Genomic DNA, 288,358 nt, shown 5'->3' on the forward strand with positions numbered 1-288,358 from the left:
TGTGTTTCGTATTGATTCCCTGCGCTGGGCGGGCTGCATAATTATTAGGGAGAGCAGATTTTAATTGTACATAGTTTGTCAGTACATGGTTTTATTAAAGTCATTAAGAAGTGATTACATCAAAGTTCTCTAAATGTGATTGTGATACTTTGATTCTATTTCAACATTCTTAAAACGTTACATTATTAAATCTTTTCTTGAGGTGGTCGTAGGATAAAGTGTGTTAAAGACGAGTATAAAGCTTAATGGACCTTTCTACTTGAAAGCTTCTTCCTAAAGCTGAAGCTTCCACTAAAAACTCATAAGACAAAACTTGCAAACTAATAAGTAAGCAACCCTTGCTTTATTGATTTTCTATAAATATATTTGTTTTAAATCTCCCCGAAAACATTTTACGAAGAGTGTATAAACATAAATGTGAGACTGCAAAGTTTTCAGCAATATTTTAATGTTTTCAATAATACACGCTCAAAATATTTGGAACATTAAACTCCAGTCAGGTATCCGTGTACAGTGCGACAAATAATTAACTGGCAAATTAATAGCGGCCATAAATTTTGCACGTAAATCAATAACGTTTTATGATAAATGTCTCGCTCTCGGCTCTATGGTCAGACGCATAAAGTTAGTAAGTAATAGTTGGGCTAATTGAGGATAAGGTGTTAACCTATATCGGACTCGTTTCGTGCCAAAACTTCACGGTTTATTAAATTACATTGCTATTTCGATAACTTACAAGTTTTGATTTGATTTTTTAAATATTTTTGTCAATGGGCATACTTGATTCTTTGTGGTAAAAACGATAAGACAAAACAGGTTAATTGTCTTTAATAAGCACCTCACAAAACTGACAATTACGAGAAATAAAAAAAACTAACTAACTTTAGAAAGAAACCGCTCAATATAATCTTAAAACGTTTTTAAAATCCTTTGTACAGTAAAANTATATATTATATAGGTACATCCCAACTAATCCCAACTAATATTCCCAACTAATATTATAAATGCGAAAGTAACTCTGTCTGTCTGTCTGTCTGTTACGCTTTCCCGCTTAAACCTCGCAACCGATTTTGATGAAATTTGGCAAAGAGATAGTTTGAGTCCCGGGAAAGAACATAGGATAGTTTTTATCCCGGTTTTTGAAACAGGGACGCGCGCGATAAAGTTTTTCTGTGACAGACAAAATTCCACGCGGGCGAAGCCGCGGGCGGAAAGCTAGTATTATATAAAGTTAGGATATAGTTAGGATTAGGATACATATAATATTATACATATATAATATATTATAGGTATTGATATTATAAATGCGAAAGTAACTCTGAAATTAATGATACAAAAAAAATAATTATGTGTGACAACACTGGCGGCTCGAAAAATGCCCGCGCAGCAACGATGTATTATAATAAGCAATCTGTTTTAGAATTATACATTTTTATTTAAAATTCAATGAAAATATTATCTATTTAAACATTCCGTTTCATATCATTCGTCTGTATATCTCATTCGTCTGTGTATCTCATTCGTCTGTCAGATAATCGATTTCTGTGATCGTAGCGGTGCGTTGGGGCAACGGCGGCATCGGCATCTTTGAATCGATTACGATTTCCCGTCACTAAATGTTGGCTGTGACGTCACAGTAGGTATTAAAAAGTCGGCACGCTTGGTTTTAATACAGATCGTGTTACTTGCGTTATCTATGTATATCTATATCTGTGAATGACACACTCTCACAGGTTTTGCATTGGTTTACTGATAACAACTTATTGTTAAATGCAAACAAAACTAAGTGCATTAAATTTACCTTACCTAATGTGAGGCAGGTTCTTGGACGAATAAACCACTGGACGCGAAACCCTCTAAGAATCTTAAGGAAACACGTTCAACCAATTTTTGCGGGGGGAGAGGTATGACAATTGTCAAATAATGACATTTAGTGCTGGAAATAATCGTCAATTTTTTTTTGTCGATAATTATGTAAATTAACGAGTGAATGAATGAACCTAATGAGATAAAATTGATCATGCGTTGATCATTTTTATTTACAAATTATTTAAATAATTAATGAATTGGATTGATTTAGACATAATATGCAACAAAGTCGAGTTAGTTACACCATATAAAATTAAAGAACGGCAGGATAGATTTTGAAATTGGGATATTGTTAGAAGTTCTATAAGCAGTACCATCCCTCTTATGTGTTGATTGCCGCATTGCAAAGTTCTTGCAAACCAATTTTATTTTTGGTGAGTACCTACCTATGTCTGGCTGGATGATGCTTACAAATACGGTAGTCAGTAAAAAACTTTAATATTTGTGTTGTGTAATATACAGGATGTCCCAAAATTAGCACGTCACGCTGACACCAGAGGTAAATAATGAGCTTAAGACGCAAATAAAATTGGTCATATCTTAAAACTTATGAAACTTTTCTATGGACATATTTTATGTTTCTACGTCAAAATAAATATTTAGGGGTGAGAGGGGGGGGGGATAGGGGGGCGGGGAACCGTTGGTACATTTGACAATTGACATAGACAAGACAAACTATTTACGGTCCGAAACTATGCATAACAAGAAACTAAAACACTTTTGTATGCATATAAATAATTAAGAACTAATAATAATTGTCATTCAATAGTTATAATTACAATAATGTCACTTTCTCATGTTTACTTATTATCATCAAACACATTTTGTTTTAAATCTTTATTTAACATTTTTCTATTTAACTAGTAAAAGTTGTGATTAAATCGAACCAAAAAACTGTGCTGTCAAAATTTGAGTTTCAAACTCATCAACAATCACTCCGATCAATCAATAACACACTGACAAAAGGACTTCTCAGGCTAAACTCTATTCACTATAAAATCACGCAAACCCAAAAGTTTGACATAGTCACTAAATGTTAGCAGTACCTCCAAGCTGTACTTTTTCTCATAACTCCCTCTACCCACTTTCTTCTTCTATTTAGATCTACTGGAAATCTATAATTAATTTGAATAATATCAGTTTCGATAAGTTTATCGACAATTTTCAAGCCCTATACGTCATAAAAAATAAATGTGAACGAATGAATGAAGTATATAATCCAACCAAATTAAATATGCCACACGTTTTAAGCATTTACCTGTACAATGAGAACTTTTTAAAATTACGTGATTATATTTTGTTTACATATCAAATTTTATTTATTTTACGAAAAAATAGCTACTTTAATAGGTTGAAAATGTAATTACGCGTGAGAAGAAACATTCTTTGAGTGATTGGTATAATTTTTACAAAAAAGTACGGCGCATTTACCTATTTTTCGTGATAATTTACTCTTCGAGAGCTCGCGTCATACTGACACCCTGAAAACATTTACCATGGCAAATTAGCCTTGGCAAGTGCTAGCGGGGTAAAGACGAAAACGTCACTCGTTACGCGTCCAGTGGTTTATTCGTCCAAGGGCAGGTTCCCACACAATTGATGGTGAAGAATGAACCATTAAGTAGCATAAGTTCCACAACATTCTTGGGAATCACTTTAGACTCTAAACTTCAGTGGGGTCCTCATATTGAAACCTTGTCAGCAAGGCTCAGTTCAGCTGCTTTTGCAGTGAGAAAGATAAGGCAATTAACTGACATTGAAACGGCAAGGCTAGTTTATTTTAGCTATTTTCATAGTATAATGTCATACGGCATATTGTTGTGGGGCTCAGCTGCGGACATTGAAACTGTTTTCGTTCTGCAGAAGAGAGCAGTGCGGGCCATTTATAACCTTGGACCCCGATTTTCCTTGAGAGAATTCTTTAAGGAGATTAATATACTGACAGTAGCTTCACAGTTCATTTATGAAAACCTTTTATATGTTCGCAAAAATATAGAGCAATTTACTAGAAAGAGTGATTTACACAAGTTCAATGCAAGAAACAAAAATAAACTTGCCGTTCCAAATTTCAGACTGCACAAGATTGGTAATTCATTTATGGGGAAATGTATTAAACTTTTCAATAAATTACCACAAACTGTTGTAGAATTGCCCATTCATAAATTTAAAGCACATATCAAAAGCACCTTAATGAAAAAGGGCTACTATAAAGTTGATGATTATATAAAGGATAAAAATGTTTGGAATGTTTAACTACCTAGCTCGCATTAATACTTATGACTATAATTTGTATATTTTAAAGACTGTAAAACCTTGAAAAGGAGGCTGACAATAGTGACTGAGTTTCTTGCGCTGCTTCTTCTCAGCACTGGCCCATTTATTGTCCCGAAGCAGTGGTAGGGTTAATATTGGGACGTGTAAAAGCGCTTTTTTAAAGCCTATTTGCAAAAATAAATGAATTTTATGAATTTTNGACTTACGCCCTGAGTAACTTGCCTAGGACGAATATTTGAGGGGTGTAAAGGTCTTTTTATTGTAATTTTGAGGGCGTAAAGGAAATCTATCTCAGTAAATACTGCCCTAGTCCAGTTTTTCAATACTTCCTCGGAAAATGCTGTGAATTCTAAGCACTTTCTTCTTAGGTCATATTTTAATAGCTCAAAAAACAAAAAAGTTATTGTCGAATAAAAAAATAAAAAAACGTTTTTTGCTTCTCCTGAAAAGTCGTACTTTGTCCTTTACGACCTTTGAGCCCAGAGGTATCGACATATTTATGAAATAAAGTCAAGTACAATTATTATCTACGTTCAAGAGTCCTCTTTGGAACCATAATAAATTGTATCCCATAATCTGTAACCCTCTATGAGATGGCAATTAATGCAGGCCGCTATTAATGCGTACCACCGGCACTGGCCGGCTGCCAGGGTGCGACAATCGCCAGTGGAGTACCTGGCGTGCCATAACCATGCTCGTTGGAACTGGTGCGGTTACTGGAGCGACTATTGACAATATGAAGCCTGGTGAGCCGTTCTAATTTACTTTATAACATACCTTAGGCAGGTATGACATCTATAATGCAGGCCGCTATTAACGCGTACCACTGGCACTGACCAGCTGCCAGGATGCGACAATCGCCAGTGGAGTACCTGCGTGCCATTACCATGCTCGTTGGAACTCGTGCCGTTACTGGAGCGGCTACTGGTGTAACCTGATGAGCCGTTCTATTTATCAGACTTAGGCAGTTCTTATGATTGTCATGACTATGATTGGAGCTGTATAAATAACGGCTAATAATAATACCTAGTTAGTGTTGTAAAAACACTTGTGTTTGATGGCTGCCAGGGTGCGACATTCGCCAGTGGAGTACCTGGCGTGCCATTAGCATGCTCGTTAGAACTGGTGCGGTTACTGGAGCGGCTACTAGTATAGCCTGGTGAACAGTTCTTATTATAATTATTTATCCGATATAGGCGTGATGTGATGTCTACAATTCGAGCCGCTATTAATGCGTACCACCGGCACTGGCCGACTGCCAGGGTGGGACAATCGCCAGTGGAGTACCTGGCGTGCCGTTACCATGCTCGTTGGAACTGGTGCGGTTACTGGAGCGGCTAGTGGTGTCATTTGGAGAGCCGTTCTATTCATCAGACTTAGGCAGTTCTTATGATTGTCATGACTATAATTGGAGCCGTTATTTATTAGTTAGTGTTGCAAGAACACTGGTGTTTGATGGCTGCCAGAGTGCGACAATCACCAGTGGAGTACCTGGCGTGCCATGACTATATGCTCGTTCGAACTGGTGCGGTTACTGGAGCGGCTACTGGTGTGACCTAGTGAGCTGTTCTATTTATCAGACAAATTCGGCTCTTAGAGATGTGTGACTGTGATGCAAACCATTATAAGTTCGTGTTCCTCTAGCACAGGTTTACAGAGTGCGATAATTGCCAGTGGAGTAGGTAGAAGTACCAAGAAATGCTGCATACCTTATACATAAATTGTTTCTATTTCTTTTTCAGAAGGATGGTGACAATTCCAGTAAAAGATGCACGTTGGAGTAGTGCTGCTACCACGAAGGAATAACACGATGAAGCCGCTTACTTCGCGGATACGGTCTATCGATGATACTCAGTATATGATAAAAAGGAATCATATTATCAGTGAACCTATGAAGTCACATGGAAGAATAAACGTTATCTAAACAATTGATTAAACAGGATGACAATAGCGTTAATAAGGTTCATTAAAATACATATTACTGAAATTTAAGCTAAATCGAGGCAAGTGAGCTACCCCGCAGCAACGCGGCCGCGCACGGTGGCGGTAGGGCGATAAAACGCAGGTATTTATGACGCGTGTGCCCTATTGTTTCGTATTGATTCCCTGCGCTGGGCGGGCTGCATAATTATTAGGGAGAGCAGATTTTAATTGCAAATAGTTTGTCAGTACATGGTTTTATTAAAGTCATTAAGAAGTGATTACATCAAAGTTCTCTAAATGTGATTGTGATACTTTGATTCTATTTCAACATTCTTAAAACGGAATACACTGATATCAGTTTCCGGAATTAAATCTTTTCTTGAGGTGGTCGTAGGATAAAGTGTGTTAAAGACGAGTATAAAGCTAAATGGACCTTTCTACTTGAAAGCTTCTTCCTAAAGCTGAAGCTTCCACTAAAAACTCATAAGACAAAACTGGCAAACTAATAAGTAGGCAACCCTTGCCTTATTGTTTTTCTATAAATATATTTGTTTTAAATCTCTCCGAAAACATTTTATGAGGAGTTTATAAACATAAATGTGAGACTGCAAAGTTTTCAGCAATATTTTAATGTTTTCAATAATACACGCTCAAAATATTTGGAACATTAAACTCCAGTCAGGTATCCGTGTACAGTCCGACAAATAATTAACTGGCAAATTAATAGCGGCCATAAATTTTGCACGTAAATCAATAACGTTTTATGATAAATGTCTCGCTCTCGGCTCTATGGTCAGACGCATAAAGTTAGTAAGTAATAGTTGGGCTAATTGAGGATAAGGTGTTAACCTATATCGGACTCGTTTCGTGCCAAAACTTCACGGTTTATTAAATTACATTGCTATTTCGATAACTTACAAGTTTTGATTTTATTTTTTTAATTATTTTTTGTCAACCGACATAGTGATTTGTGATAAAAACTATTAGACAAATAAATAGAGGTACATTGTCTTTAATGTACACCTCAAAAAACTGACAATTACGATAAATAAAAAAAACTAACTTAACTTTAGAGAGAAACCGCTCAATATAATCTTAAAACGTTTTTAAAATCCTTTGTAGGTACAGTAAAATCGACGTATTTCCGTTTCATTTTCAACTTAAAACAACAAAAGTACAATCAGGCAAATAAAAATGACTCCGAAATTGGTTCTGCAAATAACGACAGCTGTAGCGAGCTCAGGTTGGGAAAGAAGTTGCGACCGGTACGTTCCCGGTAAAAGTACCGGAATAAATACACCAAAGGCATTTAGGTGCGGTACGTAGATTGATATTTTGAGAGTAGATTTAACCAAATATTATGCGAAAAATATTTTTTGTTTTTGTGTCCACGATAGCTGTAGCCTTAAAAAACATAGGTAATCATAATGCTAGGTAAAGAAAGAGAGAGAATACCTACTTAATTTCAGTATTTAATACGAATAGCTTAAATATAGAAAATTAAAATTAATATTTTTGAAAACATGCGACAAGAAAACTTCTAAATAATATCTTATTTACAAATCCTTGTTGCACATACTTATGAAGTTACTGAAGTTCAGAACAATGGAATCTAGTTGCAAAAAGTATCAAACGAATGTTTTTCAATCCAGGAAGAGAAATAGTTCAAAAGCTGCATTCTGCTCTGTATAATTCCCAAAGGTACAGTCGCAGCCACGTGCCGAGCGCCAGGTGCCGCGACCGCACGTCTCTAAATTTAACGTCTTTATTTGTGTTCGACTGTACCGTGTTTTTAATCGCACGCTGCAATATGCAAGCTGCCATTTTAAAATAACTTTGCTTATTCCTGGCGCACCTAGGGTATGGAGGAATAAGTTAAGACTAATTTTACTAATTAAAGTAGTTTTACTTTAGTTGCTNCAGTTGGTTATAAAACTTGATTTGAGTTAAGCTTATTTCAGTTATCTTCTCTTTCTATCCTTTTACTTAAATTGTTCCAGCCATATAGGAGACTAACCTGCCTCATTGAGTCCGAAGGCATCGATGATTACTGATTTTAGTAAATGTCTTACCTAGATGTATTTAATAAATAGAAATCGAAGACAGAACCTCTCAGTCGAGAGAGTCATTGAATTTTGGGGGTATTTTGAATAATACTGAGTTAACGGTACCACCATAGGTGGGTAAACATATTCATAATGAATGACTATACTCGTACTAGTTAAGTAACTTGTCCAAGACTCATTTTTTTCTTTATTTCCAAAAAACAAGATAGGTTATTTAGTTTAACTTCGATAAATCAATATCCAAAACGCAAGGTAAACCCGCAAAAATTTTAAACTATATTTGTCCAAAGCTTTTTAAAAACAAAAACATTTAAAAGAAATAAAACAAGATCAAACATCTCGTTCAAACTCCGAAAGAGCAATTCCCCGGATTCCCCGCAGCAAGGTAATTAAGGCGCCACATTAATATTTGATAACACAATTAATTCGGCCAGGGTTGCCTCGTAAAATTTTCAATTTGCCCAACTTTCACCTGATAAAAGTTAAGTTAGGTAAAGTTGGAGATAAGAAGTGATTACGGGACTCGCTAATTATAATTTGGGAACTCGATTTTGGGAAGGGAGGTAGGGAAATTGTTTTGGAAAGGAATGTGGAGGTTTCGAGGATTCTTTTTAAATAGTTCGCATTTTTAGTTCAATTTGCTAACTCATACATTTCAACTAGGTAAAATACAGTGCAATAATTATAGAATCAAGAATATATTTTGTTTGTTATTGTAAGTACTCAATATCCATTAGAAACAGCCTCGCTTTACTGAGATAAGCTTCTGCAAATCCATGCCTCTAAGACACTACTGAAACTGCACACTTTTGGGAGTAATTCTCATTAACGTCAGATCACAGCTAAAAACAAAGTGAAATGACTCCTAAACGTAATTTGGATTCCATCTTGGTACTTTTCCCTGTTACTGTTCCCAAAATTGTACTCGTAACTAAAACAAGCTAAGCAACTTTTTCTTTCTAAGGTTTAAGAGCACTCTTTTAGTTTCCACGTATAACTTTATTATTACCAACCCCCAACTCCCAACTCAGCCCACCTGCGCGACTAAAGCACGCCGAATATAGCCAAAGTAATAACACGAGTGAACGATATTGTTTTTAAAATAATCTTTACGGCTGCAATAAATGTTTGTTGTTCGTACATCAACTGCACTCTGCATTGAAATCTAAAATAAGAACTATAACATCCGAATATGCATACACCTGGCTGTTGGGAAAGTAAATTTGCTGCCTATGAAGAAACCTAGCGATCGTAATTTTACTGTGTCCCCAATAATGTTGTAAAATTCTAGAAACTATAGGTCTAAAGGTATAGTTAAGCGCTCAGTCCGTGACTGAGGCATGGTAGCTGTACGAGAGGTTTTGAACCTTCGTTTGTGACCTGTCATCCGCTTTACAATGGAGGGAAGTCGAACCTTAATTTCGAACTCCTCCTATGTTCTTCTGATTAATTTCGTTTCGGGTCCAATGACAGTTTAACTTTCCCCCAGGACAAACTTGACCTTCATTGGTTGGGTTTTTATGGCGGTCAAGCTGTAGATCCTGGCTACACAGGAGTTGCAGTGGTGGGAACGAGAGGTGGGAATAGTCCCGTTAGCTGTACGCGAGACCCCTCTCGTACAGCTACCATGCCATACCCGAAAGAGTCTCGCTGACGTTTGACGTTTCAAAAACCACCCTCCAGTGCCGCTTCCATACCTTAGGCAGTTACGCGCTTGACCTAATCGTATAAGTAACTAACTAAGCCTTTGATATCAGACCATGACCATCAGATTGAAACCTAAAAATATCGCACAGCCCAAACTTTCCACGAGCATTATTAGCCCCACATTTAACTAAGCAATTAACACAATCAGAATGTAACGTGTGCAGATACAAATAAATCTTCGTGTCACTTGTCATTGACACCTTCGATCAATGTACCTGAATTTGTTCTGAGTGGAACGTGAGACGCGTGCGGAACGTCAACGAAACGCGTGCGGAACGCAGCTGGAACGCAGCGGGAACGCGACACGCGTAGCGCACCGAGGACAGGGCGAGGTGTTGGCAATTTATTGACGTGGAATCGTTTCTAAAGGTGAGAACCAAATTAGCAGGAAGGTAGGGCACTGGATAAGAAAATAAATTAGTACCCAAATANTGTAAAGCGCGGTATACGAGAAATAAACCAACGTCTCAATAATGATCGGTATATTACTGCTAGCACGGGTGCCCTTACTCGGAACTGGCTTCCAAACCTGGACAACATTATCCAACTTTTCGCTCAGGTGGAATATTCCTTCCACCTGACACAAATTCTTACCGGTCACGGCTATCACCGACAATACTTACATCGGTTCAAGATAGCTGAGACCGACAAGTGTAATTGCGATCCAAATGCTGTCCAGGATATACTCCATCTACNGTTTTTCATCACAACACTATCATTTATCTCAGACTGAAACATATGTGTATTCAGGTGGAATATTCCTTCCACCTGACACAAATTCTTACCGGTCACGGCTATCACCGACAATACTTACATCGGTTCAAGATAGCTGAGACCGACAAGTGTAATTGCGATCCAAATGCTGTCCAGGATATACTCCATCTACTCAAAGACTGTCCGCGTTTTATCCGGCAAAGAGTGCAACATATGGCTATATGCCAGTACCTTAAAGTAAAACCTTTTGAAATATCGGACCTGTTAAAGAGGGAAAGCACCATCAAATTATTCATAGAACTGTGTAAATATATTGTAAATCATTTAAAAGAATACAATAGTACTTAAGAAATAATATATTAAAAAAAAGTGCATAAATGTAAAATAAAAAAAATAATAAAAAAACAAAACCTCTAAAAAAAAACAATCTTACTTATTTTGTTGATTTTAAACCATGTACATAAATGTGTGTAAAGTATGGAGCCTACAAGTTTGCTCGTATACATTGGCGAGAAGCTACTAGCACTCTCTAAATATGTACATTCATTTGTCTGCATATTTAAAATACCATTACCTTGCAAAAACCAAACTCCGGTAATTTAGGCTGGAGTTAAAAAAAAAAATTCTGAATTGAATTTATTTCAAACCTTGAGCAATTTAGTAGAACGTCAATTTACATTACATTTACAGGAGAATTAACGAAAGTCTAAAGAAATTACAACCATTCTCTAAAATAAATTACCTACCCGAAACAATACAAATCATATCCATCAGTATCTGAAAACATTTGAAAAGTTTAAACAANTGTATTTCTCCAAAAAAAGCAGCTCAAAAATTATTCGTTTAATACATTGAGTTACCTATAATGTAGTTTAATATCAAAATTCCTCCACCACATTGTATGTTTATTTTTACTTAACTTACCTTTCCATAAATTCTACAATCGGTTTAAACGGATAGGCGCAGGTTCTCATTTTCCTATCGTGGTTAAAATCCAATTTTTTGTGGAAAATTATTCATCAATAATCCTTCAACAAAACATGTTTTGTTATCTGTTGTCATGACAACAGCTGTGTCAAAGTCGCAATGACAAGAAATAAACAATACAAATTTAAAATCATCATGTTAATTCAGCATTAAGCACTGTTCTAGGACACTTAAATTTTGCAGTGTTATTTTTGACATTTTTGTTATTTCCTACTCTATCTTTTCTATATAGTTAAAAAGGAGCGGCATTCGTTCTTTCATTCATCCATTCATAGAGTGTGAAGTTGGATACATTAACATGCTCACCAACATGACATCATAAAACCATCGAATTATCGCTAGCGAGTAAAGTATACGGTAATTGAACTCATGGTATGATTTTAATGCAAACTTCATCGATCCACGTTTAAACTCTATCGACTGTAGTATACGAATACAAGTTTTCGATGGCAACTCATGGTAGAGGCACAGAAAAACGAAAGAAAGTGACCAGTGTTACATTTCATAAGTAAGTACTACAATTCGACGCGTATTTTGCTTGAATTTGGCTTTCAAAAATTAAATACGGGAATGATACCAGTAACAAGAAAATTTATTTCCCAATTGTTCGCCGTACAAATACACTTCCTTTTTTATGAAATCGACACTTTTAAGTCGATTTATCTTATTGTTATTAGGTAGGAATTTTGAATTCAATAAATAAGTAAGTACATGATGCGTTCTGTTTTTGTTAATTATAAAATAATTAGAAACGTATTAAAAATTTCCCTACTTTCGGGAAAATCGCCTTCACTGTCTACACTCCCCAACAAAATTGACACTAATGACATAAGATTTTTGCCTCACTCTTGACGAAGCGTTTGTATGAAGACTATCCATCTAGGTTTTATTAATCTAAGATCACAACACTATCATTTATCACAGAATGAAACATATTCAATTCTGAATTGAATTTATTTCAAACATTGAGCAATTAGTAGAACATCAATTTACATTACATTTACAGGAGAATTAACGAAAGACTAAAGAAATTACAACCATTCTCTAAAATAAATTACCTACCCGAAACAATACAAATCATATCCATCAGTAATCTGAAAACATTTGAAAAAGTTTAAACAAACATTCGATACTAATTTCATCACTCCATAAACCATGGAAAGGTAACAAACGTGCAATATGGAACACGTTACTGATACGTTCCACGTAAAAATGTTCCGAAATGCAGGTGTTAAAAATCAACGAGAAAAAACGGTCGGCAAATAAAATCTAATCAGCGTAGATTTTCGAGGAGCAAAATAAATAGCGGCGAACAGAAATAAACACACGGCTCCGCGTCCGGTAGCGTGTGAATTACCTGTTGGTTTTACTGAAATGTTTGATGCGTTTGCGCTTGATCGATATTTATAGCGCGACCGGAGGGAGTTGATACTTGAGAACATTTTGTAATTTCCTGGTCAGTTATGTTTAACTTTAAAGATAGAAATAAATGAGTATGGTCACTTACACACCGCTTTCAAACTAACTACAAGTGAAGTAGTGTAATAAATAGTGGCGGTTTGGATGGTTTCAGTTGCAGAGTTTAATTCTAGAAAGATAAGCTACGATAGACGTTTTAAACTCATAACTTCTGACATCGAATTATTTCAATCACTGGGATAAATTTAAGAAAAATCTAAAAAATATATATTTTGTCTAAATACTAAAGTACGAGTACGTCCCAGTTAATATTGCTGTATCATATAGGTATATGACTGCATTCTTAGATGGAATATTAAGGAGAATTGTGAGAAAGTAAGCTCAAATATAACAAAGCACCAAACCAAAAACATATAATAGTAAATGATCAAAGTCTCATGCGCGTAGTACGTCCCGTAAACGGTCGGCCATGTGTTTCTTGTTCGGTGCGCGCGCGCCGCAATTCGGTCGCAATCAACATTACACCTGCCCGATATTTATTGGGGGCCCGCATTTATGAGGAAACCCTTGTGATTTCATCATCATGGAATTCATCAACAGCTACGCTTTCGACAACAAAATGAAATAACGAAAAAAAGGCTAAACAAAGAACTGTAAAGACAGAACAGATAATGATAAACTGAAGCATTCTTTGTTGGGTTTCATTAGCAAAAAGCAGCTAAAAAAAAGTAGCAGCTATGCTGAAAATCATAAACTTTCTATACGACTACCCACAGCTGTTGCAGTTGCAGTGTGAGAAACAAGTGATATAATACGACGGAACTGACACGAGTGTAAGATTGATTGTACAAGATCTACCTACTATCTACTCCGATTTGTATACTGCTGGAAAAGGCCACGGATTTCCACAAATAACGAATCAATAAGTAGTACTACCACCATACAACGACGGATTCGCCAGAACCCTGCACATCCACGACGCAACTCATGCCTGCACAGTTTTTATATTATGCGCTATTTCCAATCTCGTACTCCTGCGTGTTTATATTATTTGATGGGCGCCGTTCTAAAATCTTCATAAGAGTTTTCTTGTTGATGCTAACCCGGTATTTGGTATACACAGTTTTTATTCGGATGACGTTTGTAAATACGCGTCTAGGTGCGCTGGAATAAATTCTTTTAGCAAAATAAACTTAATTTTATTACTTTTCAGAAAAAAATTTCGTCGGAATCGTACCGTAAGAATTTTAGTACCGAGTGAATTGATGGTTTTACAGTCATATTAAAGTTACTACATTTCTTTTCGGTTTTACAGGCTCTTCAATACAAACAATTTTTGCTGTAAGATCAACATTAAAAGTGTGAAAAAGCACATGCTTCAAACATTGCTTTGCATTGCACTAAATACACTCGGCGTCAAATAAATCGCACTTCCTACGACAACAATATACATACCCTTGAAAGCATTAGTCGCGGGAGGTGCGATTTCTTTGAAGCCGAGTGTATAATCTATACTAATATTATAAATGCGAAAGTAGCTCTGTCTGTCTGTCTTGCTTTCACGCCTTTGTTTGAGTTTGAGTCCCGGGAAAGGACATACTAGGATAGTTTTTATCCCGGTTTTTGAAACAAGGACGCGAGCGATAGTTTTTCTGTGACAGACAAAATTCCACGCGGGCGAACCGCGGTCGGAAAGCTAGTAGAAGATAAATGAGACTGTTTCCATATCTTGTTCTTCCTTAGCAACTTTTGTCTACCTAGAATTTATAATTTACGGCAATACTTATTTTCACGAAATCCAGTTCGTATTCGAGTAACCTATATCCGTTTTCCAATTGACAAAGGCACAAATAAAACTCAAAGTTTTTTGCCATTAAATAAAAGAAGAAGACGATACAATTTTCACTGCTTTCAGGAAACCATATTATTATTATAAGATCGGACAAAGGTAAGAACAAATAGTTAATTAGTAAACAGTTACAAAACCAGTGTACCTATCACCCACCATGATAACAGTTCTAAAGTTCGTTCAGTTAAACTGTAGTCTGAACAAACAGTAAGTATGTAAAGTTTCTTCAGTAATAACAGTATTACCAAGCAGTACATAGCTACACCTGCTTTTATCTGCGCGGAGACAAAGCAAACGAACCACTTAGACGCCGTAGTTAAAACGCTCATTATGAGCTGCTGATGAGAATACGTTATAGGGATGGGACAGGGGCAGTATCGATACTAATGTTCTATCGATAATGTAGCGGAATATGTTTTAATAAAAAGTCATTGAACCTTTATAGTTGAATTTCAATAGAAATGTTGGGATAATTTTAAAGATAATTTAAAGAAAAAGTATGTTAGATACAATGCTGACGTGAAGTCTTTTATGTTTTTTATTTAATAAATGAAAATGTAGAGACGAAGTAGAACCCATGTGTAGGTGAAACTAACTTCTGAATATGAAACAACCACATCATACTAAAGACTCATAATCTAGACTCCTAAGGCCCTTAATACATTTATCCGAGAATAACTCATGGTATAACTAGCACATTGAAAGTTTCAATATGGGAAAATGTCCAAAATTAATGTCGAATAACTGACGATTTATTCTGAGATTAATATTTACTCTTGTTTGGTCGAATCCACCCTAAAACATGACAGAAAGACGCTGGATGCTGGCTGGGCATATACCAATACCAACCGGGTTATATGGAAATCGTGGAGGAAGACCTATGTTCAGCAGTGGAATGGAAAGAAAGTTAGCAAAAACTATGACCGAGCACAACAAACAACAACACAGAATATTTAGCAGACTAAAAATGGTAGGTATCTATCGATAGTCATAGGTAAGCACATCACTTAACCAACATTAGGGCTGATACAAAATGAAATTATACAACGATCCACCTACGCATTGCAATACACTGTTTGCACACCCAATGGCTTCTTACATCTTGAACCTTAATTTTAATCCTTATTGCCTACGTCATAAAGTTTTCTTGACACCACAGAGATGTTGTGTCATAACCAAGTTAAGGCAACCTGCTTCGCACCAGTTAATCCCTTTTATCTTAATGTGACAAGTGGTTCATTACTTCTGGTGAGAAATGGAGGCAATTCCACGGAGGAGGTGAGGTGTGTGAATGAAGGCTATTTCGGGACAAAGAAAGGTTAAGTATGATATAATAAAGTTAATGGAATTGATATTTAATTTTGTTGTTTTGTTTAGAGTACCTATTTTCACGACTTTCTTTTTCTTTGCCTGGCCCATTCCTATTTCATTTGGGGTCGGTTCACGACTTAACTGAAAAAAATATAGAGCTACTTTATACGACAAAATTGATTGTGAAATATTCAAGTTAGACCAGGAAGCCTGTCTTGACTTACTATAAATAAATATTGCTCGGGGTTGATCTTGGTTAAATAAAAAAGCTTTTGAATTTGACTCGTACCTGAATATTTTATTGTGGTATCGGCCCAATTCAAATTCTTATTTAGTACCCAGAACATTTTCCAAGCATTCCTAATTAATTTTACATCGTTTTTATACTGGTACTTACAAAGTAATAGGTGTCGGCATTATTAATTTACATAAATATTCCAAACCATGATAAACGACGCATCATCCCATCAACGAGAATAAATACCATGCGCCTGAGCATTCGTCAGCTCTAAAACAAAGAACAATGTAACAAATGTCGCGCGTATTATCGCCGCGTGAAACATGGCCGCCATTTCTCAGGTGTCAAAACATATATCTAGGAATATTAATGGCCAAGTCTAGATGGGATTAGACTCTTTTGTTGGTGGGCTTGATCGTCATTAGATTTAAATGCGGAAGGGATTTATTGTATCCATTAAATTAATGGGATTGATGCGCGTTTGTTTTATCTATCAGTCTATTTGTTAGGATGTGAACTTTGAAGACTTAAAAGTTTGTTTCTTGCTGACCTGGAATTCAATTGTTTATAAGACTTCAATAGTCCTACTAAAATCCTTTAATGATATATTTATTACTAATTAAAAACTTAATTATTGTCGTCTTGAATGATGTATTTATTACCAATTAAATCAAATTGACGCTCTGTCAACGACTAGAGTTCATAAAATTAACATTCGAAGATTTATTACGTCTTCATTCGTTTACTTCTTACTGAAATTAATAATACAGCTTTCATCCGATAGTGTTCAAAATACAGGCACATACCCAATACTTATTCAAGGTTAACCCAAGCTATTAACCTTTGATAATTTTTCTTCTTCCTTTTCTTAATCCTTCCGGCTCGAGCCGGAAGACGTAGCGTGGGCAGGCCTCCCACTAGGTGGACCGACGATCTGGTGAGGGTCGCGGGAGGTGCCTGGATGTGATGAGCGGCGCAGGACCGGTCTTTGTGGAAATCCTTGGGGGAGGCCTTTGTCAGCAGTGGGCGTCTTTCGGCTGAAACGAACGAACGAATGGGGAAGCCAAAACCAGGCCTGCATCTTACCTGATAGAAAGGGATAAAGTTGAAAACGTAAAGAACTGACCCAACTAAAGCTTACTACCCGCGCAATAATTACGTTCTGAATTAAAGGCGAGTTACACCGTACGTACATTGTCACCTCAAACTAAGATTAACAACGCATCAATACCAAACAGGCGGGCAGGCGACCCGTTAACCTGTTGATTTAATCGTCGATTAGTCTTCATTAGCCGGCTTAAATCGGCTCCCGGCTAATAGGCACTAATAGTGATGTCTACGCGGCTTAGACGTTACATATTGCTACATATTCCTGGAACCTGGAGTTGTGGAGCAGGTGCTAATCTGCGCTTGATCAGCATAAGCTATCCACTTTAGTCTACAAGTTTAACAAATTGGTGTGGAGATGTACCTACTCCTCGTACTCGTAGATAATATAGTTTGAAAACCAAATTAGGTGAACATAAAATTTTGAAAATTATAAATAACTTAAAAAATTCGAACTGCCTAAGGCGGGAAAATTAGAAAATTAGCACTTAATCATCACATGTAAGACAAATTGTAGCGCACAGGTTATTAAATTTAATAATGACGGAAAATAAAAACTTGAAATAGTCTCCCTGTCTCTTGGCCAGCAGTAAACTGCAATGAACTAATGACTTTTTCCAGTGAACATTATTTTACTAGTAGAACTTTGAAGAAATTCAGCGGGACTCATCTCTTTAGGTAGAACACAAACAATCAGGATAAAAAAATGTTTTTTTTGTAGATACTAAAAATACACGTGATGTTGGGTGGGGGGTAGGGGGTAGTCTTAAACCTCACCATGTATCACCAAGGGGGAGGGGGCGTTAAAAATGCTTAAAAAAAGATCACGTGAATAATGGCCCCCTAAGAGCTGATATTGCACGAGTATAGTAAGCACAATAGCAAGCTGTCTTTTCCACTTCGTCGTTATTTTGTGTAAGAACAACAGAAAATCAAGCTGCGCACTATTATGTGATTTCACCAAACCATACGTGCCACACCTTGGTTCGATATTTGAGTCCCACACTATACGCCGTTACCCGCAGGTGTTGCGATTGCGTTCCGCTGCAGTTACGTGCTACGTTCGGCTCTACGTAATTGGAACTTAGAGGAGGCTTCTCTTATTTGTATCTAATTCCCCATAAATTTTAAAAATACTATGGGAAATCTAGTAATAGAACAGATGATGCTCATAACAGGTCTGAGTTTATTTTAAATAGAAGCCACAAGAGTGACTGATAAAAGCTACAAATTAATACAATATGGGATAAGTACTCAGCTGTTTTTACTCGACTGCGCCAGAAAGGAGGGTTACGATTTTTGTATTACATTCTTTTGACTCTATGTACGCTACAAAATAGTTGCTATTTACCAGTGCATTCGGTTAAATAAATGGCATAAATAAATAAAACCTTATAAGTAGATAGCAGTGTGGTAGATTTTCACTGGACGGTATGAAAATCTGAGTTTTAAATAATATATTTTAAATTAAGATCACACACTAATTAAGAAAAGCAAGCTAGTCTATACTTAGCCCGCACTCGGGAAGCTGATTTTCACAATGTGCCTAATGTTCGCGCGGCTTAATTGAGCGCGTCGGTGTGTCGCCGGCTTTATTGTTATTGTCTCAACCTGCCTGCGAACGTAAAATATGGTCTGCATGGCCTTTTAATATTGGATTTGTCCTTGATTAGGCACCTATACGATTTGCATTCATTATTGGTTACAAATTTTGCCACAATATGCAGTAGGCCTAAGATGCGAGTCGCGGTAAGCGGTTATCACGCCATTTTATCGATTTTGCCCATACATTTTGACGTCGATAAAAGTTATCACGGCGCGCATCTTGGCCTACTGGTATAGTTATGGGATCGACAGCAGAAGCATGATTACCTACACAAGAAATTCATCTTTTTTTATGCAAGGGATAATATGAAAATGTAAGGTATGCCAAGGGTAAGATGAGAATTTTGGAACACAGTTGGTATCCACGAGTCCTAAATGAAAACGCAGAAACGTGCTAGCCACATTAAAATTTGCACGATATTCCAACAAAATAACGGAATTGACTTTCTTATCTTTATTCTCTATATCGCGGTTTACCTTAGGGCTTGTACACAAAACTGTGAAATGGCGCGATACGGAATCGTAACCCAAATAATTAACTTTNTTTTGCGAAAACGGGAAATATTCAAACTACTTATTTTCACGCGTACGAAGTCGCGGGCACAGCTAAGTATTTAAACTATACTAATACTTAAATCTTTAAATTTTAAAGATTTCAAAGAAACTAAAATAGAAAAGTTAATTGCTAAAGTTTTCAGACCAAAATGAAGTGTTATTTTTAGAGAAGTTAAGCCCTAGAGTTATTAGTTATTATGAAATTGACGTAAGAAACGGTTTGTGGGCGGAGAATGATTATACAGGGTGGGCCGAAAATGTATGAAATTAGATACCAAGGCAATTAGTGTGACGGTGGGGTTGTTACGACCTTTGCAAATATTGAGAACAATACAAGCTTTTCTTTAACGCGCCAGCTATGGAACAACGCTAGCACGTTCAAGATACTGTGCTGTTTTAAAACGGCGTACGTAGCTTTTTTATTGTTCTACCAATTTATCTATTTAAGTAGAAAATTGGCACACTTGCCCCGGTCCATATGCAAAATTTTACAATAAAACCTACAAGTGAAATAGATTCTAAATAATATGCTGATTAAAGTTCCCTTCACAAAATACAATTTTTAAACCATTGAATAATAAGTTGGAATTGCAAGTGTGAAAGTTGACCTTTTAAGCGCAGTTTCCCATCAACCACGCGTCGTTTTAGATACCTCGAATCGTTTTAAAGAAATCAAGCGTTGCTATTTGCAAATTTTGGCCCACACTGTACCTAAGTACTGCACTAAGTACTGGTATCGAAACCAATTTTTTTTTAAAGTATCATCGCGTCAACACAACGATTTAAAAAACATTTCGAAAACATGGTGTTCTCGACATTCAATCAATAAACATGTATTGACAAACAAACTTAATAACTTCTGTTTAGTATTCCTATGGATTCCTGAAGATACGGACGCTTTGATCAATACGCATTTCCATTAACAATATCGTATACCTAACAGTGATGTTTATTTTCACATCTAAATAATATATCGTAAATATTTTCTACTTCTTGTATATTATATGTATGTATTCTATAAAGGCGGATTTACACGTAAGTACTTATAAGTTGTTAAGTAGGTAACTAAATTGTAACTTAATTGAAAATATTCCATTCCTTATTAAAGGAACGTTTCATTGAATTCTGTCCATTACAGGATGCTGGATCGAGGTGAATTATGCTAATCGAAACAAACGACTTTAACCTAATTTTGCTTAATTAGTTTACAGTTTTTAACAAAAACTACTTACTTACCTAGGCACTTAAATACTACACAGATAAATAAATGATTTAGTAGTATAAATGTAATGTTTAGTAGTCTTAACTATCTATAGGTATCTACCTAATATAACTTGAAACAAACGTAGGTAAATTTATCAGTTTTCAAATTCTGTTATTCGCACTAATAGAAATATAACTAGTGTCAAAGGAATAAACTATATTTGCAAAGTGTATAAGTTTGATTGGTGTTATGTTTGTTCTAATGTGTTTACAGCGAGGTTTGTCACGTTTAATACACACTCATCCTACTCGACTTGGAACACTTCCAAGCGGTTTGTATCTTGTCTGCTACATCGAGATTTGGAGTATAGCTGCGGTGTAACTTTAAAGAAAGCGGGCTTTTCCAATATCCGTAAAACAACCCCGAAATGTAACTCAGATAAGAAAATTTATTTTAGTTCTGCTTATTTTGGAAGCTGGCGTTACTGAACTTGACCTTTAGGGTTATTGTGTTAAGTTATACCTAGTACCTATCTACGAATCTTGGTTTAAATGGATTTAACTCTTTAATTTTAGCTCCTGTGATTAAAATATCAGATTAGAAATGACTAGTAAGTAGGTAGGTACATACGTTCCATAATTATCATGTGCCATTGTTTAGATCATAGTACAAAAATTGTTTGTCGAATTTAAATGCTTTTCCCTTAGCCTTTTTGCGTCGCGACAACCCACCAGACGCTGTTACTGACGCGTCGGAATTGAGCGGAAATATCCTGATTAAATTTTCCGAGCAATGATATCGCTCTGTGGCATTTGCCGGTGCACAAAATGCGGGACAGGAATTAATTTAGATTCCATTCTTATTTTCATTCAAATGGGTACTTAAAATACCAATACGATTACTTTTACGTACTCATTGTAAGATAATAACAAACATCTACCTACTTAAATTCAAGGTTCTTTTACTAAAACAAAAGACAGTGAAAGTAGGTTCTCACTTTAAATAAGAACAAAACAACCAAAAGAGTCAACACTTTCAAAACAACGTTCAAAACTTATCTACCTAACAAGTTTCACAAGTCAAAGATCGCATGATCACTCGGAAAGGTCCAACTTTTGATACGTAACTTAAGTTTAAATTAATAAATATTGAGTTCAATTAACGGCAACTTTCGACATAAAACAAGTTCGATTACACGTATAGATCGAGATGTCTATTGTTCATTCTAATTCATAGAAAACTTCCCAATATTTTTTGTTGCGAGATCCCTTATTAAAACTGCTGGGCCCAAAATCTGCCAATCTCAAGAGTGTCCCTCCAAATTGTTAGCGTAATCAGTTTCATTACAAAATGGGATTTACACTCGACGTCAAATAAATCGCGCCTCCCGCGTCAACTTTTAAGATTTTCTTCTGACACAAACATGGTTCACTATCAATATTGGTATTATTTGAATGTCAATAAATAAACATAAAGAAAAACACATTTATTTTTTTATAAACAATTAACAGGTACCATAAATGTGACTTGAAAAAAGACCTCACTTGGGGCTCACCTCTGGGACCAACCAATTAGACCAATTTTTGTGGTTGTAAAATCAAATAATGATTGATATCACGTGTCCTCTTTAGCATATGGATAGCGATTAATCCCAATTTAACAATTTTATAGCCATAAAAGTTGGCTCAAGCGTAACTACCTGTCGCTTTAAGAAAAGACTCTGGATCCTTCTAAAGATACATTTTTGGAGTAAAAACCTTTCCTAATATTGAAATGGAGTTTAGAACTAGGCTTTCAAATGGTACCAATATTGGTGGGAAGTGGGGATGCATACGTTTGAAAGTGCTTGTCGCGAGAGGTGCGATTTATTTGACACCGAGTGTATTATTCTAGCTCTACGGATTAAAATGAGGTCTGAGCTTGCGTAATGTCCGCGGCGCGCCAAATCGTCTGCAAAATCACTATATTAGGCTGGGCGGTTTTGTTGGACTGTCCATTTGATGGCCTGGGCGGGCTACTAGCGGGGAACGACTGGCTGTAAGTGGAGTAGGTTAGGAAAATGTCAACTTGACAATCAACCGATTTTCTTGATAGATTTGACAGTCTTTCATACATCTAAATAAAACGCACAATTTCGGGCAATACCTTTGAATAAACTCAATAACTTTTCACAATGTAGGTAACTAATTGATAATTGATTGTATTTTGAGTTGTAGTACTATTAATATCCAACTAAGTATAATTTTGTAGAATAATATCCAACTATGTACTTATTAATTAATTTGGTCGCCGAATTTTGAAATTGAAACCGTTTAACATACCTACTCGTCCAAATACAATTAAGTTTGTTACGTCTTGACATTTATATTTATTAGCCGTGAATATTTTGTAAAATAACTTTAATATTGTTTATGATTGCTATTCTAACAAATTCCGCGTAAAATTCGTCAGTTTATAAGATAATTGTTTACAGGTTTCAGAATTGACTTTAATTTGCTACAAACTCGTAGCTATTATAAATAATAATGCCAGGTTTAGGTAAAAACTAAAGTTATCTTCTGTACTAAATCTAAAAGTCCTTAATTAAACCTGAAAGTTCTTTGATATTTTCAGTGAAGTGAAACGGCAAAATAGCCGGATAAAATTTTGCTTCCATAAAATGTAAAACATTTATCTTCGTCTAACAGGGTTGTGGAACAACCTGTGGGTTTTCCCTTCAATAAAACCACTGCCAAACCTTTAGGAAATTATATTCAATCCCACATGAAAAATTGATAAAAGAAAAGACGAAAAAACAGGACTCGTTGCTATGGAGATCGATGCTCGTTGCTTGGTAGTGTTGTGCGCGTTCCGTAGTGATGTACGAAGCCGCCACACCACCCCCCTGGGAGAATCAAGGTTCTTCCTGGAAAAATTTAGGAAAATTAACACGACGTCCAGAACGTGTCGTTCGTGACTGTGGTACGTCGATCTCTATGCGACCAGGTATCGCCTCCTGACTGTCTGCTGCTAAGACGTAAGCAGGCTTAACTCTGTCAATGGAGACTGTGACAGGTCCTCTGGCTAAGTGTATGGTAACAGTCTTATCAGTGCGAGATAATACTTTGTGTGGTCCTGTGTAAGGTGGTTGCAATGCGCCTCTGAGTGCATCCGTTCGTAAAAATACATGTGATGACGTCTTGAGATCTTCATGTACGAATACAGACTTGTTGGTGTGTCGAGCAGCTGGCACAGGATTTAATCGGGACATGTGTTCTTTAAGTTGCGAGACAAATTCCGTGGTGCTTGGTGTAGTTTTAGAGACATGAAAGAACTCACCAGGTATTCTCAAAGTCTCACCATAAACCATCTCAGCGGCGCTAGCTTTGATGTCCGGTTTCCAGGCAGATCTCATGCCCAAGAGTACGGCTGGTAAGACCTCAGTCCATTTGCCTTCTTCATGGGCCATGATTGCAGCCTTGAGCGTCCTATGTAACCTCTCGACCATACCATTCGACGCTGGGTGGTACGCCGTGGTGTGATGAAGCCTTGTCCCACAGAGCCCTGTCAAGGATTTAAATAGTTGTGAGTTAAATTGTCGCCCTTGATCTGTCGTTACTGTTTGCGGACAGCCAAACCTAGATATCCACGTGGTGAAAAATGCCTTGGCAACAGTTTCAGCGGTAATGTCACGTAATGGTGTGACTTCTGGCCATCTGGTGAAGCGGTCTATCGCTGTGAGACAGTATTTGTAGTCTTCTGAGAGTGGCAAGGGACCGATTAAATCGATATGCACATGGCTGAAGCGAGCAGGAGGAAGTCGAAAATTGCCTAAAGCAGCTGAAGTATGTCGCTGTACTTTACTTCGTTGGCAAGAAATGCACGCCTGGGCCCAGGTACGGCAATCCTTCCGTACAGAGGGCCAGACAAAGCGCTCAGTTACAAGCTTGACAGATGCTTTTATTCCTGGATGACTCATGCTGTGTATAGAATTGAAAATTTGGCGTCGTAGGTCCTCAGGTATGAAAGGGCGCATTCTTGAAGTTGAACCATCGCAAAAAATATGGATTTTGGTACCTGGTATTGGAACTTTAGTTAGCTTGAGAGAAAATGAGGGATCTTTGAGGATTTGCTGTAGTTCTTCACTGTGTTTTTGAGATTGAGCAATCGTTTCAAAATCTGGTGGTGCGTGGACAGCTTCTATGCGTGTCAAGGCATCGGCAGTGATGTTGTCCTTTCCTGAGATGTGCCTTATATCAGTTGTGTACTGTGAAATTAACTCCAGATGATTGAGCTGTCTTGGTGAACATTGCTGATGCTTCTTCTGAAATGCATACGTTATGGGTTTGTGATCAGTGAATATAATGAAATGCCGACCTTCAAGCATGTACTTGAAATGTTTTATGCTCTCGTAAATTGCTAAAAGTTCAGGATCATAAGTACTGTACAGCTGTTGAGTCTTGTTCAGTTTCTTGGAAAAGAAACCCAAAGGTTGCCATTCTTTGTCAACTAGTTGCTGCAGGACCGCACCCAGGGCTGAGTTTGAGGCATCAGTGACAAGGGCTAGCGGAGAGTTAGGCATAGGATGAGCTAATAATGTAGCTTTGTTAACACCAGCTTTGCATTTGACAAAAGTTTCCAGTAATTCAGGTGTCCAAGTAAGCAGCGTGGAGCCTTTGAGCTTAGGGCCAGCAATCATGTTATGAAGTAATGCCTGATCTTCTGCTGCGTGAGATATGAACCGGCGATAAAAATTCATGATTCCCAAAAATCTACGCAAACCACTCACAGTTTTTGGTGGAGGATAATCTTGAAGTGTCTGGATCCGGTCATCCAATGGTCGAGTACCTTCAGCAGATATGATGTAACCTAGAAAGGTTATCTCTGACTGACCAAAGGAACACTTAGCTTCGTTGATATGCAATCCATAGTCTTCCAGACGACGAAATACAGCTTCCAGGTGTTGCAGGTGAAGGCTCTCAGAACTTGAGAATATCAGGATGTCATCTATGTACGAGTAACAGAAATCTAGCCCTCTGAGCACCTCATCTAGAAATCTTTGAAATGTTTGAGAAGCATTGCGAAGACCGAAGGTCATAAATGGGAATTCAAACATTCCAAAAGGTGTTGTTATGGCAGTTTTTGGTATGTCGTCCTTAAATACTGGAATTTGGTTGAATGCCTTTACTAAATCTATTTTACTGAACACCTGGGCTCCAGAAAGCAGATGTGAGAAGTCCTGGATATGAGGAATTGGATACCTATCTGGAATTGTTCGTGAATTGAGAGCTCGATAGTCTCCACAGGGTCTCCAGCCGTTTCCTTTCTTAGGTGCCAGGTGTAGCGCTGACGCCCAAGGTGAGTCTGATGGACGAGCGGTACCATCACGCAGCATATCTTCAAACTGTTCCTTGGCTATGATGAGACGATCTGGTGCGAGTCGGCGCGGTTTGCAAAATACAGGTGGTCCAGGTGTGGTTCGAATATAGTGGACAGTGTTATGTTTGACTTCTCGATGAATGCCACCTGGCTTGGTGATGCTTGGGAATTTGGATAATAACTTGTGGTACTCACTGTTGCCTGCTATTGTCTTTATACTTGCTTGCTCGCAGTGCTTTAGGGATCCAGTGGTTGACAGAGTAGTGAGGCTGTCAAGCAATCTCCTGTGTCTGCAATCAATTAATAATGCATAGTGAGATAAAAAATCAGCACCAATAATCGGTTTATCTACATCGGCTACCACAAAGTCCCAAACAAAGTCACGACGTAAACCCAAATCCAGGTGTAATTTCAACAGTCCATAGGTGTGTATGAGAGATCCATTTGCAGCTGTTAACGTGTAATCAGTAGGTGCCCTGTATTGTTTCAGAAATCTTTTAGGTAATACACAAAGATCTGAGCCAGTATCTACCAAAAATTGGATCTTAGATTTCTTATCAACAATAAAAAGGCGGCTCCTGTTTGATAGACAGTCGGTGGCCGCTTCTATCGACTGCCGCTGGCATTTTCCGATTTATTGTCGTTGAAATTACAGGGGCTCACGCACTTTTTGGCTTTGTCACTGAAGTTGCTGTGATACCAGCACATACCTGGTTTGCAATTATTGTCATATTGTGCGCGACCTCGACTCCTAGACCTGCTCCTGAATCTCCAATTGTTCCTATAATTACCTCCATTTCTATTAGATGTTTGAATATTTAGCTGTGCAATCTGCTGAGAGATTTCATTCTGAACCCGTGTCNGGGTAATGTATGATTATTCTGTCAAACGCTTTGTTAAACTGACTTTATCGTACGTTATGAACTGTCAAATGATTACAAATGATTACAATTGCTTTACACAATTCCATCTCTGTATACCTGCTCATATATCTGAAGTGTATCTAATTTAGAATCGGAGTAGCAATTTATTGAGTTTTTAACTTATCCAAAATACTATTTAAAATGAATATGACATAGACGATGATGAATTATTACAGTATAACACAATGAAACGAAGAGTTATTAAAAGATCTACTACAAAACTTCAAGTAGATAATTTCTAAATCCTTAACTAATTACGCAGTGCACCTGTGGGTTTTCCCATTCTGAACCCGTGTCGTAATGGACTGCTCCAATCGTTGAATCATTCCTTCAAATGCATCAGTGCTGGCCACTTGCTGGTGGTAGATAGGCGACGGTGCCACGTCGCAAATTTGATCAGCCAAAATAGCTACCTGATCCAACATGGTATCCTTCTGAGAGGCTATGATGGCCTGTATATGCGTAGGTAAGCGACTGGACCATAAGCTACGAAGAAACTCATCACCAACACTGTCCCCAGCCAACGCCCTAAGATGACGTAGGAACTGGGAAGGTTTTCTGTCGCCCAATTCTTCATGTGTAAGCAGCTGACGCATACGTTGTTCCCGCGAGACTGACAACCTGTTAATAATTCGCTTTTGAGCTTGTTGTACTTATCTGTCGCAGGCGGCCGAGTTATGATGTCACGAACCTCTCTGGCCGTTTTATGATCCAACTCTCTGATCACCTGGTAGTACTTGGTTGCATCAGACTTTATACCCGACATCTCGAACTGCGCCTCCACTTGGGCAAACCAAATCTCGGCATCTTCTGCCCAAAATGGAGGTAGGCGAACAGCAACTCTATCCACCGATGCACTTCGTGCCGCATCGGAACATTCTAAAAATTCTTCGCCGTTACCGGGCGCGGCGGCGGCGTCCTCTGTAGGACTTGGTTTGGACATTATTTACCACACAGACTTTTACTCTCACAGTTAGCTCGGCGGTCACCAATATGTGGGTTTTCCCTTCAATAAAACCACTGCCAAACCTTTAGGAAATTATATTCAATCCCACATGAAAAATTGATAAAAGAAAAGACGAAAAAACAGGACTCGTTGCTATGGAGATCGATGCTCGTTGCTTGGTAGNCGTAAAACATTTATCTTCGTCTAACAGGGTTGTGGAACAACCAAACATTTTAGAAGATTTATAGCCATTTATTTGTTGGACATTAAGCGATGACGATCGTATTTTTATAGACAAATAGGCACTCGAGGAAAGCAATTGAAACAAAGTTCACAAAATCATTTGACTGCTTTAATTAAAACAGTTCTCAATAACATTTATGATTCTAACTTCGATTTAATTTAGACTAAAAAATTTACGAGTTTTACTTCAAGTTTTACCAGTAAGTAGGCTAACAGTTCTAAGTTAATAAATAACATTTTACACACAATCGTAGAGTGGGTTTTAAGCATAATTAACGTTTAGTATTCCATAAATTTTACTTAAAACAGCAAATGGTGTAATAATTCGTGTGTGAAGCCTGGGTACTGAACTACTGAGGAGCGGTATTCTGACATCACTCTACAATTATTGTGTACGCACGTTCCTAATAAAAACTAAAAAGGACATACTAAATACGAGAATTTGTGATATTTTCCAAGCATAAGTGGACATGCAACTATATTATATACAATATTATTATTACTTATTTTTTATTTCCCTTTATTATAGAAACACACAGCCTTATTCACCTAGCTAAGTAAAAACTGGCTGTTTAACATTTTTCCTTTTCAATATTGTTAGTTTTTGGCCAGCTTGGTTGATATGGACAAAACCTGAAAACATACGTTGAAATTAATAAGATGAAGGATACTCGACGCATGATATATTATTTACTTACCAGCAATACGGATATGGACTGGGTAGTGAAATCGAAATTAATTTATTCCATCAGACAAATAATAAAAAAATATTGGACACGTATTTTTAATTTTTTCATAAGTAGTCTAATAATTTACAGTTATTATAAGTAGGCGTTGACTTGAAAAGTCGCGTGCCGTCACTTCTAGGTAAAAAATCAACCTAGGAGTGAAGGCACGCGCCATTTTAACTCGATTTAGCACTGCTATTATTTAATTATGCAAGAAGAGAAAAAATACGTGTCCAATATTTTCTTATTATCTGTTTGACGAAAAATTATGTCCACTAGCCTATTGTTTTGAATTGATGAGCGAATTGTTTGATGAGTCTGTAATTAATATTGAATACAGTAACCTTATTCATTGTTTGATATCGACAATGTCGATTCGACATTATAAGGGTACAGGTGACAGCACACCACGCCAAATAATGTGGCGTCTTATAGTAGTTGTAATAAGAGTGGTTTTGCAATAAAAAAGTATAGCCTGATGGGCTGTCGCTGTACAATATCTACGCATGGGCCTCGTGTTCTTAATTAAGAAATAAGATTACATACGGAAATAGGAAAACGAGTATCATTATCTAATTGATTACACATATTATGGTACAACCTATTTTATTAACGTATGTGAGAAATTATCTGTCTGTTTGTTTCGTCATTCCTCTACCTAACCCGCTAAAGTTTTTTTACCGCTAGTAACATGCATAAAGGATTTAATATTAGGATATGAAACTTTTGGGAATCTATCTCTCTTTTATACTAATAATAGAATAACATTTTTCATATACTTTTCAAAAGAATAAAAGGTTCGTACCTAACCAACAATGTTCTTATAAAGATAATAATTATTTTTATTAGATTTATCTAATTTCTATGCATCTAATTTTACTACGACATTTTCCAGCTAACTCTACACTAGATTTAATGGCCTAATTTAGGTTATAAATAAATAAATTACAGAAATAAATTCGACCCTTTTTATCCAATTAAAATATCGATCGAACCCAGAATAAGTGTCCACTCGAGGCAACGGCTGTTCCTACTGGCACATAGCCAAGTTCAGTCGCAAACTGTACGTTAAGTATTTTAATAAAATGTTACACAAATGGTTATTATGAGCACCCAAAAATTGTGTAAAAAGTTTTTGCTCACTTACAATCGAAAATCAATATAGGTACGAGGCTTGTAACATACGGTTTAGAGCAGTGTTCGTTCCGCAAAGTCTCGGAAAAATAAGGATATGTATCTTATAAACTTATTTTTAGTAAGTAAGTAAGGGTAAGGTTTTTTACCTGTGGGAACCTATAAGTGGTTTACTTGTTGCCTATCTTATGTCATTATTACACACTGTAAAATAAATAAATAAAAAAAATAAAATAAGACTAAAAAAGGTAATTACCTACTTAAAAACTGATTTTGTGGTGTGCCTCCTAAAAATTTCGTTTTTTTAGATGTACTTGAACGCAAAAAGTTTGCGAAACACTGGTTTAGAGTAGGTACACTTAGAGGAATTCAGTAGCAATTGTAAAAACACATTCAACGAAACCTAAATATGTAGCGCAAATAGCTCTAGGGACTGCGAATTTGGGATTGAAGAACGCTAGGTTGAACCCGGCGACCGCTGGTCTATTGTGGTGAACCCATTCTTAGCACCTAGGCATACCTTTACGTAGCTTACTACAGGTAAGTAAGTAACTAGGTAGGTAAGTAATTCAATAATGTTCCTACAACTTACTGCTATTTCTATTTATTTATATTAAACGGCAGACAGTGGTGACTGAGTTTGCACTTCTCAGCACTTGCCAAATGTTGGTCTCGACTCTCGAAGCGCTCTGGTAGGGTAAAATAATTATGAGACATGTAGAGGCTCCTTGAGAACAAAATATTTGACGAATTGTTTAAACAAATAAATAAATATTGACTTTTGTTTACGACAAAATACTTGTAATCTTTACAATAATACATTTCGTAAAATAAGTGACCTGCCCAGTGATCACTTATTCCCGGAACTTTCCGAAAGATAAGTACCTAACATTAACTTACACAGTATAACAAATATATAACTTTTTAAATTATAAAGTTAACATCAAGATTCGTACAACGAGTCAGTGTGATATTATTCAAATGTAACCAGGAGTTTTGAGCAAACTGAAATTATATTCTGAAACTTTGCGAATTTGCTCTGAGAGATGTCGATTTAAATATCAATTATCTTAGGACTTGCTCTACCACGGTGATGATCTTAAAACACTTCAATTAGGTAACATTACAAACAAAAGAAAATCTAAGTTAATTTTGTTGAATTTTACTTGTTATAGAACTTTATCTATTAGTCTTTAATTGCTTCATTAGAACTTTGATAATAGTTTTGTCCTTTACACTATAAAAAAAGGTATTAGACTAAATCTCTTTACTAATCTATAATTAGTATAAAGCTGGAGAGTTTGAAAGCGCTCTCAGGAACTGCTGGTCCGATTTGAAAAATATTTTTTGTGTTAAATAACCTTTTTATCGAGGAGGGCTTTATGATAAATACTACATTTAACGTCACCCTACATACTATAGGCAGAGCAGTGCCTAAAGAAAAATGTTGCAAACACGGGAAATATTGTTCAAACTATTTTCACGCGTACGAAGTCACGGGCAAATCTAGTATGATAAACAATGTAAAACCGGTAATTCTCATCATTACTTATATCTTTGTCAATTGGATATAGCCAAATACATCTGTGTACCTATGCAATTTAGTGACTTATTGAAGCGAACGTGAACTTAAATCGAAATCGAACGTACAGACGTAATGATTGTCTACAAGCTCTGGAATACAATTCAACATTGTTATCCACTATGGATGAGAAAATAGATTCATATCCCTTCAATGTAAGTGATAGCACATCAAGCTTAACACAGATGCATCTTAGGTAGAGGCAATAAAGACGAATTTGCAACAAAAATGAATGGCTTGAAGTGCTGTTATAGAGGAACATGCCCGTGGGAATATTAGGGTCTCACCCTTTAATATTGTATTATGTTTCCTTTTGTTAAACAATAGTGGAAATTCTGTGGCGTGGTGTTGGCAATTCCGTGGTAGTAACGAGCACTAAACTAATGAAAAATAACTCCCTTCCTCCCTCATAGAATCTTATACTCTCATTATCTTTGTGAAGTAAACCTCCACGCACGTGTGTAAACACACGTATTGTAATTGAAAAAAAGAATTATAAGTATAATTTATGAAATTTGCAAACTCAAGTTTATTTAGAAAAAAACAGTTAGGGTGTCTCTTTTAATATCTTTAATTACTAACATTACACGTCATACATAAAAGTTTTATTAATTAAGCTTATTATTTCTATTTTCGACTAGGCCCCAGTCCTCTCAGTTTTGCTCCAAGGTCCGGAAGAGTCCCGTCTTTTGCTGTCAATCTGAGTTCGAGACCGGCCCTTCAGAAAGTCCTGAAAAGTTGTTCGAATTAGCACAAAGGAATTTCTTTACTTTCAAACATAAAAATGAAATGTATATCACATAAAACGGGGTCATAAAGATTTTATGGGGGTTATTCAACAAAAACCACGGACACCCGCGGTCACTCGTTAGTTATTGGCCTTATCTTTAATACTTATGTGTTTTTGCTGTGCGGCTATTGAGATAGCAAAAAGTAAGTGAATAAATAACCCAAGTTAATAAATGTAACTTATGTGTAGGGTACGATAGTCTTGCTGAAAAACGCCACTTTTTCGTAGCTCGGGTGTAGTCCCCGGACTTGTACAAAAACTTAAGAGGTAGTTACAGTCTTCCCTAAAATATCGCTAACAGCAAAAAAGCGTCATAAAGAATTCTTTTATCACGATTTCTTAAGGATTCGTAGGAAATTGAACTCATTTTCCTCGACCTTTTTATCTCGTGGAAAATGTTATGTAGAACCCAGCCACCTGCCAATTGTGTCAAATTAACTTTTTCCTAGTTCTGACCGTGTAACTGGGCCACAGGCGGTTGGATTCATGTCGGTACCTGAAGGGTGTTAAACATTTTGATAGAAAAAGTTTAGGGCTAGATACTGACTTTGAAGGCTTGTCGAAACTTGTGGGACATGAGGCTGTACAGGATCGGGTTTATGACGGAGCACAGGTAGCTGCTGTAACACATGTAGTTGACTATCCGCCAGGCCTGCAAGAAATACAGGTGGGTATTATTACAAAGGCTTTATTAAATTAAAGAGTAGTACCTATTATTAATTAACGCCTCGTCGACGATCTGGCGAAGGTCGCTTTTTTTTTGAAGGGACGCGCGCTGGTAGCTTGAGGAGCTTTTCCAGCTTCACCGGGCAGAGTGGCGAGTACAGAAGGTACTCTAGCCGTTTGGCGATCGTCGGTGCGCGTGCCGACGAGGCCGAGTGTGGGCTTCGCGAAGCGAAGCCCAGGCTCGTCCGCNTGCCAGACTTTATCGTATTGAATGTAGCCGCTAGGGGAGCTTTATAATATGTTATTCACCCTAGAGTGCTCGCGCTATGAGCATTTTGCCGCCCTCGGCAAAAAAATCGAGTTATTTTCTACACGATGCGTTTGTCAAAGTCAAGCGTTTCAGTAGCTGCCTCCCCATACTTCACCTCCATGTATTCGAAATTAGAAGAAATTTAGTGCGCAGGTGACCGCATTAGATCACGATTGTTGAACGTATGTCACGTTTTGCGGCAAATTGCTCACTGCGCGACTACTGACGTAAGTAAAATTTGTGTGTTTGGTTTTTAGTATAGTTGGAAGATTATTAGTTTTCATTGCGTATAATGTTGTTTTGACATTAATGACGTCATAACTTTGATAATTACTATTAGTGCTTAATTTATTTCATGTCGTTTTCGGTAAAATTTACGTAAAATACAAAAAATGAAAAAACAAGGAAGATGTCGGATTTCGAAGAAGCTGGTGCACTAAAATTAGTAGAAAATGTATACTAAAGTTGTAAAGAAAGTAAACATAGTCATTACAATACTGTTACAGAACAATCAGCGGCAGAATCTGAAAATGATGTGCCAAGGGTGCAATAGTTGTGCAAATTTACTGTGCAACGCACATTAAATGCACATGTGACAGGCCTGTTTTGTTGAAGCACATGTCATAGATGAAGAAAACCTTTAAATGTGCTAATAAGTTTAATATTAAAATTTGATGATGTATGAAGGTAAAAACAATGTTGTTTCTATGATTTCTATAAATATTTCCTAACATTTCCAAAACATATTTTTTTCTTCAAATTTTAGCCACAAATCTTTAATGAACGTTATTTTCTAATAGTGTATGCTTTATTCTATCATTTTTAACTGATTTCATACTTTTAAACTGTTTTTTGACACACAACCGGACTTGTAAGTTTGGGCGGCAAAATGCTCATACGCGAGCACTCACATTTCATGGAAAGGCGCGACTACTCTAGGGTTAAATGTATTTTTTACGTAGTCGCTAGCGAGCACACCTAACGTAAACTCATGGTAAGCACACTGGTTGTTATGGAAACTGTAGGGTTGAAACGTAACGAACGAAATGAACGTAACCCTTTTAGAATGGAAAGTATGCATGAGTTGCCATGCCAGGCCACATGGGGCTTTAATGTATGTTAATCGATTTTATTCGTTCATTTATTCACTATTGAAGTAAACAGTAGTTAACTAGAATCATTAATTTACTGTCTGTAGAATAAGTACAGCATACCATGTACCTATCGTACACATTGAAAAGTCTTCTTAAATCAGTTTTAAAGGGTTAAAAGACAGGACTGTTAGTGACAGACTTTCTATTTATAAGTTTATCCATTTGATGTTTTTATTCATAAATAATAAAGTAGAAGCTCAGAAATCCGCCCTAAAAATACAGAAAGTCTTGAATTTCGCAATGAATTGAGTTAATAAAAAATACTTGAGACTTTCTTGAGAAAGTAAATAAATCTAACTTTCTTAACCTAGTTAAAAACCCCAGTTTTTCTCTTAGCATCATTGTTTACGTAAACGTGTAGTAAGTTAGTTTGTACCCTGAAGGCTTAACAAGTAGATAACTTAATTAATTTTGCTTAGCCGTCTATGCCAAACGAAGACTTCTATTTTCTACTAGACAGACTGCTGAACTGAAATTTTGTTCACTAAGTTCTTAAAAAGTTCCACCACTCATTTAGTTGATTGCTAGCGAGCATATGCCGTGAAAACTTCGAAGGTAATATGACTATCCATTATTGTTAAATTAAACAAAAAAACCAACGTTCGTTCGTTTCAGGCAAAATAACGACTATCGCTGGAAAAAGGCCTCCCCCAATTATTTTCACAAAGACTGGTCCTGCGCTGCCCGCATCAATAGATTCCCGCGACCTTCGCCAGATCGTCGGTCCATCTAGTGACCAATGGCCATATTATACCCATAAAACTTTTTAATTTTAACCTGCGCAACTTATTTATTTTAGTCTACTCTCAGTTTATCTAGTAAACCTCAAAGTCTTTAGTGCTAAACATAAATATTTGTGCTTGTCGAAGTAATTCGAATAGTTTGAATAATTGAACAATATAGTTTAGAAAATAATCTAGCCTTGACCGATCTCAGTGGCAATAAGTAGATAGAAAAATAGCTGTCTAGACGAGTAACTATGAAAACTTTCACTAATCGACAATCTGACAGAATAAACTATGAGATTTATTAATATTGGCGTGACATTATTATTTTTGGCTTAATCTTAAACTGGTTTTTATTTTCGGCAGTTTGTGGAAAAACGCCTCTAATCCACTACCTACTAATATTAAAGTAACATTACTAACTTCTGCCTGTGGCTTTGCCCTCGTAGATTTCTAATATAACATTTTATTAATAAATTCTATATTACGCACCTCGCGAAGAACAACATAGCGTGAATTAATAAATGGTAGGATAAGCCATACAAACTTAAAAAAAAAACTATTTTAGTAACAAAAGATATAAATAATGTACTTTCACATAGGTACTTACCTAGGTAACAGTTCATTAATACGATTTTCATCTCGTAGTCTGGGGGCGTAGTGTGAGTTTATATCAAATGCATTCGATTTCGACTGCGTTAAAAATATATGAAGATTTTAGATTTTGAAAGTTTCCGTTAGGGGCGCTGTACGATCCGTCATACATTAATATCGTAAACGTAAACTCACACTACGCCCCATGAAACCTTGTTTTAGTAGAGTCGTCATAGGAACATTACCTATCATTAACACAGTTGTCGTTAAACATGTTTAAATCCTAATGTAAGTACTTACGATATAATAGTCTTCGTACTTGAACTCGCTGTGTATAACCATTATACGCAGCAGGCAATATGGCGACCAGCAGAAGAAGAATGAGGCGGCTACGGCAGCTGAAAAAAAGTCCATTAGTAGGTCAGTAATCCGTATTATGTGGCACAAAAAAGCATACAATGAAATTGTACACGTTTAATAATTATCTTTTACTTTTAGAAGTGCGTAACTAATTTGTCTGTAATAAATTGGTGGAATTTCCAAGTTCTGTGTAAACTAAATATAAAGAGGTTTATATAAAAAAAAGAACATGCATTACGACCCATGATAGAGTTGAAATGAAATAAACAGTGATGCCAAAATAATACACAAAATAAAATAACTAAAATTTCTTAAAAAACTAACAAATACCACTTACCTAACATTTTGACCGCCTTATCTCTGTGCTGCTTTCCATTGACGGGACTATTTCTCAGCTTGAAGTTAGCCTTCTTCAGTTTTATAGCTATCAGTACATACAGCACGAATATAACAGTCATCGGCATCACGAAGAAGACCAACTGTTCCACGCCTAGCAAAACCTTCATGGGATACGACATAGTAACGTAGCAGTAGACGTACTTCTTCTTCTCTAGTAAATCGATGTTGAAAAGATCGGGGATGCAAAATGAGAATGATATCGTCCAAATAATGCATAAGATTTTGAAAACTCGCGATTTGAGAGAAAGCTTTTGTCGAAGAAAAGGCTTGGACACAACGAGGTATCTTTCAATCGTGAACGCACTGATGGTAAGCGCACTACAGTTGCAGAGACAATCGTAGAGTAAGAAGTGGAGTAAGCAGCCTGCCTCCCCAAGCGGGTACAAGTCTGGACACCAGATAATGTAGATTTCTATAGGAATGAAGAGGGCGAAGAGGAGGTCTGTGATGGCCAAGTTAAATAAGTAACAGTTGGTTGGAGTCCTCATGGTTCGGTCGCGGGCGATGACGGCGCAGGTGCACCCATTCCCCACGATGCTCAGCACCATGATTATCCCAAGGATGATGCTCAAGACAATTTTGACAGAATCGGCTTCATCCAAAGCGTTGCCGTCCTCGTAGAATGCCATGCCGATCGGTCCGAAAAAGGAATAGGAGTTATTCCCCAACTCGCTGCTTGGTGGTTGTGTCATGTTGATAGATGTCCTGAAAATAATGATGGTCTGAAGTTAAGCTTCTGAATAAAAAGTAATGATCTCATAAACTACACGATAGATGATGAGTAACATGTCTAATGAAGTTCTGTGTGGCATACATTTTTAATTTTTCGTTTTCAAATAAAGGTTCTATTTCTGTCAAATTATGCATACGATCAGATATTTATATCGTCTACTATCGTATCGGTTCATGGAATTTGCCTACTCTAAAGTTCCATTGGAAATGAAACATTATTGGTACTACAACAATTCTGAATTTGCTCCTAATAAGTAACTTGTAATATAATGTAATGTGGATGGAACAGATTCCACTATAACATTTATCTGAAATCTGTATTTCCTGAAATCTGTATTATCTAATTTAGATACACTACAACTAATACCTTACTTAAACAAATCTCAGAACTAAATAAATTGATAGTTTGTTATAATACAAATTCATATTCAGTTAGCGTCGCTTTTAGGATAACTAGATACTTATTCTAAGGGTGAACTATAAATAAATTTATATAACTTAACGTACCTGCTAGTAGCCAAGAATGAATGCAGCTCTGATGATCGCTAGGAAAAGACTGATCTACTAGACTTTTATGTATGGCCTCTGAAATTAATATACAGGATGTTTACTTTTATAGCTTGCTGAAGTTGCTGAAATAAGACAAAAAATTCAAAGCTCTTTTATAACTGCGTTTAACGCAAAACATGATTAATATTAAGAAGTTATACAAAGGTACAGCATCCTGAAAAAATATATATAAACATATTTATCTCACCTGATACTGCAAGCAACTCCTTCTGTCTTCCGAATGGTACTTTTTGCCCAAACCAAATAGCAAACCGACGTTGCCATTGAGCCAATTCCAGAAATAGTCTGATAAAATAGGAAAGCTATAAAATCAGATCGATGAGGGCCGATATATTAAAATAAACGGTCAGTTTTTGATCTCTGTACAAACAGGAGATCGATATCATACGTTATGCGGTTGAGATCTCTCAAACTGTTACAAAAGTGTGGAACGGCACTTGATAATAAAAATAAGTAGGTACAAAAAACATTGTTCTATTTTTATCAAATTCTTTTCTCCATGATTGTTACAGGGGTATTTTATTAACGCTTTTACCTAGTTACTATTCTTGAAATAGTATATTAATTGAGGTCTAACTACTGTTTCTATAGCAACACAAAGTTATTTTAGGCTACATCTAAAAACCCTTATCTACTTCAAGGAATATTGAATAAGTAAGTAGGTACTGATAGTTACTAAGAATTCCAGAGATCTCGAGTGTTTTTAAACAAAACATATGAAATAACATTTTAGATCACAAAAATACTTAAATTTTGATTTTATTTTCCCGTTGACGAATTTGACGATGTTGTCTGTCATCGCTAAAGATAGATTAGGTATAATTAAAATCACTAGGAGTGATTGATGGCGAATCTCCCTAGGCACAATGATAAAATGTCGGGAAAGTCTGCCTTAGACAATTTATTATCGACACGACACAAAATTTGAATTATTATTTTGTAACATTTGAACAGGAAAAATATTATAATAAAGATCACCCCAGTCACACCCTGGATGTAAAGTAATTGAGTGTATCCACACAAGTGCCGCAAATTGATGGCAAACACTTTGATATTATGTGTACAGTCACCCTTAATGGAAATTACTACTACCTACATAGGACTTACATTCGCTGGTACTATAGCTCATCAATGGGATTTTTAGTTCAATATGTCTGTGATGTCGTCTTTAATACTGTTGATAATTGGGTTTCTCTTTGTTCTAACAGGTTTCGGATATTAAATAGCTCGTGATTAATTTTCAATGTCTGTAAGTCAGCAACGTTTTGGAAAATTCCACTGCGGCCTAATTATTTTAATAAATCGATTCATACTACTAGCAGGAGGCAAATCAGCTTAATCCTAGTCATTCATAAGCGTTTGAAGTCATAGGCAGGTAGAAATACAGGGTGACTTTGCAATCAGTATCCATTTTTTTGTAATAAGCTCTATAGCACAATTTAACAATACAAATTTATCGTAATTATTTTTAATCGTGATAGTTTTCACAAAAACAATTATTGAAAATATAATTCGCTGGTGCCCATGACTTAAGTTTTAAATGATAAGGCTTATTTTCACGCACCATTATGTCTATTAAATTTTGCAGTTACTTGTACGTATATTTTTCTATATAAATATAAATATCCTTATAAATAAATAAATATCCTTAGACATTTCACACTGCGCTTCTAGTCCCAAACTAAGCAAAGCTTGTACTATGGGTACCTACTAGACAACGGATATAAACATAGGTACTTCGTTCGTTCGTTCGTTTCAGCCGAAAGACGTCCACTGCTGGACAAAGGCCTCCCCCAAGGATTTCCACAAAGACCGGTCCTGCGCCGCTTGCATCCAGGTACTTCCCGCGACCTTCACCAGATCGTCGGTCCACCTAGTGGGAGGCCTGCCCACGCTACGTCTTCCAGCTCGTGGTCGCCACTCAAGGTACTCGAGGTACTCATAGGTACTTAAATACTTTTTAGGGTTCCGTAGCCAAAATGGCAAAAACGGAACCCTTATAGTTTCGTCATGTCCGTCTGTCCGTCTGTCCGTCTGTCCGTCTGTCCGTCTGTCCGTCTGTCCGTCTGTCCGTCTGTCACAGCCGATTTACTCGGAAACTATAAGTACTACAGTGATGAAATTTGATGGGAATATGTGTTGTATGAACCGCTACAAAATTATGACACTAAATAGTAAAAAAAAGAATTGGGGGTGGGGCACCCCATCCATGTAACTGAGGGATGAAATTTTTTTTTTCGATGTACATACCCGTGTGGGGTATCAATGGAAAGGTCTTTTAAAATGATATATAGTTTTCTAAAAAACATTTTTCTTAAAGTGAACGGTTTTTGAGATATCAGCTCTCAAAGTCGTAAAAAGTATGTCCCCCCCCCTCTATTTTTNTTTTTTTTGTAAATACATACTTATTATACATAGAAAACACCCAGTCCAATACAAACAAATATGTTCATGAACACAAATGTTTGTACTGTGCGGGAATCGAACCCGCTACCTCCGGAATAGTAGTCCGTTTCGAACCACTACACCAAACGGCCGACAAATATCTATGAACGAAGTAAATTATCCACGTGAGCCAATTTTGAAACCGCGCGCAGCTGATAAAATATCTTTGGACAATAAAGTAAATATAATATAATAATTGTTTTCTTTACGTAAATCGATTAAGTTACTGATTCTGAGTCGCTCCTAAAAAATTGGATACTGATTACAAATTCACCCTGTATAATACCCGCAATTCTGTTCCTCATTTTCCCGAGATTGTTCTTATTAATTAGGTAGATTTCAGTCTTCAAACTCAACTTCATCTACATAATATCTGTTATTTTAAAGCTGTGTTGAATTAATTAGAATACGCTAGTCGCTGACTCTACTGTCTACTGAAATATTAATGTGTATTGATTTAATATTAGTCTTTAATCCCTGTGAAAACCTTTTTAATGCGAGAGTGAATAGGCACTTACAGGGCAGATATTATGTGCCATCCTAGACTGCATCTCACATAACACCAGGTACGATTTCAGTCAAATACCTGCCTCATTAAGTATGCATTAAAAACATTCTAGAACTTTATGTTTAAACCGGACAGTGCTCACTGCTTAAGTTAAGCCAACCTTACTAAGTTAAGTGACTTAAGTAGGTACAGTCGGCATCAAATAGTTCGTGACACCCAAATAAGCCAAAAGTTCCCAACATATCTTTGTTACAATTGGAATAAGGTTGTGTTTTCAAGTTTTTGGCCACTTAGGGTGTCACGAATTATTGACGCTGACTGTACCTACGCAATTTGTGTTGTTACGCCAGATGTGTGCTCCAATCGAGGGAGCTATACATTAGCTCACCTGGATTGAACCGTCTCAGCATCTAAGCCCTAAATTTTGAAACACAAAGAGAAATCAACTTATGTAACGCCTGCTCTATCTAGCTACAATTAGGTCACGGAGAATAGTATACAGTGTGAGTCACGTTAAAGTGTACATATGAAAATAGATGAAACTAGACCTATTTTTATCAACAAAAAAGAGGTCAAAAAAATTTTGAGATTTTTTTTAAATTTTTTATAGAATATTTTTTCTTCCAATTACTTATTGTAAAGAAAACTTAATAACTTTTTAACTAAGCGGTATATCCTGATAAAATAAAATCAATAATAATGCTAAATAACAGGCAATACTAAAAAAATACATAAAATACACAAAAAATGCCAACAAATAATAAAAAATGATACTTTTTGAAAAAAAATTGCTTAAAAATTCGTGTTTTTTTGGTTCTTTGACAAATTTCTCCAAAAAATCCCCCTATAAGAGGTGGTTTTTATTGTTTTGTATTATTCTCTATCGTATTACCTTTGTAAAACAAAAAATTGCAAGTCTCTATCCCTATCACAACATTTGCTATGATAGTTTGAACAAAGGCATACCACAACATTATTCTCCTCTACAGGTAGGGACAATTTTAATTTTAACTAAAATGCTTATTTTTCTTCGAAATCTTTTGTTTTTACTTGAAATCTAACTTGTCTTTATCAAAATTACAAATCTAGAGCCATTTTCAGTTTCGTTGTTAACGAAGCGTTGAATGGCGCGCCCGGAGAGCCTTAGTTCAAACGAACATAGCAAATGTTGTGATAGGGATAGAGACATGCGATTTTTGGTTTTACAAAGGTAATACGATAGAGAATAATTCAAAGTAATAAAAACCATCTTTTATAAGGGCATTTTTTGGAGAAATTTATCAAATAACCAAAAAACACGAATTTTTATGCAGATTTTTTTCAAAAAGTATCATTTTTTATTATTTGTTGGCATTTTCTGAGTATTTTATGTATTTTTTTAGTATCGTCTGTTATTTAGCATTATTACTGTTTTTATTTTATCAGGATATACCTCTTAGTTTAAAAGTTATTACGTTTTCTTTACAATAAGTACTTGAAAGAAAAAAAAAATCTATAAAAAATTAAAAAAAAATCTCAAAAAATTTTTGACCACTTTTTTGTCGATAAAATTAGGTCTAGTTTCATCTATTTTCATATGTACACTTTAACGTGACTCACACTGTATATTAAATAGTATATATGTATAGTTGAATAGTATATATAGTATATAAGTATTTTGGAAGCATTTAAATAATTCAATACATACGATTTATACAATTTCGTTGGCGAAATAAAATTAAAGATTACTTCCACACCATTATTTTATTGCCGTGTGNTTAACTAGTATATAACTAAAAAACCCAAATAACTATTAGCTATTCCTAATTACTTTCTAATTAAGTGGAAATTTTCCAGGTATGATTACAAAATAGACAGCTGCTTATCATGTTTTTATTAAAATAATGTGATAAAAACCGTTTCAACATCATACAGCTTTATCAAATAGCATGGTAATAGGTATTGGTTGGATATTATCATTAGGATAGGTACATAATATGTACATATTTCTATATAATAAGGCATGTCCATAACTCAGCTATACAGGGTAGGTAAATGGCTATATGAGCCGACACTAGCCCATGTTAACATAATTATGCATAAATGGTATGGTGAAGTCAGAAATTTTATATCATCATTTTAATTTTTTAAATGATCATACAAAATAAAATTTATAAAATCAGATTTGAATGACAACAACAATTAAAATAATTAAAATGATGATATCAATTTTCTGACTTCACCATTTATATGCATAATTATGTTAACATGGGCTAGTGTCGGCTTATAAACCCATTTACCTAACACCCTGTATACTTAATAAGGTCCATATTTAACTCAGCAACATAACCAAATCCAATCACTTAAAAATTCAAGCATGTATCCCAATTCAGACAACATCCTTTGAATGGCAAATAAAACCGAACAAACACATGGACTGGTTCTGTAGGCTTTCATCTTATTACCTCAAGTACTCGACCCATCTTATCCTAATAAGCTTTTTTCAGATTACATCCTCTTTGACCGTACGATCCTATAATAAAAATGTTTCAATTTGGAATATTTGGTAATTTTATGACGGTAGACATTGGAGAGGTCTCCAATAAGCATATGGTTTTGCCGTATAGTTAAATATAAATAAATATGACTTGAGGTATAAATAAGACACTTAACTATAATGGTTTCGTAAGCAATTAAACTTATTCTTATGTTTTTGTATAACTGTTGGTTTACTCTATTTAGTATAGTTTAACATGTACTCGTAGGTACCTGAATCAAAATAATCCGTTGGCTAAAATAATCGTGTCAAATGTGAGGGTATTACGAAACAAAAGTCCTTTAACCGTTTCATAAATAAAAAACAATTACCCATCCAAATCCTAAAAAGAGATTGAGATAAATCTTAACGGACCATTAGCCGCTAACGTTTCTTCCAATAAAACGGAATTTTAAGTACTAGTGGAATTTACATTAAAACACAACGACCATTGATTTACCTGATTCGAAAACAATCACGAAAGTTCACATCACTATCACTGACACTGTCCACTAAGTATGTTTGAGTCAGAGGTGAGTGCGGTAAAAGTGTCTACTAGACTACGAGACTACGAGTGCCGCTCGAGTCTGCTACGGAAAGCGTTCGAATGCGGAGCGAGAGCTCCATCCGTCCGTCCGCTACGGAGGCACGGTAGCACTGGCTACGGGGCGCTACGAACGAGCCAGCCGCTACAGCGCGGATTATTACTCGCGTAGCACAGATTCCACAATCAATAGCTGTAGATTTAAGTTCTTTTATACAATTAAAGTATTTCATTTCAATCAAACAACATATTTGATGAACAAAACAATTGTTTGAAAATTATACCGAAATCATCGACACAGATTGTAACGTTAATAATTCGGGAGCGTTTTCAGAAATAATGGACAGATAAATAAATTGAAATGTATAAATTTTAATAAGTAACGAGTAAATAAAGGCACTCAGAGGAAAATCTGTTCCGGTCCGAAACAATTTCGAGGGAGCTTTTCCTGACTGTTCGACTCGGTCTTTCCGTTAAAATTAAAATGCTGAAATCATTTGAGTTTTGATTTCATGGTATCGTTTAGAAATGTTTGAATTAGGACAACGGTTTGAGAGAATTGTTTTGTTATAAACGTTTGACGAAGTTCAAACATAATTAACATAATTATCGAGAAAAAATGTATTCGTTATTAATCATGTTCGGTATTATGGCACCAATATCGTTGAATGGCGCTGCTTACATAACATACAGGATAATCTTTTAGGATATAGGATAAACTTTTTTAAATTAAAAATTGCCAGTTTACAAGTATATTCCTATTATCATCGACACATTGGGTAATAATTGGCCTCTTTTGAAATTCGTTCATCGAGAGAGAAATTATATTTCAAAACTAAGTTTTTAAAATATTTTCAATTTTCCAAGAGCCTCATCAAAATGTTTAATTTCACATAATTCCACACATTTCAGAGACAAAATGTTTTTCAAAATATCTCAATTATTTTACACGGCAATGCTTTTCAGAGCTACGTTTAGAAATCTATATTTAATGCATGGAGGATAAACTCACTAACGACTGCAAACTAAAGTTTCAGTTGGGAAATAGCAGATATGAAAAAGCATAGATGCACTCAACAAAACTAATATAGGTAATAATAATGATAAAGGCAATCATTTTAATGATTAGAATTAAAATGTATCATTTAAAACCTTTCAATTAGTATAACGGATGTATTTTTAAAATTAATAAATCTTAATATTTAGAAGGTAGTTAAGTATCTCTTTAACTATGTAATAACAAAACAATTGGTTAATACGTAAGACTTTTAATTTATAAATCTCTTCACGGAGCTAAGTCCTACTAAATACAGCCTAGCGTCTCCTCCTACATTTTAATCTAGTGTCACCTCTTAGTACCTACATTCACGAATATTACAAATATTTTATTATTTATTTCACCATTTCAACGACTGGCACATAACAAAACTTTTCGCTATTCTGCTAAAAAATATATTTAAGTAGAGGAAGGGGTGGTAATTTGGAACCCTACTTTGTTTTTTGAATATTTAAATAAAACTATTTGACTAATCATCTTGAAAAGTGGCTTTGTATACTTCAAAACTTATTAGCTATTATATTAGGAACGATTAACAAAATAAAACAACTCGTTATAGGAAATAATTACCTTTATTGACTAAATGAAAAAAACGTGTTTTGAGTTTTGGTGCGGGTATTACGGAACCCGGGTTCCAAATTACAAGTATGAAACAAATTTATTTACAAAAATCACAAATATAATATTCTTTTTCGCATCCTGAGCAATCAATATGTGCCCACAACTCACAAGATTGGCACTGAATCCAAATTTCACCCTGTTGATTATTTGAGAAACATTCTGAACAAAAAATACAATAATCATCGTGGCTTGTGGGCTGAGCTTGTGTGGTATAATTTTCTGCCACCGCAGTTTTACCTGAAGAAACAGATGACATCGTAGTATCCGAAGAGGAAGATTCCCGCCTGTTCGAGCGAGGTCTAGAAGGGTTTGGCATACCCTGCCTTCCACTACGTCCCCGAACTCTTCCTCGACCTTTTCCTCTCTGCGCTATAGATTTGATTGACTCCTCAAGTTGGTGTTTGTAGGGAGATCCAGTCAGCAAAGTAGCGGCAGGTAAATTGGAACCCGGTTCCATACTACCCGCACCTATAGGGTTCCAAATTCAAAATCTAACTAAATTAACAAATAACGAAGAAAATCACATCTAGTTAAAAGATACATTAAAACTTACCTTCGACAATCTAAACTAGTCTGTATGGACTCCCTATAACACGCACAGAATTTGTCTTATACTAAAACAAACACTTTTTACAGTTTTTCCAACGGAGAGAAAAAAACGTTTGATTTTGACGTGAAATGTCAGCTGTGTGTGACAGATCAAATTCGATGCAAAATTGACGTTATTGGTAGCAAATATGCTCTATGGTATCAGTACAACGTAGTTACATAGTTTTTTGGTAGATGTCACTGCCTGTCTCTGTGATATTAAAGGGTTCCAAAAAAACAGCAGGGTCCATATTACCACCCCTTCCTCTATTTATAGACCAGGCTGATTTCAGCAATCATTATATTTCAATAAAAATGCTGATACGTAAGGTATATTTATTTCATTAGGTTCGTGTAGGCTCACAGACCTTCCTAGAAATGCTCGTTAATGACCAAGCGATAATATTTTATGCCGAAATAAAAGGAATCTATATTATTTTCAGTAAAAGTTAACTTACATTAAATAGTGATCTACTAAAACCTACTTCAATGTTGTTATGGGGGACTTCAACGCGAAGCTGGGCATGCGAAGTGATGATGAGCTGAGAGTGGGGCAATTTGGATGTGGGCAACGGAACCCCAGGGGGCAGAGGCTGACCGAATTTCTGGAGAAGGAAGACCTCTTTGCGATGAACTCCTTCTTCCAGAAGCCGCCTCATAGGAAGTGGACATGGATGAGTCCCGATGGTTCTACGAAAAATGAGATTGACTTCATCATGACCACAAAGCGACGAATATTTAGTGATGTCTCCGTGATCAACAGGGTGAAAACCGGTAGTGATCACTGAATGGTCAGAGGCATACTAAATATTAACGTCAAGCTAGAAAGGTCCCGTCTGATGAAGTCTACCAATCGATCAACATGGAAAGCATTGGGGGAGGCCTATGTTCAGCAGTGGACGTCCTGTGGCTGAAATGATGATGATGATGATGATGATGATGATGATGATGATGAAGTCTACGCTCCGACCCTACAATTCCCATATCCACTGCCCCGAGAGCTTTCAGCTCGAGTTGACAAATCGCTTTGCATGCCTGGAAAACTGCGAGTCAGTGAATGAGATCAATAACGGGTTCGTAGAAACTGTCCAGGCGGCTGGGCTTAAATTCTTTAGACCTCGTCGTAAAGACAAGCCGCAAAAGCTCACCGACCACACCCTCAACCTCATGGCAGAACGACGTGCAATGACGCTGCAGTCCTCCGTTGACGCTACGGCATATAGGCAGCTCAATAGACAGATAAGGAAGTCCTTGCGACATGATATTCGCTACTTTAATTATAGTCGTGAAAGAAAAGTGGTTCACAATGTGTTAAAGTATTTGTCGAAGAGAAATACTAAGGGTTCGGACAATATTTTCATTGAATAATGTGTCCGACAAAGGTTGTCAAATTGACTGACATGTTTATCGTATAGTACAGTCAACTATGAAAATTAGCTGTGGTTTGTTTCAACTACCCATTTTAAAGCTTTTTGTCACTTTGTAAGTATTGAATTTTATGGAATTGGGAAAGAAGTACCGAGTTTGAAGCGTTCATGAGCAGACATTGTAGTTAAATATTCAAGTTCAGAATTTGATTATTGATGAATAATAATAAAATCCTACTTGCTCGATTGATGGTTTCATTTAATTTATTTAAACCAGTTTACCTATGATATAATATGTTTTTGTTAATTTATGAAAATATTAAATAAGCCTATAATCCTTAATCCTGATACGTAAAGTTAGCCTATTAATTTAATACAGGTACGACTGTACCCAGTGTTGCACTATCAAATGCAATTGAAGCGCCTCTATGCCAGGGTTTTTATGTTCCTGGTCAGGCTATAGGTAAGTATTTTGAAAGCATTTAAATAATTCAATACATACGATCTATACAATTTCGTTGGCGAAATAAAATTAAATGGATTACTTTCACACCATTATTTTATTTTTCTCTGCATTGTGAGATCTGTGATCCTAAAGCCCTAACCCTCAACTACAGAGGTTTAGTGCTGAAAAATCGTTTGTGACATTTATGAGGTAGATATAGATCCAAAATACTGAACTGTCCTATCTGTGACATTGACAGTGGGGCGCCACCGTCAATACCGGATCGCTGGTTCCGATTTTTGCCATTTTGGAAACTATGTAGTTGAACGATGGTGGCGTCCCCCTGTCAATGAATTTGGTAAGACAATTTAATTTAGGTCATCTACTTTTGTAAATTGTAACATCTATTGTGTTTATCTATTGTTTTATTTTTTAACCAATTTTTTGCACCGCTTTTAATGCCACATTTTATACGAGTAGAATAGTATCAGCTCAGAAGATGTTATTAATGATTATAGTTTTTGTGGGGTTATTCTGGCAAAAAAGTCTGTAGAGTCCATAGAAGTCTAAAACCTCCGCAATCTTAATCTTAATCGATCTTTAGCGAGATTTTATGGCACATTATGGCTTCCTCTAAATCTTTGCCCAAGCTAAATAAATTACTCTAATGTAGGATCACGGAATTTCCAAAAGAAATGTCTGGATGGGTGGGATTTTGGTGAAAGGTAGCAGAAAGAATGACTTAGGACTTAGATCAAAACAATTTGAATAAAAAACGAATTATATTCAATCAGTAAGACTATTACATTATGAAAATATCACAATTTGATTGTGTTTAATAAATAATATACAAATATTTCCCACTTTTGCATTTGTCTGAAAATAAGATATTTGTTACAAAAAAATATAAAGTAATCTACGTTTATATAGATTAAACAAATTTATCCTTTCGGATATAGGTAGGAAAATATTATAAAAATAATTGGCACTGATTTTACAAAAGTTGTGTTTGTATGTATATTGCAACAAATTATTAAGTTTGAATAACAATGGATGTCGTTGGTGTAGATATCACAAAATTACAATATTTCTAAAGAAGTCTTTTTCAGTTTTATTTTTTTAAGAATTTACTTTGTCATTTGTATTTATTTATTTACATCATCAAAACAACAATAATTTTCAAACATTAAAGATGATACCAATTAATAAATGCCCAAAAGATTTCTACTTAAATTAGATCATCATACCTCCAACTTAATTTTTAGGAATTACCCAATAATATCTAAAAGAAATAATTAAAAGCACTTAAATTTACTCTCTTAGGTATTTGAATTTTTGGAATGATGCTTGTTTATAAAAATAAATTATTTTATGTGTACTAAAGACTAATAAATTCACTCTTCTTTTTCGGGGTTAATCACTGTTGTGACTTTCTTGTCCTCCTCGGGGATGTTTTTGTCTCCCCATCCCCATACGGGGTGGCTGCCATCACCAGTTCTCGTTATCCTCTTTTGGATGACGTCAGTGGATACCGTCTTAAGATCGTAAGCCCAGCCGATGGTGGCCATAGTATCGATGAAGAATTTGGTGATGTTAAACGTGTAGTTTCCCAGTTCAGCCGCTTTGTAATCCCAGGGGAAAGTGTGGTGGTAGTTGTGGAAGCCTTCGCCGATGGCAGCCACGGATACAACTTTGGTTTCTACGGGGTTGATGTGTCTGTCGTACGGCTTGTCACCCCACAAGTGGGCCCAGGAGTTGACCAGCCAGGTTCCGTTCAGGACTGCAACGTAGCGGAAGACTGCACAAGTGAAGTAGCCATTCCATACAGTTTCTCCCCATAGAGCTGGCACCACAGATGGCATGATGAAGCAGATTAGAGGCATCAGGTACATGTAGTATCTGAAACAAATAGCATTTTTAAAAAAAAATATTTTAACCAATCCATTTTTGCCCGTTTAGGCCATACCAGACTTTGTTAAACCAACTGCAAAACCGCGACGATTACTACCCAATATAGAGTTCTTTATAAACACGTTACACGTAAGAATTAAACGCTTTTTTTGCGAAGTAGGTAATTATTGATGGATTGCTTAGTTACCGTTAACAATATTTATAGTACATGTAAAATTATACCTTATATCTTAAAATTTACATTGAACTTTGACATTGATCAGCAGTGCATAATGATACAGCATATTCATAAGAACACAGATTAAGTATGTTGTTACTATGCTATTTTTATACACATATAAGATAATTAAAATTAATCAGGCGGGTTATTTGGAAGTTAAATAGATACTCGTACAATCTAGTAAGGAGATAATATAGGTGTTTGAGTTTTTTTTACCAGTACCTAGGTATGTATGTATGCACACCAAAAGCTTTTAAGAGATTGTGCAGTAAAGTGAATGCTTCAAATCAACTCCACTTTATAATGGAATCGAAAATCAAATATATAATGTTTTATTAAAAATCTCAATGGTCGTTAATTTATAAATATTTTTTTTAGTTTACACTAGCTGACCCGGCGAACTTTGTTCCGCCTTAATGGCAATAAAAAGTATCCTATGTCCTTCTCCTGGCTCTAAACTACCTCTCTGACAATTTTCAGCTAAATCGGTTCAGCCGTTCTTGAGTTATAAGTGGAGTAACTAACACGACTTTCTTTTATAAATATATAGAAGATTTGATCGAAGCCTTTGAAACAAAATAGAATCTTGAAAATGAAAAACAAGTGTTATCTTTAAGAAACTTTTTAATTCAGAGCTAATAATAAATAGATACCTACTTAAATCTGATGCTTCAAAAGCATCTCAGGGCTCGTGAATTTTAGATTTGATTTGCACTGGTGTCTATGTTTTATATCAAGTAAAAGCGTTTTCTAAAAGCCTATTTGCATAAAATTAATTAAAGTATTTTAAACTTTATCATATTTCTTAGTGAATGAATTTTCAAAAATCTCTATAACACATTTAAATCGGCATAATTATAATATTAAAATTAATTTAAAGAAAGAAAAAAAAATGGTGCATACTTTTCTGTTGAATAAAACTCATAAAACATCATTTTATTTTTGCAAGAAAAGCACTTTTACACGTCCCAGTATTAACCGTATTATCACTGCTTCGGGACAATAAATGGGCCAGTTCTGAGAAGAAGCAGCGTAAGAAATTCAGTCACCATTCACTCTTCTATTGATGAAAACAGCATTAAAATCTATTGGGTTGTTTAAAGATCTAATCACAGAAACAGCGGGATCGGTTTTGAAATAATACGTAATTTTATTACTATAATTTTTAGTAAGTTTTGAAGGGTGAAGCGGTCGGACTGGCCGACTCGTGATCCGGGGAACGCGGGTTCGAATCCCACCGCCGCGGCGCCGCTCGACTATTGTGGTGAGCCGACTTGTGATACATTGATGCATAATTAGCTTAGTATGAAAATTAGATGGTGATAAACAAATTACCAATATATTAAAAAAAAAATTACTTACTTTTTCTGGAACCTCAGCACAGGGTCGGCCCTAAGGTCGCTCATGTCGATGGTGTGTCCCTTGGCTTTGATCTGCGGGTGCTTGCGGACCAGCAGCCAGCCCACGTGCGAGAAGAAGAACCCACGCGTGGCGTTGTGGGGGTCCGCGTCTGTCTCCGAGTACTTGTGGTGCATGCGGTGGTCTCTCGCCCAGTCCACTACTGCGTCCTGGAATGATTTGAAGGTTAAATTATGAAAATCCGTCGAATAAAGGACGTAGTACGCAGAACTGACTGCTGATGGTACAGCAAGGTTCTGGAGTGGAGGCCACGTACCGGAAAGCGCAGCACAAGGTGGACTGACGACCTCATAAAGGTAGCAAGAATGCGATGGATGCAGGCCGCCACCAACCGGCCATTGTGGAAATCATTGGGGGAGGCCTATGTTCAACAGTGGACGTCCTATGGGTGAAATGATGATGATGATGATGAAAGGACGTAGCACATTTATCAACTCGGTAAGGGATCGTAACCATATCAATTCGAGGCGGTCAGTATTCTTTGTATGAAACTCCGTACTTCAACGCACACTTATCCGTACCGTAACGTACTAAACGCCTCGCCTCGCGGTTAACAGCGCGTGAAAGGTGTACCTACTGTGTTGATCCCTTTCCGAGTTGATAAGTCTGCTAAGACCTTAACCTTATGTCTACAATTTAGAACACTAGATAGAACACACATTTAATTGTACATCACAGAAGACAAGAAAATAAAATAAAGGAATGCACATAAGAGACAGCACAGTTTTTGCGGTCTTTTTAGGTCTTTGAAGAGTTACATTTCTGTTTAAGTACTGTAGCATGTTAGCCTGTCTCTAGTTGTATTTTGCATGTTTCAGTCATGCAAGAATGGAGAAAATCCCAAAGCTCTTTAACTGGTTCTAATAGTACTGCTGACCTCCTAGCAAGATAAAATTACACAGTTGCGCATCTAACTTGCGATTGATAAATTAGATAGCTACTCGTATAACTGCTCAATACATGGTTAATTAATATCTGTTATCAGTTTTGTTATAGGTAAAGTAACAACAAATCACATGTCACCTTTTGTGTCAACAGTGACTAATCTTCGAGTTAGCAAGTCGTAGTGCGTATCAAGCATTTTGTTCAGTGTGATAGGCCCTAAGAACTCAAGGTCTAAGTTGTGACGGTCTTTACACATAAAAATTATTAATTAAAGTGACGAAACACGTGACAGCTACCACTAGGTCAGAGATAGGTAACTGATATGCAAGTTGAAGGTGACGCGTGATCGGTCCGTGCACCGCGATAGGAAGTTCAACACCAATGTCACACATGGAATGGTTTCTCCCACGGTCGTTCCGATCGATGCGCGATAGATGTCGCAAGTGATGTTTATAAACACACAGATGTAAAGATATCAGTCAATTTGCGTAGATATATACGCAAATTAAGCTTAATTACGTAATTGAACTTTATTGAATTGAGTACAAACTAAACAAACAATTTACATAGATAACTCCAATCTCAGGGCGTTGTTTTGAAAGGTAATTTGTCAAATGAAAACTTGACTTTCAATAAGTCATTCACACTGAAATTTTTAAACAGAAGTTAATATCATAGCTCTTGTCAGCTCATCTAAAATATTTGCAAATGTAGGTTATTTTATAATTTAAATTAAGCCTAAACTTTTACGTTGAAATTTTTCAGATTTTCTTCAACCTAGCAGGTTGAATGCTACAGGCGTCATCGGTGATCCCAAACAATAGATTTGTATCTACCAGTACTATGTTTTTTAACCCCCGACGCAAAAGAGAGTGGTGTGGTGGTTTAGGCATTTGTATTCTAAATAAAATATCATAATTGTTAATCACACGTATTTTTGCATCAAGTGCCGTCCATCTTCAAGTTCCAACATACTTTTCTAAAGCCGCGTAGCGCAAAGCGTAAGAAAAGAACGGATTTTCGCGTTTAAAGTAGAATTAGTATAGATTACAATAAGTTTCAGGGTGCCTAACTTGCCTAACAAGATTTCCTAATTGACATCGACGCTGGCCCCGACGGCTTGTCAACGTTAATTTCACTGACTTCGTGGTTATTTTAGACAAAAAAAATATATTTTAACAAAAAATATCGTAGAAAAAGCACTACGCGCGATGTCAATGCTATGCATACACTATACTACTTACTGCATATTCAATAAAGGATATTAAATAGTTTTTGTGATTGATAAACTACGCAAATCACGGGAAAAACACTAAAGTTAATACTCTACTACGAGTATTACAATGATTAATTAGTGTTGTACGAGTACTACATTAATCACCTTAGGTACAATTATTATGAATCAAGTATTATCGTGCTAATATTACGATCTCATACATACTTAAAGTATCTGAAAAAGCACAATAGGTACAGTAGACAGCACATTAACCTATATTGCAACGAGATAAGTCGCCACTATGTTTACCTTGATGTGCTTTCGTTTATAGTCTATACACACGACAGCAAATTGAACTAAACGTTTTTCGGCCGTTTGGTGCAGTGGTTCGAAAGGGACTACTATACCGAGAGGTCGCGAGTTCGATTCCCGCTCAGTACTAAACATTTGTGTGCATGAACATATTAATATAGTACGTATTTACAAAAAAATAAGTATGTTTATTGTTTATATCTGTTGTCTAGTACCCATAGTACAAGCTTTACTTAGTTTGGGACTAGCAGAGGTGCAATGTAAAATGTTCAAGGATATTTTTTTGTTGCCAAATTAGCACCTATGTATGTATATTCCAACTACAAAATGTCAGTATTCATTCATCTCTTCGTGACGTCATTTGTACAATACACAAAACAATCAAAAACCAACTCTATTAGTTACCTGGAATGCCAATGTATTGAAGAGGGTCAGTATAATCCTAAGAGGCAATTTCGCTTTGTAAGATTTGTGGGCCCATAGTCTGTGCGCTCCAGCCGTGATCCCGAGTCCCGAACATACGTACAGTATCAAACCTGAAAACAAGAGAAAGGGTGTTATTGTATAATTACAAGTATTTGCTCACGTAGATTTCAATAAACAATAGCCTATATATGTATAAATATATATAAATGTTATTCTGATGTAACATTGTAAAGTTTCCACCAAATCTGTGAAGTAGTTTTTGCGTGAAGGACTACAAACATCAACTCTCTCAACCTCGCAAACTTTCACGTGTATTATACTATATTTTTCCTTTATTCGCTTGGGTAGTAAATATTTATTGACACCACAGCTCTGGTGTTTAGTCACTATCTCAATCGGACTGATGACAACTGACGTGTTCACCGCGTCACTATATCTTTAACCTAATCTAATAAGCACATACTCTACATAATTATAATTATTATTTGTTATTTTATGCTCCGCCGAGAATCGGAAGTCGGAACACAGACCCTCGAGATCGAGAGAGTTAATGAAGAAAAAGTCACATAAATATTAAGATAGTGTTTTAAAATTTCATGGTCACTAACATAATAATCCCGGTAGCAATCCCGTCATATTATGATAATAATAATTAAAAGTGTTGCTATTATTACAATTTATTACGAACGCACAATAGCGCGGAAATTCCTTTACAATTTTGATCTTACGAGTAGTAACCATGATCCCAGAGCAAGTGCGACCATTATAAATATGCAGATTGTTACTACAATTTGTTCAACGAATTTAATCCCTGACCTATTTCGTAACCAATTAAAACAAGAAAAACACTCGTGTAGAAAAATAATGCTTCGTCAGTTTTCAAATTGTTGGTTTCTATACAGGTAGAGTTTTTTAAAAATATAAAAGTTAACTCAAACCACCTGGAGTTCGTAAATAATATTATGTATAGGTACTAATTTGCGGCAGTAATTTATGACAAAGTTTTCTCTTGTTTTTGTATTTGTAGAGTCTATACGATTATGATATAAAAGTAGCGGGACACCAGAATATTTTTTTCACCAAAGTTATTACATAATTTAAATTCAATTGAAATGGAACCTAAATCTTTTAGTAAAATCGTAAACTAAATTCGACTTTACTTACTCCCACTGTTAGTTGTTTTATTTTGTGGGTGTAGAGATAAAAATGTCACATTTAAGTCTAGATGAGAAGAAAAGAGCATATAAAATATCATACCCGCTTTACTGGCGCTCGTGTTTTGATTGCTGCGGGAGCTCTCTACTTATTTATTATTTGTAGTTCTGAGCCTCTGATACTGGAATATTTCCTAACTGTTCGTGTTCATTTCGCTTTGAGTTTAATAAGAAATACATTACGAGGAGGGAACCATTCATCGCGTTCCGCGCGCGTTCTGTGTTTGTTAAACCGCGCATAAAAAGGTTCTTTTCACAGGGTCGATAACAGGTTAGGTATACGTGTTTTAACACATAAAATCCCGAAATCAAAGACACTGCAAATATCCAAGCTGTAAATAGTTTTTACTTAAAAATAAGAAAATTTTTACACAGAAAAAGTACCTACATGAATAAAAAATTTGCATAGAGCTGACAGTAACTTCCTGCTTTACATGTAACCTATCGACTAATTTTAGTTCTATACGGTAACTACAGGCATAGCTATTAGTTAATTTACTATTTTAACCAATTTCTATTGTTTCCATAGTAACAATTTAAATAAGTAACAATAGCTTTATATTTAATGATGGAAGTGTGTGGGAAGTCCGATAGCGAGAGGTAATACCGAATGTACAGAAATGGAAGGGACCTAGTTTCAGGTAACGTACTTTAGTGGCTAGAGAGATAATTCTAGATAGTAGTCATTAATTAGATCCATTTGAGCCATGATTCGACGTCTATGGACTCTTTATTGCAAAGTAGCAAATATCACAAACTTCTTAGAAGACTTAATATTATCAATACGTCAAAATATCAAAGAAGCGACAATAGACAGTGCAGGCACAGGTGCAGGTGTCGAAAAACCGACTCGAGATTCGAATAACCCTGGTTCGAACTCCGCCGCTGGACTATTGTGAATCCACTCATAACACAAGCATATTTAGCTTAGCATGAGGGGTTTTACGGGACTATTACGCCCGTATTCTTAAACGATGTTTGCTTAGCCTAGCCGCAGATCACCGATTTTAGTTGGCAGATAGTTGGGCCCGATTCTAATTTGTATGAAGAATCAGCCGATACCAAATCGGTGTAATGTGCGCACTTTCATACGGATTACTAATGTTTGGCCAAAAAACGTTTCCCAAATTATCACATCGCAAACAACGTTTCGCAAATTTTCATTTGGCAAATTCTCATTTGGCAAAACAACTTATTGCAAACTCTTAATTCGCAAATATCGTTTTTGGCATATTATTGTTTAGCAAATTAGTGTTTGGCAAAGTATGTTTTNATGTCCATACTGACTGATCAACTGCCCGATTATACTATTGACGAAAAATCGATGGTCTGCGCCTAGGCTTAAGTGAAGCAGCAAATCGAACGCACAGTGCAGCGTTGAATACAGCTATTGTGATTGATTCATGTACATCACCCTGTGCGTCCACACGTACTGTGAGACCTCATAGTAACGTTTGTGAATACGGGCGTTACTTAGTCATTTATGTCAAAACTTACAGAACAGTCGGGTCTTCCACATCACAGTTGTGAGCATCAGGTAGGCTCCGTATAAGAACCCGAGGTGGAGGTAGGTAAAAATGGCCACGTTTCTCCACACGATCTGCGTCTGCCTCTTCTCGGCCTGGGGGGCCATGTGCGTGATGACATCTGGGTCCTTGGCGTCCGACTCAAACAACACGAACGAATCTCTCTCTGCACCTTGTGGCGGCATTTTTCTATGGACAAAAACGTATTTGTTAGTAAAAAGGCAATTTTTACTGACTTTTCTATCTACATCTTTAAACCACTAAACGGTTTGCGCTGACATTGGCACACAGATGAGTATTATGAAGTAAGCATACGCCTAGGAAGGATTATCAAAAATTTACCCCCTTATGGGATGAAAATGGCTTAAACTTGGAAAGCTAGTTAATATATTTATCAAGCTTTTCCCATCGTCAAATTATAGTTGCAATCTGTAATTTTTGTTTCTAACATATCACAATTACAACTATACAAAATCCTACAGTGTTGAGTTTGATTTGCCGCTGTCGTCTTATGGAGAGACAGCATTTAGTTAGGGAGNTATACCTACCCACTAGTTATGTATCATTAAAAGCAGTAAATTAAACGGTTTCAGCTACAAATTGTTTTACTTCGATAAAATCGTTCGCGATACGTGATTAGTTGGTAACATATTGATTTGATTCGTGTGTTAGGCTGCAAATGTCTAATTAAGGTTTCGTTTTCATTATTTTGGTACACGAAATAGGCGGAGCTCTTGTAGATTGTGTGCAAATAATGCATGGTGTTTTTGTTCGAGAAATTGAAGACAAAAGCTTTTCCATTAAGAACATGAATACTTTTGAAGGAATAAATTTTTAATTCTAATAATGAGAGCGAAGTGTTTGTAGTAAAATATTTAGACCTAGACTTTGACAAACAAACATAGCCTGTTCATGAAAATGTAACTTGTTACGCTGTGACTTCAACGCCATTAAGGGCATAAGTAATCTAATATTATGTTTTTCGCTCAAGTTAATGACATCATGAAGCGATCACGAAATCAAATTGAAAAGATTATTGCTATATTGTTTAGATACTGGACGACTTTAGTCCATTGTAGCAATAGTACTTTTCGACGCGATCATACCTGCTTAGAACTCTATGGTATCTGTCTCACACTCACCATATCATTTTGTACTTCAGCATTGTTGGAAAACACCTTGCACGTGTAAGACTAAAAACGAAATCCTTAATAATTATGAAGTGGAAGGTAATCTGTATTACTTACCCAATTAGTTACTTATCCTCTATTTAACTGCTAATCTTGTTCAAAATAAGTGATTAAAAATTGGGTTAGTATACTTATTTATTTATAACATAAAGCATATTATATCATAGAAAATATTGTTACAGAAAAATAAATACGGCTCCCGAATTGTCTCTACAAAAAAAGATAATGAATTCCTGCAGAAAAATAACTTGGTGACCATGATCACCCATAGGATTAAGAACATAGGGCTGACCTTTTGTGTAAGTGATGGAATCAAAATACATTGGCTGGCCATATTTGCTATAATTTCTTTTGTACTAACCCAAGGATTGCAAATTATTGGTTTGTTCAATGCAAAAGACGACATAGACAAGGTATTTGAATACTTCAGCGTCATGTCTTTTTGTGGCATGGGAATTCTTAAGCTCCTGTCTCTATGTCGAAACCACAAGCAATGGAAAATACTTTTGGACAACATCAAGCAGTTAGAAAAAACACAGTGCCAGAATGAGACCTCGAACGTGGAATATGAGAGTGACGGCGAAAATGATACCTTTACTTTCCCGAGCTACATCGAATCTTACACCAAAAAGTTTAAAATTGTCTCAACTGTTTTGAGCAGAATGTATGGATTTACAGCAATTGTTTACATTCTGTCACCGTTCGCTGAATTTACCCTTTTGATAATGACTGGCAATGAGGATTACGAGAAGCCTCACGTTCTGCCAGGTTGGGCGCCATTTGATTCAAGGAGTTTTGTTGGGTACTTTACGAATGTGGCGGTAGAGATCATTTCAGCTACTTATTGCGTGTTGGTTCACATTACTTTTGATTTGACATCAATTGGCGTAATGATTTTTATTTGCGGGCAGTTTTCTTTGATTCGTGATTACAGCAGTAATATAGGTGGAAGTGGAGCATCGTGTACTTTGTCGAAAAGAAGANAAAGATGGCCACGTTTCTCCACACGATCTGCGTCTGCCTCTTCTCGGCCTGGGGGGCCATGTGGGTGATGACATCTGGGTCCTTGGCGTCTGATTCGAACAACACGAAGGAGTCTCTCTCTGCACCTTGTGGCGGCATTTTTCTATGGACAAAAACGTATTTGTTAGTAAAAAGGCAATCTTTACTGACTGATCTATCTACTAAGTATAAAATACATCTGAAACCACTGAACGGATTGCGCTGACATTGGCACGCAGATATTTATTTTAACGTGAGCATCCGCCTAGAAAGGATTATCAAAAATTTACCCCATAATGGGCTGAAAATGGTTTTAAAGTTAACGCGAGTGAAGTCACTTGAAAAGCTAGTTGGTATATTTATCAAGCTTTTCCCATTCTTTGCATCGTCAAATTGTAGTTGCAATCTGTCATTTTTGTTGCAAAATATCATGATGACAACTATACAAAATGCTAAAAGTGTTGAGTTGTCGTCTTAAAGAGACACAGCATTTAGGGAGTAATTAAGAGTCACTAAACTTTGCACCTTCGCAGAAACGAGATCCGTTCGTGAAATATTAAATTAAATTTTCATTTGCCCTTTACTTTTCCTGTCTAACCTAAAAGACCGGAAGTCGCATTTTAAGGATAAGTTCAAAGGTCAATGTCCATCATAAATGGCTGTCAGTTACTGCCGAATAAGTTAGGCTTTTAGCTGCAGTTATAATGAGTGTTTGAATAATTAAAATAATGTCACCATTATTTTGTCGAGGAAGACGATTGATGATAGCTGACAATGACGAGACGACGTGACAATAAAAGTAACAGTAAGAGTTAAAGTAAACGGAGGTTACTTGTGTCAGTTTGTTGCCTACAATTTTCATGGGTCTCATGGCACATCTACTCCTCTCGCTCGCTCATCATCATCATCATTTCAGCCAAAGGACGTCCACTGCTGAACATAGGCCTCCCCCAATGATTTCCACAATGGCCGGTTGGTGGAGGCTTGCATCCATTCCAGCGCCTTCCTGCTACCTTTATGAGGTCCTCGGTCTACCTTGTGGATGGACGTCCTACGCTGCGCTTTCCGTTACGTGGCCTCCACTCCAGAACCTTGCTTCCCCATCGGCCGTCAATTCTGCGTATTAAGTGCCCTGCCCATTGCCACTTCAGCTTGTTAATCCGTTGGGCTATGTCGCTCACAATCGACTAAATGAATTATCAATTTAGTAAGAAATATTTTTGATCAACACAGCCTGTCCAGCAGGGCCCACTAAGAAATTAGTTTCCACACAAAAACTGTCACCCTCTTCCTTGCCTATAAGATTTATTTTGGCAACAAAGGTAGGCTTTATCCTTATCCTAGATCCCATCTGTCTGATTCATCGAGATTGGTTCAGTGATTTAGGCGAAAATGTACAGACAGAAGCACTTTCATATTTATTGACAATGTTTCTTTGGAGTTACATACAAGTTAAATGGGTTCAACAAAGCATAAATAGCATAATAACGCCGTAATCCTACTAATTTATTTCTAAATAGTAATCTAAGTACAGGTAATATCTTAATAATATACAGTCGTCTTTTTATTTTAAAGTAAAATTATGTCCGTTTTTGAAAGAAAGAAAGAAAAAACTTTTTCATCAATTCCTATCTTTTAAGTGACCCTAACACTTGACAGGAATTTTGTTTTCTTAGGGGTCACTTAAAAATTAGGGATTGATGGTGAAAACGGGCGTTGATCTACAAGTTATTTTAATTTCGCTTTGAACCACTTGAACCTTGAATTAGTCTATTTTTGTAAGTAGGTACTGGCACGATGGTTCATGATGGTAGGAATTTACAGAAATACATCCTCTTGTTTCAGGGGTTTGTGCTCTTTAATGATGACGTGTTCCAAGTGCCTAGGACCTACCTATTACTTCTCACATCAATTTCATTGTTGTTACCCGAACTAAGTATTATAAATTGTAAAATTAAATGCGAAAATAACTCTGACTCTATGTTCTAAGTATTATGTTGTCAGGCCTTTACCGTTGGTGGTTTTGATTTTAGACTGAATTTAAGAGAAAATGTAAACCTATTGCAAATAATTTCAAAAATAGGAGTGGGTGAAAATGATTGAGAATAAGTTTGAAAGGGCAATCCATCATTTCACATGAAAAGGACATAGGTACACTCATCTCAAGCTTTTGGAAAGTAAATTAAATGTTTTGATCATATAACACGCTACGATTAGGAGTAACTTTTGTGTTCTATCAAGAACCAGTGGACGAAGCCACGGAAAAAAATAGTTTATGTAAAAAATATTATTATTATCATCAATCCATCAAGTATACCTACCTAGAGCTTGCGTCAACAGTGTTAACAATAAGATGAAAAACGTGCAGCTAATGAGTAGGTATAAATAAAACATTAATGAAAAACACAATGCCTACCTACATACAATTAGTTGAAGTAGGTATTATAAAAAATACAGTATGGACATAGTGGTGGTACCTCTAGAGATAAACTAAGTGATTATAGAAAAGATAAAAGTAGAAATTCAACTAGGTTTAAGCAAACACGATCGTTTAAATCAGGGGTGTCCAAACTAGATGGGACCCAGGGTCAATAAAAATGACTAAATACATTGGTGGGCCGCAAAATATTTATATAAATAAAATACTGGTCGCAGTGCATGTTTAAGTGAAGTATCTGTCAATGAAGACCTGTATTTTGATTTAATAAGCTTCATTGTTGAATATGCACTCTCACAAAGGTAGGTACTACTTCGAGAAACGTTCAGCGAGGAGCTTAAAAAAATCAAGTCCTGTTTCAGTTCTGCCCTTGTAAAAGGGGTCTGATTGCAGATCACATAGTTCCAGTTGATAATTTGCTCATTAATGTATTTAAACAAAGAAGATAAAAAATATTCTACGGGCCGCAATAATCCAAAACGCGGGCCATGGTTTGGACAGCCCTGGTTTAAATCATATTAAGTACTGTAATTTTTTTTCTTTTATGTCCGATTTTACAATAATACCTGTAATTCACAACTTATTGTATCATATTTTTTTATAACATTAAAGATTAGTGTTCTTTTATTGCTATAGATAGCTAAGGTTAATGAGTTCAATTATTTGTATCAACGTGATAAGATACTAAACTTAGACAAAGGCGATATTACATTGAGAAAAAGATAAGTCTTTTGATATAAGTTTATTGCGAATCATTCGTTTAACGTAATATTTCGCAATATTACGTTAAATTAAANAATCTAAAATAATTTTATTATTCTATACCTACTTATTGCCTTGTTTTGCAATAAATTTGTTTAAAAAGGAAATTGAGCCACAAAGAGCATGCAATCTAATGCAATTTCAAATGAATTGCGGCGATTGAATACAATGAAACATAAACACAAAATTGTAGTAAAATAAATGCAGTTCTTTTCATATGGAAACTGCATCTATGTTCATGAAAAATGACTGTCTTTTGAAGTACCTATAGTAGTATACGAAATCTGAATCACATAGTTTGCATTTAAATAAGTAATATTTATTTTTGATTGAATATTGGTTTGGAAATTCTAAAAATCAAATAAGTACCTATGATTCGGAAACATGTTCTGAAAACTGAAAAGTTCAATGATTTTTTACTTGAAAAATTATCCCAGGGGCTTGCCCTTTCGTCGGTTGACTGCTCCGACCACTGAATTCCTGTTAAACCTGTCAAATTTTTCAAGCAAAGTCATGTTTCTGATAGGGATTATAAATGTAAAAATACTAATATAATATTTTCAGAATGTATTAACCTACGCAGCCACAGGCGTTCATATTTATACAATATAGAGTTACTAGCCGTGCCCGCGACTTCGTACGCGTGAAAATAGAAAATATCCCGTTTTTACAACATAGGGTATTCTCCGCTCCTATTGGTCGTAAATGATGTTGGACTGATGGAGGCTGTAGCCTCCGTCAGTAAACAGACTATCCAAACAAAAATATTTTTGCAATTCGGACCAGTTCCTGAGATTAACGCGTTCAAACAAATAAACAAACTCTTCAGCTTTATAATATTTAAAAAATAGTATAGAGTAATGTATGTATGCTTTATTGATGAAGCTAAGTTTATAAAATAAATGTCAATGCATGCCTCCAAATAAAGCATAGTATGGAAATTCTTTGGTGTTGACAGTCAATTGCTTTACATTTTATGAACTTATAAACTACAATTAGGTACTTACTACAAGTTTGAAAAGTTATTGTTTTCATAGAGTTTTCAGGATTATACAGGGTGTTAGGTAAATATAAATGGTATGGTGAAGTCAGAAAATTGATATCTTCATTTTAATTATTTAAATTTTCATACAAATCGGATTTTATAAAATTTATTTTGTATGAAAATTAAAAAAAATAAAATGATGATATCAATTTTCTGACTTCACCATACCATTTATATGCCCATGTTAACATGGGCTAGTGTCGGCTCATATACCCATTTACCTAACACCCTGTATATGTAGATACTAGCATTATGTAGGTACCTATTTTTAAAGGAGTTGAACTTCGGAATTACTGTTTATTGCTCCAATTGCTACATCCGGTAAATATAGACAGACAGCTATTCATTAAACAAACAAACATGTTTACCACTTTTTAATATTAGCAGATTATTTGTCACGCATGCAGACACTTGAAAACATTTAGCAGACGAGTGTTTTTGCTAGTAAGGTTGTCTGCTAGCGATACCGCTGATCATTTCAGTGGCCGTTTTGTGTGATTCATGTACCGGACTATTATTCCAGAGGCCGCAGTTTCAATCCCCGCTAAGATAAAGTATTGTTAAATTGTTATATTGAGTTCATTGAAAAAAAAAATTGCATACTTGCTGTTTACAAAATCAGCCTGTATGTTTGTATTGATCTGGGAATTTTCTATGACTGAATGAAGTATGCATATGTTACAGAAAATGTATGAAATCCGTCATTGTATACAATTCCTAGGAATTGTGTATACCTAATTCCTAAAATCACCCGGAAATGTGTGATGTAAATTATATTAGACACATTTCCTAGGAAATTGACACATTTCCTAAACAGCAATCGGAAATGTAATATGTATAATATTTCGCGTGGACATGCGGTGCGAGGGGAGGGTATTGCATCATCCGTTCACGCGGGGTCTCTATCGAATCGCCAAATTATTTGTACGCCTAATTGTCTATGGCACAAAAATTTTAAGCCAAAAATTTTTTTACACAAAATTATTTTGTTTTTATTACGCTACTTTTTTTTCTCCGAAATTGAAATAGCGCTCGGCGGCAGCTGTGTATGTGTAAGTCACAAGTCTAACCTAACCTAACCGAGACTTTGTTATCCAGCTACAGGAGTACTAAAACCTTCATGCCAATAATAGTTTAATATTAAAATAAGGGATTTAGGCGTCCCGAGGGGCACCCGCTCTCGCGACCGCGCTAGTGCCGCTTAGTTTTATACATTTCCTAATACAATATTGGAATTCTATAAAATTCCTAGGAAAAGTATACATTTCCTAGGATATGTGCATATTAAAAAATCTCTGAAGCAATATTTTATACATTTCCTAAATAGCTTGGGAATTGTATACATTTCCTAGGAATAGTATACAATTCTTAGAATTCATACATTTCCTGTAACACGTATACAAAAAAGTATATTACGTATGTTTTTATATCCATTTTCTGGTACCAATAGTGCAAGCATTGCTTAGTTTGGGACTGAATGGCGCGTTGATGTTTAGTGAAAACATCTACAAGTAGTTGTTACCTAACCAGGGCACATGTTAATTGGTTATTCTTCTAGGTCAAAGGGTCGGAAGGGCTGCTTTCATAATTTGTGTGTTAACTAAATGGAGAGAGTTCAAGTTAACTAAAATTACGCAGCATTGCAGGTAATAGGCTATTTTTTAAATGTGTGAAAATTTGTACAAACTTATTACACCTTAGGGCTCTACATGAGTCTGAATAAGTATACATTATTTATTTGGTTAAATTAACATCACATTTAGTTAACCTTCAGCGTTTTTACTGTAAATTATTCTAATATAATTCAAATAGATTAAAGGGCTATTGATGAATGATTGTTCTGGAAACATTTGAGTAACGAGGGTTTGATTACTAGCTGCGTGTAAGTAAAATATTTTTTTAGTAATTACAAATTTAAAACCACTGATTCTACAACAATGAAGCACAATTACTTATACGTGGTGAGTTCATTGAACCTTATTGTAAGGTATTAAGTGTTATACAATAAAAGCATACATACAGCATGATTATTTCCTTGTCAACAACAACAACTGCGTTAACGTATCCTAATAAATCTAACCTTCTACACAGAGTTCGCAACGTACGTACATTAATGCAAATTGGCCTATGCCATCAGTATGAATCAGTTTATACGTACACACTGTTGCATAGAACAAGTATTTACGCAAACAATTGACAAAAAAAATATTTTGACATTACTTTGACATCTGTCATTAAAATGATATGCAAATTCATTTGTCTTTCGGCTAAACAATGCAAATTATACACGTACCTAATGATGCGTCCACACTGGGCGAACGGGCTCGCGCGACAAACTCGACATCCTGCTCACCCTGCTCACTCAAGAGCAGGGTGAGCAGGATGACCAGCGTGCCGCGCGAGCCCGTTCGCCCAATGTGGACGCACTATTACATTACATGTAAACATGTCATTCAAACAAATTACAGTCACTCTCTTGAGACGTACTCGTAATAACTATTAAATATCATCAATATCGTAGCTAAGGCCAATTGGCCGTAACCAAACTGTTTTTGGTAATTAGCAAAATTCGCACAGCGTGATTCACTAGCTACCTACTGTTTAATTTAAAATTTAGGTAGGTAGGTATTCTAACCATAATCGATTTGATGTCTAACGTCCGGTCATTGAAAGGAGCAGACGATTCTGTCAACTCTGCCGCTGTGTCGGCGGCTCTATGTCTGCGGGCACGAAACTGGCGACGCCGAACGATGGCGGGGCGACTCGACGGCCGGGCGTAGGCGATGAGGAGTAGTATTGCGATCGGCCCGCTTCCGCCGCCGTTGTCCGTTCCGTGCGCGTCCACAACATGGACAGTATATGGTGATACTGTCCATGTTGTGGACTTGTGGTATGCATTAGGGATGTTATGGGTATGTAGTTTCGGTTATGGATACGGTTACGGATACGATTAATATTATACCGGTTTCGATTACGGTTTAAAATATTTTTTTATTTCGGATATCCGAAAGTTTCGGTTACGGTTACGGATATCCATAACATCCCTGGTAAGCATCGCCGGCGCCGCTCTGCCATCGCCGCCGCTCTGCCATCGCGTCGCGTTGCCATCGCTAGGCCGTGTCGCCAGTTTCGTGCCCGCAGACTAAAGGACTCTACGGCGCTGCTATCAGCAGTTTTCAAAATTTTCATGACAACATGTCAAAAGTCGACGACTAATGTCGGCGAGTTAGCGGATTTGGTGTGTAGACTGCATAATACTTGCCTACTGATGAAGAATATTACTAACGGTTGTCATTACTTACCCTTAACCCGTGTGATCAAGAAATGAGACTAGTTTCTGGTTAGTAATAACCAATTTGTAGTCAAATATAGCTGACGGCTGTTAGGTGAGTGCAATGAGCACAAGATTTGCAGCCGGAGTTAAATTAGGTCATATTTTTTATATAAAAACTTCATCACCAGCCCTTTACAGTCCACTGCTGGACTATGAGCCTCCTCCACTATAGTGGAGGGTTTTGCCATAATCTCCACGCTTGGCAGGCGGGTTGGAGATCGCAGTTTAAAAGATTGATGTTTTTCAGAGAGCGCTGCTGCCCATTCTCTGTTTGATGTGTAGTCCCTAAGTCGCCTCTTACGACACCCGCGGGAAGAGTAGGGGTTGGTGACAAATGTATTCTACTCTGCCGTCACCACACGGCTTATTATATAAAAACATATACAAACAAAAAACAAAATATTATATAAAAACTTAAGTAGCATTATTTGGAATAAATTATTACTATTCTTAGATGAATGGTGATAGCTGTTTATAACCATGCAAATGCGTCGAGACCTTGTGACCTTAATATTTTGGCAGTCATATTTTGTTATGGCTTTCACTAATTTGTTTATTTGGCCAAGCTGATAAGCAGTGCAATAAAAAACAATTAGTGCAACAAACAACTTACATATACGAAATCAGGAATCAACGCAAATATAAACAAAAAATTGAGTAAATATTTTTCATGCGCAGTTTAAGGTCAATGTAGGTGATAGGTATTAGATATTGGCTACTGTGATAAGAATTTTCGGTCATTTTTGGCAATGACAGATCCAATTGGAAGACAGATCGTGTTTGGAGCAATTTTTCTCGAAACATCTTTCTAGCAACGTTACCAGAATAAGTAAGTACAGAATATTTTTGGAATTATAATAATATTGTCTTGTGCATAAGACAGAATCGATTTGGAAAAGTATTGTAACTTGGGTTACTATGCAAGAAATCATGGGTTAGATCCCCTTATAATTCGTTTTCTTTGATCATCTCAATATGTTATCAATCTATTTATTTTGGGTGCGCGATAATATATTTAACCAATTCTGATGAATTTTTTTCGAAAGGCTTTGGAACTTGATTAATTTTATGATCTTAAGAAAAGTGCAGTTTCCTCAATTTTTCTCTACTTCAAGATAATCTCTATTGTATGAGAATCGCCCCCCACAGGCACGTAAAGTACTCGCTCGCTGAATTTTCCCTTTCACCCTCGCAGAATTTATAGTACGCGCTCTGTTCAACGGCTCTTAATTGCCGATAAAACAAGTAGATACCCATGAATCCAATGGCTCTCAAACTGTTTGGTAGCATAGTATATACTAAAGTATTGGAACAATCCCTTTAAAAATAAAGCAGAGATCAGCTGACACATAGCCAGAAATTATAAAAAATAATTGTTGTACCTACTTAACAAATCAAATCTAAGATACATTAATGTTATTAATATTTTAGTTTGAGTTATTTAAAGACCGAAAGAACTATTTTATTTTATTTCGTACCAAAAAAACAAAAGAAAGCAACTGAAATTAAAATTAAAATAAATGGTACAGTCGACAGCACAAATTGCCGGTACAATTTCTTAATTTTTACCTGACATTTCCCGTAGCTGAACAAAACTTCACAGATAAGCAAAATTACCAAAACTGCATTTAAAAATAGAACTGCTCTCTCGAAAAAAAAATGACTCACCCTTCCACCGCAGACGGTCGTAACTGATCTACCGTTTGATTCTAGAACAAACCACTTGTTTGTATAACAAACGTTTGAACCGCGTATGAACTTCGACCGCGCGGGAGTGGCGTGATTCGCACAATATGCTCGCACAATCCTCGCAGATCACGAGCTAATTCGTGACTCAATGGACCGTCTGCCACACGGGTTGAAAAGGCAACGGTTTTAATGTTACGTACCTTATCAGTGCAGGTTGGACGCGACCTCAGACTGGGTGATTCGCGATTGATATTGTTATTACACACATTATAACGACGCTGAAAAAAGCTTCGATCTTCTTGAGACCGTTTAATTAGCAACTAATTCATAATTAGTTCTGACAAACATTTTCGAATTGAAAAAGTAGAAATTCCTTTAACTAAACAGTTCAGGTGACTCAAAAAATATTTAGGGCCCTAAGGACTTCGGGCAAGTAAGCTCATTCGCGACTCTACATAGATTTATTGATCAACTAAAATCATTAACACTTAACAGTATGATCACATAATAATATGACGTGTGTTTCGGTCAGGCATGGGTCAGTGAAGGCCCTGTCTTTTATGNCTAGTTGAAAATAAAGCAATTTAGATATTGGATTGCTTTTTGCATTGAAAAAAAATGGTTTCAATGCAAAAAGACCAACCTTCTTTAAACAAAAAAAAATTAAAACAATATAATAATGCAATAAAACCTTTGAGAAATAATAAATAAAAAAGTTTTCTACAATCTTGACCCGTGTGAACTGTCTCCTGGGTACACGGGGTCTTGAATTGATGCACAATTGAAGTATTATGTTTTTGCAATACAATTGCGGCTATTTTTACTTTTTGCATTGACTTTCTTATTTGCGGGACGAAATTAATTGAATTCAATTGCTTTTTAAACCTGAACTTTACAGTTGATTCAGAACAAAACATTTTGATACGCACTATTTAAACATCCTGTAGGTTAGGCAGGTACCCATATCCATGAGTACGTCACTCTGTTTATCCGTTAGTATAAAACATAACGCGTAAGTTTATAAACTAACGGTAAGATAGTATAACAAATCCCAGGATTGATAAATTGTAAGTGTAGTAGCTACACTGATTATAAACATTTACATATTTCTATTATTACAAAGAATCTTACGATATTTTTTGTTATTCTTAGCTAAATATTTTTACCTACGCTTTGTCGTTTGCTATTTACGATTTAAGACTTATTTATTTATTTTATAGAAACCAACGGCGATACATTGAAAATGTTAGTTACTTTATAAATATTTTTCTAATAATCTTGGTAGGTGATCAAAGTTTCGCTTCCAGATATTTATTTAAAATTTACCTTTTATAAATTGACATGGATAAATAACGTTGCTTAAAAGTTTTTCAGGCGACTATTGATTTATCATCCGAAGGCTCAAGGCATCCTTTATTTTAATTGACTTTGAACGCTATTAAAAAAGGCTTTAGTCATTATGGTTTTTGGACTAAGCGTCATTAGAGAATATTCAGATTACTTAGTAAAAAAATCTATCTTAAAAAACATTATCTTAATTATTAAATATTTTTTCACATTATTTGTTATAGATACGTATGTAAGACTTAAAATGGATTCAAAGTTACTAAACAGACTGTACCTAAATACTGTGTTATTTTCGGCTTTAAAATATCTATTCCCATNCTTTTATGGTTATACTTGTTTTGCGTGCGCCAAGTGTGCATATACCTTTAGGCTGATAAAACAGATTGCCGTATCTCGCGTATTCTGCGCACTCAGGCTGATTCTCGTCTCAATTAATGTTGCTATGCAACGCGGATTGAAAAGGCGACGCTTCAAAAGTGGAATCCTTTGATATCGGTACAGATTAGATCAAATTCTAACAAGCAAATCTAAGCAAATTGATAGCTTTGAGTCTTTCGAAATTGAACATCACAAGTAATTGAAAATAAAGCAATTTCGATATTGGATTGCTTTTTGCATTGAAAAAAAAAATGGTTTCAATGCAAAAAGACCAACCTTCTTTAAACAAAAAAATAAATAAAACAATATAATAATGCAATAAAACCTTTGAGAAATAATAAATAAAAAAGTTTTCTACAATCTTGACCTGTGTGAACTGTCTCCTGGGTACACGGGGTCTTGAATTGATGCACAATTGAAGTATTATGTTTTTGCAATACAATTGCGGCTATTTTTACTTTTTGCATTGACTTTCTTATTTGTGTTATTTAATACTTTTTCACATTATTTGTTGTATATGTACTCGTATGAAGCACTTATTAAAATACTTAGATTCAAAGTTACTAAACTGACTGTACCTAAATACTGCGTTATTTTCGGGTTTAAAATTATTTGTCCCTTGGGTTTTAGTTACGAGTTTAGTTTATTCCCATCTGTAATTTGTGGACAAAATAATAATATAAAATACCATGTTACATTTAGTAGATCTATATTAATATTTAAATTTTAAGAACCTATGTGTTACTGTAGGTATCCATAGAATATTAAAGGTAAAAAAATATTAAACGCGAAAGTAATTCTGGCTGTCTGTTATATTTTCAGACTTACACCACTGAACCGATTAAGATGAAATTTTATACACACAAGGATAGTTTGATACCCTGGAAAAATCATAGCAATGTTTTGGAAGGGGGGCACGTGTGCGCTTTCTGTGACAGATCGAAATTTACATGAGTAAAACCGCGAGAAAAAGCTATTTTACTATATTTGTGAAGTGTTATCTCTAATACGGGTCCGACTGTAAAACATTTCACCAATAGGTATAACAAATAACAATGTTGTAAAAATATGACTCATCCATCAGATAAACAAAACTTGGACACCGTATATTTAAAAAAAAATATATTTTATTTTTACCACATTCAATTACACAGACTCGTCCATTTAAATTAGATCGGTGAGCCATGTGAAGGGCCTTTTCCCGGATTTATCTATTGATTCTTTTTTATTAAAAAATATAGTCAACAGTACATCAGACTATTTATTTATGCATTTTTGTAGCAAATTCGTCCCTATTGCAACGCATAAGAAACTTCAGTATTAAGCTTGATGGTCCATCGTCCGAACATATACAATCAACCCTCATGTATTTACATTATTGTATCTTCTTTTGTGCGGGTAAATGAGGTCACAAACAACGTTCAAATAAGGTTGTAGCAAACAAGGTAGAGTCAGACTTAAATGAGCCGCCATAGCCATATGACATGGCTCAAGACAACGTTCAAATAAGGTTGTAGCAANTAATAACAATGTTGTAAAAATATGACTCATCCATCAGGTAAACAAAACTTGGACACCGTATATTTAAAAAATATTTTTTTTATTTTTACCACACTCAATTACACTGACTCGTCCATTTAAATTAGATCGGCGAGCCATGTGAAGGGCCTTTTCCCGGATTTTTCTATTGATTCTTCTTATTAAAAAGTACATCAGACTAATTTTATTTATACATTTTTGTAGCAAATTCGTCCCTATTGCAACTGCATAAGAAACTTCAATATTAAGCTTGATGTTCCGTCGTCCGAACCCATACAATCAACCCTCTTGTATTTACATATTTTATCTTCTTTTGTGCGGGTAAATTAGGTCACAGACAACATTCAAATAAGGTTGTAGCAAACAAGGTAGAGTCAGACTTAAATGAGCCGCGATAGCCATCTGACATGGCTCAAGACAACGTTCAAATAAGGTGGTAGTAAACAAGGTAGAGTCAGACTTAAATGAGCCGCCATAGCCATATGACATGGCTCAAGACAACGTTCAAATAAGGTTGTAGCAAACAAGGTAGAGTCAGACTTAAATGAGCCGCCATAGCCATCTGACATGGCTCAAGACAACGTTCAAATAAGGTTGTAGCAAACAAGGTAGAGTGAGACTTAAATGAGCCGCCATAGCCATCTGACATGGCTCATGGATTATAAGACCTGCACCTGAAGCACAGAAAATCATGGTTTTTTCTCACAGTCAGGTTAACTGTAGCCTGTAATATCCTGGTCAAACGATGTGCATTGGCAATAAATATTATTTGTTTACGATTGAAAATCCAAATTGTTAAAGTGCCATTTTGTGATAGGCTATGCTGAAAGGTTTAACTGCTTTATTTTTAAAAAGGTTGAAAATGTGTAATCGATTATATTATTACTTTTAGGTATTTCTAATGCGGGTAGGTATTCTTAAATCACAATTAAATCTCAAATATTTTCTAGCAACATTATTGTGCACAAATTACTCACATTAACCGTTATTGTCATTATGTTACCATTGATGTTATGTTGACTAGAACTTTTCACATGTCGTACTTAAGTTATGTAAGTAGGTAATGAACATAGAACTAAGCTAAACACGAACCCACAATTTTGACAATTAGCTAAACATAATGTTTAGTTACATAAAAACTCCAAACATTAGTGCATGATTAATTACATCTCAGCCACTAACTCAACTGTTTTTATTACTAAAGAAATAATTAGGCAATGCTTTCTGCCCACAAACTTGCCAAAATTTCTATTTACCAGTATCTGTTTTCGGGTACCTACCTAAACCTAAGGCCTAGTTTCCACCAAAGCGGAGAAGAAAAGATATGTGTTTGAATAAGTATGGACAATACCATATCAATAGGTAATGTGCTATGTTGCATAAAAAAGTCTGATGTGATGTCTTCTTTAGGTAGGTACATGATATCTACTTACCTATTTAACTATTTTCAATAAGTTATAACAGATTTAAACCTAAAAGTAAAAAAAAAATATTTTTTTGCTTTGCTGAAGTATAATAGTCCCTACCCTACGGACCAAAAATAATTATTTGCTGCAAAATTCGACTGTAACTAAATGAGACGAGACTCTTTGGCGTGGAAAAACATCATTATTTAAATGAATACGATTGTAATATTTTAATTAATAAGCTTAATAAATTGTGTAATGTTTGAACCATAATTTGCATAAACATAGCGAAATTTTCGGCATTATAAGTCAGTCTCTCATTGGCGTAAATTACAATTTTTAAAATAATTCTCAATTATTTAATGATCAATCTTAGGGAAGCTCAACCTAAACTTAGGGAAAATTCCCGGTAAAAGCTTGACAATTATTTTGTAAACAGAATACATTTCCTCTGAAAAAATATAGGTAAAATGATTTTAGGTTTAAAGATTTCACAGTTAAAAGGAGTAAGAATACTTTAGTTTATTAATTGTTATTTTTGTTCTGAAAAATGCAACTTACATAATTATTTAACAAGGTTTTTGTTTACTAGTCTCGTTTAAATTTACTTCATTAGGTACTAGCTTTTGCCCGCGGCTTCACCCGTTCAGTAGTTTTTGCGTGAAAGAGTAACAAACATCCATACAGACATCCAAACTTTCGCATTTATAATATTAGTAGGATAATAATATTCATGGACTAATAAGTTTGACATTCTCCAGAATCATAGTCCCCAAATTAACTCCCAAAATTAAATGCCTACCTTACATTATTCACACAAAAAATCAAATTTACAATAAATAATTATACAAAGGAACAGATAGATTAGAAGCGACAATTCCTGAATTTTTGATACAAAGGCCACACAATTTCCATCTCAACAGACTTATTCCAGGAAAACGTTAGCTACCTTCCTAGGGGATGCGTAATTTTAAGGCTAAACAAAAATTACGTAGGCGGTAAACCAGCAAAATATAATTCACTTAATTTTCCAAAAAATATTATATTTACAAGACTAACAAAATTATGTATAAATAAATAAATTAGTCCAAAGAAATGTTTACTTTCACCACTAAATTATCTTAAAAGTAAGCCTAAACTTACCTGCACTTTGTTCACTCGGTACACTAGTTGTCGGTTTTACGTGCTGCAAAGGACTGCACCGTATTATGTACGCCAGCGAATATATAGAGTCTTTCATGTAACATCAACACGGGACTAGTAGTGAGATAAATAATTGACCCGCAATTAGATAAAATATGAATCATGAAGTTTCAAGTGACGAGTGCTTTCTTTAAGCTCCAGTACACTTTGTACCCGTGATTTTATCAACTGTGTACTACATGCCGTAAGAGCCAAAGTCGAAGTGTTAGAAACATGTGAACTAGTAGTGAGATAAATAATTGACCCGCAATTAGATAAAATATGAATCATGAAGTTTCAAGTGACGAGTGCTTTCTTTAAGCTCCAGTACACTTTGTACCCGTGATATTATCAACTGTGTACTACATGGCTCTTAGCTAAAGTCGAAGTGTTAAAAACGTTCGAAAAACTGTGACTTACATGCGTCAAGATTTTCCGTAGGTATATCTTCGGTGTATCTTCTGTAGGTAGAGTTCATGTAAAATATTTGTTAATAGGGTTTATTTTAAAAGGAAGGAAACTTAATCGTCAGCCACGCACGTGTCTGCCTGACACTAACAATTTTTGTAAGAATTAATTTTAAACTTTAGCCTTGAAGAGTTGTGCGTGAAGCCATTGAAATTAAAAAATACAAGAATTTCAATTGGGAAGACGGTTTCAAACTCTCTGCCACTTGGAATCCAGTGATTAATAGTTTTCAATCTCGCTTGACTTCGCAATGGAATCGAAATACGGACGCACCGACGGCATCACACAGTAGGGACACAATAAGCGTAGTGTGTGACGGTACTTGGAGAATAATAAACATGGGGGTAGAATTAGATGATTCTACCCACCATACGGATCGCGCACTCGATTATGTATGTATAATAATTCAATGTTACCTATCCGCGTTTCGCGTTAAAACCTGTTTAATAAATTAATTCAATTTTTGTAAGAACTTTTTAATAAATTTTCGTGAAATTCTGTAGAAATCTTGAAAAATTGTTATTGAGCTAAGGGAAAACATGTTGGGTAATAAAGTCCATTTTAAGTCATTTATTGGCATAAACAAAATAGAGAAAGCATAATTAAGGGGTAGTTACTTATAGAAAGCGCAATTTACATTTTCGTGATCTTAAAAGGGAACTTCCCGTTGGATCGGAGTTTACTCAAAGGGTTAGGTACTACTTAATTATTAATAGGAACCTAATTACATCTGCATAATACTTATTACAGCAAGTCTTCCATTTAGCTATCAATACTTTAAAATTAAACACAACATTAAACACAAATTTACAGAAATCTGTGAAATCTAACAGCAAAAATATTGACTCTACTTTTTCAGCAGGGAGGTGAACAACCGTACCAAAGGTTTGAAACAAGCTCAGATCAGTGACTAGACGAATTCCTTAGCGCCTTAGAAACTACTCGCTCTTGCGCTCTACTTTTTTCCAATAAAATATATGAAAAACTTATTCAAGAATAGAATCATGGTTCTGTGAAAAGGTGTTTCGATAGAGCTTAGAAAATGGACGTGGAAAAAGCTAGTGAAAATCGCATGTAAAAGTATATTCACATTACACGTGCGTATTACTTATACAGGGTGGCATGGCGCTTTAAGTATGGATCAAACAAAAAGATTGATTGTACGGCTTTAATGCAACAACTTTACAACAGAAGCAGTAGGTATATCAGTGATTGTACGGGTCTCTCAAAAAACATAACCCTCCTGGCGCAATCGGGTAAAAATTATGCTCCATCGACATGTAACTATGTGAACATAACCTACCTTATGCTTCCCTTTTCACTAACATTCGTATAGTATAGCATTGACGTATCATTCCATCCGGCCATTCTATATAGAGATTACCTATTTGCAGTTTTAGGTACGATAAGTCCGTTTAGTTTTGCAGTTAAATTATTTTTTCTTGTTACTTTATTTCTATCATTGTGTAAAAGCTGCGCACGTGACATTGGCGGAACAGTGTGCCCCCAGTGGCGAAAAAACACAAGTCCATCGCCATCAACAAATGAAGAAGTACCTATTTGCACTCAAGTAACTATAAATAATGATTGACGATATACCTACAACTAACGCCCGATTTCATTCAGATTCAATTGGATTCAGAAAGCTCCAAGCAAGTACTCCAGAATTTATACAAATTGTAGGCGTAGTTTCTGAGATTTCATGATTAATCAGTAAGCCATATTTAATTATGTACTAGCGACCCGACCCAGCTTCGCACGGGTGCTAAGTGTATATTATTATATAAACTTTCCTCTTGAATCACTCTATCTATTAAAAAAACCGTATCAAAATCCGTTGCGAAGTTTTAAAGGACAGTCAATACAGAGGAACAGACAGCGGAAAGCGACTTTGTTTTATTACTAATGTAGTAAATTACACTTAGCACCCGTGCGAAGCCGGGTCGGGTCGCTAGTACCTACATAAGTAGAAGAAAGATAAGTACTGATACAGATAAGTAAAGCTAACCTACCTTATTTAATTTCAATGTGGCATTCGACTAGAATCGTCTTCGCATGCGCACGTGGTTATTTGGAAGTTAAAACACAATGTCACGCGACTCACGAGACACACTTCTACCTACTTACCTATAACATTACCTACAGTGCAGTTAACCAAATCTATATCTAACTGACAACTTTTTATAAAAAAAATTACCGTTAAAGTAACTCGTTCGTTACTTCGTTTATTTCCCTCCAATTACNTCAATTACCTAATTCGTCTAATTTAGGAGGTTGTATCTAATTGTCTGAATTTAGACATTCCATTTTATGGATCCTGTTTTCCTCATATTATTATGTTCTTCTAATTAATTTTGTTGCGGGTCTAATGACAGTTTAACTTTCCCCCCGGGACAAAGACCTTCACTGGTTGAGTTTTTATTGGCGATCAAGCTGTAGATCCTGGCTACACAGGAGTTGCAGCCTTGCAGCAGTGGGAACGAGAGTTTTATTTTTTATGGATCCTATAAATGCTCATTATTTTGTGTCTCTATTGTAATAAAGAGTAATGAAAATCAAACTACAAAATCATTAGATTTGGATACCGAATCAGTTTATGTTTAATATAGGTACCTACTTTAGTCCAGTCAATAAAGCATTATAGATGGAAATCCGTGGAACACAATTTCTGACCTCGGGACTTTATTTAGACTAGTTAGGAGGTGAACATAGCAAAAGTCCCCGCCCTTAGCCCTTGAGCCGGCGGGAAGAGGGGGGTTTAAAGGTACCACTTTTATGTTTTTCGCTTAATCCTCGGAAACTATGCGTCCTAGTGACATGACTACTATGAACCGAGAAAAGCTTATTGAATTTGCTACAGGTGAGATAGTCAAGTTTTTATATTATCTTGTATAGTTTTCGCGGCATCTGTTCTAGAAGGTCTGTAATATTGGAAATTTTATTTTTGTCTTACATGTTCCCATCAGGAGAAAATCGACTAAATCAACATTGAGCTAATATTTTAGACCTGCGGGAGCATGTTAAGCCTAGTTCTAGGGAGGGGACTGTACCTTAGACGAACCACTTGGAGCCACTTTTGACTCCTCATCACTCAAAAAGTACTGTGCATTAACACTTCAAATTTGGCTCATGAGTTGAGACTTGCAAGATAAACATCAGCTTCAAATTTCATAAATATACCTCAAACGGTTCTTTAGGTATTAACGTCCAAAAATCTACATGGCTGACCTATAAGACCAAATTCTAACCACTTCCAGGTGACCTTGAAGGTTCAAATTTGGCATCCAGATAGGTAGTTTTGTAAATACAAAGGAACAAATAAAAAAACAGTAAGTTTTAACATTTCACAGGTGATAGATATATTTTAGTGTCCTAAATGTCGAAAATTCAATAAGCTTTTCTTGGTTCAATAGTAGTCATGTCACTAGGACGCATAGTTTGCGAGGATTAAGCGAAATACCGAAAAGTGGTACCTTTAAACCCCCCTCTCCCCGCCGGCTTAAGGGCTAAGGGCGGGGACTTTTGCTATGTTCACCCCCTAACTAGTCTAAATAAAGTCCCGAGGTCAGAAATTGTGTTCCACGGATTTCTCTCTACACCGTCGTTAAGGCATTCATTGACTGGACTACTTGTAGATTGTAAGAATATTAAATTACCTATCATAAAGGTGTTTACTTATTGTTGATAATATCTATCATGATGCATAAACATGACCTCTTGAACTTTGGATCATCATTCAAAGATTCTGCATCATGACAACAACAGACAACATTAAAATTAACTCTTTGACACTTTCTCAAATTAGAAACTGAAGAGTTTTCAATCTTGAAAAAAATCTAAAGTCAAACTGAATGGTAAATATATGCACCTACCTACTAATATTAACATAGTATGTATAATTTGTTATAGGTACATCCTTTTTACCATTCCTTCAGTGTAATTTTTCAGGATTGCAAACTCTTCAATTTCTAATTGCAGTTTTCATTTAAACGTGTGTGTTTAAAAGTAATCACTAATTTTAACTGTAAATTATAATAATGTCGATGGATATTCACTTTTGTTATAAGTAATGAAACAAAAAAAATAAACAAACAGAAGCTCAAAGTTGCACAGCGTGCTATGGAGAGGGCTATGCTCGGTGTTTCTTTACGAGATCGAATGAGAAATGAGGAGATCCGTAAACGAACTAAAGTCGCTGACATAGCCCGTCGGATTAGCAAGCTGAAGTGGTAATGGGCAGGGCACATAGTACGCAGAACTGACGGCCGATAGGGCAGCAAGGTTCTGGAGAGGAGGCCGCGTACCGAAAAACGCAGCGTGAGACGTCCACCTACAAGGTGGACCGACGACATCATAAAGGTAGCAGGAAGGCGCTGGACGCAGGCTGCTACCAACGGGGAAACATGGAAAGCATTGGGGGAGGCCTATGTTCAGCAGTGGACGTCCTATGGCTGAGATGATGATGATGTAATAAACAAAAACAATATCGAATCGTATTACACTGAAGTTAACGTCATTGCAACAACAATGCTTGTCAAGAACACATTATTTGATTGCCAGTTGACTGCGAGGCTGTTGCGTATTGTTTTTATAAGTAAGTAGGTAATATTTATTTTTCACTGTCTTCCTATAAATTACCTACATCAAAATTTGTAGTGGTAATAGGGAATACGAGTACCTATACACAAAACAATATTTCGTTATAATTATGTTGTTATCTCTACAGAAGACTAAATATTCTAATAAATATTTTGGCCCAAAAATTAGATATGGCAAGTAATTAAATGAGATACCTGAAACGATTCATTAATTAGACACCATGACGTAATAGGTATGTTCGCAACGCCTGATCTTCATTCTTTAAGCCTTCCAAATCTTTCTGTCATCAACTGATTAACGCCCGTATTCACAAACGATGCTTGCTTAAGTGAAGCAGCAAATCGAAGGCACAGCGTTGAATAGAGCTCTGTAATTAGTTCGTGTGTCACCATGTACGTCCACTGTGAGACCTAATAGTAATGTTTGTGAATACGGGCGTAATAAGACACAAATGATCTTAATAGGTACTAATTCAGATTTTTTATCGAATGGTCGGAACCTTGAGAAATTCGTCGGTTTTCCCAACATCCGCAGTCCAAGCCTTCTCGTCGCCACAGTAGGCGTAATCCCATTTAATGTTGCGAACGTGACAAGCTAATGAAGAATATTAATCGGCACACATTATAGGCCATTCATTGCGATGCACAAAAACCAAATGCTAGGGATGCAGCCGGTATATAAGGACTGGTGGAACCAACATCGATATCACATTCAGGCGAGCTTCCAAAATGGCGGTAAGTTTTATAGATTAATCTATATTTAACAAGATAATCGTAAAATTTAAATAAGTAATAACTCATATATTTTTTTTAACTTTATGTAATATACTTATTTGTTAAGAAAAAGCACTTAATGCAAGTCAGTGAAACTAACTCTATAAAAGCTTTAAGTTTAAAGCTCTTACTAAATGGTAAGATGCTGAACATTGTGAGACAAATTGTGAGCGTCAGCCATTACAAGCCCATGGTCGCATTTTTCCTTGTCAATTGTCATCTAGTTAAATTATTAGATGCTAATTTTAATTCAAGTATCATCAGCTGCATGTAATAAAATAGCTACGAGTTCCTACTAGTTTTTATAAACTTTTACTTCAATTGCAGACGGTATCACTGCTCTTCGCGCTTGTAGTTGCCATTTCTTCAGGCGTTATGGCTCTACCTGGTAAGTTATTGAACAAATAATGTCAAATACTTATTAAGAATTAAAAACCGTACTTACCTTACGAACGTGTCACAAGTCACAAACCGTGCTATGCTGAAAATACTGTAGTTTCATTAAAATCCGTCCAGTAGTTTTTGCGTGAAAGAGTAACAAATATGTTAACATCCAGACATCCATACAAATTTCACTTTCGCATTTTAGTATAATATTAGTAGGATTAACTACTGCTATTGTTTACAGCACATTACAGAAATAATGATCATTTGCTTGATAGGTGGCGGTGGCTGGCAAGGCGGCGGCGGCGGCGGTGGCGGCTTCCCCTCTGTGGCATCCGCCCGCTCTGGCTTAGGCGGCTGGGGAGGCAGCAGTAGCTTCGGAAGATCCAGCAACTTCGGCTCAGGGTGGGGTGGATCTAACGGCCTTGGACGGAGCTCAGGCGGATCTTGGGGATCAAATGGTTTTGGACGAAGCTCTGGGTCAGGATGGGGATCCAACGGAGGATTTGGAAGAAGCTCCGGTTCAAGCTGGGGATCTAACGGGTATGGAGATGGCGGATTTTCCGCACGAGACAGCTCTTCATGGGGAGACTCCAGCTTCAGATCAGGCTCGGGCTGGGACAGCTCCGGTGGAGACTTCCGATCTTCCAGCTGGTAGGACTATCTGATCTCAGCGTGTTCACGATTTAGAATGAATTGAAAAATGAATATGGATTTTGAATGTGCTTGCTTGTGCAATATACCCACTAGTTATGTATCATTAAAAGCAGTAAATTAAACGGTTTCAGCTACAAAGTGTTTTACTTCGATAAACTCGTTCGCGATACGTGATTAGTTGGTAACATATTGATTTGATTCGTGTGTTAGACTGCAAATGTCTAATTAAGGTTTCGTTTTCATTGTTTTGGTACATGAAATAGGCGGAGCTCTCGTAGATTGAGTGCAAATAATGCATGGTGTTTTTGTTCGTGAATTTGAAGACAAAAGCTTTTCCAATAAGAACATGAATACTTTTGAAGGAATACATTTTTAATTAAAATGAGAGCGAAGTGTTTGTAGTAAAATATACCTAGACATTGACAAACAAACGTAGCCTGCTCATGAAAATTTAACTTCTTTCGCTGTGACGTCAACGCGTTTAAGGGCATAAGACAATATACATATGTTTTTCCCGTAAGTTAATGACATCATGAACAAATCAAATAGATGAAGAGTATTGCTACATGGTTTAGATACTGGATGACTTTAACCCATTGTGGCAATAGTACTTTTCGACGCGATCATACCTATTAGAGCTCTATGGTAAAAGAGTCGATGGTATCTGTCTCACTTACCATTTAATTGTGTACTTCAGCATTGTTGGAGAACACTTGCACTTATAAGACTAAAAACGAAATCCTTACTAATTAGTACTTCAACAACACTTCATAATTATGAAGTGGAAGGTAATATCAGTATTACTTACCCAATTAGTTACTTACCTACTCTACTTGCTCAAAATAAGTGATTAAAAATTTGGTTAGTATATTTTATAACATAAAATTATTCTATCATAGAAAATATTGTTACAGAAAAATAAATACCGCTCCCGAATTGTCTTAATAAAAAAAGATAATGAATTCCTGCAGAAAAATATCTTGGTGACCATGATCACCCATAGGATTGAGAACATAGGGCTGACCTTTTGTGTGAGTGATGGGATCAAAATACATTGGCTGGCCATATTTGCTATAATTTCTTTTGTACTAACCCAAGGATTGCAAATTATTGGTTTGTTCAATGCAAAAGACGACATAGACAAGGTATTTGAATGCTTCAGCGTCATGTCTTTTTGTGGCATGGGAATTCTTAAGCTCCTGTCTCTATGTCGAAACCACAAGCAATGGAAAATGCTTTTGGACAACATCAAGCAGTTAGAAAATACACAGTGCCAGAATGAGACCTCGAACGTGGAATATGAGAGTGACGACGATAATGATACCTTTACTTTTCCAAGCTACATCGAATCTTACACCAAAAAGTTTCAAATTGTCTCAACTGTTTTGAGCAGAATGTATGGATTTACAGCAATTATTTACATTCTGTCACCGTTCGCAGAATTTGCCCTTTTGATATTGACTGGCAATGAGGATTATGAGAAGCCTCACGTTTTGCCAGGTTGGGCGCCATTTGATTCATGGAGTTTTATTGGGTACTTAACGAATGTGGCGGTAGAGATAATTTCAGCAACTTATTGCGTATTGGTTCACATTACTTTTGATTTGATATCAATTGGCGTGATGATTTTTATTTGCGGGCAGTTTTCTTTGATTCGTGATTACAGCAGTAATATAGGTGGAAGTGGAGCATCGTGTACTTTGTCGAAAAGAAGAGAGGATCGCGCACATCACAGAATAATAACATGCCACAAAATTCATTGCCTACTCATGAAGTAAGTGTATTGTACTCGTACGTATTGTAAAATCCTCGTACCGTAATCTCCATGCTTATTTACTGAAATGATTATTTTAGTACATGTGACGAATTGGGAAAACAACTGCAGAATATACTGGGAGTGTACTTTTCCGTAGCGACCTTGACTCTATGCTCAGTTGCAGTAAGGCTCAATTCGGTAAGTTAAATCGCATTTAGCGTAATAAAAACACAAACATACTAGGTATACAACTAAACGTAATATTATTTCATTCAGGAATTGAGTCGCATGGAACTTGCGAGCTTACTGCAGTTTATGTGCGCGACTCTCACGCAGCTTTATCTCTTCTGTCATTTTGGACACAACGTTCTGCACCAGGTAGGTATTTGAACTAGTAAAAAATAGTACCAGACAAACAGTACAAAGAGCAAAGAAGTCATAAAAAATATACATTATCTTTGCACCCGCATTGCACTAATTTCTCATCATGCAATGTATTTAAGGCGACGATAAAATTCAATTCAATCACGTGTACCGTTCACGAGTTTAACTTCCATTATCTTAACAGCTATTAATAACCAGAATATTAGTCTCTGCTTAATTACTCACCACGCTATTTGGGAGGAATAGAAAGGGTCAGGGAATTGCATCATCGAGGGTCAGTCAGACAGCGTAATCAGATGACTATGAAGTATTTCTTGGAAAATGCCAAAGCTCCTCCGGCAATCTCTTATACTTCCTGAAAAATCGTTCCTAAAAAGAATAAGGGCCTCTTTCACCGTCTCCGAGTAAAGTTCCAATTAGTTATTTCCTTATTACCACTACTTAGCAAGTAAAATAAGGAGTAATTTAGCGTTATTCCGAGATGGTGAAATTCGACAAATTGCTGCTCGTGACTTTAAGCAACGAATAGCCTACTTTACACTACCTACTCGGAGATGGTGAACGAAACCCTTAGGTCCCGGAAAGTTGTATTTTAACAGCAAAACAATACTGAAGTAAGTTCAAAATTGTAAATATTCCAATTACCTTAAATAAATACGTCCATACAGATATATCTATTTTTATATTACCAGTAGGTATAATTTAACCGTCTAGTATAGCTCATGCATAAATATTGTGATTGTGATGAAGCCAATTGCTGTTTTATTGCACAATTGGAAAGGCGTACAGACTCAGTAAACTTTCCTAACCTTGACGTCAATGAAAGGTCGATTTGAACTATAGGTCTCATCTAATACTGCACATCATGGGCGATAACAACGTACAAGTTGACACTTATTACTTCATGTGCGTACGTGAATGGGCACATGTTACTGACGTTTGTTCATTTTTAAATAAATAAGTATCAAGTTGATACGATGATAAGGGAATTTGCGAGTATATTCGCTTATCTTAACTTTTTATTCAGATGCCCAAAAAGTGTTTTGGTTTGACGCAAATGCATTTTAGTCTTATTATGTAAGGTATTTTACGTGATTTGAGCGGGCCTTAGTGGTTTTAGCGGGTCGGGATTATGTTATATTGCGTGTAATTGCAGCTTGAAAACTCCATTCAAATTGAACTGTAGATTTAATTTCATGTTGATGATCGGGAGGGGACTCCCCAACCCGTCTGGCCAGCGTGTGGCAGTATAGACGGAATCATTCAATTGGCTCTAGCAAATGAAAGAGTTATGCTTCTGCAATGTAAACCTCATTTCAGAATAAATGCACGTTTCCTACAACTAACGCTTTCTTTCTAGGCGCAGAAAAGTAGTTTGCCGATAGTTGGGTCCGATTCTGATTTGTATGAAGAATCGGCCGATACCAAATCGGTGTAGGTAATGTGCGCATTTAATACATCTCCATACTGATTAACAGCTCGACCCAACTATCGGCCAACTAAAAGTCGGTGGTCTGTGCCGAGGCTTACTGGTTGTCTACCTAGCGTATGTTTTTAAACAGTTTTCATATATTTTTCAGAGTTCAATAGGAATGGGCGACGGTCCATTTGGGGCTGCCTACTGGTGCCTCAGCCCTCGCATACGCCAAGAACTGGTGATACTAGGCATGGGTATGATGATGCCAAGGTATTTTAAAGCAGGCCCATTCATTTCGGTGGATTTACCTTCGTTTGTTCAGGTAAGTTTAGACCACGTCTTCGCAATGGTTTTGGCATAAGGTTTCGTATGTTTATTTATGAATAATAATAAGAATAACATTATTATTACTTCTAGCCTGTGCTCCAATTTCAAGTAATTCAAAAAATTTTTTTCAGGTTTTACGCACAGCTTATAGTTATTATGCTGTAATACGGAAATGAGCTGATAATGGGGTCATATTAGTAGATAAATTGTCTACATTTACTTAGATTTTTGCACGATATAATGTAGTGATGCAATTGTCATGGAAAATTTTACTAGAGCAGGGGCATTGAGTCAGATCACACCGCAAAGATAAAATCCACCAATAATATGTATGAAGCTGCGCTCACCGAACTCTCTAGAAGGCTGTGAGAAGAACCAGCGTAAATTGACACTTCTGTCGAATTTATTAAGTTTGTTTTTTGAAGTGAAGCATTCACGAATTCATTAATTCACTGCAAGTACGAGTATCGCGGGAAAAACAAGTAATGTGATGGGAATATTTGGAGTAAACAAGGATAAAAAAGAACAATAAGCCGCTACATGAAGCTGCAGACACTACGGCCTCACAAATCTCGACGCAACAACAGTTGACTCACGCCCGTATTCACAAACGATGCTTGCTTAAGTGAAGTAGCAAATCGAACGCACAGCGTTGAATGGAGCTCTGTGATTGGTTTGTGTGTGTGTGTCACGCGCACTGTGAGACCTCATAGTAACGTTTGTTAATACGGGCGTCAGATTATTTTAGCACAGTGCGGATTGATGGATGGCTGGTCACATAAATAAATAGTCGCGAAATTAAAGTAAATATTTAGATTTAACGCAAATAATTATTATTTACTTTATTATTTCAATAAAATGCACTAAAATGTAGATTAAAATACTTTTAATAAAATATTATTAGACTTTTATAGCCTGACCAGGAACATAAAAACCCCGGCATAGAGGCGCCTCAATTGCATTTGATAGTGCAACACTGAGTACAGTCGTACCTGTGTTAAATTAATAGGCTAACTTTATGTATCAGGATTCAGGATTACGGGCTAATTTGATATTTTCATAAATTAACGAAAAAATATTATTATAGGTAACCTGGTTTAAATAAATTAAATAAAACCATCAATCGAGCTAGTAGGATTTATTTTATTATTCATCAATAATCAAATTCAGAACTTGAATATTCAACTACAATGTCTGCTCATGAACGCATCAAACTCGGTACTTCTTTCCCAATTTCATAAAATTCAACACTTAGAAAGTGACAAAAAACTTTAAAATAGGTAGTTGAAACCACAGCTAATTTTCATAGTGGACTGTACTATACGATAAACATGTCAGTCAATTTGACAACCTTTGTTGGAAACATTATTCAGTGAAAATATTGTCCGAACCCTTAGTATTTCTCTTCGACAAATACTTTAACACATTTTGAACCACTTTTCTTTCACGACTTTAAAAAGATTTTAGCAATTTAATTCACAAAATCAATTGCACACATTAAAATAAAGTTTGTTTACACTTTGACAGCAATAGACTGACATGCAAAGTGACAACTCAATGAAGTTTTCAGTTACTGTTGCCATTAAAAGAAATTAGTACCATTAGTTTTCCGCAACATGGCGAGGGTTTTTATGTTCCTGGTCGGGCTATACAATAGTATTAAATTCGTACATGATTCCATAACAATAATAACTTATTTAAATAACAATTAGGTAATACAACTTATGATTTCTATTTACAATATGATTCTATACATAATTTGGTTTAGTATACATTTTTATTCAGCCCGGGTCCAACTAGCAGCATTAAAAAGAATAAAAAAGAATTGCGACTTTTCCAGTTCAATTCAAGTTTATTTATTTATTTACTAGCTTTCCGCCCGCGGCTTCGCCCGCGTGGAATTTTGTCTGTCACAGAAAAACTTTATCGCGCGCGTCCCTGTTTCAAAAACCGGGATAAAAACTATCCTATGTTCTTTCCCGGGACTCAAACTATCTCTATGCCAAATTTCATCAAAATCGGTTGCGAGGTTTAAGCGGGAAAGCGTAACAGACAGACAGACAGACAGACAGACAGACAGACAGAGTTACTTTCGCATTTATAATATTAGTTGGGATTGGGATTTTGATAAGTTTATCTGGGACTATAACCCTTTACTGGTCTGGTTTGATTCGTGGTCAATGGCCGTAGATCCTGGATAGACAGGAGTAGAAGTGTTAGAATATAGATTTAAGAAGAGTCCGATAGTTCTCTAGGTTTTAACGGTAACGGTCCCTGTGCTACATAGAGTACGTTCTCTAATGTTACTATTCTCTCGTTTGAGCACATTGGGCAGTAGCATTGTGGGGAAACCTAGTGGTCTAGGCAGGATCCAGACTTTTAACAGAACATGTACTACACATAGTACATGCCCAATTTTTACTATGTATCATTGAGTACAGAGATTCCCACCTTAGGCAGTTCAATTTTTCACTGCAGACCCACGATACCGCGCCGGTCCTCGTTTGCCAACTTTACTCCCAGGGGTATCGTGGGTCTGAAGTGTAGTTCTTTAACGAGACCCACGATACCACCAGGGGTATCGCCAGGGGTATCGTGGGTCTGCAGTGCAATTTCACTTTTCAGGTTCACAACATCAGCCTATTCATTTTGTAGTAAAATAACCCTTACATCGAAATAAGATACCACAGTATTGATGGATGTGCTGTCGTCTGTACAAGATTTTAAATTTGGATAAATATTGAAAATTTAACTCATTGGAATTTTCTCATATTAGGGGCATGTACCTATCTACACTCGACAAATAAATCGACCCTCCCGCGACAAACACTTTCAATAGTATGCATCCCCACTTCCCACCAATATTGGCACCATTTAAAAGCCTAGTTCTAAACTTCATTTCATTAAAGGAAAGGTTTTTACCCCAAAAATGTGTCTGTAGAAGAATCCAGTCACTTCTTAAAAAATAGGTAGTTACGCTTGAGCTAACTTTTATGGCTATAAAACGAGAAGAGTTAAGTTGGGATTAATCGCTATCCATCTGTTAAATAGGACACGTGAGATCATTATTTGGTTTTATAACCATAAAAATTGGTTCAATTAGACCAATTTACTAATAAATACGAGTAGGTACTCGATACTTTTGATTCGAATCAATTTAGCGATACATAATCGGTATCGAAACAAAAATACTTGGTATCGAATCGAATCAGCAAAACAACCGAAAACGAGATGAAGTTTCTCTTTATTTATCAAATCCAGTAGTTTCTCTTAAAAGCAACCCATTTGCAGAATGGGATGACATGAAGTTGGTGTTTCCTTGTCTTTACAAGTATGCACAGCAATATTTAATTGTTGTTGCAACATCAGCTCCTAGCAAGTGCCTTTTTTCCAAAGCCGGTGCAACAATGACACCAACAAGGAACAAGTTACTGTTTTTGGGCAATCTTAATGCTGAAGAGGTTTTGTTTAAATTAATAATAAGCCTAATAAGCATTTATAATAAACTAGCTTTCCGCCCGCGGCTTCGCCCGCGTGGAATTTTGTCTGTCACAGAAAAACTTTATCGCGCGCGTCCCTGTTTCAAAAACCGGGATAAAAACTATCCTATGTTCTTTCCCGGGACTCAAACTATCTCTATGCCAAATTTCATCAAAATCGGTTGCGAGGTTTAAGCGGGAAAGCGTAACAGACAGACAGACAGACAGACAGACAGACAGACAGACAGAGTTACTTTCGCATTTATAATATTAGTTGGGATAAATAGTTATTTTCTTCTCAATTTTGTTTAAATTATTGTCCTTCAACGTACATTGATAGCACCCTCAAAATAATAAAACAAAATAAAAGTCCCAAAAAGTATCGATATCAGTAACTATCGATACTTTAGGAGTACTTATTTAAGTAGTATCGAAAAAAGATTTGAGTATTATCGAAATGAGTAGGTATCGATACTTAGGTGGTATCGGAACATCCCTACTAATTGATCCCAGAGGTGAGCCCAAAGTGAGGTCTTTTTTCAAGTCACATTTATGGTATATGTTAATCATTTATTAAGAAATGAAATGTGTTTTTTTAAAGATATTTATTGAGATTTTAAATAACACCAATATTGTTGGGGTACCATGATTGTGTCAGAAGAAAATCTTTAATGTTCGCGTCGCGGGCGGGTCGATTTATTTGATGCCGAGTGTATATGAGTAAAGCCTGGTCCGTGAGCACGTAGAATTTTGTCCAATGACCCCAAGCTACCCATCCTTATCGCTCGCGTGTAATTATATTTCTGTCGCGACTGTGCGACGGGCGCCCGCGCCCCACAGTGAGTGTGCGAGCGTGACAGCAGCAGGCTTTAGTCTTATTTTAAAAGGATGCCGATGATTTCAAAGGCACCCTGTATACCAGTCTTTCCCAAAGTGGGCGATAACGTCCCCTTGTGGGCGCTGCAGGCGTAAAGGGGGGCGGTAAGAGACCCAAAAAACTCGGGACGTTGTGTAGAGTTGTAGAGGCTTGGGAGGCGTCATCTACTAGGAGGACTCTTAGACACTGACTGAGCTCGACTTTTGACTACAAAAATGGGGGGCGCTAAAAAATAATTCATTCTCAAAGTGGGCAGTAGACTAAATAAGTTTGGGAACCGCTGCTGTATACAGTGAAAGGGTTAAGATGAGATCAAGTAAGTACCGCGCTAGGCCACGTGTTGTTCCAGCCAGGTGGCCACCGCGGCTTGGTGCGAGGCGGCCCACTTGATGTTGCCTTTGACGGTCTCTAACGCGCGACGTCTCGCCGCTTCGCCCGCGCCCGCTTCTGGGTACTGCTCGAAGAACGCCTCCATCTAGAACAAGAAAAAGATTATAATAATTATCATTTACGGGATTACTGCTACCATATACCTCAATTTTGAGTTTCCGATATTTCGGCACTGTTGCAAGCGCCATGGTCACGGAGTTACTGAGAAAACTTGCGGGTGAGATGTTATGGGCAGATTTATCGGTCTACCCTCTTTCGCAGTCTTTTATTACGATTGCCTCCTCCCGTACCACTGTTCACCAACTCACTATTTTCTCGCAACTGTTCTCGACACACAGCACTTACAGTATCCGAAATTAAGGTACATCCCGTAAATAATCCCGTAAATAATAATTATTATGTTAGTAACCATGAGAGTTTAAAACAAGAAAAATATTATTACATTAATTTTTTGGAAGTTTGTTGTTAATAGGACCTTTTACGCGCAAATATATTTTTAATGGAAATAATTACCTTTGAATGACGAAAATAAGTATTGAGAAGCAACGCTAAAAACCTCAAGTCACTATTGATTGTAACTCTTTTTTCAATTAATTTGCATGTTTATGTACTGGTCTGAGCTAAACGGTGAGCTAGAGGTTTTAGAATTTAATTACTGATGTCATCTCATGGCATATGTGTGCCATGCTTTAGGCTATTGGACGAATGTCCTACTAGTAGTACAAGTAAAGTACACTCACCTCTTTGGAGATAAACGAACTAGTGCTGCCAGGTATTAGGTTGCCCAAGTACCGAGTTAAGTTAAAGTTAAGAGTAAACCGCTCTGTTAGCTAGCTATTATAGTCTTTTTCACGTAAGATGATTCGTATGACGTTTCGAGTTTGAAAGTTATAGAGATGTCACATAACTAAACCATAGCGATTTATCAATCGATTTTTTTCTAAGAGTTAGTAAAACCTACTTTTAGAGAAAAATTTTGTATAGGTGTCATTTAACAAAAAAACATGTTTTTTTAATTACAAATATTTTTTATCAATTTTTTATTGATAATATTCAAATTCCATGGACTTCGTGTTCAAAAAAACGATTCCTAAAAAGTACTGGTTCTATTTCTTTAAATTAAAAACTTTTAATTTATTTTCAATGCGTTTATTAAAGTCAACAATCGAAAAATATAGTTGGTTTTTGTGATGTTTTTAATAACTAAGTATTCACTGCAATCGATTAATGAACCGCGGAAATAATCGATTTTGTTATACAACAAATACCCCAGCACTAAATCTATTCCGTTTCACACATTAAATAAAAAATATTTTTACATCGTATTTAATTAAAATATTATCAATAGACTCAGATTTTACTATATATAGTAAAATCTGAGTCTATTGATAATATTTATTGTCTTGAAATATATATATTTCAAGACAATAGTAGTTTTTTTTTTTTTATTATATTGCTAATAAAATACAAATATTTTTTCAAAAATATTCTGCAAATGTAGTATGCGTACTATGGATAACCTTGAAGTGTCATACGGATCATCTTAGGTGAAAAAGACTATAGTATCTAATGATTCATGTAATTCCTGAGGTGAATGAGCTAAGGGAGGCAGGAGGTAGGTGTGAACGAGCTTGTGTTGTTACATATTCTCTAAGATTACGTACCTCTTTAAGCCTAAGCTGCGAGTTAAACGAGCTAGTGATGCCAGGTATCAGATTTCCCAGGTACCGGCTGTTAAGTGTGAATCGGTCTACTAGCTCCGGCCAGCGCGAGCGAACTTCGTCCCACACTAGTGCAGTGCCAGACGGATTGGAGCTGATGTAATGCAGCACGTTTAGGAAGTCTTGACTGCGAATGTTCTTTTCATCCCAGGATAGATATAAGTACCTGGAAGAAGGTAGGTAGGCTTTATTTGAAAGAAAAAAAAACTACCGACGTTTATTTTGAAAGATTATTATTACGGTACAATTTTGAAAGATTATGTTGGGATTTTTATACAGTTTTAGAAATAACAAAATATTGCTGCGTCTGTTTTATTTGAATCTTCCGTACATTTCATTACTGTTTTTTTAGGCACTTAACTGCATCGTTTTTAGGGTTGAATGAACTTACTTTTTAAGGAGCTCGGGATCCCGCGGTCCTGCCAGCGCATTCCTTAGCTTAGTTTGTTCCTGCGCATCTTCTTCTTTCAGGTAAATCTGCCAAAGCTTATCCCATTCGGCCTGGCTAGAAGATTTCATACCTGTAGGGAAAACAAAAACATAAATTAGTGCAGTTACACCCGATTTGACGATTTTAGGCCATCCTACTAATATTATAAATGCGAAAGTTTGGATGTCTGAATGTTTGTTACTCTTTCACGCAAAAACTACTGAACGGATTTTGATGAAACTTTACAGTATTATTGTTTATAACCCAGAATAACATATAGGCTATAATTTATGACGATCTGTGACAAACGAAATTTTACGCGGGTGAAGCCGCGGGCAAAAGCTAGTCTGTAATAAATACGTCTTAAAGGTTTTTGAAGTTAGGTTAGCTATTCGAAATTAGGTTTTTCGAATAGTTAGGTTTTCGTAGTTAGTTTTCAGAAAGTTGTGTTTACAAAGTTAGGTCTTCGGCAAATTTTGTTTTTGGAGTGAGGTTTTCAAAAGTTATCTTATAGCAGTTCGGTTTTATGTCAATGTTTAAAGCCTGGCCCGTGAGCACGTAGAATCCCGTCCAATGACCCCAAGGTACCTATCCCTATCGCTCGTGCGTAATTATGTTGCTGTCGCGACTGTGCGACGGGCGCCCGCAGTGAGTGAGCGCGACAGCAACATTATTACGCGCGAGCGATAGGGATGGGTAGCTTGGGGTCATTGGACGGGATTCTACGTGCTCACGGGCCAGGCTTTAGTTGTCAACTCACCATAATAATAGACGAAGTCCCTAAGGTCAGGCTCTATGGTGGAAGCTTTGTCAGTCCCGTGGTTGTTCAGCCAGTCCAGGAATAGGGCCCTCACTTTATCCTCGGCTTCTGGCAATCGACACCTTGTGGCCAGGGATAGTATCCTCGTTCTTAATAATCTGAAAAAGATTTAAAGTTATGATTTTATGAACCAGTTCTACTAGAAATAAGAAGGAACAAAAATCCAGGTTGTTATAACATAATCTCATAACTGGCCATAGCCTATTATTTTAAACTAGAATTCAAAGATTATTATATGGTATATTTACATGATCTGAACAAATAGATTACTCACCCTTCAATTACACCAATTTTACTTCTTTCCCAACTCTGCTTCGCATACAAAGGACTCACAAGCTTTTGAGTATATTTCTGTGGGAGAAAAACTTTTGCACTATTTGACTTATTGAACAAATTAATAAACGCACGACACCACACCTATAATCGTTGTCTCGAACTAGAAATCTTAATAATTCTACGGGCGGGTCTACCAATATCCCCTGACGCAAGCCAAATTTGGAAATATAGAATTTCTTGCCTACCATACGCCCTACTGGAATCGAACTCGGAACTCCACGAATTGGGATCAGGGATTTCCTCGAAACTGATTAACTGATTCTTATCTGAAGTTTTTGCAAATAAAATGTTGGCTAACACATCCCTAATGTTACTTGATATTTCGAAGAACCTTTTGGTGTAATTCATTCCTACCTGCAGCTTATCATGCACCACAGTCCCCATCAGTTTATCAGCCAGTCTCGAGAAGACCGCCGAAGCAGTCTCCCAGGGCACGTAGTCTTCTTCCACCGACAGGTAGCCAGTCAGGTCGAGCGCTAGCCCGTACGGCGCTGCCTTAGTCTCGGCCAGCGCAAACACGTCGTCTAGCAAGTTGGAGCGGTCTGATATTGTTAGCTGGAAATATTGAAATTACTTCATTAAGGCGATTANCTGATAATACCTATTCAACAAAAAAATAATCGTTCAAATTGATTTATAATCGGCGGAGATTATATTGCGTATAAAAAAGTTCATCCCAAATTTTCCACCCTTGGGGGTTGTTTTTTCTATTATTAAATTTAAATGGGACCACCCTTGAGGTATTACCTATACGCCGAAAAAAGATTTGTTCAAATCGGTTCATAATTGGCGGAGTTATCGCGTAACAAACATAGAAAAAAAAACATACGGGTCGAATTGAGAACCTCCTCCTTTTTTGAAGTCGGTTGAAAATGGTGCTTGACTCTTGAGACAGGCTAAATTACACCATATTGTAAATGACATTGAGCATACATTTTTTTAAATACGTTCGCGAAGTAAAATTTCTGTACGTAGTACTTATTATTATTCTGTGCTATAACCCTTTACTGGTCTGGTTTGATTCGTGGTCAATGGCCGTAGATCCTGGATAGACAGGAGTAGAAGTGTTAGAATATAGATTTAAGAAGAGTCCGATAGTTCTCTAGGTGTTAACGGTAACGGTCCCTGTACTACATAGAGTACGTTCTATAATGTTACTATTCTCTCGTTTGAGCACATTGGGCAGTAGCATTGTGGAGAAACCTACTTGATAACGGTCCAATAATGGTCTAGGCAGGATCCAGACTTTTAACGGAACATGTACTACACATAGTACATGCCCAATTTTTACTATGTATCATTGAGTACAGAGATTCCCACCTTAGGCAGTTCAATTTTTTCAGGTTATTTTAAAAATATTTATATCGAGAGGCGACTCTTAACGCCAGAAAAATTTGTATAACTACAGGAGTGACTTTGAAATCTTTAACATCCTTTTAATATAAGACTTTACTCATGATATACATTATAGTGGATTCTCCAAATATGAGACAAATCCAATGACATTTTTTGTCGTTACTTTTACTATGTATTTGTATTAGTGTGCTCTTATAAACAGTTTAAAACTATTGAACAGTCAACAGCACATCAGCTTTTTCATTTTGTTGCAAAAAATAACCCTTATTACATCGAAATAAGATGCCACAGTATTGATGGATGTGCTGTCGTCTGTACAAGATTTTAAATATGGATAAATATTGAAAATTTAACTCATTGGAATTTTCTCATATTAAAGGCATGTACCTATCTACACTCGACATCAAATAAATCGACCCTCCCGCGACAAGCACTTTCAAATGTATGCATCCCCACTTCCCACCAATATTGGCACCATTTAAAAGCCTAGTTCTAAACTTCATTTCATTAAAGGAAAGGATTTTACGCCAAAAATGTGTCTGCAGAAGAATCCAGAGTCACTTCTTAAAAAAATAGGTAGTTACGCTTGAGCCAACTTGTATGGCTATAAAACTGTTAAGTTGGGATTAATCGCTATCCATCTTTTAAAGAGGACACGTGAGATCATTATTTAGTTTTATAACCATAAAAATTGGTCTAATTGATCCCAGGGGTGAGCCCAAAGTGAGGTCTTTTTCAAGTCACATTTATGGTATATGTTAAACATTTATTAAGAAATGAAATGTGTTTTTCTTTAAGGATATTTATTGGGCTTTCAAATAACACCAATATTGTTAGGGTACCATGATTGTGTCAGAAGAAAATCTTTAATGTTCGCGTCGCGGGCGGGTCGATTTATTTGATGCCGAGTGTATATGAGTAGTCTTATTTTAAAAGGATGCCAATGATTTCAAAGGCACCCTGTATACAGTGAAAGGGTTAAGATGAGATCAAGTAAGTACCGCGCTAGGCCACGTGTTGTTCCAGCCAGGCGGCCACCGCGGCTTGGTGCGAGGCGGCCCACTTGATGTTGCCTTTGACGGTCTCTAGCGCGCGACGTCTCGCCGCTTCGCCCGCGCCCGCTTCTGGGTACTGCTCGAAGAACGCCTCCATCTAGAACAAGAAAAAGATTATAATAATTATCATTTACGGGATTACTGCTACCATATACCTCAATTTTGAGTTTCCGATATTTCGGGACTGTTGCAAGCGCCATGGTCACGGAGTTACTGAGAAAACTTGCGGGTGAGATGTTATGGGCAGATTTATCGGTCTACCCTCTTTCGCAGTCTTTTATTACGAATGCCTCCTCCCGTACCACTGTTCACCAACTCACTATTTTCTCGCAACTGTTCTCGACACAGCACAAAGTATCCGAAAATAATAATTATTATGTTAGTAACCATGAGAGTTTAAAACAATTGAAAAAGATTGTTGTTACATTAATTTTTTGGAAGTTTGCTTTTAATAGGACCTTTTACGTGCAAATATATTTTTTAATGGTAATATATTTTTTAATGGAAACAACGCAAAAAAACTCAGGTCGGTATTAATAAAAGTATTGTAACTCTCCTTTAAATTAATTTGCATGTTTATGTACTGGTCTGAGCTAGACGGTAAGTTAGAGGTTTTAGAATTTAATTTCTGATGTCATCTCATAGCATATGTGTGCCATGCTTTAGGCTATTGGACGAATGTCCTACTAGTAGTACATTTAGTACAAGTAAAGTACACTCACCTCTTTAAGCCTAAGTTGCGAGTTAAACGAGCTAGTAATGCCAGGTATTAGGTTACCCTGGTACCGGCTGTTAAGAATAAATCATTCTACTTGTTACGGCCAGCGCGGACGGGATAAGATTCATTATATGATAGTATCTGAAGATTCACGTAATTCCTGAGGTAAATGAGCTAAAGGAGGCAGGAGGTAAGAGTGAACGAGCTTGTGTTATTACTTATTCTCTAAGATTACGTACCTCTTTAAGCCTAAGCTGCGAGTTAAACGAGCTAGTGATGCCAGGTATGAGATTTCCCAGGTACCGGCTGTTAAGAGTAAATCGGTCTACTAGCTCCGGCCAGCGCGAGCGAACTTCGTCCCACACTAGTGCCGTGCCAGACGGATTGGAGCTGATGTAATGCAGCACGTTTAGGAAGTCTTGACTGCGAATGTTCTTTTCATCCCAGGATAGATATAAGTACCTGGAAGAAGGTGAAGTTTGGGCTTTATTTGAAAGAAAAAAATACTACCGACGTTTATTAATAATAAGGATTTTTATACAGATTTAGAAATAACAAAATATTGCTGCGTCTGTTTTATTTGAATCTTCCGTACATTTCCGCACTTATTTGCATCGTTTTGAGGGTTGAATGAACTTACTTTTTAAGCAGCTCAGGATCCCGCGGTCCTGCCAGCGCATTCCTTAGCTTAGTTTGTTCCTGCGCATCTTCTTCCTTCAGGTAAATCTGCCAAAGCTTATCCCATTCGGCCTGGCTTGAAGATTTCATACCTGTAGGGAAAACAAAAACATAAATTAGTGCAGTTACACCCGATTTGACGATCCCAGGCCATTCGTAAATCCGTCTCGCCATTGGTGTGGTGAAAGGTTAGGTTTTTAAAGTTAGGTTAGCTTTTCGAAATCAGGTTTTCAAATAGTTGGGTTTTCGTAGTTAGTTTTCAGAAAGTTGTGTTTGCAAAGTTAGGTCTTCGGCAAATTTTGTTTTTGGAGTGAGGTTTTCAAAAGTTAACTTATAGCAGTTCGGTTTTATGTCAGTGTTTAAAGCCTGGTCCGTGAGCACGTAGAATCCCGTCCAATGACCCCAAGGTACCCATCCCTATCGCTCGCGCGTAATTATGTTGCTGTCGCGACTGTGCGACGGGCGCCCGCAGTGTGTGAGCGCGACAGCAACATTATTACGCGCGAGCGATAGGGATGGGTAGCTTGGGGTCATTGGACGGGATTCTACGTGCTCACGGGCCAGGCTTTAGTTGTCAACTCACCATAATAATAGACGAAGTCCCTAAGGTCAGGCTCTATGGTGGAAGCTTTGTCAGTCCCGTGGTTGTTCAGCCAGTCCAGGAATAGGGCCCTCACTTTATCCTCGGCTTCTGGCAATCGACACCTTGTGGCCAGGGATAGTATCCTTGTTCTTAATAATCTGAAAAAGGTTTAAAGTTCTGATTTAATGAACCAGTTCTACTAGAAATAAGAAGGATTAAAAATCCAGGTTGTTATAACATATTAACATAATAATATGGAATTCAAAGATTTTAATAAAGATAATATTTTTAAATGGAAATTCCGGGGTATATTCACTTAGACATTATTTACTAAATAGATAACTTACCCTTCAATTACACCAATTTTACTTCTTTCCCAACTCTGCTTCGTATACAAAGGACTCACAAGCTTTTGAATATATTTCTGTGGAAGAAAAACTATTTGAACTATTTGACTTATTGAACAAATTAATAAACGCACGACACGACACGGCACGACCTATAATCGTTATTTCGAACTAGAAATCTTAATAATTCTACGGGTGGGTCTACCAATACCCCTGACGCAAGCCAGATTAGGAAATATAGATTTCCTTACCTACCATACGCCCTACTGGAATCGAACTCGGGACTCCACGAATTGGGATCAGGGATTTCCTCGAAACTGATTAACTGATTCTTACTGAAGTTTTTGCAAATAAAATGTTGGCTAACACATCCCTAATGTTACTTGATATTTTTTCGGGAGCCTTTTGGTGTAATTCGTTCCTACCTGCAGCTTATCATGCACCACAGTCCCCATCAGTTTGTCAGCCAGCCTCGAGAAGACCGCCGAAGCAGTCTCCCAGGGCACGTAGTCTTCTTCCACCGACAGGTAGCCAGTCAGGTCCAGCGCTAGCCGGTACGGCACTGTTTTAGTCTCGGCCAGCGCAAACACGTCGTCTAGCAAGTTGGAGCGGTCTGATATTGTTAGCTGGAAATGTTGAAATCTTCATTAATGAGGGTTTTCGCGTATGAAAAATCCGCCAGATGGCAATACGTAGACGCAAGGTCCAAATGCTGCATGATTGGTTATTTTTGGTTATTTTTGATACGTCAAAATCCACCAATCACGCAGCAGTCAGACCCCACATCCACGTCCCGCCATCTGGCGGATCTTTCATACATAATATTTGGACAATGATTAGAAGTTGTTTCCTCATCAGCCAGATACTTTTGACAGTTCCAACTCCTTGCTCATCTTTTTAGGGTAGCTGCCTCTATGGGAGCATACGCTGACAAACTTTCAGCTTTTATAAAATGACGTAGGTCTGGCAGTCACTAGCTCTTAGAAAAGGCGCACACCGTTGATTTTCAGTTGGCCGATAGTTGTGCCCGATTTTAATTTGTATGAAGAATCGGCCAAATCGAGTCGGCGTAGTGTGCGCACTCCCATACATGCCCATACTTATCAACTGCCCGACTAAACTATCGGCCGACGAAAAATCAACGGTGTGCGCCTACTCTTAGTCTATAATCAATACAACAAGCTTACCTGTTCAGCTTTTAGTTTCAATTGTTCGATCAAGCTCTTCCACATGTCTAACGTATAGTTTACCCTGTAGTAGCCTACTTGGTTGTTGTTTATTTTCACCCAATTTTCATCTGCTTCGAGAATCATATCCACTGAAACAAAATAATACAGGGTATGTAATGATGGTAAATTGTTAAGTTATTCACTGCCTGGGTAATGGCCGTTTTCACCATCAATCCCTAATTTTAAGTGAACCTTATGAAAACAAAATTCCTGTTATGTGTTACCATAGGGGTCACTGAAAAGTTATGTATTGATGGTAATTGGTCATTAGTTACCTTTTTGGACGCCGTTTGGGAACCACAGAATATCTTTTTTCGGTCCCTTGTTTGTTGTATAGGTGATTGGAATGAACCAACGGTAGCTGAAATATACAACCGTCATTAGCTTGCATACAGTTAATAAAAAAATATTACAATAATCGCCAGCACATGAAAATATTTTTTGATGGAAAATAGTACTTAGTACCACTGCATAAGATACCAGTGTTTAGCTTGATGTGCCATCGTTCATACTTTAACAAATAAATAACTAACGGCCGCCCACGACTTCGTACGCGTGGATTCCGTTTAACTCCTTAGGGGTTGAAGTTTGGAAAATCCCGTCTTAGTGAGCACCCTACGTTCTAAACGCGGATTTTTTTTTAGTCGAAAGGAGGTGCGTCTCAAATAAGTTAGGGAACCTCTGATACAGATAAATACTCACTCGAACTCCGAGTCATTTGGATACACAGCTTCGGGATCAAGTAGGAAACGACGTTGGGTAAGAACGTATGTGTTTGGTTTCTCGCCTCTGCTTACGGTGACTAGCGGATATCCCATTTGTTTGGTCCATGTATCCATTACGTAACTGAAAAATAAAAGTAAAGAAAAAAATCCAGTTCAGGCGTATTTTTCGACTCAATCTATTTATTAGTTCACCAAAAAAAAACTAATCAGTTAGTGTGGAATCAGTTTCAAAAGCTCCTTTGATTCCTCCTATGTTAAGCAGTAGACCTATTCGTATTTAATCTTTTCGTAGATCAAGTAAATACAAAATAAACTTACTTAATATCCAACTCAGGGTGTTCCTGTTTGCTATAGGGCTCCAAAGACGACAGCAAATCTTGGGTCACTGTGTTGCCAAATTTGTATTTCTGCAGGTAGTCAGACACTCCTTTGCGGAAATTCTCTTCACCTATAAAGCCTTCCAGCATACGGAGAACTGAGGATCCCTTGAAAAAAGAAATAGCTAGTAGAATATAGGGAATATTGGATAATTTGCATAAGGGCTGATTTTTCAATCGTCGGATAACTTTTATCTGAAGAATAAGTTTGGCACATTGACATTTTCAGTATGGGAAATATGTCAAAATGACAAGTTTATTCTTCAGTTAAAAGTTATCCGACGATTGAAAAATCGGCCCTTAACCTAATGAATCGTTTTAATAGGAGGGAAAATGCTACCGTTTTGTATGAACTCGCAAAATCTTGTTCATATGAAACAACTGAATTGTGGCGTCAGACATTATGAACATTAAAATAGGCCTTAGGATTAGGGGTACAACATGTTCAACTGAAATTGTAGTATAACAAGTTGGACATAAAACACTGTTACTAACATTAAGTTAGTAGGCGGTCTTAGAGAGCTTGCGAAATTACTAACCTTGTTGTAAGATATAGCATCAAATATGGCTGTAATCTGGTCCGGTGTGGACACAGTCTGGACAATGGGATGGCTTGAGAGCTTAGCATCGGTCACCAGCACAGAATGTAATGTTTTCGTCAAGAACTGGTCTAACTGAAATAGAAATAAGTCCACGTATTAACAAAAGAAGACTACAATAATATAAATTTTAATTCACTTTTAATTGATGAGAATAATGGGCTTACCATCGTCCACGATGGCTCAATAGCATTCAAGGCTTTTACTTGCATGTAGGACGCAAAGCCTTCATTTAGCCATAGGTCGTCCCACCATTTCATAGTCACTACAAGAAATAAATGGGCAGAGTTAGTTTTTCATAGTTTGAATTCAATTTATTTTCAATTTCACGTTATTAAATTGTTACCAGTTATCAGTGTCATGGTTTCGTTGCTATTCGTGGCAGCAACAAGTAGCCTACTTGACACTTTACTCAGAGATAATGAACGAGGTCTTTAAAATTTTAAAAAGCATACCTAAGTTACCAAACCACATATGAGCTAGTTCATGAGCGATTGTATTAGCTACACTGATCTTGTTTTTAGATGACGCTGTACTGTCATCCACCAGGAAAGACGTTTCCCTGTAAGTGATCAGTCCCCAATGCTCTGTGGCACCAGACACATAGTCTGGGATCGCAATCATATCTGAAACAAAATTCTATTTAAGTTGGTCACATAAAAATATGTAGGTACATGTATAATGTCATTTTTAAAAGTAGGTTCTTATTTACTTTAAGAATAGTATAAGAATAAGAATAAGAATAAAATTTCCAGAAAAGTGCCCTTTAGTTACACTAAACTCATGATTCACGACTTATCAATATACATGTAATTAAGGATTTCTATACCTAATTTGGGAAGAGGGAAGGGCACTTCGTAGTACTTCACATAAAATTCCGTTGCTCTCCTGCCAATATCTTGGGCAAAATCAATCTTATGCATCTGATTCTTTTGCGCAAAGGATCTAAGAATAAAGTTCTTTCCAATCCCGTTGGCGTTTATTTCATTCTCCTTGTAATCAAAGTCACACACAACGAAACAAGCCAAATAAGTTGACATTGGGACGCTTGTTGCAAAAGTAACCAGTTCTGATTTGCCATCTTCAGTAGGCGATTTAGATATTTCCTGGAAGGAAAAACCATAACAATATTAATTTAATCAATTAATAATACCATCATAGGACCATTAGAGAGAACACTTATTATTAGGTCAGTTTTCAAGGATTAAAAAAGGACTCTCTTAGGATGCTCAGTCACATCATTGGTAATTATATTTAATGATTGATTTTCCTATTTAATATTGTTTATTATTTATTTAACTACTCAAAATGTATTTTCTTAAATCATGACAAATTACAATTCTTAGAAGCTCAAGAATTAGAAGGGCTTGTAATTCAGATTCTTAGATTTCTAAAGTTGTATGGAACTCTAAATAAATATAATTTACTTACATTCATGTTAGACAAAGCTATGTATGACTTTGGCTTCACTAAAGAAATGTCGTATGTGGCTTTGAAATCAGGCTCATCAAAGCATGGAAAAGCTTGTCGAGCGTATGTTGGCTGAAACTTGCTGGCCACCATGGTTCTGAAACAAAAAAATAAGTACCTAAGTAAAAAAGTTGTCTACCCAATAGTCATTGTGTTATAGTAAACTATATTGAAATGATTATTTATGTAGGTACCTATTATCCTGCAATCTTGATGAATAAAATCCAACAATATTCCTAGTAAGGCTACCATTAAAATCAATGACCATTTTGTAACTTCCCGGCACAATAACATTATCAAAATGTATCAGCAGCTGTTCAATTTGCTTCACTTCTAGAAACTTGGACACCTGAATTTCTTCTTCGCCTTTAAACACTTTCACAGAAGTTATATCTAAAAAGTTTGTGTGTAGAGTGATGTAGCTCTTTTCTTGTTTGACGGTTACATCAATTTTCACTGTTCCTTGAAATAATCCCGTGTCCATATTAGGGTGCAGAGAGAGGTCATAATGAACGGGTCGTACTAGAGAAGTCAATCTCTCATATAATTTGTATTTTGTGGATGTTTCCATCGTTGTAACAGAGGAACTATAGAGCCGGCAAAATTGCTTCACAATGCCTGTAGTTCTCGGTAAAAAACGAGAGAATTTCGAAATCTTGAAAGATGTCATAAAATGCTTTTAACTAAATAACACAAAACACAACAAATTTAAATTTAGGGATTTATCATTTATTCCCTACAAAATCAAACAAAATGAAAGCAATATTGCATCAAAATGACAGTTTTGATAAAAAAAAAGAGAAGATATCTCAACTAGCCAAAGTACTGCACAGTACAGTACTAGCATGAGGTAGCGCCCTCTTTATTTCTTGACAAAAACTAATTTTATTTAGGAGTGTGTTTCTTGCATATTGCTGAATTAATTAGAAATCAACTTAAACATGTGATGTTGTAGGGATGTGAAAAAGTATTAAAATCTTCATTTTTGAGGTTTAAGTACCTGTATTTGATGTACCTGTCAGAATATTAGAGAAAGTTTATGAAGCTGATTTTACATACTAGATTTGCTTTTTGCGCGCAAGTTTTGTAAGAAATTGCAATCTAGTATGTAAAATCATCAAACTTCTAATGCTCGTAACTCAATTCAGACTGAGTTTAGAGGTACATGTAATAGTAAGTTTGGTTTATTACATTTGTAATCAAAAAACAAGGTTTGGTCGATGGCCGCGCGAAAAATCAATAATTATGACGTTTTACTTTATCATTCGAGAAACTTATTATACAATGTTTTCTCAGTTATTATAAGTTCAAATTTTAATATAGATGGCGCTTATTTTTATTTCAAGCATTTGACTCTTTGATTTAACGTCATTTATATTTTATGTCATTGTTTTTATTTTAACGTTTAAAGTATTATAGTATACAGATAAAATAAAGACGAAGATAATAAAATAAAGATTCATGCGCATCAAGTCGGCTGATGACCAGACCTGACATTCGGATTGTATCATTGAAGTTCGGGTCTTTTTAACTTATATAATAGTATTATCTCTCTGTATTTTAATATTCATTTTACTTCCCCTTTACTAATTAAGGTTACACGCGAGTTAAACACTTGTTTCAGTGACGTTTTTTATTGAAATGCAATTTTAAACTACAGTTTGACGCGTCTGTACAATGTTCGTCACATTTTGTATAAACGGGGGAATATTAATAATCTTAAAAACAAAAAAACTGCACATAGTCGGCAGTAACCTTAAATCCTTTAATGCAACAACCTTGAAGATTAAAACGTTAAAATAGCCAGATGTAATGTTCTGTCAAAATACTTTAAAAAAGTTTAGGCGGGAAGAAGTTATTTTTTTATTCTAAAACACTACTCTCATTTATACTTATACAAAGCATTTTAAATAATAATGTTTTATCTAGGCATAGGTAAATAGAGAAGAACAGAAGATTACTACTTACTACGTGCCGTTAATTGTTGTTAGTTCACAAGACTTGACACCGATGCTTATAATCTCTCGAGGAAATTGTCAGGTTCAATTTTATTACAAGGTAAGGTCCTACCTTATTTTTAATAAAAAAATATTTTATTTTAATTTACAGTTACAAAGCTAGTTAGTACCTAGGTAGGTACTGCGTAGGTACGCAGTTGTGGAAAATAAGTAAGTAATATTGTATCTTTGTCCCCGAAGAAATTAAACACGTTTGTTTATAAATTCAGTACCTGTTTTACATTGCTGCATTGGCAACTCCAGTCAATGATTTCACCCTGTACTATAGTAGATAGACCCTTTCAACAGTTGATATAGACTAATAATTAAGTAGGCAAGTTTAAAAAAATGCTAGGTAGGTACTTACTTTCCATTTTTCAGAGTACTCGAGTAAAACCCAATGAATCCTTTATCCAATCGCCCGCTAAATTCTATTTTTAGCGCATAGCTACCTTTCTGGATTTCGTCTTGTAAATTGACAACTAAAAATTCTCTTTTTCCTGGAACTATGTGAATGGCATCTATTGATATTTTATCTTTGCGCTTTTTTGTGAGAGATGTTGTCGTGATATTTAATTTGTTTGAATGGAGCGTTATGCTCTTTGTAGGATTTGTTACTTGGAGAGAAATTTCCACGACACCGTGAAACGTTTTGTTCGTCATGTCGGGTTGAAGGAGCAATTTGTAGCTTCTCGGAATCGTGTGTCTTGGCAGTCTGTAGTAAGCGCTCTGAAATGGAGAAATTGTATATAATTACAATAGACTGACATTAACAATATAATTTGTATCTATTATGTAGGTAAGTATCATCTAGTTTTTTCAGTGTGTAAGTAAAGTATTCAAAATTTTACTTATTACAATTTTATTTTTATTTTATTTCAAAGAATAATATAAAGCAATTATTGTAGGTTACTTACTTATAATATAATTATTTATTATAATTTATTATAATATATTAATACTTTTAGTAGGTTTAATTTAGTGTTGAATTATGATAAGTACGTAGGTAGGTACTAAGCGCCTATTAATTTGAAATATTATGTTTTCTGCAGTAGTTGAAATAAAAAATTTGTAAATAAATATCGAAATGAAATAATGAATTTTTAAATAGGTAAACAAAGTAATATTAACTAAGCATTATTGAATTTTAAATAAAACAGCTCGAAACAAATTAAGTTGAAGTGCATGAGATGTTTTTAATAGCCTTACCTTATTTGAAACGAGATCATCTTCCTTCCTTTCATTATTAAAATTTTTTTGAGTGTAAGGCGATCCCTCCAATGGACACGCCGATGCGTGCTTAATTCTGCTAGAAAGTACCACAGTTGATACAAGGAAACAGACCGTGGTAATAAGTAGAAATATCACCAATTTGTTGTCATTGGTCCATTGAAGAAATTTGGACATGTTCTGGGGAAATAATAACGTAATTTATAAACGACTCTTAGTCAGTCTGATATTTTCATATTGGTAAAAGGTTTCTTTAATTTCAATAAATATGATGAGATCAGTAATTCATACATACCTTAATAACAATGGGGAGGTAAAATAAAATAAAGTAAGTATTTCTAATGACTTAAAATGCATCATTCGCGTTCGCAAACACAAGTTAATAAATAAAAATAATAAATCTGTAATGTCAAGGACGTCAAGGTGTTTTTTAATAATATTCACATTGATTATTATTCATATTGATATACAGGGTGTTAGGTAAATGGGTAGGTATATGAGCCGACACTAGCCCATGTTAACATATGCATAATAATAAATGATATGGTAAAGTCAGAAAATTGATATCATCATTTTAATTATTTTAATTTTCATACAAATCTGATTTTATATTTCTTTTTGTATGAACATTAAAAAAATTAAAATGATGATATCTAATTTCTAACTTCACCATACCATTTATATGCGTATGTTAACATGGGCTAGTGTCGGCTCATATACCCATTTACCTAACACCCTGTAGAATGGTCGATAGCGATGGGTTTTACCTACTTAAGTATTTTCCTTAATATTTCTTCTTCTTTTATTTATTTTGGCCACGACTTGGTTTTGAGAACCATGATTTCGCCAATGTCACGTAATCAGCTTAGACAAAGTTTACAGGGTTTATAAAATTCAAAAATGTTTAGGTCCTTATCATTATTTTAGTCTTCTATCAAAATATTGTCATACGTACTCTAAGTAGGCTATTAAGGTATTCTGTGACATTGATACACTTTCCCTGGCCCAAATTACGTAACGCATTCAAATTATTATCTATCAAACAACGATTCATTGTGCGTACAGTCCACGCCAATCGAAATTGGCAATCTTGCAAACAAATAGTCGAATCGAATCGTCTGTGTTTCTAGTGACGAGAATAACTAAACGATGGCAAAATCGAATTATGCGGAAATCTCTGAGGCAGTTTGATAGCAGTTTCAGTTTTATCTTAGTAATTCTATAAACAAGATTACCAAAATCTCTTCAAGTGAAAGTCATCATCAATTTAAATAACGTACCTAACTAAGTATCATTAATTATCTTACGAAACTTAGCCTGAGTTGCACCATATTACTTTAATTTTGACAAACGTCAAAAATGTCTTAGACTGCTCAACAGAAAAAGTTAGAAAACTTTTACTTTACTCCTTAGAAAAAGCGCCGGTTAATGTTAATGTTACAGTTAAAATACGGTGATGCAACTTCGCCTTAGTCGTACATTTATCTATGTATGTAGGTATGTATTATGAAGCATAAAATTAATTTAAAAAACTATAGGTACATAGAAAATTAATTTACTTACGTATAACTGATCTATAATTCAAATCACATAACTTTCCTTGAAGTTACGACGGAATACTGTAAGTAAACAATTTAGGTTTCAACAACGTTTCCATAGAATTCTTGAGCGTGTTATTTTGTTTCTTAGCAACAAATTAGGTAATAAATAAGTAGTGTTGTTTGTCTGTAGATGTAGTAAAAGATTTCACTGACCTTCTAATTTCACTTAGCACTGTTACTTCATCACGTAGGCAATCTAATGTTAATTAATGATTTAATTCAACACTTTGTACGTGGAATGCCTTAACATAAACGTCGCGTAGAAATCACAACAAGTGAATGCGAATTTTAATGTTTACCCATTAGTTCTAGTAATAAACGGTTTGTGTTGGCTCCGTCAGGCGCGATTGAGTGACATAATGGTGACCACGGTTTAGTGGGGTTACCCCCACTTTGTTTTTATTGCGTTAAAATGTAAATTGCGTCTAGTTTTTATTCTCGTACTAAACGGCTACCACAACGGCTACAGTCCTTTTTTGATAGGCAATTAGTGTTGCTGCAGTTACAGCAATCAACACAGGTTGCGATTGTGGGTTCGATCCCGCTGGGGACATGTCACAATAAGAAAAAAATCGATTTATTTTAAATTGATATTTAGAGATAACTCTGGAACAAAAGATTAAAAAAACTATGCTAAGAATAAGCTTTTATTTGTGGAGTCACATTGTTTTAAATTCACAAAGTAAAATATCATTTTCATGCCAGTCAGAGCATAATATTCATATCTCTGAATCCTACTTACCTTCTACCACAGATAATATAATACTAGTCTTCTACGAAACTTGGTGAGCAATATTCGTTCTCAAAATTCGCAATAGATCCGAATAACATTTCAGTTCCTCAATCTCACTTCGGTGGTTTCACTTCACGCTCTAATAATTTTATTTTGTCAACCAGGAGACGACTCCACACCATGTGAATAAAATTATAGTTTAATAGGTTTTTTTATTTAATAATAGGAAATTATTGTGGAAAAATAGTAATTTAAATATGGTTTTTAAATGAGGCATAGATTTTGCTTCATTCTGGACGAAATTAATACACCCTACTACTACTTACAGCAGATTTTATCCTAATCTTTTCTCGAGGGACCACTTTTAATTTCATTTGAAGGAGTTAGGAATAAGAAAATTAAATAGGTAACTGAAAATATTATGTTTTATCAGATATTACAAGCGTCACACTCTTTTCTTTATTATGCCTGGTGATTTTTTGCTTCTCAAGTATGTAAAATAAAATTATTACTTTTACTGTCTACATCAATGATATTATAAAAACAAAAGTTCTATAATATCATTGGTAATATATTTTTTCTTCGTATTAATTTTTAGTTTGAAGTGGAGTGCTTTCAGTGGAAAGGCACTGCAATGTACCGCGCGAGAAAATTCAAGGACACATTAATTTTTCTAATGTAGACTACCATAAAGGTAATTTTTAATCTACACTACAACTAAGCTAAATCTTAGATACGTTGGTAAGAGGCGTAGGTATGGCAGGAATTAGAATCTTCCTCTGTCCTCTATTATTTTGAGTACTAACTTGTTAATTTTATTTGCAATATCCATAAGTTCTAAATCCATTTTTATTTGTATCTTGAATTGTAAGCCCGGTCTCAGTTTACAAAAGTGAAATAAAATCTCGAAAGGAAACTCCGTCTACTTTTTCAATAAGTCGAAGTTAAGTCTCGGACTCGTAATTTTCTCAGACATCTAATGAACTAAAGAAAAGTGCAACTATTTCACAATAAAGTTTAGAGTTTTAAACTTTGTTAGTAAGTCTACAGTAGTATTTTTATTGTGGTCATCCGATTCTTAGCAATCTAGGTATGCCAGTTTCCATACCTTGACTAATCAAGTTGAAGTTTCATTACTCAAGGTAAAGCAAATGGTCACTATTTTATAGCTCTGGTACAATCTAGATAATGTAGAGTCATAAATAACTACTATCAAACTGTCAATGAAAACAAATAAGTGCAATGAATAAATGTCATATCAAAGTGAGGCACTTACTTATAATAATAAAATTGAATATAAGTAAAACTCCAATAATGGAAAATTCTATATTCTATAAGAGTGGTCACACCTAGTTAGGTGCGGATTGAAATTTTAATTGTACTTTACAGTTCTTTGAGCTTAATTTTTATTCGATTCTGTATACCTTCAGTATACTTACCTATCCTCATTTTCTATACTAGCTTAAGAATAGAGTTTGACTTAATATGCCCTGAACCTAATAAAATATGAAAAGTTTCTACTTAAGCAGATAATTTGCAGGCTCAAGTTAAAATCTCAGGTATTAATCATTTGGGTATAATAAAGAATCAATAACAAAAAGATTATAAAAATTAAAACTTTAATTAATCAAAACAAATAATTTAGTATTACCTAAAATAAATAATAAATTGTATACATAAGAGACTGCTCCAAGAAGAGACAGTTAGTTAAGTATTTACAAGAATGAATTATTTTAATTAAATGATGTATTTACAGGTAGTCTTAAAGTTAGAATGTACAGACAAATTATGCTTATAATATGTTTGTTTTCAATTATGCTTATAATATGTTTGTTTTCAATAGGTGTTGAAAAACAACCCCGCGCCCGTATTCACAAACATTACTAAGAGGTCTCACAGTGCGCGTGGACGCACAGGGTGACACACGAACCAATTACAGAGCTCTATTCAACACTGTGCGTTCGATTTGCTGCTTCACTTAAGTAAGCATCGTTTGTGATTACAGGTGATATAGTCTTAATACTACGTATCACCTATCTACGGACAAACAAACCAAAAAGTCGCTCAGTGAAAGTTCATTAAAAAGTCTCATACATAATTGTTTTTGTCTGAGGAATTTAGGCTTCCTTTTTTACTTTTGCTCTCAAAAGTGTATACAAATGCTACTTAGTACCTAGTATTGATAGTAATTAGGTGGAGGCCTCAGATTTTAGAGATGATGCTGTGGGTGGAATAATATTTTTAGGTAAATTATGTAGGTACTTTTAGGTACAATCACTGAAAAATACTTATAATAATTGATATAAGTACAAGACAATTTTTCATGATAAAAGTATGACTTAGAAAAGGCTAAAGCTAACTTAATTACCACAATCTTAAAAGATTTTCATCCTTTGAATACTTAAATGTGCGAACGTGCTGCCATTATCACATTTAAGTATTTTAATAAATCTAGATTAGCTAGGTCTTACTTAGTAAGAGAGTCATTGTTGAAGAAACAACCTTTTTGTAGAAAAACTGAAATCGTCTGGTTTTGTCACCGCAATGGAAGCAGTGGTTTACATACTTTTTTCATAATCCTGCTAAGCTGCATAGGTAAGTATGTATAGGCCTAAAGATGCCACCAAAATTTTCGTCGAAAATAAACAAGGAAATTGTTCTTATTTTCCTTAGAAACGAAATTAAACACAGACACTGCGAACCAGATAACCGTCACTTGACGGGGTTATTGAATGTCGTCACTTTAGAATAACCGAACATTTTGAAGATTTATTAATAGCTGAATTACTGGATGAAAAGGTGGGAGAGCTTTTGGGGCTCCACGAGTTTATCACGAGTAGTGGACTGCCCTAAACTGATATTTCTCTATCAATATCTTTATTCTCTCTCTCTACATAGCCTTTAATTTACGTATGCACCATACTCTTCCATCCCGTTTCCATGGTACCCATAGTGTATATCTGCCATCACAGCATCTCGTCCCTTTACGGCGTTATTATTTTTAAACGCGTTAATAATAATCAGCATGAGAGCGAGTTTTCCCACGAAGAGAGACTTCATCAGCATGAACTTGAGCATGCTGAGGAATAGCGGGACTATCGTGGACTGGATGAGGAACGGCATGATGAACATCGGCAGGATTCGCTCCAGGAGCTTCTTCTGCTTCCCTCGACCTGAAATGAGACACAGTTTGAATTACTTAAAGGCTTTAGGGTACCTATTTTGAGTATTTTTTGATGATGTTGAATTAAAATTTATTTTTGGTAAAATCCTGAGGCTGCTTAGGATGACTTTAGGAGGACTTTAGGATGAAAGTTTTAAGGGGATAATGAAAACCACTGGCTCGTTCGATTTAGTTGCCTATATTTTAGACATTGTGATGTATTTTCCTGTAAGGTACCTATGAACACAAAAGATGAAAAGTTATATTTAGGTAAGGAGGTACGATTACTTAGGTATTGCTTTCTATTATCTCGTTTATGTGAGTACAAGTAAGTGCAAGTGTTAAATTAGACTGTGTAGCAGTTAGATAATACGAGTATCTATTAATTTACATAGTGCTCAGGTTTAAGTTAAGAAGTGATTGTGGGTTGAATGAACGCCTTATTAATACGTTCGTGTTTCTTTTTTCTTCAATAAACACTTATTTTATGTGCATAAAGTTATCCTAATAAATCGGCGCAACAGATTTCATTAATATTAAACAGCTACAGCAGGAATCAGACGGGTGATGTGCTAGAATGATTAATCATTGAATTGTATGAGACTTGTAAGAAACTTATACCAACACTTACTTTCCATAGTTAAGGCTGGTTAGTAATTAATTGGAAGCCACAACCAAGAAATTGGTAAAAAACATAATTATTATTATCGAGGTGTGGCGTGGCATACCTACCTAATTACAGAATAATGTGGATTCAAAATCCACAGTTATTTTGGGCTCATACAAGTATTTTCACCACTAGTGCAGCGCCTAAATGCCGTGGACTAGATTTTTTGGCGGCTTAACATAAATAATCTATTTGTGCGGCAATTAAGCCATCAAATAAGTAAAACTTAACCAGTTGAAGAATTCTTGCCCATCTTTGATGTTCGTCTTTATTTGGTAATTTAGAAAATATTATTCTTCACGTGACGTCATTAGTATGCCGCATGGGTAGCTACGTGTATGATAGTATCGTTGCCGCCAGTACGCATTCTGCTCACTACCTATAGCCGGTCGTTGATCTGGTTATCAGTGCACGCAATTTCTCCACTTTCCCAAGTGGCAAATAAAACAAAAAAACATCATTAGCAGCGGGGGCGCGCGCGCCGATTTTTGTCTTGGGAATTTTTAAATTCAGATCACATAACGGGTGATCTGAATATACGAGCTATCGAAAAGTAGGTTATAATAATTGCATGCTACAGCATAATTATTTTGTTTTAATTGATCTTTTTTATACCCGCCGTGTTCCATTACTGAGAAATTTTAAGTAGGTAATGCTGGTATAAAATGCCTCAGTGAAACCTACTTACCTACTGAAATACTCAATACCTAATAGTTTACTTACGGTTAAAAAGTAACCGTACTTACATACCTATAATGTGCTGTGTAATACAATGACTTTAAGGAAAACCTATTTATTTATTAACTTTTGCTGACTGAGGCTTATGAGTGAATCCCTCACGTTCTTAAAATTATTGTTAAAGTATTTAAAATTTTACATGTAGATTGTAGGTATGTTGCCGGAGCTTTATAACTCCTGAAAGTTAGGGANCTGACATTTCGGATTTTTCCCGTAATCTGGGTCGTATATCCGATCAAACGTCATTTTTATTTTTTTTCTGCCATGACTTCTTCTGTCTGTCCTTAACTTTAAAGTCACCCATGTCGCGAAAATTTGTTTTCCCCATAACTTTCAGTGTTGCCAGACTTTTTTCATAAAAATGGTGAAATGTCATTCGGGTCCCCAAACGTCACCAAACAGCATACCAAATTTTTGGAATTTTTGGAAATTTCCATTTTCTACTATTCGGGGCCGTGGTGGAAAATTTTCTTCCAAAATGGTAGTTTTTTCCTGTTCATGGCAACACTCGAGAAACAGACCAACAATCGCCCGGAACATTGTACCCTACTCCGGTGTCGCCATCTGCCGGAAAATTGCTACCAAAGTTTGGGAATTTTTTGATCGCAACAAAATGGCCGACGGCTCAGCCGCCATCTTGTTTTTTGATAATCTGTAAATGAGGCCTTAAAGCAGACTATACAACGCCTTAATAACTAAAAGAAGTTTAAAAAAAAATGGCGCATCTTGGAGTGACACCTCCCCAAAAACACCCCTGAAAACGCGTTTTCAATCCAAGATGGCGGCGCGGCCATTTTGTTTTTCCATTTTTTTCTCACATTTTTGAACACACCTTGGCAACCCTAACAAACCACCAAAAAAGAAAAAAATCAGGACCAAAAACAAAAAAGTTGCTGTTTCAAAAAGTTCCGCCATATTGTTTTTTGGTTCAAAAAATATAATAAAGCTGGCAGTCGAAAAATCTAGTTTAAAACAAACACTAACAATTTTACCCCTCTCCCCTCTAAATACCCTAAAAATACCCCTGATCAGTGAGTGAGTCAGTCAGTGGTAATCGAGCTTTATATATTATAGAAAGTTAGGGATATTTCCCATCGATACAATTTTTAGGAATGTTATTAAATATTAAAATCAATTTAACCTTTAAAAATTTAAGAGTAAGGAAGAATGATTATGAATCATGAAAAATTCACTGGATTTTATGGCGGCTGTTTCCTGAAAACCTTTTTCATGTCGGCAGGTAAGTGGTATTATCATTCAAAAAGTCTCAAAATTAATATGAATGATCCTTCTGGACTAAATGAGTTGGAAGATAGCAAATAATAAAGCCTGTAACCCACCTACGACTGTACTCCCGGTGTCCACCTCCAAAGACATCACCGGTCCCGTGCTGTTGCTCTCCTGGGGTATATTGACCCGGACCCCATCAAAAAGTTCGATTTTCTTATCAGGTGCAGGCGCATCTTGCACTGTGGCACTCACACCAGCAACACAGACCACTGCACAGAGGACCCAGAGAGCGTGAGCGCTCATTCTGAAGGTTGTTTTGACTGTGATGCGCCGGCGCCGCCCCACTACGGACTACCGCTAGCCAGGGCCAGGCGGGCTCCGTATCACGACCACGGGCAATTTCGATCCGGATTATGTAGTCGAATATTCTTATGTAATTTAATTATTTAAGAAAGTAGTCGGATAGCTATTTTATTTTTAGAATATAGGTTTATAGTGTGGCTAACTCACAGTATATTTTATCTATTACATATTAAGAGGGTGTGGCTAGGCTCGTTGAGGGTACTTATGCTCCAAAACACTTTGCACGAAATGTCTCTTCTATAATAATAAACGTTAATCTATCTAAGTACACTTGCGAGCAAAAGTATGGAATTACTTACATGAAGTTGTTTCCACGCGATCTTGTGAACTAACGAATTTGTTAGTAACAAAAAAGTGGCACCATTTTAAAGATTAAACTTTTAACTTTAAATTGATACCAAATTCATTTAAATCACACCAGTATTTAAAAAGATGTCCCGGCTGATGTAAAGAAGTAAGGAATAAGACATGTATCAACTGTTTGATACGTCGCGAGTTGCGGCCTATTTACCCCCAAATAAAAGCACGTGTTTTCTGATTTTTGCTTTCATACGTTGATCCTTACACATCTCCGCTTCTTTTGACACTTTACCTGGGATTCTACACCTTCAGAAGCAGCACAAATTGTTGCACTATTGCAAGAAGGGCTCAGCCAGCGGGCTGTCGCACGTCAGCTCCATATATTAAGCCAGTCTTGGGTTTCGAACGTTTTAAGACGCTTTCAGGAAACTGGTGGCTTTATCCCGAGACCAAGTTCTGAACAGCGCCGGTGCACATCGCAGAAGGATGACCGTTTTTTCATGTCTAACTCTAGGGTAGCTTCCCCTACATGTAAAGTGGGGATGAATTTTTTTTCATCTTCTACCTCATCGTGTGGTGTATCGTTGGATAGCTGAAGTGCCAATTTTTGTCCGAGTAGGGCGTCCCCCCCTCTAAAAACTAAACTGTTGGCTTGAAAAATCTGGAAAAATTCATGATAATAGTGCTTTTTATGAACTTTCAAGGAAAACTATAGCGGTTAATAAAGGTTAGTTAGTTCAAGAGTAATAACGTAAATGCGCCTATTACCGCCAGTTTAAGCTGACTTCGGATAAACGTTAGAAAATTAGATATAAGACGTGGTGATAGAAAAGACACTTTAATTTATTTATAACAATGATGAAGTAATCTTTGAATTCAAGTAGTAACAATGAGTATTCAATCACACAATAATTAATAAATAGCAATTTAATCTGAATAAGCAGTTGTTTCTATTACCGACCTATAGACGAGGTGTGTTTCTATTAACGTTTTTTCTGTTTCTATTACCGACCGCTAAGAATATTGCTCTTCAATTGGGTATATTCCAAGAGGCACGGGTTCGATTCCCGCTCATAGGCTCGGGAACCACTTGATTTTTTCAAGTTAAATTTGTTTTGCTTTTAGTTTTAGTTAAATTTGTTTTTTTTTTCAAGTTATTTTTTTTTATTGTTAAAAGAGAAAAGGCACGCTTCTCGAAAATAAATAAATAATCAAGCAGAAATAGTAGAATAATAAATTCCTCAATTATACTTGATTACGCGATACCAGGTCTTCTAGTGAGTAGTGGGGGTCATTATTTAAACTATGTATATTTGAGTTTTTAATAAAAAATAATTTGCATTTAATATTTTATTTTTAATTTGACTTTCGTTTTTGACTGATGTTTTTGATTTTAATTGTGTGTAATTGTGTATTTTAATTTAAACTATGGACAATTGGACAATGTCTATATAATTNAATTAATATTGTTATGCAAAAACATGTTGGTATACTCATTTTAAATGTGTTAAAATCGCTAATTAATAACAAGGTGCACCTTAAGTAGCTGGGAGCGCGTCAGTATGAAAAGTGCGTCCGTTGCGGGCGCGTCCCATTTAATGTGAAATAACTCCGTTTACTGGTTATTTACGAACACAAACTTTAATCGTTTTGATAGTCAATAAACATATCTAGATATTTTTTAAGTAACGTGTTTTCTGGAACCTGTTATTATGTCTTTTATGAAAGAAAGAAAAATAGGGCGGTAATAGGATACAAAATTTGGGGGGCCGTTAATAGGCGCACTTACGTTATTCATTTGACACATGTATTATAAAATTTCTTAACCAGTAAAAATTCCTTAGAAGAAAATATGAAAAGTGACTTTAGATGAAGTATAATTGCTTGATTCTGAAATATATTGTGGTAACGACGGGCAACTACGGAACCCTACACTGCGCGTGGCACGACACGCACTTGGCCAATTTTTTATATTGATTAGATTTTTTACATAGACATTTATTGATTGACTTGAGTAGTTAATCCATTAATCACTCGTCCACGAGGAATCATAAAAATGATTGACAGTAATGGCATTTACATAGTCACCTACCCTTATAACTTATCTACGCCTACGTACGTAATCAATTTCGAATTAGATATTTAGGCACTAAAAAGGTGCTTTTCGTCAATATGACTGGTCGAAGTACTTTCCTTCAGCGGTTAATGCTATAACTGGGAGCAGATTACTAGGCATTATAGATTTATCATTTTATAGAGGTCTTGAACACCTATAAAACTGGTTAGAAACTGCATTTAGAGACTGGATGGCGGCCTCAATCAGCTTAGGATTTCACCCCACTGGCAACATTGATAGACACTCGCTTAGTACAAGGTATTTCTTATACGAGGTTTTAAATATAAATAAGTACTAATAAAGCTTGAAGAAGCTTACCACCAAACCAAGTGTGACGACGACCGCGACCTCTCTGCCAAGAGTGTAGAAAAAGGTGCATAAATTATTGACTGTTATTATTTTTATGAGTTTTATAAGCGCCCAGTTGCCGGAAGAAAAAATATAAAAAATTCAATCCGGCGACTTGGCCTATGGACCTAGCTAAAAGCACTAAAAGTGGGTCAAATCGCTGGAAGACTCCATAATACGAGCCTACTTATAACAAGCTTTTGTTTATTTTTTGTAGCAAATTAAATTGCGTAAAAGTTCTAAATGCCTATGGTGACTTTTATAAGCTTTAATTTTTAAATTATTCCCATATCGTAGAAAAGGGATAATTACGATTCTATTGCCGGTTCGCCCATTCTCAGTTGTTCTTTACTGGATCGTTCTACAAATCTTCTTTCTTCTTCTTTCTTTCTTTTCAGCCAAATGACGTCCACTGCTGGACAAAGGCCTCCCCCAAGGTTTTCCACAATGAACGGTCCTGCGCTGCCCGCATCCAGGCTCTTCCCGCGACCTTTACCAGATCGTCGGTCCACCTAGTAGGAGGCCTGCCCACGCTACGTCTTCCAGCCCGTGGTCGCCACTCGAGAACTTTCCTGCCCCAACGGCCATCGTCTCTACGAGCTATGTGCCCCGCCCACTGCCACTTGATTTTAGCAATTCTGCGAGCTATGTCGGTTACTTTGGTTCTCCTGCGGATCTCCTCATTTCTGATTCGATCACGCAGGGAAACTCCGAGCATAGCCCGCTCCATCGCCCTTTGGGTGACCTTGAGCCTTCTTATGAACAAATCTTAATGGGCATATATTTTCTCGGCAGTTGATTCTTTAACTGTGCATGACGAGAATTACTGCTGTTGTCTTGGAGACAGAGATAAAAGCTTAATTGGTAGTTTAAACCCTTTGTTAGGTTAAAGAGCCCTTTTCAGTGAAATTTGCTGACTTAGTTACGGCTGTCCATTTAGGACACATTTGTTCTGCCTCAGCAATTGATTTAACTCGTGTGAAAATCAAATTATACTTATCCACAATTATTAATTTTATGCTGAATGCTAAGTGAGGTCCTTATTATTGAGGAGGTTGGATTGATGACATTTCTTGGGCATAGGCAGGTACCTACCCTACCCTTTCGATTTCCTTAACTCTGTTTTACATTACTTTTTGCTTTTGTGATTTGCTCTTCTATCTATATTTCACTAAAACGAAAAATGACAATATAGAGCACGATAAGGTTAAAATATTAATACCTACTAAAACCTTTTTATAAGAATTTATTATTATTGAATTAGATTATAAAACTGGCTGCATAATTGTGCATCATATTTGCTCAATAAATAACCCCAAATTGAAAAAGCGCNTGATTCGATCACGCAGGGAAACTCCGAGCATAGCCCGCTCCATCGCCCTTTGGGTGACCTTGAGCCTTCTTATGAACAAATCTTAATGGGCATATATTTTCTCGGCAGTTGATTCTTTAACTGTGCATGACGAGAATTACTGCTGTTGTCTTGGAGACAAAATTTTGAGAGATAAAAGCTTAATTGGTAGTTTAAACCCTTTGTTAAGTAAGTCTTTGTAAGAGCCCTTTTCAGTGAAATTTGCTTCTGACTTTATTATTACCTATGATGGACCAACTCATTTCCATGAAATTAGCCTAGAACTTAGTAGTTACGGCTGTACATTTAGGACACATTTGTTCTGCCTCAGCAATTGACTTAACTCGTGTGAAAATCAAATTATACAGGTACCTACCTACCCTTTCGATTTCCTTAACTCTGTTTTACACTACTTTTTGCTTTTGTGATTTGCTCTTCTATCTATCGCACCCTTAATAATATAGGGGCACAACTCAAAATTTTTGGTTTTTTACTTTTTGTACTAGAGAGGCATATTTTCGTCAGTTCTACAAGATGGCTTTCACAGAAATCGAAAACAATGATCAGATTAAAGAGTTCTACATTTTGTGCCCCTTCCATACTTTCATTTATCTTCCCGCTAGAAGGGCTGAATCAGAGACATGCCGATATTTGTCGAATCCGGCCCCCGCGACTGTGGTCCAATTTGGAGTTGTGCCTTTGTGTGACAAACTTTTAAGTAAGTGTTAGTGAGCTAAGTCTAATTAATTCCATATATTTCTAATAATATGTTATGATTCTTGTGAGTGTGGCACCGATTCAGGCACTATCAACCATATTTTCTTCTCCTGTCCTAGTTTTGACCGCTCTGCTTTCCTTCGGGAACTCTCTTCCTTACACATTCCTTTCCCGTCTTCTATAATGTCTCTCCTTTTCCATAAAGATCCTGTTGTATATAATTGTATAGCCAAGTTTATAACTGTAAATAATATAAAGCTTTGATTTTTGTATAAACGTATGTATATTATATAAATATCTCCTGTATATTCCTCATTTTCCTGATCATTAATTCCTTTCCAAATTCCGAAAGTAGGCATTTTTCCTTTTAATTCCCGTTTCCCCGTTTTTAACTCGACACTGGCAAGAGGCATAGCATAGCCAAAATAAAAAAAAAAATAAAAAAACCCCAAATTGAACAGAGTTTAAGTTTCTAAATAAATAAAATTAATGAATATTACATGGGTACCTACACTGTTGTTATACTATATTTGCACAGCACCATGGTTTTAGGAAATCAATTAATTTGAAATTAGACACCCTCAGTTGTTAAGTAACGCTCAAAACTAACATTTAAGCCCCAGAGGGAATTCAAATTCGAATCCGTACACACGCACACCATTAGGCCTAGTGGCTGTCTAATCTACTCATAATTAATAACAAATGACTGTGATTATTAGCCATTTATTACGATTGCTTATTAGTGGAGAATTTCTTCAGTAACGTTTCAGTGAATGGGCGGATTAAAACTTTTTTTTTTCATAAAATCATTAATTGATTTGATTTTTATGAGCAATTGGATTACTTCCGGGAGAGAAACCGTTAGGTTTAAATTGGAAGTTTAAAAACGAAGTAATGATAAAGATTCACTGGTCAACACATGTTTTGTTTCCTTTCATTTTTTTTTCTGTTATTGGGTATTTCTATGGCCCTGATTATGAAAAAAATGCTGGAAGATCGCCAACAGCTTTATTTTTTAAAATATACAGTTTTATTATTTTGACAAAAAAATACGAAAAATTAACATTGTGTTAATAAAATTTCTATTGAACACTAGCAAGTGATCTTTTATATGATTTCCTTGAATAGGCAAGTTTGAGTAGACCTCGTTGCAAACTCCAGCAATGGCCTGCCATTCATATATGAGCACCACGCCCCTGATAACCTTCTTCCATTGTCAGAAAATTCCAATGAAAACTTTTAACCTGCTCCTCACTAAAATCACCCACATTTTGTGGAAATCGATGTTAATGCGAGTACATGAAGAGTGTTTTTATGCCCATGTTGCACCCTAGCTCTTGCAAATTGGATAGTATGCTCTCAACAATCTCTTTTTGCTTAGGAAATTACTTAAAACCAAAAAAAAAAAAAAATTAAGCTTAGGACTGGACTTCACTCATTGATTTCTTAAAATTACGATCGTTCACCAGTTGCCTAATGTGAGTCCTATCAAAAATTACAAGCTTTAAAGTTTTCTGTGCTTAATCCTGAAAAATTGCATGAAAGAAAATAGTCACTTTTGTCAAGCGCCTTCACAAACTGTTTCAAGATGCCAAGCTTAATATAAAGTGGTGTAAAGGCACGGTGATAAAATTGTTTGTATCAACTTTAGCTGAAGAGCTAAAAGTTGTGTGTGCGGGAAGCTGCACTGGTCAAAATTTTTTTAACCAATGCTATTGTTGGTTACGACTATTCCAGAAACACATGGAACGGGAATTTTTGTGTAGCCCCCTTGTTGGCCTAAAAGATGTTACCTATTCTCAGAACACAAATGACCCATTTGTGGTCTTGATTACTTAATTTCAAATATTTATATTAAAGTGTCGATGTTACGCAGTTTTCGTCAAGTCCGATAGAGGTTTTCGATGTTTTTCAAATATTATTTACCACAAACATAGCAGAAGCAATCTGGATTAAGCACACAACATCTTCATAACGAAGCAATATCGAAAACACCAACAAAATATTTTTTTTGTCCAATTAAATCAAAAATCTAAGTAAAAATATTAAATTCGGGTAGATAGTTATAACTTAAAAACAAAAGCTGTTAGAGAAAAACTGTTACCATATTTAAAAAATATGCGTCAATTTGAGATAGAAACAGAAAAAAAAAATCACAGGAAACAAACAATTGTATTTTTTTTGTTGACCAGTGTTATTTGTTGAAGTTGTTCATGTAGAACGATATCGTGAATTAGAGTTTTTTTTCCTTATGGGAGAGATAAATTGATTTAATTAGATACAAACAGTGTGTAAGAAATTGGTTAATACAAAATATATATAGTTTTGACTAATATTGTCTTATTAATTGTATGGTGTTATCTAGACTTTTTGTAGTTTGTTTAAGAATGCCTATCCAAATCAAGAATTCAGAAACTTGGCTTCTTAAATAATAACCTTAATTAATTCTGAATTAGTATGCTGGACAGCACAATAAATAACAGTGCTGTTATCAATTTTTGATATCCATCACATTATTTCAACTATTTACTCTACACCCTGTGAATAGCAACAATTTATTCACGCGTGGTAAAAAGGACACCTCGCTACCTGGGAGTCCCACTTCGGCTGTTTCTAGAATTTCGAAACTTAAATACTTAACTAATATAAAGTATATTAGGTGCAGTATAATTAAATGATTTGCAGGCAGGAATGCATTCTCTCCGAGGGCTATCATAAGGCTTCCGATAATGTTAAACTGGTTTAAACGTTGCAGGTGCCTTTCGTTCATAAACAACTTTCGTTCTCATTCGCCACACGGTGAAATTTTCCATAATGGCTACAGTGGCACGCGTAACAATGTGCAAAATAGTGTTCTAGTTATTTTTATAATAAACAAAACAACTGCTTATTCTGTATATTATAGAAAGCGGAGAAAATACACTGGTCATCACAAAAATCGACCCTCCCGCGACAAGCACTTTCACACGTATGCATTCCCACTTCCCACAAATGTTGGCACCATTTGAAAGCCTAGTTCTAAAGTTCATTTAAATAAAGGAAAGGTTTTTATACCAAAAATGTGTCTTTAGAAGGATCCTGAGTCACTTTTTCAAAAAATAGGTAGTTACGCATGAGCCAACTTTTATGGTTTTAATACTGTTAAGTTGGGATTAATCGCTATCCATCTGTTAAAGAGGACACTTGAGATCATTATTTGGTTTTATAATCATAAAAATTGGTCTAATTGATCCCAGAGGTGAGCCCAAAGTTAGGTCATTTTTCAAGTCACATTTATTGTATATGTTAATCGTTGATTAAGAAATTAAATGTGTTTTCTTTATGTTATGTTTATGAATATTTATTGGGCTTTCAAATAACACCAATATTGTTAGGGCACCATGATTGTGTCAGTAGAAACGAGGTTTCCTGTAAAACGTAGGTGGGCCGATTTTTGTGATGACCAGTATAGTATTATAATGCGTAAAACACTACGCTTGGTTTAGAAAAAGATTAAGATTTTAATTAGTTTATTTAAGAATAACTTATCAACCACAGAGCACGACAGGTTATGTGCACTTTTCACATATTTCACCGTAATAAGACATAATAGTTTTTCTTACTTAATCAGTAAAAGTAACTGTTTCATCATCTTGACAATGATCTCGAATCATTGTGTATTGTCATTTTGTGAAAACTTCTCACAACTTGCATGCGTATAATGAAGATCGGATAAAGTATGCTCACCGTTTACTTTTTAAAATAAATACTTAAACCCATACTAAAAAAAATATACCTACACCTAACAGGGTAGAGCCTACTGTAATAAATCAAGACCTATATTGATCTTTTTAAATTTTATTAGAATCTGGGATTTTACTTCCATTACTGGCTCATAAAGACAGTCTTCGTGATATTTGTAGTGCCGTAGCAAAAGTTATTATCAAACTGGAAGCGATTACGATGAATGTTGAGTTGCACAATTAGAAAGCAGGACAAGTGTGTCAAATTAAAGCTCATGCTCATTTTTTTTTCAGGTAAAAGCTCTGTGTGAAGAGCTTTTACCTAAAAAAAAAATGAGCATGAGCTTTTTATACTAAATTATCGCCAATGTGCAAATGCAACACTGCTGTATCTTAACATTAATAAATATCAAGCAGGTTAAGAAAGCCTTATGAAACTGAATTCTTAATTCACAATGGCTAAAACCTTCCCAAGCCCCGAAAGAAAAGTCCTTTATAATAACCACTATTTGTACCTATAGATAAGCTGCTAAAAATATTTCTACTTGAAATAGAAAATATCTAGCTTATACTATTTACATAGTAAAAAAACCATCATCATCATTTGTAAATATTGTCTCGTATCAATGTCTTTTTCAGTTTGCTCGTAGAAAATTGCGAGAAACTATCCTACTCTCTTAAAACTTAATAAAAGTAACTTAATAATAACAACATCCAATTACAAAAAAAAAACATTGATTCTGGTAGCAAAATACCAGTTAAAAAAAAAAAAAACTGTACCCACTTGTATTTGTCACATACATACTACTATGCTTTGATAATGGCTGCATGCATATTTGGTTTTATTTTACTTTCGATGTGAAAATACACCATTTTTTTACTGCCCATTGTTAAACATGTCTTATAGATACATTACAATTGTTAATTAGTAGTTGTATCGTTTAGAATGTTAATTGAGATCGACTTGATTCTACGGAGATATAAAGAGTGGAAAAATTAAACCAAGTAATCAAAATCTACAGATTATTAAGTTAAGAGATTCCTAATAAAATATTATTAGTTACATAATTTTCCATTTATTACTCACTAAAGAGGTATAAAAAATGGCACAAAATTATTATTGTTTTTGAAGTTACTTGTACTACAGCTAGAGTCAACTAGCTGAGCTAGTTACTTATTCATTAGTAAGGCTAAGTTGCACCATCTAACTTTGACCGTAACTGTAACGATAACCGGTGTTTTTTTGTATGGAGTTTGACGATTTCTTGCGTTTGTTAAAGTTAAATTTGGATCGTGCAACCCAGCCTAAGTTCTGATTCCGTTTGCCGGCAGTGTTATTTTGTAAGGAACTGAAACTACAAACCTGAAAGTGAGACAATACAAATTAATTATTAATAGGAAGACAAGACAAGAGATCAACAAGGCTCCATTTATTTCTCAAATGGCAAGTAACTACTGCTAAGACCAGGTTAATTTATTATTCTGTCAACTGAATGTTAAAAGGCTTAAATGGTGCTATTTGTTGATGAAAAACACGTTTTTCATTAATTATACTTACCTACTTACGTGGTTATACGAAAATAGACCTATTTAAAGACATCTTTAATCTACATAGAAAAGGCTATTTAGTTCAGAAGAAAACAACAAAGTAAATTGTATGATAGTTTATTTCTAGTATAAATAAATAGTTCTAATTACGTATAATAAATTCGTCGTCTATCCTCCACAAATGGAAAGTTTTGCGGGAGACAGACGAAGTTTCGATACTTAAAAATTAAATAACATATTTAATAAATTATGTTTTTAAGATGTCAATTAGTTAATAAATAAATTAATCGTTATTCGTGTGATGTCGTCAGTAATAAATGCACGTTTACATTAGACTGTTGTTTCAGTCACGAGGTAGCTTTATAATTTTTGTCTGGTGGGAATCTTCTAAAGAACTTAGTAAAGATAAGTTACGTAAAAGGTCATTCATTTGATGCTTTTGTTAATTTCAAGTGATTCGTGAAAAAATTAAACCACGGGAAACAGAGTCGTGATTAAAAAAACATAAGAAATCATCTTTTCTTTTGAAGACAAAAATCATTGCTTTCCCTTTATGGAAAATCAAAGTATCTTCATTACCATTGAACATAATTATAATATTTTTTAAGACAGTGGATTTCTTTCCCGTGCCTTTGATTTTGATCTTTCGTTCAGTACCTAGCGTTTAAGTTTGAAGCGAAATCTCTCTTCGAGTTCGTAAATTATTGTAAGTGTAAAACCAAAGAAAATTAGCCGGGTGATCGTTTAGTCAGAAATGGTGGCGTCATTGTCAGATCTGGCCCACGGGGACAGTAGGGGGCCAGGGGCGGGCCAAGGTGCGGCGACTGGGGCCGGCAGCAGTTCAGCTCGTGGATGGAGATGCACCAGGGAAGACGGCGCTGATGCCGCGAAGAACAGCCTGGATACCGCCTGGAAAGTTATTTGAATAGCTTAGTTATAAGAAGGATACATCAATCAAGTTTTATCCCTTCCTTTATATGGGTACATCAATCAAGTTGAGTGATAATGTAGTGTAAGCGACACATTTCTTATTAGATATTTTTATCACCGTCTCGACTCAATTTACCTAAGTAAGGTAAATTGAGTTGTAATGTAGAGCTATTTGCAAGTGCAAGTGGTTTAAGCCTTTACGAGTATATACGTAAATAATTTGTTTTAACGTAATTATGTATGTACCATCTAAATATATAAAAGGAGAAACTGACTGACTGACTGACATATTAACGCACAGCCTAAACGGCTAAACGTAGGCACTTGAAATTTGGAAGGGACGTAGCTTAGGTACCGTAGAGGTGCACTAAGAAAGGAATTCCCGAAATTTCCACGGGAACGGGAATTAGCGGGAAATTCCTTTTTGTATGAAAAATCTAAACCGCTTAAGTTAGACGCTTGAAATTTGGCATGCATGTACCTTAGTAAACTTAAAGCTTAGTTACAACAGGATATTGCAAATTTCCTACGGGAACGGGAGTTAGCGGGAAAAAACATTTGTATGAAAAAATCTAAACCGCGTAAGATAGATGAAGACGGGTAAAACGGGATCCACGCGTACGAAGTCGCGGGCGGCTGCTAGTAATAACATAAAATTAATGTGATAAGTCAATCGAACTTAAAATATTAAATAAACCACAACTCCTTAAGTATTTTAGTTATTTTTAACACATGAAATAAAAAATGAATGTTTCAAATAAACTCAACTGTCGCTTCAGATTGCATTTTAATTGCATTCCAATTTAGTCGTTTAAATAACGAGCAGCCAGAGTCAGTTAAATAACGAGCAGCCAGAGTCAGCTATCATTTAAATAAATACGTGAAGCGAGTTAATAATATTTAGAGTGCCACGACGACAACCCCGATGTTCATAATAATCCTAAATAAAAGATAGTTTCATTAATTTTTGTCACTGGCAGTCCTCTTCTACTACACGTAAGCCTCCATTGAAGGGTCCTGAAAAAAGAGGGACGCCCTTTTTTCCGTGCAGCCGCGACAGTTAAGTACTTATCTTCATAAAGTTCGTCGATCCATCTTACTTCTATTGTATTATTTATTATACATATTTTATTAAAACTTACTTGACTAATAGCAACGATGAGAAGAATGACGCCGATGGCCAGGTTCTTGACAGAGATGACGGCCAAGGCCATCAGCAAGGTAGAGATGACGCCCAGAGTGAACATCACGGGAAGGAAGATGAAGGACAGCCTCTTGAGGGCATTGTGACCGAACGTACGGCCGACGCTCATGTCTGAAACGTAAATAAATATATGTCATTAATAAAACTTGCGCCTTTCTGCTACCTTTAAAGGTCGTCGGTCCACCTTGTGGGTGGACGTCCTACGCTGCGCTTTCCGATACATTGGCCTCCGCTCCAGAACCTGCTGCCTCATAAAGGTAGCGCTGGATGCAGGCCACCAACCGGCCATTGTGGAAATCTTTGGGGGAGGCCTATGTTCAGCAGTGGACGTCCTGCGGCTGAAATGATGATTTATGAATAAAATTTGCCCACATAAGTGCTAAATATTGGTCTAAATTGCATAAAGATTTTCATTTTCAATTTAGGCTACTTGTTTGCTAGTGCGATGGAAAGACCAGATCAAAACTGCTGTGGGTGGCCTCCTGTACGAGTGCTGATTTGACCATCAACAGGGAAAGACGGCAAAATATTAAGGCACATCATGATAATCACGACTCTACCAAGAGTGTAGCAACTGAGAAGAAAAAGAAGAAGTCCACTTCTGGTTATAGGATTCAATGCTTAGCCCGGCCCTAACCTAGGTTATTGCCATTAAAAATACAAATACCTACCTAGGTAAAGATTAAAAAGTAACAAGCATTATTATTGTGACAAACAGCAACGTGTGTTGGAAAAAAAAACAGCAACGTGTGTGGTTTATACAAAGAACTATTATTTCCCACTTTACGAACATCGTGACTCCTTGTGGAAGAGATGTTCCACGCCTTATTTACCGAACTAGGTCTCCACTTAAATTAGTCATTCTAATTTACTTACTTAGTACTTGGTGCGGTGAATAAGTACTATAATGGTACGTTTTACTAACTTAAAATTCGTATGTTAAACTTTGGTTGACGTTGGTTAGCATAATTAATTATGATCAAATTCTGTTATACAAAACTTTTCGTCACATAATGAATACTTTTGAATTAATACAATTACGACAGAGTTCACTCTAACAACCCACAAATACACACCTCAGAGACAGTAGCCTCAAATATGAAATTAATTACGATGAAAAGTTTTGATTTGTTGGTTTTTATTCCTTTAAAAAGTTACGTTTTCAAAGTTAAATCTAGATAATGAAAAGAATCAGTAATTGGTCTTGCTCCAGTGAAACTTTTTGACTCTCTAAGTAGGTTTGATTGTTTTTCTTCGAAGGAAAAGTTTGATTTTCATCGTATACACAGTTGTAGTGTGGTTGTAGTGTTATTCTATTAGGATTCCGTAGCTCATACGGAAAAAAGGACCCTTAAATAGTCTAAATTGAATAGGTCTACCTACAGTAGTACCAACTCCCCATTGATCTACTGAGAATCAGATATTTGATAGATTTCACAGTACCAGTCAATGGATCGAACTTTTTTAAAGTTCGTTCGTTCGTTCGTTTCAGCCGAAAGACGTCCCCTGCTGGACAAAGGCCTCCCCCAAGGATTACCACAAAGACCGGTCCTGCGCCGCTTTTTAAAGTAATACAACTGAAATATTTTATAATTAGTCATTATTGATAGAACAATTTCCCATGGACTCAGAAAGTGATGAAGATGGAGTTTTCTATACAATAAAGCCTTCGCCTTGTGGGAAGAAAGAAATCATTATCTCAATGAGGATCCGAGAATTTGACCGATTCACACTTGATAATTTTTTGTTACTTAATTGATTAGTTTAATACATCACCATTTTATTAGGCTGGGTTGCACCATCTTACTTTTGCTTTGACAAACGTCAAAAATCGGTCAAACTCTATACAAAGACACCGGTTATCGTTAAAGTTGCGGTCGTTAGGTGGTGCAACTCAGCCTTAATTTTATAGTCGAATGTTGATGATAAACATTTTAGTGCCAATTCACGTATGTTTTACAGACAAATGCCTGCCAAATTAATAAATTGGACATTAAGGCAATACTTCTAATAAGTTTAATGAGTCGTTAAACTTACTCATTAAACTTATTAGAAGTATTGCCTACTTCTAATAAGTTTAATGAGTAATTTTTACTGGAGTAGATAACCAGTGTACCGATCAATTCCAATTATGACCAACGATAATAAAAAATATTTGATTAGAATTGTACAATTAATTACTTACACGTTTTAACGATTAGAAATTTTGGCATCGGATAAAAGGAAATATTGATTTATCATCAGAAAACACCAATTTATTATGCCTGTGCAGAGTTTGTTATAAGAATTTTCTCCTGAGATACATTTTCAGGATCAGTAAGTAGATTTAGAAAAAGTTCATGATAAGTAATTCTAAGAAACTTATTGCAAAAAGCTTAAGTAATCATTTACACAGAAAAATGGATGTGTAAACTCAAACAAAGCGTTGTTGTTGTATGAAGCGTCATACAAGTTCGGTTAGTTCAATCATGTAGAAAATTTTCTTTCACAAAACGATGCTTTTACATTATTAATAAGTGGAAAAGGTCACATAAACTCACGGGTGTGTGTATTGATTTTAGTTTTGGTGCATAAAAGATGACAGTGTCTCAAGTCCTTTGGATAAAATTACACACCTTTGCCCATGAAATCCATCACCTTTCCGGAAGCTGCATCTTCACTTTTCACTACGGCGACGAATATCGTCACATACAGTAGGGTTAGTACCGTGATTTTGTTGCACATTTTGCTCACTATTAAAACTTTGGTTAGTTGATTGACCACCGGCTGGTGTTTGACTGATTGTTTTTTTGTCGGATGCCAGGATATAAAGTGTCCTGCTGAAGACAATGGTCGGCAAGACCAAACGTTCGACAAAAGAAAGCGTAGGACAACGTGACGAACCGATAGAAATGTCGCCCTCGTTATGTGGGCTCACGACTTCCCAAACTTTTATGAATTAAACATAGGGCGTAAAGTTTGTTTTTGAATAAGTCGATCAAATCGAATCAATTCTTTACACAGTACTCAGACAGTAACCAGACTGCACATTTTTGTTGCTGTATGTACAGTGTACAGGCTATTATCCTGTATTATAACGAGAAAGAAGCAAAGAAGAACACTGGTTATATTAGACCCGACTTTCACTACACCGACTTCAAATGAAGTTGGTGTAGTGAAAATTAAATCACAACAATTATTCGGGCAGGAGTTGTGGTAGTACTATTTTCTTTTGAGCTCAAACATAGGTGAATTAATGAATGAAGACAGAATTTTTTCAATATTAATTAGGGATGATACAATAAAAATTCAAAAATTAAACTAGTCTTAAAGGACAGATTCAACATCCAGCAACAGGCTGGAATAAACTGGATGCAAGTGATCGCGGTCAGAAAACGGTGGAAGGTTGAAGAGGAGGCCTCGCTCCGAAGAGCTGCCCAAAGGCTGATAGATAGAGAGATATTATCTCAACAGTCAATATGACTGCTTGGTAGATAGATACTGCTTTAGGCAAAAAATATCTTGATGAAACTTGTTGTAGAAATTATCTTTGCAAATAATAATTTCACACAAGCTAGATCACAGAAAAACTACTTACCTATGTATCTATGACTAAAGTTTGGGAACCAGCGGCCATTTCTTTTCAAGGACTAATGTCAGTCATTAACGGCAGTGCTCCCGACGGGCCTGCGCTATGATCCTTATCAAACAAATGAGTTGGAGAAAGTGATCATTTGCAAATGGACACGTAAGTTTTCCGGCCCGCATAAATTCGGCAACGGTATTTGGTGAACCCTTTTTAATGGCACATAATGGAACTGCTGAAATTAAATAACGTTGTTACAATGTTTGGCTTGTAATAAACAGGCTTTTCCATAATACTGTTTCCGTATGTTTGGATTTGTTCTATGTTGTGCAAATACTTAAAAAAACAGTGCAAAAAATATAATTACTTTTGCAATATCCATAAAATTCATTATAAGAAAGGCTTTTTAGTAGGTAATTATATTTGTTAAATGTTTCTATTTTATGGTTGCCATTATTTTATTTCATCCCTGGTTTCCTTTTCAATCATTCACTGTACTCAGAAAACAAAACTCAGCAAGAGAGAAGCCTCTGAAACAAAAGTTTTTTACTTACCTATTTGCCAGAGCAATTGGAAATCTTAGGCTGGGTTGCACCATATTACTTTAACAAACGTCAAAAATCTATCAAACTCCATACAAAAAAACACCGGTTATTATCGTCAAAGTTACGGTCAAAGTTAGTTGGTGCAACTCAGCCTTACAACATAATCTGCTTCTTATATTTTACAATCCACATATTAAACAAAATTGTTTTTATTATTTTGTTTATTTCATTCAACTCGGATATTAAATCGATTACTACTTCAAATCATATAAATATTCATTTGATTACTTTAAAGATCTTTTTAGAAAGCTCGTTGATGTTAGATAATCCTGAATATCGGAAATGGAACCAAAACATGATATAATTTTCATGTTAATCACACGCGCTACAAATATTCCAGACGGTCCTACTTTTAGTGTGATTACAAATTACATCATCATGATCTAACAGAATTTGGTTTGCTTGTTGTATAACATATCGGGTGTTAGTTAATAGCATATGAGATGCTAGTCAAAACTACTGTGAAAATTCACCATTTAGAATGTCCCATGCTGAGCGTACTAAGTTTTTATAAGGCCATATATATGTATATAAATAATAGCAATCTTATTCCATAACTTCTCTTAACTCGTTTATCGTGCTTTCATGAGATATACCTAGCACACGTACTTATGTACATTTCGATAGAGGGTTGGTTGGAAAACCTGTTCATAAGACGGTCATCAGGAGATAACAGGTCCGGTCGTCGTACGGCTTGAGGCTTGCTAGCGGCACTTCAACGGTTGTAAGCTTAAATTAAGTTTAAGCCCTCGCATGGGTGCTATAACGAAGATCATTCAGTCAACAATTAATTGAAAAGTAATTGAAAAATCCATAATTAGATGCAAAAAGAAAAGCCAAATTAATGCAGAAATGGAAAACTAACACGCAACGAATTTTGTGCAATTGAAGCGTATCACAAGCGGGTTTCAGCGGGTACCCTCAGCCTTTACGCATTTATTTATTACCCAAATTACTTATTCATTTTAAATAGTATCAAATATCCATAAATTACGATAGTTTTATTAGCTACTCGTCTATTCGTATCAAGTTCATTTAAATAATGTATCTGCGAGATTGAAATGCAAAACGATTTATTTGTGTAGAGGAAAATTGCCGCAAATGATTTTATTTATCAAAAGTAAGAGCGGTGAAAGTAATGTTAGATACAATAGGTTTCCTTTTAAGCCTTTGAAAGTATGTAACGGCCGTATTATTGATATTAAGTACAATGACACATGAAACTAAACAGTAACATCTTAAAAGCAGTTGTAATAGATACTATATTGCAATTACAATGTCCTATAGTTTATAATGTGCGGTCGATTGTACTTGATGGCTGCTAGACTTGGGTCCGATGTACCTATACGATAAAGTTTTATGAGCGGTGTTAGCATATCGATATGGGATTTAATATTTAATATTATCTTAGACAGGTCTTTGAACTCTTCAGAAATTCTGATGACTAATTTGGAGAATTATATTTGTATAGTAGGCAATTCCTGAAACTGTACCTATATTAATCAATCGTACGGTGTCACGGATATTGTTCAGTTTATAACTATACCTACCTATAATAGTATAAGCTATAAATTCCTAGAAGTTTTGGGGATTAATAAGAGTAATTTACGTATATGTTTAACTAGCTTTCCTCCCGCGGCTTCGCCCGCGTGGAATTTTGTCTGTCACAGAAAATTTATTTATTGCGCGCGTCCCTGTTTCAAATACCGGGATAAAAACTATCCTATGTCCTTTCCCGGGACTCAAACTCTATGCTAAATTTCATCAAAATCGGTTCAGTGGTTTAGGCGTGAAAGCAAGACAGACAGACAGAGTTACTTCCGCATTTATAATATTAGTATAGATTATAGGCAGGGGCCTCATATAAATATAGTATTTCCATGAGGATTAATATATCCAAGCAATAACAAGACCAGCCAAGCATTTCATAATAGATCTATCAATGACAATGTTTCAATACTGTTAATGCTTTTAATTATGCGGCAGTAATTAGTGAAATGACTCTACGCTAATCAATTCAGTATCTATGCACGCCGGAGTCCGTATGCGCGACACGTCGGTAGAAACTCGATGCGCCCGCGCATGACGGTGGTAGGGTTGCCGCCTTAAAATTGGGCAGTTACTAAAAACCCCAATTCTTTTGTCAAAAAATATTTAACTTACAAAACAATGCAAGCCATGAAAATTCCACCCAAAACGTAGAAGTGATATTAAAAAAAAATGTTAGTTGCTCGAATTATGCATCTGTCTAAGTCCAGTTAGTCATAAATCCGGAAAAATCTGTGTTTATGGTAGCCCTGCGCACGCGTCGCCCGTGACCACAGGGTCGCCAACCTGCGTAATATGCGGCCGCTGATACAGCTATTAAGCCATCGCCTCGAGTGGAACACAGGAATCAGAGCAAATAGCTCTCAAAACTTAGCATCTGTAACGGATAAGCAAATTCACGGACACTCTCGATTTTCAAATGTCTCAATTTTGAAACGCATTGGCAGATTATTCTTTGTTATTTCAACAATCAGTTTAGCTCGCGTGATAAGATATAAATGAGAACAAAAAAAGCCTCATTAGTACTTTTTTTAGTCATAATGACAGGCTTTAAATAAGAGTAAACGTTTTTTTTTTTCATTTTAAAATGGACAGCATTAAAAGTGTCGTTTCAGGCATGATACCAATTAAAGCAAAGCTCATGAGGTTCATGAGGTGACAACCCTATTTAATGTCAAACTTGCTGTATTTGGCCATACGGGCCACTTCCTGTCCATAAACAATGCAGAAAAACATTAGCTGTACGAGTAAGTGTGTAGCTATATCGACAGAATCGTATCACCACCTACAATTTGAGATCACGTTTTCGAAAGCTTTTGAAATCGATTTTCACCGGAATTTGTAAAGTAACACGCGGTATTACAATCAATCAAACAGGGGCAGTTCGAAATTGTTGCATATTTTTCCTTATGGATATCGCACACGAAGATACCAAAGAAGTTAGCGTCAAACAAACCAATGAATTCCCTATGTGTATAGCACAGGTGGCTATTTCTATGTAAAAACCTATTCTAAAGTCATAAATAAGAAAATAATTATAACTAAAATTACTTGCTACTTACCTACCTAAATCGTGTTTCAAGCATTTATTTTTATGCTTACGTGCAATAAACCAATAATCATTAATTTCAGATTATGTTCGTCTAGTTAGAATTAATCATTAACGAATTTATGCAAAAATGGTTGTAAGTTACCAATTATGCTGGTCACTATTAATCATTAGAAAATGCTCTGCGTGCGAATCGTCAACACTATTTGTTATGTAATAAATCCGTCCGAATCTATATATATAAAAATGAAACCCGTTTCGCGTTGTCACGGCATCACGTGTGAACGGCTGAACCGATTTCGATAATTCTTTTTTTTAAATGTTTGTGGAAGTCCAAGGATGGTTCTTACGGAAAAAAATATTAAGAAAATCTCTACGCTAAGGCGGTACGAAGTTCGCCGGGTCAGCTAGTTATAGATTAAAATCGTTATATCGTTGCTCGGAGTATCCCCAGCGGGGTGACATAGAATGTAGAGTCACTCCTCCCACTGGCGAGAGGTGCGCGCGCTCAGTTGGACGATAGCGATGCGTGCGACCGCCGCGATCGTCATTCTTGCCGCGTTCTCGCTACGCTCCTGCGCGCACGCAACGGACCCGTCGCGGCACCGTGACGTCACTGACGGAGTGCGGCGGCTCATCAAATGCGCTCGGACTCTCGGCCCTTCGACATGCATCGCAGCTCTTGCCAATTGGCGCGCCGAAAACGCGATAAACACCAAAGAAAAGAATCCAACGTTCAGTTTAAAGGAAATCCAGAAGTTTCCATGGGAGCAGTACACCAACAGTACTGAAGATGAACTGTATTCGCGACTGTGCAGTGGGACGGAGAAACTACTCCAGTATAAAGCCCTGAACTTCAACATGGTTCCTGGCTATGAATTCCAGCTGGCGTCTCGAGGCAACGGTACTCTGAACATCGACGTTTATAAAAGTGAGTAAAATTACACAATTTGCAAATAAATAATAAAGTATACGAGTACCTAGGTAACATGCAGTAGGAAATGTACTTTAATTTACAAAAGAAAACTTTAAGAGCTTGCAGCTAATAAAGTGACTTGTGCAATACAGTACAAAAAGCTCTATTGAAAAAGCTTTCTGTTGAACGGTTCTATAATTCACAGTTGTATTATTGTTTAAACTTTTTAGATTTCATAAGAGTCCTTTTGTGTTTTTGTTTTATTAAATCAATAGTAATTAGTGTTGCTGATATTTATTGTTAACTACTCGTATAATAAAATATAATATATTTTCATGATAATGAAAGATAGCATAACACAAAAGTAAAAGTGCTTTTTTAAAGCTTATTTGCAGAAATAAATTAGTTTTATGAGTTTTTTTAAAATCCGTGTACAAATTAAAATAACATTTAACATTATTTTATGTATTGATAGAGTTCAATTCCTAGACAGGAATTTATATAACTGTGTTTACAGTTGGGGATATTTATGCGTGTACAAACTATGTTCCGTAACGTTTTGTGTAAATCAGTCCTTACCTACTTTCATTCGTGGCAAATATTTTCTCGTTGACTACTACAACACATTCGCGTCTACATCGATTTCGTTTTGGATTAAAGGAATACTATTAAAAATAATTGGTGTACCTACTTGACAAGTATCCTACTGAACAGTGTCTGTAATATTTTCTTCTGCAATTTCAGGCACTGAGAACGAAACCTCGCGTGGCATGAAGAAGATGCGAAAGAAATTCTACGCGATCATACCCTACCTACTCTTGCCAGGCCTCATCATGTCGGCCGTCTTGCCCTTCGTGTTGCCAGCGCTAAAAATGATGACTGTCGCCGTGGGTATGCTCAACAACATGGCTTTGTCTGGTGCCATTTTCACTTTACTAAGAAACAACGCGTTCAATGACAAATACGACAAGAAAGTTATATACGTCAACGAAGGATACTCCAACGAAAAGGCAGCAACCATCCAGGATAATAAACCAGAAGTAAAAATCCGTTACGAGCCGGGTCAGATTGAGATCATCCCCGGCCCAATTGGCCCCCATGAATATGAAGTTGTCGAAGATTGGCCCACCAATAACGAATGGATCAACCAATTGTATGCTAATAAGTTCACCAAAGCTGCTAAGAAAGATTTGTGGAGAGAAGGGGCACGGACAGAAGTAAGGGTGTAAGAAATAATGCCAGAATCTCCGTGCAAGTGTTGCCACTAGTCTGTTAAACTTTAACTCGTACTGTTATTTATTTTTACTATTTATTTCTGTAAATATTTTACATTAAACTAAGATTTCTTAAGTTTTTACTTTAACTAACCATCATAATTTCGAAAAGCTCGTCATTGTCTTATTTATCTATCTACCTACAACCTTCATAGGTTTTCTCATGAAAGACAAGCATATTTCAGTTAACTAAGAGTAGACCTTTTTTAGGTGGAATTTAAATTATTGCTTAAATAATACAAGAATCATTAGTAAAGATATTCATGTTGTCTATAGTTAATGAACTCATTATTAAAATAAGTGACTATGTATTGCTATGATTTATAAGGTCGTTTGTTCTGTGGTGTTGTTTTACCTAAATTGATGATTATTATTTACCATATTACGATATATTTAGCTTTAATTTAATGAATTACGCGATATAAATAGACAAGTAGGTACTGCTTTGGAAATATAAATTAATATAGGCTTAATTTATCTTTAGTGTTAGACACAGTTCGTTGGAATAAATGAACAGCGGGATTGAATCTGATCCTTCAATGAGCCCAAATGAGTAAATGATTTTGTATTTAGACTGTTTTATTTGTAGAAATCTATTTTTAGTTCACTGTATTGAAAGGTACCAACGTGATTTTGGAACCCAATAAATAGGTAGAGCTTTTGCTATCTATCTATCAAAATCTATCCTAGGTTGTAATCGTGACTAGGTAGAACATTAAAATAATAAACACGTAACCATTCTCGGTATGTTCTACAAAATAAAAGTTGAATAATTCAACGTGCATTCCGAATAAAAGTTGTCCTAAACTTTATCACTTACTCTGTTTTAAACTTTCACGTTCACTTTCTTTTGACTTAAGTAGATTGAGATTTGTTATTATCAATGTTTATCTTTGTAATTTGAGGCGACGATTGCTCCTATTGAGATTTTTCGATCCCCGTAGACCGCTGCACTAATGTAGTAAAACCCACTCATAACAACTAAATCCAAAAAAGCGATTGAATACCAATTGAACTTAATAAAACACCTAGATATTGAAGGGATTATGTTGAAGCAGACCGGTATCAACTATTCTCTATTTGCAACTCTTCCAAAATATTGGACACTCAAAAACAAAAACTCACGAACCCAGGCCTAGAATTCGCGCCGTTTTATCGATTTTATGCGATAAGCCCATACGTTTGTCTTCTAAAATCATCGATAAGATTTTATCACGGGGCGCATCCTAGCCCAGCTAGTTCAATCAAGTGAGAACTTCATTATCTTGACCTTGAAGTTTAGAATAACTTTAATTTATCTAACTACTGGCCATTGGCGCAGAAAAGTTCTCGAGTGGCGACCACGGGCAAGACGTAGCGTGGGCAGACCTCCTACTAGGTGGACCGACGATCTGGTAAAGGTCTCGGGAAGAACCTGGATGCGGCAGCACACGACCGTTCATTGTGGAAAACCTTGGGGGAGGCCTTTGCCCAGCAGTGGACGTCATTTGGCTGAAACGAAACGAAACGAATTTAACTAATGACAGATTTCCAATTCAGTGAACTCTAATGCTTAGGCTGAGTTGCACCACCTAACTTTAACGGTAACTTTGTCGATCACCGGCGCTTTTTGTATGGAGTTTGACAGATTTTTGACATTTGTCACACTCAGTCCTAGGTTTTAAAAATACGTCAGTAGGTAAGAAAATATCTCATTAGATAATGCCTACTGAAGCGAAACCATTAATTCATCAGTACTCATTAATCAATGTATATATCTTATTAATAAAAGAAGAAAGTGTTGTTTTATTTACGGACATCTAATATATCACGTACCTACTTACTTTCCTGCAGACGGCCTTCATCGAAATATTTTTTAATGGTCACTAATTATGATGGAATACCTACTACTTACTTAAAATGACAGTCCTACTATCTTAATGCTTATCTATTTTGTTTTAACTAATGAGTTAAGATACCTACTTGAAAAGGTTCGTATATTTGTAGATTTTCTAGTGTTAATTATAAAATTAGGATCAACTAAATTAGATCAAATGAAATGCTTTCGAGCTGTTTTTTATTTTATTAAAACGCTTTAAAACAAGTTTTATTTGTCTTATTCTTTATAATAATCCTATAATAAACCATCATTTTACGCTAAATGCTATAGCGATATGATAAAAGCTTACAGTAAATAGGTAAAAGTCTCAAAAATATAATTTAAGTTCATTAAGAGCCTATTACACCATCAACGTCTTAATATATTAACTAACATTAATGAAGATAAACAATAAAATATGAAGTCTTAAAATAATTTGTATCATGTAATCATAGCAGCATCCTATATCAGAGTAAAAATAGGCTCCTAATAAAACAAATAAAAATAAATAAAATAATAATATGCTATACTATCACCGAATCCAGTCCTTTTATTACCGAATGATAAATACGTATCCTATTCTCTGAAATTATTAATAAATATCAAAAGGATAATTACATTTATTTACATTCAGCGATTTAAATGTTTCCTTTAATTTATATAGTTTAATTAGATTTGTATAATTTAATTTGTTTGGTATACAATTCAGTGCTTTTGGCTATATAACAGAAAAAGAGGCAATAATAACGTGCCTCCCGTTTGTAACAGGACAGGACTTTTTATTTTAGTGGCTGGTTTGTTACATTCCAAATTAGGTACAATGACGTGGTATATATGCAATGTTATCGATTAAAATCACTTTCTACTCCGCTGTCAAAATATTGATTATTTTCCGACTGCAGAAAAGAGGAAAATGTTTTGAGTCAGTTCGCCATTTATGTGACCTCTAACTAGGTTAATGAGTTTTGGCATATAAATTAAGGCACATTTAAAATAGTTTTTAAGTCTTATGCCTTTAGTTTATCAATATCCAATATCAGATCCCATTTTAATTTGAATTAAATAATTTGAGTAGTTCTTTTGTCTTTCAAAATCTTAAATTTTGATCCACATTCAAATTACAACAGGAAACTTTTAAATGCAAATGACTCCACACACATTTGTACAAATTATAAACCTAAAGCTATGCTATTCTATCTTTCTATGACTGATTTCTGCTAGCTGTTTATCTTCTTCTGGCATATCCTTGTCCTCCCAGCCCCAGACTGCGTTCTCGTGAGAGTGATCATGGTCATGGTCATGGTCATCATCATCTATGACCTTTGGAGCTTCTTGGCAGGACGGGTGGGAGCCGTCTCCGGTCCTTGCAGCACGTTTCTTGATCATATCCACTGAGACTGTCTTGAGGTCGTAAGCCCAGCCTGAAAAAAATTGCGTAACTAAGTGAATCTGAATAGAAAAACCTTTTGGGAATGAAAATTGTGAGAACCGTACATACGGAGACAGTAGTTTAGTCTAGATACTTTGTCTATGAAAGTCCAAAACAGGTAGGTAGGAGGAGGATTCAATGTTTTACAGAATAATATTCAGCGTTGTTCAACAATTCAAAATGATTTCGATAGCTTCACTGTAGTTCGTTAGTCTAGGGAGGCCTTTGTCCAGCAGTGGGCTTCTTATGGCTGAACGAACTCTAGTATCTTTGGGCTGACTGAAATAGTTTTGTGCAGGTTTAACGGCAACTTTGTTTTTATTCTAAGTAAACCAATAATGAAGCGTACCAAACTTCGCTGCAAGATCAATCAAGGATGTCGACATGTTGGTGCTATAGTTTCCCAGCTCAGCCGCCTTGTAGTCCCACGGGAACACGTGGTGGTAGTTGTGCCAGCCCTCGCCGAACGCGCAGATGGCCACCGTCACGTTGTCGGTGGCGCCAATGTTCCTGGAATAGCAAAACACATGTTGAGGAAAAGTGAAATTAGAGAGAGGCGTCGTCGGTTCAGTTGGATACTGGGAAAAGTAAGTATTCGTGGGAAAATGTTTTTGTTCAATGTTTTTATAAATGGCATGTGGAACGTAAATTGTTCACCTTTTGTTTCAAAAGGTGCCTACTATCGAATATTTTCCTAAAGATGTCGGATAGGTAGTACTTCTACACAGTGGAAGATGTACTATTCTCATTATTAGTCCTACTTGGTTGTTTAACGTATCGTTTTTTTTTTGGTCGGGTAATTTTGGAAGCGATCTTTTCGATTTCAGTTGGCATTTACCCTTGTCAAATATCCATTAAAAAAGGTCTCTCTTGAACACATTTTTATGTGTGCTTAGTTTACTTAATCCAACTTCATAGCTGTTATAGTTAGAGTTGGAGGTAGGTAATCTGAAATGAGATAGTGCAAAGAAAAAGAAGTAATTAATTCAAGATATACTCACTTGTCATAAGGTCTGTTTCCCCAAATGTGTGCAGCGGAGTTGACCAGCCAGGTGAAGTGGAGAGAGATGGTGTATCTCAAGATGGCTGCGACGTACCACGAGCTCCACGGAGTCTCACCCCAGAAGTGGATGGGGATCCAAGCAGGGATCAAGAAGCAGAGCACTGGCATCAGAACCAAGTAAGTCCTGGAATAGACAAAAATAATTATTAATCTGTTATTAATGGTTATTAGTCTGTTATTGTTTCACTGTATGTTTTCCGAACAAAATAAAATAAAATAAATAATCCAAAAATGCGAGTCTAAAAATAATCTTTTTCTGTTGACGCCTGAATAAACTTCGCTTAATAACGACGAGTAAATTTGCCTTCTTAAACTGACGGGCCACTATTGTGTACTTTTAGATATTTAGCGAAGAAAGTTTCTTATTGTGTCTATAACGGATTGAAATGAAATTTAATAAGCATTAGACTTTTAAGAACAATCAAGAAACACAAAAGCAAGGTTATTTCGAATGACGACTTTTGCCCAATTTTGTAAATTAGGCACACAAGCTCGATTACCTACCATTTGCCATTTTCCTGATTGCCTTTGACAGTTAATCAAGGAAGTTTGAGAACAGAAAGCCTAATCATCAATTTAAAATCTAAGATACCTTACCTTTGTGCGTTTACTTGTTGATCTTGAAATTAATTAACAAAGTTAAATCTAATTTTTTGTTAAATTAATTAGAGACGCTCGCTTTGACTTCCTGGTGTACGTTTTATGTTATCACGAAGTATAAGTACCTACTAAATAATAAATCTTTATTTCAGAAGGTCTGTTTGTTAGGTAATTTTGATAGTAGAGCTAATGGAGCAATGTCGAAGCGCAGAATCGCCTATTAAGATTTAAGTAGCAATTGTGCCTCACTGAGAAGTTGTTCAATACAAAAAAGAATTGCCCGAGATATAAAAAGAAACATCTTACACACAAATAATCTAAGGTGAATTGCACCAACTTACATTGACCGTAACTATAGCAATAACCGGTGTATTTTGTATGGAGTTTGACAGATTTTTGACGTTTGTTAAAGGTAAAGTAAGATGGTGTAACTCAGCCTTACAAGTTCAGTTTTGCACCTGATCCCGAATCACTCGAATTATGGGAGGGGAAAAACATGAAGCGAAACTTCATGAAAATAGTGTCTTGGTTGAGTTTTTATGCCCTCGTTATTGTACTTTAAAACTATGTGGTATATCTGTCGCAGGCAAATTGTATGATTCCGCATTTTACAAACGGCGTCGTCAGTTTACAAACTCTCGCTGTTCTGTGAAATGCCGAAGGCAAATTGGCGACTCGTTCAATTGATAAAATTTCGACTATGATTGTTGCAATAGGGTGACCATCATAAAACACATGTAGGATAAATCGGACCTTATATCAGTAATTCAAATTCTATTCAAATAGACAATATCGATCTTTAATTTGGTACTGAATGTTGTCTCGACTACCATGTCCACTGTCCCTATGAATATCTAACAATATTTATTTATTTGGTCACCAACAAGGTTACACTTTAGCGTTCACATATCATAATAGTCTTCCATAGGTATGTTTTCCGTTGGGCTCTCAGGGCTGTCTTTTTTCACATCGCCAATACTCATACATCGCCAATACTCATACATCATATTTTTTATATCATATAATATTCCGCAGCAGTCCTCCGAGCACCAGATCCCATTGTCACCTTAGCGTTTTTTACATGCCTGATAACCTCAAAAACTTTTTCATTTGTCCACGGCTTTTTCACTGCTCCTATTTATGAATCGTANAATCGAAACGAATTTAACTAATGACAGATTTCCAATTCAGTGAAATCTAATGCTTAGGCTGAGTTGCACCACCTAACTTTAACGGTAACTTTATCGATCACCGGCGCTTTTTGTATGGAGTTTGACAGATTTTTGACATTTGTCAAAGTTAATATAAGATGGTGCAACCCAGCCTTAGTATCGAACTAATGATTCTTCCATCAATTCCATATAAAGTTTTCTGCTTCAATTTTAATATCTTTAAATTTACTCAGTCGTAGGTATTAAAAATACGTCAGTAGGTAAGAAAATATCTCATTAGATAATGCCTACTGATGCGAAACCATTAATTCATCAGTACTCATTAATCAATGTATATTTATTTTATTCCATCTTTTTGTCTATTAAATTTCACAAGCCTTATTAATAAAAGAAGAAAGTGTTGTTTTATTTATGGACATCTAATATATCACGTACCTAGGTACTTACTTTCCTGCAGACGGCCTTCATCGAAATATTTTTTAATGGTCACTAATTATGATGGAATACCTACTACTTACTTAAAATGACAGCCTTACCTTACTATCTTAATGCTTATCTATTTTGTTTTAAGTAATGAGTTTAGATACCTACTTGAAAAGGTTCGTATATTTGTAGATTTTCTAGTGTTAATTATAAAATTAGGATCAACTAAATTAGATCAAATGAAATGCTTTCGAGCTGTTTTTTATTTTATTAAAACGCTTTAAAACAAGTTTTATTTGTCTTATTCTTTACATTAATCCTATAATAAACCATCATTTTACGCTAAATGCTATAGCGATATGATAAAAGCTTACAGTAAATAGGTAAAAGTCTCAAAAATATAATTTAAGTTCATTAAGAGCCTATTACACCATCAACGTATACATTTACTAACATAATGAAGGTAAACAATAAAAATAATGGAGTCTTAAAATAATTTGTATCATGTAATCATAGCAGCATCCTATATCAGAGTAAAAATAGGCTCCTAATAAAACAAATAAAAATAAATAAAATAATAATGCTAAACTATCACCGAATCCAGTCCTTTTATTACCGAATGATAAATATGTATCCTAATTCTCTGAAATTATTAATAAAGATCAAAAGGATAATTACATTTATTTACATTCAGCGATTTAAATGTTTCCTTTAATTTGTATAATTTAATTAGATTTGTTGTAGTTATAATTTAATTTGTTTGGTATACAATTCAGTGCTTTTGGCACTGTACCTATGTACCTATATAACGTGCCTGCCGTTTGTAACAGGACAGGACTTTCATTTTAGTGGCTGGTTTGTTACATTCCAAATTAGGTACAATGACGTAGTAACTATGTATGCAATCAAATGTTATTGATTAAAATCACTTTCTACTCCGCTGTCAAAATATCGATTATTTTCCGACTGCAGAAAAGAGGAAAATGTTTTAAGTCAGTTAGCCTTTTATGTAGTCTCTAACTAGGTTAATGAGTTTTGGCATATAAATTAAGGCACATTTAATATACTTTTTAAGTCTTGTGCCTTTAGTTTCTCTATATCCAATATCAGGATAATGTGAATTAAATAATTTTAGTAGTTCTTTTGTCTTGCAAAATCTTAAATTTTGATCCACATTCAAATTACAACAGGAAACTTTTAAATGCAAATGACTCCACACACATTTGTACAAATTATTAACCTAAAGCTATACTATTCTATCTTTCTATGACTGATTTCTGCTAGCTGTTTATCTTCTTCTGGCATATCCTTGTCTTCCCAGCCCCAGACTGCGTTGTCATGAGAGTGGTCATGGTCATGGTCATGGTCATCATCATCTATGACCTTTGGAGCTTCTTGACAGGACGGGTGGGAGCCGTCTCCGGTCCTTGCAGCACGTTTCTTGATCATATCCACTGAGACTGTTTTGAGGTCGTAAGCCCAGCCTGAAAAAAAATGCGTAACTAAGTGAATCTAAATAGAAAAACCTTTTGAGAATGAAAATTGTGAAAACCGTAAATACGGAGACAGTAGTTTAGTCTAGATACTTTGTCTATGAAAATCCAAAACAGGTAGGTAGGATAAATTCAATGTTTTACAGAAAGATATTCAGCGTTGTCCAACAATTCAAAATGATTTCGATTCGATAGCTTCTCTTTAGTACTTTAGTCTAGGGAGACCTTGATCCAGCAGTGGGCTTCTTATGACTGAAATGAACGAACCCTAGTATCTTGGGGTGACTGAAATAGTTTTGTGCAGCTTTAATGGCAACGGTTACGTTGGCAGCTGTAACTTTGATTTTATTCAAAGTAAACCAATAATGAAGCGTACCAAACTTCGCTGCAAGATCAATCAAGGATGTCGACATGTTGGTGCTATAGTTTCCCAGCTCAGCCGCTTTGTAGTCCCACGGGAACACGTGGTGGTAGTTGTGCCAGCCCTCGCCGAACGCGCAGATGGCCACCGTCACGTTGTCGGTGGCGCCAATGTTCCTGGAATAGCAATACACATGTTGAGGAAAAGTGAAGTTATGGAGAGGCGTAGTCGGTTTAGTCGAATACTTGGAAAAATAAGTATTCGTGGAAAAATGATTCTGTTAGATGTTTTTATAAACGGCATGTGGAACAGAAATTGTTTACCTTTTGTTTCAAAAGGTGCCTAATATCGAATATTTTCCTAAAGATGTCGGTTAAGTAGTACTTCTACATAGTGGAAGATGTACTATTCTCATTATTAGTCCTACTTGGTTGTTTTACGTATCGTTTTTTTGGTCGGGTAATTTTGGAAGCGATCTTTTCGATTTCAGTTGGTATTTACCCTTGTCAAATGTCCACTAAAAGGACTCTCTTGAACACATTTTTATGTGTGCTTAGTTTATTCGATCCAACTTCATAGCTGTTACTTAGAGAGGTAATTTGAAATGAGATAGTGCATTGAAAAAGAAGTAATTAATTCAAGATATACTCACTTGTCATAAGGTCTGTTTCCCCAAATGTGTGCAGCGGAGTTGACCAGCCAGGTGAAGTGGAGAGAGATGGTGTATCTCAAGATAGCTGCCACGTACCACGAGCTCCACGGAGTCTCACCCCAGAAGTGGATGGGGATCCAAGCAGGGATCAAGAAGCAGAGCACTGGCATCAGAACCAAGTAAGTCCTGGAATAGGTAAAAATACGAGTCTAAAAATAATCTGTTGCTGTTGACGCCTGAGTAAACTTCGCTTAATACTTAACGACGAGTAAATTTGCCTTCTTAAACTGACGGGCTACTATTGTGTACTTTTAGATATTTAGCGAATAAAGTTTCTTATTGTGTCTATAACGGATTGAAATGACATTAAAATTTAATAAACATTAGACTTTTAAGACCAATCAAGAAACACAAAAGCAAGGTTATTTCGGATGACGACTTTTGCCCAATTTTGTAAATTAGGCACACAAGCTTGATTACCTACCTTTTGCCATTTTCCTGATTGCCTTTGACAGATAATCAAGGAAGTTTGAGAACAGAAAGCCTAATCATCAATTTAAAATTTAAGATACCTTACATTTACGATGGCTCCTACGTATACTGGCGTAAGTGAAAAAAGTAAATTTTACAGGAGAGCCATTTTAGTGGCCAGAACCATATTTTTGGGTCATATCTTCTGACCTACTAAAACGAATTTAATGAAATTTCACATTTAGCCTTAACATGTAATGCTTTTGCTACTGCTGTTATCAATTTTTATATTTTTCTTATATATTTTGAGATTTTACGCATTGCCCTTTTACGTCGGCATATTTCTATAATTTCATGTATATTGTTCAACGTAAAAAGACATAAATGACAACGTTAATATAATATTTTAAGCGATTACTCTCTTTATTTATGCAAGTAATTATTTTAATTGTTTTCATGTGCTATATCAATAATAAATCAGTTAGAAAAAGTCGTTTTTAACGCAAATACGCCCATATACTGTGCTCGAGATTTAGTTAGGTCTTTTAACATAATGTGTCATATTTTTAAAAAATATAAATAACTTGAAAAAATCGAATTGCCTAAGGCGGGAATTGAACCCACGATGCCTTAGGCAGTTCGATTTTTTCAAGTTATTTATAATTCTCAAATTAGTTTGAGATGAGACTCTTAACGCTAAAAATTAAATAACTATATAATGTGTCATAATTTATAAATAAAACAATTTTCTAAATATTTTCATGGCTTTATTTAAGATTTGGATTATAAAAAATATATGTTTATGTAAGCAACTACTCGTATAGATTGACGAATCGTATGATAGGGCTTTATACGTGGCGTAGTTTTGTACGTACGCCTATTAGTCCAGTCAATAAAGCATTATAGATGGAAAACTGTAGAACACAATTTCTGACTTCAGGAATTTATTTAGACTAGTTAGGAGGTGAACATAGCAAAAGTCCCCGCCCTTAGCCCTTGAGCCGGCGGGGAGAGGGGGGTTTAAAGGTGCCACTTTTCGGTATTTCGCTTAATCCTCGGAAACTATGCGTCCTAGTGACATGACTACTTTGAACCAAAAAAAGCATATTCAATTTGCTACAGATGAGATAGACAAGTTTTTCTATAAATTGTATAGTTTTCGCGGCATCTGCTCTAGAAGGTCTGTAATATTGGAAATTTTATTTTTGTCTTACATGTTCCCATCAGGAGAAAATCGACTAAATCAACATTGAGCAATCATTCTAGTCATGCGGGAGCATGTTAAGCCTAGTTTCAGCGAGGGGACTACACCGTGCGTATATTTAGACGAATCACTTTGAGCCACTTTTGAGTCCTCATCACTCAAAAGCTACTGTGCATTAACACTTCAAATTTGGCTCATGTGTTGAGACTTACAAGATATACATCAGTTTCAAATTTCATAAATATGCCTCAAACGGTTCTTTAGATATTGACGTCCAAAAATTTACATGTCTGACCTATAGACCAAATTCTAACCACTTCCAGATGACCTTGAAGGTTCAAATTTGGCATCCAGAAAGGTAGTTATGTAAATACAAAGGAACAAATAAAAAACCAGTAAATTTTAACATTTCACATGTGATAGATAGATAGTAGTGCTCTAAATGTCGATTTTTGAACGTGTTAATGCACAGTAGTTTTTGAATGATGAGGAGTCAAAAGTGGCTCTAATTGGTTCGTCTAAATATACGCACGGTGCAGTCCCCTCCATGGAACTAGGCTTAACATGCTCCCGCATGTCTATAGTGTTTGCTCAATGTTGATTTAGTCGATTTTCTCCTGAAAGGAACATGTAAGACAACAATAAAATTTCCAATTTTACAGACCTTCTAGAGCAGATGCCGCAAAAACTATACAAGATATAGAAAAACTTGACTGTCTCACCTGTAGCAAATTGAGTAAGCTTTTTTTGGTTCATAGTAGTCATGTCACTAGGACGCATAGTTTCCGAGGATTAAGCGAAAAACCGAAAAGTGGTACCTTTAAACCCCCCTCTCCCCGCCGGCTCAAGGGCTAAGGGCGGGGACTTTTGCTATGTTCACCACCTAACTAGGCTAAATAAAGTCCCGAGGTCAGAAATTGTGTTCCACGGATTTCTCTCTACACCGTCGTTAAGGCATTTATTGACTGGACTATATTTGCCTAAAATTTTATTTTGTATCTAATGGAAAAAAAAATTTTTTTTTCTTACTGATGTTATAGATTAGAGCAAAGTGAAATCATTGCTTAAATAATTGGAAAAAGGCGTAAGCGGCAGTTTCGCCCTTATACGTAGGAGCCATTTTATTTGTGCGTTTACTTGTTGATCTTGAAATTAATGAACAAAGTTAAATCTAAATTTTTGTTAAATTAATTAGAGACGCTCGCTTTGACTTCCTGGTGTACGTTTTATGTTATCACGAAGTAGAAGTACCTACTAAATATAATAAATCTTTATTTCAGGAGGTCTTCATAAATGTCTGTTTGTTAGGTAATTTTGATAGTAGAGCTAATGGAGCAAAGTCGAAGCGCAGTATCTCCTGTTAAGATTTAAGTAGCAATTGTGCCTCACTGAGAAGCTGTTAAGCTACGAAAAAGAAACATCTTACACACAAGTAATCTGACAAGTTCAGTTTTGCACCTCGTCCCGAATCACACGAATTATACCGGAGGGAAGAAACATGAATCGAATCTTCATGAAAATTGTGTCTTGTTTGAGTTTTTATGCGTTCGTGTTTTTTTACTATGTTATCTGTGGTAATACGAACATTGTAATATGTTTACCTACCTTAAATAATTATTGTACTCTATAAACCTATTTCCCCTTAAATAAAAAGTTACACCTAGGATGAACACTGGATTAAAATGACATTTCCATACTAAATGACAATTTAAGCCAGAGTTTAACTAGGGTGTAACTTTTGTTAATAATGGGGATGTGCCTATAAGTAAGCACTATTCTTGAATCGTGTTTATTATAACAACAGCTGGTAAACCAAATAAGTAATGCTTACTTCTTCTGGAACATGACGATCGGGTCCTGCTCGAGGTCAGACATGTCGATGGTGGCTCCCTTCTCGAAGACCTGCTTGTGCTTCCGTACCATCAGCCAGCCGATGTGGGAGAAGAAGAAGCCGCGTTTAGCGTTGTGAGGATCCGCATCTGTTTCCGTGAATTTATGGTGAACTCTGAAAAAGTAAATAAAAACTATTTTAAAACGCACTCATATAAATATTTCTTCTATGGGACTTGAGAAACATTTTTTACAACAGTTACACGAAAAGAAACTAATAAAGGTTATGAAACTAGACAAAAATGTTAACCGTGAAAAAGTTAAAATTCATGGAAATTCATGCTACTAATGTATTAAAGAGTTTTTCAGCCGAAACATAATAGGTAGTCTGTTACACGTGTGATAAAAAGAAAGTTAATAAAACTTTGGGCCCTATTTTCCGCGAAAAACTAAAGTAAACGATGTAAGTAGGTATTAATTTTAAGTTCACCCTTCAAGATTTTCCCAATCTGTCTTTCACAATGCTTAAGGCTGAATTTTAGAAATATATTAACCTATCTACTAAATTAAACATCATGTCAATTACCTGTGATCTCTGACCCACTCGTAGATGTGGTTCTGGAAGGCCATTGTCTGGAGTACGGTCAGAATGACGCGTAGTGGCCACCGGGCCTTATACGCCTGGTGTGCCCACAGCCGATGCGCGCCCGCCGTCACCCCCATGGCCGATACTACGGCAAATAGCACCCCTGAAAAAAATAAAAGTACTATGTTCATAAAAAGAAACAAAAAACCTTATTCGAATTGAAACCTCATAAAATATCGTGCATTTGGCGGAAAAGGGGAATAAAAATAATGGAAAAGTTATGTGTTACTCTTGTATAAATTGATGAAACGACGCTGGCTTAAATGCGTTAATAGAGATACTTGAATGGTATAAGCGAAAGGATTCAAATTTTGTCCATTTTTTATGTAACAAAGGCAGAAATCCATAATGTAAAATGAGAAATCTATGTTACTTTTGTGACTAGAAACTCTTTCAGAAGTGTTGGTAAAGATATTTTTCTATAAATAACTAAGGTTGAGAGGCGGAAATGAAACTTGGTTTTCTTGGTAGAAGGGGAGTTTAATTTTAATTTGCCCTGATCAAACATTACTGTAATTTAACGGTTTAATATTAATATTAGAGTAATGAGATCCAAAACGCGGAATATAGCTAGCAATGTTGATTTTAATAAACTACTGACAAATAAGAATAATCTTATACTAAAGTAGCTCTATTAATTTAAGGTTCTATTTATTTATCATAGATAAGAAATTACTAGATTTTACGAGCAAATTAATACTCCGAAATGCAACCTTGAGAGGTAATTTTAATAACCTGTTTGGTGAAGCTGAGAAACAGCGAGGGCCAGGAGAAAGTGGTGTTGCGATGTAGGTACAAATTTGAATAATATGTATTAATTAGTTTCTTCCTTTACTCTTCAAAGATATCTGTTTGAAATAAAGGAGAAGGCGGCGATTGATACAAATAGTTTTCAATAAGTATTATGTTTGTTTCAGCCAAAGAAGACCTTCCAACTTCGGCCTGATCATCACTTACCATCAGGTGAGATACAGGCCAAGAGCTTCCCCGTTGTGGATAAAAAAAAGAATGTCCGCTGTTAGACAGGTCTCCCCAAGAATTTACACATTGACGTGTGCCTCCAGACGGTTAAAGTAAATATGCCTAAATAAACTACTACAACTACTACTAAGATACTGCCCAACATTGTTACTGACAGGGTCAATGCAAGCAACTTGTTATAATTTTGAAAGAAATCTTATAAAACATTTCCAACTTGTCCAATTGTCGGCCATAGTGTTTCAGAACGGACTACTATGCCGAGAGGTTTCAGGTTCGATTCCAGGCCGGGCAGAAATTGAAATGATGAATTTAAATTTCTGTGACGGGTTTGGATGTTTTCTTTGTATAATAATGTATGTATTTACAAAAAAAGTATTCAAGTATGTTTATATTCGTTACCTAGCAGTGCAGTGTAAAATGTCCAAGGATATTTATTTATTTATTTGTTAAACTTACCGAACAACCACGTATACATCTTCGCCCGGCCCGTGAATATAAGGTAGAGCCCGTATATGGCGGCGGTGTGAAGGTAGACGAACCCGAGGACATTTCTCCAAACGATCTGCCATCTGGAAAGCGAATGAAGCAGATTTTTTATGGTTGCGGCTGAATTCATCTCATTTACCAACAGAAACATTGAAGGAGAAATCTAGAATCTATACCAATATTTTACACACAAATGCAAAAGCAACTGTGTGTGTTGTTACGATTCTACGCAAGCCGATGTATCAATTTTAACGTATCTTAGCATACAAATAAACCTTAATCGATTTTGTATGTTAATTATCCTTATTCCCAATCCTTTAAGTAAAAGTCTTGGTTAATAAAAAGTAGAGCACGCATTTTGGTGACAGATACATCTAGTCTTCAATTCGTTTACTATATTTTGTTCGTATAAGTAAACATTTCAAAATTTATAACCGAACACTACAAATGCATCACAAAAGCGCATCATGAATCACAACATTAGCTAAAGCACGTGATTTTGCCTCAAAAGCTATCATCATTTCAGTATATGGTTCACTGGTTAATGTAAGTCTCTCCCAGTGATTTCCATTCAGAACATTCGCTGTGCCGGTGGATGACACGTTACTTTCCACTGGGGAGAGTCGAGAACCTTCCATCCCCATCGGCCGCCGGATCTTCGCGCTACGTTGCCCATTGCCAGTTTATGAGCTGTATATCGACTAACAGTTTCAGTTACATTATGTACTAAAAAGTTTGATGCATAATGAATGATCACCGAAATCAGTTAAGGGCCTGTTTTTTTTATCCGTAGTTAAAATAACCTATAGTCTTAAATATTGTTAGTTCCTGATGGTAAAATATTAATAAACAATAAACTAACAGTTAATAAATTGTACTGAAAAGTCAACATAACCATCGTGCGGAAAACGAATTTTGATGAAGAAAGAATTTTGAAAGAAAGAAAGAAAAAATATTTATTTGGTATCAAAGATATTACAATACAGATCAACAAAAGATTTTGATGGTTAAATTAATTACGGATCAAAAAACTGGCTCTTTGAATCAATTTCACCAACTATTTAATGTTTAGCTAAATGAATTGAGCTTTATTGTCATGACAGTCCGTTTCCATGTCAATTACAGTTCTAAATCATTGTTTGTCAAACTCGTTTGTTAGTGAAATGGGGTCTTAGAGTGCTACTACATAGATTTCTATGGATAAAGCTACTCGTAACATAAGCTACCCACGGTTCCGCTTTGAATGCACTGTGCTCATTACATTAATATTTTTAGAAGCAACATTAACTTAAGTAGCACCACAGAAGCATAATTTGAAACCACCAGGCCAGTCGGATCATTATTATCTTGAGTAAGTATTTTCAAAAAGTTAGAGTTCAGTTCAATTTATAATACTCGTAATGAATAAGACTTGTTGCTAAAACCTTATTATTTTTGCAAATAACACCAAAACATCAAAAAAATTTTTTTAAACTCACATGGCACTATCAATCAGTTCTTGTAATATTTTTTTTCCAACTCAAATTATGTAAACTATTTCAAATCCTATGTGGATGTATAGTTGTTGTGAAATAAATAGAAACAATTACCATCGTCGATAAGTTGTCATTGTAAATAATTTATTTGAAATTGTCGTCATTATTCTGACCTACATTTAAGTTTACTGAATAAAGAATATTTTTTTCGGATTTTCAAAGTAAGTACCTACTTAGGTAAATGTCAAAGTGAGAGAAACGACGTCACATTGATTGACATTTGGAATAAAACAATGACGGACTTTACTTTCACAAAACCTGTTTCATATGCATTTAGGAGNTTAAATATTGTTAGTTCCTGATGGTAAAATATTAACAAACAATAAACTAACAGTTAATAAATTGTACTGAAAAGTCAACATAACCATCGTGCGAAAAACGAATTTTGATGAAGAAAACATGTTGATGGTTAAATTAATAACGGATAAAAAACTGGCTCTTTGAATCAATTTCACCAATTAATTATTTAATGTATTGCTAAATGAATTGAGCTTTATTGTCATGGCAGTCCGTTTCCATGTCAATTACAGTTCTAAACCATTGTTTGTCAAACTCGTTTGTTGGTGAAATGGGGTCTTAGAGTTCGAGTGCTACTACATAGATTTCTATGGATAAAGCTACTCGTAACATAAGCCACCCACGGTTCTGCTTTGAATTCATTGTGCTCGTTGCATTAAAATTTTTAAAAGCAACATTAACTTAAGTAGCACCACAGAAGCATAATCCAAAACTACCAGGCCAGATGGTATGGCTTACTCGTTGCCTATCTTATGTCATTATTACACACTGTAAGACCCTGGTTTTCCTAAATAAATAAATAAATAAATGGGTATGGGTATCTTTAGTAAGTATTTTTAAAAAGATAGAGTTAAGTTTTAATTTGTTACGTAAGCATTTTTACGTGATAAGATTTTTATGTGGCTAAAATCCTTATTTGCAAATAACACCAAAACATCAAAAAACTTTTTATAACTCACATGCCACTATCAGCCAGTTCTTCTAATACTTTTTTTCCAACTCAAATTATGTAAACTATTTCAAATTCTTTGTGGATGTTTATTTGTTGTCAAATAAATAGGAACAATCGCCATCGTCGATAAGTTGTCATCGTAAATAATTTATTTGAAATTGTCGTCATTACCTATTCTGACCTACATTTAAGTTTACTGAATAAAGAATTTTTTTTTCGGATTTTCAAAGTAAGTACCTACTTAGGTAAATGTCAAAGTGAGAGAAACGACGTCACATTGATTGGCATTTGGAATAAAACAATGACGGACTTTACTTTCACAAAACCTGTTTCATATGCGTTTAGGAGTCGCAACTACCTAATCTCAAACGTTATTGTAGGTATATGTTTCTGTAGTTATTATTTGTCATTAATTATACCTAAAATATTACGCATAGCAAAATCATACATAAGTCTTTCTGGCCGGCCTACCATGTAGGTCCAGGTACCAGTCGAGTTCATAAATAATTGGCAGTGTCCAATATTTCAAAATATTGTAGCGCAGTCTATAATGCGCTACCACAACATGATAATTAACAGATTATTTGATTACATTTTATTTATGTTTGAGTTTGCATTCAAATATATGATTATTAAAACGCGCGGCAAGACTTGGAGCGAGATCAAACGCGAAGCTCAAGATCGAACGCGATGGAGGACTGTTGTGGATGCCCTCTGCACCATCTAGGGGACATAGGACCAACGCTAGCAATATTTTTAAACATTGGCATTGCCAATATATTTATGAACTCGATTGTACACACCACACGTTCGCCAGAGAAACAGTTTTTCTAAACAATTTATAATAACGACCAATATAGTTTTTTTTTATCTTCTCTCTATTAACATTTTTTCTCCTTCTTACTCGTGGCTTCTGTTCTTTCCCTGAGGAATGTGCGCTGTGACCTTGGAGACGTCATCCAGACCCGACTGCTTCGTGAGGAGTGTGCTCGCCAGGAGAAGCGACGAGCTCATTGTGGACCACACCTGGAACAATTCAAAACTGACATTTAGAACGAGACAACAGATAAAAACGAATATAATTGTTGCAATTCACGAAGGCCAGGCCAGTAGCTTGCTACTGTGAGTTTTTCAAAAGTTTTTATAGACATTACACTATAGTTATGTACATATACACGTACACACACAATTAAAGCTTACTTGCCTTCGTGAGTTGTAAGAACTTTATTTCCTACATTAAGTAGACTACTAAAAATTCGATGAAATTCGGTTTATTCAGTTATAAGACAGTGAATACGATTATGATGTCAATCTATTAAATAATGATGACGACATTAATCTTTATTATTTACCTACCTATAGAGAACAGGTATTGTGTCTCAAAACATAAATTATCTGCTATTATTTACCATAAATGTGACTTGAAAATAGACTTTGGGCACACCTCTGGGATCAATTAGACCAATTTTTATGGTTATAAAACCAAATAAAGATCTCACGTGTCCGCTTTAACAGATGGATAGCGATTAATCCCAACTTAACAGTTTTATGGTCATAAAAAATGGCTATAGCGTAACTACCTATTTTTTGAAGAAGTGACTCTGGATCCTTGTAATGACACATTTTTGACGTAAAACCCTTTCCTTTAATGAAATGAAGTTTAGAACTAGGCTTTCAAATGGTACCAATGTTGGTGGGAAGTGCGGATGCATATACGTTTGATAAGTGCTTGTCGCGGGAGGTGCGATTTATTTGATGCCGAGTGTATTTTCGTTTTTATATTCTCGAGAGACATAAGTAGATAGAATATTCTCAAAAGTAAATAATAATATAGACTCAAACATTGATATTATTTAACTTGAAAGAAAAATACAGAAAAGGTATTGTAGAGTGGCAAAATACAACAATAGGGTGGCATAAGACAGTATAAAAAGTGACAGGGGCGCTAAATGTCACCCTAGGGGTCAATAGCCGAAAAAATATAATTTTATATGGAAAGTAAAATTTACCTTGGAAGTATGAAATAAATTATCGTTTATTGAACTCATTCGTTAGCTTTGATTGGTATTCATCATCGAGCTTTAGAATTATTTTTAGATGGTTTAGAGAGATCCTTGTTCGCATACTTGTCCCCTAGTCGTCAACGACATTTTGTAAAATAATAAAATTGTGTAACTCTGATATTGACCTTTTCTGCTATGGCGCCGCGTTTCATTAGTTTTTCCTCGTCAACACAACATCGCGCCTAATGTGTGACAGGTGGACATTTATCTCCGCTAAAACGGCGCGAACATAGATTTCTACGAAAGTTTCATTAAGAAAAGGCGTTAGCTGCGTTGGCACTTTCACATGTCATTTCTAGGCTCGGTGGAAGGCTTTTAAACATGTGACATTAGAGGCTTGCCTATTGGAAAGTAAGCAATTAAGATGAAAAGTTCAGACCGATAGGCATATGCTAAGGCAGTGAAAATGAGTGACGCGCAAATGCATTCGAGCTACTTAGAACATTCAAGAAAGTAAAATATGACTTCGCATTATTGTTATTGTAAGATTGAAAAGATCTCATTCAATAATATTATATTTTATGTTTTTATTATGATGCTTTACTTATGTTAATTTCTATAAGCTATTGACCTTTCAGAAGAAACAAATTCATAACGCATACATGAATTGGAGACAAAAATCATATCCACATTGTTCAAAATGCGGAAGACGAAATTACGTCGAAATTAGTATGACTTGTCGTGAGATTTCTAAATAAGTTCATGCTGATTGTTCAAAGGAATATTATTATTAAACATAAACTTCGACGCATTCGTGGAAAAAGAGGTCCTCTGTATGATTGAGGATGAGAATTTCAAAAATAGAATTTGGCAGGTATGTTTATTTTGTCGTACCTATTGTATCCAGAAGATTTCAATTATACATTATTCGTCAATTATTCGGTGACTGTTTCACCAACAAAAAGGAAGACATTTTGTAAGCAAAACAAATATAATTAATTAATTATCACAACAGTAATAATCACTGTTAAATGAAATAAATGTACTCGTTTATAGTATGGTACAGTGGTGATCACAATTTACAGTGGGTAAAGCAATTACTCGCCATCGTAAGTAGTTGAGTGAAATTCGGACCATATTTAGGCCCAGTTTTTTGATTCATAGTTAAAATAACAAATTGTTAAATTTTGCTACTAATGGTTAAATATTAACAAAATGTTATCTAATAGTTAAAAAATGTACTAAAAGTCAAGCTAACCATTGTATGAAAAACATTTTTTTCTGATATTTTAAAAAACCGGGCCTTAGGCCCAGTATTTTGATTCATAGTTAAAATAAAAGGTTTGACAGGTGTCAAATGACAAGTGGTTAAATATCAGAAAAAAATGTTTTTCGAACAATGGTTAGCTTGACTTTTAGTACATTTTTTAACTATTCGTTAACATTTTGTTAATATTTAACCATTAGTAGCAAAATTTAACAATTAGTTATTTTAACTATGAATCAAAAAACTGGGCCTTAGTGATGCATCCTTGTTTGGAAAAACTCGTTATGAGTTATTTTCAGCCAGTGCCTATCACTTTTTTATGACTACGCTATGTCTTTTGAAACCTATCACTTTATTTCGATTGTAAAATCATTTTTGTTAATTTTGAAAAAAGAACGCCTTCAAATGTCAAACTTACTTTTTATTTTATGAATACAAAACAAATGAATGAAGGATTCTCCAGACCTTTTAATAGAGACAAGTCGTCGCCGACTCGAAATGCTAGGATTGAGTCACACGTTACTTTTACTTCCTTTCGATGAAAAGTAAATATGGGAACGAAACCTGTTCCACGCTGACCTCGACTCTGAGCGAGCGTAAGATTGCGTGGAACTTTCTCCGCAACGGCACCGTCTACGCACGCTGCGTAAGCCATTTTGAGACTCTATTCTAGAACTCGTAGATATTTTAATCTCATTAGTTTAGAAGGCATTTTCGAGTGTTCGTATTTTTTAAAGTTATAAAGTTACTGCAAAAAAAATAGAAAGAAACATGAAAATCAGGTGCTTACGAGACAGGTTAATTGTAGGTAGGTATTTAAAAGTTTAAAAGCTCAAACTTAAAGCTCTGATCGGTTACTTTAGCAGATAAACTTAGTACGCATATTTCATAAATACACACATTTAGAAAACGCGTTACTTACTTACACAGACAGTAGTCGTACGCATACAGATAATCTTATTTATAGAATAAGTGTCATGTCGTTTGTAAGAACAATATTTTTATGATAATAAATATGACTTGTTTATTACTTCCTCATACTTAGCTACTGACTGTAAATAAGTCACAGTTTATAGAAAATAATTTCATTTACTTATAATATTTATATTTATTTAGGATTATAAACTGTAAAGCATAAAAATACAGCAACAAACCACCGTGTATTTTTATACATTGTCCGTGAAAGTATGCGAAAGTTTTCTAGCGGTTTTCAAATAGGGTCCCAGGCTGAGGTTGACCTAATGCCAGCGGTGGGTCGGTGTTATCGGACTTTGAAACCAATGCCAAGTTTACACCGATTTATCACATTTTACTTTCATTTTTGGTTTGCGTACAACCGGCACGGATTTTGTTTCAAAATAATTTTTACTTATGAATAAAATTACACATGCGGTGAAAAATTTAGCTTTAAGTGTCACTCCTAACTTGTTATTATTAAGGTGGTTATTTTGTGATAGGTCATAATTCAAAGGAACTAGAATTCGCTGCCAGCTGCTGTCTTTCCCGAACACTATAATACGGGCTTTTTCAAGGTGAGAGTGAATAGGCACAGGGCAGATATGTACAGTCACGGAGTGAAAAGTTTCGTCAGTTTTCAAATTGATTCCTTCAACGAATCGCGAGCACATATTACCTTTTGAAACTATGTTACAGAATAATCTCGAGTTAAAGAAAATAATCTTTAACTGTTCGTCAGTAAAGTTCAAAATTATTTAGATCAAAGTTGTTTGACGATTTATCTTGTCAAGAAGATTATTATGATTGATAAACTAAAACCTTCTTGTTGGTTCAACCTGCCATTATTATTCCTATTAAATAAAAAAAAACTATTGTCAATTGGTCAATGTCATCATTGCATTGCACTGATGGGATAGAAAAATAAACAAGCAAAACCTTATTCGTTAGCAAACGTCATATTTATTTAAATGTTAGCAGCACTGTTTCTTGCACTGTTATGTTGGCAGGTTTGACTCTTACAGTACCTAGTGCAAGCGAAAACCGACACTAAGGTGACGAACCTTCTCATTCCGCGACTGTACCTACCATCCTAGACTGCATCTCACTTAGCTCTCTACTCTACAAATACCTGCCTTGGCAAAAAAAAATTAAGTATCGTGACAAAGTAAGATATTGAATCTTACTGAATTTCATAAATTAGAAACGAATGTATTATGGAAGTGTTTCTACAATTAAATTATACTGAATTTCAAGAATGAGAAGCGAATTGTAACAAGTAAGTTTTACGTACTTATTTAAGTATCTTAAAACATTTCAACACGACTTTTACCGACTTCAAAGAAAGGGGAGGTTTTAAGTATATTCTTTGTGTAGATCTGTTCCGTATGAAAGTACCTACATACATTTATTATTGTCGATCGTGGACCAATTTTATTTATGACTAGCTGACCCGGCGAACTTCGTACCGCCTTAGCGTAGAGATTTTCTTAATATTTTTTTCCGTAAGAACCATCCTTGGACTTCCACAAACATTTAAAAAAAAGAATTATCGAAATCGGTTCAGCCGTTCACACGTGATGCCGTGACAACGCGAAACGGGTTTCATTTTTAATATNATATGTATTAGATAGATAGATAGATTAATGATTTGCAAATACTGCGTTGGCTTCAAATAGACGGCCTAATTTCGTTGTCAAATAAACCACTCAAGTAGAGTATGAATAAAAATATAAAGTTCTTTTAATTTTACTTGCGGGTATTCTGTCATTGAAATACGTTATTATTTTTACTTACAGGTCCCCTAACTTTTTGATTTAGGTAATAGCAAAATTTACAGTTACTCGTAAGTTTAAATCATCACATTTTCAGAGTATGAATTAATTGTATTTAAAATGATTGTTTCCAAATAGTTCTATCATAGAACTTTTGTTTAGTTATAGTTTCAGATAAGTTTATTTAAGAACTATTTTAGTAACATCTGGCATTACAACTTGAATAGCAAAAGCTTTCAAATCGTTTCATTTCATACTTTACCAAGTTTAGTGAGTTTAGAGAGCTTTTACGGCTTAGTGACTTATTCTTTTTAAGAATAACATCCCAAGAAAGTATATTATCTAAGTATTTTATGGTATCTATCACACAAAATTTCAAATCTAACTGTAGTTCACACTAATAATTAAATAAGAGCCCTCAAAAGTAACAAACACTTACTATTTTGTAGTCCACTAACTATTGCACGCATCTCAATGTTAGCATCTCTGTACCTACTTTGTACCGTTAGCTACCGCCCGATTATTATAGCATGATGGACAGAAAAGTGGGTCATACCTCGAATTTATTTCAAAAGGTATGCAGTGATTATATTAGGCAGAACATCGTTAGTGTAATTGCGAATTCATCCAGAAGCGAATTTATATGCTCCGTATCAATATTTTGTCAATGAATTTGGCAAAAAGTATCAAAGACATTAGCTGCGCTTGTTTTGTAGGTCGTGAATAGTCGCCATCTTCAACTTTCCAAAATTTTTACTAATTCATGAGATACCTAATTTTTTGATTTGAAAGTTGTTCAGATAGAAGGTATAATACCAATATTGTCATAGATGTTTAACGAAATAAGACTCCATGGCCGTAGCTAAATCAAAATATGTGGGTATAGTTACACATCATAAATACTGTCTGCAAATTACTTAGTTATACTAACTACAGGTTATACAAAGAAAAGAAAGCTCTCTCGTTGGTAAACTTTTGAACACAATGGCAAGGTTTCATAAACCAGCCTGTACTTTAAATTAAATAACATGTAATTATGAATTAACAGTGCTAAAAACTACTCTAAGTGGTACTTAAACAATTATTTCTTATATCTGTAAAAAGTTATTATAAGTTATTATGGAATGAAAGTGAGAGTGGCACTGAACTACGTTTCATTGACCGCGGCACGGACGAACCCGCGGACAGCTCTTAATAAGGCGCGTCAGTTTCTGTCGGAGACTCTTTCTTTTCTGCAAAGCAGTTAAATTAAAACAAATGTTTCTTAGACTTTCAAAGCTAGGTTTCTTAGGCTGAGTTGCACCACCTAACTTTGACCGCAACTAAAACGATAACCGGTGTTTTTTATATGGAATTTGACAGATTTTTGACGTTTGTCAAAGTTAAAGTAAGATGGTGCAACCCAGCCTTAAAATAACTTGCAAAACTACTAAGTAGCTACCTTCTACACTTTTCAAGTTTAGTTTTTTTCTAAACTTGATAGCTTATAAAAATCATTTTATAAATCGGCTTTCTTTGAAACTAATAGTAAACTATTTATTGTCTTCGAAGAATGAAAAAAGTTTTCTAGTAGACATGTTGACACCACAGTCAATTGACGTACTTTTTAAAACTGTCAAAACGAAACTCTCCCATAGATTTTGTATGGCACTACAAGCAAGTGACGTCACTATTTTGTCAACCCAATTAAACTACTTTTTTCAATTACAATTCGAACAAAAATCGAAATTTACAGGTAATTTAAAATAAATTAGGTTTTTAAGACCAGAATGAAGAGTCTTTTTAAAACAGTTGTGGTTTCGAATTATTGGGGTATGGTGTCAAACTGTCTATTCTCATTTATAAATAAGGTACTTGATACAAATAAGGCCTACCTAACTTTAAATGCTTATATTTCAATAAATATTAACGCCAGTCAACAAAAACAAGGTTAATTAACTTCTTCCATCCTTTAATTTTAGCAATATTACAAAAAATAACACATTTTTTAATTAAATCTATTCAAAATAAGCAAATTACGAAACCACTGATTTTCGCTTTATTAAATCACCTACACGGAATAAGGCCTATATGATTCAAGTGCCTGTAAACCTTAAAATTGAGGTTGTATTAAACAAAATGCGGTCTTATAACATTAAACACGTCGATTTGTTTGCGTTATCAAAATTTTACATACCAAGTAAGCATAAATATACTGTATATCTCTAGATAAACATAATTTCCACTTATTAAGAATAATACATAAATTATAGATAAAATTTAATATTCATAGTAACAAAGTAATGATTCCTTACTTAGATTATCAAAAAAAAATCAAAAACAAACAATATCATTTTTTTGGATAGGGCTTATTAAAACACCGTGTTCGAATAAGGCCTACACATAAAACCTTTTAAATAAATCAGTTTAGGAACATCATTTTAGTCTTGATTTTTTGTAAACAAAATGAGATCTCAATTTTTGTTAGAACCAGGGCATAAAAAGGCTTCTGAATCATCTTTACGAACTCCTACACAATATTTATGATACTACCAAAAGCAGTCCTTTATGGTAGCATATCTGCTACATTGTCTTCGAGACAGGCATGATAATACCAGTTGTAATTCTCCTATCCTTTAGAATTATACATACGGCTTTTTTTTCATAGTTTTTATTGGTTTTGTATTTTGTTTCTTTTTTTTACAGGTTTAGTAATTTATTTTTACTCTGTTNTAAAATAAAATAAAAAATAAAAAAGCTGCACAAAATTGTCTAGATAAACATACATAAATAGTAATATTAGTGCACAGATAAATACAAAAGGCGGGAAATCGGTAAGGATGATATGACTACGTTTATTAAGAATACTAATGAAAAGAATACTAATAAAAAGATAAAACTGTTGAATAAAAATAACTTTCCATTTTTCTTAGGTTCTTGTTGTTTATAAAAGTTTTAAAGTAGGTACTTTAAAACTTTTATAAAGTTATATTTATTTAGCTAGGTAGGTACCTAGCTAAATAAATATAACATTAGATGATACAATTAACATGGTATCTTCTAACAAATTTCTAGGTCCCTGAACCACGAATATCATTTAGGTAACATTACACCACGTCAGTCATAATACAGTCATAATTTTGTAGAAGTGCACTTTATATGACATCAATTTGCATCACTCTAGTTAATGTACTTTTGTCTAACGTAGTAGGTACTAAAGATAAATTGCATTCTTTTCATTTATACCTGACGTAGCTAAATAGATATTTTATCATCTGATTTCAAAATTATTGTTCTAACTTATACCGTTTATGAACTATTACTGTGTGACCATCAAATTTGAGTGTAAATGAGAAGTACCCTTATAGACTAAGAGCTAGTGAACGCCAGACTTACGTCATTTTATAAAAGCTGAAAGTTTGTCACCGTATGCTACCAATATAGGATATAATGTTGGTGAATTATGAAGTTTGGGTCGTGGTGGCTTTGGGAGCTACCCTAAAAAAACTGTCTGGCAAGGAGTTGGAACTGTCAAAACTGTCTGTCTGTTGGGGAAAATACTTCTAGTAATTGCCCAAGTATTATACATAAAAATCAGATTTTATAGTGTAACGTAAATCTAACTTTTACGGTGGCTTTTTCTGTATATTCAATAGACTGTAATTCTACCAATGTTATACCATTAAATCTGATTTTTATGTATAATATTTGGGCAATAATTAGAAGTATTTTCCCCAACAGCCAGACAGTTTTGACAGTTCCAACTCCTTGCCAGACAGTTTTTTTAGGGTAGCTCCCAAAGCCACCACGACCCAAACTCCATAATTTACCAACATTATATCCTATATTGGGAGCATACGCTGACAAACTTTCAGCTTTTATAAAATGACGTAGGTCTGGCGTTCACTAGCTCTTAGTCTATTAAGTATATAAATCCGTTTTAGTGACTAAATGAAATTAGTACCTACCTAGCTATGTAAATATAACATTTAAGATACAATTAACATGATATCTTCTAACAAATTTCCAGGTCCCTGAACCACGAATATTCAGGTAACATTACACCACGTCAGTCATAATACAGTCATAATTTTGTAGAAGTGCACTTTATATGACATCAATTTGCATCACTCTAGTTAATGTACTTTTGTCTAACGTAGCACTAAAGATAAATTGCATTCTTTTCATTTATAAGTACCTGACTTGTTTTATTTCAAACTTAAAATGTCACGGGAGAATTTAAATTAAATTATTTCCTTTTACATCGCACACCTCTGAAATCTGCTACAACTTCTTATTGCATTTTGTTTAAATGAAATATGCTAGTAAAAGTGCCCTGAAATTCTTAGACTTCAGACATATTTTAAGGAATGTCTAATATTATGCTCTTCTTACGGCAGAAGTAGGTAAATATTTATCCAAGAGAAGTGTTTTATTTGGTGCTATAACATATTGAACTTTTTAGTGCATTTTAATGCATCGCGTCAGTAAGGTTTTATTCAGCTTAAGGTGTAGAGTTTCTAGCAATACGTTTGTACTTAGATTTCCTTCGACCAAATGTTAGTTTCGTTGTAGCTACAGAAAACAATTCCGTCCCATTTTATAGTTATTGCATTTAAAATGTCAATTGTGTTCGCATGTTGAATGTACGAGTATGATTCAACTTTGTTTCCGAATGTTTACTGCGGCCGTCCTAGAAGTGTGCCGTCGTAAAACTTATTCAAGCAACACAATGGGGCCGTCGGTGCGTTGAGCAATGTTATTATGCTTAGTAATGAACGGAAAATGCATTTATTAACATAGCGTGATGGCTCATACGAAATTTCAGCAATCAAAATATTTTGAAAAGTGAGAAAATCTGAAACACTGAATTTATCGTCTATGTAATAAAAAATAAATAAATAATAAAAATATNTATGTGATGTGCATGTGTCAAAAGCTTACAGGCTTCTTGAGTTTTGGGTTCGATTTCTAGATAGTAGAGTATAAAATTACTTTGTTATAGTGTTTTTTTTTCACAGTTTGATATTGCGGGCTGGATACGTGAAAGAGCTTAACAATTTTACAGGAGGACTCCGGCAAATATACTTATTGGTATAATAATTTATTTCACTCAACATAAGGTCGGAAACCAATGAAAATTTTCATCAGGTTGCGCCTTTTATAGAGTTAAAGGTTATGCAGAACGGTCCAATTAAGCGATATTGTGCTTACCACGAGTTTACGTTACGTGTGCTCGCTAGCGTGTACGTCAAAGAAATCTATGAGGATTTTAGTTCTTGAAAGTAGCCGCTAGGGGCGTTGTACAATCTGTCATACATTAAATGACATTTTTTTTACGCAGACGCTAGCGTGCACACATAACGCTACAGACCCCACAGACCCCTATAGTGGTTCGAAAAGTTTGACAACAATGTATTAAGATAACATTTATTGACCTGATCTTTACAAGTAAATAAAATTGTAGCGTTTGTCTGTAATGTCAAATAACAGTTAAAAGAAAACAAAAGCTACGACTAGAACAAATGAATCGAGACTTTCAATATCAATGGAGATGTTCTTTTACTTTTACTTAGCCATTTTTTACAGCTAAGCGCAGAGATTCGTAGCGCAGAGCGCTAGACCGCAAGTTCTAGCGAACAATTCCGTAGTCATTACCCTAAAATGCCACTCTGCGTGACCAATTAATCAAATGACGAGTCTCTGGTGAACGAACTAAGACGACTTGGTGTCATGTCAACAGTAGCAGCCTACCCTTTATTGGTCTAGCACCTTGCCTCAGTATGCCTTATTAGATAGATAGATAAATAGAAATATAGTTACATTTAAATATTGTACAGTGAGCGTCAAGTAAATAGTTTGTGACACCCAAAGTAGACAAAAAGTTCGCAACACGTCCTTTTTTTGTTTTTTTAATTAATTATTTTTTTACAAATTGGAATAAGGTTGTGTTGTGTTTCAACTTTTTGACCACTTGGGGTGTCCCAAACTATTTTACGCTGACTGTACCTACACCACATAAATACAAAAGAGACGATTAATATGGTCCCTTATTGCTTGATGTCTTTTATTTAATATTTGGTACAAAATATTTAAACCAGAACAGCTAATCTGATCATTTGGACAAGTCACCACGCCCTAAGCGGTAAATAATTGTACGAAATGATGTATGACAGCGCCAATGTTAAGAAACAATGGCAGCTAAAATATCAAATATTAAACTGTCCACAAATCAATAATGCTACTCTGAAGAGATACCATCATTGGAAAGTTCTTTCGCCTTGTTTGAAAGTATGTTACTAGACATAAATAACTTATTTGTAATCCACCGAGTCATCTTTGTGCTTGAGGTATTCTATTGTTGTTGTATACTTATACTTTAAGAAACAACTCCCAGTATTTAGAATTTCAAATCGTAGAGACCAAATTGCCCATATTTTAAGTATCTTTTTGATATGCATTTAAGTATGAAACGCAAGAAAAATATGGCTAATAACTTTATTTTTACCGCTGATTATCTTTTGCCTAGCTTGTACTTATACTTATACTCGTATGTACAGGCATAACATTATTTTTGTTTTCAGACTTCATCTAACTTTCAAATTCAAATACAAGAGTAGATTTCTATAATATTAAGTAGCTTATCAAAGTCTTACTTTTAACGACAAATGTTTTGAATTCCATTTTATAATTTCGTTTATTTGCGTAGGACGGGATTATCTCGCACAAAAGTAAAATTACATTTGCGTAGGCGGTCGGTTAAGGAATTCGCTCGTGAGTTTTCTTTACTTGATCCCTACTCGATCGCGTGGTTCAATCATCTTTGTCAATTTGTTTGAAGAACTCATTGCGTACATATTTTTTNTATTTTTTTTCTTGGAAATCTAATAACATTCCCATTAATTGTGATCCAATAATATGAATGAGTGCAAAGTTTGGCGATTTTTATAAGTTCAGGTATTTTTGTGTTGTCGTCTGTGAAATACAAATATTATGAATGCAAAAGTAACTCTTTATATCTATCTGGCTGTTTATTGAATGTACACGCCTAAGCAATGTTGATGGATGTAAAGATAGATTGGCTCAGTGAGAAATATTGGGCGATATTTTTTTGCAAAAAAGGGATGAAAACTTCAAAAGGGATAAATTGTATCTCATCATGAAAGAGATAAGTTTCATTTTTTTAGAGGTTTTTATCTTTAGCTATGTTATAAAGACATTCTGGGACATACCGAAGCCTAAAAGATATTAAAATATAGATAAGTATAATAACCTATTTATTTGAAAATTGCTGTTTTAAAATGAATGATCGAGGTCCTTATAATGTAGATCAGTTCGGTTAAAATGTTGCTTTTATCATGAGTCTTATAAAAGCAAGCCAGTGAAAGTTAGAGGAATATATTACGTTTTCGAAGAACCATTGAATTAAAACTACAAGGGTCTACTATGTCGCTATCTATAAAAACATACTTAAGATATCGCATGAGTACCTTTCACAAAATAAGAATTTGAAGTTACTTTCTCCGCATTCGGGAAATATTCGTATAAACAACAATGAAACTTCTTTGTAGGGTACCTCTTCAGGTAGGTACTCAAGTAGGTAGGCAAAAAATATAAAAATAAACAATTTGGTCTAGTATGGTTACAGCAATACTCTTGAAATATGCGTGGATTTCTAGTAGAAAAAACATTGTGAATGGTGTTCCATCGTCGGCAGAGACATCGCTCTTTATACAATTTCAAAAAAACTTATGACCACATAACCGGTAAAAATACTGCCTGTACTTTATTATTGATTAGTTATTACAATTTACTAATGTTACTGTTATCTTACACGAGTAATTAAAAAGAAGAAATGAACTCCACGTTTATGGGTAAGTAATCGGTAGAGAGTTAATTCCCCTTAATTAAATATGATAATTGCATAGTAATGGGGTACTTAAATCATACGGAATACACGTGAAGAGATTTCCACAATAGCCATAAACATTTTAATGTATGAATGGTTTATCACCTTTTATGTAGTAAGGCTTTCAACATGACTAAGTATTGTTCGAAAACACGGCTTATTCATATTATATGATAAATTTTAACCATGAATTTTCGTTTCAGCCAAATGACGTCCACTGCTGGACAAAGGCCTCCCCCATGAATTACTGAGATTTAATTACTTTTAAGTCTATTCCTTCCTTCCTTCGAATAGTATCACATAGCCGTTTTTATAGAAATATTGAAGTCTTAACCTACTTTAAAAGACACGGTAAAATTTTTAGCGTCTCCATCACAATTAAGTAGCGTCAAAACATTTTTGGAGTGAAAAAGTAATTTTCTTTTATCTACATGAGTTTTATTTTACTTTAAGGTAAGCTCATTAATTTTATGAAATGAGAAATAAAAATCGGCCAGGTAAGTACCTACTTACTATCAAATTACTTATTTTTAACCATACTATAGAGCTCAGGTTTTTATAGAGATTTACTTAGGCTGAGTTGCACCACCTAACTTTAACAGTAACTACGACGATAATCGGTGCATTTTGTATGGAGTTTGACAGATTTTTGACGTTTGTCAAAGTCAAAGTAAGATGGTGCAATCCAGCCTTAGTATGTTTTAACATTGAATATTATGTCTTATGGTATCATATTATCATCAGTGAAGTTTATCAGGTTGTAGTTTATCAATGTTCATGTAATAATCATCAGTGAAGCCACGTTATCTCCATAGCGTAGTATAGGTATAATTAAATTTAATACGGAACGTGCTCGGCTCTTTATTCTTTATTATGCTTGTGATGCATCGAAAGAATTGTGTTTAGGAATTCTATGTCGTTCTTATTTTACGATTAATTCCCAAGTACCTACTAAATACTAGAGTCGAATAATTAAACTTTATAAGACACAGACCTATCTTATAACTTACGATTTCACACGAAGGCAATAAAATCAAAAACAAACATAAAACGAGAAACTACTCGCACTGAAGTTTGATTGAAGCCTTTTAGAGTTTTGTAGTCATCTTATTAACACAAAACAGTAAATTCGAATAATGCGAATAAATAAACAAACAAGTTTGATACTAGGCTATGTGTTTTAAATCTCCAAACTAACAGAGTCGGAGTACATATTTTAATTTTGCGAAATTCTATCACATCATCAGAGCAAAATATTTTGCAACAGCAGTTTAATAACACATTCTTATTTGGCAGCTTTTATTAAAAATAGTTTTGCCACTTTTGGAGAGAAGCGAAAGTCACTATAGATACTTCTAAACCAATAACAAGAACGAGAATGTCGTTACCCACCTATTTATAGGATATTTTAGGAATCCTGCTCCCTACTGTAGAGCAAGGAGAGTGCCTCTATTTGCCTATATGACAAGGCTGAGTAATAATAATTATATTGGAACACTTACAGTTTTCCGCGATAACCTATCATCATACTAGCTGCGCAAGATCTTGGGAAACATACTTAGAAAATTCGTTTTACAACCCGTCAGTTTTGTATGTAAACCAATAGGCTCACAAAATTTTGCTCAAAGTAAGCGACCGCCTTGGAACAAAAGTTGAAAACTATAATATTAGGTACTCGTATCTACGAGCAGAGCGTGCGTGGGTTGTATCCCAATATAAAACTTTACAAACTTTGCTTGTTCCCCATCCTCCATATCATTATAGACATAAAAATACCTTATTTCATCCGTAAGAAGTAACTCAGACACAGATAGATAGTCGGAATAAATGCTTGAATGAAGTGCTTAAACCATTATCTCTACGATAAATTTGTACAAACTTGATCGTAGAGATCGTAGAATTTATTATTAAAATGTTCTCTTATTAAAATAATAATTGTTAGATTTTAGCTACAAAATCACCTCTTTTCAGATCAGGCAAGGTTCTTATACTGTATATTTTTATCTACATAAATTGTTCCGTATTTTAGTACTTTAAGGATGAACACTAAGTAATACAAGGTACTAGGTACATACTCGTACGTTGAATGGCATTTTTCATTACGATAAAAATTGCGTGGGTATACCGAAGTATTAGTGGAATTGGCTAACAGTAACGAACACAAACTTGTTAGCTAAAAGGCACTTTCATTCGCTTTAATGAGCTTTTCGTCTTGTAGTAATAAACGTTCATATTCCCTATACATGTCTGAAGATTGGAAATAGTTTGTGTGAGATGATCCGCTAGTTATCATCAACATGATTAAAATAATTTGTATTGGAACTGCTACTGCTGAAAATGGCTTTTATTTCTAATACTAAAACAAACATTGATTAAGTCTATGATAATGTTGGAAATGCGGCCTGTCTGTATTTTTTTATTACATTTTTATCTTATGTTGTGATTAAAGAATTTTCTTATCAGAGGTAATCCTACTAATATTATAAATGCGAAAGTTTGTGTGGATGTCTGGATGTTTGTTACTCTTTCACGCAAAAACTACTGAACGGATTTTGATGAAACTGTTTATAACCCAGAATAACATAAGCTGTAATGTATGACGATCTGTGACAAACTAAATTTCACGTGGGTGAAGCCGCGGGCAAAAGCTAGTCTTAAATACTTTAATTTAGGCATGAATGGTTAAAGAAACAGATTATCATGCTATGTACTTGAAATTATTCAGTTCATAATTTCAGCAGGTCATTTCGGCGCCCTGAACTTCTATTAGGCTATCTACACACCTAATTCAATAACGGATGCAGACTTGACCCACGAGAGCTCTCAACTACAATGTAACGATGCTCGCGCACTCATAATTACTGTGCGTGGCCCAAAAAATCACGATAGACGCTATTAAAGTTAAAAATGTGTATTTGGCGCAGCGGTTCCGTTACAAAAATACTTCACGGGCTGTAACAATCAGCTGCAGTGCCTACCAGCGCAGACTCTGTGATCAAAGTCAATGTCAAACATTTCTTTATTTGTATAACGAGACGATTTATATAGAATCGCTTTGCCCCCGGTTTCAGACGCATGAATTTCGATCTGTCATAGAAAGGCTTTATCGACATCTCTCTTCGAAAACATGAGATATAAATTTTCCATATCCACTCTACATTCTATATCAAATCATGTCATCTAATTCGGCAGCATAAGTATAAGGTAAAAGATAAGTAGATTAATTTACTTTTGTATGGATATGGATACGTCTCACAAGTTGTTAGTCTACCAGCGCTTCGCGATATTTGACAAGTGCTGAGAACAAGCGCTACGTCAAACTCAGTCTCCAGTCACCACTGTCTATAGCGGGCATCATCCCAAACCTCAAACCGTGACCCGTGGCGGTTAGCAAAATATTCCGTAGTCGCTCTTATTTGGACAAAAATATCTTAATACTTTAATCATAGATAAAGTTTTTTATTGAAGTAGAAGGAGACTTAATCGTTTGATAGAGACATTTCAAAAGTCTGCCATTGGGTGAGGCAGGAAATATTTATGATGGTGTCAGATAGAAAGTTTAGAAATAAATGTAAAAGTTTTAACGATGTAGTTAATATTGTATCAATAAAGCACATAATTGCAACAAGCAGGTTCGTTCAGCCTTGAAGTAATGGAAAAAAGTAAAATGGTTTTACACTGTGTCCCGCCTAGGAATCGAACCAAGACCCTTCCTAAGTGGAAAAAAGTCGCGCAGCCACTGGACGAGGCGTTATTTTTAATGAGTATATCGCTAATTTTCGCATGAGAGAAACAATTATTTATGAATTGACGTTTACGTATCCGAAAGTGTGCCATGGGGATACAACAACGCAATTACCTATGTAAATTTACCTATTGTCTTTATTTACGAGTGTCCTTCCTTTAATATAGAAACTTCTTACATTTTTACCTTTTTAGGACTCCTTATTTACAAACAAAAAACAAGCGTACAAGAGTTTTACAAAGGAAAATTCACTGATATAATTACACAAATCAGATTATCTTCCCTCCCTCGTAGCAAAAGTGTTTGTTTTAGGTGCTTAGAGTGATTAATATTTAACTTGAATCCATCCGAATTAACGTGACTTATAAAAACAGCCATGTTCTTTTCGTTTTTTTTAATGAGTTTGTATTAAAATCTAATAAATGTATTAGGGACCACTACATTTCGTTTTAACTATTAATGTTATGCTTTTAATCTAATACAATAGTCTACCTTATTCATATTTAATATTATCTTTAGAAGTAATGATTTTGTGTCATTAAGAATCATAAAGATATAGAGAGATGCCAACTAATGCGCTGAGTTCAAAACTCAGTGTCGCATTAGAAATTCACAAACACAAAGTAATCAAAATTTGTGCTCATTATCCATCGCGGTATCAGTACTCAACGTTCGAATAATCTTTAGTACTATGCAAGCAATGTAAACTGTTTACACTATGACGTCGCTGCTGACATCATTGCTGTCACGAGAAATGTGTTTTGTTTTTGGGCATATTGCTGCGACACCGGCCCCGTCCCCTTGTCACATCTCTCTATAGTTTCTGTGATCTGTGTTCAGAATACATGACCCCCGTACGGTAAGGGATACCGTACCGTACCCATGTGATATGGAATAAATAATTTAAATTTGAATTTATCTCGTCAAATAATTGAGCATAATCTAAGTATTTTCCTAATCACTTTTATTATTTAGAGAGCTGAAAATTCTATGAAGCAAAATGACAGTTTCAAAACTTTTCTACAGTTTAAAATATTTTTAAAAGATAATGGTGAATAATTAGGTTAAATTATGATAAAAAGGTTGAATTTTATAACAAGCATCAATGGTTGTTGGTCGTTCTAAGAGATTAGTTCGTGCACTGCTCAAAACATTGCGTTTCTGTGGTTACATCTTCATTGATTGTGTTCTTGCGTTTTGGCCTTCATAGACACATATTTTTATGTCTCATGATACCATTCTCATATTATATTAGAGCTATATACGACTAAAAGAAAGTAATTATAGGTAGATACATAGAAAAAAGATCTATCTTACTAATAGAGTCGTTGAACATTTTTTATCTTACAGTTTTTAAGCTACCATAATAAAATCAAACTTTACCAAACATTTTTTAGTAGACAGTAAATGATTTAATTTTTTCAGATGTGTATAAGCTGCCCTTGTAAAATAGATAAAAAGGAAAAAATCTGGTAAATTGGCTTAGGTAGAGTCAACTTAAAACTTTGGCTCTAGGATAGGGTTTTATTTCCATTGTTGATATCGTATTTTGACAAATTAGATTATAAACTAAGATCGCAAGTTTAATAAGTTTTAGGTAGTTTTATCGGTAACTGAATTTACTTAAAACATATTTATTTATAAGTCCTTAAACATTGAGAATATTCAAAATATTCTCTCTCTGAGCTGAATTTACGAGCAAGTATGCAAACTGCTTATTTAAAATGCAAATTCATAAAGAAAGTTTTGAAAAATGGAATGTAATGCCACTTTGTCGAACTCTTTAGCCTAAAAGCGTCTTGTATAGACTGAGTTGAACAAAATTACAGACGAATTTAAACTTGAGTCTTGACAGTGTATAGTTTTTAATTTGCATGTCTGGAAGTACTAAAAGTGCATTCTTCCCAGCTTTTAGTTACCACTTTTAAAGCAAATAATACTCTATTCTTAACTCAAATGGTACTATTATTCGTATAGGAAGTAAAACTAATTTAATCGTGTTATGCAGCAATTCTTGTATTTATGGTGGTTTGTCAAAGTTGAAGATAAGAACAGCCTAATATATTAAATGTTCTTCAACATGACGCACAACGTTGCCGTTTGTTCTTCAAAACCGACAGTTTCGTCATTGTGTCTAGTTTAAAATATACCATGAGTTGTTGAGCGACAAATTCCGCAACATTTCGCTCTATTTATCCCCTTGTATATCCGAGACTAATCTCATGTACAGGATATCGATTGAGTCACCTGGAATATTTTAATCGGACATATTCTGATCAAAAGAACAACTTTTACTTTGAGAGAATCAACAAAACCTTTATTGTATGCCTTTTATTATAATTTATTTCTTTAGTGTCGACACCGCCTTCCCCTTCATATTTGTTTCAAGTAACTGTCCTCACCATAGGTTGTCTGGAAGAGATCGCTTCATAGCGATAAGACCGCCTAATTGTACCTTGTGTGTTCCTTTTCTTCTGTTATGTTATTTGTTTGGTGTGCAATAAAGTGTATTTATTATTATTATTATTATTAAAACCGTGGAAATAACCAGAAGAAACCTTTTCGACGAAGTAGGCCGATGAGTTGTATAGAAAGCACAAAATTTTATCGNCAAGTACCTTAGATTAAATAACGCTTGAAAAGGTTACTGTGATACGTAACGATGAAAAAACTTCTATGTTCATTGTCCAAAGAATTCACAATAAAAATAAAAGCGACGTTAAGCCCTTTCCTGCTAGTGAGAACTTAGGAGAGCAAAATGAAATGGGTTTGACAAGCGACCACTTCCAATAAAGTCGGAAAATGTGCCCAATAAATCCTACTAATATTAAAAATGCGAAAGTTTGTACGGATGTCTGGATGTTTGTTACTCTTTCATGCAAAAACTACTGAACGGATTTTGATGAAACTTTACAGTATTATTGTTTAATAACCAGAATAACATATAGGCTATAATTTATGACGATCTATGATAAACTAAATTTGACGAGGGTGAAGCCGCGGGCAAAAGCTAGTGTATAAATACATCAACTTAAAACAGAAATGACATTAATATCGTTGTAATATATGTCATCGTAAAATTGTGAATTCCGTCAGATTTGAAGTTAGTTAGATTGTAATCTAACATAAACCTAATTTTGACAGTAACTATGACGTTAACCGGTGTTTTTTGTATGGAGTTTGACAGATTTTTGACGTTTGTCAAAGTTGACATGTACAAAACATTATTTTTTGGACATTATATTTTGATTGAATTTCAAGTTGTTTTTTAAAAGGAAGTAGGTAGGTAATCGCTACTATGTTGGTATTTGTTTATTTTATAACAAGTAATCGTCGATTCTTACGCCGCTCTCCTAACAGTAAGTAGAGCATGTCTAATCTTACTGTGTAACTAACAGTTATAAAAATAACACATTTAATGTAACAGTTATAACAACATAAACAGTGATGTACAATTAGTTTAGTCTGCTATAAATTCATTTTCCAAACCACTTTATTATACTGGCAGACAGACAGGCATAATTGAAGAAATACAGAAAGACTCAGCTCAGTAAAGGAGCTACGTTCATTAAAAGTAAACAAACCTTTAATTAGTTAGGTATGTTTTGTTTCTTTCACAATACTCATGGGAACTGATAACTAATACTTAGTCGCGTGATAAATTCATTGAAGCTATCATAGTGTAGGAATTGTTATTTGCACAATAAGTATCCCAAAATATAAGCATTGCACAAAGGATTTTTCAGATAAGTAATTTAATAATTTTAATTTGAATATCAATCGCGATGTAGGTACATTTTGTTCGGTAAACGGTATAAACCAATGTTTATACATAGGAAATAATGGCAAATAATTTGCCCTTAATTGTAAGAGCTGATTTTACCATCGTCTTAACTTTTCACTGAAGATTAAACTTGTAATTTTGACATATTTCCCATACTAAAACTGTCAATGTGCCAAACTTATTCTGAGATTAATATTTACACTAGTTTGGTCGAATCCACCCTAAGGCGGATAAAAATAATCTTACATTGTTCTTATGGGTATTTCTCATCGCCACGGTTCTCATCGTCACCTTCGTGGCGAATTTTATTTCTAACTTATTTCAACTTTTTGTAAACAAAAATTGTAGCGCTTGATGTGAAGATTGTATTCTCAGTAAATCAGTCAAATAGTGAGTCTCGTTTGGAAGCTTTAACGTTTTGAATTTTTTGATGCCACGAAAGTGATTCTGTACTTCACAGCAATAATTTTTTCAAACTTTACTACTGTAANATTGTATGCCTTTTATTATAATTTATTTCTTTAGTGTCGACACCGCCTTCCCCTTCATATTTGTTTCAAGTAACTGTCCTCACCATAGGTTGTCTGGAAGAGATCGCTTCATAGCGATAAGACCGCCTAATTGTACCTTGTGTGTTCCTTTTCTTCTGTTATGTTATTTGTTTGGTGTGCAATAAAGTGTATTTATTATTATTATTATTATTAAAACCGTGGAAATAACCAGAAGAAACCTTTTCGACGAAGTAGGCCGATGAGTTGTATAGAAAGCACAAAATTTTATCGCGATTTTTATGTCATTCCCATAGTAAAAGTTGATTATTTTTATCAAAATGGTCGCCTCCAATCTGTGATGACAAATAAATTTATTTACAAAAGCAGGAAATTACTCAATGCGTTGAGCTAATACAGTAATTACTTAACGTGGTTTTTATTATGATTAATTAATATCGTTAAGTAATGAAAAATATTAATATAGTTTTTAAAAATAACAGGTAAAAGGAAAGTTGCAATGACGCATATTTAAATTGTTATTTTTTCCCTGATTTAAAACAAGGCTTGATACATACATCACATATTTTGCATGTTGCATCAGGGCAGTAGGTCTGTACCTATATTTATTAGTAAAGTTCAAATTAATTGCATTATTACTCGCTAAGGAAATTAATTTGTACGTTTTTATATAGCACTCAGCCTTTTTAGTTTATTCTAAGAACGTTGGTTCTAGTCTTTCGATCTAGTCTGATTTAACAAATGTTTTTCAATTTTATTTCCTTATCAGATGGAAAGACTTCAATCCATCATAGCGTAAAATCGCTTGAAGATTTCTGTCGTAACAAATAGTGATTAGTAGGTATTCGATGGTAAGAGTTGTCAAACAGCATAACTATTATCTTTTGATAAAGCAGATGAAATTACATAAATTTTCGGTATACAATACATATTCGTTTGGTAAAGGCGAGAAATTGTAAATAAATTGGTGGTAAGTACGAGGGTAGGTCAAAAAGTTATAGGTTACAGAGTAGATTTTCCAGGATTTCGAAGCCCACCCTTTGCACAAAAGCCACTGCAACTTGCACCTTGCGCACGGGCGCAGCGTCGTGTAAAAACAGTACACTTTTGATTTATTTTCGCCACTTTTTTACCCTCACAGCATCTCGAAACCTTTCTTAAAGTGAAGTGTAGTTACGAGTATCTCCTGTTGTAATGATTTTTTTTTATTTGTAGTTAATCAACAGGTTTTCTTCAGTATCCCTGAAGACAGCGGTTATGATTTTTTCAGCCGACGAGGACACCTCGAACTTCATGATCGTGGTGTGCCATTTTGTGCCACTGTATGGAATCTTTTTTGAGTTTAAAGTCATAATTATACACCTAAATTTCATCATCAGTTTCAATCCGGTCCAAAACTTTGTCTTTATTGTCTCTACAGAGAGTCAAAAACTGACGATAACACTCAACTCACTGTGCTTCTGGTGTGGCGTGGGCATTCTCGGTATCCACCTTGTGGAACCTCTAAATAGGCCAATATGGTAAGAATACTAGAAATGGTCATATTTGACACTCAAGTTATTATTCCGCAAGCTGTTTCTTTTTTAAACATCATCCTCCAATGTGATATTTTCATGTTCATGGACGTTTTCTGTTGTGGTTGCTTCGACAGGCCGCCCCGGCTCCGCTCATCTTCAATTGAGTCTCGGCCTTGATTAAAAAGGTTTTTTCCACTTGCAAATCATGGTTTTACCAAGGCAAGAGTCACCATATACTAAAAAATCTCTTTCGAAATAGTTTGAAGAAGTTTTCCTAACTTAACCAGGAACTTAATGACTGCGCGAAAGTAATTTTTTTCAGTGTTATGATTTTTTTCCGGATTGACTTGTTTATTGAATTTTATTTCAGTGAATAATGATCCGATTTGAATGAAACTTCGTATTTATGCTTTTGATGAGTGTGACTACTAATGCCGATAGAAAAAATTTACCTTTTCCCCCTCCATACCCCTCCTTCCGCGAGTCAACTAGAGATTTGATGGGGTTTCAATGTACGACGCACAAAATCACGTCAATCCGTATTTAGGCAGTTTAGTATTTAAATCATTTATGTTTGCAAAAATTAAGTAAAAAATTTCACACGCAAAAATATCTGTCAGTAGTAATTTGCGTGGAAATAGATTCTAGACAGTCACAATAAATGTTGATGAGATTACAAGTAGGTAGGTAGGTATAATGATTCGGTTGATTTAAACACTATGGTCCATAGCTGGTGAAAGTAAACACCGATACATCGATGGCCATAATATGTCTGACTCTTAACAATGGATCATCGAAATCGCTTAGAAAGCATTTTTCCTTTTATTTATGCGTCAGTGTAGGCATGTTTTGTCTAGACGAGTTTCTTTCGACCTCATTTTAGCTTGGGGTATGGAAACCAAATTTATAAATACATCAAACATTTAATATCGGTAGGAAAGCACTAAGTTTGACCAAGAAGTAATTTGTTTGAAAACTTTATTGTTTACAAAATAAAGATTTCAGAATTTGAGTCTTTATTTATTTGATCCAAACCAGATCAAGTTTATGATTGGGGAGTACGCTCGTTTTAAATTGGGCATTTAAACTTTAAATAAGTAGGTTTATTTGGTATCGTATGACTTGTAGATATTTCTAGATTTAGAATAACTGACAATATTGCAACCACGAGCATGGGTACCACGTTTATTTGCTTACTTGTGTAAGGACGTGCTCACTTACAAAACTGTGACTACAATACGCATGTACACGTGATGCATGTTCATATGTAGTATATAGGGTGGTCTGAAAAACGGAGCAGTCTTGAGATTACGTGATAAGATGCTCGTTTATTAAGCAAGTAGTACTCGTATAATACCTATGCAAGTAATGGTTACTTTAATGGGTAAAATTTTATTGAACTTTAAAACATTGTCAATTATGTTTGGAGAGACAAATTTTTTACGATTTTGCTAATACAGTAGTATAGTTTGATGCTTTCCACCAAATATTTGACAACATGTTTACAGATTGTACGCCCTGTATAAAAGTAATAACATTTAAGTATAGTAAGTACTTATTTTGTTAAGTTCATCCTAGGAATTGCGTGTTTGCTCAAAGAGTGTAGGTATTTGATAAATTTATTGATTCCTTATTGTGGAAATGTGGACTTTTATACTATTAGTTATTATTTAGTTGCATTTCTAAAGATAGCGTTAAAGCTATTTGTTGATTACAGGCGGCTAAGTATAAAGCTGCGTAGCCGGTCCAACCAAAACAAACGCTCCAAACAATGCAGTATATATTAAATTTAAGAAATATATTAATTGTTTTTATGACATTTCGATGCGTATAATAAATTCATATTATGTTAGATTATGAATTTTATTGATAGAGGCGGATTATAAGTAAAATCTATCATAGACAAATAACAGATAAATCCTTTTTTATTTATAATAGAATAATAATTGGAAGATAATTGTTTTATTTTAATGTTTGTCTAAAAAATGTATTAAAATTACACTTTTTTTTTTAAATCATATTTTATATAAGTTATAATAAATAAATAACTCACCTCGTATCAACTCGTAAATATCCAAAAAGTGTAAACACACACTTGATCACTTTAAACCGATGCACAGACGTGCAACGCGCGTCACTGCAGGTCGCAAAGCTTTGGCGGCGCGCGCGCTGCCCGCCCCTACTTATAGTTTCAGAGCGCTGTGTAACACTTTCCCCTACCGTACTCTTCTCTAAGAAATTTCTCTTTAATTTTTTTCCGAAATGTTATGATAAATGTGTATGGTGCTTGTGATTTGCCTCGTACGAATCTAGTTTTGAAATAAAAAAAAGTTTTAGCAAATCACCTTGATCTTGAATAAAGTGAACTCGGGTTCACGGTCATGGTTAACAGTAGTATTTTGTTCCGATTAATTCTTTGTTAGACAGCTGATACAAATATGAGCTTTTAAATCAACATTCATGCTTAACGGAAAAATAAATTACAACAGATTTATAAATAGATTAGAATATACGGAAAGATAGATTACAATAGATTACAACAAAATACTTAACACAAGTATGAAACAGCGTTATTTTACCTACAAAACCTTTTTATTCCCTATTTTAGGTTTTCTTTAAAATTAAATTGGAAACTGTGGGTCCTAGACATAGTGCACATTATAATTGCAAACCAGTCGAAAAATGGTCGAAAGGCCTTTTTTTGTATGGAGTTATGATGGAATCGATTTGATCAAAAAGTGCAACTTGTCGTGAAGCAGAAGGGGCTCTTTTAGATTTAATTTTCGGAGTAACTATAGCGCTCCAAGTTTCCATCAGCTCTGTTATTCTGCCATAGCCAAAATTTCACGCTATTTCTTTCTTTTAACACCTNTAAAAAAAAGTTTTAGCAAATCACCTTGATCTTGAATAAAGTGAACTCGCGTTCACGGTCATGGTTAACAGTAGTATTTTGTTCCGATAAATTCTTTGTAGACAGCTGATATAAATATGAGCTTTTAAATCAACATCCATGCCCAACGGAAAAATAGATTACAATAGAAGAATAAGACAAGTATGAAACAGCGTTATTTTACCTAGCTACAAAACCTTTTTATTCCCTATTTTAGGTTTTCTTTACAATTAAATGGAAACTGTGGGTCCTAGACAAAGTGCACATGATAATCGCAAACCAGTCGAAAAATGGTCGAAAGGCCTTTTTCTGTATGGAGTTAAGATGGATTCGATTTTCGATTCGATCGAAAAGTGCAACTTGTCGTGAAGCAGAAGCGACTCTTTTAGATTTAATTTTCGGAGTAACTTTTATTAGATTGTTAATGTGGTATAGCGCCCCAAGTTTCCATCAGCTCTGTTATTCTGCCTTAGCCAAAATTTCACGCTATTTCTTTCTTTTTATGGTAATTATGTCAGAACGTCTAATCTAATTAAGTTCAAAGTTATCTGATGGTTGGAAAGTCGACCCTTGGCTAATGACTAGCTCATTCTGATGTTTCTAGACTTCAACTTCAAGTGACCTTCAACCAAACGTTTGCTCTGTATTGCGTGCTTGCCTCATTCCACATGAACCTCGTTTTAGTCGTAATTGGTACTGAAACACAATATTTTTCATAGCCCAATGAAAATTATATGAAAATATGATACTTATATGAAAGTATTCCCCGGCCACGAGCCGGAAGACGTAGTATGGGCAGGCCTCCCACTAGGTGGACCGACGATCTGGTGAAGGTCGCGGGAGGTGCCTGGATGCGGGCGGCGCAGGACCGGTCTCTGTGGAAATTCTTGGGCCTTTGTCCAGCAGTGGACGTCATTTGGCTGAAACGATTCATTCTCCGATGATGAATCACAATGAAATTCGTGCCTTTCAAGTTACTTAATTAGATATTGTGCGCGTATTTAAAACATTACACAATTAACATATAGCATGAGTAATTTACCATTACCTAATGATTTTTGTTAATAAGTAAAGCTTAGACTGAGTTGCACCACCATACTTTAACGGTAACTATAACTTTAACCAGTGTTTCTTGTATGGAGTTTGATAGACGTTTGTTATAGTTAAGCTACATGTATTAATAAGGCTGTTTGTTTCTTTAATAATGAAAGCCTTAATAACATGTATGTTTGACCTTACGAATAATACCGGAAAGAAAATAATTAAATATATATCTCTTTCGATCGGTTCATAAATATATACTCATAAAATTAAAAAAATGTAAAGTTAATGCTAAATTATTCAATTCAAACTCAAGTATTATTAAGGCCATTGACTAGGCTAACTTTTTGAATAGACGCTATAACAATTTGAAAATACGGTTGGAATATTATTATTTTTAGTCTGATTTTAGGACTTTCAGGTTTCAATCATCATTATTAAAACGATTCTTATGCCTGTATTCACAAACAAACGGGCATTATGAACTATAAGCCACGTAATAGTGAACCACTCTAAAATTAAACAAGTCGTGCTATTTACAGTCAGTTCCTTTTTAAACGGACGCACAAAGTGTAAATAAACATTATTACCTACATAGCAAACAGCCTGAAGTCATCCACAAAGGATGTATAGTCACTTACAGAAACATTAGTTCAGTTTTTTTTTCACTCACAGTTAAATAAAAGGTCATAATAGTCATTTGATTTTTGCAAGCAGGCTTTTAAAAACCACTTAAACACGTCCCAGTATTAACCCTAACACTGCTTCGGGATATTAAATGGGTCAGTGCTGAGAAGAAGCAAGCAATGTATAATAAGTAACTATAAGGCACGTTTACGAATGGATATACGGGTATATAGGTTCTGACATAAAGTGAGTAGTATTGTTAAATTGTTCTATAGAGCTTATTAAAAAAAAATATACTGTTTGCAAAATCGTATGGGTTGTACGGGTCTGAGTTTGCGTACTTAACCTTGAGTCTCCCTTTTGTATGTGAGGAACAAACATAAAGTCAACAGTTTTGAGAGCGAGATAATGTTTGCGGGAAAACGCTGAGTAGCTCGAAAAGGCTTACACATTTAAAAGCCTTGTCCTTTCAAAAAGGGAAAAGACTGCAGCATTATCTAAAATACTGAAGCGGACTAAAGTATGTGTCTCCTTGAACACGTGACATTGGCAGAACCACTGCGGCAATAAAGCCGCGGGATAGTAAAAAAAAATTGTAGTAGAGCCATAAGTATTACACTAATGTTGTAAAGGCGAAAGTAAGTATGTTTGTTACTTCTTCACGTCTAAACGGCTGGAGCAATTTTGATAAATTCTCCTCCTTTGTCCAGTATTTAGTATATCTCGATTTAGATATTCTAGATTCAATACCCAGTCGGTACACTGGGACACATATTGAGAAAAATCACTTTGTGTTCCGAGTTTGACCAAAAATAAATTCCTGTATTTGAATAACTTTTATAAAATTTATTATAATGATGATTGATTTTAATTTAGGGCATCATTATCATAAAATATCTTTATTACTTTAAATTTATNGAATTTATTCCTGTTTTTGATATTGACATAGGTAATAAGTGGTACTGGTATTGTTCAACTCTATCCATGTCTTCCAATCTTTTCCAATGAAAATTTAAACGACGTTTTGTCTTATTTCTTTTAGATTAAATCATCAATTTGTAAGATTTTCAAAGCGCCTTCAGAGTTTTTCAAGCAAAAACAATGCGATGTGAAATGAGCGTCACCGAGAGAGATGAGTAATTGTTTAAGACAAAAGTGCAAAAGCTGGTCTATTTTGCATTAAGCATAATATTTTACCGGTTTTATGGACCGAAGATCTGGTAAAGGTCGCGGGAAGAGCCTGGATGCGGGCAGCGCAGGACCGTTCATTGTGGAAAACCTTGGGGGAGGCCTTTGTCCAGCAGTGGACGTCATTTGGCTGAAACGAATAATATTTTAAATTGTTTTTATTTAAGAGTTAACAGGTGTTATTTTTTATGCTATAGATAATATTTAAAGCTTAAAATCCTTAAAAATAAACAACCAAAAGTCGAGTAGGTAGAATCACAAGGGCGTGAAAGAGGGTGCAAACTGCAATGTAACAATAAAATACTTACTCTCCTCAATGTAGGCCGTTTTATTTAAAAAATAAAAATATACGAATTCATATTAGTTAAGAAAGGTTTCTTTAATCTAGTTATTTTATTTTACACCATTCTTAATTCTCGAAACGGAACTAGAGAAACTCATAAATTCTGAAGGCGTCATGGCGAGGAAATTTTTTTGGTGTAATTTCTTGTTATAAAACAATAAAGTCTTTACCTAAAATAACTGTGTACCTTTGTACAAATAATATAATAGAATAAAAGAAGTTGGTAAATAGTAGGTAGCGCCTTAAATTATTTACACTACATTAACCAAGTTTTGGAATTGCGTGAATTTGCTGGTAAATACAGTCAGGGACACTCCCTTTATTGTTCTTTAAATAAGCGGACAACACTGGTTCATTGTACTTTAGTTATTTTTTACTGAACTAAGTTATCTAAATGTTAATTGTTTCAGGAACCCAGGGTCATTTTGCATGGCGTGTGGTTATCATATAATGTGGCGCCAAATGCGACACGCTATCACACCCGCACACAGAATTACGGTCAACTGGCTCCTAAAGTACCTATCTACTTAGGCAAACATCCCGACTCATTTATTTCTAATTGCTTTGCCTAAAATGTCTTAGCTGTGGCTCCGGTGGGTTAGTTCCCCTATGCACCAGTTCCGCTATGCACCACTCTTAAAATACAAAGTAGGTAATAGGCACTTTTTCGTAGGTATTTTATGATGTAGCACACATCAACCCGGAAAGGGATTGTAAACGTATCAATTCGAGGCGGTCAGTATACAGGGTGGCCAAAACAGTGAGGTCTAAAAGAAAAATTTAGATTCCTTACATCAAGGTGTACCTAAATCACCCCCATGTATATAAGACGATTGTGTTTAGTTTAGGAGATAGAGTTAATTTTGTGATATTTTAAAATTTTATGACCTAGTTTAGACCTAGGCTTTAAACATTTTTATCTTTTTTTTGGGTTGACTTTTTTCAGATTTCTTTTTTCGTTCGTTTCGAAGTTCCCTTCCACCTTCAGCCTAATCATCAGTTTCCACCAGGTGTGATAAAGGGCAAGAGCTTCCTCGTTGAGAATAAATACATGTTCTGTCCAGTTACTGCTCTAAATCTGTTCTACGTAATGTAAACTTAGAGGATTCCCAATATTAATTCACTCTAAGAAAGTCAAAAACATGTAACGGAATCTCCGACTTACCACTTTAGTGGAATGATTACAGGAAATAGTGGCCCATTAAGTACGTGTTTTTTTGTATTATTATGAATGTTCAGGAAACGGCGCAGTTTTTAAAATGATTTTGGACCTATGGAAGTTCTTTTTTTACTTAAACTTTTAAGTTGAAAATTTGATAGTGTTCTGATAAAAGCATAATTTTTATGTTTCTAGCAAAACTTTTGTATCTTGAATTAAAGGTAGGAAGGTGATTATTTTTTTCAAACATCTGCAATTAATAACAAATCTGTCGAAAAAAAGAAATCTGAGGAAAAGTCGCCCCAAAAAAAGATAAAAATGTTTAAAGCCTACAAGGTCACAAAATTTTAAAATATCACAAAATTAACTCTATCTCCTAAACTAAGCACAATCGTATTACATACATGGGGGTGATTTAGGTACACCTTGATGTAAGGAATCTAAATTTTTCTTTTAGACCTCACTGTTTTGGCCACCCTGTATAATAATATATTCTTCGTATGATACTCCATACTGCAACGCACACTCCGCACCGTAACGTAAGTAAAGAATGATATTTCGTTCATTGCGATCACGCTCTTGTTTCAGGCTGCGGCACCACACTCCCATAATATACAGGGTGTAGTTTTGTAATGCCACCTGGAGGGAAAGTACTCTTAATACTGTAGATAGAAAATTACCTACTGAAAGAAAACATTCCTTTATTTTTGGAAAGAAAGAGAACTGCATTCATAGATTTTAGAAAATTTTTCGAAAATTCGCCTTCTCCTTCATAGTTTTTTTTTAAGTAACTGTCCTCACCATAGGTTGTCTGGAAGAGATCGCTTCATAGCGATAAGACCGCCTAGTTGTACCTTGTGTGTTCCTTTTCTTTCTGTTCTTATCTTTGGTGTGCAATAAAGTGTATTTATTATTATTATTATTATTCACTACCTACCATACCATACAATTTTCTGTAAATAATTAAGATAATTTAAGATTTCATGGTTAGGTACCTTTCATTTGATTTATCAAGTTTGTTAGAGAGATTTCATCCTTAGAGGTACAACCCTAACGATCGATGCAATAAAAATACAGGGTATAATTTTTAACAGATTTTAGTTGGTTCGATTCCCGGATGTAGCAAGCAAATTTTTGGAAATCTTTGAATGCAGTTCTATTTCTTTTCAAAAATAAAGGAATGTTTCCTGTGAGAATTTTTCTATCTACAATATTAAGAGTATCTACTTGCCCTCCAGGTGGCATTACAAAATTCCACCCTGTATTTTGGGCATATTGTTCTCAACTTACAACTAAAGTTAGGCAAGTTGTAACATCTTAGTAATAAGAGCAATTTTTTAACAAACTGCGTAAACTTTTCTAATTTCTATTAGTTAGACAGCAGTGACTACATTAGCTAAGATGACAATCAGCTAGGTGCAGGTTCTAACAACATACATTTGGGAGATTGATATTGTTAGTTGTCAATGCAAACAATGACGTCACCCACGTCAAAATGCGAGTACGTCACGCTGCTCAAACCTACAGGCGTTTCTAATTTTGCATACATAGAAATACATTTTCATAAATGCATACATTTGAATAACATTACCCTATTCGTTTGTTCAAGGTTCTCAAAAACAGATTTTATTTAAAGTACTTACCTACCTACCTAAAAGTAAAATCAGGCGAAGCATTTGTTATCTATATTAATTAGCCTTAATTACTAGAGTTCCAATACTAAATACCTATAGACACTCTTGTTCATGTCTATATGAACACAAAATGAATCATTTTGTGAACCAATCTATTAGCGATGTTGGACTTTGGCTCTACTTTATTTGCTCCCGCTCCGAATGAATGAACCATTAAATAAACGTCTAGTCCAGAGAGGAAATTTTCGAATCATTTCATCTAGCAAAGAGGTCGCTAGCCAACCACAAAAACTTTTGAATAAAAAACGGTACTTTACATACGTGAACTTTCACCCTAATGAATAGTATGTCCTTACCTTAAAAGACGTCACGCTTACGTACGTCACGCGCTCGCATTTGCATTGCATTTTATTCATGGTTATCCGATTTTTTTGCGATAAGAGAGAAACACTGTTACCTAGCAATATAATCAGGTCAAAATGAGCTCAAAGTGAAACTTTATAACTGGAGTTTCGGCTCTATAATCCTGTGCATGTCTCTCTGTAAACATTTGATATTTGTGCAAGCACTGCGTTGTGTGAGCGGTATTTAATCCCCAAAAACAAATACGAATCCTACACGCCGCGTTGAGTTTGATCGACCAAAGGATTTTCAGTTTCCAACAATAAAACAAGAAGTTATCTAGGAAAATAGAACCTTTTTCAAATAGAACCTTATACGAAAATAATCTATCGGTATCATGATTCCTTGAATTAAATCTGTAATGGGTCGCTAATATTTCATAATCGTTCGGTACCTACCTAAGTACTTTGTGTGATACAGACTAGGGATATCAATAGCTCAAAGTAAAAACATTTAATGTAAAATAAAAATGACAAATTCTAAGCTAGGAACCTTAACTTCGAACTCCTCCTTTGTTCTTCTGATTAATTTCGTTGCGGGTCCAATGACAGTTTAACTTTCCCCCTGGACAAACTTGACCTTCACTAGTTGGGTTTTTATTGGCAGTCAAGCTGAAGATCCTGGCTACACAGGAGGTGCAGCGGTGGGAATCGTCCCGTTGCTAGGCAGCTGATAAGTTACTTTCATAATTTGGAGTAGAGGAGAGTCAAAGCCTTGGTTTGGTCAGCAGTACTGATGGCGAAATATCGATCTAGTAACAACGAAGTTTAGGTCGACATTGTTAAATGTGCTTGGTTAGTGGCAAGATTACTAAAACTTAGTAGAAACTTAACCATTATCATGAAGGGCATGTGACTTAAATTGCTCTATCATTTCTAAAGCCAGCAAAAAATTCATCATACTTAGTCAATTTCACTCTATTGATTGATATCCAAAGTGATTCTTTCTATTCAATTTCAAATTTCAATTACCTACAGGGCTTCAGTAAAATCAGACTAGTGGTTTTCCGCGAGTCCTCGAAGTAATATTTTGTCCAAGGTTAATAAGAAAACTGCGAGGCAAACATTATAGATCACTGCAATATAGTAAAATAAAATTAGTTCTAAATTTCTTAAGAAGATTCCATGCGAGTAACTTCGTGTCTTAATAGCGTTGAAATATTCCTTTGAATAAATTGCCTTGAAGAAACCAACTTTGCGATCGCTTATGAAATAATGTTGTCAGTCGTGAAAATTTGCGTATTGTAGAGGGTATAATATTTTTAACAATATTCACAGTGCTCTAGGAAGTCTAGTATAAGATTTGCTACCTACAGTATGACATTGACAGGCGTAGGTTAGTCTTAAGTGAGATGCAAATTGAAATGTCAATGTGATAAGATGAACAACAGATGACAGCACATCAGGCTGGACACAGAAGTCTCTTATGTAGTTATAATAGGGGTGAGTTTGCAACAAAAAAATATAGTCGGATATGTGTAATCTGTTCATAAGAGAACTTCCTCGAGAACAGACGAAAACAATTCAATCTAATCAATGTGACATCTTATTTAATGACATGTCAACAAATAACTTACGACGTTTGACCTTTCATCATCAGCTCACCCTCAGATCATAGAATGATCTGAGAGCTCACCTAAAAAACCTGAAGTAATACAACTGTATGAATATAAGTACCTAAAATATTTAAAGAATTTTATTATTCTCCAACTCCTAAGCGTTAAAGAGTTTTACCTTCCATTATCACCTCATCAACATTAGATGATAACTCCCAGATGCATATACTTGAATATCTTTAGAATAAAATTAAAAACTATATACGCGCCTACAAAATTTGAGGATTGCCCTCGATTTCCCTAGGATCCCATCATCAGATCCTGACTTGGTGATAGTGGGATTACCTCAGAAGTGTACCCTATCGAACAAAAAAAGAATTTTGAAAACCGGTCCACAATTATTGACGGAGTAATCGGTGAACATACATACAAAAAAAACCTCCTAATTTTTTTAAGTCGGTTAAAAAGAGGTGTGATTTGGTGACGCTGTACAGATGACACTCTCATTAAAACTCATTAAAAAACTCATTAAAACTCATTTATTTCTGTAAATAGGCTTAAAAAAAGCACTTTTACACGTCCCAGTATTAACCCTACCACTGCTTCAGGACAATAAATGGGCCAGTGCTGAGAAGAAGCAGCGCAAGAAGCACACGCCACGCCAAAGTAACCACTGTGGGTCTTATGCCGTCGATATAGGACCGAATTTGCAACGAGAATGGGTAGTCTGATGTGCTGTCGTCTGTACATTAAAACCTTATTCATTAGGTGATAAAAACTCTGACACGTGAAATGTGGGACGTGAAGTCGCTGGACATCTTGTTAGTTGTTAGGCGATTATCACACTGCGCCGCGCTCCGCCGCGGTCCGCGTGATTTCATACAAAAAATCCCGCGCGCAGACGCGTTGTCAGTGTGTTGTGCCGCGCGTGTTTTCTATACAAACTGAGGTAGGTACTCAATACTCAATAGTTTATTGCTTCCATAATGTTTACAAAAGGTGTTATTGGTAAGGTAAGATACAATTATACTTGATATGGTACTTGCATACAATGATTGACTTGCGGTGCAGTGTAATAATCGCCTTAATGTTGTTATGTTGGTTTCCGCCCAAAATATTGATGTTATCGGCTATCGAGTCATAGCTCTGCTCAGTTTGGGTTTGGCTGGCGCTTGTTAGTGGTTTTTGTATCTTAGTAAATATTTACTTGGTAATAATTTCAAGATGACTCTACGCTTACAAAACATATGCGTCAGCATTTTAGTAAAAGGTATTTTCAGCTCTAATTCAAATTGTAAAAACACATTTAATTTTGAATTTATCATTCAAAATGTTTGTTGTTATTGTGTAAATGTTATAAAAATTACCAAGATTTTTGGATTTATTACTTTTGGATTTCTACTTTTCTGACTTTTAACTTTTAACAGATACCTAATTTCTAACATTTCCGCAATTAAAATTCACGCAAGCGGAACAGGTAAATAGAAGAATTTAAGCCTGTACAAATTGGGAAAGGTTGAATTCCCGTTCCAATCTGCTTATCTGACAGAAAGTGTGCCAGACACGTGCCTACAATTACGCCGGCGAGCGTTGTGCGACGCTGTTTACCGCCGTCGGTAGCGCGGGCTTATCGCAGACGAGCGACTTTATCGCAGCTAGGGTTTCTGCTCGAGCTTTCTCGAACTCGAGAAAACTCGAGAAATTTGGCTTCATTCGAGACGAGAAAAAAATTACCGGAGCTCGAGAATTCTCGAGTTTCGATTTTGAAGCTTAAATATTCTTGAAAGCCTATTTTCTTAGACAAAAGTAAGTTTTTAATTATTTAATAGGTTAACGTTGCGTTTAGACTGGCCTAGTCTTTCCTTTTTTTAACTAATTTGATTTGCAAGTAATGATCTCAACCGAAACTAATAATGTTCACCTACGAGTATGCTATATTTCATTATGTTTGTATAGCTGACTGATTTAAAGACTGATTATTTTTTGTTAACTATCTGTTAGTTTAGGTACTCGTAAATACGTTTATTCAAGTCGTTATCTTTAAGTTTAAAAATTTATTTAAATGTTTTTTTTTGTTTGTAAATGTAGGTTTATTATCGTAATTTTTCAATTAATTTGGACTTGTGTTCTTTGGAAAACAAGTGATTCAATTGGAGCTCCAGATATTTATGGTTATTAATCCTTAAAGTACACGCGACTTTATGACTTCTGTTTCTTTAGTTAATTACTAAGTTATAATTATATCCTACTAATATTATAAATTCGAAAGTTTGTGTGGATGTCTGGATGTTTGTTACTCTTTTACGCAAAAACTACTGAACGGATTTTGTTGAAACTTTACAGTATTATTGATTATAACCCAGACACATTATAACATTAATAAAAACCCGTGTTTTTATTAAATTTCAACCGATTTCAACAGTTTTAATTAAAAGACTCAAGACCCGAGAAAACTCGAGACTTTGGCCTCGAGAATTCCCGAAACTCGAGAAAAAAAATAAGTCGAGAAATCAGAAACCCTAATCGCAGCAGTCCGCAAACATGCAATTGATAAATAGAGCGTGTAACAAAAAATAGAGCGTTCGTTGTGGCAGGCTGGCCGAGTATAATTATACTGATAAAGTACCGAATTGCAATTTTGATATCCTTTTAAACGTAAAGGTACCTGAATGAATAGGACAATACCAGCGTCTGTATTTTAGAAGTAATGTTATCACAGTGAAAGTTTCAGAATACCTATCGATAGAGACCAATTTCCAGCACGTAATTTAGAACGCCTATCCTACTTTTGGCCGACGACCTCAAGAGGATAAGCAAGCTGTGTTTATCATGCTTTGTGGTTTTGGCTGAAACGATGCTACGAATTCAAAATGCGAATTGGAATTAATATGCCCATTGGCGTGTCTAGGGTTCTTTTTCAGGGGGGGCCTAGCCCCGGTTAGTATCATAGCTCATGAGTAAGTGAGACACCAGACCATTCAGCGCGCGCGCTCTCGCTCGCTATAATGCCTCAAAAACAAGTGCAGTTCTAGAATGTTCTCTCGTTGCTACGCAAGTTTGCGGGCAGCCTTCCGAGGCGTTAACGCGTGGGCCAGCAGCGCCGCGACGCCGCCTGCGTGACGCATCGACCTCGTATCACTATCATTCCTATACATACATACACAGACAGACGTATCATCAACAACACTTTCGTTTTTACTATTGATTCTTAATTGCTATCATTTTGATCAGATGTGGTAAATAATATCCCATCAAAAACAATACTTGTCAAAAAAACCAAGTCTCGCAACTCAGTTGTTCTACGGCAAAAAGTTGTGAGATCCATGTAATACCAAGTCCAGGCCAGGAAATCTTTAACGTTTTACACAAATATATTGACTTGGCCATCGCACTAAATAATTTAATTTACACGTGTTTTCATGCGATGGCCAAGTCAATATATTTATGTAAAACGTTAAAGATTTCCTGGCCTGGACTTGGTATTACATGGATCTCACAACTTTTTACCGTAGAACAACTGAGTTGCGAGACTTGGTTTTTTTGACAAGTATTGTTTTTGATGGGATATTGATTGATATCCAAAGTGATTCTTTCTATTCAATTTCAAATTTCAATTACCTACAGGGCTTCAGTAAAATCAGACTAGTGGTTTCCCGCGAGTCCTCGAAGTAATATTTTGTCCAAGGTTAATATGAAAAGTGCGAGGCAGACATTATAGATCACTGCAATATAGTAAAATAAAATTAGTTCTAAATTTCTTAAGAAGAATCCATGCCGGTAACTTCGTCTAAATAGCGTTTAAATATTCCTTTGAATAAATTGCCTTGAAGAAACCAACTTTGCGATCGCTTATGAAATAATGTTGTCAGTCGTGAAAATTTGCGTATTGTAGAGGGTATAATATTTTTAACAATATTCACAGTGCTCTAGGAAGTCTAGTATAAGATTTGCTACCTACAGTATGACATTGACAGGCGTAGTAGAGTCTTAATTAAGTGAGATGCAAATTGAAATGTCAATGTGATAAGATGAACAACAGATGACAGCACATCAGGAACACAGAAGAGAGAAGTCAGAAGTAGAACACAGAAGTCTCTTATGTAGTTATAATAGGGGTGAGTTTGCAACAAAAAATATAGTCGGATATGTGTAATCTGTTCATAAGAGAACTTCCTCGAGAACAGACGAAAACAATTCAATCTAAGCAATGTGACTAGGGATTGCAATCCGGTATCATTTTCAATCCGGCCGGATTGCAAAGTACCTTGGTCTAGTATTTAGTGATTTTTAGTTTTGATAATAGTACATAAAAAGAAAAAGGAAATACGTATTTATGCAAAATAAAGTCACTTTTATTTATATTTTTCGGTATTAATTGTAATTTTTGGTAAGTACTAATTTGTACTAATAAAATTATGAAATTTCTAAATAATAAAGTTAGTAATCAGTCTGACTCTCACTTATTGCTGTATGTAAGTATCTGAAAGTACTTAAGTAATAATACTATTAAACTCTTATAATCTAGGTACACAGACTTAAATCAACAAAACAGTCTTTTAAATTTGTACTTATAAATTCAACTTCAGTTCTTTTTAAGAAACAATCTGACTCCTAAGAAACAATAAAACAAGAAGCATTTATTTTTTGCAAAGGAAAATACAATGTAGTGTCGCGGCACGTCTAGCGATCTGGCAAATGCGCGCGCGCTCGACTTTCCCAGTTCACGTTCGCGTATTTTTTGCTTTACCGGATCCGCCACCGGATCCGGCGCCGACTCACCGGATCCGGTAGGTCCAAAAACACACCGGATCCGCCGGATTACCGGATCCGCCGGACCGGATTGCAATCCCTAAATGTGACATCTTATTTAGTGACATGTCAAATAACTTACGAAGTTTGACCTTTCGTCATCAGCTCACCTAAAAAACCTGAAGTAATACAACTGTATGAATATAAGTACCTAAAATATTTAAAGAATTATTCTCCAACTCCTAAGCGTTAAGGAGTTTTACCTTCCATTATCACCTCATCAACATTAGATGATGACTCCCAGATGCATATACTTGAATATCTTTAGAATAAAATGAAAAACAATATACGCGCCTACAAAATTTGAGGATTGTCCTCGATTTCCCTAGGATCCCATCATCAGATCCTGACTTGGTGATAATGGGATCACCTCAGAAGTGTACCCTATCGAACAAAAAAAGAATTTTGAAAACCGGTCCACAATTGACGGAGTAATCGGTGAACATACATAGAAAAAAAAACCTAATTTTTATTCGGTCCGCGTGATTTCATATAAAAAATCCCGCGCGCAGACGCTTTGTCAGTGTGTTGTGCCGCGCGTGTTTTCTATACAAACTGAGGTAGGTACTCAATACTCAATAGTTTATTGCTTCCATAATGTTTACAAAAGGTGTTATTGGTAAGGTAAGATACAATTATACTTATTATGGTACTNCCGTGCCCCCAGATTTATTCTCATTAAAATTTAACATTATTGCATAACAGGCCCTCAAATTGTTTTTAGTAATTAAAAATTTATTTTACATATTATTATCTAAACATTTTTATGAGCTCAATCATCTAATGCGTATAGGCATGATAATTCTAAGTTTAAGGTAAATTCTGAATAAAAAGGTATGTTATTTGCCCCACTGATAAGCACAAATCTCTTCCATTTTCCTCCACACTTCACTTACCTTTATAGTAATGTAAAAAAAATTATTTCTTTATTACTTTTTGCATTAAAAATAGGTGTCATTAAGTTAGCTTTGACATTTAGAAACACGTGTAGGTTTTTGATTAAATGTCTGCCTGAAAAAGTTGTATTATTGGTAAGCGATATTTTCTAAGAATATCAGACAGTGGTTTCTTTTTCAAACCAGACGAAAATTGAATGTAAAATCTTTGTATTTATCCAATAATCGTTGTATTATTAATTTTAGGGTCAAATAACTACACATAGAAACGAGGCATTTAATCAAATGCAATCCAAAATCCCACTCATTTGTTTCAGTCTATAAATCTCTGATTACCCTTTAAAGAAACTTATTAGAACTTCGGTATATTCCAGAAGGTGCGCGTAGATTGTTTGTGCGAGGCCTCCCTTAGTAATACAATAGTGTAGGTATAATGTATGCTTTATTACTCGTATTTTCGGGCAATTTTTCCTAATAACATTTAAGGGGACTTAACGCCTCCCCGAGTGACGCACAGTCGCGACGACAGCGGAGTCTTGGGCGCACCGTCTTCGGATATGTCCTGAGATATTTTATATATCAATAAAAAAAAATACAAAATACAGCCTCTTATTGCGGGTTCGATTCTCGCTGGGTGCTGATGTTAAAATCAAGAATTTACACACGAAGTAATGTCAGACTAACGCCAAGGAGCTGACTGTTAAAATCACACGCATGCAGAAGAACTTGAAATTAAGTGGTTATGTTTCGCTTGCTAAAAAATTTTTTCTTAGGAACTATCTAGATAGATAGAAGTCTTGTCAAATCACCGAAAATTGTATTATCAATAAATTGTATGTTTTATGAACAACTTACTTCACATTGGCTTTCCTTCATTAGGTACTGAAATTAAATTAGATGTAGGTACATTAAGGTGCGTAGGTCAAGTGGTGTCAACTGCTGTATGACAACTATTTTCCCTGTGTAAAAGGCATTAAGTCTTCATTACCATAAGAATATTGGACATTTTATTCGCAGCGTGTGAATAGGTATGTAGTTAAACAAAAATCAATTATAATTACTTTAACGGCAACATTGTAACACTAAACACGTTCACCATAGGTGGAAAATTCCATAAAATTCCATGGCTGTGTACAAGGTATTTAACCCCATAAAAAGGCAATAAACCAATATGTTACATTTCAATCTCATGTGAACAAACTTTCTTAGAATTACATAATTTGCCATTACTACTTTTTGCCTACACTTCAAAGCGTGTCTGGAAAAATATGGAAATTCTTCTAACTTCGTCAGTATAAGTAATAAATCTGTGTCAAATTCGACGTAATAACTCACCTTGGTACTAGGCATTTACAAAATAAACAACTAACATTTATATTAGTAATACTTAGTAATACACTTTACAAGTGTTACTGATAAGGATTTCCATGTACTGATATTACACACCTTTGCAAAAACAAAGTGCATAAGGATATTCATTTATTAATGTTACAAGTTCTAATTAATATGTTTGCCGTTTTATAATTAGAGCTAACAGTCTGCCTTATTAAAATTCAATGTAATACTCCTATTTACCTAAAAACTACTCAATTTTACTATTTAAGTGTTGAAAAAATCATCGATATACCGTAGAAAAATAAAGATATCATCGGACATGTCCGCGAAACATTCGTCCCATCCCACCAGACGTGGGACTATGACTACTATGAGTTAGTAGGTGCAGTGTTTGACGGCCCCGACCCCATCCCATCGCTTGCCGCGCCACTAGTTCACCATAGAGCGTCGCGCGCGCCGGTGGTCGAGACAACCACAGTTGCCCGGCTGACAACCGCCGAAAACTAGACGAAGCTGCGTATTAACGAACAACACCGCGAAAATGTTTTCTGTGGTGTGAAAATCAATAGCAACCTTTCGGACAGTGTGTCAAGGACGCCGCACGAAAATGTCAGTATGGTTTTAATGTTTAATAATGTTTATACCGTTTCATCGCTAAGCACACACACAGTNGTTATAGAATTACGAAACACACAGTTCCATGGAAGATGCGTTAAACACCTACGCGGGTACAGCCTTCGGAACTTTCTCTTTCCCAACAAAAAGTTAACTCTTGTGTAACAGGTTAGGCCCGGTCACAGCGGCCGGGTTTTAGATACTATGCTACTAGCTTGTGGAGGTTTTTCTTTTCAATTGGCTTGAATTGGACACACAGATAATAATAATAATTGCTGTGCGTGTTATTGGAACATTCGGCACAGTGTAGTATCGTAGATATTCACTGGATCTTGTATTTGTTTTAAATAGTTCTAGACGTGATACAAACCTTTTAAACTGGAGAACTTCACGTTATACAGTATGTTGTTGTCGAGACTCGGTGATTATCATGTTCAAAAATCATATAATTTAAATTAAAATAAATAATGACTAAAGTATTTAGGCTGCTAGAACGTAACGGCTTTGTAGGTAATTCGAATATAATAATTTACTTGTTTGGATAATAATTATGTCAGCATATAAAAATGTCTGAAACAACTTTTCGTTGGATTGTTGCTAAGCGTAGGTAATCGGTGTGTACCGACTGTCGTACAGTTCTAAGTGCCGTTTTCCTGTGGCACGCGTGCGAATCTGCCCCCCTAAACAAGTGGCACTTTTTGATTGAATCGAAAATCCATCAAAACATTATACAATATAGGGCTTTTCGAACATCTTTCGACTGGTTTGCGATTTTAAAGTGCACTTTGTCTAGACCCACTGATCCGCATGCGGGTTGCCCGCATTACATTATTTCATAGGTACCTACATGTTTTTCATATTAAGCGGGCTACACGCACACGGAAGATCCGCATGCGTGTGTAAATCTGCAAGACAGCAAAAAGGCACTAATTGTATGTTTAAAACGAGTAAACTTGGCATCAACAGTCCTAATGTTGAAAATTCTTTCATAAACAGAAATGTTTTCGTTTTGAGCTTTATTTCTACATGCAACTTGAGTTTAAATTCTTTCGACAGGTATATTTGTGATAAATCATAAAGGTAAAATTAGTAGAGTATACAATCACTTCTCAATTCATTGTCGCTGATGACCTAATTCCTACTGAATCATTTCAAATGGACTTGTATTATATTGTCTTTATAATACAAGTTAAGGAAAACCGTAATGATGTAATTACAATGATCGTCAAACAAACAAATCGCGCAAATTAACATATTGTAAATAAAAGGTCTGATTGCTTATCTAATCCTAAATTTGATATTTATAATAACATAATTTATTTAATGTGTGTAAATAAAAATTATATAGATTTTTAAAAGTAATTTATTTATATTCGATACATTTGTCAGACGTCACAGTATGATTAAAAGGTTGTTTAACAGATTTTTCCCGCGAATTTGCATACTCGGATTTAAAAATGCAAATTACTATGATTAATCATAGAAGAAATTAATTAAAATTCCACTTATACATTTTTATCAAACTCTTAAATGAATCAAAAAATATATTTCACATAACAGCAGAATCTATAGCTTATGGATCTGGCATCTTCTTGTTTACTAGCTTTAGCTCGCGGTTTCATCTGCCTGTATTTCAGTTTGCTTACACAGAAAGTTACTGAGAAATTGAAAAATTTTACCACATAATTATTAATAACAGTAATTCAGTTAGGAGTTATACAGCCACAAATTCACTCCTTAATTCATTCAATAACAGATCCATTTACAAAGTGACTCAGGTGACATTGTTATTAAAAACAAGAGCTACAGGGTGTGAGGGATCGATCGGTCAACAACAACAGCTACAATAACAACAACAACACAATTAAGCACATGTCATGATGTCGTGTCCTGCGTGCCCAAACAACTGCACGCAGGAAGATTTTATTAAGGCTGTCAACGCCACTCTTGTTGAGGAGTTTTGGGCTGACACTGTGTAGGTTTATTGTCGACACCACACGACAAGATCACAATAAATTAAGCCATGTCTTAGATGCTAACCTAAAAAAATTATTCCAGTTTAGGTTGAGTTGAATAGAAATCCAATTGAACAAGGAAAATTTGTTAGGGAAACCTCTTTTATTAAATTTAATTTGTATATCAGAAAATCGTATGAAAAATTCCCGGCATTTTAATGAAAACCACAATAGGTAGTTGCAGTTATTAATTAACTAAATAATATGATTTTAATTAATAAAATCGGGGTAACTGATAGCTCTTTGAAATGGAATCAACAAGTGTAAAAAAATAAGACAAATGAAGTCCGATTCGGTTTTTGCTGGCATGACTGTACAATATAGAATAACAGCATAACAACAAATGGTTAAGAACGACATTGAATTAACATTGACATTAAAATTACGAAAAAGTTTTCCATGCTTTGATATAAATCGCTACGCCGCGCTGCTCTGCCTAATCTTCTGTTTGTCTTAATTTTTTTTATGGTTTTGATGTTGTTTTAATAATGATTTTAGATCATCCGCACACAAATCAAAATTATTGCTTAACGTCTGGGCTTTGGTCACCATATACCACATAATTTAATCTGGTAATGGTTTCCTTAAACACTTTCCGTTTCACTTTCAGAAGTGAAAGTGTGAAATAGTGAAAATATTCATACATACCTACTTAGAAATTATGTGCTTAATTTTAGTCTAGACTGTAGGTACAGCCGACAGCATATTAACATTTTTGTTGCAATTTCACGCCTTTACAGCGACATAAGTTGTTAGTGTTTACCTTGATATGCCGCTATTCGGATACAATAATAATATAGAAAATGTAAGAGTTTAGCTTTTTCAAAAACTCCAATGGTATTGTCAAATCACGCTTCATGGATTTAGAATAAATCTAAAGAACGTTGACACACCAAAAGTCCTACAAAATCTATTTTATAATACAGAATACCTACTTGAAAACCGGCATGTTTTTTGCTTTGTTGACAGTGCCACTATAGTTGAGCGCGGATATTATTCAGCGTGCAAAATCTTTTTAGAGTCAGAGCCATAGCACACGATACGTTGCGACCGGTGTGCGACGGTCGAGCGGTGTCGCTGCGTCGTCTTACATAAAAATATCTCAGAATATCGGGTGGTGGGTGCGGCGCCGCGTCGTGCTATACGGTGAAATCTTTGCGGTGCGGCGCCGCGCCGCATTGCATCGTGTGCTTTAGCTCTTACCGACTCACTCCAGCGCGGATTTATTTTAACAAGTGACACACAATGAGAGCTGTCGTATTTTGAGCTAGCTGTTTACGAGCCGCAGCATTTTAAATGTTATGGACACTAAACTTAGACTAACCGTGACCCACACTTAGTTATTGTTTTGTAGGAAAATTTATATTTTCACTGTCGGTGACCTTGATATTTGAATATTTTATAATCATGTCTTGTTCCCAAACACACCAAAACCACAACACTGTGACTCGTTGGGGACAAAGCCCCATAAAGTCTAAAAATTCCCGGGCCTGGTGGGGGCCTAAAAAAGCACTGGGGCCGGGCGATCCCTAATCGTTATGACATTTTTGTTTACCTATATGTATTTCCAACAGGTCACAGTTCAGTTGCTAAATTTAACGCCTCCACTAGTTACATCAAGCATTACATTAACGGATTAATAAAGTAATCAAAGCTGAATTTCGTCGAATTGCTTTACTCAGAAAACGTTCACTTCGAATTATCATTACAAGTATATTATACCGAATTATTATACTGTATGTTAATTACGAGTACCATAATTAAGTTTGCTTTCATTTAAATAGGACAGTTTTCCACTATTTAAATAGGACTCATTTTCTTGTAAGAATATCAACTCTTTGTTTAAAACTTTCGTTAAATCAGTAACAGAATAATTTATCTGGGGGCACGGCAGTGCCCCCGCCAAGTCGAGCGCGAAGCAAACACTGCCGTACCATCCTTTACTGGNTTTTCCGTCTTCGTTACATTTTCTTTTTCTCTGTTATTGCAATCATTCTGTCTGAGCGATATTCAGTACCATTTTCATAATAATAATTCTGGCGGTCTTCGAGGCCAGTGTCATAAATCAATCTTCTTTCAGTACCTAAGTCCTGAGGTACTTTCTTCTTTAGTCTACGAACGAATACTTGAAAATATATCGTCCACAAATAAACTGTTATGTAGCTCCAGTTTTCATTATGATATGTTTANTAGTTTTTTACAGAATGTTTTTAGTGGGATAGTTATTTCTTTATTCATATTTCACTCGTCTTTTACACAATAACTATAAACCTTTACGTGAGTTACCTTACCTACCTACCTAATATAGGTAGGTAGGTACCTACCTTGGTTTTTCCAAGTTTAGCTTTTAAGTGTGATGAAGCTTTATTATAGGCACGTACCATTATAGCAATGACGTCATGCCTCGATTCATGCGATGACATAAAACTGCAAGTACTCACATTTCATGACACACCTGGAGAACAGCCTTGAGTTTTGTTTAATCTGTGCTTATTTGACGCTCATAATGTAGCTAGATATCAGTTTATAGCCGTTTGATGACTCGATCGCAAATCAATGCAGATGAAGTAATAAGGAAAGGAAAACATTTAACTTATAGCAACTCCATGGAGATCTATTGCCAATTTTTAAGACTCGTAAAAGCCGTCCATTGAAAGGTAAACTAACAAAAAGTGGTCTTAAAACATTTTTATTCAATGAATTGACTGGATTACGTTTCCAGTATTACCAACTTAAATTCTATTTCTCGTTGTTCAAAACACGATGTTTTGTTTACATGAGCAAACACGTTACAAAACATTTGAAAATTCGTCACATTTAAGCCCCTTTTGGAGAAAGTTTAGAATATTACACGTGTTTATACTTATTTAGCCGGAAACAAAATGTTGCCACTTTCTATTTATCCGCCAACCTTGAGACCGCCTACGTTGTAAGTTTATTAACTTGTAATTATGTTTAATGAATGAAACGCCATTTAAAGAACATTTCGGATGTTCTATTTATAGCTGACATGATGTCAATAAATTGTGAGTCAGTATGTTTTTGTACCTGAAACTAGATTTAAGTTTTTAAAATAAACGCTAGATCTGCTCGTTTTGAACAAGTTATAAATGAACTTTTTTTTGTAATAAAAATATTCCTGGCCAATAAGAATATTACGTCAAAAGAAGAAGAAAAAGAAGATTAATTTGTTACTAGTTCCAAATCACGGAGTGAGCCAGTTTTACAAGTTTACGTTTAATTATTACCTAGGCCTATACTAAACCTTGGCATTCGCTTATAAATTAATCAAAATTACTGGTAAAGCTAACCCAATAGGCTATGAATTTAGATTGATATTACACTTAAGCACCTCCACTTTCAGTAATATATTATAGTTACGTTGAGTATTAATGAATGAATTTCACTAATAACATGCAATTATTACAGCTCTAAGATTTGTGCTAAGTTGAAGAATAAAAAAGACAGATGTGCCCGCGACATTGTTCACGTGAAAATCGTTTTCGACCATAATAATAATGACTAGTCAAGCAAGACCCTTTGTTTTAAATGGGAATGTATCCAACATAAGGGTCAAGCTTAACGTCAGAATCTCCGTGAAGAGACTTCTACCAAAAAATACTCCTCGCTAGCGAGATTTCTCAATTCACCTTGACCCGAGCAAGTTTAAAAATTAAGTCTATTTATAGTGTTTAGGTAATCGGTTTCACAACATAGACATAAGCACGCACAGATACAACTTTTTATTTCTCAGTTTATTTCAGTTTAAAATAATTTTCTCCGCGGTTTTGTATTTTTATCAAAGTCCATCCAGAAGCTTTAGGCTGGCCTATGTGATTAATTTAGTATATGTAATAGACGATTGAGTCATACAGTAATTAATTAGTTACGAGCATAATCATTGATTACATTTACCTATAGTAGGTATAACAGCCCCGTGGTTTGTTGTCGTTGACTCGACGCAAACAAAGAATCATCCGACCAGTGGAAAAAATCAGAGGTCTTTTTACATTTTCAGCTATTGAAACTACGTTAAAATGACACACAGAATTAATGGTTACCAGTTAAAATATTTTAGGTAGAGCCCATTGAATATTTATAACTTTTTCAAAAATCTTTTGTAAACACATTGGTTGCTTTGATTTTTAATTCATCGTATCTGAGAATAAGTTGTTAAGCTTGCTAAAAGCAACATGGCTATGTCAAATTATAAGCGACTAGCATGCTATTATGTGCAATTAGCATATCCACAGATCAGTGTTGATGATAGAATCGTTTATTTTCGACATCATGACGACATATTGTTACCAAATAATTTCGTTAACATTCACACATCTGTTTCTTAGCTAGACAATGTAATATTATGTTTTGGTTCGATGTCACTGTTCTGCTGGTTCAATTTCAGATTTACATGAACTAGGGCTCGTTAGATTAAATGACTGATAATAATGTTTTTTTTTTTCGATTGCCAATAGAAAGAAGCCTACGATTGTGTCGATTCTAAAGTAAGCTGTAGATAACCTACTATTTTGGATTAAAACTTAAAAATCTAAAAGCAACTCGCTGTATTTTGGCGCCACTTTAAATTCCTGAATGCCGATGCACTAGGCAATTTTATAAATGAACTGTTGACGAATTCTTATAGAAATATTCCACGTAGTAAATATAACCTCGGTGGCCTTGCATGACATAACCGAATGTACAATGATGTCACCGTTGCAGTGCTCACTGGCCCGTAGTACGAAACGATACTAAACTTGGTCTTATGCCGCCACTCGATAGAGACGATAGAGCATCACGCTAAACATTGGCATCGTATGTGATTGTAATAGAAGCTATATTGCAACAAAATAGTACATTTACAAGTGTAACTGTTTTGTTTTATAATGCAATTAAATTATTCTAGACCACTAATTTTCATGTGAATAATACTTGTAATGAAAACAAAAATTCGAAGTGGCTTCCAATTGTTTTTTTTTTGTGAAATAAAAATGTTACGTTATAACTTAGATTAATAAAACCTAGATAGATAGTCAGTGCACGAAAGGTGAGGCAGATTTTAGTAAGCCAGAATGGCTTACTCGTAAACGTCACATGAACTGTCAAAGTGAAAAATTGGTAAACACGTCCGACGACTTTTAATTAATTAAGACGGTTTGTGCTGTGAAAGGGTGTCTAAATACATCAGAAAAACTAAAGAAAGTGACCAGTGTTACATTTCATAAGTAAGTAGGTACTACGATTCGACGCGTATTTTGCTTGAATTTGGCTTTCAAAAATTAAATACGGGAATGATACCAGTAACAAGAAAATTTATTTCCCAATTGTTCGCCGTACAAATACACTTCCTTTTTTATGAAATCGAGACTTTTGTCGATTTATCTTATTGTAATTAGGTAGGTACTTTGAATTCAATAAATAAGTAAGTACATGATGCGTTTTGTTTTTGTTAGTTATAAAATAATTAAAAACGTATTAAAAATTTCCCTACTTTCGGGAAAATCGCCTTCACTGTCTACACTCCCCAACAAAATTGACACTAATGACATAAGATTTTTGCCTCACTCTTGACGAAGCGTTTGTATGAAGACTGTCCATCTAGGTTTTATTAATCTAAGCGTTATAACGACTGGTAGGTAAACAAAGGCTTCCCCAGAAGCTTACAGCAGACAAGCGTTAGTTCATTAGTGACAGCTAACGAAAATGTCAACAACATCGCATCGATATTAGAAAATGATCAGTGTGACAAGACAAGTAACCACTGGCAAATTAGTCAGTCGCTCGTCTGTAAGCTCTTGTAGCATTTTATCCAATTCATCAGGTGGTTACTTTAACATTTTGCTGTCCAAATAAAAGTCTAAGAAAAAAATGTCTTTATTTGTAAGCTATCTTTAGTACTTACAAATCTGTGTGCTTTTATTCAAACCTTTATTAACCTCTACGCATTAAAAACACAACTTTCCAGCAGTAACACAGTTCCTAGTATTATGGAGAGAATATTCAGGCAGGCGTCTATCTCCGTTCTGTTTTAACTTATAACTCTTTCCTGGTATTATCATTATTTATAAAAATTGTGCCCAGAAGCCATGCCAGAAGGAAGCTGTAAAAGGCAGTCATTTAAAAAAAATCGTTTAGGTATTACGAAACACCACCGTTTGGGCTCAAGTACTTCTTAATAGGACCATTTCTAGGAATATAAGGGGAAATCCTGGGATAGGGTAAAATGTATTAATAATTATTTGTCAAGTGTTCGTAACTATTTCATTATGAATATTATTTCACAGAATTTAATCCTATAAGCGACACTATTGAATTCTGTAATGAAACATAGTGTGTTTATAATATAATTTCAATAATTCCGGTAGAATATTTATTTTTAAAAAATCCAGAGATTTCATTTTAGTTTCTACCAAAAACGACTCCGAGTTCTCCGATTATTACTATTTCATAAATTTAAACTACCCAAGTACTTTCATGCTTGACCGATACACTTTTGAAAATTCATCTTGTAAGTATATGGAAATCGAAACCTGGCATTAAATCATTTTCTTTCCACATTTTGCCTGCAACCGTTCAAGTTCATAAAAAAATCATACGGAGAATCGTCGAGGCACTGTTTACTTTTGCTATCTGTGAGATTATGAAACCAAAGGATATGGAATAATATAGTATGTACCTGTATAATGAATATAAACCAGATAAATGAGTTTACTTTGAACGTTNAGGTGCATAATTTGCGTTATCTATGCATATTATTACCTCATAAAACATACGGATTAAAGACTTGGAGTTACTAAGACAAGTTTGGGAGGTTTTGCTAAATCACATTAGTCTAGATAGATACAAGACGTGGGTAACGTGGGTAAAATTCTGTCGGTTTAAAAAAATGAACAACAATAGGTCAATCAAAATCCTGTAAGTAACCTTCTTATCTACTTTGTGCTGGTGTTTTAGGTTTACGTATTTACAAAACTTTATTTAATCATTGATGTAAGAACAGTTTATAAACTAAGTACCTAATATTGAAATATTTCTTGAGTCCCTAAGAGTAGGTACTTAAGTAAGAAATATATTAAGACTACTTATAGGCCAGTAGAATTAAACACAAAAATTGATTAAATCGGAAATAATTCCTACAAAAGATTTTTTTGCTTTAATGGCTTCATTGGTTGCCCATTAAGACTCTCCTAAGTTTTCGACTTCGACGGAGTTGTGCTTAAGTGGTGGGGGCCCCCGAAAGCGGCGTTTTTTCGGTTTTCCGGTTATACCGCGTAAAGGACTTACCCTATCGAAAAGTGGTCTTCATAACGGTTAAAGGGCACTTAATCCTGCATTGATTAAGACCAAATTCATTTCTTTTGGACAAACCGTTCTCGCGCTAAAGTTCGGCAAAGTAGAAAATATACGTATAATTAATGACCCTCTCCACGTCCAATGGCTTGTTACCCACATGCTTCCAAGCCTTGTAAAGGGTCGCCTTAACCAGTGTAACCCTAACAAGGCTCACGAGTTTGATTCGCTTATCCTTGTTCGTCCCAGCCGTTCCTTAACTGCGGTTGCTGCACCTCTTCCTGACACTCTCCTGAACGACTCTGTGTTACCTAATGTGGCTGCCTCTCTTCCTTGTACCCTCCTGTACGATTGCATTGCTTAGCTATATGCCTGGTCCAAGGTTCGACGCCACAAAATCAACTTTGTACGCGTGAAAATAGTTTAAATACTATTTTCCGTGCTTGCAACATTTTTCTTTACTGCTTCGCCTCTATTAGTCGTAGAGTGATTGTATATATCCTATAGCCTTCCTCAATGTATGAGCTATTCAACACAAAAATAATGATTTCAATCAAACTAGTAATTCTTAAGATTAGCGCGTTCAAACAAACAAACAAAAAACTCTTCAGCGTTTTAATATGAACTTGTTGTTGTTGATTTTTGGCGTCGAACCTTAGACCAGGCATACGGCTAGGCAACGTAGTCATGCAGGAGGATACAAGGAAGAGGGGCAGCCACAGTAGGTAACACAGAGTCGTTCAGGTGAGTGCCAGGAAGAGGTGCAGCAACCGCAGTTAAGGAACGGCTGGGACGAACAAGGATAAGCGAATCAAACTCGTGAGCCTTGTTAGGGTTACACTGGTTAAGGCGACCCTTTACAAGGCTTGGAAGCATGTGGGTAACAAGCCATTGGACGTGGAGAGGGTCATTAATTATACGTATATTTTCTACTTTGCCGAACTTTAGCGCGAGAACGGTTTGTCCAAAACATATGAATTTGGTCTTATTCAATGCAGGATTAAGTGCCCTTCAACCGTCATGAAGACCACTTTTTGATAGGGTAAGTCCTTTACGCGGTATAACCGGAAAACCGAAAAAATGCCCCTTTCGGGGGCCCCCACCACTTAAGCACAACTCCGTCGAAGTCGAAAACTTAGGAGAGTCTTAATGGGCAACCAATGAAGCCATTAAAACAATAAAATCTTTTGTAGGAATTATTTCCGATTTAAAAGCTAATTTTACTGGACTATTAGGTATTTAAGATATGACTTACATTAACAAATAGTTACCATGCCATTAAATATCTATTTATATTTTACCCAGCGTATAAAACTAATCAACTTCCTATTTGCATGTTGTCATGCAGGTGTTTTGTTATCTATTTATTGTATATGAGTCAATGATTAACATTAACTCACTTTCCTTTACCTCTACGATTATCTAAGGATGACTCCACAAAGTGATTAATTTTCAGAAATATCAGTATAACATGTCCAGACACTAATATATCACTGCTTAAAGAAGCGTAGGTACATTTGGTACTTTTAAGTTTCATTAATAAATTACTAACACATTATACATCACTATTTATTATTAGCATGCATCGTTGCTACGCAGTATTTAGATTTATAAATGCAGTTGTCCGTTCATCTTGGAAATATAACTATATTTTTTTACTATAGAGTTTCAGACCGAAAATACTCAGCAAAATAAAAATACATTCAAAATGCAGCCTTACTCTTATTAGGGTATTTACACAATATATCAATACCGATAGCGTATCCTAAAAACTACATTAATATCTTAGTTCGCCACAACAACTTAGTCACCCTGGGTTTGACCACCTGTGTCAACTTAAACTGATAATAACCCAACCTTATCATAACGCAACCATGGCCACTTACGATTTCATTTTAAAAGTTGTCGTCTAGAGGAAAAACACCTGTGTAGTTTAGAATTCATTCTCAGAAGCCTTTTTAGACTGAATTAATACTAAAATTAACCGAGCTCTACAGAAAATTGGGATTCTGTTTAGTTTTTTTAATCGTGGTAATTAATTATAAATATTTAAAAAAAACATTCGGAAAACTGCTCTTGAATACCTACAGGTAATAATTAGCAATTAAAATAATATCAGTATCCGCTACTCTAATAACACCACTTAAATTCATTATCTCGTAATAAATGAAATAAAATATTATTTTATAGCAATCAAGTAACAAAAAGTACGTGAATTGCAGTATTCTGGTACAAAGCATACCTGTTTGTGGTCCTAGTTTTTTATTATTATATTTTATATAACTTTGACTAACTAGATCATTTTGCCATAAAACCCGGTAACACGTTCCCAACGAAGTGAACTAGGTTCGTACTCAATACCTGTCATCTTGATAAATGATGGGGTTTGAAAAGCTTAGTTCGAACTACTGAATATTAATGATCAGTCAACATACATACAAGAGACTCTTATTAAAACGAACATTCGGTAAAAATATTCCTAAAATAAACGTTTAAAATCTCAAAATAAAGAAACTGTCTAGTTGCTTTTACTCTTTTAATACAGCCTTATATTAAAATTCATAATGCGTGGACTGGTGATATACTTTTGATGAATTTTCCGACTTAAACTTATTACGAGTACACACAACGCGTCTAAAACTTCTTGATGTGGGGACCCTGTTTGACAAAGCGTATTCCAAACTCAAACTGTACTATGAAATTAAACATAAATTAACGAATACGTAACAACATAACCATGTTTACTCCTTCAAAGTTACAACATTCCGAAAACAATAGAAAAACAATATTTGAAATTCTTTTGTTTTGTCCACAGAATGGCTCCAGCGCAGCAGGACGTTCCCATCTGTGGGGAGGCCCACCCTCAGATTAGATTAAGACTTAACGGCAGTGATAATAAGAGTGAAAATAAAGTGAATAGTGGTGATGATCCAGTACTCCGAAACGAAGACTTCGATATTAGTGAATATGAAGCGATGGAATTCAGGCCGAGGATAAAGTGGCCAGATCTCATAGTACAAGTAGCGTTGCATTTAGTGTCATTATATGGACTTTATCTGGTTCTAAGTTTCCAAGTGAAATTCTTCACAGTATTATTTGGTAAGTGTTTTTAAACCATTATTTTAATGAGTATAAAAGTCTAAAAGTTTATCTTATTTTGTCATTACTTCGGAGCAAGTATTTTTTAAATCCAGGTTTAATTCCTGGCTAACATTTCGTTTCGGATTTTCCTTTCAAAAACATTGTCCAGCAGACGAGTTTAATTTTAGATTAATTGTATTAATTTAGGATCCCAGACGTATGAGACAACCAGTAAATTAATTATGATGAGAAGGCCTAAAAGCCTAGCCTAAATAACTCGTTAGCAAGTTTCGAGTAATGATGAAAGTTAGCTCTACCTCCCTAAGCACTAGACGCTTTGACTTCGACTATCTTAACTACCTTACTAAAACGATTAGTAAGAAGTTTCTTCTAGCTTATTAAATTTAAGTAGTGTATTTTATTCGTTTTCTCAAAGGCTGAGTTTTGTCAAATATGTTACGTTCTGTTTATCTCAAAAGCATCAATCGATACGTTAATTTTATGTAACCTTGTTTTGAGGGTATTTTTTTGTAAAATTTAAACAACAACTAAGAAAACTACAGTACGATATTCTTTGTTAGGTATATAATTTATTCACATAATATACTAAAGTTATGCCTAGCTGATTTTAAGTGTAAAAGCACGAACAATATTATTGCTAGTTGACACTTAGACACGTCGCTAATCGTGATCCATAACTAATTTACAATAAATCTACAGTTATATATAGTTCACTACTACGATAAATCTACAGTTTTGGCGTAACTCGATAACTTTGCGATCACGAATTAGAATAGATATCGAATTTTCTGTCATCCACAGACCTGGTCTACGACCTAAACCAACAGTGAGAATTGTTGAGTCCCACCCACACACTTTTCTATATTGTTGGTTCGTAAGTAAACTTCCAAATAATTGACAACTCAATCTTATTAGGTTTGGGTATTATTTCTGTAAAGTTGTTAACAGACCACGTTATTAACAGACTCAATTATGTAAAAGACTGCAGATAGCTTTAAATGGCTAATCCTAATAAGCTATCTTAGATACTATTAGGTAGGTAGGTATTATTAGATTTTCAGCCAGCGTGTCTCTTTTTCCTTGGTTCGTGTATTTTGCAGATTTAGCCAGTGTCAAATTAACGTTTCAAATAGTATGTTCAGCTCAACGAAATTCCTTGAAAATAAAACTTGCCTCGCATGACGCTTCATTCTTCCGCCAAAAAGTCCCTATCTATACATAATTTATTTCAAATGGTAACGAATAAGACTGGCTTTAAGAAAAAAGACTCAAATGTCAATGTCCGAGTCTAACTAAAGCAACGAAACTCCTTGGTCGCGCTTCTGGCCGCTTAAACTTTTCTTTTTCTTCTGCCCGATTTCGACTGTCAGTTGTTTTCATTGTGGGATTTTTCGCGCTCATTTTCACAACATAAATTTTATTAATGGTGGTCTGTAAAGTATGCACTTTTTCGGATTCTTTCCAAAAGTATCATAATTAGTAACTATAATTAATAATTCTCTGTAAGTTTAAATAACATTAGCGCGTTGCATCAATATTTGTCAATTTAAATTTTTATAGCTTAAAATTGCTGTGTTTTAAATAGTGCCCCGTTTGTAGGTTTGATCTCATACCTAGTCCTAATATCATCAGTTCTTTTGTCTAGTTAAATTTTGTCAAATTTTCCAGCATTTGCCACAATATACACGTCGGGCTTCGGCATCACGGCAGGCGTGCATCGGCTGTGGTCGCACCGCGCGTATCGTGCGCGGACGCCGCTACGGGCCCTACTTGCTATCCTTTTCACTATTACAGGACAAGTAAGTGACAAAATGAGTTATTAATTTAATACCGTAATTACCCTTTATTTTCTTAGTTAATATTTAGAATGTCTAGTTTCCGTAATACAAATTTAAATGAGCCATTCGCAAAAATGGTCTACGTATGTAGATAGGCTCTTTATGTATTTGTGGATATGATTATAACTTCTAGTAAGTTGAAAAGCAAGTGTCAAATTATAATAATTTATTATGACATCATCTAGCATCGACTGTTTAATCCCCGACGGCAAATAAATTTAAGCTGTCATAGACATGATGACGCAAATCCAATTTATATTGTTTAGCATAAAATAATTTCTTCATCAGAGGAACCGTTCGTACCCAAAGCTAAGAGACCAATATTGTTAGCACTTGGCCTTGGATAGGCGTTTCTATAGTCAATAATAGAAATTGATTGAGACCCTTACTCACAAGATTTTTTTCTAGCATTATTTGCATTATAAATATTATAACTCCTTAAGTTAATTTTATTAAAATTGGGACTTTCCATGTTAGTAAACAATGCTTGACCATTGAACACGTGACTGACTCATTTCGTCATTTTAACAACATACAATATCCTACTCGTAATTCTACTTCTGATTAAGGGTTTTCCCCAATGGTTCACTTTTGTGGTTTGCACGCGTCCGAATGCTCCATATGACCTGATAAAAACTTTCTCTTTTGCTCCAACAATTTTATCAAAACATATGATTGAGTAGGTACCTACTTCGTTGTTCAAAAATTCAATGTATTTTTTTTCATGTTTGTTCAGTTCATCATTTATTTTACATACAAAATCATTGTTATTTTACACGCAAAATACTTATTATTATCTAATACGCCTCATTAATTGAACCAAGATTTTACTTGTTATTTGGATTGTATTTTCTACAAGCATCAAATGTCAGAGAAATGTTTGATAGCGTTTCAATTGATACTTTAAACCTTTTGAAAAGAAACCGTTATTAAATCTAGGTAAGATTGCCTCTCCAACATCTTTGACTATCAGATTTTCGCATTGTTTCGATCAGTATAGTACACAGCTATTGGAAACAATAATTGAAACTAGTAAATAAATTCCACTACTACAATAGGCTATTAACTCAAACCATGTATAATACAATTTTCTATTGTCGTTCTTACAACTCGTTTATTGTAAAGAACTCTAGCTGCAGTAAATAACGCAATAAAACTACCACATAATTTAGATAACAAATGGCACTTCACAGTTTAATGCATGTCTTAATCTGTTAGAATCCGATTTCAATATCCTAACCATTCTAAAATACATTTAAAGTAACAAAATAAGGAAAGAATTGGGAAACAAGTGGATCGATTTCTATTATTGTCTAGCTAAGCTTGCCGCCGTATCCAGAGGAGAAAAGTGTAGGTGTACACACGCAGTTCTTAAGAAGTCATGTTCTAAAAAACTATTTCGGGGAAATACTTAAGTACCTGTACTAAAAAATACACTCGAATTGAGAATCTCCTTTTTTTGAAGTCGGTTATAAGTAGCAGTCCTGTATCCGTTTTTCACTCGCTGTGAATTGCATTCATTATTCTGAAATATGTGTGCCTCCTCCAGGCATCTCAAAGCTTAAGTAAAGTTATGAAAACGATTTATTCTTACCTCTCCTCCTAAACCCCTAACGTGTTTAATCAGTTTTAGGAGCGCGAATTAAATAAGAAAGGGTAGGAAAAGTCCAATTCCCATGCCGTACAAATGAACGAAAATTACCAAAGTGTCGCGGACACTTCTTCCGACAGTAAAACATTTTAGTTAACATTTTTTGTCCAAGTTTTGTGGATATAATAAAGGGTTCCAAAAATAAAGGGTTTCTAGAGAGAGTTCCATAACTGAAACGAGGTCTCTCAAGAAACCTCAATGGTGCGCAGTGTGTTATAGAGAGCGCTATGAAATTAATGCTCAGTCTCTTTACGTCAATACCCTATGTATATTCAATGGTCAATACCCTATGAATCATTAGCCAAATGATCCCAGAATGTATTAAAGATTCCACGAAAATTACATCAAAATCTATAAGACTGAGGATCAGAACCAATTATAAAGAGACTAAACGTTTTTGTAAAAACACACGAATGCCGCATTAAAGTAATTACGCTTGTGCACGATTCACTGACCAGTAACCTTTCAGTAAGTATCGCGTGAATTCCTTTAATGATGCCTTTAAAATTAAACTGAAATCATTAATAAATTGTAGTTTTTAAAAGTGAATAATTTTGTGTCTATCTCCATTTTATTTGTGTAAGTAGCTATCCTCAATTTTGAATAAATGAAGCTTGAATCAACCGAGAAGATACCATGTTTCATACTTATCTATAAGTAGTGCACGACGCGACAATCACATTGTTTCTATCATTATCACGCCACGCCAAAGCCTTATTATCATTCATATTGTAAATAAAAATTATCCGGTAATCTAATACATTTGTCCATTAATGAAAGTAATTACTACCGATCGCGTGTTTGCACCTCGTGTGCCCTGTATTGGTTCAATTAAGTATTCAGCCACCACGCCCCGCCTAGAAAGCGTAGTCACAGAATACTTAATGGTACTAGCTTAATAGTGCGGCTAACTAGGGCACTACTGTTCCCATGACATTACAATAAAAGAAAAATGGGAAATGCTTTATGAAAATTTTATGACACCTTAATTCCAGCCAAAATACTGTCGCATAAATTTACTTTCACGTAGGTATATTCTATGTATTTCACAGAAAAGGGAACATGCTTTAAATACTAAATTACCTAAGGGTAATTGATTCTGTAAAATGTACTTCGATCAGTGGATTTCAGGCTCATTCTGTATTAATCAAATCCCAAATTGGGAAAGTGAGTGTCCTTATCATATTTCAAAGATCAAACTTTTTAAACAACCAAAAAAAAAAACATTTTTTAATTAAATCTAAATTCGTGGAAATTAATCAAGCTAGCAGAGGGCTGGTAAATTGATGAAGCCATTTAAAAAGTATTAAAGCAACCAATATTAAATGGTTTCTCTGATTATTCCAGTTACAAGACTGGCACTAAAAACTAAGTTATTAAATCTTCAATTTTCAAGGAAAATTATTTTTAGTCATTAATAATCTTATTGTAAAATGATTCACGCTTTAAATAAATTGATAAAAAAAATACATGGCGACTCTACTTTATTTGTCGAAACAAAATGTAGACAGACGATGCAAACTCCCATTATTAAATGCAAACGCATGTCATAAAGTTTATTGTTTGGACTCTGATGGTCGTGAATCGAACCGGTAAGATACAATATAATTAAATTTTATAGATTTAATAACAAATTATACATATATTGACTAAAATTATCATTTCAAAATTACATAAATAAATTACCGCTGCGTATGCAAATCAATATTTAATTTCCAGCCACAGTCTCAAAAGATGTCGCAACTCGCAACCAAATGTAGAGCCCGACCTCGTCCGGCAACTGGAGTCAATTGCCGCGTTAACCCCTCGCATGGTGACGGCCAACTGTAAACAGTATAGTTAGCTGTGAACTTGAAAACATGCACACAAATCTGTTGATGAAACTTTGTAAAAAAAAAAATTCTCACATTGTCATTGATCAGGTTCATTCTTCATCTTCATCCTTCTTTTCTCAACATCGCGTCGCACTAAGCTAAATTCGACAGTACCTACCCTTATAAAATGTTCTCTTTATTAAATAAGAGATTTAAAAAGTATGAATTCGTATATTTATAACTATTCAAACTGTATTCAACCGCTACGCAGAGAAAATAAAATCTTACCAATATCTACCTATAGATATTCTGTATCCACATTTTCATTTCAACATATCGCATCAGAAGGGTATGTTTACTATCACTCGATTGAAAAATACGCTTATTGAATATGTACGTAAATAAACCCCTTGATGTCCACTTATTTCCTTGGCTCTCCACCGACTCGATGTCGTGTATTTATCCAGTAAAGTTAGGTGACATCAAAAAGGGTTAACGGACCCTTATTAAAATTTAATAGACATTGAGAAAACTATGTAAGTATGTTGTTTAAATGCTAGATTAAAGTAGGTACGGATTAGCTTAGCATGCCAAATTCCATGATCATCATTGTAAGTTAAAACTTACGAGTTAGACAATACAAGCTACACAAACTACATACCTACTTATACTATCAGTGCAGTACTGATGTCGCTCCTAAGCCAAGGATTGACAACAGGACTTATTTTATAACAATGTTTTGAGACCCCCCTGGCCATACATACAATAATTATGTAGGAATCATGTAATACGATGAAAGTGTACGAAACGCTCTGCGCGTAAAAACTCCGAAAATTTTTCATTGTGGCCCGTATTATGTAACAACTCTCGAAACTCGATTCAATTTCAGTCATAGATTTCCCGTGTGACTGGTCTAATATGGAAATTTCACAAATGAAACAGAACTGAGTTTTGGGCCCCATTTTGTAATATGGACTTAGAATAAAATACATCGATTTATTGACCCCCTTTTCTTCGCAGAGGGACATCTACACATGGGCGCTAGACCACCGCGTGCACCACAAGTATTCCGAGACCGTGGCGGACCCCCACGACATCCGGCGAGGGTTCTGGTTCGCCCACGTGGGGTGGCTGGTGCTAACCCCCCACCCCGCTGTTGAGAACCGCCGGATAGCGCTGAAGGAGACCTCCCAGGATCTGATGGCAGATCCCGTTGTGAGACTGCAGAAAATGTAAGTGTTTTCTTGATTTATACGAGTAAGTAAGTGCAGTAGTAAGTAGAGATACTGTGGAAAAGTGGGTGTTTTAACAAAACGGGGAAGCTCTTGGCCAGCATCTTACTTGATGAAAAATGATGGTCAGGCCAAAAGTTCATTTTTCCTGTGGACATACCTACACATTTACAAATACCTTGAAAATTCCTTTGATTTCGATGAATTAAAATCCAATCCAATTTTGCTAACACTTTTGTACCAAGCCAGTAATATAATATGTGTAATCTAGTTATTGCCTATTTTTTTACTTGTATAAAAACCTTCCCTACTGTGGAAATAGTATGACTTTTACTGTCTGACTTTCGCGTCTTTCTTTTCATCCTAATACTAATATTAGTCTGAATAGTATAAAAATTGTAGCACAAAGTATTATAAGCCTTTTTTATCTGATTGACATTTTCTTACACAGGATTCTGGTAGCTAACATTATTAGCTTTCTCTACATGAAAAAGAAAATATATCATCATAAATCTTGTATTAAAATTCGTAGTGATACTGTTTTTCTTTGAATACTTGTCTCTAATATTTAAGAGATGATCTCTAAAACTGAAATCCTTATCACACTTTATGTAAGTTTTTTTGTTTTAAGTTATAAATAAACTAAAAGCATATAAAAAATACACCATTTTGTATTAAAGCGCAGTAGAGAGCTGCAGATGTTCATAATGTTTTACTATTATTAAATGATCGATCAATAAAACATTTGGTTATAAATAAACAGTGTTTTAGAAGACATTTTATTTCACAACGTGAAACGCGATTAAAAACTTAGGTAGATACATAAATCATGACATCGCAGGAATAGTCTAATATAATAAAATCTCGCAATAATTTGCAATAAAAGATCCCTGAAGTGAGAGCTTTGAACTGTGAACGTTCATTTTATATGACATAGACACACGCACAAAGACTTCGATTTCAATGTCTTCAGATCACAGAAAGCCTCGTATGAGGTAAGATGTCTCATATTGGATTTAGCTAAACATATTATCAGGCATGTAAAGATAAGACATTGTAATATACTTGCTTAAGCGAGCTGGAGGCCTAAAAAGTTTCTATTTTTTTCGGCAATAAGCTAGCTTCTTATATTTCGCCATTATTTAGGTACATTAGCTACGTCTATGTAGCTCTTAATAAGATCTTGAATTAAGATTTTGAATCTGAAAATTAGGCGTATAATTTAGGCGTTTTTACTGTACGATACTAACTAGATTGTCATACACAAATACCAAATAATTACACTATGATAAGAGCCGCACATACCTATTGTACATGAATTATACAGCAAAGGTTCTTTATTGCAGCTACATTACATCACACTCTGTCAACATGGTATAATAATTACTTAATGATCTGGAGCAGCAAAATCCAGATTACTTAATGATGATAACAATTTGACTATCATTAATATTTGAAGCGTAAGATGTGTCTAATCTATGTTCATTACTCGTTATAACCAACTATAAAACACCCTTAATAAAAAAGAATTCCCTGAATTTAAGGCATGTTCGGGAATTTTTTTTTACTGTGGAGTAAACTGTCTTTCCGCCCCATCGGTAATTGCGACATAATTTAGGACTCTATAGAAGACTTTTACATAGAAATAAAAGTTTCATATTATTTTTAAGGGGTACTCATCAAATTATATTCTTGTTTCAGATTCTTCATTCCAATGTTCGCATTACTCAACATAGCTTTACCAGTTTGGATCCCGTGGCACTTCTGGGAAGAGACCCTGGTGAACAGTTTCGTCATCAGCTTCGTACTCCGATTCACCATCACTCTGAACATCGCCTATTGCGTCAACAGCTTCGCCCATTTATGGGGAAACAAGCCGTATGACAGGTAACACAATTGCCATAATTCTTTGTGCCTTATCAGTAATAAACATAAATCTTCTTAGTTTTTACAGTCACCAGCAAATTAAACTATAAATTCTGTTGCATAATTGCTGCAATTAAAATGACGTAAGATGTAACAATGTTTAACTTGATATACTCATCGTCCGTACTTCTCGTATCGAAGCAAAAAAATACTTAGCCGTATAGTAAAACACTTTCTTAAAAATCAAATGAACCGAGTTGATTGAATCTCTTTTGTGGAATAAATGATTATTATGTTAATAATTTTGTGTGAATAAATCTTTAAATTAAAGTTACTTAAAGTATTAGGGCTATACTTCACCGGGACACCATGGCGGCGCAACCAGTCGCCGCTACCAACACACTACAGCTCTATATAGAGTTACTCACCTGGTACTGTCCGTTTGGTTGCGCAACCAATTTGGCGGCGCGCAACCAACTCGGACGCGTGCGCAGAATGTTACTGGTTGCGTCGCCACGCTGGTCGCGCCACCACTAATTTCTATAGCGCTGTACTGACTGACTTCACCATACCATTTATATGCATATGTTAACATGGGTTAGTGTCGGCTCATATACCCATTTACCTAACACCCTGTATATTTAGATTTAGAAACGATCTACCTAACTCGCTCCAATTGGTTTCGAGTTCCTCTATCGAACGAAGCATAACCATAGTTCTCTACTTCTCCGTACTAATTTCTATTGCTAAACTACTATTGCCCGAGAACTTTCGTGAACTCTCGTTACCTTCAAAATACCTAGGTCAATATTAGGTAATATCGACAGATCTTATATTAAATTCCGAAATCCGTTCAGTAATTAACTTCGAAATACTGATTCATGAATTCATAATACCTGTATTCATAAGTAAGGCCCAGAACACACGGTGAAACGCAACAGCAACGAAACTGCAACTTTCTGATGATTCTGATGAATGAAACTGAAACTGAAAGTTTCAAACTGGTAGCGTCATGTGTGGTCTTTCAAACTTAGATGCAACTCAAAAGTAACTAGCAGTTGCAGTTTCGTTGAAGTTGCGTTTCACCGTCTGTTCTGGGCCTAAATGTTTACATTATTTAGTTTTCGGTTGAAGTTGAACGTCGAGCCCGGGTTTGACGTCTATCTTAAGGCTGAGTTGCACCACCTAACTTTGACCGTACGAGTAACTATAACGATAACTGGCGTTTTTTGTATGGAGATTGACAGATTTTTGACGTTTGTCAAAGTTAAAGTAAGATGGTGCAACCCAGCCTAAGTCTTTTATCTTATTTCTAAAGCTTTTTACAACTACAAAAAAAATTCATTGGAAATTGATATTATGAAATGAACTTATTATTATTTTTACTTGATTGATACTGAAAAATATTTTGAAATGTAGGTATTAACGAAAATTGGGTTTCCTTCAAATCACCTAGACTTTAGTTAGCTAAGTATTAAAATTGGGAACCTATTTGAAGTTAGTATGTAATTTTAAACAAGTACCTATTCAACACGCGTGTAACTTTTATTAGTGAGGTGGCCCTAAGCTACTGTGACTACTTACAGGCCTGTTCATCTCCGCGAGTTTACATCGAAAACAAAACACGCACGATGGCCCACCTACAGGATACTATTCGACAAGGCCTCACATACGAGCGAACATTGACTCACGCACGCGTATTCTTGTGTATGATGGAAGAAAATAAAGAAAATGGTGTACCAAATACTGTGCAGTATTTAACTGCCTAAATAATAATAAAAACACAGAATGTACTTTTTTAAGTTGCCTCAAGACACTGAGAGGTAAATAAGTAGTTAATATTATTCATGCTAAATCATGTATTTCCTCCGCCATTTTCCGCAGTTTGGCACCTTACGTCACATCATTTTACCGAAGTCAGCCCTATAGCTTCGGCGCAGTGCCGATCACTGACGTTTGTCAACAAAATGGTGCTTGACTCTTGAGACAGGCTAAATTACACCATATTGTTAATGACATTGAGCATACATTTTTTTAAATACCTTCGCGAAGTAAAACTTCTGTACGTAGTACTTATTATTATTCTGTGCTATTACTACTATAGTGACGGAGTTTCTTGCACTGTTTCTTAATAGCACTGGTCCATATTTGTCCCGAAACAGTAGTAGGGTTGGTAACAGTGCTCTTTTAAAGCTAACTTAAAGAAAATAAGCTAATTTTTAATTTTTCTGATTCACCAGGTTCATCAAGTCAGTAGAGAACTCAGCCGTGAGCCTGGCAGCCCTGGGCGAGGGCTGGCACAACTACCACCACGTGTTCCCGTGGGACTACCGCACCTCAGAACTGGGCCGCATCAATATCTCAACCAACTTCATCGACGCCTTCGCCAAGATTGGATGGGCATACGATTGTAAGTACAGTTTATGATGATTAATATATTCGTTCATTCGTTCGTTTGAGCCAAATGACGTCCACTTTTGGACAAAGGCCTCCCCCAAGGATTCCCATAACTATCGGTCCTGCGCTGCCCGCTTCCAGGCTCTTCCCGCGACCTTCAACAGATCGTCGGTCCACCTAGTGGGGGGCCTGCCCACGCTACGTCTTCCGGCCTGTGGTCGCACTCGAGAACTTTCTTTTCCAACGGCCATCGTTTCTTTGAGCTATGTGTCCCGCCCACTGCCGCTTGATTTTAGCAATTCTGAGAGCTATATCGGTCGCTTTGGTTCTCCTGCGGATCTCCTCATTTCTCTATGTTAAAACCAAAACATTAACTGAAGATTGTTGGCGATTGTATTGTTCAGGAGTATTATTCTGATAGGTACCTACATCTTTGTAAAGTTAAGATCTCATTTGCAGTTGGCCATATTTTGGTCATTTATGAGAAGCTCGTTGAGGATCGAGTCAAATGAAAAAAAAAATATGTGAAACATAACTAATATACTGCCCAATTTTGTTCATATTTTTTTATCCCGCTCACGGGAGATAGCGAGATGCCTTGAGTAACAAGGACAGTAGAGCAGAAAATATTGAAATTGAGTTAAAGAGTAGAGAATCAATGAGAACCGACCGACGTTGTTATGGTTATTGCACAAGAAACACCTTAGAAGGTTTGATTCTAGTGTATTTACATACAAACGGAATAATAAGTACATACATTACTAAGAAGTTACGGTTAAATTTAATTGAAACTTAGTTGAGTTTGTATCGTGCTACATTTCCTCGATTAACACAGTTGTAGATCAAAGGACTACGTCATTATAGTATACTTATATAACGATTGTCAGTATCCATAGGCGAAAGTTTGTGAGTGTGTACCTATGTTTGTTACTTCTTCACTTCTAAACGGCCAGTGCAATTTTAATCTGGTGTGGAGTTAGCTGACACCCTGGATTAACATGTAGGCTACGTTTTACCGCTGGTAACACTGCGGGGCACAGCTAGTAATGTTTAATTACTTATTTAGGTAATCGTTGTGTGCAGCTAGACAGCTGTAACTGGTTCATGGATTTGAAACTGATTTGTAGGTATTCTATGAATTTAATCGACGAATTCATAATTCAAAAAGAAAAATATTAATTATAAAATTATCACTTCACGGGATTTATTGCAACAATATCCCGTGAAGTGATAATTTTATAGTAAAAATGCAACATAATAGTTTAAAATATTAAATATTAATTATTTGTAGCGTAAATCAAATGATAATATTTGACTATTACTTTCAGTAAAAGCCGCCACCTCTGCCATGATCATCAACCGAGCTGAGAAGACCGGCGATGGAACCTTCGGCGAGTCCGAGGAACCGGACCCTTTCCCTGAAGAATACGCACACTAAATTACTCTTCCTATTAATATGACGCTGGATATCGTCTATTATTTTTAATAAAGGAATCTTTTCAGTGTGTGAGAATATTACATAAAACTAAATTTTAAACGACGCGCTCACATCGATACTCGAATCTAACGCTCGTATTCACAAAAATTACTATGAGGTCTCACAGTATGAGACACACGAACGAACCAATCACAGAACTCTATTCAACACTGTGCGTTCGATTTGCTGCTTCACTTAAGCAAGCATCGTTTGTGGATACGGGCGTAACTGGTTGAGTGCATGCGCCTAACCCTTTATGCTACAGATATCTTGCCTGATATGGCGAAATTGGCTTCTATATTTGATAAACTTTACTAGCTTAGTTACTAAAATTATAAATTTATTACTATGGATCTAATTTTATCAAAATATTCTATTTTTGTAAAACTCTGACCACAACATGTTGATCGTGGGGTTAAGTTTATAAGTATAAAATATTTTTTTACCTAACAGTATTTCACCTCTGTCATACCTTCATCGAAAAGCACATTGCAATATGCATTTTAAATTCCCTATCAAGTCAAAGTTTGATGCATAATCGATCTTACGAGTATTAGATAATATCTTGGTGTTTAGATAATATATTATAAGATTAATTATGTACAAAACATTGGGATTCCCAACCAATTTTTCTATATTTTACTCAGGAAAATCACGGTCCAATATGTCGTCCAAATATCTAAACACGATAAAAATAATAGAGATATTAACTGTTATCTGAGAGATTTGTCTGCAAGTGACACGCTATTAACGAGTTTGGGCGGATAAATGATCCATTAGATGAGAAACGAGATAATTTATTTCGTCATACTTGTTACTTCTACTACGCCGAAGTACTATATTTACGCCGAAGTCTTTTAACTTTTCGCGATCACTTGTCAACGCCAATAACAATGAAAATAAGTCACAAGGTCATGTTGTAATATTCGGAAACAAGCCCCAAACTCGTTGCGGGAAATTGTAGGTTTCACTTATTTTCATACAAAGAACAGAACAGAAATATCCTCGAAAATTCTCTTTGTAGTGACTCACTCAACCTACTAATTTTCGGTCTTTAATGGGAAATCATGGCTTCTCTTCTTTTGTTGTTAAGTTAATTAAAGTTATTTTATTACGAAACAAGTTTTTAAGTTATAAGGAATTGAACACGGGTCAAAGTTGTACATATAACCTACGAGTACATGCTAAAAGTGTTTACTATGAGAGCCATAAAGCCTGGAGTGTCAATCGAAGTGTCCATAAAATCGTGCCACTGTCACAAGCCCTCCCGTCTGAACTGGACGATAAAAAATAACAACTTGTTAAGGCTTTGTTTTTACTCACTAATGAATAAACTGATAAAATGTTAATGCTGTTTTGCATATTTTCAGTTTCCAGACGTATTAAGTCTCCTGACTTAAGCATTTGTACACAATTATTAAACTATAAAATATGTTAAATTAGATAACCTATGTGATACGCAATGTTGGTGGCACCTAAAATAATAATTACAACGTGTAATTGAATGAACAAAATCTTCTGAAATTAATAGTAGGCACACACAATAGGTGCTATTGAGAGTACTAAAATTACTTTAATTAGACATTGGATAGTAATTATTTTTAAAATAAGTAATACTTTTGTATCTTGCCGTGTTTGAAAATAAAAAAGGAATATCATTTTTACTTCAAAGTTAAAATTAATGAGTTGTAGAGAACGAATCTTATACGAATGAAATTAAAAAGCATACTTATGTGTAATCTGTAAAAACAATACAAAATTATCATAAATATAATTATGTAGTTTTGTGATATCTGATACGTTATTTAATTGGCATGTTATAGAATTACACTGAATGCAATGCTTTTGTTTTCAGTGGAATGAAATTCCGAAACATTTAATGATGAAACTTTGATACAATAATAATCCCCGCAAGCTTTGAATTTCCTACCTCTGCTATTTTACGATGTTATGAAATTGTCTTAAACGAGTGTTAACCAGCTAATTATAATGTTAATATTATTGGGTATAATCGTAATGTGTAGTTTCTTATGATTTAAAATAGCAAAAACTACTTTAACATCAATAGAAAAAGTAACAGCAAAATCACGAAACGTCTCCCAAAATATCGCAAAATTAAACGCTGTAGGTACGAGATTATTATGTTAAATTTAAAAAAACAATTGCCATAATCTGCTCATGATTATGCATTTGCCATGTTTCTATGGGACCAAATTGTCAACTTTTCATAGACTTTGAATTGATGATGAATATCGATGTCTGTAACTTCTGCCACAAAACAGGGACGAGAGCACGTCAAGCTACTTAAAGAGTGAAATAATTGATAAATTATAAAATATCATTTGTGGATGCGATTTTGCAACTGAATGTCAAATCTGATGTGCTATCGACCGTACTTGCTACATAATACCTATGGTACTTCGTTCGGGAATCCAATTAGTTTCAATTATTGAAGTCTATACATATAAGCTTGAGGCATGTTTTTGAAGTATTAGAATTATGAAGTATAAGAACAGGCTTAAACTTTCTACGAATTGTTGAATGTCCGTCTGATATTGAGACTCATCGCATTAACCTGTCCCCCAATTTAAAATTGTTTGATTTAAAAGTGTTTAGTTCTCCGACACGTTTGGATGATACAAGATTAAAAACGCCAGGATTAAACACACGATTCCACATCATGCATGATGACAGCATGTAAGTCTAAAGATAGTAGAAGCACATTTTCCGGCCAACGAAAATACTTATCAGGAAATCGAACGATATGTAGGTAGGTATACGGTATAACACAGCGTGACGGATTTCAAGTTTTATTTGACAGGCGTAAATAGGGCGAAGAAAAGAGCGCTCTTTATGAAAGATCGAAAATTACTTTATCACGTCAAAATTACAATACAATCACATTTTAATCGAAATTAGGTCTATTCTGTAGTTAAAATTTTCCATTTTAATTTACAATTACGTAGTAGTACAAATTGTTATTAAAATTTAAGAAATAATTTTATAATATTAATTGTAAGATGGCTGTTACAATTTTTTATTTAAGTATATTATTGTTTACTTATAAAATATGTACCTAATTTAATGTCTCTTAATTTATTTGTTATCGACCATAATATAATAAATGTTTCACATTAATTTTCAGTTTTTAATTTTACATAAAAAGCAATAAAATTACAAAGATCTCACTTTCTTAATAAATAATGGCAGTAGTCAGCCTCCTGTCGCGATCATCTTTATCATTCTTCATCGTTTGGATAGTTCTACAGCAAAAAAAAATCTAGTATCGCAGCTGTATCCAGATACTTTCTGCGACCTTCACCAGATCGTCGGTCCACCAAATCCACTCTAAGACAATTATCTTGGTTTCTGATTTAATTACGTTCTTCTATTCTAAAGGTATATTTTTATATAGTATACGATATCTCCGAATATAATATTACATAAGGTCATATTAATGGACATATTATTACGAGCAACATTATGTTTTACCACTATGTAATACTTATTGATATTTATTTCCGATCTATTTAATGGATAATGAAGGGGCCTTGCTTGATGTAAGAAAAACAAATTAATGTCAGTCAAGTGAGTGATTATTATGAATTTGTGATAATCGAATTAATTGGACAGTTCCTACAAAGATAATATTGTTCCAATAAGGAATGAAGCCCTTCAGCTTTCCACATTCTAGTGCGAAGTTCAAACTCCAAAAAAATATTGCATTCAGTGTCTAAAAGTAGCTACAAATAAATTTTGTTTTTGAAACCGACTCGATAAAATAAAAAATGTATCGGCCCGATAACGACTTTAATAGGTTTATAAAAGATATAATCCTCAAGTTCAGCTATGTTTTAACTGTATATCTACAAATGTTTCAAGATCCAAGGCAATTGATGTACTGGCATGACTCGCAAAACACTAACCTTATCTTCTCCGGAAAGTGACTGAGCACATTTTAAAATTGTACTTTATTGTTATTTTCATTTTAACTTATTTTCATTTTTCAGTTAAGGTACACCCAGGAATTATAAGAACAGTAGGTAAGTACATAAGGTACTATGAAAATAAATTCAAATTGGGTTTTTTGTAGAAGGTGAAGAGATAACCAAATTTAAAGAGTTTGGTCGTGGATTTTATTATGCTAAACACCGTCTTAAGCGCATCAGATACGCTACAACAGGTGTTATTTATGGAACGGAGTAAAATACACTGCCTATCATAATATAAAACATAGTGAGCCAAAAGTAAGATAAATAAATACCCGGTAGGTACAATCCTGAAAATGCGAAGCCATGAGTAGCTGCTAGTATATTATTTAATACTTGAAACTTGGTGAAAAGTAAGTCTGTTTGTAGCATGTAATGTGCATACATTTTTAAATCGTGATGATTTCAGATCTAAAACATATCTCGACGTTATTCCACTGAAAAATGAATGAAGAAATGTTGCTGTAAATAATTGTCCGATTTATCGGAATAACTTTAACACCGTAAATATTAAGAAACATAACTTATTCATTGCCTAACTTATTATGCAACTTATGAATATAGTAATTGAGTCTTGTTTATTATGATTTTTCCACCCGGTTGTTAAGGTTCGCGGTGGCATGCGACCGAACAGGTTTACCTTAATAAATAACATTAGGATTTTCCTGCCATTACCTTCCGAGAGCGAAAATCTAAGTTTAAGTCTAGTCACTAAGGTCTAGTGCCAACTCGATGCATAGCTGAGTAACTCGCTGATTGAATTAGTAAATTATAGCCGAGAGAAAATGAACAACCTTCAATCTTTCGTGATAAGAATATTATGAAAAAGATTTCATCATAACATGAAAATCATTACCTATACTTATAAAAAAAATATATTCTTCTTACTTCCTTTGGAAAATAATAGATTTCTAGCGAGAAATACTGATTTTGTTCATAGAAAAATATTTCATACTGGTACTTAACTTAATATAGACAGGTAGGTACCGCAGGCTTATTGTTACAGTCGAGCTCACTGAATTTCCAACTAACCTAAAATGTAAGTACTTACATACAAATAGGTTTGTAGAAAATTCCGTGAGCATTGGCAAGCATTAGTTTATCCATTGATTGATATAGTAAAACACCGCCTCCCTAATTTTTGCACATGCCCATGAACTAGGTTCCTTTGCAAACCACAGCGTACTTCGATTACTTAACTAGGCATCTTAATAACTTATCATAGCCGCAGATTTTCCTTAAAGATACAATCGACAAGAGTTTAAATTGCTGTTTGTCCTTAACAATGAGGTTAGAGGCTAAATATAGGAAAAATCAATCTAATTTCAAATTAAATGAAATGCTGAAGTAAGTGGGTTTATACTCAAACAGCAAAAAATACGTTTTATTTTTATTTAATTTAAGTTTAGTTTAGGAAAAGTGATAGAAGGTCTCACTTTCAGGTCAGTCAGAGCCTCTAAACAATGCAACATTGGTAATATGCTATATTGGGGGTTAATGCTACNGCCATCACCGAGGTTATACGTCAGGGTATGGAATTCTTTGTTCCCTACTCAGACATTGCCTCAGGTAGCAAAGCTCGCCCTTGGTTCAATGCTGATTGCCGTCATGCTGAAGCGTGTAAGCAGTCGGCGTTTCTGGCATGGGCAGATGCTCGAACGCGCGGCTCACCAGACACTCGCAATCTGAAGAAAGCCTACAACCAGGCCTCCAAGTCTTGCAAAAGAACACTACGCAGGGCTCGCTACGACCATATTGGACGCATTGGCTCAAAACTTGCTTCTTACCCAGCCGGGTCTAAACCATTTTGGTCCCTTGCCAAGGCCATCCAATCCAACTTCTGTCGCCCCAGCCTGCCACCACTGCTGAAACCCGACGGCTCACTGGCTCACTCTGCTGAGGAAAAGGCGAATCTTTTTGCCACCCTGTTCGCTGATAACTCCCGTCTTGACGTTGCAGGCAAAATACCACCCTCATTACCCCCTGCCTCCACCACCATGCGTGAGGTCCGCATACGGCACAAAGAGGTTTTAAATGTCTTACGTTCTCTTGACGTAAATAAAGCTAGTGGACCTGACGGAATTCCAGCGATAGTCCTGCGTAGTTGTGCGCCGGAGTTGTCTCCTATTCTTACACGCCTGTATCGACTCTGCTCTTCTGGAAGGACTGGTCTTTTGTTCTAAACGTCCTGCCAGAAGATTATCGCAAGTCCTGCCCGCAGTACGCAATTTGTACGTGTTTGCTTGCTGGTCCTTCCAGCAGTACGGTGACCTTCAAATTTGAACTCATCCTCACCAGAAGTAGTAAACACTTGGTTAGTGTTTATTAAATAAAAAGTCATGTCGTAGAATCATTTTGTTTAACCAGTATTTTACTTTTCTTAATATATTATAAACTTGTTTATCTTCTTTCAACTTAACTAATAGGAACTATAATAAGGAACTTTAAATTAATTACTTTGGTACGTCACTTTGTATTAGAAATTACACCTATCACTTACAAATACACTACAAATTAAAAACAAAAACAAGAAATAAATTATAAATGTTTGATTAGGCTGGAATACTTCACATTCATTATAATATTATCGCCAAAATGTTGCCGACTCCACGCCCGGCGCGTCAAAATGTGTCGCGCGAGCGCGAACGCGCTGCCCCCGTGTATACTCGTGCGCCATCGGGCTCCGACTAACGGTTAGTCGCGTTTTTCGATCTTGGGCACTATTGGGTGAAAGAGAGAGAAACACTCTATTTTTTCGTGTAAATTTGAAATTTGTACAATGTATACTTACGAAACTGTGATCTTTTAATTTTGCGTCCTACCGGAAGTACTTTAAGTCCTGCTGGCAGGACTCCGGGCGATCTATCATTAATAGGCCATTATTTTCTGTAATCGCTCTACTAAAGTAGTAAGTCGCAGATTCCGTTACATGTTTTTGACTTTCTTAGGACTAACTAATGTTTGCAATCCACTATACGTTACGTAGAACACGTTTAAAAGACAATAACTGAACAGAACATTTTTTATCCACAACGAGGAAGCTCTTGCCCTTCATCTGACCTGATGGAAAGTTGGAAACTGATGGATGATCAGCGAGCTTCACCCGGAACCCTAAACCACAGAGGAATTGGCTGTCCTAAATAGGTAGTCTTACCACTAGAACACAGTGGTGATTGTTACTTTACGATTAAATTAGATATACCTACCTATTAGAGTGTGAGAGAAAGGGAAAGAGTTTGTGTGTGTGTGTGTGTGTATGCGCGCGCGCGCGTGCGTGTGTGTGTGTGTGCGCATGCGTGTGTGTGTGTGTGTGTGTGTCTGAGAGAGAGAAAGAGAGCAAAAAAGGGTGTAATGATTTAATTTAAAGTAAATGTTCAAAATGTCCACCGCTTACCTGAATGCACAATCAACAACGACGCAAAACAATTATTCGTAAATTTACAAAAGCTTCTTGCATTCTAATATGGTTTTGTGCTTCAGTCAGCTTTGTCCGCAGTTCATCAATATTTTCATATTCCCTTTTGTATACCAGATGAAGAGCAAGAGCTTCCACGGTGAGGTCGAGTCTTGTCGTGAGTCCCTTATCGAACGCTTAAATTTGGCCCTTCAGGATGTCTCTGATTGGGGCGATGCCAATCTGGTCCAATTTAACGCGTCCAAAACACAGGCGTGTCTGTTCTCCGCCAAACGAAGTCCATTTCGTCTGGCTCCAACATTCCGAGGTGTGCCTGTTAAAATCACCGAGCGACTCCAACTTTTGGGTATCGAAATGTCCAGCAAGTTGAACTTTGGCGAGTACATCGAATCCATAGCGAAAACTGCTGCCAAAAAACTTGGTATCCTCTCGAGGGCAAGGCAGTACTTCTCCAATAAGCAAAGGCTGCAGTTATATAAAGCACAGATCCGACCTTGCATGGAATACTGCTGCCACCTCTGGGACGGCTCTGCCAAGAAATATTTGGCTGCTTTGGATTCGGTGGAAAGGCGTGCCAGGAGACTAATCGACAGCCCGACCCTTGTTGAAGCGTCGCTCCAGGAACTTGACCACCGCCGTAAAGTTGCTTCTCTAACGGTTTTCTACAGGCTACACTTCGGAGAATGTGCGAAGGAATTATATAACTTAATTCCACCAGCCCCTTTCCATCACCGGGGAACCAGACGCAGGCTAGCGTACCATCCCTACATTGTCGACATTCCACCAGCTCGCACTAAGCGTTTCGACGACTCCTTTATAATGCGAACAGCTAGGGACTGGAATTCGCTGCCTGCTGCTGTATTTCCTGAACACTATAATCCGGGCGTTTTCAAGGCGAGAGTGAATAGGCACTTACAGGGCAGATATGTACCATCCTAGACTGCATCTCACTTAACACCAGGTGCGATTGCGGTCAAATACCTGCCTTGGCTAGCATAAAAAAAAAAAAAAAAATATAGCGATTAGTGATCGCTTCCTTACGTCTTTCCCTAAAAAGCCAAATGCCAAATCCAAATTATTTTTGAGATTTAATTGAATCGAAAATGATAAATAAATCCCCAAATCGGATGGAAGCGTTAACGATAAACCTCACCACGTGGAGTAACGAAGCGAAGAGTGTGTTTGCATGTTGACTTTGGGTTAACAAAGGCAAGGGCGGGCGGACCAGCTTCCGCTGATTTGCTTAAGCTTGCACATGGTATAGTTTATACTATAGTAAATACAGTATACCACCTAAATTCAATAGACTCTATAAAATTAAGTGGCGTATGTTATTTACTTATACCAGGTAACAAAGTATTTCAATGGATAACCGAGGTATTAAATCTAATTTTTATATACCTATCTCATGAGATTTAATTCAATTAACGGTTGGTATTTTTTCCCCTAAAAAGCTATTAAAATGGTATTTTGAAACACAACATTATTCACAGATGTAAATCCTCTGTACCTACTGCGGTAAGTAAACATTGCGTGTTACGGAAATAACTCTGAAAATTCAAAAATAAAAATGATTTCCCAATATTTGCAATGTGTAGTTCATATTATAAACTTTTATAAGTCCATGTCCAGGCTTTCAATACCAATGAGCCTTAAATTAACTAATGTTAATTTTGCAACTATGTATAGCAGTAATTAGTAATTAAAATATTTATGGATTTCCACAGAGTAACGCTTGATACAATCAATGTTAATACCTAACCCAGCGTAATAAGCTAAAGAAGCACTAGTTTCCTTGTATGATCTATGAATATTGATATGATATTTTAACATAAAGAAAAACTGTATAAAGGTATCGAATATATTGAAAGTTGAAACATCCTTCGTCTTTACTTTTCTTGCTAGAACTATACATTGCAACTTTGTAGAAACTTAAGAAAAGTTTCAACAGCATAAGATTTACATAGGGCCCAATTTTTGAGTAGGGTAGAAATGGAAAATTTCTGGGAAACATACTGAATAGACAAATATTTACCCAACAGAGCCTTATGTTGAAACGGAAAACACGCGATTGTGTTTTCACTTCTGTGTGTGTACCATGAGTTTACGTTAGGTGTGCTCGCTAGCGAGTAGGTACGTCAAAAAAATCTATGTAGATTTTATTTCTCGGAAGTAGCCGCTAGGGGCGCTGTACAATCTTACATTTAATGTCATTTTTTTACGTACTCGCTAGCGAGAACATCTATTAACTCATGGTAAGCACACAGGTGTTTCTTCGTTATTACGAGTACATTGAATTACGAGTGCAATATCAAAGAAGAGGCTATTTAAAATATTATTGCTTTCTAGTCTACATTTCATGTCATATATTTTGACATGTAAGAACAAGTATTTTTGTGCATTATAGGATTCTTCTTATTTAAAACAATTAGGTATAAGGTATATTTAAAGCCGCGGATTATTTAATTAAATACTATTTGCATTAATTAATTTAATACTTAACCAAGATTAAACAAGCGCTATTTATAAATTTGATGAAGGTACAATAATGAAATTCGGTTATGTAAGCACTCCTAGTAACATGAGTAGAATCTACAGCGTATTATGTTACCTAGAGGCTTATTATAGGCCTCAACAGTCCAACAGGTGTCAGACCTGATAAGCTTAGGCTTCAATATAATAGTCCAGACCTGAAAGACGGATTACCTAACGTGCCCTCCGAAATACGGGACCATTTTTCTCTGAAATAAAGTCGGTTCTACTTTGTATTAACCAAACGATTAATTGGGTTCGATTTAGTCCACTTTCAGCTTCAATTACTTCGTACTTTTTACATATGTGTAGAGATTTTTTTGTTCTCATTTGTAATTACAGAAAAATTATGTAATACGCAATTGAAATTATATCAGAGAAAAAGTAAATAGTTTAGCACTCTCTAACCTTAAACTTTTTAGGATAAGTGTAGTTATATATTTATATCCTATTTTAATCCCTACCACTTAGAAACCACCTCACCAATCAAGTCGCACAAAATGCTAAGATCTTCTGCATATCGATAGTTTGTTTTTTATACTGTCTTCACTAACGAAGCTTGTTTCTGTCCCCGCTAGAGCTGTAAAAGTAACATGGGTACTCGTATGTATGCCTTCGTTACTACAACAGTCAGAAGTCGTATCTTCTGTAGGTATGGTTCGTTACTTATTGATATGATATTTATGACACCATCACGAACTACTAAGGCTGAGTACCACCTAACTATGACCGTAACTTTGATTTTACCGGTGCTTTTTGTATGGATTTTGACAAAGTACGATAGTGCAACCCAGTCTTAAACCGTACTTAGACTCAGACTAGGTACTTGTCAAAATATTAAATTTCAATCAATTACCTAGTATTCGTAGAATCTTATCATTTCGTAACAAATACAAATTATTTTTTTAATATGAGCCCCTACTGGAGACCCAGCTTAAGGCCTGGTTTCCACCAAGGCGACAGATATTCTGGTTTCCTGAATAGTGAGATCTGATTGGTTATTCAAAACATTTCGTCGCTCCGCTTTGGTGGAAACTGGGCCTAAGACTTTGACCTGAAAATGTTGTTCACAATTTGCATGTTCTGTTCTCACTTTTCACTCTCGTTAAATTATGCTCTAGATTTAATTTACAGTCGTCTATAATTGTTTTGTTACAAAATCGCACATTACAATTATTACTCACGAAGCACGAACAGTGTTTACCTAGCTTTGTTTTCTTCGTCCGTACCTACTTGGACGAAATTATCATTCTTAAACCAAAGACAATAGCGTGGTAAATGGTACGAACGAGTTCATAGCATTATTTAGTGCCAAGATAAGCTCATTAAAAATCAAATTGTCAATCTCGACCTTATAACAGTTTGAAGTACTGCAACTTTATCGACACTTGCATCAATCAATATTAATTTATTCAAATCCAAGTTTTAAATTAGTTTACAGTGGCAATTTTCAATAAGTTCAATGATTAAGATTGCTTATACTCGTAATCTAAGAAGGCAATTATTGAAACTTGATTATAATTTTTATAACTTGATTATTTAGTATTTATTTATTTATATTAACCGGCAGACAGTGGTGACTGAGTTTGTTGCGGCGCTTCTTCTCAGCACTTGCCAAATGTTGGTCTCGAAGCGCTGGTAGGGTAAAAAGATTGTGAGACATGTTGAGGCTCCTTAAGAGCAAAATGACGATTTGTAAGAACTATTTACTTACTATTTAGTCTAAACAAATAAAGAAATTTTGACTTAGACTTTCCATTTTTTCCAGAGTATGACGAGTTCAAACTTTAATACTGCTACTATTTCCATTATACGCACATCGCAATTAGAGCTGCCTTGTTTGTTTTGAAATACCTAAATGGCTTTCATTGCCGTCTATGAGTGAGTCTGAATGAAAATCTGACGAATTGCAAATGAAAGGACTCCTTTGATAAATGACACTTAATTTTCGGGAGCAATCAGCTCTCCAGTTAGGTATTTTAAAGAATCCGTTGTTTCCATTAACTGCAGCACATTTCGAAACTTCACACAGGCAATTTAGTTAGAATTAATGAGATTTGGAAATTCTTGTTAATAATATCTAATCTATATATATAAAAATGAAACCCGTTTCGCGTTGTCACGGCATCACGTGTGAACGGCTGAACCGATTTCGATAATTCTTTTTTTTAAATGTTTGTGGAAGTCCAAGGATGGTTCTTACGGAAAAAAATATTAAGAAAATCTCTACGCTAAGGCGGTACGAAGTTCGCCGGGTCAGCTAGTTCTTGTTAAATATTATTAAACTTCAGTCAGTCACAAGTTTACATCTTTGCTTCAATTGAGACTTTTGAAGTTCATTACAGAATATAGATTTAAGATTTAAAAGGTTTTAGCACATTTTATTTTTATAATCCATTCCGAACTAACAGAAAGCATCTAGTTGTTAAATATTGATCTAAATCCAATTGTTACTCTCCTCTCTTAAGATATTTTAATTCAAACTAGATTTAATGAAACCCATCACAGACTCAAGTCACGCAGTTAAGGAGTGTTTGACATTATCATAATGAAAACCACAAAGTCACAATAAAATTTATTTTCAAATGTTCATTCGTTTAGGTACAAAACAGAAGACAAAAGGTGTCATGTTATTTGAAATTTGAATTTGTATAAGAATTATAATATAATCAGCCTTGTAATTTTGAATAATGTACCTAAAATTTTGAGCTATAGCTAAACCTATTACTTCTAAAGAACGTAAAGTATCTAGGTATCTAAAACAGATGTTGTACGAATAGAAAACCGCGACTAATAACGAAGGTCATACATACAATGTACTTACCTACCTAAAACAATGAAATAAGACAAAAGACTTATTGGTAGTGAATAGTAATCGGTGTATTGCAAAAAAAACAAGGCCGGCTAACATTGACATCGAATTGCCTATAGCAGTTCAGTTTATTTCAGGAGATAAAGTTTCAGCCGGACCAGTAGGCCTAAGATGCGCGCCGTGATAACTTTTATCGACGTCAAAATCTATGGACAAAATCGATAAAATGGCGTGATAACCGCTTATCGCGGCGCGCATCTTAGGCGTACAGGATGCGAGCCGTGATAAATTCTTATCGATGATTTTAGACGAGAAATGTATGGGCTTATCGCGTAAAATCGATATATAAAATGGCGCGATAAATGCTTATCGCGGCGCGCATCTTAAGGCCTACAGGAGTTTGTTTAATATGTAAAAACCAGCGTGAGTACTTAACGTGACTTGATCGCGACGTTATACTTTTTTTTTTACTTAACATCTAGAAAGCCTATACTTTGAACTTGACCAAAATACTTGAACCAGTAAAATAATTCTTGTCCAGAAAGTTTGAAAATATCTTGTTACACTTCTATGTGTCATTATCCTAAAGCCTGTATATTATTTAAAGACTCAACCCTGTGGTTTGTTGAACTTTACCTATTATGTAAGTATTTGAACCAGTAAAATAATTCTATACTTCTGTATTAATATCATGATGATTTCTGAATACTTCCTTGTCACTATATTTTTCCTATTTTATTCCTTGAGCCCTTGAAGATATGATACCTCATATCATTATCCTACCGGATCAAGTTTCAAACTATCACTTGCTTCTGAGGAAATTGCATGTGACAGAGGGACGAGATCAGACAGAATTTTATAAAATATCCGTATTTCAAGTTGTCGAAAAATAGGTACATTTTTATCCAGTTAGTAAGTTATTTAGAGACTGCAAGATTAAATTGATTATTGACATATTATGTAAATATTATATTGTAGTAACTTTACAAAACATACAACTTAACATGATACTTATTCACGTCGTGATTTATTAAAAAAATATGGTACTGAACCGGTTGTTAACTTCGGATTACTGTTCTTTTGTCCACTCGTCATTAATATTCTGCTGTAGTTGGCTTTCCATGAATATCTTTTGTAGAAAACTTCGCAACATAATATTAATAGGGATTTTGCATAATGGGCATGCAAAATCAAATCATATCTTATTGGTAAGAAAGTGGTATTTCCCAAAGACAGTTGTGAGGAGGGCATGCGGATTCAAATTTATCCCTAGTTAGCAATTTTTAAGTCCCATTATAAGATGGATTTCATACATGAAGTTGAGCTAACTCTATACTAAAGCTGAAGCCACACTGCAAGCTAAACAGTCGACATGAGCTAATCTTGTAGAGAAATAAATGTCTTAAACTGTAAATAAAATTAGCTCAGGTTAGCTCTCAAAGCCGTGGCTTTTCGTTTACTTTCTCCGCTTTCCCATTGAGCTAATAAGGCTAAGAACCGAAGTAAATATAGAACAATACCTATTGCAGTTAAACGCGACATCATACAGCTGTGTTAGCTTAGTCGGTGGTATGGTCTGCGCTTTACCAAACTGCAGTGTAGCCACAAAATAGATGGGAGCAGAAAGTAATCTACGTACAAAGTGCGATCGAGTAACGTACACATAGACAACGCTCACGGTAAGAAAAAGCTTACAGTAAGAAAATACAGGTTATTGATGTGAATTTTGTTCCCAACGGGTAACAGGATTACTCGTTTGGGTGTGACTCGTTGGGAACAAGCAACACGATATCACCAATATCGCGCGAAATGTCGCGAACCAAACTAAGCCAGTGCGAGCGCGAATGCCGCGATGCCGTCCGCCGCTTGAGACACGCGTCTGTGTGCGTATGCAATATGAATTAGGTACCTACAGGGTTGTCTTCTGTGGGCTTAGCGTGAGTTTACATCAAACCTCTTCACTAGTGACTGCGTAAAAAAATTACACTAAATGTATGACGGATTGTACGGCGACCCTAGCGGATACTTTCAAGAACTAAAATCTTCATAGATTTTTTAAACGCGCTGACGCTCACCAGTGACGACGTTTGATGTAAAACACTCTGTACGGCTAGCACGAAAAACTTTCGAGTTCAAATCGTTTGCGTACTCGAATCGCCATCAAAATATTTAGTAAGAAAACTACAACAGCGCCCCTGTGAACGTGTCGTAAGGTGAACTTAGTATGAGATGTGGTTGCATGAAACTTATTTTGAGAACCAAAATTGTCACGTTATCGTTTAATTCGAAGATTGAGTATCGAATTTTATCGAATACGCAAACGATTCGAAGACTAAAGTTGTTCATGCTAGAGGTACTGTTACTATATCTACTTTGTGGTGTAGCACAGTAAGTCATAGGTAGGCCGCATTCGGGCAATTTATTTGCAGCGTTGACACATCATTGTAGTAAAGAAACCTATTACAATGTAATTTTTATTACATGAGTAATAACAGCGCATTATATGTACATGAGCACGCAATTACTGCCACCATGTTGTCCCTTTATAAATCACAATTATTATGCACTATTAAATTAATTATAGCGGTTTTATGTGTGCCTATAAATCTTAAGTTTAAAGATCAATTTGGGATAATAAATTATGACTTTTTGAGTAGATGGAATAAACAGATATGAGTGATAAATTAATGTCAACTTATTATGTTACTAATAAATCAATAAGATACGATGATTTCAACAATCGGCTAAAAATACATGAATGTGATTTATTATTTTTTTACCTAAAAAGAATTACCATAATTTAAGGTACAAACACGTGTGTGTTATTATTTATACCATTAAATATATTTAACTCACGTTTTGTAGTTACTAATAGAAGTCACATTATGTTAAACTTCAAACTCCAGCTATCATTCTAAAGAGATCTTCCGGTAGAGCCGAGACATGATCATTTCCCTAATCTATGTATTTACAAATAACTTTGAAGTTACTAAACTTGGATTGAATTTCTGTCACTATTTGAAAGGAAAATCGAGTGATTTAGTCCTCCCCTAGTGTCACTCGGCTAATGAGGGCTATCGTTTTTATACTCAACAGTTGGCACCCCTGGCGATTGACAGGACCTTACTCTACAGTGGCGCCATCTTGATGAGTGCAAATGCGATAGTCCTCCTACCACTTTCGCGCTCACCAGTTGGCGCCACTGTCTTCGCTACTAGCAAGTGACAGGACCTTACTCTACAGTGGCGCCAACTGGTGAGCGCTAAAACGTTAGCCCCCATTGCGTGTGTGACATGAACCAACGGAAACTCGGAACAATTGATTCGACCGCAAATTCATCGTCATATCTATTGTGAAATGCTAATAAAAGATACTAGAATAACCGTTTTGACTGTCTGACACAGACAGTATATTCAGGATAAAACACTTTATATTTTCTAACTAGAAATAACTCCTCCTTTACCTCCTGTTTTCAGCAGGTGTTCAGTGTAACAAATGACAATAAAATATGAGGGTAGTTGAAAATTTTCAAGCCCGCCCGATCGGACGACGTCGCGAGCCGCCAGTCTGCTTGTGAGCTTGTGACCACGGCAGCAGCATAGCAGCCGAAACGTCAAGCCGTGAGTACATAATGTAACTCATTAATAAACGTCGCGTGTCTTTCTATTTTAGTTGAAATGGAACGGGAAAGTTTAAAATCTTATAGAATCTTATAGAATTATGATACAAACTACAAACCTACTCGTAAGGTGTATCTCTAAAATAGCTTCCTACTTTAGAGATACGCTATTTATTATTTTACAATCACATTAATATGAACCTCAGTCGTAATTAAAACNTTTTTGACAAGTATTGTTTTTGATGGGTTTATTTTACTTTGCTTATAGTTACAACCCTGACGCTTGAGCTGTGAGGTAGATCAATTCTGAACACAAAAAAATTGCGCTCTTGTGAGCGTAGTAGTAAGGTGCGATTTCGAATGCACCATGTGCGTTGGATATTTTGCATTATTATTATTACCGCAACTGATCCTACACAAAGGAGTGCAATTTCTGTTGCTACTATTATGTATTCTGTGGTTTAAGCCATTGAGGTATTTTATACTACTTATTATGCATTTTCATAAGTCTTCAAACCAAAATTGCAGCGGTCATTATTATGATTTTACACATAACTAAAATTCTTTATGAGTAATTATGATACAAACCTACTCGTCAAATGGTGTATCTCTAAATTAGGAAGCTATTTTGAACAGTGCTCTACAATCACATTAATATGAACCTCAGTCGTGATTAAAACTACATCTATTTTGGGAAAATTCCGGTAGTTTCCCGACATAGACAAGTAGTTTCAGATGATTAAAGATTACGTATCTGCCTAATACGTTTGTTGATTGCTTCTCGGAATACCCTAACCCTTACACGCGATGAACACTGGTTTAAAATCACATACTAAAACATCAATTTAAACAACTGATCAACTTGAGTTTCACTTTTTGTAATAAAGCCCTCTAAATTTTGGTTCGACAATCATCAAATTGTCTGAAATTAATATTATTATTTATTGACAAAGATCTATCTACCAACAACACATCTTTACACAAACAAGTAATGCATGGAATGAAGACAAGCCATAAAGATGTATCTTTATAGGTTTATAAATTAACACTTAGTTTTAACTCCATAAGTTACTGTTTAAAAAAGCTTTTGAAAAGTTTACATTGCAACTGCTAATTAATTACCTACATCTAACTCATTTAATTTGCACAGCCAAACTTTCCGGAAGTAACAAGCACAATTTTCCGTGATTCATAAATAATTAAGTAACTAACACACAGAATTATAAATTTAGTTACTGTGCATAGTTTTGGGAAATATGTTATTTCCATACACTTACCTTCCCGGTGATTATTGAAAAGATTNTTTTTTACATCAAATTGATTTTTTCTTGCAAATTTTACATGTCAGTTGCATGTAGTACTCGTAAGTACAGTAGTACATACATAGAGATGTAAGCTCCGTAGACCCTGGTTGTGGCGCCATTCTTCATAAATATTGTTTCGAGTATAACTGCTTTGCCATGTATATTTTAGACATTTTGGCACAAACTTTAACAGAAGGTACTTGCACTATATTGCATTGTTGTAATAATTGTGATTGCGGTAGGTACTTTCATGGCAGAAGAACTAGCTGCATTGGAGGCATCATTAGATTCATTTCGTCTTACTTTAAAAAAATCAGAAAGTGGGATGTTATCCTCTTTGTCTGAAGAAGACTTGTCTTACTGTACTTCTGCCTCGGCTCTAAGTTGAGAACATAAGTTTATAGTTTTGTAGCTAACAGTAGTACCTAAAATAATAACTAGTATAATCTGAGATATTACTAGCAAGTTTATGAAATATCTTAGCTTTTATAAGACGTTTTTGCACAAAACTAAATAACAGAATTCAAAATAGTAAAATACTAACAAAATAAAGCAAATATGCGATATCGAACATACTCAATTACAGCTTGATTCGTAATGAAGAGAAAATACAAGGAACAGTAAATAAATTCTCGATATTTTTATAATTTATCTGAGGATATTCCGAACTACTTTTTAGCGGTGTTATAACACCTGGTAGGAGTAAGTGGGTTATNGATTATTGCAAAGATTCTACAAGCAAAATGGAACTCTACTCTCTCTGTAATACGCCAAGAGTTTCGCGATGCACTGTAATAAAAACAAACATACTCACGTCTCGGAAATTATGTCTTTGTTTATTATAAATACAGTTCACTACCCTTTTCCAACAATAATATTTGGCAGTCATTGCGAAAACTGAGATAGGTTGATGAACGTTTTAAGCACTTCATCATTTGAGCTCTTCTAATAAATCCCAACTAATATTATAAAAGTGACTCTGTCTGTCTGTGTCGCTTTCACGCCTAAACCATTGAACCGATTTTGATGAAAGGCATAGATAATATAGTTTAAGTCCCGGGAAAGGACATAGGATAATTTTAAGCTGGTTTTTGAAACAGGGACGCGCGCGATATAGTTTTTTTGTGGCAGACAAAATTCCACGGGGGCGAAGTCGTGGGCGGAAAGCTAGTAAACTATAAGTCAACTTTAATTCATCCCTTCTGCGCTTTCAAAAGCAGAAAATCTTGCCTAGTTATATTCCAAATCAAAGTTGTAAAACGCCTCAAAACATTGAGTTGAAATTATTCTTGAACTTGAATAAAGTTCATTTTTCACAGTAATTTCGTATTATGATAAAGATATTAATTAAAATCATTCCATACATTACTCATGCTTGATTTAAATGAAAATTTTCCTAATAGGATCTGCACGATTCCAATATGATTTATTGATGAATTATCCCAGATACCCCTGAANGATGAAATGCTGACTCTTTTAATTATCATAGCATTTTTAATTGCTCCAAAAAATATTATTCGTTGTTAACAATAAAATATTCATTTTGAAAATGTGTAAAATAATATTATTTTTAAAATATTAAATACTTACAGTCTTTTAAAATTACAAACTATGTAACGTGATATGCATAGGTAGAGGAAATAAAATCGGAATCTCAGACAGTGTCAAAGGTCGACATGCAAAATTGCACATTAGCCAAATAATGTTAATTGTTTAAACTAATCGAACTTAAAATAACTGCTTTAATGTCTGGAAAAATAAGCGACAAACAACAAAATGCAAAATCATGTATTTTTCTTGTGCATACGTTTTAAAACTGCATTCAAGAGTTTTAGAACCGATTACAAACTCATAAAGTTCGGAATTGCATGACAAGTCCCATTTAAAAAATATTATGCTTATTACCTTGAGAATCTAACATACGTATGTAACTCATTCAATATACACCTACACGTGATATAAAAGCCATGTTATTATACAGGGTGTTATTAGGTAAATATCAAGCCGACACTAGCCCATGTTAACATTTATGCATAATAATAATTATACTTAAATAGTATGGTGAAGTCAAAAATTTGATATCATCATTTTTGACTAATGACGGCTTCATATACCTACTTACTATTTACCTAACACTGTATATTCGATATTTTTATGTAATTTTACTTTTAATAGTCTATTTGGTGCTAAACAAAGAGAAATGACACCGCTCATCCTTTGGGAAACGAATATTTATCATAAATAAAAGAAATTGATGGCATCTATAAATATGCATGTAAAAGAACTGCATTCGCGTTTTATAAGTTGATGAAAGCTTTTTATGCTTCGCATAAAATTATGTATTTATATCGCAATGGAATCTAAAAAACTATATCTGTGGAAACGAGAACACAAACGAATAACAGTTAAGGAGCTGTGTAAGATAGTTACTATTTCACTGATATACTAATTAAATACGGTAAGTTCAAGACAAATAAATAAATACTTATTATACTAGTAATAAATTGCACCAAACAAATGTATGAAGTCGTCCTTCAAACATGATTTCTTAACCTCAACATCAGACATTCAGTAAAAATGTGCAATAGCAATAACGGGCACCCGCTGAAGATCTCAGCTGAAAGCGCTTTATGGCTTGACTGCACAAAATACACAAACTTCTATAAAACTTTAAAGTTTATGTTCCGTTTACCCTGTATTTTTGTATCAGCGCTGACAAGACCTCGTTGAATAACGGTGGGTGACACGAGTTCATTCCATCACAACAACAAAAGTAATGGGACGTGTAAAAGACAAACGTGTATTAAGAGCAAAGTCCTCTGGATTGACTCAACATAGTGACAGCTGACTACGAAACATTTATTAGGTACTCTTTCTAGCTTTGTGTGTGATTTTATTTTAGTTTCACTAGCCTTCGCCCACTGTTTCACTTACACTTGCAGTAAGAAGTTGCACAATAGGTATCTACTTAAGAAACTGGATCTTATTCTTTATATCTTTCCTCCTGACTATCTTTCTGAAATAAAATCAAAATAGGTAGGTATTCTAAAAGAATATATTTTCATTTGTTAAATATTTATCCACCATTTACCACCGGTACCTACCTACCAATTATTGTTATGATGTTGCGTAAGGAATTCAGTCAGCTTGTCACTTAATACTTAGGCTCAGTTGCACCACCTAACTTTGACCGTTACTATAACGATAACCGGTGTTTTTTGTATAGAGTTTGACAGATTTTTGACGTTTGTCAAAATTAAAGTAAGATGGTGCAACCCAGCCTTAGTTGTCAGCCTCTCATTTATTGCAGGAAACACAATTTACAAGATATGTAATAAATGCGAGCTAGGCAGGTAAAATCCATGCACTTATGTCATTTACATACCCACATAATGTCTGCAGTGTTATGTACAGTTGATTGTGGATTAACGTCATTTAAATCACAATCAACTGTAGGCAACATACCTAACCCTGATATTTATGCCCGCTTTCACTATCAATCTTTTCACTATCAATCCCTAATTTTTAAGTGACCCCTATGGTAACACATAACAGGAATTTTCTTTTCAAAGGGGTCACTTAAAAATTAGGGATTGATGGTGAAAATGGGCATTAGTTTTCTTTGTACGTAAAAATTTAAAAGTTCAGTTTCAACTTGACTGATATCCACAAACAAACCAACGAGCACGAATTCTATGTAATACTATATTAATATGATTAAACTTTTGGCCACCCCGTGTTACGTTTCGCACACCAACACTAATTTTGATTTTATGTTGAAAACGTGTTCTCTGAGGATTAGCCTACATTCGTGTAGGATTAACGAGTTTTGTGTGTAACGGAATATTGGGATGACGGATGAAAATTACATTCATCCTTTAAGAAAAAACTACATAATGTTTTTCAAAGAGACCGAAATATGTGTCATTCAGTTCGGAGCATTCATTTCCGAGATTAACAAATATAAATTATCTTTATTATGTTTGTAATACATGGTCCTAATCAGTTTGCTATAAATTGCCATCGATTAATTACCAATATTTCGATTATAAGGGTCCTGTTATTTCCGTATCAGCGGACAATCGATGCATTATTGCATCGAATAACGCTAATGTGAAATGCGCATAAATTATGAACCAGCTACCTTGTCTTAAGGGCAAGGTTCAGTTGCAATTAAAATAGAATGATTTATTATAAATTGATTTCTTGAACGCTATAATATTATAAATAATGAAACCATATATTATATTATAGATGCGTGTTGACTATAGAGACTTATTTCTAGGGAATTTGCTCTTCAATCTTGTGAAAAATAAAGTACGAAACATTCACCCGAACTACCTTTCTGTACTTAGAAAGTTAAAAATAAACTGTTAATTTCAGCTGTTGATTCGGTCGGAGTCAATATTTTCAATAGAAATAGGCCAAACGTTCATATAATTTGATAATATCACCAAACCACGTCTCTCGTCCAAATACATTGTACAAAGGTACAGTCAGCGTAAAAAGGAACTCGGTGTTACAAAAAATAAAGTTATAACCTTGTAACATCAATATTGCAGGGCACGAGTCAATACGAGTCAAATATACTCTACTAACTTTAGCTCATCCGGACCACCAACAGAAATAATTCGTACGACAGTAAAATTTCTGAGATCTTATATCCTCGTGACTCTACATCCACTAACGTAATATACGTAATCTACCAACAACACATCAGATTAGTGTTCCAAAATCTTAAATCACCCTTAGTACCTATTACAACTAGAAATTGTCCTAGTTGTAATAGGTAAACATTCATGACTTATAAATCTTTTAAAAATAACTTATCGAATTTGACAAATTGTGGTAACACTGATTCAGGGATAACAGATGTCAGTCGTGCGAAGACGGGAGATATTTCATCTTAAGTTTGTTCTGCTGACTGTACAAAATATCAATCGAATATGATCTAATAGATGGTAAATATAGAAAACAGTCTGGGCTCACGCAGACGGAGTCATTAAGTTATAAATACGATTAACTAGTAGTTCGCGTCCTGACTACAACGGCAGCTTGCAGGTTCGAATCCCGTCAGAGGCATAATATATTCATCGAAAGCGCTCTACCATGTAATTCGTTATAAATGAGAATTTATTACATCAGATCAAAGAAAATGACTTTGTTAATTTTGACTGTAATATTGGTGAGCCTTCCTTTTGTTTTCAATAAGGAAAACCAAACCCGATCCGGATAAATATTAAAATCAGATAAGTATTTTTTCTTTTAATTGCTTTCAAGTCACACGAGTGAGCAGGCACCTTCTGGGGAGGTCTTTCCGTCGTAGATCGCATATGCACCCCGTGGGTAAGATTGTTATCACGAGCAAGCACATGCATAGATACTACATTAAAAAGAGATATGTGATTTTCAGCCTTTACGAAATCCTGGAAATAGATTTTTTTCAGATTATACTAAGTTTCTTGATACAAATTACACGTGTGTTGATGACTGGCACCTAATATGAAAACAACATAATAGGTATAGTTTTTTAACACTTGCCACTTTATAAATTTGTAGTTATACCTATACACAACTTGAAAATCTAACCTGTAATTACCTAAAACTTTTTTCAGTTTTTTATTTGGTTTCCTCGAAACTGAACAAGGTTTTCGACCTCCGCTACAATCGATGGCAATACCTACGTTAAAAGACAATATTTGAAACTTGTCAACGTAAGCATAATCGAACACAATTAACAATTGTTACGTAAACAAGTATTACAGTAGGTACTTATTATTATTCTGTGGTATTACCGTATTTTCTTACGCAAACACTGATGTCAAGAATGCCTAGGTTCAAAATTTTCTAGAAATATTGAATAATGAATTATAATTAGGAAAGTGTGAAATCTATTGATGACGCTTGATTTGAGACAGGAAATTTTGGTGTTGTTTTTCCATTAAAGTTTTTTATAATAAGTAGCAAGGTACTTAAGTAAACTACCCCAAGTGTAAATCGTAACGCCAAACGATTTGCAAGTACGTGTCTTTTCTTAGCAAGTTGCACGCTTTTTTAAAGACTCTATGGTTGTAGTTGGTAGAAAAACACTCAGTGACCAACCCACTAACAAGTACAAGATATAGGGTAAAATTTTTTAGCAGCAAGCTTTCCGCAAATGTCCGGGGTTGTCAATGTAGCCGCGTCTAGCCGTAGCGTAAAGATGCTTCTCCCGCGTAGTCGTTCTGCCGCCTCAGCCGCCGCCTGCCGCGTACCGGGCCACGAGTGCGCCGCGCGAACTCCGAACTACTCAATACATCGCGAAAAACTAAAAGTGCATAGTGCTGTTTGTGTTACATGTGACACAGTGCTGTTAACACTTTTGCATTGGATTTTGTAACCGAGGTGAGTTAATTTGTAAAAAGTTAAAACTTAGTTTCATTGCAAAACGTGCTGGTTGGTACGCGAAATAGGCAATAAGTATTATCACTGTGCATTATTAGTGTTTCGTGATATTTACAGTGTTTTATTGTTGCAAAAATGGGATTATCAGTAAAATATTTCTATTTGAATGGTCTAGCAGCGTTATTCTTTAAATTTTAAAGAACGGTGACAGAAATTCATAGAAGTAAAATTAGTGTGACATTAAATTATAAAATTTTCTGGGATGTTGGCGGAAATTATTTATATTTTAGAAAACTCATAACTAAATAGATTCATAACACAGGTGTTTCACACCTATTGTAAAACAATTGTTTCATTTGTGGAACGCGAATGTATGTATACTTAATTAAAAACACTAAGTAACGCATTATTTTATTGATACCTACTATGCAATTTACATTGCTTGTCTGATTAAAAAATAAATGTGTCAGTTTTGGTGAAATTGTTGGATTTGCGTGGGGAAATTACTGAAAATCCATATTCAAAAATTAACTTGAAAATGTCTTTGCTAAGGCAAATATTTTGCCGCCTAATATACTTATTATGACACTATTACTTTCCACTGAACGGCTACAGACTTTTCCAGATCTCTCCATTCTAACACTATAACTCATAATCAGAAATGTCCCTCCAAAGTCTATTTCAACTCAAACATGCCTGTAATTGGTGAAACATCAATATTTAGATCAATCTCAACTCAATTTCGAATCTATTTCTGCACATTAAGAGTAGGCGCACACCGTTGATTTTTCGTCGGCCGATAGTTTAGTCGGGCAGTTGATCAGTACGGGCATGTATGGGAGTGCGCATACTACGCCGCGATTCGATTTGGCCGATTCTTCATACAAATTGAAATCGGGCACAACTATCGGCCAACTAAAAATCAACGGTGTGCGCCTACTCTAAGTATCATTGCAGGGCCTTATCATGGCACTCTATTCAGTTCTACAGACCTTTCTCTACTTTTGTAAGTAAGCTAGTAACACATTCTCGAAAAGAAAAATTCATTGAACAAACAGTTTTTTGTGTGTTCTTAGCATTTTTGTGTAGATTTGAGACGATATAAGAACTTTGAACTATTGTCTTAAAGTTAGCTTCGGAGACAATGGAGTACTGTATGAATTGCGCATGATATTATATTTTGTATTTGAGAAGTCGAAAAATAATATCCGTCTCATACCTACCTACAAAAATATTGTTGCAACATAGTTTACGTGCAAAATTGTTAAAAATAAATCATCGTAAATAAATTGTGTAGATGGTAGTCTGCGTTTACTATAATCTGAAAAACAATTATTTACATAAACAATTAAACACGTATAGTTTTTTTTTTTTCAAATTAATTAAAAAAATACGTAATAAAGTAAAAAAGTAAAAAAGGTGGAAGACCTTGACTGAGGTAAAGTTTTAATCCGTCAAAACGACAATTTATTTGAGGTCGCTACATGTTTAGGAAGAATGTTTAAGAAGAAGAAGTACATAATATATTTATTACGCCTTTTCTGAAAAAAAAATCTATTTATATTATCTACAAACTACGAGTACTATGAAGTCTCACGGCCCTCGCTTACGCCGACTTTTTGTTTATGCTTTTACGAAACGCGCGACAGCATCGTTACTAACGCGCGACAGCATCGTTACTAACGCGCGACAGCAACGTTACTAACGCGCGACAGCACCGTTACTAACGCGCGACAGCTTCGTTACTAACGCGCGACAGCGTCGTTACTAACGCGCGACAGCATCGTTACTAACGCGCGACAGCATCGTTACTAACGCGCGTAGTCGCATTTGCAACGCACTACAGAAATGATGCCAACGCGCTACAGCAGCGCTACTGCATCGCTACAAAAAGCTCTTTTGTTTCCTGCTAAAGTAGTCTGATCAACAAACAAACATAATGATTTAATTCAAGTTGCCTTTTAAATTAATTCCACTAACTACACGAGTGGTAATTGCACCATTTAATATGTATTACATTAGCTATTGCCATTATCAACAGCAGTTAGTTAGCCTACATTAATACTGGGACGATGATCAAATTACTCACACTGGCGAATTTTAGTAATGAAGGCAGCATCGCAAAATCATAGAGTAGGAAGCAATCGTATTGTAGAGTGGGTTAAGTTTGGAAAATTGTAATCAGAAAGATTTTTTTAGATCAAGTCTTTTCTTATCTTACCTAGATTAACTTACATTCAGTTCTTGTAAATTAAATTCCTCCTAAAAAAAGTGCCTGAAAGAGTAATGAAAGGATTCGACTACATTTTTATTTGTAATCATTTGGACATACCTACAAAATATGAATATTAACGTGTTGTGATGAGTTGTAATTTTATAAACCAAATATGTTCTGGGTAGTCCTAAAAAGATAATATATCTTAGATAATTATGCAGATATAATCAAGATAAAAAGTGGCAACAATAGGTAAAATATAGACTATTAAATATTATTTATCGATTTTTAGAATCGTAGGTACAAAGTGTCAAAGTCCAAAAGTTACCAAATAAAAAGTTAATTAAATCAATGTAAACAAAAACTTTACTTCTTATCGATAATATGAACACCAATTTATAGTTAATTTCGAGGATTACAATAAGCAAGCGAACATTAATTTAAAGATAGTGGATTAAAATCGTTATCTTCTAGCTTTAGTCTAATCATGCCCGTTTTCACCATCAATCCCTAATTTATAAGTGACGGGCATCAGTCTTTTAAAGGTAAGTTTTCTATTTTGCACTCCTTTTTATTAGTTTTCTGTCCACTACAAACTGTACACAAGAGATTTTTGCTGGATACTTTTTCCTAAACCTTTCCACGTAGAGACATCTATACCTACGATGAGTTAGCGTTTCTTTTTTTCACTTTGCGAAATCGTTTTGGTACAAATTTCGAACTAAAATGATTCGCTACATGTTTTCAAAAGGAAGCGTGATTGCAAATTGATTTAATTGGTTTTTAACGTGTTTCGCTTTGTGGATGAACGGACCTATAGGTACAAATATTTACAAGTACATAGGAAACTCTATTGATTTTGGCTTTTGCCTTTTCAATACAATTCAATAAATTGCTGCAATTTTGATGAATTTTCGTAATGAGAGAAATTGGAAAATGGAAAATGTTTTCAAAATATAATGTATATAAGTAGGTATAAGTATGTAAGAGCAAAAAGTTTTTATTAGTAAGTAGTAGAAATAGAATATCTTATTATGTACCTACAGTCACGGAATGAAAAGGTTCGTCAGTTTTCAAATTGATTCCTTCAACGAATCGCGAGCACATATTACCTTTTGAAANGCCGGAACACAACAATGCTGTTAACATTGTTGTTATGGCGACAGACTTAGGTAAGATGGTGGTAGCTAGCCAGGCGGACTTAGAACAAGCCCTACCACCAACCAAACCGAACAGAAAAATCTGCCCCCACTGGGAATCGAACCCGGGACCTCTGCGTCTGAAGCAGGTGGTCTAACCACTAGACCACAGAGGCGGTTAAATCAATGTAAACAAAAACTTTACTTCTTATCGATAATATGAACACCAATTTATAGTTAATTTCGAGGATTACAATAAGCAAGCGAACATTAATTTAAAGATAGTGGGTTAAAATCGTTATCTTCTAGCTTTAGTCTAATCATGCCCGTTTTCACCATCAATCCCTAATTTTTAAGTGACGGGCATCAGTCTTTTAAAGGTAAGTTTTCTATTTTGCACTCCTTTTTATTAGTTTTCTGTCCACTACAAACTGTACACAAGAGATTTTTGCTGGATACTTTTTCCTAAACCTTTCCACGTAGAGACATCTATACCTACGATGAGTTAGCGTTTCTTTTTTTCACTTTGCGAAATCGTTTTGGTACAAATTTCGAACTAAAATGATTCGCTACATGTTTTCAAAAGGAAGCGTGATTGCAATTTGATTTAATTGGTTTTTAACGTGTTTCGCTTTGTGGATGAACGGACCTATAGGTACAAATATTTACAAGTACATAGGAAACTCTATTGATTTTGGCTTTTGCCTTTTCAATACAATTCAATAAGTTGCTGCAATTTTGATGAATTTTCGTAATGAGTGAAATTGGAAAATGGAAAATGTTTTCAAAATATAATGTATACAGGGTGTTTCTTGTAAGGTGTCAAGCCGAAGGCAGGTGATAGGTGAGGACTAGACCTATCGATTTCACCCCCATGTATGTTCTACGATTTTTCATAGTTTAGAAGTTATCGTTAATTTTGAGATTTTTTCAAAGAAGAACGGTCATCTGTGACCCAGGCCCGACAGAAACGAGACATACCTCATTTTTTTTGTCATGTCTTAATTAGTTAAATTATATATTTTTTATATTCGAAATCTATGTATAACACCAAAATATTAACCTATGTTTTTGTTCAGGCCTTATACTAAAACTAATACAAAATACCTATTTATCACCAAAATTGGTAAATGTATGTACCTAAATGTCTATTACAGCTGCTATGGAATGTATCTAGGTGACCTGGAGATACTACAGCCGGATTATACAGGGTGGAAACAAGAAGTTACAAAATCCAAAAATTCAATGTTACCACCTTCCATAATCTGTAACCTATTATTGGTACCATTTGAAAGAGCTCATGAAGCACTTTCAGAATCAGTAATTAGTTTTTCGATATCTTGTATAGTTTAGAAATAATCGAGTGAGATCACTTATCGTTCCATATGTATAACCACCCTGTATAATCCGGCTGTATCTCCAGGTCACCTAGATACATTCCATAGCAGCTGTAATAGACATTTAGGTACATACATTTACCAATTTTGGTGATAAATAGGCATTTTGTATTAGTTTTTGTATTCAAAGTTGTTTGACGATTTATCTTATCAAGAAGATGATTATGATTGATAAACTAAAACCTTCTTGTTGGTTCAACCTGCCATTATTATTTCTATTAAATAAAAAAAAAACTATTGTCAAATTGGTCAATGTCATCATTGCATTGCACTGATGGGATAGAAAAATAAACAAGCAAAACCTTATTTGTTAGCAAACGTCATATTTATTTAAATGTTAGCAGCACTGTTTCTTGCACTGTTATGTTGGCAGGTTTGACTCTTACAGTACCTAGTGCAAGCGAAAACCGACACTAAGGTCCTGTGCGTGTGTAGCTAAGTGGTAATATGAACCACTCTGCGAACATTTGTGAGAATGTCCTGAGGTAGAGAATTTATTCAACTGGAATTGCAATAGGGGTTTAAATACAATTCGGAATCCAGATCGCTTTTTTAATCTACATAGGTACATGTTAAATATGTATTAGGTTCTCCGATAAAAACTACAACTATGTGTACAGTGTTAAAATACTAACCAACACTAAGGCTGGGTTGCACGTTGCACCATTTTACTTTAACACACATACACATATACTTCATCACACACACACACAAAAACACCGGTCATCGTTATAGTTACTATGCTACTAATGTAGGTATTAGGTATAATGTTCATATCCTCGTGTTCACCCAATTTTATTAGAATCAGCTCAATAAGTACCTACCTAATTACTTAAAATCTCTTTCAATTATGTTTTTAATGCTTACACTAATATCTTCAGTCAGCATTACCTACAAGCAGCGGTCACGTTTTAATAAATGAAAAGTAAACATTAGTTTTTAATTACATTCGTACCAAATACAGGGTTTGCAAAGAAAGTTAGACAGATGCCAGAAGTAGCAAATCGAAGTCAAAAATTTATTTACATGTAAAAAAAATAATTCTTATTCCATACAAATCGTAATTTTTGGAGTCTTTTATATGCCTCAAAAACTTATAACAGTGCTTCGAAAAACCTTCCTTTATACGAGAGTACCGAGAGTAAAAAATGTTTATTGCAATAAATAATTTTTTGATAACAAGTTGCCACAATGTTTAGCTTGATGTCGTCTTATGTACAACATTTGAGGTTATATTTTTCATATTTTTTACTAACTCGTGTATTAGTATCAGAGAAACATTTATTAGACAATGTGCGCAATTAACGTTTGGTTAATGATTTTTTGTGTGTAGAAAAAGCTTTTACAACTTTGAAAGTTATATTCAGTCCACAGGGTTAAACATTTGGGCTTTAGATTTAAATAAACGAAAATTAAATGACTAAAATGTAAAAAGACAAAAGCGCTTTTTCTGTCGATCGTACTTCTCCATCGTTAAAACTGTATAAACTTCATAAGTATCAGAGAGATTGAAATAGTAGTTTTCTAGGAATTTTTTTCAGCTACACAAAATTACGATGGAAATAATAATGAAAAACTTATCAGAAGAAAATACTTACCTCATAAACAAAAACAGCATGGTTTATTTGCTGTAAGCAATTCAACTTTGGTGTTAAGTCTACCGTAAAAAACATCTCTCCAACTAAATAATAACTTATAACTTTGAAAGGTTTTGACTTTTCTTGACAATGGATATTTTAAGAATTTTCCTCTTTAAGGCGGTCGGACTCGATTATGTAAATTAGTTTCTTTTACACAAGTAAGTAATAATTTACTGTGTGAAACTTCATCGTAGTATTTAAGAATACCAGAGAAATTTTCAGGGATTACAAATTGTTAACATAAAGTGAAAATTAAATTAATTGGTTTCACAAGACTCATTATGATTATGTACAAAATTGTAATGATCGTTTTATTTTAAGTAGGTAGGTCCTGTATTTCCATTCTTCAATAGAATATTCGAATAGCCATGAGTAATCATAAAAATAATACCATTATCAAAATGGGTTTATAATATTTTTCGTAACAACGTTAAATGTATCGGAAAATAATCCTTTTTTGTACCACTTTGACAATAAAGTCATACTGAAATAGCTTTGATAATTTCTACATCCCATTTCGTGAGTTTATGAAATTCAAGCAAGTTTGACCCATCCTGTAGGTCGCAGGGCAATAATATTTGCTTAGGTTATTGTTATAATATCAGATAAATCAATAATATATGATTGAAATACAAACACAAGCTATAAATAGTAACATGACTATATTCCAAACTAATAAAATTTTACTTTAGTGTACTTGTACCTATAGCAACTCGAATTAACAGATTCTTGCCTTTGGACTAACAACGACATTTTCTATTAAGCAAGTATACGTACCTATAAGTAATTACCTAATAGATACCTAGCCACNATACTAGCCACTGGATTAAAGCTCAAAGGGATAATGTACTTACGAGTTACACATAACTATAATTCTAACTAATGAGCCACTTTTCGCTGGACTCTTTATTGCTGTTGTTGGGGGGATTACCGTACGTTTTGTTTTGTTTAATTGCTAAAGTCTAATCGACACCGATTGTATACATATTATGCATAAAAAATTGTGTGTCGTTGTGTATCTTTTTTATTAACCTTCCTATACCCGCGCGTTGGTCTCTCAGACCGACGAACTAATAATTCGGAGTTTATTCAAAAAGTATTAACTCTATGACTTTGCAGTTTTTAGTAGCTTCATGATTTGTGGCCTGCCATTGTTTAGTGTTGGGCGATAGCTCCTGCCAAGTGTACGTGTGTCACTTTTTGCTGTTATTCGGTCTGTGAGACCGACGCGGGTATACGTGTATGTACTTCAGGTATGTTACTATTGTTATATTTTACAATATTACTCAATAAACTGTATTGTCATATTTTAGTGGCGTTTCATATCAATTAAGTATTACTGTATTTTATTATTATTAATTTGTTTTAGCCATTTTTGTCGTCATAATGAACGAAGAAAGGATAAGGGCGCTGTTAGAATGTGAAGATTTTGACTCCAACTATGATGACCAGAGTGACAGTGATGAGGTGGTGGATGATTTAGAAGTGCAGGAGAACAACACCGATTCTGAGCAGAAGGGTGATTTGTCAGATGCAAAAAGTATTTTTGTCATTATACGAGCATGCAGTTATCGTATGTTCTGGTTATTATTCCACTGAAACTACTAGTGATAAATACTGTTTTGTTCTTTTATATTACTAAGGATACTTTCATTTATCATATTTTATTATAATTTTTTAGGCTTCAAAAGATAAAAAGTTTATTTTTGTTATTAAATTTAGGCTGATGTAAAATTTTGTTTAAATTTTAGGTCTGATTTAAAGGCTGATTAAATCAAAATATCTATAAATATAAAATTTGTTTTAATTTTTTAATGCAATTATAACCTTAACGTATAACTTAAAGCAAATTATAGTACAATACAGTACACAATCATACTATAAAACACGAGCTCAACTTTCGGTCTGAGAGACCGTGCGCGGGTATATGTGTAATGCTTTTTGGCGCGGGTATACGAAGGTTAAATAAAGTCTAAAGAAGTATATAGAATGTTTAATGTTTAGCAACAACAAATATAAAATAAATATTTCTAAACAAGATGCGGTGGGTCATGTACTTGTAGCTACCGCTTGCCGGTTAACTAATATGACCTCCGGTTCTTTCAGTGTCAAAGAAAAAGTAAATATTTTTTGTCTAGACTACGAGTAGGTATTTTATAATGCCTAAGTGGTCACTTACCAATACTTGTAGAGTACTTGTTATATAATAATTTAATTAAAAGATTAATAAAAACTAAAACGTTTTAGATGTGGCCACAGAATAATAATAAGTAGGTACTAAGGTGTGGCCTTAACATGTATTTTTCCTCACAAGTGATTTTCATTTCTCTACATTTTCACTGTCGAAATTTTGACGTGATTGACTTATTCTTTCGTGATAGTATTATTACATAATATTTCAAACTAAATCTATACGATTTCGCATCTTTACATTATGTATAAGTTTCATCCCATAGTCAGACAGGGTCTACACATCGACCTTCACCCCCTAGTAGTATTGTTACGCTGTCAACTGGCAAAGAGGTTCAAAACTCGTATGTAGTAATAAGGCAAGACACTCAACATGCGACAAACACGCTTCTCGACTAGTATACCAATAAGGGAACAGAAAGTGCTTTGAATACGTCCAGCTTTCCCACGATCTCAATATTCGTTCGTTTCAGCCAAATGACGTCCACTGCTGGACAAAGGCCTCCCCCCACCACGATCTCAATATTGAGCGCTGTAAATCACAAAAGGCTCCCAACTATTTTCCGCTATGCGCTAATGAAGTGCTACACATTACTAAATGGGTAAACACTTTTTCAACTTCTAAAAACTTTTCAAGAGCCTGGAGGTGACAGCTTGAAACGACCATCAAGTGTAGTAAATAGGAATGTAAAATAATGTATGACCCGTAATAAGCCAGGGTTGGTACGGTCTCAAAATTGAGTAAAGATATTTTATAATACACACTACGACTGGGCGTGTTCGGAAGTAGAGTTGTGCCTTTATAAGATACTTCCTTCCACTGGGGCTATCAATATCTATTCTTTACCGAAACCGATAATTTCTAGACGCAGCGTAGAATAAAGATATTACAAATAATATTGGATATTTGGATATATCGATGATTTTCCAATGTTAAATGTAAGGATGCGAGAGCAAAAGGTCTTGCAAAACGGAATTCCACGTCGATCTCTGTCGACTGTCACACTCAGTTGTGTTACAGGTCAAAGTGATTCGATGTAAAAGTGTAGATTTGAAAATAGTGTTAACTTTTTTGTTATTATGAGTATGAACAAATAGAAAATTCAATAATAGGCAGGTGTTTAAGGTCGAATCAAGGGTGTGCATGGGCAAATAATCGAAGCGAATACTAAGGCTGAGTTGCACCATCTTACTTTAACTTTGACAAACGCCAAAAATCTGTCAAACTTCATACAAAAAGTACCGGTTATTGTTATTGTTACGGATAAAATAAGGTGGTGCAGCTCAGCCTAAGTAATACCTGTGTAAGAATATCTGATGTAAGGATGTAAATTTAAAAGTAGATTCAGTGTGAATGTGTGTGTGTACAATAATAGATATGCAATGCCTTTCAAAAAGGACATGTTGCACAGCCAGAACNACCAGAACAAGCATTAACAATATCTGAATTATTTTTTTATCTTTTACTACTGGGGCTGTAACATCTGAGGTCACGACCCAGGTGTCAGGCTTTATGAGCCGTCATAAGGCTTACCTCGGCGCGCCCTCTGAAGCACCTCTAATGCATTATGACAAGTGATTGAAAAAACAGATAAATGCTATTATTATTTTTGCTTTTACATTTTCTTTTTCTAGGTTTGACGCGGATTTATTGATGGGAGGTACCACATTGTAGAGATCGTTAACCACTTGTTACTTTAACCGTATCATTTCAAATTAGATCGTATCGCGGCGCTCACACGTTTTTCCCTGTGTTTGATTCGTATCTGTTCAAAAGTTACACAGGATTTCGAAGTTATTGTTAAAATTCGACATTGTTTTGTACAAAAATAACACTTTTCAAATTAAAGGACAGTGCCAATCCATGTATGGAAGTTGGACCAAGTGCTGCCCAGAATGAAAGTATAGTGCATTTTGTTCCTCAGGCCAATACTAATTTGTAAACAGGAGCGCACTGAAATCTATCCCTGGAGTTAAGAGAAAAAAAGAGTTTTGTTTGGAATTATTTACATACAAAATATCATCGATATATACCTACTACACATAAGATTTCACGATTTTGGCATTAAATAACACTCGTTATGTTGAACTTAACCATACTGCATCCGTACACCTTACTTTAGTGCGACTTAGACATTCTTTATAAGCGATCTAGCGCTGTTGCAGTAGTTTGGTTAGTTGACCGAAATTAATTATTTCCAAAATAGAGCATGAAGTTTTAGCTTACAATAACTTCAATAATCGATTGTAATACACCAATAAATTGATTTTTCGCAAGGATAGAGAACTAAAACCTCTTGATTCATTTTGGAAATAATGATTTCTGTCAAGTAACCAAACTATTGCAACAGCGCTAGATCGCTTATAAAGAATGTCTAAGTCGCACTAAAGTAAGGTGTACGGATGCAGTATGGTTGAGTTCAACATAGCGAGTGTTATTTAATGCCAAAATCACGAAATCTTATGCGTAGTACGTATACATCGATGATATTTTGTATGAAAATATTTCAAAACAAAACTCTTTTTTTGTCTTAACTCCAGGGATAGATTGCAGTGCGCTTCGGTTTACACATTAGTATTGGTCTGAGGAACAAAATGCACTATGGGTTGATTCTGGGCAGCACTTGGTCCAGACCCTGGCACTATCCTTTCACCTAAACATTCTTCACAAATCTCTAAAGTACCTAAATACTTAAGTCCATATTCAAAGTTAATTTTGAAAGGAAAATAAAAAGTCCGTATTTTCCTTATAATAACCTAAGCACTTACTTTTCTGTTTTGACAGTTTTCTTATTTTCACGTGACACTTTAGTAAAATTATCATTTAGGTTGACATTGCTCTTGAAAAATTTCGAGACGCCCACGGACTTTGTTTAATTACCTAACTGAATACTAGATAGGTGTACTTATTTTTCTGTAACAAAATCCCATTAGCATTTACATATGTTCGCTGACTTCTTAACTGTCAGAATAACTTTTAACTGCGCACGCTGAAAACTTTCCGATATTTTTCACAGAAATTCAACTATATAATAGTTTCATGATAATCTTTTCGAAACTATTTTCATGCACTGTTTCATCATCTTCGCAATACGTCACAATTGGAGTTACAGCGTTGTTAGGTTTTACTTCTCTGTTATTGTTTCCAAATACGAAGTTGTTTAATGTTTCTCATGGTATCTGATTTCCAACATGTCATAGTAGGATGTTGCTGTTTGCATGTTTTAAATACTACTCAACTCAAGCGTTCTTAGACAGAGAAAGTACCGCGATTTAAGGATTTTTTGTTACGCCAGTTTTTCCACATTCGTCATCCAAAACAAATAAAAAATTCCTAAATTAATAAACATTTCGGAAAATTTGAATGCTGGCTTTTTCCTCGCACAAAAGCTTTGTATTGCTATCCAGCGAGGAAATGCAGCCAGCATCCTCGCCTCTTTGCCTCGCAGATAGGTACGCTTTTATTTTTGAGTAAACAATAGGTACCTTTTTTTTTTATTTTTTTCTATTTGGAGTAAAAATATATCTGTTTATTTTAATAATTTGTAATTAAAACATAATGTTCTATTAGTTATACCTAGTTACCTAAATAATTTTCAATAAAAATTGCATCTTAGACGTCATAGGTCATATTAAGTGCGTAAATGACGTAAATTAGCAAAATAATGCTTAACCCGTAGACACCCAAATGGTGGCAGAAGACAGCGCTGACAATTTATTTACTTTCGCTCATATTTCATATTTCTTCGAGTCTCCTTTTGCGTCTAATTTCGAACCGATATTTTTCTAATCTAATGCATAAGGCACTCAATCGTCATAAATTAAGGCTCGCCTCATATTCGGGCATGCAATTAAAACACAGAAAGCACCATGAATGTGACTAAACATGTAAGCGCTTTGGGTTTTCTGTAAGCTTATTATGTTGCTCATTATATAAATAAATACTACTAGTAGTACTAATTCTGAACTATCACTAGCCTGTGATTTGTTTAACTAGGTCTAACTACTTGTGTTACTTGTTATGGATAGTACTAAAATTACGATTTACATTCTGAACGATGAATTTGTTCGAACGCTACAATTTCCCCGACATTTTCAGGACGTGTGTTGCATAAGAGCGAATTTATCCGCCGGTAGACTTCCGTTTTTTACTCACATTTTGAAATAGCAATCACTTTTTACGTTTAAAGCTGTGCCAATAAAGGTAGGTAGTATTTTATATTGGCAAAGCTTTGATTGAGTTGACTAAGCGTTCTTTGTACCCGAAAAAGTTGTAGTAATAAAAGACTGATTCTCAGAATAAGCAATAGAGAGAGACCCTGAACCGCTTTGATGAAAAAAAAAAGTAAATGAATGATTTTTTTATAAAGTAGGTGCCCAAGAAATAACAGCAACGTTTCATTACATTTTTATTCATTTTATTAATAACAGAATTCCCCTTATACAAATGTATCTACCAGTACGAGTGTGTTTTTCTTAAGTTATATCAATATTTATTTTTCCCGTCTCTATTTTTCTTACAATCTTGTTAAAGAAAATTGTAATTTGTGTCTACATTTCCGATATTACAAATAAGAAAATTATTTAGTTTAAATCAGACACTTACTTGGCAGGAAGTAACATAAACACCGAACAAGGTGGGTTATAATCTATTTTGAATTGGTACTCATATTAAAACTCAACCAGGTGTAATCAGCTCCATAATTAGTTCCAATTACTCCAGTGATGATTTTACAAGCTTTTATTTTCCGTGCCCATTAAATTCTCTTTTTGGCACGATTTCTCAAGAGCTCCTTCCTGCTCTTGAGAAATCGTGCCAAAAACTAAACGTATCCTTTAAATGGATTTTGTTTATTAAAAATACACTGATAAACGTAGAAAAAGAAGACTATCCCAGGCAACATTAAAATGAGAATAGTGAATAAGTAGGTATTATGTGTTTGCAACATTAAATTATTTTTGATTTGAAAATCAATAGGTACCTTTACAATGATGCCTTTCTAAATAGGTATGCAGTAGGCATTATCAGAAAATAATATCTCCGTAGAATTTTTATTGCCTTTGACATTCGGGAGAACACCCGAAAATTCAACAACAACACATGACCTCATGTTGTGTTGTAGACACAAACATTTTTAAGTAACTAAATAAATATTATTCTATACCTAGGAAAGTTATTTTCAGGCTCTAAACATCATTGGGTTGTTAGGACATTGCAGACTTAATTAGAATAGGTATAGGTGTTTTCTGAAAAGCAGTAGGCAATTAAGCACTGGTAACCTGTAAAAAACCTATCTTAGGCACCAGTCTCTCACACACAAGGCAATGGTTACTAAACTACTTAAGTTGGTGCAATGAGGGTTTTCGCGAATGAAAAATCCGCCAGATGACAATACGTAGACGCGAGGTCCAAATGCTGCATGATTGGTTATTTTTGACATGACATTGACAGATATGTCAAAATCCACCAATCACGCAGCAGTCAGACCCCACATCCACGTCCCGCCATCTAGCGGATCTTTCATTCACGAAAGCGAGTGAGCTTTACATGTGTGGTGGTGGCTCGCTAATGTTCGTTTTTCAAAAGATTTGGTACACACACATGTAAAGCTTACTCGCCTTCGTGAGTGGCAAGAACTATACTTAATTAAGGCCTTTTGTACCAACTGTGTAACCTTTTGTGAGAGAAAATAAACATTTTTATTATTATTATTATGATAAGTGCTTTGGAGGGCCTTCCGAGCTGTTAAGTAGGTACTGGACACTGATTAAGCCATTGAGGGTGGCTCGTAAAGCTCAGGAACTTGGAACTACTGTGTACTTACCTTGATTTATTTAACATTTACACGATATTAATTAAAAAATATATGTCAGATTGCACAGCGCCCCTAGCGGTTACTTCCAAGAACTATTTTTCATTGATTTACGCACTCTCTAGCGGTAACGTTTAATGTAAACTCTTTTTTTGCTTTGCGTACCGTCACCACTGCCGGAGGACAGGGTGTTGTGTGGGACTCCCGGCGCCCTAAAAAGGGCGCTGCTCTGTCCTGAAAAACCCACTAAAACCTCCGCGGCGTTCCGTCATCACCCGAATGGGGGTGTCGCGATTATTCGGCCGTAGTCTTAGGCTGGGTTGCACCATCTTACTTTAACTTTGACAAACGTCAGAAATCTATCAAACTCCATACAAAAAGCACCGGTTATCGTCATAATTACCGTTAAAGTTAGGTGGTGCAACTCAGCCTTAGACTTCCGCGACTTAATGTAAACTTTAGGTTAAGCTACCGATGACCTCAGCTGCGACTTACAAGAACGTGTATATTCCAAAAATCCTATTATTTCCTGTACACATGAAAGCTAATATTTGCTACCCACGTCGACACGTGTTGCTTTGTGATCGTTTTAGAACCTGTCACAATTTTGTGTTAAATAAGCTAAGCTTCTTCTCAGACGGTGTAATCTACGACTTAACATAAAATATATAAAATAAAAAAGATGTTATTCTCAAAATTATCTTTATTAAGCTTTACTTTTGGTCTTTGTCATTTCGCTTGCTTAGGCTGGGTTGCACCATCTTACTTTAACTTACCTAAAACACCGGTTATCGTTAGAGTTACAATCAAAGTTAGGTGGTGAAACTGAGCCTTAGAATGATTATTTTGAGTATTGATATCTGTATCTGACTTCCATCCCAATTTTCATCTCCTTCTAAAACAATTTGCAACAAAAGGTAGCAATAATTATAATAATAATAATTCTGTCTATATTTATACCAAACATCAAAATTAGTTTATAGACTCGGGCGTGAAAGGCAACACAAAGGTTACTTTGGTATATTAATAATTTATGTTTATAATACAGTCTGCAGGAATTCGCCGAATACGTCCCAAATGTGATGTGACACTTTATGGCGAAGAAGTGGCACAAGTTATTCGGTAACCTTTGCATAATAATAACATAATTTACATTATTCGTATTTACGAGATCTTGTCACTTTTTGTTATAATAGAAAATAGCGATTATGATAAGTGATAAGCTTGTCGTCATAACATCATGTGTATTATTATGCTTTCACAGCAGAACAAAGTATTAACGTTAATTATGTCCATTACTTAATTCCCGAAACATCGGCGTGTACTAATACTATAAGGCTGGGTTGTACCATCTTACTTTCAAACATCTGTCACCTCCATACAAAGGGCACCAGTTATGGTTATAGTTACGGTCAAATTTAGGTGGTGCAACTCAGCCTAAGTGATGCCCTATGATCCCTGCTTCCTAATTAAAATTCGCGATCAAAGTAACACTTGACAATTTTATTGTTCAAATTGATTAATTCTAACATCAAATATATCAACAAACGCTCGATAGGTCGACAATCAATATCGAATATCCAATTAAGGGAAAAGGCAAACAATAGAACTTCGAAAGAATAAGTGAACGAACGGCAGGAAATCCGATGAAAATTGGAAAAACAAGTAAGACAAATCGTAATACCGTAGATATACCTAAACAGGAACTTCGTCTTTGTGTACAACACAGGTAGTCATTATGTAGAAAGACGATTATATCTAGATAGCATTGTAGGATATTCCTCAATATTATATTTGTTCTATGTTCTTATTTTGCTTGCAGCAGAACGCTTTTATTTCTCATGTTATGAGCACAGTCTCAAACTAGTTGCTGGCAGCAGAAACTAACAGCGAGATTCATTAACTCATATTGCGATCTCAGAAATAGTGGGCGAAAAGTAGGACGTTGAGCGAGCCTTTTGTCCAGGAGTAATTCGTCCAAGTTCCGCCAATCGCACAAGTTTTTGGACGAGGTCTTTCACACCGTGCTGTGAATTGCCAAGAACTTTTTGCAATGGGCCAATCTTTATAAGGGTTCATAAGCAACCTTTATGTTCATGCTCAATGTGTCCAAAACTAATTCACAGCGGTTTTCCGCACGTGTTGGTTTAAATCATTCGGATATTTGTGGTTTAATCTGGATAATCGTTTTATATTTGACCGCAATCTCATCTGATATTAATATAGTGTAGTAATTGGCTCGAAAAGGCGCGCTGGAATGAATATAATTATGCATGTAGTAATTTCTGAAATCCGCAATACAGTATAGAATTGCAGATGCGCTTTGCTTAAAGGTTCCAAAATTGCAATTCGGGTGCTGTATTTATAGTTGGAATAACGGCAAACCGACTGCCATTTGAACTGAAAACACTGACTGCAAACTAACTGCAATACAGTTGAATTGCAGTTGATTTACAATTTTGATCCACGGTCTTTGTAGTAGTCTAGCAGAACTATCGATTGGCTGTAAGTCTGACTGAGGCCAAAAGGATTATGGAATTAAATCGGATTTAGTACTGTTAGCGAATGTCACTCGCTCCACACATGACTTTAGCACATATGTTAATGTACCTACAGCTTAGGCAGAGTAAATTTGAAGAAAATAATTTAAATATTTTCAGTATTTCGCATCTCTACTTTTTTCATGTACCTAGCATTTTACTTGCTATGTAACTTATAGGTAAATAAAAGAAAAAAGTTCAATTGTTAACAATGTTAGATCTTTGTTTTTTTATGTTTTCGTGACAACAATTTATGATTGTTTTTTCTGAATAAAATTACTAATTCGATGTAAAATACACTGAATTCGTGTTTGTAATCTGAGATTAGTTTACCTTATTGAGTAGACAATGACAATAATATTAATTAAAATATCATTATGAATGATCGATCTGTTTACCATTCATTGAACTACCTTGAATCGCAAATAATAGTAATTTAATCTTGAGATTAAATGGAGGCGTATTTGTTGCCTGCGAACCAAAAAAAAGGGAAAAATATAATGTTACTTAATCACAATATTATGATAAAGTACCTAATTCCAATACTATAAAATACTTATAGTTATACATGAAAATGTGGTAGTTTTTTTTGCTGCATTTATGTAATTTAGGTAGTGTACAAAGCGAACAGATTCTGTGTTATTGAATTAAGAAGACGTAGTAGGTACCTACATATTTTTATAATCATCGATATTTTTATTTACCACGACATTAGGAGACCTAGGAGAGTTGTGACAATTTTTACTTTAGGGGCCATATCTCACTCAAAAAACATTCCACAGCTATGAATCATACAAATTAATGTAGAGCCGTTCCTTCTGTTTTCAAAACAATCACCAAAGTTAACTAAACTATTAGGGTTTCTAAGAAAATCACAAAAATCCTAGACCACTCCCTCTGTCACAACTCTCCTAGCACCGAGGTAAGTTGTGACAGGTACCGAGGTGAGTTGTGACAGCATTGTATTTCATCTATTAGATATAAAAAATACCATAATACTCAATCAAAATATGATTTTTTAGCAAAAAAAGTACTTTGATCATCCTTTAGTACCAATTAAAACAAATAGTCATCCGACATCCTATAATGTCGTTATACAGATTGAGCCACATTTCTCCAGCTTTCATTTTTCTCCAACGACACTGGTTTTTTTTTTTAATTATATTTTTTAGCTAATATTATAGTCACTTAATATATTTTCTTCCTCTTCTGTAAAAATAAAATAGTCGTGGTGGTATAATCCATAGACGGAGCTTCGCCTTTTGGGTTTACTTGATAAGCCTCTTTGTTCTTAATATATCTTGACAAGTTTAGATTGTAACAGGTCGCAGCATATCTTAAACTTTAACCGTTTAACCTAATCACTTCATAAGCCAGGTCCTAGATTTCGACTCTAGCAAGCAGTTCCTCTATATGGCTTTCATGTATAGTTATTAGGCATTCTGAATCAAAAAAGTAGCAGCATGCAAAATTGTACAAATTATAACCTACTAACACACAAAAAAACATCTAAAAACATCGTGGAAATGGCCCATCAGAAAAATTAAGTAAGCTAGGAGAGTTGTGACAGCCTGTCACAACTCTCCTAGGTGTTTAAAATGACGACTTGGTTCGAATAATAATTTTTATTTTCTAAACACGATGCGCACACAAAAGATCAGTGCTACATTTTGAGACCTGAATAACCATGCAACTTGAGAAAAAATAACACAACAGTGCACATTTACTAAAACATGATATAAATTGAAATAAATTTTTGAAGAAAAACTTACTTTTCACATTCTTTTGTACACAGACGTTATATTTACGTAACCGTGTCTCTTGCGCCGCCCGCAGGTACTTAGTCAAGAAGATCGTCTTAAAAGCGACAAACAAGCGTTTTTATCAGCTTCCTAACTATATTAAGTAAGGAGAAATCGTCCTTGTCACAACTCACCTCTGTCACAACTCTCCTAGGTCTCCCCTACTTACATTCTTGAAGCCTTACCTAATTGGGAATTACCGACGTGAGGAATGTAGAATGCTAAATTGTCAATCAAACTTATTTTGTTAACATTTTTTAAAGTAATTTAAGTGGATGTCACTCAAGTTGGTCAAATTCACAGAATACAAGAAGGTTCTTCCTTAAAGGAAGGCAGTAATACTGATTGACATTCCAAGTATTTTTTACCCTAAATCTGTCAAATTAATGTTTGATGCCTCCAATATTTACTGCCTTTTGTATACAAATTCTCACTACGAAACAATTAGGTACAAATATCTCTATTTCACCGCTAAGGTCATCTTTTACCTCCTAATCACTGTTTAAAACTCTAAATGACAAACAAATGAAAGAACAACAGCGTTTTCATTTTCTTTCAGAATTAAATAAAAGTCACACATGTCAACCAAAGACTACCGTGCGGATTTTATTACGAGGTAGCAATTTCATTTATGTGAACTATAAAAAATTTATAGAGCTTCTATTTTGGTCAAATTCATAATAAAACACAGCGAAACGAAAGAAGACTTGAATAACTTGGATGTTGACATTTCTCTCCTGTAATACGTATAAAATAGATAGATTTAACACGATATGGCGTGATCAATTCAGAAACTAAGTATTCATAGTCGATTATGAATCCATATTCATAAATAAGGGCGAGGTTCAATAATCTCTTCTCTTATAAATATTAGTCCTAACTTTATTTGCTCAAGGATAATAACTTCCGAGAAACTAGTAAAATGGGACCAAATATCCGAGACTTAACTGCGTAATTAAACAAACATAAGTTATTTTAAGTACACAAAGTTTCTTCTTAGTAATTCGAGAACTTAAGCCGATTACACAAATGCGGTAAACCTAATAATGTAACCTTCATTATCAATTTCTTCGTAACGGTCCTTAAGTTTGATTCCTTTACACACATACATAATAATATAGCCATAATATTATGTGTCGTCGGCCGATCGTTGAAATGGCCATTTCGTGATATGCCTGGGTACATCGTGAAACGCCAGCATTGATATAGAAGGGAAACTAAACACTGTTAATCTTAATAGTTAGTAGTTGCAATCTAAATATACGTATATAACTCAAAGGTGACTGACTGACTGACATAGTGATCTATCAACAAACACACGCACAGCCCAAACCTCTAGATGAATCGGGCTGAAATTTGGCATGCAGGTAGATGTTATGACGTAGCCATCCACTAAGAAAGGATTTTACGAAACTCCACCCCTAAGGGGGCAAAACGGGATCCACGCGTACGAAGTCGCGGGCGGCCGCTAACAACTGTCTACAGTATTTTTGCGCACGGGTTATGCATAGCTTATTTTTATTGCTTTAATACCTAAAAATAAGAATAACAACAAAAAATTGTTCTGCATTTGCTTTTATGTGTAAAAAATAGAAAAATATCAATGAATGTATGAAACATGGACATAGAGATGATTCAATTTGTTGCCAAATATTTTTCTTTCTTTCTTTCTTTCATTCTTTCTTATTGTTAAAACATACTAAACATCCATTTAAGATTCATTCTCACAAGAGAAGTTTTAAAATAGAGTCCAAATATTTATTAAAAATGAAAAGTTCTACTTCCCTGTCATGTTCCATAGAAGATTTTTCTCATAAAAACCTAATCCTATCATGCTTTCAGGATACTGGCCTTGGTAACGTCGTCTCTCAAATCCCACTATATTTTGACGGAAGCGTGCCCCCTGTTCTTGCGAATAACCCCCCATAATTATCTATAAATGTATCCCAATGAGAATGTGACGTGCATCTTTAGGGACATTCTACTATGAAGATGGAAAATTCAAATCGCTTTAACTTCTTCAAAAGCAAAAATTTTCGATTTGTAATCGCACTTTTTTATATAAAGGTTCGGACAAACCAACGCGTGCAGCGATAGCGATGGCGATGGCGACCACTGCGCGTGCAAAAGTTGTTTCACACTGCCGCGACCGCGATGGCGATCACTGCGCGTGCAGGTTGTCACTGTCACCACAACTGTCACACATATTGTCACTTTCGCTTATTGTCAATCACGCCTATTCGGCAAAATGGAAACTGAATTAAATGATTTGTTTGAAGCTTTTGATGCAATTGAGACAGTGGAAACACTTTTTCACTAAAGTTTATTCAGGCGGCCATATATTATATAGAATGAGACAGGATTACATGCGGTATAGGTAGTAGGTATTGGTTACTCATAACCAAGCTATATTTCTGGCTTCGTTTGTAGTCCCTAGAGCCCTAACAATACCTTTTAATTAGATTTAAAGAAAGGTTTGATAGGAAGGAGGACTGCACTAAGGCTTTCTTGGCCTCAGTGGGGNTCTAGCGGGAAGATAGACGAAAGTATGGAAGGGGCACAAAATGTAGAACTCTTTTATCTGATCATATTTTTCGATTTCTGTGAAAGCCACCTTGTAGAACTGACGAAAATGTGCCTCTCTAGTACAAAAAGTAAAAAACCAAAAATTTTGAGTTGTGCCCCTATATTATTAAGGGTGCGATATGTTTAATCTATCCTAGAGGCTCTTGCATTATGGTAAAATTTCTTCGTAGTTTGAGATTAGTTTTTAGTATAATAATAATAATTTAACTTGTTATTCATGTAAACTCGTAAGAAATAATTGTATTTGCTGGAATAATAACTCTGATATTGAAAACAATACTTTAAAGTGCAACTGGGATCGCCCGGGTGCTAAAGTATTAGTGAAATCACCGGTAAATATAATAGGCCAGGTGTCCCATTCTTCTGCAAGTTAATATTTTTACTACTTCTTTTTTATGTAATAAATACTTAATAGTATTCTAATGGTAATTTTATGCTTCAAATAAAATGTAGCTGTTGTTTGAAATTTTGCCTTCGCTTTTAAGTTTACACATTAACTTTTTTCTATTATGGGGTCAGATTTTGTACATTGAGCTATGATAATTGAATTTATATGTATGTAGTTTAAGATTTTAATTTTCCCAAGAATTACAACAATTCACTAACGTGAGAGAAGCGCAATGTCTAGTAAAACTAGCTTTGGAAACATAATAACCAAACTGAGAACGATAACTTTATATTAACAGAATATAAAATTAAGGATTAACTAAATAAGTGGGTACTTCGCAAAAATTTGCGCGCGATCCGTGAGTATCGCCAGTCAGCGTGCTCAGTCCGACAGAACGTCGGCACACAAAAGAGGTGGCTAATTCTAACTACGTTCAGGTAATGATATGTTTTATTTAACGTTTTGCACCTTTTTTGTATGGAGTTTTGACGGATTCGATTTTCGATTCGATCAAAAAGTGCGTTTTGTCTAGGGGGGCAGATAACCCAATTTTACTTATGAAGTTGAAGAAGCAGGCTCTCGAGAAAACTAGAATAATTTGTTTATTACATAAAAATAAATTCTGATATTGATACTTTATTCTAAAACCTTTTTTATTATTCAAGTAGGTCAGACTAGTGGTATGTTATGAATAATTCATTTTTAATTGTGTAAAAACTTTTTAACAGATCCTACTTACTATTTATTACATCGATTTTAAAAAACAGAAACGTCACAGTGACAAATGTCGCGATGATCGCTGATCGCTGCGTGCAGACGCTGCATAGATCGCCGCGACCAATGACAGGACGCGTTGATGTGAATACATCGCTACAAATTCATACACGCTGTCTGGTCGCCATCGCCATCGTCATCGTGCACGCCGGCTGCACGCGTTGGTCTGGTCTAACCTTAAATTAGGTTATATAATCAGAATATAATAAGTAAAATCCATGCGCAAAAAAAAATTTTTTTTTGTTGACCTGTGATCAGTGATAATATATTTTAACCAAAATGTGTCTGATCTGCCGCTAGCACATTGCAACTGTACAACAAAATTAAATCTTGTTATTCTTTATTTTCTTTATTCTTGTTTTTCAATCATGATTGTAGGCATGTAACTACCTACTACCCTTGCATCAGATGCTTGCTGCCGTCATGTGCCAGACATGATTTAATTGGACCTATGCCTAGTTCTTGGCAACACAAAAACATACGTCACGAAGTCGAAGAAGAAATTGTTTGCATTTTGAAAATAAAATTTTATAACAAGATACTATCACATAAGGGTCAAGGTCGCCTTCATAAAACTTAGATAGCAGTTTTATTAAGGATTCTTAGTTCTGGTGGTAAAGCACTGAGATTTTACTGATTATGAGTTTTATTTGAGGACATTAGACAAAATGAGCGTCATTATATTTTTCAAGTAGCAGTTTTAATTACAATAAATCTACAATCACGAGAGCATCTCATGAAACCTAGCATGTTAATAAATGTCTGTTACAGCAGGTATGAGCGATTTGCGAATTATGGCTACGAATAATTTAGTTATTTTTACTGTAACACTAAAAATAACTTTCGTAAAAAACAACGCCACTGTTGCTACTCTGTTTCAACAACCATTTAAAAATAAAGGAAGAAATGAAATGGAAGTTTGGAAGTCACTGTTATCATAGCCAAAGTTCTGAAAAATTGTTTGGTGTTGAGAAGTATGAAAATAAAGTTGTTTTGCATTTAAACAATGAGACAACTTTACTTTATGCGATAAACATCGAAATCACAAAAACATCCAACTACCTATATACCTACTATACACGTTACAAAAAAAAGTAAGTCGTAAACAAGTAGGTACCTTTTTATGTACTGTATCGATGTTAACGATCGAACTTGACAATAATGTTTATACATTGTCTGTTTTCTAACGACGTTGATACCTAATGACTTCTCAGTAAAAGTAATTTGTTTTGATGAGCACGTTCACCCCTACGCCCATTAATTAAGGCCCATCAAAATAACACATTGTATGCGTAGACGCGTCGAAAACTTTGATATCGCGATGTAGGAATGTACCTGCGTCATGCCTAAATTGTTTTGTGGTTTCCAGATTAGTATTAAACTCTCTTCTAAAACCTTCAACTACATTATTGTCTACTGAATAGATTTTAATGGAAAAATTGTGCTCCTGAACACTGTTTTATAATCTATACTATCTTTACTAATACATATTATAAATGCGAAAGTAACTCTGTCTGTCTGTCTCTCTTTCACGCCAAAACCACTGAACCGATTTTGATTAAATTTGCCATAGAGATAGTTTGAGTCCCGGGAAAGGACATAGGATAGTTTTTATCCCGGTTTTTGAAACAGGAACGCGCGGAATAAAGTTTTTCTGTGAAAGACAAAATTCCACGCGGGCAAAGCCGCGCGCGGAAAGCTAGTGTTTGATAAAAGACATTGCATTTTTTATAGTCAAATCTTTTAAATAAAGTTGAACAGTGTTTTTAAGTGACGTTTAGTATGGAAAAGGCATTAGTAAGGGGTAAGTGTTCCAAAGGCTAAGTAGGTATAAAATAAGTAGATAAGAGTATTTAAAAAGATGAGGAAAATATTCAAATAATCCTTTGTTTAACGTGGTAGCAAACAGCGTGAAAACAAAAACACCACCTGAAAACCTATCTACCTTAACAAAAACTTAGTTTTGAACTAGGTAAGCATTTAAGTAATTAGTAAAGAATTATTGTCATTATCAGCTTTAGTTTTATCAGCTTTCAGATAATAAAAATTCGTTGATCGTGAAAAATATTTTAAACTCTAACAACTTTTGATCGTGAAGAATATGTTTAGCTCCATTATCTTTCGGGTACTAATTACTCTAATTAGGTACATTTGCGACAAGCATATATTAATGACATTTGGATTTGAAAGGTTCAAATCTTTAAACTACTTACTTACTTAATATTACTTTTCGTTCTTTCTATCAATCGCATTACCTATCCCACTTTTATTTGACAAACTAGCTTTCCGCCCGCGGCTTCGCCCGCGTGGAATTTTGTCTGTCACAGAAAAACTTTATCGCGCGCGTCCCTGTTTCAAAAACCGGGATAAAAACTATCCTATGTTCTTTCCCGGGACTCAAACTATCTCTATGCCAAATTTCATCAAAATCGGTTGCGAGGTTTAAGCGGGAAAGCGTAACAGACAGACAGACAGACAGACAGACAGACAGACAGACAGAGTTACTTTCGCATTTATAATATTAGTTGGGATNTTTGGCAAATGAAAGCTTCGGTTGCTGCTCATATTTTGATCCTGTAATACCGTCAAATTTATTCAAGTGCAGTCTTTAAATTCTTCCAGGCTGCTGTATACTTCACCGATAAGTGCGGAGAATCTGAAGAGAAGATGTGGGTAATTGGGCATACCTACTTATCGTATTATTTAGAAACCTCCAGGATAATAAACTAGATTGTTTTTACCATAAAATTATTAAGCCGTGTTCTTATAATTAATTAATTAAGAAACGCAGAAACACGACTGAATGATAATAATACTGCGTAGTGTTAAGCTTGCAAATTTTAAACTTACTATATTCATTATCCATCACTATTAAATAAAATAAATATTAAACGCGTGGATGAACAACGCATCATTATTTTAAACATGTCCACATATAAATATTTCATGCAATGACAATAAGTTTTCTAATATTGTTTTTGAATAAATTGTACCTAAAATATTGAGACGACGCGCCACAAAACACGCATGACCTTTGGACGCCTGAAATCCTGAACACGACAAAACAATAACGAAATAATGTAGTCAAATTAATGAACAATATCGGTTAGTAGCGAGAGAGGGAACTCACATTGTGTACTTAAATCTTTATCATTATAGGGTAATAAACTTGTCACGCTGAGACCATAAAATCATACGAAGGAACTGGGTCACCATGACAGCAGGTAGGTACTAGTGATCGTCTATTTTTAGTATTTTTACCACCTAGACGTAGAAATTCGAAAAGAGCGTCTTTAATAGAAAATCTGGATTGTTATAGATCTTTGAAACTCTTTTACTGACGCTATATTGTCGCCTTTAGTGACATTAAACTAATGTGAGTAACCACATTACCTACACGCCCTCCCTTTGTAAAGGACTTAAAACACATTTGGTGTCAATAAAGTGAGTGCCCTTCTGGCAAAGAGGTGGATAAATTAGTTCATTATTTCCAACAAAACGTCTGCTTTTAGTGGCGTCATTAATTTTATTGCCAACTAATTATTAAATTCATCAATATAACATATGGTGAAATCATGCAGATTCTAGATATTGACAATAAAGTAAGTGATGTAAAGACCACAGAAACCAAGCTCACAATCACTTTTCCGACCAAAGCGCAAAAATGAAACCTAGCAGCCTTTTCTTTGCGCTTAGAATAACTTTAGCTTTTCAACAAGGAAATGAAGTTGGCAACCTCCCCTCTTTGATTCAGGGGCACCTTTTTGTTTTTAAATATCTTAAATTACTTCCGTGTTTATGTAAAATTAAAAACTATTTTAAGTTAAAAATCCTGTATTGTTTGTTTGTCCAAACTACAGAAATAGGCTGCTAAAAAGAATTCAATTCAAGTTTCGATTTTCAGGATTCGTTTGTATAAAATACAGGTGCTACCCAGCGCATATTTACCTACAGCTTACTCAAACACTGTTAACACTCTATTAACTTCGGTTGATAGCTGTTGGTTTAACAAGCAATATTTTTCGCCTGGTTTTAAACGGCAACGTCATTAACTGGAAATATTTAGAATACAATTGGACGCGTCCGACAAGTTTTAATTGAGTCAATATCAAGAATTCTACGAAAAAGAAAAGCTGATTCGCAAAAAGACGTGCCTACAAATACCTACCTACCACCTTATTGATTTCATGGAACCTCAAAATATATGATTTTTACATACTTTAAAAATAGCTAGCTGACGTTTATGGTGCGTTACCAAGTTATTTATGTGTTTACCTACGCAATTGTTTGTTAATAAAGGCCATGGTGTCACCTTCAAGTACTCGAGTTCAATACTTTTGAGAGCACTGCCCTAACTTCGCGAACTTTGCAAAACCTAAGAAGATGTCACGAACATTTGTCATATCTTAACCAATGCCAATGACGAGTATTGTAGAAATTATTTTTGTATATTTATCAAGTAAATAAAATGTATTATACACGTGTTACAAAGGGGAAAAACTAGTAGTAGTACCTACTTATATTATGTATTGATATTTGTAAAAGTTACTTAGTTAAGATAGTGTTGTCTTGTAGTGTAGGTACACCCGATTAATTTGTTCAACAGTTTCAAATAATAAGACTTGATCATAACAATAAAGCCTTACTACTCATTGTTATATTAAGTTACTTCTTCAACAAAAATTTTGTACAAGGCTGATAAATTTTAACAGTTTTTTTTTATTTCTGGACTTACTTCTAATGTCTTATTTTACTCAAATATTTGAAGGTTTTACTATATGGAACGAGCTTGTCCAAAAAATTATGATGCCTCGTCGTACCTTTATGTTGTATGAGTTTGAAAACATTGTACTTTTCAGAAAATTCCACTCTTAGCGCATTATTTATGATGTCAAAGAGGTGGTGCGGATAAGCGGATAGTTGGTATTTTAGGCATGTCGATCATAATATATTTATATACATAGCTAGGTAAGGATGGAACCTCTCAGCATGTCTTTCAAAGGATAACGTAATTTATGCATCTAGGTACTCGTAAAACTTTTCAGTTAAAGTCATTGCCTTAACGCTAACTAAAATATTGCCCTAACATTGAAAACATGGAAATAAAAGTTTTCCGCGCCCTACGCACTATTATGATTTATTAGTTTATCAGGAATTGCCCTACACTTGGGAACGCCTATTAGTACCTAATTGCCGTTTTCACTTGTTAATGTATAGAAAATTAATGTATAGCTCTACATATAGCACTTATTTTAATGAAGAGCCACTAATGGTGAAAAATATTTTTCCCATAAATATCAATTAAACAATAATTAAGCACAGACGACAGCACAACAAGCTTAACAGTGACATCTTACATGTTAAATGTAATAAAGGCCATATTGTTTAAAAATGTATCACCTGACGTGCTGTCGGTATTAATGAAGCATTTGTTTTAGGATAATTGGAATTTTGATTTTCATCTGCTCGTTGTGGCAGAACATCTCAATTTCCATCTAATAATATAATGCCGGTTTCTGCTTATTACTTTAATGATGTTATACATAAATGATTTAAATGGCCTTTCTTGAAGAAAATAAACGTCGTAATCCTTTCTTACAAATATTATGAAATTGAAAATATATTATGAGGATGGATGGATGTTCGTTACACATTCACGTAAAAACTACTAAAAAAAAAGGAAAGAGAAAAATATTGGGCAAAAATCTCTAGTAAAAAAGTCTAGATTCGCTCTCTCTAAAGTCAATTGCTGCTTATTCCTCACAACAATCTCCCAGTATGCACAACATTCCCAGAAGAACAGATTGGTTTTAACTGCAAATACAAATTAATTGTTTGCGTGAAGGAACAATATTGTAGAGCCTGAAAGTTTCAAACACATTTCCCTGTACTCCTTACAATAAAGAAAGAGAAACTGCGAGTGACGTTCGACGTTGTTTTCGTCGTTTTGATAAATTTCCCAATCGGATTTCCAATTACAACAAGGAAAATATTTTTCCAGTCCTAACTTTAGTATTCCTCCCAGAAATCCTAATGTTCTCTTAATACTTTTTATGTATAAGTACATTAATTTGGTGAGAGGACGGGTGGGTGGAAGTAACTCTACAGATGTTATATTATGTACAACGATCTTAACATCAACCATACAAACTTCAACATGCATGAATGCTGTGATACCACAACAGACGGCGTTAGTTACTTAACTACTAATTTACACACCATTTTTACATTACGTGACAAAATGAATTTTCATAGGGCAAAACCAGTTTGGCGTAAAACAAAGCGCCATGAAAATTCATTAATTTACCCTAATGAAAGTTTTGTGTGCAAAATTGAGAGACTACTGAGATAAACGGATAAAACTGAAGTATTGTAGTTATTTCAAATATAATTATTATTGGTGAAGAGGATTAATGTTGTTTAAATAGTGTAGTGAGCTCAATACTTGTTAATATCTGCGACTTGTTTTTTTTAAGTTATACACCTAGTCCTCAAGGTCGTTTTTAGCAGAAAAAATGTAAGCAAAAACTAAACGTTAGTATTTTTCAGTGGATGTAGTATGAATTTTACTTGCTGTATCNGCTGTATCTTTTTCTTAAGCTATTAGTCCATTTGAATTAGATACTCAAATGAGCGAGTTATACATGTGATATATTGCAGATTATGTGACTTAATATGCGTTGAAGACAGTCATCGCAGTTGACAAAACAATTACCTACCTGCTTACAACAAGAGCGGTTGCACGCCACTGGTTAAGATAAACGCCCTGTTACGCGTCGTAGTGCAGTTTCCTCCCATAAAATAGTGCAATGTGAAGTCATGCTACGTAGGGCACTAATATACAGTTTTATATTACAACGACTCAGCTGACCCAGCAAACGCGTTGTTTGGCACCTAGGGGTTTGAAAAATAGTATATGTCCTATTTAGTACAGACCGTGCTATGGAGAGGGCTACACTTGGAACGGGCTATCTTGGGACGTCCACCCACAAGGTGGACCGACGGCATCATAAAGGTAGCAGGAAACCGCTGGACGCAGGCCGCTACCAAACGATCAACATGGAAATATAATTGAGGGAGGCCTATGTTCAGCAGTGGACGTCCAATGGCTGAAATGATGAATACAAACCTAACTGAATATACACACAAAATTTCATAAAATCATAATCAAATAAAATCAGTCAGTCACTATCTCCCGCTTTGCAACGGAGGGATGATTTATAATTGCTTTATACAGCTCCCCTATTTTTCTGATTAAATTCATTTCCAAGTCAGCTATCTCCCGAGGCTACTCAATTTTCACTGTAGAATTTGATTAAAAACCAAACTCTAGAATTCTTAGAGTCGCAGAGAGGTCGACAGAAGACGTAGAATTAGTCTCGTTGATGAACAGATTAAGTCCCTGCATCATTTATTTTACAGGTATTATGAAACGACACATAAGTAAATCTTCTCTAAAAAATGATTTGTAATTAAGTAGTCTAAAGATTGAACTTTATAAATCATAGGTTTGTAATCTGACTTCATCATCATCATCATTTCAGCCACAGTATATTCGCTGCTGAACATGGGCCTACCCCAATGACTTCCACATTTGACTTATTTAGACATTAATATGAGTTATATTAGTCTGAATCGAGTTTTCAATTTGGAAAAAATAATTTTGGCCGTATACCTACTCATACATTTTCCCTTAATATTTTTATGACAATCCCAATTTTAATAAATGTTGTGCCATAAATGAGACAACATTAAGCCAACAGAAACCTTAATTAAAAGTGTCAGCTGTAAAAAATATCAAGAACTTTATCATGAAAATAGATGACATTTGGTTTGGAACCTTTAGAAGACTTTATTTATAAAATTCAGACTTCATTTCAGTTATAAAATTGGAAATAAAAGAGGGTTTAAGATATAAAAGTTTTAAATCAAGTTTGAANTTCAGTTTCCATTTTGCCGAATAGGCGTGATTGACAATAAGCGAAAGTGACAATATGCGTGACAGTTGTGGTGACAGTGACAATCTGCACGCGCAGTGATCGCCATCGCGGTCGCGGCAGTGTGAAACAACTTTTGCACGCGCAGTGGTCGCCATCGCCATCGCCATCGCTGCACGCGTTGGTTTGTCCGAACCTTTACGCGTCGTAGTGCAGTTTCCTCCCATGAAATAGTGCAATGTGAAGTCATGTTACGTAGGGCACTAATATACAGTTTTATATAATACTAACTCAGCTGACTCAGCAGACGTTGTTTTGCACCTAGGGGTGTGAAAAATAGTATGTCCTATTTAGTACAGACCGTGCTATGGAGACGGGCTGTCTTGGGTCGTCTACCCACAAGGTGGACCGACGGCATCATAAAGGTAACAGGAAGGCGCTGGACGCAGGCCAGCCTCGCAATCGATCAACATGGAAATAATTGAGGGAGGCCTATGTTCAGCAGTGGACGTCTAATGGCTGAAATGATGAATACAAACCTAACTGAATATACACACAAAATTTCATAAAATCATAATCAAATAAAATCAGTCAGTCACTGTCTCCCGCTTTGCAACGCAGGGATGATTTATAATTGCTTTATACAGCTCCCCTATTTTTCTGATTAAATTCATTTCCAAGTCAGCTATCTCCCGAGGCTACTCAATTTTCACTGTAGAATTTGATTAAAAACCAAACTCTAGAATTCTTAGAGTCGCAGAGAGGTCGACAGAAGACGTAGAATTAGTCTCGTTGATGAACAGATTAAGTCCCTGCATCATTTATTTTACAGGTATTATGAAACGACACATAAGTAAATCTTCTCTAAAAAATGATTTGTAATTAAGTAGTCTAAAGATTGAACTTTATAAATCATAGGTTTGTAATCTGACTTCATCATCATCATCATTTCAGCCACAGTATATTCGCTGCTGAACATGGGCCTACCCCAATGACTTCCACATTTGACTTATTTAGACATTAATATGAGTTATATTAGTCTGAATCGAGTTTTCAATTTGGAAAAAATAATTTTGGCCGTATACCTACTCATACATTTTCCCTTAATATTTTTATGACAATCCCAATTTTAATAAATGTTGTGCCATAAATGAGACAACATTAAGCCAACAGAAACCTTAATTAAAAGTGTCAGCTGTAAAAAATATCAAGAACTTTATCATGAAAATAGATGACATTTGGTTTGGAACCTTTAGAAGACTTTATTTATAAAATTCAGACTTCATTTCAGTTATAAAATTGGAAATAAAAGAGGGTTTAAGATATAAAAGTTTTAAATCAAGTTTGAAAAAACAAATTACATATTAGAAGCAGCTATTTACCGAAATGTGTAATACTTATCTAATTGAAGTTAATAGTTAGTGAAGCCAGTTTTACATTTAACAACTTATTTACTAAATCTCGCCTTCTAAATACTTCTAATATCATCATCATATCAGCCATAGGATGTCCACTGCTGAACATAGGCCTCCCCCAATGATTTTCACAATGGCCGGTTGGTGACGGCCTGCTCCAACGCCTTATTCCTGCTATACCTATATGAGGTCGTCGTGTCCACCTTGTGGATGGACGCCTTCTAATGTATTTACTAATCTATACTATCTATACTAGTATTATAAAGAAATAAAGTTTGTGTGTTTGTATATTTGTTAAATTGTAAGAGTAATCTCGGGATCTACTGAACCGATTTTAAAAATTCTTTCACCTAGGGTAATTNTAGAACGCCACATTATTGCTGAGTGTCATAGGAAAAATAAAAACCGCGGGCGAAGCCGCGGGCGGAAAGCTAGTAAAGCTATAAATTAGTTAAATCTGAGAGAGTAATTAATATACTCACTTGTATGTAAGATCAGGTAAAACACTGATTGTTTCTCCGATGCGGCCAGGTTTTGGTTACGCCTACATCAATACTAATTAACCTAATTACTTATCAGTAATGCAATAAACGATTTTGATTTGATTTGATTTGATAATTAGCAGGCAGAGAACAACAGATAGCTCTATGGTTCCTTGGTTTTACATCGACATTTACTACTAATCGTTAACAACTCAGCTCACATGAAATAATTTCTGTTCCTCAAAAAGACTAAATAATATCGACAGTGGAATGTTTCATTAGCTCGCGCAATAAAAGGCAAGCATTTCAGAAAAATTTAGCTTTCTATCGGTAAAATGAACTTTATGTTATCTCTATGAAGTTCGAAATTTGGTGGCAAGGCAACTACGAGGTAAAGGTTTAAGAATCTGATACGATTGATTCGCGATGGAAACGTCTTTTATAATTCTTATTCATAAGTATTACACAGCGACTTTTTTCTCGTTCCTGCGTGAAAAAAACATCAAAGTGTGTTATTTTTAACTGAATAATAATGAGACATTTTCGAGAAACATTTTCACAAAGATATTTTGTTTCTTGTAAGGTTTAGATTACACACATTTTGCAATTAGAAATAATGTAATTAAAAGCTGGTCATACCTAAAGTCACTAANCCACAGAATACATAATAGCAGGCCTCCGTCACTCGCCTATGCCGGCTGAGATAATTACCTACAGCGCGCGACAACTTCAAGTTGCAAGTCAGTCAGGGCCGCCACCACACATTAAAGTACACTACACCACACAAACACCACTACATTAAAGTTTACCAGTCGTAAATACGATAAATGCTTCCTAAAATTAAGGTTTTATTTATTTTACTTTGCTTATATACAACCCTGACGCTTGAGCTGTGAGGTAGATCAAATACTGAACACAAAAAAATTGCTCTCTTGTGAGCGTAGTAGTACCTAAGGTGCGATTTCGAATGCACCATGTGCGTTGGATATTTTGCATTATTATTATTACCGTTAAAATGTCGGCATCTGATCCTACACAAAGGAGTGCAATTTCTGTTGCTACTATTATGTATTCTGTGATAATAGTAGCAACAGAAATTGCACTCCTTTGTGTAGGATCAGATGCCGACATTTTAACGGTAATAATAATAATGCAAAATATCCAACGCACATGGTGCATTCGAAATCGCACCTTAGGTACTACTACGCTCACAAGAGAGCAATTTTTTTGTGTTCAGTATTTGATCTACCTCACAGCTCAAGCGTCAGGGTTGTATATAAGCAAAGTAAAATAAATAAAACCTTAATTTTAGGAAGCATTTATCGTATTTACGACTGGTAAACTTTAATGTAGTGGTGTTTGTGTGGTGTAGTGTACTTTAATGTGTGGTGGCGGCCCTGACTGACTTGCAACTTGAAGTTGTCGCGCGCTGTAGGTAATTATCTCAGCCGGCATAGGCGAGTGACGGAGGCCTGCTATTATGTATTCTGTGGTTTAGGTATGACCAGCTTTTAATTACATTATTTCTAATTGCAAAATGTGTNCTGACGATTAAAGAAGGATAACAGTGCTGTTGGAACAATAAACCTTGATTGTGACGATGATCGACCGAGCGTGTATAGAAATACGCGTGTGCTCACAGGCGCGTGGCGGTCCTGACTGATTTGCAACTTGAAGTTGTCGCGCGCTGTAGGTAATTATCTCCGCCGGCATAGGCGAGTGACGGAGGCCTGCCTAAACTAAATCACTAACAGTGATTGGGTAAGTAATTACAACTTCGTAAGACTTGAGGTCAGGCTTTGTACTGCGTGGGCTACGTTGATCACTGAAGGAAAAGTACCGCACATGTTTCTTGTACAGTATAGTATATTAATACAATTTGCAATAGTTTAAGCAAAGAATGTCCAATTTAATAAATAGATAATCATGGACCTACTGGACCTGGATGGATATTTTTAAGACCCTCATTACAAGATTAAAATAATTAGACAACCAAGAGAAAGGCAAAAAAGGAGTCGAGCGAGCTGTTAATCAGAGGAACAAATATGAAAATATTGGTATCAGTCGATTCCTCATAAAAAATATTAGAAGCCGATTTAACTATCGGCCGACAATAAGTCTGTAGTACTTAGCTAAATAATTACTAGGTAGCAACATCTAAATAGAAAATAATTGCTAATTAGAACATTTGTATTACTTACCTTATCTCTAAGGAACTTGCTTGATTGAAAATGCTTGGAGCATTAGACTGTTTTCTACAAAAATTGCGGTGTGTTGCTAACAGAGTGGTGCATGAGGAAAATATCAATCAATACTGGCAGTAAGGAAATCAATACTGGCACTGGCCCCATTTATTGTCCCGAAGCAGTGGTAGGGTTCATACTGGGATGTGTAAAAGTTATTTTTAAAAGCCTATTTGCAAAAATAAATGAGTTTTATCAGTTTTTTTTACTGAATTTTCACAGCTTTGTTCAAATTCTTCTTTTCTGGTGGCAAAGGTCTATTGAGGTATTTGTTTATACATACAAAATAAGCGAAGAAGGCAAGGAATTCGTACAAGAAATGCGAGTGAGGAATGTGTGCAAAAGTACCTACCCGTAATGTACCTACGTACCGTATGCGTCAACTGAAAATTTTATAAATTTACGTAGCATCATTAAAATCAATTCGATTAAAGATGTAACCGTATCTATATACTGAAAACTACGTACCTATTTCACGTTACAGGCATATAAGATAAGTCTCCTGAAATAGCGAGACATGCATAGATCCGTGACAATGTTATCCGACTAATAACTGAAAAAACAAAACCGTCCTTGTGGCGCAGTCGGGTAAATAGGCAGTTAAGCATTCTAACGCCGCTCATATAGGTACCTACACACTTTCCGTCTTCTTTTTTTGTTGTAGCATGGTGGAACATTCGCTAAATTCTTCAGACACACTCATCTTTAGAGGAAAAGCTGCTTAATAATGATTGAAATAAGATTTTCCTCTTCAACTCTACTGTCTCGTAAACTGTTAGAAACGAAATAAAACCATTAATAATAGCCAATCGTTTAATTACTTTAATTAACACAATTCGTTTATTCACATAAATACAGATAAAAATTGTTTAAGAATTAAAACTTCTTGGTTAAATATTTTTTAAACGATAAGACGGTTAAGACGATAACTCTCGCATTTTAAGCGTTTCATTAAAGTTAATGGTGGTACAATATTAAGTACCTACTTTTTAAACAAGTGTTCGTAAGTAAGTAATCGTTTCTTTTAAAAATCGTTATTGAACCTAAATAATTATAATAACCTAGCGCTCGCAAATTAGCACACACATTTCTTCCAACTCACTAGAGTGAGAAAAATAATACTTATTACATAAAAAGACAAAACGCTTTCAGGTGTAAAAGTATAATCTTAATAGCTTTTTTCCATTATGTGGGCGTTTGCAAGAAAAAGCGCTAGAAACTTATAAATATTGTAAACCTCTTTTTCTAGTGGTGGGTGCTTGCGAAGAAACCGAGTTAAAAACTCTCTTTCTACAGTTACATGATACGAACTCATGTGACTATCGCCCGTATTCACAAACATTACTATGAGGTCTCACAGTGCGAGTGGACGCACAGGGTCACACAGGAACCAATCACAGAGCTCTATTTAATGCTGTGCGTTCGATTTGTTGCTTCACTTACGGGCGATAGATAGCTACAAGTCAATCCAAATGAAAATTCAATTAACACAAAATACTAAGGGAATAGACGCTCTTTCGTATTAATTTAATAATTTGGGGATAATGTATATTTATCTCAAGTTCATGTTCGCGTGTTTTCAGTAAACATTAATTAGTGGTATTGGTCAGTGCGAAAATCGTTAACACTGCAGTGGGCAGCGATGTACTCGTAGGTCAGATGCGGTAACGCTTAGGGTGCACGCACACCAATCCATACTTTAAGAACCCCAGTTTCGTATCCTTTTATAGTCGCAGATTATTTTCAAAATTTCATCAATCAAACGAAACACTTTAAAACTTTTAGAAGGAAGGAAACATATTTTATGAACACAAACTACGAGAAAACGTTCGTTTAATAAGCGAATATTGCTCTATTGTTCTCGAAATTTCTCAGAAATATTCGAATATTCTCAAAAACATCTGCGTTTGTAATAAAATTATAAAATTTCTTTTGCGCGTTCGGTGCCACTCATATTATGAGTTCACCTTTAGCTATAAATTCGACGTTACTCCATTTTTTTTCTCGCGCCTTGGCTCGCGTGGAATTTGGTGGCTGCATTATAAAAATGTAATAAACCTTTGTATTTCGAAAATAGTTAAGTCCACAGTTATCCTAAAAATAGAATACCTATAACTTGATATATAAGTAACTAATATGGACTATTGGCATTTCATTATTTGCTAGGAATAGGCTGTTGTACACCCTAAACATTTGTTTTAGTTAGTTACTATGAGTAAGTATTTACGTAATCAACAATAATCATAAAAATATTTCTCGAAAACAAAGACCAAGGGTCCATAACTTTTAATTTTACACTGACTGTAAACATTCTTACCTATTCCTTGCAAACACTTTGACATAATATTGTAGCACATGAATGCGATGAATCCTACAACTTTGCTATACTATAAGGCCAAGACTAAATCGACAAAGTTTAATAGGTAAAATTTTGGGGATTTTTTCTGTATTCCGCATCCCGTGGTCAAATACCGGTTGTAAAATGTGACGTCATCGTAAAATTCTTTTTATTTTATGAAAAAGAAAATAAACTATAACTACTTTAAACTTAGTATGTAGTACATTCTTAACAAGCACTATTTTAAAGCACAATTTCTCTAAACAAAAGTCATTAAAATCGTTACAGCAGTTAATAAAATAAGCTCGCAAATAGAGAGTTATTTTCGCATTTCTTACTTCATACTTTACGGAATAACTATCAACCTTAGAGATAACTTTTACGTTCCTACCGAGGGTGGAGGCGACAAAATGGATTGGCTCGATGAGAGTGCTTACTACGCAACTTTCATTGCTGAAATGTTGCTCCTTAACTACTCCATTCATCCAAAGTATTACTAAGTATTGTGAACGAGGTTAGCATTTTCTCGATCATTTCTATGTAATATAACGTTCTTACGAATGGTACAATACAGGCAAAATGTACGACGTTTGGTTCGTGAATGGGTGAGACACTAGAACATTTATAGAGAGGCTCGTTGTTCTGTTACAAGTTAATACTCTAGTCTATATTCACCTTTAGGGTAGTGACAAATGATAATGCCCAGTCAGCCGCATCAATTACAATTAGGAATTTGAACCTTCCGGCGTCAACACCTGTTCAATTGTTCATGTGTCAAATATGATGCCACATATTCGTGAAATAGTCGATATAACTTTTAATGTCAGACACTGGATGCTATGACCTTCGGGCACATTATGTTACAAATAGGTTCAATATAATTTGTACAGTTTCGTTTAGTTTATCGGTACAGTAAAGCATCGCGATGTAAATAAAATAAGGTATAATCCGATTTTATGGTATTCCGTATGGAAAGATGTTGGTTAGACGTCTGGAATTGTTTGGGATCAAAGAGGATATTCGTAGGTACCTAAATCGTTTTCATCAATCACTTCTTACGGTTCAAAGACCTTTGCTTGAAAGGTAAACACTTTTAACATAACGTTTATGGTTTTTTGGTGTCTTAAAACTAAACTATATTTATTTGTTATTAACTGTGTTATTACATTCTCACGCACGCCTAGACAGACTATTATGGGATTATGTTTTGTAAAAAAAATGTATTAAAGAGAGATTGTAGGATATTTTGGGGAACAAACATTCCCGAGTAAAGGATTTGAAAGTTCATGACTTTATGCCTTTAGTAAGAAATAAAGAATGATTCCTGATAAGGACTTTATGTGGCAGACCCAAACAAAGCCATACAAATACAGCCGCGAGTAGAAGACGACAGTAGTAAAAACAAAATCGATACTTTGTACATACACGAGTACAAATAGTCATAAAAGTTGTTTTTTTTTACACCGAAACGCCGCTTTGGTTAGCCCTTTTATTCTCCGTAACGATTCAAATGAGATGGGACATATAGGTTCGGCCAAACCAACATGCAACCAGCGTGCGCGATGGCGATGGCGATCAGTAGAAATCAATAAAATCAGAATCGGGCACGCAGGCTGCACTCGATGGTTTGGGCTACCTTAAAAACTGAAACCAGAAGTTAAACAGCAAGCAAGCAAGGGTTCCCGAAGTGTGCGCCGCGGCATCCTGGTCTGACGTAGAAATTTCATATTGTAGATAGATGTATTAATTTTTGTTCCAAAGTATCTACCTAACCTGTAACTACTATCATCATTATAGGTTCCTATTAGTAATTTTTGAAGGGTAAGGCCTCGTGACAAAATACTTTTGTGAGTGCGCCATGGGATGAATAGGTAAGATTGGGAATCCCTGCTCTGTAGAATGAAGCTTGTGACTTCGTTGACAGTAAGTAGTGTTTAGAGAGTGATTTAGAAGAGTGCAACTGTAAACTCCTGCGAAAACGAAACCTAATCCGATACAGTGAAGCAAAACACTGACTGAGCAAATCCTAGTATTCGGATATTTAATGCTAGCTCGCTTTACACTTGTCAACTTGCATGCGACCTTTATTGAGACAGTAATTATAAGGATTTTATTAACTTTTTTTAGTTCAATCCGTATTTACCTTTGGACATTATACAATGCGCTATTTTTTCTCAAAGAAAGCAAAGCTATAGAAGTACCATGAACCATGAGTATTAGACAACGGATACAATCATTATGATTTCCGTTCCCGTTTTTCCAGGCCAATACATTACATACGTACGAGTATCTACATATTTATTTGTCTGAAGAGGTTCGAACTCTACACAACACAAACCTCTTAGTGGATATTGTTTATTTTTATTTAGCGTAAATTCCGTAACTCTCACTCAGCATCGAACCCTCTGGAATCCAGCTACGTGCTCTACATTACAGTGTCACGAACAGGACATAATGCTGAGTGGGGTCCTATTAGGTACGCCGAACTCCGCAATCGTGACATTATTGGTGACATTGCTCGGTTCACTGGTGTAATAAACAGTGTTTTTAGGGAAAGACATTTATCTTAAATTAGCTTTTTCCCGCGGTTTCATCTGTGTTAAAATTTGGTACCCCATTTCATCTCAATAAAAGGTTACTTTTGGAAAATCCTTTCTTAACGGACGCTTACTATCCGCCGCAGCGAAATCCATTCAGTGGTTTGAACTGTGTGTTAATAAATAGATCAGTCAATCAATAACGTGCGCCTTACACGTTATAATCTACTAACATAGTTCACCAAAATATGCTTTAAGCATTTTTTGTTATAAATGGGCTAATTCCAACTTCTTCGTCCCCACCGCTGCAACTCCTGTGTAGGGATCAGGAGCTAAGCACCAATAACTCAACCAGTGACGGCCAATTAAGTATATCGTAGGGGAAGGATTAACGATCATTGGCCTCACTGCGAAATTATAAGGAAGTTCAAGTTTTATTTAATTTTAGTCCGGCTATCCGGAAATTTGATTCAATATTTCAAAAATCCGTCGTCAACAGACTGCTTAATTTGTTCCGAATATCCCGTTAGTGAAATCCACGTCAGTGTAACTGTACGAAAAATCCAGTTTTTTAAAATAAGGACGCTCGTGACCTCGTCTAATTCTGAATTAAGGTCACCGGATTATCACCATGGTTGCATTTAACTGTAATATTTAATGCAATTACTTACTGAAAGACTCCGGGTATATTTATGATTTTGGCGCGAATAACAAAGCGTTTCCAAACAACAACATTGCATTATCATTTATTATGTGTGTGAACAAACACATTCAGGGGAATTATGCGTAGGTGGAAATCCAATCTACATACAAGTGTATTGAAGGAGTACCTCTTTCATTTGTTTCCATAATATTCCCATATTATACAAACGATCCAATTTTTCAGATTGCAGAGATACAGGTTTCCAATCCAATCACAAGTAGATTACGGAATTAAGGTAAACAAACGTTGTATTTACCTGTATAGGCTCCCACACATTATCCTAATGGTTAAATTAGGTTAAAAGAAAGATATCTTGTTAATATTGGATAAGGAGCTACATAAAAAAACCCTAATTTACTTACCTTTTGTAACTACAAGTATCAACTACAATTGCCATTACTAGATGAACTAGAGTTTTAGAGAGGTTTAAATTACGCTCTATCTGCTTCAGAAAAAATGTATTGGAAACGTATTTTCGTTTAAAAACAGCTTAATGGCTTTTTAGATACCACAAAATTAAATGTCATACTATGAAAATTCGTATTAAAAGCATAGCATTAGCCGAATAAAGTATGATACAAATCAGCTCAAATAGATATTAAACTGCCTCAGCATTCTCAAGTCGGTGTACTCATACAACTCCTGCGTAATCTGCAGTGGTTAATGTGATAATTATATCGGACGGACCTCACTCACTCAGCAAAGGTCCTGAGTCCTGCTCTGAGATTGCGTCTTGTGAGGAAATTAATATTAGTGTCGTCGGATATTAGGGACACTCTCGAAGGGTTAAGCTATTTCGAGCTGTTGTCTCTTACATAATTCACAAGATAACAAGTGAAACATTCATTTCGACGACTAGAAACGTCTTATCTAAATAATGACTGTATAATCGAAAATCCTAAATACATCTTTATAAACTAGATTTTGCCATCTGCAATAGTTTAACCGCACTATGAAATTCATGATCTTTCAGTGGGTCAATGCATCACAAATCTAAGAATAGCTGTATTAATTTAGCTCTAAAGTACACTACGCCATAATATAATGAGTTCTGTAGCTTACTTAGAAATAAATAACTTTAATTATACAGGGTGTCCCGTAATGTAACGTCAAGCCGGAACTGGGTGTTGAGGCAAGTTGTGCTGGTTATCAGAAAAATATAAAAAAAAATCTATGTGGCATATTTTAAAAATAATAGGCATTTAAAAAAAATCAAAAAATTCTACTCCAGGTGACGGTCCTTTTACTCGTGTTGCCACAAATCTTCACTTTTTCCAAATTTTTTTTTTGTTATGTAACCCTGAATAATGCTTCTCTAAATTGTTATCAAAATTACAAAACCAGCTGCTCCAACTTGGATAAAAAAAAACATTATTCCCAAAAAAAATATCAAAATAAAAATTTTGCCTAGTTTAAACTGACTGTACTGAAAAAAAATTGTACTACGCGAGTGTGGCAAGTGACGTCATAATTTGGCGCATTTAGTAAGGATTCCAAAATGGTATAACACTTTGTAAAATCTTGCTGTAATTGTCGACAATTTTTGTTTATTGGAAATAATCCCGTTTTTAACTTTATCTACCTTGGTTAAAAATATTTTTTTTTTCAGTACAGTCAGTTTAAACTAGGCAAAATTTTTATTTTGAAATTTTTTTTGAGAATAATGTATTTTTTTCATCCAAGCTGGAGCAGCTGGTTTTGTAATTTTGATAACAATTTAGAGAAGCATTATTCAGGGTTACATAACAAAAAAAAAAATTGGAAAAAGTGAAGATTTGTGGCAACACGAGCAAAAGGACTGTCACCTGGAGTAGAATTTTTTGATTTTTTTTAAATGCCTATTATTTTTAAAATATGCCACATATTTTTTTTTTTATATTTTTCTGATAACCAGCACAACTTGCCTCAACACCCAGTTCCGGCTTGACGTTACATTACGGGACACCCTGTATACGTTAAACGGTATTTAACAGACCATTAATGTCGCACGCTCTCTAAAATTGTTCTTGTATATTTTCCACGAGTCGCATAATTTTATTGCGTGATAAAGTACCCATATCCGCGTGTCAAAGATCAACAGGACTCCGTTCAGCCGTGTAATCGCGATGACAACAAACAAACATCCTTTTGATATTATTAATGCGAAAAATTGATCTGTTTGTTGTTGGCTGCTCCATCTTCCAGCTTTTACTTCACCTTAGCCATAATAACGCGCCATTTTTAACCGTTATTAGTGTCACTTTCAATTGTTTATTAATAAGTCTAAAAGAAGATCTCATTGTAATACAAAAGGGTATATTATTTCGCGATCTAACACTTGCAGTGTTGCAATTGCATTAAGGCGAATGTTTTAAACATGCTACGAATATCGGTACCCGCTCAATTATTATGAATACGGTTAGCAAACTCGGTCACGTGAATAGCTCAGGCCATCGAGTGGCAGTTCATGGGGAGACAGATTGGTGGCCATGAAAATATTTATTGCTACGTTAGAACTGGCAAATAAGGGTAACAATCTAAGTATATTCTGACATACTCACTCATCACAAAATCTCAGAAACTACAGGTGCTAGGAGTCTCAAATTTTGCATGGGGGTGCCTTTTAGAACGTAGGTGCTCATTAAGACGATTTTCCAAAATTCAACTCCTAAGGGGGCAACGCGTACGAAGTTTGCGGGCGACCGCTAGTATCTTTATAATATGGAGTTCACGCGTCTGTGTTGGGCCACAGCGTAACAATCTCATCAGACTGACTGACGTTCGACAGAGCTATTCGACGTTAAGACAATTTTGATAAGATCTGAAGGGTATTGATGAAATTGCCCTAAATCCATCCTTATCTAAAATAGCGCCAACAAAAGTTAAAGTCCATCTCCTGTCTAGCAGAATGCACTCAATTTCTGTTCACCAGACAGCTATTAGAGCGAGTGTGGCAGTGGATTATCATTTTAAATTAATTAATTCAAAGATAAGGAGCACGTTCTTATACACCCGTCTAAAAGTAAGAGTGAGGCCAAAAAATGAAATTCACTTTCTTAATTTTGTTCACAGGTGCAGTAAGGAAAACCACCCGGAAAGAAATGAAAACAAGAAAAACATACCCTATTAAACACCAACTGATGTTTAAAATATAACTGATCTCAAAAACTATGAACATGAGCAGTCTAAATGAAGCAACCAACCTCACCCTCAACAGGAGTGACATAGTCGACCCTATAGCCATCTTCGGGCCGCAAAGAGACTCACTGTACATAGTGATCCCCATCACAATAATTTATTCAATAATTTTCATAACTGGTCTATTCGGAAACGTGTTTACTTGCATAGTCATAGTGCGCAATAAGAGCATGCACACTGCAACAAACTACTACTTATTCAGCTTAGCAATCTCAGATTTACTTCTGCTTGTGAGCGGAATGCCTCAAGAGATGTATTCAATATGGTCAAAGTGGCCTTACGTGTTTGGGCCAGCGTTCTGTGTGATGCGAGGCCTGGCTGCGGAGACGTCCACCAACGCAAGTGTTCTGACCATCACTCTGTTCACTATAGAGAGGTATCTAGCTATATGCCATCCGTTTGTTTCGCATCAGATGTCGAAACTCTCTCGAGCAACGAAGCACGTGCTGATGCTATGGGTAGCGGCGTTAGGACTAGCATTACCTCAAGCTCTGCAGTTCGGTATCAAAAACTACCGAGGTGTAACCATGTGCCTACAAACACGGGTGATCGTGGAGCATTCGTTCGAAATATCTACATTCTTCTTCTTCTTCGCGCCGATGGTTCTGATCACAGTCCTGTACTCGCTGATTGGTCTGAAACTAAAGAAGACAAGTATGAGCAAGGAGGTCCGAGATCCAAAGCTCTTTGAACGGAGTTTGAGCTGCGCGCACAAAGCGCACAGAAAACCCGGTCAATCTACTAGACGAGTGGTGAAGATGTTAGGTAAGTGCTCATTTCATTTTTATTTTCTTCTAAGTTCCTATAAATACATCTAAATCCTGTTATATTATTTAGTTAGTAGTTAAACTCTCCCTGACTCACAGATATGGATAGATGCAGCTTGTCAAAAAAGTATGAAGACGAGCGTGCCACTTTTTAAACGTCATTAGTGTCATTTTAGCGAATTTTAGTGATTGCCGCAATGTAAAAATAATCGTATCATCGTACTGCATTCGCAAAGTCATCGAAATGTATCGTGTGACTCGATTCGATAATTAATTAATTCCGATAAAACTGATATTTTGCTATTTATAGCTAGTCTAACTGTGGATTAAAATAAATTCTATATTATTAATTTGCAAATAATAAAAATATTATTTGTGCGTATTATCAAAGTAATGATCGTTATTCCATTGTGTTAAATAGTACTACTAGTAATTCATACTTAATTTCATACTTTTAAATATCCTAGTACCTGACCTAGTTTCATA

The 288,358-nt window shown here is 35.2% G+C and overlaps 14 protein-coding genes and 1 long non-coding RNA gene across 23 annotated transcripts in view; 8 read left to right on the plus strand and 7 right to left on the minus strand.

Annotated features, from left to right (window-relative positions):
- The first annotated feature begins 1,741 nt into the window (after positions 1-1,741).
- On the plus strand, positions 1,742-3,598 carry LOC114361957 (uncharacterized). The gene is made up of 2 exons (XR_003656641.1): positions 1,742-1,820; positions 3,454-3,598. It is a non-coding gene; the product is annotated as an uncharacterized LOC114361957 (long non-coding RNA).
- Positions 3,599-8,990: 5,392 nt separating this feature from the next.
- Positions 8,991-21,624, plus strand: LOC114361942 (uncharacterized). Its single transcript, XM_028317170.1, has 4 exons — positions 8,991-9,023; positions 10,279-10,398; positions 10,590-10,857; positions 21,536-21,624. The coding sequence occupies exons 1-4, from the start codon at positions 8,991-8,993 to the stop codon at positions 21,622-21,624; spliced, it is 510 nt and encodes a 169-aa protein (XP_028172971.1).
- Positions 21,625-32,307: 10,683 nt separating this feature from the next.
- Positions 32,308-38,055, minus strand: NGR-A2 (neuropeptide receptor A2). Its single transcript, XM_028317200.1, has 5 exons — positions 37,980-38,055; positions 36,679-37,445; positions 36,282-36,379; positions 33,080-33,184; positions 32,308-32,472 (listed from the first exon to the last, which is right to left on the minus strand). The coding sequence occupies exons 2-5, from the start codon at positions 37,430-37,432 to the stop codon at positions 32,380-32,382; spliced, it is 1,050 nt and encodes a 349-aa protein (XP_028173001.1). The 5' UTR covers positions 37,433-37,445; positions 37,980-38,055; the 3' UTR covers positions 32,308-32,379.
- A 10,959-nt stretch (positions 38,056-49,014) lies between these two features.
- Positions 49,015-74,610, minus strand: Desat3 (acyl-CoA desaturase). Of its 2 annotated transcripts, none has more exons than XM_028317184.1 (5): positions 74,534-74,610; positions 57,233-57,450; positions 54,501-54,631; positions 51,626-51,831; positions 49,015-50,031 (listed from the first exon to the last, which is right to left on the minus strand). In XM_028317184.1, the coding sequence occupies exons 2-5, from the start codon at positions 57,444-57,446 to the stop codon at positions 49,527-49,529; spliced, it is 1,056 nt and encodes a 351-aa protein (XP_028172985.1). In that variant the 5' UTR covers positions 57,447-57,450; positions 74,534-74,610; the 3' UTR covers positions 49,015-49,526. The 2 variants fall into 2 exon arrangements, with proteins under 2 accessions (XP_028172985.1, XP_028172986.1); XM_028317185.1 differs by lacking the exon at positions 74,534-74,610 and adding an exon at positions 68,700-68,869 and having other exon boundaries at positions 49,032-50,031.
- Positions 58,439-59,503, plus strand: LOC114361943 (uncharacterized). The gene is made up of 2 exons (XM_028317171.1): positions 58,439-58,490; positions 58,634-59,503. Exons 1-2 carry the CDS (start codon positions 58,479-58,481, stop codon positions 59,501-59,503), a joined length of 882 nt encoding a protein of 293 aa, XP_028172972.1. The 5' UTR covers positions 58,439-58,478.
- Positions 74,611-76,669: 2,059 nt separating the features above from the next.
- On the plus strand, positions 76,670-81,576 carry LOC114361961 (putative glycine-rich cell wall structural protein 1). 2 transcript variants are annotated; one of them, XM_028317196.1, is made up of 4 exons: positions 76,670-76,719; positions 80,267-80,373; positions 80,740-80,800; positions 81,075-81,576. In XM_028317196.1, exons 2-4 carry the CDS (start codon positions 80,368-80,370, stop codon positions 81,452-81,454), a joined length of 447 nt encoding a protein of 148 aa, XP_028172997.1. In that variant the 5' UTR covers positions 76,670-76,719; positions 80,267-80,367; the 3' UTR covers positions 81,455-81,576. The 2 variants fall into 2 exon arrangements, with proteins under 2 accessions (XP_028172997.1, XP_028172994.1); XM_028317193.1 differs by lacking the exon at positions 76,670-76,719 and having other exon boundaries at positions 80,135-80,373.
- Positions 81,577-82,229: 653 nt separating this feature from the next.
- On the plus strand, positions 82,230-85,660 carry LOC114361955 (odorant receptor 94b). Its single transcript, XM_028317189.1, has 6 exons — positions 82,230-82,241; positions 82,368-83,227; positions 83,308-83,407; positions 83,486-83,587; positions 85,174-85,332; positions 85,469-85,660. The coding sequence occupies exons 1-6, from the start codon at positions 82,230-82,232 to the stop codon at positions 85,511-85,513; spliced, it is 1,278 nt and encodes a 425-aa protein (XP_028172990.1). The 3' UTR covers positions 85,514-85,660.
- A 3,982-nt stretch (positions 85,661-89,642) lies between these two features.
- On the minus strand, positions 89,643-107,706 carry LOC114361949 (glutamyl aminopeptidase). 5 transcript variants are annotated; one of them, XM_028317179.1, is made up of 20 exons: positions 107,509-107,706; positions 107,318-107,373; positions 105,734-105,934; positions 104,892-105,253; positions 102,489-102,624; positions 101,887-102,163; positions 101,513-101,683; positions 101,225-101,322; positions 100,998-101,132; positions 100,400-100,566; positions 100,059-100,202; positions 99,632-99,717; positions 99,315-99,445; positions 93,745-93,945; positions 93,329-93,405; positions 92,995-93,152; positions 92,196-92,325; positions 91,748-91,970; positions 89,985-90,168; positions 89,643-89,735 (listed from the first exon to the last, which is right to left on the minus strand). In XM_028317179.1, exons 3-19 carry the CDS (start codon positions 105,929-105,931, stop codon positions 90,022-90,024), a joined length of 2,841 nt encoding a protein of 946 aa, XP_028172980.1. In that variant the 5' UTR covers positions 105,932-105,934; positions 107,318-107,373; positions 107,509-107,706; the 3' UTR covers positions 89,643-89,735; positions 89,985-90,021. The 5 variants fall into 5 exon arrangements, with proteins under 5 accessions (XP_028172980.1, XP_028172979.1, XP_028172982.1 ...); XM_028317178.1 differs by lacking the exon at positions 89,643-89,735 and having other exon boundaries at positions 89,905-90,168; XM_028317180.1 differs by lacking the exons at positions 89,643-89,735; positions 89,985-90,168; positions 91,748-91,970; ... (2 more) ...; positions 93,329-93,405; positions 93,745-93,945 and adding exons at positions 95,548-95,898; positions 96,759-96,981; positions 97,160-97,289; ... (1 more) ...; positions 98,128-98,204; positions 98,553-98,753.
- A 2,148-nt stretch (positions 107,707-109,854) lies between these two features.
- On the minus strand, positions 109,855-114,222 carry Osi22 (Osiris 22). Its single transcript, XM_028317188.1, has 2 exons — positions 113,997-114,222; positions 109,855-111,261 (listed from the first exon to the last, which is right to left on the minus strand). The coding sequence occupies exons 1-2, from the start codon at positions 114,187-114,189 to the stop codon at positions 110,990-110,992; spliced, it is 465 nt and encodes a 154-aa protein (XP_028172989.1). The 5' UTR covers positions 114,190-114,222; the 3' UTR covers positions 109,855-110,989.
- Positions 114,223-125,016: 10,794 nt separating this feature from the next.
- apn (apnoia) lies at positions 125,017-129,240 on the minus strand. The gene is made up of 3 exons (XM_028317201.1): positions 129,101-129,240; positions 126,424-126,596; positions 125,017-125,260 (listed from the first exon to the last, which is right to left on the minus strand). The coding sequence occupies exons 1-3, from the start codon at positions 129,207-129,209 to the stop codon at positions 125,096-125,098; spliced, it is 447 nt and encodes a 148-aa protein (XP_028173002.1). The 5' UTR covers positions 129,210-129,240; the 3' UTR covers positions 125,017-125,095.
- A 4,994-nt stretch (positions 129,241-134,234) lies between these two features.
- Positions 134,235-136,519, plus strand: LOC114361953 (uncharacterized). The gene is made up of 2 exons (XM_028317187.1): positions 134,235-134,683; positions 135,413-136,519. The coding sequence occupies exons 1-2, from the start codon at positions 134,278-134,280 to the stop codon at positions 135,895-135,897; spliced, it is 891 nt and encodes a 296-aa protein (XP_028172988.1). The 5' UTR covers positions 134,235-134,277; the 3' UTR covers positions 135,898-136,519.
- Positions 136,520-138,509: 1,990 nt separating this feature from the next.
- Positions 138,510-140,806, minus strand: LOC114361944 (acyl-CoA Delta(11) desaturase-like). Its single transcript, XM_028317172.1, has 4 exons — positions 140,793-140,806; positions 140,231-140,464; positions 139,579-139,739; positions 138,510-139,221 (listed from the first exon to the last, which is right to left on the minus strand). Exons 1-4 carry the CDS (start codon positions 140,804-140,806, stop codon positions 138,989-138,991), a joined length of 642 nt encoding a protein of 213 aa, XP_028172973.1. The 3' UTR covers positions 138,510-138,988.
- A 1,988-nt stretch (positions 140,807-142,794) lies between these two features.
- LOC114361952 (acyl-CoA Delta(11) desaturase-like) lies at positions 142,795-178,725 on the minus strand. The gene is made up of 8 exons (XM_028317186.1): positions 178,612-178,725; positions 154,021-154,142; positions 150,582-150,694; positions 149,085-149,247; positions 148,500-148,673; positions 144,994-145,179; positions 144,357-144,517; positions 142,795-143,971 (listed from the first exon to the last, which is right to left on the minus strand). The coding sequence occupies exons 2-8, from the start codon at positions 154,128-154,130 to the stop codon at positions 143,739-143,741; spliced, it is 1,140 nt and encodes a 379-aa protein (XP_028172987.1). The 5' UTR covers positions 154,131-154,142; positions 178,612-178,725; the 3' UTR covers positions 142,795-143,738.
- Positions 178,726-194,847: 16,122 nt separating this feature from the next.
- Positions 194,848-222,708, plus strand: LOC114361948 ((11Z)-hexadec-11-enoyl-CoA conjugase). 2 transcript variants are annotated; one of them, XM_028317176.1, is made up of 7 exons: positions 194,848-195,046; positions 207,173-207,456; positions 209,128-209,258; positions 213,783-213,994; positions 215,696-215,881; positions 218,101-218,270; positions 219,586-222,708. In XM_028317176.1, exons 2-7 carry the CDS (start codon positions 207,174-207,176, stop codon positions 219,693-219,695), a joined length of 1,092 nt encoding a protein of 363 aa, XP_028172977.1. In that variant the 5' UTR covers positions 194,848-195,046; position 207,173; the 3' UTR covers positions 219,696-222,708. The 2 variants fall into 2 exon arrangements, with proteins under 2 accessions (XP_028172977.1, XP_028172978.1); XM_028317177.1 differs by lacking the exon at positions 194,848-195,046 and adding an exon at positions 206,296-206,447.
- A 20,929-nt stretch (positions 222,709-243,637) lies between these two features.
- Positions 243,638-288,358, plus strand: part of Dhr-1 (diapause hormone receptor-1) — a 50,739-nt gene continuing 6,018 nt past the window's right edge. For both annotated transcript variants that reach the window (XM_028317191.1, XM_028317192.1), the window contains exons 1-2: positions 243,638-243,789; positions 286,980-287,870. In XM_028317191.1, the coding sequence (XP_028172992.1) occupies positions 287,078-287,870 (793 nt within the window). In that variant the 5' untranslated portion in view covers positions 243,638-243,789; positions 286,980-287,077. The remainder of the gene's footprint in view (positions 243,790-286,979; positions 287,871-288,358) is intronic.

The sequence above is a fragment of the Ostrinia furnacalis genome, unplaced genomic scaffold (genome assembly GCF_004193835.3).
Source record: "Ostrinia furnacalis isolate ACB-3 unplaced genomic scaffold, ASM419383v2 OfSCF6075, whole genome shotgun sequence".
Taxonomy (NCBI): domain Eukaryota; kingdom Metazoa; phylum Arthropoda; class Insecta; order Lepidoptera; family Crambidae; genus Ostrinia; species Ostrinia furnacalis.

Coding starts and splice junctions, on each gene's coding strand:
- LOC114361953 (XM_028317187.1), top strand. CDS start 134,278: ATGCGTGCGACCGCCGCGATCGTCATTCTTGCCGCGTTCTCGCTACGC. Junction 134,684..135,412: donor GAACATCGACGTTTATAAAA/GTGAGTAAAATT, acceptor CTGCAATTTCAG/GCACTGAGAACGAAACCTCG.
- apn (XM_028317201.1), bottom strand. CDS start 129,209: ATGTGCAACAAAATCACGGTACTAACCCTACTGTATGTGACGATATTC. Junction 126,597..129,100: donor GATGGATTTCATGGGCAAAG/GTGTGTAATTTT, acceptor TTTACGTTTCAG/ACATGAGCGTCGGCCGTACG. Junction 125,261..126,423: donor TCATCGTTGCTATTAGTCAA/GTAAGTTTTAAT, acceptor ATAACTTTCCAG/GCGGTATCCAGGCTGTTCTT.
- LOC114361961 (XM_028317196.1), top strand. Junction 80,801..81,074: donor AGGCGTTATGGCTCTACCTG/GTAAGTTATTGA, acceptor TTTGCTTGATAG/GTGGCGGTGGCTGGCAAGGC.
- LOC114361952 (XM_028317186.1), bottom strand. CDS start 154,130: ATGAGCTCGTCGCTTCTCCTGGCGAGCACACTCCTCACGAAGCAGTCG. Junction 149,248..150,581: donor GATGTATACGTGGTTGTTCG/GTAAGTTTAACA, acceptor TATTTTTTTCAG/GGGTGCTATTTGCCGTAGTA. Junction 145,180..148,499: donor ATCGTCATGTTCCAGAAGAA/GTAAGCATTACT, acceptor TACCTATTCCAG/GACTTACTTGGTTCTGATGC.
- LOC114361948 (XM_028317176.1), top strand. CDS start 207,174: ATGGCTCCAGCGCAGCAGGACGTTCCCATCTGTGGGGAGGCCCACCCT. Junction 215,882..218,100: donor GGAAACAAGCCGTATGACAG/GTAACACAATTG, acceptor CTGATTCACCAG/GTTCATCAAGTCAGTAGAGA. Junction 218,271..219,585: donor GATTGGATGGGCATACGATT/GTAAGTACAGTT, acceptor TATTACTTTCAG/TAAAAGCCGCCACCTCTGCC.
- NGR-A2 (XM_028317200.1), bottom strand. CDS start 37,432: ATGACACAACCACCAAGCAGCGAGTTGGGGAATAACTCCTATTCCTTT. Junction 33,185..36,281: donor AGTACGAAGACTATTATATC/GTAAGTACTTAC, acceptor TATTTCTTGCAG/GCCTGGCGGATAGTCAACTA. Junction 32,473..33,079: donor AGTTTCGACAAGCCTTCAAA/GTCAGTATCTAG, acceptor ACAACTTTTCAG/GACTTTCTGAAGGGCCGGTC.
- LOC114361955 (XM_028317189.1), top strand. Junction 83,228..83,307: donor ATTCATTGCCTACTCATGAA/GTAAGTGTATTG, acceptor TGATTATTTTAG/TACATGTGACGAATTGGGAA. Junction 85,333..85,468: donor ATTTACCTTCGTTTGTTCAG/GTAAGTTTAGAC, acceptor AATTTTTTTCAG/GTTTTACGCACAGCTTATAG.
- LOC114361944 (XM_028317172.1), bottom strand. Junction 139,740..140,230: donor GGAAACAGACCTTATGACAA/GTGAGTATATCT, acceptor TTGCTATTCCAG/GAACATTGGCGCCACCGACA. Junction 139,222..139,578: donor TGATCTTGCAGCGAAGTTTG/GTACGCTTCATT, acceptor AATTTTTTTCAG/GCTGGGCTTACGACCTCAAG.
- LOC114361942 (XM_028317170.1), top strand. CDS start 8,991: ATGACTCCTAAACGTAATTTGGATTCCATCTTG. Junction 10,399..10,589: donor TTATCCAACTTTTCGCTCAG/GTGGAATATTCC, acceptor ATGTGTATTCAG/GTGGAATATTCCTTCCACCT. Junction 10,858..21,535: donor CAAATTATTCATAGAACTGT/GTAAATATATTG, acceptor CTTTTCCCTTAG/CCTTTTTGCGTCGCGACAAC.
- LOC114361949 (XM_028317179.1), bottom strand. CDS start 105,931: ATGTCCAAATTTCTTCAATGGACCAATGACAACAAATTGGTGATATTT. Junction 102,164..102,488: donor TAGCTTTGTCTAACATGAAT/GTAAGTAAATTA, acceptor TTTTCCTTCCAG/GAAATATCTAAATCGCCTAC. Junction 101,684..101,886: donor CTTCCCTCTTCCCAAATTAG/GTATAGAAATCC, acceptor ATTTTGTTTCAG/ATATGATTGCGATCCCAGAC.
- Osi22 (XM_028317188.1), bottom strand. CDS start 114,189: ATGAGCGCTCACGCTCTCTGGGTCCTCTGTGCAGTGGTCTGTGTTGCT. Junction 111,262..113,996: donor CACCGGGAGTACAGTCGTAG/GTGGGTTACAGG, acceptor GTCTCATTTCAG/GTCGAGGGAAGCAGAAGAAG.
- Desat3 (XM_028317184.1), bottom strand. CDS start 57,446: ATGCCGCCACAAGGTGCAGAGAGAGATTCGTTCGTGTTGTTTGAGTCG. Junction 54,632..57,232: donor GTGGAAGACCCGACTGTTCT/GTAAGTTTTGAC, acceptor TCTTGTTTTCAG/GTTTGATACTGTACGTATGT. Junction 51,832..54,500: donor TCAATACATTGGCATTCCAG/GTAACTAATAGA, acceptor AAATCATTCCAG/GACGCAGTAGTGGACTGGGC.